At 39.8% G+C, this 243793-nt stretch overlaps 4 protein-coding genes across 7 annotated transcripts; 2 read left to right on the top strand and 2 right to left on the bottom strand.

The window, feature by feature from the left end:
• Positions 1 to 733: 733 nt before the first annotated feature.
• Positions 734 to 20921, bottom strand: ndufaf7 (NADH:ubiquinone oxidoreductase complex assembly factor 7). 3 transcript variants are annotated; one of them, XM_060830842.1, is made up of 10 exons: positions 20799 to 20921; positions 20180 to 20355; positions 19463 to 19543; positions 18128 to 18238; positions 16450 to 16663; positions 14797 to 14855; positions 12887 to 13000; positions 11377 to 11520; positions 9546 to 9719; positions 734 to 2508 (listed from the first exon to the last, which is right to left on the bottom strand). In XM_060830842.1, the coding sequence occupies exons 2-10, from the start codon at positions 20324 to 20326 to the stop codon at positions 2299 to 2301; spliced, it is 1254 nt and encodes a 417-aa protein (XP_060686825.1). In that variant the 5' UTR covers positions 20327 to 20355; positions 20799 to 20921; the 3' UTR covers positions 734 to 2298. The 3 variants fall into 3 exon arrangements, with proteins under 3 accessions (XP_060686825.1, XP_060686823.1, XP_060686824.1); XM_060830840.1 differs by having other exon boundaries at positions 20809 to 20921; XM_060830841.1 differs by lacking the exon at positions 12887 to 13000 and having other exon boundaries at positions 20809 to 20921.
• A 227-nt stretch (positions 20922 to 21148) lies between these two features.
• On the top strand, positions 21149 to 59712 carry cebpz (CCAAT enhancer binding protein zeta). Its single transcript, XM_060831339.1, has 16 exons — positions 21149 to 21313; positions 29846 to 31347; positions 37009 to 37240; positions 38105 to 38321; positions 42978 to 43063; positions 46187 to 46240; positions 46826 to 46928; positions 49650 to 49718; positions 50647 to 50713; positions 52090 to 52190; positions 52399 to 52459; positions 55883 to 56064; positions 56491 to 56574; positions 58380 to 58438; positions 58712 to 58793; positions 59098 to 59712. The coding sequence occupies exons 1-16, from the start codon at positions 21161 to 21163 to the stop codon at positions 59238 to 59240; spliced, it is 3195 nt and encodes a 1064-aa protein (XP_060687322.1). The 5' UTR covers positions 21149 to 21160; the 3' UTR covers positions 59241 to 59712.
• LOC132819686 (protein CEBPZOS-like) lies at positions 58948 to 66271 on the bottom strand. 2 transcript variants are annotated; one of them, XM_060831340.1, is made up of 5 exons: positions 66144 to 66271; positions 60435 to 60553; positions 59928 to 59972; positions 59327 to 59414; positions 58948 to 59198 (listed from the first exon to the last, which is right to left on the bottom strand). In XM_060831340.1, the coding sequence occupies exons 2-4, from the start codon at positions 60550 to 60552 to the stop codon at positions 59338 to 59340; spliced, it is 240 nt and encodes a 79-aa protein (XP_060687323.1). In that variant the 5' UTR covers position 60553; positions 66144 to 66271; the 3' UTR covers positions 58948 to 59198; positions 59327 to 59337. The 2 variants fall into 2 exon arrangements, with proteins under 2 accessions (XP_060687323.1, XP_060687324.1); XM_060831341.1 differs by lacking the exon at positions 66144 to 66271 and adding an exon at positions 65850 to 66119.
• Positions 66272 to 67099: 828 nt separating this feature from the next.
• Positions 67100 to 218820, top strand: slc30a6 (solute carrier family 30 member 6). Its single transcript, XM_060831338.1, has 15 exons — positions 67100 to 67299; positions 72744 to 72781; positions 92396 to 92482; positions 98428 to 98512; positions 125914 to 125956; positions 128589 to 128654; positions 137591 to 137671; positions 141320 to 141355; positions 149283 to 149377; positions 165107 to 165155; positions 167157 to 167276; positions 173516 to 173618; positions 174406 to 174453; positions 175537 to 175605; positions 213974 to 218820. Exons 1-15 carry the CDS (start codon positions 67119 to 67121, stop codon positions 214481 to 214483), a joined length of 1611 nt encoding a protein of 536 aa, XP_060687321.1. The 5' UTR covers positions 67100 to 67118; the 3' UTR covers positions 214484 to 218820.
• Positions 218821 to 243793: the final 24973 nt, after the last annotated feature.

Below are 243793 nucleotides of genomic sequence, written 5' to 3'. Positions count from 1 at the left end.
AAAATAACACCATCTTATCCTCTACAAACACTAGGTAAAAACAAGGACTGCAGATGCTGGAAACCAGATTCTAGATTAGAGTTGTGCTGGAAAGGCACAGTAGTTCACGCAGCATCCAAGGAGCAGGAAAATAGACGTTTTGGGCAAAAGCCCTTCATCAGGACCGGTTCCTGATGAAGGGCTTTTGCCCAAAACATTGATTTCCCTGCTCCTCGTTTGCTGCCTGAACTGCTGTGCTTTTCCAGCACCACTCTAATCTAGAATCCTCTACAAACACTGCCCCAAGTTAAATTAATAGGTCTCTTGATTAAACTTAAAATACAAGTCATAACCTATCTCCAAAAACATATAGGTATTCCATCTCCACAATGTTTTTTGGTTTTTGATTGATCCTTCTCATTCCTTTCTATTTTCTTTATTTTTCTACATTTCTAGAACATCTTTTGAGGGTTTATATTTCTTGCCAGTGCTTTTGCATTTCTCTTTGCTTTCCTAATTATTTTTAAATTTTCATCCTGCAATTTCTTTACTAACTTTTCTACAGTATTGAACTTTTACTGTCAGAAGTTTCCTTCTTTTTGTCTTATCCCATTTATGATTTAAGCTGATGTTAGTACTGAACAAGACTGGTTCCAGAGGAAGATCTGGCATGATAGATCGTAAGTTTTATTTCTGCAATTGTTTATCTCTTTGGTCAGCAACTGACCACATTCACAAGAAACTGTCAATATACTTTTCATCAAAAGGTCAAGAAAGTTTATTATGCTAAAATATAAAAAAATACATTTTATCAGAAGTACTTGAAAGGTCTTATTGCAAATCATAATTTTTATTTTAATATAGTTCCAACCCTTTCAACAGCAACCTTGTTGATACTCAAACTGCAGTGAAGGGTCATCCTGTTTTCATTTTAAAGTTACTTGTTCAGTTGTACAACTCTAATTGTTTATTTTTTTCAGCCAACTTCCGCATTCACTCAATACTATATAGGTTATTGCCGCTTCCCCTGAGGCCCTTTATAAACTGCTAACATAGTTCATTTATTTTTTAACATGGGTTTGTTAAGCTCACAACCTTCTGTTTTTCGAGCTTTTCTCTTACTGACATTTTGTCAATATAGACTTCATTTCTTTTTTGCCTTGACTGTTTGTTTCAGTTGCTGTTTGCTGTGGGATTTTCCTGTTTGATGTCATGTTTGGTCATGAATTTCCTTTTATTTCACAATATTGTCCAACTAACAAACAATCACTTCCAGGTTCACCTCCTCATCTATCCTCATTGTCAGTAAAGACTTGAGCTATAAATGGTAGGTTACATTCATCCATAATCATCTGTCTGAACATGAAAAGGCTCAACACAATCCCCTCAATCATTGATAGTAATATTTTCTTGAAGCATCCAACAATCAGCAGCTGGTAATGACCAGACAAGATTAGATTAGATTACTTACAGTGTGGAAACAGGCCCTTCGGCCCAACAAGTCCACACCGACCCGCCGAAGCGCAACCCACCCATACCCCTACATATACCCCTTACCTAACACTACAGGCAATTTAGCATGGCCAATTCACCTGACCCGCACATCTTTGGACTGTGGGAGGAAACCGGAGCACCCGGAGGAAACCCACGCAGACACGGGGAGAACGTGCAAACTCCACACAGTCAGTCGCCTGAGGCGGGAATTGAACCCAGGTCCCTGGTGCTGTGAGGCAGCAGTGCTAACCACTGTGCCGCCCATGCAAATCATAATTTTTATTTTAATTTTATTTTAACAAGAGGTTCATCTGATCTAGTCTGTCTCAATACTATTGTTAAATGAGCAGGATCGGTAGAGGGAAGTTTGGGAGAACAAAGTGACAGCCATCCACATGGTTGGAGTGAAGAGTGGAATGGATACTTGCCATTTGTTCCCATCATTCTCATGGCTTCTGCCATCCAGAACTGAACAGTCTGCTTCAGTCAAGGGTGAACCTGTTAGTGTATACTTCTTCAAACAGTGGCTATCATGGCTACAATATGTACCATCTGCTTAATGTACAATTGCAATTTAGCAAGTTTATTTGAACAATAGCCACAATTTTTAATACTAAAAAATAAGAACAGTACCATTATTAGGAAACAATATAATATGTAAAGTTTGAGTTTTTAATTTACATAGTATGAAGTAAATTAGTTTCCCTTTCATTTTCTTGTTGTGAAGTTGTGCTTTTCTGCAGGTATTTTTCCAATTCAATAATGATACCAAGCCTAAACTTGATACTGTAGGTTTTTTCAGCAAGGTGCGACTAATGGCTTTCTTTACAACTGCAGTTCACTAAATCCTGCAACAGGTGGTGCTGTTGGACCATGTTTTTTGCTCCTTGTATCGTTGCTTGAAATTAATCTATCACAAGGTAACAAGGCGAAAAACTTGAATCGATTCCCCATTTTCTCAGGATTCATGATCATATCATAGGCATCAATCAAACCTGTACTTGTGGCTGGGTCAGATGTATTCCTTAGCAGTACCTGGAAGGAAAATAGAGTGGTTGTTGACTAACAATAAATAACTACAAGAACAAGAGTCTACAGCATGGAAACAAATCATTCCATGCTAACCATGTTCCCTAACTAAACTAGTCCCACCTGCCTGCACTTGGCCCACATCCCTCAAGCCCTTCCTATTCATTTACTTATCCAATTGTCTTTTAAAGTGTTGTCCCTGTACTGGCATCCACCATTTCCTCGAAAGTTCATTACACACATGAACCACACTATGCTTAAAAAAAAGTTCCCCTTGTGTCCTTTTTAAAATCTTTCTTCTCTCACCTTAAAAATATGACCCTTACTTTTGAACCTTCCTGCCCACAGCTTTTATGCTACTCGATATTTTTCTTGTATGCAGAAAGCTGACTATAATAGGAAACTTCTAGTTATGAAGTATTGATGGACAAAATTGATCGATATAGCACCTTTCATCTCCTCAGGCTATATGAGTCAATCAAAAAGGGCTACTTTGTTATAAAATCATTATGTAGTCAAAATGCCCCATTTTGGGTTTTGCATTCATAACCACGATTGACACTTCATGGAATATTGAAAGAATGCTATGTTGCTGGAGGTGACATCCTTTGAGTAAGAAATTCAAACCAGGGCCATTTGCTTGTACAATTACTGTTATAGATCTAATGGTAACACTTGAAAACTTCCTGCACTGCTTCAAGTATCCTAGCCAAAGTGCTGCTCTCAGTTACCTAAACAAATTAACTGGTCACTTATTCACTTGCTGGTTGTAAATTAGAGTGAACATAGCCTCTACATTTGTGGACATACTTCATTAGTATAGACAGGAATGACGAGATGCAACACTTTTCTAATTTCTAGAGGCTACAGAATGCCATAATAGTAAAATCAGCCAAAAACCCAAATCTAGAGGTGAGTTTTAATGAATCTGTCATTGAACCTCTGAGATAACCTGTGAGAAGTGTCGATCCAAGCAGATTGCTGCCATATCAGCATGTCTAGATTAGTAAATGAAGTGGTCAAAGTCCTATCAGACCATATGGCTGTTCTAATTAGATAGAAATGACTGGTGGTGGTTTAGCCAGAGAGTCACAATACCTCAGCTGAGGGGAGAGTTTGAGAAGCAGAATCCTTCATGGTAATCCCAGACAGTTCAGGGATTGAACTCACTCTGTTGGAATCACTCTACATTCCAAACCAGCCACCCAACTCACAGACTCCTGCTAGTAAATACTGTTACAAGAAACACCTTGAGGTCTGGCCTCAGTTCATCTGAAGAGATGAACTTTTACTAAAACATTAAAGAACAAAATAGTTTTCTGAAGATTGAATTGCACTATTGTATTATTAAATGTGACTGGTTGCCAGCATCACATTAGCTCTTTTTATTGTACTAGACTTGATACACATGAATGCTTGCCACTTTACCAGATCCGAGCTAGAACTATTCTGAAGTAGTTATAATGGACTATAAATGTTAACATTATTTTTCTGTCCACAGATGCTACCAGACATGTTGAGTTTCTCCAGCATTCTCCATTTTTTTTCTTCGATTTCCAGAATCTGCAATATTTTAAGACAAATCTCACGTCTTAATCATGATCTAATGGTAGACATTAGTCAGTGGAGGGAGCTGCAGAATTCCGGCAGTGACTAACCATAGCCACTAGTTGGAGCTCTCTATCCTGGAGAAGGAAACTGCTTCAATGGTGAAGGCAGGGGAGGTAAAGCTGAGGGGAAGCAAAGCCTAAGATAAGAAGCAAAAGCAGGGGGTGATAACTGCACGAGCCAAAATGTGGAATGGGGGGGGTAGGAGACGATGATATTAAACTGGGTTGGTGACCTCAGGGTGCAGGTTCATAGTTCCTTGAAAATGTATTTGCAGGTAGACCGGGTGGTGAAGGTGACATCTGGCACACTTGCCTTCATAGAACATAGAACATAGAACATAGAAGGATACAGCGCAGTACAGGCCCTTCGGCCCTCGATGTTGCGCCGACCGAATCCTACCTAACCTATACTAGCCCAATAACTTCCAAATGCCTATCCAATGCCCGCTTAAATGACCATAAAGAAGGAGAGTTCACCACTGATACGGGCAGGGCATTCCATGAACTCACAACCCGCTGTGTGAAGAATCTACCCCTAACATCGGTCCTATACCTACCACCCCTTAATTTAAAGCTATGTCCCCTAGTAACACCTGACTCCATTAGCGGTAAAAGGTTCTTAGTATCTACCCTATCTAAACCCCTAATCATCTTATACACTTCTATCAGATCTCCCCTAAACCTTCTCTTCTCCAATGAGAACAGCCCCAAGTGCCTCAGCCTTTCCTCATAAGATTTTCCTACCATTCCAGGCAACATCCTGGTAAACCTCCTCTGCACTCGTTCTAAAGCTTCCACATCCTTCCTATAGTATGGCGACCAAAACTGCACACAATACTCCAGATGAGGCCGCACCAGAGTCTTATACAACTGCAACATGACCTCAGGACTCCGGAACTCAATTCCTCTGCCAATAAAGCCCAGTACACCATATGCCTTCCTCACAGCACTATTTACCTGGGTGGCAACTTTCAGAGATCTGTGTACATAGACACCAAGATCCCTCTGCTCATCCACACTACCAAGTAGCCTACCATTAGCCCAGTAATCCATCATCTTGTTATTCCTACCAAAGTGAACGACTTCGCACTTAGCTACATTGAATTCCATTTGCCACATTTCCGCCCAGCTCTGCAACTTATCTATATCCCGCTGTAACCTACCACTTCCTTCCTCACTATCCACAACTCCACCGACTTTTGTGTCATCCGCAAACTTGCTTACCCAGCTTTCAAGTCCTTCCTCTAGATCATTTATAAAGATAACAAAAAGCAATGGTCCCAAAACAGATCCTTGTGGTACACCGCTAGTAACTGCGCTCCAAGATGAACATAATCCATCAACTACTACCCTCTGTCTCCTTCCAGCCAGCCAATTCCTAATCCAAACCTCTAATGTATCCTCAATGCCATACCTCCGAAGTTTTAGCATTAGCCTACCATGGGGAACCTTATCGAACGCCTTACTAAAATCCATATACACAACATCTACTGCTTTACCCTCATCCACTTCCTTGGTCACCTTCTCAAAGAACTCAATAAGGTTTGTGAGGCACGACCTGCCCTTCACAAAACCATGCTGGCTATCCCTGATCACGTTATTCTTACCCAGATGTTCATAAATCTTATCCCTTACCATTCTCTCTAAGACTTTGCCCACCACTGAAGTCAGACTCACTGGCCTATAGTTGCTAGGGCTATCCCTACTCCCTTTCTTGAACAATGGGACCACATTCGCTATCCTCCAGTCCTCTGGTACTATTCCTGTTGACAACGACGACATAAAAATCCAGGCCAATGGCTCTGCTATCTCCTCCCTAGCTTCCCATAGGATCCTGGGGTAAATGCCATCAGGCCCAGGAGACTTATCTATATTCATCCTTTCCAATATTCCCAAAACCTCTTCCCTGCATATTTCCAGGGCATCCATTCTAATTATTTGTGATTCCATATTCACATCAGCAACAGTGTCCTGTTCCTGAGTGAATACTGATGAAAAGTACTGATTTAATGTCTCTCCAATCTCCTCCGCCTCCACACACAACTTCCCACTACTATCCTTGACTGGACCGATACCTACCCTAGTCATCCTTTTATTCTTGACATACCTATAGAAAGCCTTTGGGTTTTCCCTAATCCTACCAGCTAAAGACTTTTCATGTCCCCTTCTCGCTTCTCTTAGCTCCCTCTTTAGCTCCTTCCTGGCTACCTTATAACTCTCAATCGCCTCTACTGAACCTTCACGCCTCATCTTTACATATGCCGCCTTCTTCCCTTTCACAAGGGACTCCAATTCCTTACTAAACCACGGCTGCCTCACAAGGCCCTTTACACCATGCCTGACTGGTACACACCTATCGAGGACACGCAGTAGCTGCTCCTTGAACACTCCCCACATCTCATTAGTGTTCTTCTCTTGAAGCCTGTTTTTCCAATCCACACATCCTAAGTCATGCCTCACTGCATCATAATTTCCCTGCCCCCAGCTATAGCTCTTGCCCTGCGGCGCACGATTATCCCTCTCCATCACTAAAGTAAAAGTCACCGAGTTGTGGTCACTGTCCCCGAAGTGCTCACCTACCTCCAAGTCTAACACCTGGCCTGGTTCATTACCTAGAACCAAATCCAATATAGCCTCCCCTCTTGTTGGCCTGTCGACATATTGTGTCAGGAAACCCTCCTGCACACATTGTACAAACACCGACCCATCTAATGAACTCGAGCTATAGCTCTCCCAGTCAATATCTGGGAAGTTAAAGTCCCCCATAACAACCACCCTGCTACCTTCACTCTTTTCCTGAATCATCCTCGCAATATTATCCTCTACTTCTCTAGGACTATTAGGAGGCCTGTAGAAAACACCTAACAGGGTGACCTCACCTTTCCTATTTCTAACCTCAGCCCAAACTACCTCAGATGGCAAGTCCTCTTCCATCGTCCATTCCACTGCTGTGATACTGTCTTTGACAAGTAATGCCACGCCTCCCCCTTTTTTACCCCCATGTCTGATCCTACTAAGACATTTGAACCCTGGAACGTGCAACAGCCATTCTTGTCCCTGTTCTACCCACGTCTCTGTAATGGCCACAACATCGAAGTCCCAGGTACCAACCCACGCTGCAAGTTCACCTACCTTATTCCTTATACTTCTGGCATTGAAGTATACACACTTCAATCCACCTTTCTGGTTACAGGCACCCTCCTTAGAGATCGCTGCATTATTCCTAACCTCCCTACACTCAAGGTCCTGTACCCTAAAGCTACAGTCCTGGTTCCCATGCCCCCGCGGAGTTAGTTTAAACCCTCCCAAAGAGCACTAGCAAACCTCCCCCCAAAGCACTAGCAAACCTCCCCCCTTCATTGGTCAGTGCATTGAATAAAGGAGTTGGGACATGTTTCAACTGCACAGGACATTGGTGAGGCCACTTTTAGAACACTGCCTTCAATTCTGGTCTTCCTGCTATAGGAAAGATGCTGTTAAACTTGGAAAGGGTTCAGAATAAATTAAAAGGGTGCTGCTGGGATTAGAGGGTTTGAGCTATAGGGAGAGGCTGAACATTCTGGGGCATTTTTCCCCTGGGAGGATTGGAGGCTGAAGGGTGACCTTTATAGAGGTTTATAAAATCATGAGGGGCATGGATAGAGTGAATAGACAAAGTATTTTTCCCAGGGTAGGGGAGTCCTAAACTAGAAGGCTGAGGTTAAGCTGGGTGGGGAAAGATTTAAAAGGGACCTGAGGAGCAACCTTTTCATACAGAGGGTGGTGCACTTATGGAATGAGCTGCCAGAGTAGATGGTGAAGGTGGGTACAATTACAACATTTAGAAAATCATCTGGATGGGGACATAAATAGGAAGGGATATGGGCCAAATGCTGGCAAATAGGACTAGATCAGTTTAGGATATCTGGTTGGTGTGCGCAAGTTGGACCGAAGGGTTTGTTTCCATGCTGTATAACTCTAACAAAAAGAACATGAAAACCAGGTACTTTTTCTCTAACCATGTTTCCTCACCGTGCAGTCATGAAGAGCACCTACCTCGAGGTCAGCAAGTGAACAGAGAATGTAGACAAGCAAACATTTGTGCTCTCTACTGTAACTTGTCAACTTGAATAAAAGAAAAGCTTAGAAATTGCTGACTTTGCTATGTTGCTATGAATTTTAGGCAAAGTCTTTTCCCTGGGGTCAGGGAGTCCAGAACTAGAGGGCATAGGTTTATGGTGAGGGGCAAGATATAAAAGAGACCTAAGGGCCAACATTTTCACGCAGAGGGTGGTACGTGTATGGAATGAGCTGCCAGAGCAAGTGGGGGAGGCTGGTACAATTGCAACATTTAAGAGGCATTTGGATGGGTATATGAATAGGAAGGGTTTGGAGGGATATGGGCTGGGTGCTGGCGGTGGGACTAGATTGGATTGGGATATCTGGCCAGCATGGATAGGTTGGACTGAATGGTCTGTTTCCCTGCTGTACATCTCTGACTCTAAAGGATTGTTTTGCAACGTGCTGCCTAGAAGTAGAATTAGCCTGCAATGCAGAGGTAACCACCTCATTGAATATAACAGAGCCATACAAAACAAAGTTCCAAGTTGGATGAATTTTTGTGCTGAATAAGCTGAGCAGTGACATCTGTTCAAGTCCACTGCTATCTCTTCACATTAAAGAATATCACTGAGGTTCTTGATCCTGAAAATACACCTGCTGGAAAATTTACTTAGATGCATGTTGGCTGATGTTAAGGCTTGTAAGGCTGCCATACCCTATCTCTCTCCATTACCTTGTTATCCGTCATTACCTAAATCCCACTGCTGAGAAATAGCAACTCTGATGAGGGAACAGTGAAACTGCATCAATTGAGATGATCCAGAAACTTCAGAAAAGAGGAAAAACTGAAGTAGAACAACAAGTGTTCACTTCTTAATATAGAAATGCCAATGGTGAAGCATTTCATTCCTAATTTACTGCAAAATATATTCATTTTTGACAGTAGTATTCATTCAGGTTTATGAAACTAAGACTAACTTATACAGCACAAGGTCAGGAATAGATATGATTAGCACTAATTAGGCAGTACATATTGGGAACTGGTCTCTTGTTCAAATCACTTGTTGAAAACATCTGTTATGGCCCTTTAACTCTCCAAATAAATCAGTGCTCTTGTTGCAGAAAACCTGTTTTGTTTTTAAAGCAACACAGTTTTGTTCTAGTAAGTCAACAAATACCAAAACAAAACTGCATGATGATTCGAGTACATTGGATCCTCTCGTGGAGTCCAGGGCCTCAGGTTGAAAATTCAACTCTTGAGGAAATTGCCAATGACGACTCAGGAGAAGATCATGTGGTTGGGGATTTACATTGGAACGAAGACAAAAACAGACTCATATGAAGACAAAAACAGAAGATTATAGATATATATTGGTGCTGGTAACATCATACCTGAAGTCTCACATCAATGCCCATATTCTTCAAAAACTCATGCTGGGGAATTGGTCCTAGGGAGGTCACTTTACCCTTTGTCATTTGCCGAAGGTAGCTGAAATCAACATCTGCAGTCAGGTCTGCAGTTCCAGGTGTTGTGAGCACATCATGCTGCTGATGTCCACGAAAACCCTTTACAAATGTTATTAAGCATAAAAACAAATCATAGTGGCAGAAAAATATCAATTATATTATCTGAGGTTATCTCCTAAGTTGAGAGTAAATCATGGATTTTTATCTGTCTGTACTTGAGTGACCATCTGTAGAAGCAACCAAATGAGAAATAGTTTATTCAGAGTCATTTACTATTCATTAAATAAAAAGACAATATGCACTCTATGAAAAATGTTTTTGATGGAATTGAATTAATTCAGCCTGAATTATTTTTGTAAAGGAAGCCACATGAATGGATTTGAAAGAGGTGACAATGAGATGTAAGCCACATTTGGCCTCAACCTGACATCCTTTCACCACCTGGTAAACACTTGAATGTCAACCCTGCTAAGTTAACACTTAAATTATGCTGAAAAGAATGTCCTTTCTTAAAAACAACTGACTTAAATAATAAAAGAAAATGAGCAAGAAAATGGGGTGGAAGTATTCTATAAATTGTCAGTATTCTATAAATTGATATCTTTTTGTTTGCTGATTTATATTTCCACAGAAGTCTCAGCTAATGTGTTTCAGCTTATTGTATAGCTGAGATGGACTACAGCAAATCAATACTTCATTGACTTAATATGATTCTGTACTTCCTTCATCTCAACAAATCCATTTACCCTGACACTTTCAAATGTAAGATGGCATTCGATTAGCAATGGTGTAGAAACAGTGATGTCACATTGCACTGATATTGCCAGTACATACTCAAAGGTCAACATGAACTTTCAAAAGGAGGTCTTGACATTAATATTTGTGATTCACCAAGTTGAAATAGCTAAATGCCAAAAAAAAAACCCTTTAGACTCCGACTGTGACTATTTTCTTCTACATAAACCTGGAAGACTTAAAAACATTCATCACCTTCCAACCGTAGCGGGTTTAATTAAAATGCAAATTTTGAAATAATTGTGGAAATAATAAAGACTAGTTCCTCAGATCAATATATTATAAAAGTCCTTTAAATGATAGTGGGGAATAGTTTGTCAGCAGAAATACGACAAGTTTCTCTAAATAAAAATTCAAACAAAGTTATTGCTATGAAAACGTTTCATTTATGAAATGTCTATTGAAAACATAGTTAGCCAAAGGGAGTATTGTATTTTGAAAAACATTTATTACTGGATGGGTCAAGTTAATACCCAGATGAAAAATGTTTAAAAAGAGCTTTCAGATCACATCAATAACTACTACTGTACTGTTCTGTGTTTATTCACGCTGATGTCAATGTTAACCTCTCTATGACTAGCTGAGGTCATGGGGACACAGGTGAAAAACAGGAAATGCCACCCAAACAAACCATGCACCTGTTAAGAATGCTACTGAGGAGCATAGTTTGATGTATGCGAGTTGTAGAGTTAAGATGTGCTATAATAATATCTAACTCAGTTTTCCACAGTGCAGTAAGGAGTCTCATGTAAACTTAGCAGCTGGTGATTCAACTTTTATTTAAATTCTACAGAACACAAAGTATGAAACATAGCACAAAAATCCACGTTTAATAATGATAGGATACAAACCTGTAAAGAAAATGAATTGCAGCTCTGTGGCAGATGTCTGGGCTTCAGTAGTTTGAGAGGAGATCTCTGAACACTAAAGGTTTGTTAAGAATATGTTTAATTGAACTTACTCTAAATGTGTCAGTTTTTGTTCCATTATGGCCATAGTCAGCAATCAGCGCTGCTCCCCCATCTTCAGTGATCCTGCTGGCTAGATTCTGAACAATGATACCAGCCTCAGGGCATATCTCTATATGGTCTCTTTCATCATCTCTCTATTTGGAAAGAAAATTAAAGATTTCTACAGGCAAAGAAGAATCACTGAGTAGAACTGGCAATATTTCAGCTTCCAAAACAAATTTTAAAAATATAAGAGTAAAACCGGTATTTAATCATTTCTGAACAGTCACCAATAATATAATGATGCCTATTCCCCAATTTATTTAGGCAACCTTTTCCCTCACATTTTTTATTCACACATGGGCATCAGTGGCAAGCCAGAATTTAATGCCCATCCCTCATGCCCTTGAACTGAATGGATACTCGGCCATTTCAGAGGGCAGTTGAGAGTCAACCACATTGCTGTGGGTCTGGAGACACATTTAACCCAGGCCAGTTGAGGGTGGCTGATTTCCTTCCCTGAAGGACAGTAGTGAATCAAATGGGCTTTTCTGACAACTGGCAGCTGTTTCATGGTCATCAGTAGATTCTTAATTCCAGACATTTATTATTGAAGTCAAATTCCACCAAAATGACATGGTGTAATTCAAACCAAGATCCCAGAACATTAGCTGAGTTTTTGGATTAATAATCTTGTGGTAAGACCACTAGGTCACTGCCTTCCAGATATTTTGTTAAAACTGGTGAATGTGTACACTGAATTCACTAAATATCAAAAGCAAACGCCCATTTTTCTCTCTAGAGATGCTCCCAAACCTAAGTTTATCTAAAACTTTCTGCTTTTAAACCCAAAATAGGAAAACTCTAATCAAACCTAACTTTTAATATACATATCAGAAGTTATACAATCCACTCCTAATGGATTAGAGCAATCACAGAACTTTATGAAGGAATACAAGATTCCACAATAGTCAATATTCTTATTGCAGCTCTCGAGTTGTTCAATTATTTACACACACTTCTAATTTCACAGTCATCCATTTTAAGCACCTCCACATGCCTCCAGAAGCAATTCAAGTTCATTCTCACCAGAGGTTTTGCAGTTAGAGCTGCTTAACCCTACATAATATGGAATTGTACAGAGAACTGTTGATCACCATCCTTTGTGGCATGGTATATTTGCCCATTACTTTGATGCGTCACAGTACAATATGAAAAACAAGCTAACCCAAGAGAAAGATTACTCAGCTTCCTATCCTGTCCTTTTTTACTTCGTTGTACAACAAATGTGATAATAAATACTGTACAGGAGCTTTTTATTTCAACTGTTTTTACCATATGGATATTTTCACCATGAATTCCTACTAGGATTTTCCCCACTTTTTTGCTCTAACCTTAATGTACATTTGGCTCGAATCTTCTTTATGCAGGAGGGCTTTGAAGTAATTCACTGACTTGGATAGTTAAAAAGTGAACAAACTCTATAAATACAGGTGCAATCTTTTTTTTAAAAAATCTCACCTGAATTAATGTTTTGGAAGCCAAAGTAGCATGAGGTGCGAGAACAAACCGAAGTTTTTCAGGTGAACTTGGTTCAATGTCTATCAATACCTCACGCCATCCATGCTTCGTTTTCTGCAAGTGGTGAGCAGTTATGAATTTGAAAATCATGGCTCAGTTTTAAACATGTACAGTTCATATTTTATTGCACACTTGGTAAATTAACTGATCAATTTTGCCAGAGTTTACCTTATTTAAGAAAAGGCACAATATATATCAAAAGCAGTCTTTTTTAAATAAAAAAAATAGTGGTTTGAAACTGTTCAGGGGCAAGGTTTTCACTATTCACCCTCATCAGTTTCCATTGGTGGATGCAAGAAACAACATGTTTCTCAAATGGTGGCAATATTGCTGTTCTGCATTCAATTACCCTGCAAATAGTTTTGCAAAAGGAGTATTCAAACTACATAGCCTGCAGGCTGTTTTGGTTTTTTTTTTGTTTAGTTCCTTTTATTTTATAAACTTTGCTTTAATTCAGTTCACTCCAAAAAAAAGATTATTCAAATGTACATAAAAACAAGGTCATCCTGAAGGTGGCTGTGTTTTATCATGTGTGGTGGGTCGAAATAAAATTAACTGCAATGTTTGCATATTTCCTGATGACACCAAACTGGGTGAGAACGTAATTTCTGAACAGTGTGCAAGGCTTTATGGGATTTGGGCAGTGTAAATAAATGAACTGGAACATGGCAGCAGATCAAATATAAATAAATATGAAGTTATTTGCTTTAGTAGAAAAAAAATAGAATATTTCTTAAATGGTTGGCAAATGCAAGTAACCCTAGGAGTTCTTCTCCCCGAATTAAACAAAAAGCATGCAAGTTCAGCAAACAATTAGAAAGGCAATTGGTATGTTTACATTCATTTCAAGAGAACTGAAGTGCAGAAGCAAAGATAACTTGCTGCACTTGTATAGTAGCTTGATGAGACCTAGTCTTTGTGAGAACAGCATTCAGGTGATCAAACATTTTCTAGAATGGCAGAGAAGGCTCGTTGGCCTGAATGGAACACTGTTGCTCCTATGTTCTCTTGCTAGCTTTCTTAACACTTCCAAAGAGTTCCTGTACTACCTGAAACACAGGCATGTCCACTTCTAACAATCGAGGCACCTTTCCTCGACCACAGGTTCCGTATTGATAGAGTACTTTTTTACCTCTCCAAAAGCATACCCCAACATTCCAAAGAGCTATGTCAGTCTGTGACCTTCTGCCAGATCTAAAGCTGCATTTTGGTTATTCCATGAGTGCAAATCAGATCTGACTGAGGTATGTGTGCTGTGTCTCCATGAACCAGAGACATGCAAATCAGAACACACCTCAATTCTGCCCAATGCAAAAATAGGTTGAGTCAAGGGATGTGTATTGCAATTCTGTACGTCCACTGCCATTTTCTGCAGAAAATTTCAGGCCAGAATAACACAAGTGCAATATTTTAGTGGTAAGCAAAACTGCAGTCAGGCTGCTATTTTAGCAAGCTTCCTTTATAACGGCACAATACCAGCTGATGTCAAGACCAAAATCATGTTTCATATGCAAGTTAATTTATTTAAACAAACATGCTTGATGCAAATGCTGTAACTGTTGGATACTAAGTATGTAGAGGACTTCAGTTTTAAAAAAAAACAAGCATAACAAACATATTTGAGTTTCACAATAACAAATGTTAATATGGTAAAAATGAAAATTTTTCAGTTGCTTTGAAACAACGAGGGTCAATGGAAAATTTCTATCAAATATATTATCCTAAATGATTCACTTTACACCTCTCGGGTGAAGTAGGCTATGCAAGATTAATGAAATGAAATGAGGAAATAAAGGTGGGAAAGCGATACAGATCAGTATTGTTAGTAGCTTGCCAAATTTGATTTTTACCTGGAACTTGTGTATTGGAAGTACATCAAAAAACTCATGTGCAATATAAAAGCTGAATCCTGAAAAAGAATGGAGCACAGATGGATCACATTTATATGTTAATAAGGCAGAAAAACCATTTCTTGATTCTAACAATATTTTACAATTAATAGCAATCTTTCCATAAAACCATTAGACAGAGGAGCAGAAATTAGGCCATTCAGCCCATCGAGTCTGCTCCACCATTCCGTCATGGCTGAGACGTTCCTCAACCCCATTTCCCATTTCCTCCCCATAACCCTTGATCCTCAAAACATATCTGTCTCAGTCTTAAATATACTCAATGACCTGGCCTCCACAGCCTTCTGTGGCAATGAATTCCACAGATTCACCACTCTCTGGCTGAAGACATTTCTCCTTATCTCCTTTACTCTAAGGCTATGCTCTCGGGTCTATGGTCCTACCAATGGAAACATCTTCCCTACATCTCCTCTGTCCAGGCCATTCATTATTCTGTATCATTCAATTAGAAACCCACTCATCTTTCTAAATTACATCCAGTATAAACCCAGAGTCCTCAAACACTCCTCAAATGTTAAGCTTTTCATTTTTGGGACTACTCTTGTGACCCTCCTCTGAACACACCCCAGGGTCAGTACATCCTTCCTGAGATATGGGGCCCAAAATTGGGCACAATACTCTAAATGTGGCCTGACCAGAGTGTTATAGAGCCTTGGAAGTACATCCCTGCTCTTACATTCAAGTCCTCTCAAAATAAATGCCATCATTGTATTTGCCTTCCTAACTACTGACTCAACCTGCAAGTTTACCTTGAGACAAACCTGGACTAGAATTCCCAAGTTCTCTTTGACTTCAGACTTCTGAATTTTCGCCCCATTTAGAAAACAGTCCATGCCTTTATTCTTCCTCCAAAAGTGCACGACCTCTTGCTTTCCCACATTATACCCAGTCTGCCATTCTTTGCCCGCTCTCGTAACCTGTCCGAATCCTTCTGCAGCCTCCCTGCCTCCTCAATGCTACCTGTTCCTCTACCTATCTTTGCAAACCTAGCCAGAATGCCCTCAGTTCCTTCATCTGGATCGTTAATGTGTCAAGCAACTATAGGAAAAGGATGTTCTTTCCCTTTAACCTTTCTGAATTACAAATAAACAGATAATTAGACTCATCCATCCAGCCGATAATAGACCGGGTTTAAAAGGTGAACGCAATTCCGATGAAACTTTTACAGTGTTAAGAATGGGAAACTACAGGCAAGTAGTCAACTGTATATGGTTAGTATAGAGTAGAATGATTTTGAAACAACGTGAGCATCTAATTTTCAAGAAATAAGTGCAGAAATAGTACTGAAATGCAGCATTGATGCAAAATTTTGGATCTAATAATAGTAAGTAAAAACCATAACCAAATTCACGCAATAAATTAAGTAGGTATATTTCAGAAGAATTTATAAATTACAACATATTTAATCAACTTCATCTATTTAAGATGTCCCACTGCAAAGATGATGTTTATGGTGTGTCCACATTTTCTTCTGTCATACTTTGGTAAAGTATGTCCCTCACATTTAATTTTTCTATTTCATTTCATTATGTTACAAGTTATTTTCTTAGTTTTTCTTCTTTTACATTTTACTTAATTGTTGGGTGGTCTCACCTCTAGGTACATCCTGCAGATCCTTGTACCAGGAGATTGGAAGCCCTGTTTTGGTTGTACCCGTTTTATAAATTGCAGCATTTGGATCATGTCTTAAATGCTGCTCTCCTTCAGTCAGAAGCTGCGCTTGAACTTCACCAAGCTTTGGGCTCACCTCAACCAAATGCACTGAAATTTCAGATTCCTTCAACACAGAATTCAGTTGGCTGAAAACCTAATTGGATAAATACAGGTTAATTGTTAAAATTAAGAAGTTTTTTTTATAAGAAGTATATTTGAAGTAAATGACAATAAAAATAATCTCCTTATATAAAAGGAAATATCACAATATAAAACCAAGATTGTGTATTTATTAAATGCCTCACAATAATTTTGTCCCTTCCTTTATTTATTCAAAAATATTTAAATATTTATTGTCTTACCTATTCTCTGTGGAAAATTGGAGTGTCACATTAAAAATAAAAAATTCGTAAGATTTCACTAGGATCTGGAAATAACTTTGAAAAACTCTGCAGTGGTAAATGTTGTATCCATGTGTTGTGCTCCTTAACACAGACCTACCATTCTCATTCTGGTTTGATAAAAGGTGTCTGTTCAATTTACTTGAAAATTGCAAACAGATTTACTTAACAGAAAAACACTTTTGTTTCTGTCTATCTGCTAGTTATGTACACATCCTTAGTGTAGTATTCTGCTGCCTAGAGTCCTCATCACTGCTGATCATGTGGTGTCATCCTGTCAAGAACTATGACTCATTGAGTGAAAAAAAAATTCTCCTTGTCTCAATCCTAAAGCGTCTATCCCTCATTCTGAGGCAGAATGCCTTGATTCTAGACCACTAAGTCAGTGGAAACATTCTCCTCTCTCTGCACTGTAAATCTCAGTAGGATTTTGTGTGTTTGAATGAGATTACCTCATTTTTTAAAACTCCAAAAGAATATAGATCCAGTTAATTTAATATTTCTTCACTGGACAATTCTTCTATCCCAACAATTAGTTTTGTTAAACTGTACCATGTAGATGATGGCTTGAGAGGGGGAATCAGAGGTGAGTTATTTGTCACACAATTTCCACCCTCTAAATGGCTCTGAATTTGGTTGTGGTCAACATTTTCTATAGGTATTTTTTTAAAAAAGTAACAGAAGGGTAGTGACAGATTTCCACCATATCACTAACATTCACTTATCTTAGATAAGCAAGGGATTTGCCACTAGTGAACTTTTCAACATTTATAAAATTCCTCAAGCCTCATAGGAGGAAGGAAGGAAAATGCCAAGTCTCAAATGTGCATCCTTTAAAATCAGAAAAATTGCATTTAACTAAAATACTAAAAAGTTTAGCTAAATTTATAGAAATTGACAGTGTGATGAAAACAATGAGCACATATCTTTGATAATGTTGAAATTAAACTATCGATTTTTTTCCTCACTCTTTCTTCAAATAGTCCAATATTTGATGTAGAAGTTCTGCATATACTTTCATAATCATCAAACACTGAAGTCATAACAGTGAAGGCTTTGGATGAATTAAAGAAAATTCTAAGAGAGAACCATAATTGGTATATGCTATCACAATGTTTAATAGCATTAGAGACAAGACAGAAATATTCATAAGAAAATTCACACTTTGGGATTTAGGTTTGACAAGTTGTAAAATTAAGAAATAATTGATATCTTACCCTTAGAGCATCACTCGCTAAAGTACCCCTGCCAGGTCCTAGTTCTACTAGTTGAAATGTTTTTGGTTTACCAGCAGCCATCCATTCACTTATGCACCACACTCCAAGTAGCTTGGTGTGGAGGAGAAAAAAATACTTTTAGATAACCATTCAATTTAACTGGTCCAATTTAAATACAGGAATTATTAAGTAACTACAGTGAATCTAATAGTGCAGCATTACTATTATCTATGCAATGCACCCTTCTTATCAATGGAAACACTTCAATATATATTAGTTAAACTTTAACAACTTGGTACACCATGATCAATTAAAATTGGAATCTAGCTCAAGAATCAGCACCCAACTCTCTGTCATTCTTTAACTTCCTCTTTAGAAAGTATTTTAACAATCTTGTAAAAAGTTTTCTTTGATGGGTACACAGAGGAACCTCAATTATCTAAAGGACACGGGCAATGACTATTTCGTTCAGTTAACAATGCCGGATAACATAGTTAGCCAAGCATCGGGACCCTGCGATCTTGTTCAGATAATCCAAAATTCAGTTCATCGAATGCAGGATAATCAAGGTTCCTCTGTAATAGGAAAATGAATGAAGCTGAAGCATGGGTCTTTTGAAGGCTGTTCTAACAACATCCAATTTGGTTGATTGGACAGTAGTACTGGCCATTCATCTCATGAACTTAGAATTAGCCTCGAGATAATAAGCAGGAGGAAAATCCCCATTTCACCATAAATCATAGCTGTGATTACCATTTGTATCAGTCAATTTTAGGAGAAAGTGAAGACTGCAAGTGCTGGAGACCAGAGTCAAAACATGTTGCACTGGAAAAGCACAGCAGGTCAGGCAGCATCCAAAGAGCAGGAGAGCCGACATTTCAGGCATAGCCCTTCATCAGGAATTGGGGAGGTGGGACGGGGGAGCTGAGAGATAAGTAGTAGAGTGGGAGTTGGGGTAGAGGGGGTGGTAGCTAGGAAGGCAATAGGTAGATGCAGGTGGGGGTTAATAGTGATAGGTCAGACAGAAGGGTGGAGCAGATAGGTGGGAAGGAAGCTGGCAGGTAGGACTGTTCAAGAAGACAGTGCTGATTTGGAGGGCTGGATCTGGGAATGGAGAGGGGGGGGCGGGAGGAGTCAATTTTAGTAATGCATAGGCTGTTAGCCATTCTATAATAGGTTACATTCTAAAATTCAATTAAATCCTAATTTATGACCAATTACTCTGCTAACCTTTATCTATTTTGTACAAGCAATAGTGAGGAAATAACTTTCTTGCTTTTGACTTTTCAGGGTCCACAGAATCAAAACAATTACACAATGCACTGTTAGACTTACTTCTCCAAAAATCTGACTAATTTCAGGTGAAGTAATGAAGTCTCCCTGTGGTCCTAGAACATCTCTGTGTTGATAATATCCCTGAAACAGATTACACAAATATTTTCAGTTAACAATGCCCATTAAAAGAAACCCTTTGATGAATTACATCATTTTTTTTTATATACAGTATGCTCATTGCAGGAGCAGAAGACTGTTCAGTAACTATCAACACAAGCACAACTAAAGAAAAAGAAAAAAAAAGCAGAACTCTTTCATACTGTCAGCATGTCTTAAAAAATCTTATTGCAAATTAGGTATTTTGGTGTGTAATCACTGTAATGTAAGAAATTCAGCAGTCAATTTATATATAACAAGATTTCACAATCAACCATCTGATAATGGAGAGATGTGAAGTTGACTGAGGCATAAATATCAGCCAAGGGATGAGGGATAATAACCCTATTCATCCTCAAATTAACGCTACTGTATGTTTTATAACTACCCAAAAAAACAGAAGGGTCCTGTATTACTTGAATTCTGGCACCTCCAAGACTGCAGCACTTTCTTGACTGGAGAGTAACCTTGATTTTTGTGCTCAAGTCCTACACCAGGAGTGGAATTCACAATATTCTAACTCAGAGGGGAGAGTTTTTTTTGTGTGGTTTAATTTGCAGCATTAAAATAGCAACCATTGCAAAGATGCCAATTTTTAATAGTCAATGAGGAAATACATACTGTGACAGGATTGGTTAAAACTTCCCTCATATATTCTGCTACTGAAATCGGGCCTGTTGATTTTATTTTTGAAATCAAGTGCTTTAGCATTATACTATCTTGGTTGCCTTCTTTCATAATTTGTGAAGTTCTGGAACATGATCTCATCCATTGACCTGCCCACAATCTTCCACAAACTGCAAGAAATGAAAAAGAAGATTGAAGTAAAGTTCCAGTTACATAGAAGAAGCATTTTACTAACGTGACAATTTAAGCCAATGCAACAGTTTAACTGCACATTAAGAACAACTGTTTCACCCAATCTTAGTAACGGAAAGAGATCAGAATCTAGAAATCATCAGTTTGGTTGTACTTCAAGTATGAGGAATTTGTTTTTTTTGCGTTAAGGCTGGCAGAACTGACAATTTCTGCTTAACCTAAACTTCAACCCTAAGATCATGACTGAAACAACGGTCCTCATTTTCAGTAGAAACACATAACCCGGGCTTTCCATACGTGTGAAATATTCAGAGGGGTACATAAGATCAGCAACATTGACGAGGCTGCAATTAAACACATGGAGATTTTTTAAAAATAACATGCAAACCACTAACACAGGAGATAAAGAAAAACGTATTACTTGGCAATACCTGGAGAGACTTTTCTAGAAATGTAGGAGGAAACTCCTCCACATAAACATTTTAATCCAGGAAAGAACCTCATCGCATACACTTTAGTCATTCCCTCATCTAGTCTCAATAAATGACTGAAAATCAGCAAAGCCACAACCTTTCACCATTGACCTCTGACCCCTCACTCCTTCTAGACTAAATCAATAAATTGATATTTTATATATATTTTAGGATATCAGCAAGATATATATAATATTTATTTATTACTTGTAAATTGGCGCTTTTATTAGTTTTTACTCATTTTTTAAAAATTAAAACGTTTTCTGGATTTGGCCTGAGCTGCGCATGCGCACGGACAGCGATCGACAACATGGCGGCGGTGGAGGAGACGCTGTTGGAAAACTCGGACGCAGAGGAGGAGAAGGAGGAAGAAGGAGATCGCGACGAGTCGCAACGTCGCGATGCAGAGGATACAGGCGAGGAGTTCACGCTGAACCTGGTGCGGCAGCTCGGAGGGACTAAGGTACGAGAGAGAGAGAACGAACAAGAGAAAGGGACGGTATGTCACTTTCCACGTGACAGTGAGGCAAGGAATAGGGAGAGAGTGCAGTTGAACATGTGGCTGTAAGGATGGTGTAGGAGGGAGGGCTTCAGGTATTTGGGCAATTGGACTGCATTCTGGGGAAGGTGGGACCTGTACAAGCAGGACGGGTTGCACCTGAACCAGAAGGGCACCACCATCCTGGGAGGTAGGTTTGCAAGCACTGGGTGGGGGGGGGTTTAAACTAATTTGGCAGGGGGATGGGATCCGGACTTGTAGTCCAGCAAGTAGGTTAGCTGTTTTTCAGGATGTCCAAGAATGTAGGGAGGCTGTGCAGAAGGTAGCACTGACGGGGAATACTTGCGGACACAGAGATGGGTTCAAGTGCGTATACTTCAACGCAAGGAGTATCAGAAATAAGGTGGGTGAACTTAAGGCGTGGATCGGTACTTCGGGCTATGATGTTGTGGCCATCATGGAAACATGGATAGAAAAGGGACGGGAATGGTTGTTGGAGATTCCTGGTTACAGGTGTTTCAGTAAGATTGGGGGGGGGGGGAAAAAGGAGGAGGGGTGGTCTTGCTAATTAGAGATGGTATAACGGCTGCAGAAAGGCAGTTCGAGGGGGATCTGCCTTTGGAGGTAGTATGGGCTGAAGTCAGAAATAGGAAAGGAGCAGTCACCTTGTTGGGTGTTAACTATAGGCCCCCCCCAATGGCAGCATAGATGTGGAGAAACAGTTTGGGAAACAGATTTTGGAAAGGTGCAGAAGCCACAGGGTAGTAGTCATGGGCGATTCAACTTCCCAAATATTGATTGGAAGCTCTTTTTAGATCAAGTAAATTGGACGGGGCAGTGTTTGTGCAGTGTCCAGGAAGCTTTTCTAACTCAATGTAGATTGTCTGACCAGAGGGGAGGTCATATTGGATTTGGTACTAGGTAACGAACCGGGACAAGTGATGGGCTTGTTAGTGAGCATTTTGGTGATGGTGACCACAAATCTGTCACTTTTAACCTTGGTTATGGAGAGAGATAGATGCATGCAACAGGGCTGGTTTTACAATTGGGGGAAGGGTAAATACGATGCTGCATGACAGGATCTGAAGAGCATAAATTGGGAGCATAGGCTGTCAGGGAAGGATGTCGTTGAAATGTGAAACTTTTTCAAGGAACAGATACGACATGTCCTTGATATGTATGTACCTGTCAGGCAGGAAAGAGATGGTCGTGTGAGGGAACCTTGGTTGTCGAGGGAGGTTGAATGTCTTGTAAGGAAGAAGAAGGAGACTTACATAAGGTTGAGGAAACAAGGTTCAGACAGAGTGTTGGAGGGATACAGGATAGCAAGGAGGGAGCTGAAGAAAGGGATTAAGAGAGCTAAGAGAGGGCATGAAAAATCTTTTGCAGGTAGGATCAAGGATAACCCCAAGGCCTTTTAGGCATATGTGAGAATCATGACAATGACGAGAACGAGGGTCAGTCCGATGAAGGATAGTAGTGGGAGACTGTGTATTGAGTCGAAAGAAATTGGAGAGGTCTTGAATGAGTACTTTTCTTCAGAATTTACAAATGAGAGGAACTGTATTGTTGGAGAGGAGAGTATGAAACGGACTGGTAAGCTAGAGGAGATACTTGTTAGGAAGGAAGATGTGTTGGGCATTTTGAAAAACCTGAGGATAAACGAGTCCCCTGGGCCTGATGGGATATATCCTAGGATTATAGGCTGTCAGGGAAGGATGTCGTTGAAATGTGAAACTTTTTCAAGGAACAGATACGACATGTCCTTGATATGTATGTACCTGTCAGGCAGGAAAGAGATGGTCGTGTGAGGGAACCTTGGTTGTCGAGGGAGGTTGAATGTCTTGTAAGGAAGAAGAAGGAGACGGGATATATCCTAGGATTGAGGGCGGCACGGTGGCACAGTGGTTAGCACTGCTGCCTCACAGCGCCAGGGACCTGGGTTCAATTCCCGCCTCAGGTGACTGACTGTGTGGAGTTTGCACGTTCTCCCCGTGTCTGCGTGGGTTTCCTCTGGGTGCTCCGGTTTCCTCCCACAGTCCAAAGATGTGCGGGTCAGGTGAATTGGCCATGCTAAATTGTCCGTAGTGTCAGGTAAGGGGTATATGTAGGGGTATGGGTGGGTTGTCGCTTCGGCGGGTCGGTGTGGACTTGTTGGGCCGAAGGGCCTGTTTCCACACTGTAAGTAATCTAATCTAATTATGTGGAAAGCAAGAGAGGAAATTGCAGAGCCGTTGGCAATGATCTTTTCGTCTTCACTGTCAATGGGGGTGGTGCCAGGGGACTGGAGAGTGGCAATGTTGTGCCCCTGTTCAAAAAAGGGAATATGGATAACCCCGGGAATTACAGGCCATTTAGTCTTACATCGGTGGTAGGCAAAGTAATGGAAAGGGTACTGAGGGATAGGATTTATGAGTATCTGGAAAGACACTGCTTGATTAGGGACAGCCAGCACAGATTTGTGAAGGGTAGGTCTTGCCTTACAAGTCTCGTTGAATTCTTTGAGGAGGTGACCAAGCATGTGGATGAGGGTAGAGCAGTGGATGTAGTGTACATGGATTTTAGTAAGGCATTTGATAAGGTTCCCCATGGTAGGCTTATCCGGAAAGTCAGGAGGCATGGAATAGTGGGAAGTTTGGCCAATTGGATAGAGAACTGGCTAACCGGTCGAAGTCAGAGAGTGGTGGTAGATGGTTAATATTCAGCCTGGAGCCCAGTTACAAGTGGAGTTCCGCAGGGATCAGTTCTGGATCCTCTGCTGTTTGTAATTTTTGTTAATGACTTGGAAGAGGGAGTCAAAGGGTGGGTCAGTAAATTTGCAGACGATACGAAGATTGGTGGAGTTGTGGATAGTGAGGAGGGCTATTGTTGGCTGCAAAGGGATCCCAAGGGATCCTTCCATATCCACCACAAATTCACCTGCACCTCCGCACACATCACCTATTGCATCCACTGCACCCGATGTGGCCTCCTCTATATTGGGGAGGGCCGCCTACTTGCGGAACGCTTCAGGGAACACCTCTGGGACGCCCGGACCAACCAACCCAACCACCCCGTGGCTCAACACTTTAACTCTCCCTCCCACTCCACCGAAGACATGCAGGTCCTTGGACTCCTCCATCGCCAGAACATAACAACACGACGGTTAGAGGAAGAGCGCCTCATCTTCCGCCTGGGAACCTTCCAACCACAAGGGATGAACTCAGATTTCTCCAGTTTCCTCATTTCCCCTCCCCCCACCTTGTCTCAGTCAATTCCCTTGAACTCAGCACCGCCCTCCTAACCTGCAATCTTCTTCCTGACCTCTCCGCCCCCACCCCACTCCGGCCTATCACCCTCACCTTGACCTCCTTCCACCTATCACATCTCCATCGCCCCTCCTCCCTACCTTTTATCTTAGCCTGCCTGGCACCCTCTCCTCATTCCTGATGAAGGGCTCTGGCCCGAAACGTCGAATTTCCTGTTCCTTGGATGCTGCCTGACCTGCTGTGCTTTAACCAGCAACACATTTTCAGCTCTGATCTCCAGCATCTGCAGACCTCACTTTTTACTCGATTTAGATATGATGCAGAGCTGGGCTGAGGAGTGGCAGATGGAGTTCAACCCTGTCAAGTGTGAGGTTGTCCATTTTGGAAGGACAAATATGCGGAACACAGGGTTAACGGTAGGGTTCTTAGTAGATGGAGGAGCAGAGGGATCTTGGAGTCTATGTTCATAGATCTTTGAAAGTTGCCACTCAGTGGATAGAGCTTGTAAGAAGGCCTATGGTGTATTAGCGTTCATTAGCAGAGGGATTGAATTCAAGAGTCGTGAGGTGATGTTGTAGCTGTTTGGGACCTTGGTAAGGCCACATTTGGAGTACTGTGTGCAGTTCTGGTCGCCTCATTTTAGGAAAGATGTGGAAGCTTTGGAGAGAGTGCAGAGGAGATTTACCAGGATGTTGCCTGGAATGGAGAATAGGTCATACGAGGATAGGTTGAGAGTGCTAGGCTGTTTCTCATTGGAACGGCAAAGAATGAGGGGTGACTTGATAGAGGTTTATAAGATGATCAGGGAAATAGAGTAGACAGCCAGAGACTTTTTCCCTGGATGCAACAGAGTGTTACAAGGGGACATAAATTTAAGGTGAAGGGTGGAGGTATAGGGCGATGTCGGGGTTAGGTTCTTTACCCAGAGAGTGGTGAGGGCATGGAATCCGCTGCCTGTAGGAGGGGCAGAGTCAGAATCATTGGTGATCTTTAAGCGGCAATTGGATAGATACATGAATAGGTGCTTAAGCTAGGACAAATGTTCGGCACAACATTGTGGGTTGTATTGTTCTATGTTCTATGAAGCGCAGGTCCCTCTGCCCACATGGAAAAATACTGCTGCTGAGTCTCACTGACTACCAGCTAAATATCCTGAAAGGGAGAGGCTTGAGCTGTCTCTCAGTGCTGATGCCCCAGCATGTGCCTGTCCTGGCTCAATTTAGTGGTACTCTCGCCTTTGGAGCGGATTCAATTCCCACTCCAAGATACTTGAATACAAAAAATCTAGATCGATTTCCTGTACAGTACTGAAGGAATGCTGCGTTGTTGTGTGTGCTGACTTATGGCTTGTCAAGTGGATGTAAAATATTATTTGAGAAGAAGGGGAGCAATGTCTGATCAGTGTGTGTCTCTTAATGGACAGCAGAAAAACAGATTATCTGACCACTACCATACTTAGCTATTTGACAGTACAGAATTTGAATATTACAGGGGACGAAAATTACCTATGTCATGATGCCACCTTCTGCAAAGGTGGCATCTCAACTGAGGATTCCCTGTCACCATTGTTGATGGGACGCTCAACCATGTCTGAGCCATTTCCTGCACTTATACCCTCACCTAGTCTCTTTGACAAAAGATCTGCACTTCTGATCCACCAGTTCCTGCATCCAAAGGATCATGAGCTGCTCTTTTTGCCATCTCCAGGAGGATGCCACCAGGAGCATAGTCTCTTCCCTTCCCTTGTCAGGATTCTGCACGGATCATTTCCTTGAGGACACCTTGGTCCACTCCTTCTCCGTTCCCAATTCCTCCTCTCAACCCTATAGCATCTTTCCATGTGATCGCTAAAGGTGCAACACTTATCCTTTTACTTCCTCTCTCCTCCCTGTCCTAGGTGAAGGAGCAATTTATCTGCACATTGTTTCAATCTAGTCTACTGTGTTTGCTGTGTACAATATCTCCTCATTGGGAGATGAAACTCAGATGGGTTACTTTTTTGCTGAACACCTATGCCCTATACATTAAAAATAACCCTGAACTTCTAGTTCAACACACCATCATGTTCCCATGCCAATGTTTCTGTCTCAGGCCTGCTGCAATTGCTTTAGCAAAGCTTTACAGAGCTGGAGAAACCATATCTTGCCTTCTGTCTAGGTAGCTTACAACCTTCAATATTGTTAACAATTTCAGAATGTGAACACTCCAAGTTCATTACCAATCTCCACACTCCTTGAAACTGTGTTCTATGGATTTCTCTCAGCACTACCAACCCATTTTCAACACTTCACTTCTTGTTAGCACCCTACTCAGCATTATCTCCCTATTGGCTTATCATCGGTCCCTTTTCTCTCTCCTTTGATCTCCATGTGTTCTATTGTCTGATTTCCCCCAACCCCATCATTGGCATAAATGCCACCCTTTTCCACTTGCTTTCAGTTCTGATGAGGTCACTGGTTTTAAAACATTAACTCTGATTCTTTCTCTGCAGATGCTGCCAGACTTACTGTGTTTCTCCGGCACTCCCTATTTCTGTTTCAGGTTTCCAGTGTCTGCAGTCCTTTGTTTTATTTCAACATTTATATTGGTTCAAGCGAATGCTGATGAGTTGACAGATCGACCGATTGCTAGAATTGTTGCCGTAGAAATTGCAATTGTCAGTGATAACTGATAGTTAGCTGTCAATCCTTTTAAATTTAAATTCAGGCAGGTTGACAGATGAGTCAAGACATTTCTGAGAAATGAATCAGAGAATGGGGGATTGTCCCCTAATTGGTTCAGTTGAAACAGGCAGTGTGTGTGTACACGTTCTTTCTGTTTCAAAGAAGAGATTGATGTACTAATATGTAGCTTCTAGTACATGTAAGTGTGCTCCACTGCAAGCCTGATTGATAGTCAGTGTAATACTTTGCACACTAAGAATTGTTTAAAAATTGTTGTCAATTCACAAAATTGCTGCATTTATTATCTTGTAAGTGCAAGCTGGTTGATTTATGATCAGTACTTTGTTGCAAATAGCCAAAGATAAATGTTGTGTGATATGATATAACTATACAGCATAAGAACAGTTCCTATGGCACACCAAGCCTGCATCGATTCTTAATCCTTATTTCAGCCCGCTACTTATTCCCCTTAGGTGATTTCTATCCCTCTGTTCCCCTCCCGCTCATGTGTCTGTCAAGGTACACTTTAAATGTTGCTGACATGCCTGCTTCCACCACCTCTACCTGCAGTACTTTCCAGGCACCCACCACTTCTGTGAAAAAGTTTCCCCACACTTTTGACGCGAACTGCTCCCCATCTTCTCACCTTGAACTTGTGCCCTCTTGTGGTTGACCTTTCCACTCTGGGGAAAAAGCCTCTGATTAGCAACATCTTCTATGCCTCTCGTAAGTTGTGGGCCTCTATGGTTGCCCCTCAGCCTCCATCTTTCCAGTGAAAACAATCTAAGTTTATCCAACCTTTCCTCATAACTAAAACCCTCCAGACCAGGCAACATTCTGGTAAACCTTCTCTGCATCCTTTCCAAATCATCCACGTCCTTCTGGTACCGTGGCAACCAGAACTGATTATTCCAAATGGGGCCTAACTAAGGTTTTGTACAGCTGTATCAGAACTTGCCAACTTTTACATTCGATATCCCAGCCAATGAAAGCAAGCGTGCCATATGCCTTTTTGACACCTAATCCCTCTGTTCCTACTTTCCGGGATCTATAGAATGATGGTGGCTCTGTGGTTAGGACTGTTGCCTCACAGCACCATGGACCCAGGTTTGATTCCAGCCTTAGGCGACTGTCTGTGTGGAGTTTACACATTCTCCCCATGTCTGCGTGAATTTCCTCTGGGTGCTCCAGCTTCCTCCCTCAATCCAAAGATGTGCAGGTGAGGTGAACTGGCTATACTAAATTGCCCAAAGTATCCAGGGATGTGTATGTTAGATGCATTAGTCAGGGGTAAGTGTAGAGTAATAGAGTAAGAGGATGGATCTGGGTGGGTTACTGTTCGGAGGGTTGGTATAGACTTGTTGGGCTAAATGGCCTTTTTCCACACTGGGGATTCAATGATTACATGATCTGTACACCCAGATCCCTCTGTATGTCAGTGCTCCTAATCTGAAAATGTGTTGCTGAAAAAGCGCAGCAGGTCAGGCAGCATCCAGGGAACAGGAGATTCGACGTTTCGGGCATAAGCCCTTCTTCAGTGCTCCTAATCTACCAATTATTGCATAATTTGCATCTGATTTTGATCTTCCAAAATGCATCACCTCACATTTTTCCAGATTAAATCCCATCTGCATTTCTCTGTCCAAATCTGCAATTCATCCATATTCCACTGTATCTTTTGACTCCTCATACCTGCAACTCTGCCAATTTTGGTGTCATCTGCAAACTTACAAATCAGACCATTTACATTTTTCTCCTGATCATTTGTATATATTACAAACAACAAAGATCCCAGCACTGATCCCTGCAGAGCACAACTAATTACCGGTCTCCATTCTGAAAAGCACCCTCTGACTTCTCGCTGTCTTCTATGACCAAACCAGTCTTGTATCCATCTGGTCAGCTCAACCCAGATCCCATGAGACTCTACCTTTTGTACCAGCCTGCCATAAGGCCCCTTATCAAATAACCTGTTTTACAGATGGCTGGAATGCTTTGATTTGCTCAACTTTTTATGATTCCAAAAGGAGGACTTTATCTGGGAGGATAAAATGCTTTGAGTCGTTTGAGTTGCTTTAACTCTTCTGTAGAAAGTAAGGCTTACAAATCATGATATTTATTTTGGTATTTCACTTCTCTTTGGTGTTATCTCCCCCTAACCACCTCCAACCACAACACAGAGACCTTTGCATTTCTACAATTTTGGCCTCTTATTTTCTTTGTCCCACTATTGTCAGTGATGTTTTCAGCTGTGTCGAACCCTAGCTCTAGAAATCCTTCCCTAAACATGTCTCTTTTAAGATGATTCTTAAAACCTATCTTTTTGATAAAGGTTTTGGACACCTTATTAATTTTTGGTTGTGATAGTGCTCTTGTGAAATATGTTGGAAAATTTTACTACATTAAAGGCCCTGTAAAATTCAAATGATTTTGAATTCTGTGTACTTTAATCCTGCTAATCCTGACTAACAAACTGTCATGCATTATACCATCATATGCTTACACCAGGATAGTAGAATCTGATTTCAGTAAAATATTTGTGACACTGACTCTTCTCTGGTAAAATGATTTCTTCTTCTCTGCAGGCAGACTATATAATGCTGTATTCGTTAAATGACAATGAAGAATTAATTGATGGTGGAAAAAAGAATGCAATAGATGATCTGAAAGAAGGTGAATTAGAATCCTTCATCAATAAAATAGGCATAAGGAAATATTCCAAATTTCTCCTGGAGGAAAATGAAGAATGCACTGAAAATGAAATAAAAAAGAAAGACAAGAATAAAAACCATGAAAAGGTGAAAGAGAAATTACAAGATAGAAGGGATAAACAAAAGGAATTTCCTGGAAAGAAGGAAAAGAAAAAGCTCATCCAAGATCATGAAGCATCCAATCCATCTGAGATATTAAGCAGGAAAATTAAGAAACAGGTCACCTTAGAATTTGAACCCAGATCATACTTATTGATAAAACCAGGAGGAAAGTGGTATAATATGGAATATACTAATGAGCACAGTTCTCAGCCACAACATGAAACACTCATCTCACAGTATAGAAATCTAGCTAAACAGTTGTATGAGCATGAGACCAATCTTTACAGGAGTAAGCAAAATATCCAAAAAGGAGCAAATTCAGCATGGATAAAAACTGTGGTCAAAACAGGCACACTAGCAGACAGAATGGCCGCCATGACACTTATGATGCAAGATGCTCCAGTGCATACTCTATACTTTGTGGAGGAATTAATCAACCAAATCAAGAAGAAAGGAAGTCGACGGCAATACTTAATAGCTTTGACTACGTTAACAGAGCTACTAATCTCTGAGTTACTTCCAGACAATCGAAAACTGCAAACTTTCTCCCAGCATCCCTTTAATAACCTAGAGGAGCTTGCTAGTGGAAACAAAGATGCCAGAGACAAGCGTCTAATATTGTGGTACTTCGAACACTTGCTGAAGCATCAGTTTGCAGAGTTTGTGCAAGCCTTAGAAACGTTGGCCCATGACGCTGTCCAAGCAACAAAAGCTCGTGTCTTGGCAACAGTCCACGAGATTTTGTGCAATAAACCAGAACAAGAGAAAGCCCTATTGATGCAGTTAGTGAATAAATTAGGAGACCCACAATATAAATTGGCCGCAAAGGCCTCCTACCTTTTGGAAACTTTGCTCCATAAGCATCCCAATATGAAAACTGTTGTGTGTTGTGAAGTTGAGAGACTTCTGTTCAGGCCTAACATTAGTCTGAAAGCCCAGTACTATGCCATTTGCTTTCTCAACCAAATGGTCCTGAGTCATGAAGAGAGTGATCTGGCTGGGAAGCTAATATCCATTTACTTTTCATTTTTCCATGGCTATATTAAAAAAGCAGAACTAGACTCTAAAATGCTCAGCGCCTTGCTGTCGGGTGTCAATCGAGCTTATCCTTATTCCAAGATGGATGATGAAAAAGTGATAGAACAAATGGATACTTTGTTCAGGATTGTACATACTGTAAACTTCACCACAAGTGTCCAAGCACTAATGTTGCTATTTCAAGTGATGGATTCTCGACAAACTGTGTCCAATCGATACTATGTAGCACTCTACAGGTAAAATTTAGTCACATAATTATTTTTACAAAACGTACAACTGAAATTATTTAAAGTTTCAAATGGCTACAGAGAATATATGCTAGAATATAAATGCAATCTCCTTAAAGCCACAACTTTCAGAATAACATTGTGGCATGTGGAAGAAGTGCTTAAAATTATGATGTAATTAATTTTTCGAGTCATTAGAAGGCTGCCTTTTACAGAGATTTATCCATCTCGCAATAAGTTTTTTCATTCATTTAAAGACACGGGAAGAGAAATAAGCCATTTAAGTCCCTCAAGCCTGTTCCACCATTCGTTGAGATTGTGGCTGCTCAGTAACGTAAGTTTATACACAGGGGAACCTCGATTATGCAAACTTGATGGGCGGGCACTATTTCGTTCGGATAATGAATTTAAATGCCTTTCCTCTGGGGTTTGGAGATTTTAAAGTCTGCTCCTCGTTTAGGAGACTACTACCGCCCCCAACCCTGTGCAACACCGCTCACCCACCCCCAAACCCGGGCCACACTGGCCGCCCTGTCCCTGTCTGACCCCGACCCCCACCCAGTGCATCACCGCCCCCGCTCCTGTGCACTGTTGGAAACACGTCTTTGATGTAATGTTTCTATCGGGATCTCGAGATTTCCTTCGGATACTTCGATTTTTGCATAATTGGTGTTCAGATAATCAAGGTTCCTCTATACTAACTTTTGCCTCAGATCTTTTGATACCTTTTTGGCTAACAAAAACCTGTCCTGTCTCACTTTTAAAATTAATGTTAGTATATCCTCAGTTCCCGTTTGCAGAGTTCCAAACTTCTACTGTTAGCTAATTCCACTCCTAAAAGACCTGACTCTCCCTTTTTTTTGTTGTGGACTCTAATTCTAGACTTAGAATTAACAAAGAAATAACTCCCTGTTCCCCTTAATATCTTGAAATTTATAACATGACTTTTCAACTTTAAAACTTGAAGAAATATACCCTAATTTTGTGTACAATTGTTACTTAAAGTCCAGGGCAATATACCTTTTCTGACATGTGGTGCCCAGCAGTGCTCTCAGTATTCTGTGTAGTCTGACCAAGGAGCTATGGAAAAATAACTTCAAATCCCTTCTATTCAGTTCCTAGATTTTACCTCTTTAGTAGTTGTTTTGTACTTGTCCATAACATTTTAATCTGTGTATCTGAACCCCCAAGTTTTTTTCCTCTGCTCCATGTTTCCACTGGCATGCGTAGATTCAGGTAATATAAGAAATAAATATGTAGTAGCTGCTAAAGTAGGAATGCTTCTCTGAGGATACATACATAAAAAAATCCTTTTATTCTTTTTTATGCTCCATTCCAGCATACCATAACTGGCCTGGAAGAGCCATTGTTATCTTGGGTGCAGTACTGTATTTGTTAATAGTAACATCTGTCAACTTAATGAGAATGAGCTTAATTAGTGATAACTCATTGACTTTGTTTTTAACCTGCATCTAAATGTTGTGTAAGTAATTAAAAGATATCTGACATATGTTATGCACAGGAATATATGAATTAAAGGATGCTAGTTTATCAAGAAGTGAAGTAAAATTACCACGTTATGACAGAATGAATTCCAAGTCATTAATGTGCACTTTGTTTTGCTTCTTTGGAAGTGTTGGAATTGATTTTGATAATTGACCTTGGATGAATTTAGTGTAAGGAATGGGTGATAAGGCATCATCAGGAGAGACTCGAAACCAGCAAAATCCAATGATAGTATAAATCGCCAACATAAAACGCAGCAGAAAGCAAATACCCTTCCCAATGTTAATGGTATAGTGGAACTAGTCTTGTGAATAATTTATGTCTGAATATGGCAATATATCTAATACTTGTCTTTAAATATTCTGGTAGTCACAAATTCTTATATCAAATTAAATAATTTTGTTTGGTTCCCTATTGATTGTTAATTTCAATTTCCCAAATAAATCATGACTTTTACATTTCCACCAATCTTATAAAGTTTGTGTGCACTGAGAGGGGAGCAGATTACCATATCCGATTTTACTCTTTGAATCTGAACAGAGTTGGGCTGGCCCATGTGGAGCATTCAGCACAAATTAATTGACTGATATGCCTGTTTCTGTGCTGTGCATTCTCCCTACTTCTACCCAATCTATGAAGATTACCTACCATTAGGCATGATGTTTATGGATTCCATTGCCATTAACTACACCACAATCCCAGCCATTTGCTGTTCCTCCCTCATTTCAATGTCAATTACAAATCATTCATTTTGAAAAATTGAACACCCCCTGGAATTTAAAGGCAGGACCTTTTGTGTTGCGACTGAGATGGGAAGAGTGCACTGTGTTTCTCTAGTCCCATTCTTCTACAGTTCACACATTAATGAATTGTTTTACTTCCTTCCTGATTTGCTTTTTTCTATACAGGCTCAATTTTTAAAAATCTATCAACTAGGTTTCTTTGATGATAAATAAGTCATTTATTAAAAAATATATCAAATGAAGATGCAAAACTTGTTAATATAGTTTGCAAAGTGAAAATGTTCAAACAACACGCAATTAAGGTGAAGAGAGAAATGGATTGTTGTCTCTAAAGATTCACAATTCACTTTCAGAGGATGGGAGAAGATACTTTTGGCTAATACATCTTAGTTCTCAAAGGCAAAATAAAGTATAATGTGTGAAAATTTAGCTGGCTGATATTCTGGTACATGTAGATGGGTGAAAAGAAAGTGAGGACTGCAGATGCTGGAGATAGAGCTGAAAATGTGTTGCTGGAAAAGCGCAGCAGGTCAGGCAGCATCCAAGGAGCAGGAGAATCGACGTTTCAGGCATGAGCCCTTCTTCAGGAATTCCTGAAGAAGGGCTCATGCCCGAAACGTCGATTCTCCTGCTCCTTGGATGCTGCTTGACCTGCTGTGCTTTTCCAGCAACACATTTTCAGTACATGTAGATGGGTGTCAACATAGGCAGTTGTCTCTGGGATTTTGACAAACTCAGCTTGTTCAGGAAACACAGTATCGAGGATCCTTCCTGACACACTTCAGAAGGACAGCCTGGGTTCTGACGGTGTAAAAACAATGACTGCAAATGTTGGAAACCAGATTCTGGATTAGTGGTGCTAGAAGAACACAGCAGTTCGGGCAGCATCCGAGAAGCAGTAAAATCAATGTTTCAGGCCAAAGTCCTTAATCAGGAATAAAGGCAGAGAGCCTGAAGGGTGGAGAGATAAGCTAGAGGAGGGTGGGGGTGGGGAGAAAGTAGCCTAGAGTGAGTGGGGGAGGGGATGAAGGTGATAGGTCAGGGAGGAGGGTGGAGTGGATAGGCGGAAAAGAAGATAGGCAGGTAGGACAAGTCATGGGGACAGTGCTGAGCTGGAAGTTTGGAACTAGGGTGAGATGGGGGAAGGGGAAATGAGGAAACTGTTGAAGACCACATTGATGCCCTGGGGTTGAAGTGTTCGGAGACGGAAGATGAGATGTTCTTCCTCCAGGCGTCTGGTGGTGAGGGAGTGGTGGTGAAGGAGGCCCAGGACCTCCATATCCTCGGCAGAGTGGGAGGGGGAGTTGAAATGTTGGGCCATGCGGCGGTGTGGTTGATTGGTGCAGGTGTCATGGAGATGTTCCCTAAAGTGCTCTGCTAGGAGGCGTCCAGTCTCCCCAATGTAGAGGAGACTACATCAGGAGCAACGGATACAGTAATTGATATTGGTGGATGTGCAGGTAAAACTTTGGATGTGGTTCTGACTGGACCAGGATTCTAGATACCATACTGAATCCGTAATATGGGTTTTTTTTCAGAAACAGTAGCACTGGCTTGGGATGTTCTTTTCTTTCCCCATGCAGTCTACCAACTGAAAAATCTGAACAATCTCCATAGCAGAAACTGCAACCTGAAAGTCATAAACCTTGGCAAGGGGTTTGCAGTAAACAATCTGTTACACAAAAAAATTAAGAGATGCCTAGTTTTAAAAAAAATTCTAATGTCTTTTCATTGACCTCACTGTTTAAAAACAATTATCCTTCACACTCAAATCTGCAGGAAATATTAACTATGAAGTAGCTTCACATCAAATTTGGTAACAGAATTATCTGAAATTGTATGTATGGTTAGTATGTAAAAGTTGCCTCCACTTGCATAGACATTCTTTGAAAACTATATCAAACAATTACATGTTTTTAGTTCAGTAATGTTTGTATCCGGTCTAAATAAGTCTTGTTCATTATTTTATTAAGCTTACTGCAGTCTCTCCCTTTAAAGTCCTGGCTTATGCATTTAATGCATTTTTGCTGTTTGCATTCTTACTGTTGGGATGAACTGCACAATTGAGACTCGTAAGATTTATGTGTGCTCTAAGTTCTTTATCTCAGTATCTATTTCAATCGAACTGGTTGGCAAAAATTGAGGACAAGCATTTGCCTACTTTCCAATATAATTTTCCTAAATTACTCTTGCTGATTCAAATCTGGTTACGATCAGAAAAATATGTTTCAATGAGTCACAGATGTAAAATAACAATTTGCCCTGTTTTGGCACAACATCTTGTGGGCGGCATGGTGGCACAGTGGTTAGCACTGCTGCCTCACAGCGCCTGAGACTCAGTTCCCGACTCAGGCGACTGACTGTGTGGAGTTTGCACGTTCTCCCCGTGTCAGCGTGGGTTTCCTCCGGGTGCTCCGGTTTCCTCCCACAGTCCAAAGATGTGCGGGTCAGGTGAATTGGCCATGCTAAATTGCCCGTAGTGTTAGGTAAGGGGTAAATGTAGGGGTATGGGTGGGTTTCGCTTCGGCGGGTCGGTGTGGACTTGTTGGGCCGAAGGGCCTGTTTCCACACTGTAAGTCTAATCTAATCTTTCAACATCTAAGACAGAGTTTCTCAAAGTCAGGGCTGGGACCCCAAGTGAGGTTGCGAGCTGAGGCTTTTGAATCGTGAGCTCCAAGACAGCAATATTTACCATAGGGACTACAACTTCCCCGATGCCCACACTTCCCTACCCACCTCCAGTTTTCTTCATTGTCATCCAGGCTTGCAGTAGCTTTTAAGCCTTGAAATAGGGTCACCATGAGAAAAAGTTTGGGGAGCGTTGATCTGAGGTATCCACTCTCAAATTAATTTGTGTACTTATGCTGCCTTCAAGTTTTTTTTAATTATTGTGATAGTAATGGGCTCTGTCATTAAATTAGAAAATACAACAAATAATTCCACTATAACTTGCTAGGTTCTATAAATCTAGTTCTGCACCTTTCATCAATAAAGCTAGAGGTTGGCTTTGGTTGTTTTGGAATAATGCATATGATATCATGGTGTAGCACAGTCACTTTAGGTCAACATGTATATCTGCTCAAAATATAGAAAGAAGTAAATAATGAAAGATTATTTACTTAAGTAAGTCAGTACAAAATGGGCATGCATAAAAGTTGGAGCCTTGAATATTTTCTTCACAACATGGGAATGTAATTTAGAATACAGTGAAGAGGAAATTTGATAAATCTACAAAAATGTTCAGGTAATCAGCAAAATTATTTACTGTAGATGGTTCCAGTATGGAGCTTGCATGATGACCACAGAAGTGAAATAGCCACCTGTACTACTTCAATGATTCAATATACATGAATTAAGGGTTAATGTTTTTCTCTACCTGCTGGTTTGTTTGAAAAGTAAATAATCTGACTTTTGTATGCAGGAGACTGTTGGATCCAGGACTGGCACGATGTTCTAAACAAGCCATGTTTTTGAATCTGCTGTACAAGTCTTTGAAGTCTGACATTGTGCTTCGTCGCGTTAAGGCATTTATAAAACGGATCTTGCAAGCTGCTTATGGCCAAACACCAGCGTTTATATGCGGAGCTCTCTATCTTATTTCTGAGATTTTAAAACTGAGGCCTGGCATCCGAGTCATGTTACAGGAACATGGGGTACTGCTTTTATCAATCCATTGTGTCTCATATTGTTTTCTTCTTCAACATAAAAGGCATGATTAGCCCTTGTTATGGACTTATCCATTATTAAGTTTTGTGTGTATCAGAATGAGTTTTATGTCAAATAACCACAAGCAAGGTTTTATAAGTTCTTTGCCTGTTTAAGTATGCATTTTAAATGCATTAGATTTTGATTGAAGATTTTTTTTTAAAAGTCCATTTGGCTACAAATTTATCGAATAACACAAATTCAGATATGTTGGTAGATTAAGCAGAATTTGAAAATATGAAGTCGCTGCTCAGGTTAATTATTCAGTTTAATTCAGATAATCTCAGGTACAAGAGTTTTAATCCTTTACCTATAGGATATAAATTTATGTATTTTGAAATGGTATGCACTTGTAATTTTGAGCCTTGAATAAATCTTAGGTACAATTCCTGAACTGTATTAAGCTAGCTGATCTGTAGGATAATGCTTCAACGGACTTAGTAGAGATTCCAATCTTGTTGGCCCTCAAATAACCCCATTGGGAAATGCAGGAATTGTACATGAGAGTGAGATTGGCATGACAGTAGTGGCTCACCAGCACACATTTTGAATGTTCTGAATAAAGAAGGCCATTTGAGCAAGAGTCTGGAGACTGCTACCTTTTCTCAACACCTCTCAGTATGGAAATGTAACTTCCAGCTTGAGCTGGCACCCTCAGAAGAGGTTGGTAGAAAATTATCGACAGTATTTATAGTAACAACCTTAGTAGAGTCTACAAGTGATATAGTTGTTTGATTAGAATAATTTCCTTACAATGTCAGTGCATGTCAAATATTGCATGTCAAATAAATGTGTCTTTCTTCCTTGATAAGGAATCTGATGAAGAAGAGCACTTTAAAGATATTGATGAAAGTGATGAGGAAGAGATATTTGAAGATCTTGATGAAAAGATGAAGAAATCTGAAGGGGAGAACTATATTGTTCATAAAACAGATGCTGCCAAAGAACAAAAAGATTTACAGAATAATAATTTAGATGGCAAAACAGAATCAGCAACATCTGCATCGTGGTTGCACCACAAAAATCAAGGTAATAAGCTATTTGAATGGACTGATGTGGGGCAATTTTTTTTCTTTTGCAAGCTTGTTAGTCATAATTTGACAATATCTAAAACAAATATTGAATAGTTCTGCAGAAAATCATATTGGACTTGGAATGGAAATACTGTTACAAGGAGATCAAAGCTGGGAACTAAATATTTAGGTGTATAAAAGACAGGCAAGAAAAATTATGGAGGGTTGGCTTTGTTAGTGTGAGTTGGTTTTACTGTTTACTTCAAGTAATCAAGCAGTTACGTAATGCATTCTTAGCACACTAAAACCATCTTTCAAACCTTGTGTTCCGCAGTGGTAGATAGCATGCATTACAGTTTAGAAGAATGAGGGTCAATCCTAATGAAACATCTGCGTGGGTTTCCTCCGGGTGCTCCGGTTTCCTCCCACAGTCCAAAGATGTGCAGGTCAGGTGAATTGGCCATGCTAAATTGCCCGTAGTGTTCAGTAAAGGGGTAAATGTAGGGGAACGGGTGGGTTGCGCTTCGGTGGGTCTGTGTGGACTTGTTGGGCCGAAGGGCCTGTTTCCACACTGTAAATAATCTAATCTAATCTAATTAAACCTCTGAGGGGATTTGATTGGATGGGTGTTCAGAAAATGTTTGCATGACATGGGAATCTTTAAACCAGGGGTCAGAGCTACAGAAGAAAGGAACACTTATTTAAAACTATGGTGCAAAGGAATTTCTTCTTTCTGAGAGTAGTGAATATCTTTCTACATCAGAGATGCAGAGGCTCAATCGCTTAAAATATTTGAAGAAGAGGGAGGTAGATTTGTGATATATTGAAGAGTTAAAGCTGGTGGAAAAGGGGGATTAAGACCTGAGGCAACTCAGCCATGATCTAGTTAAATTGTGGAGTAAACTTGAGGGAAGAAATGTCTTAGTCCTGCTCCTACATTTTGTGGTAAATTCTTATTAGTGACTCGGAAATTAGTTTAGCAGAAAAGACCATGGGTGAAAAATGGCAGACATCGAATATATTCATGATTCATGGCAAATATTCATCCAGTGAAAAAAAGGTGGCTTCTAGGAAGGGGATAAACTGACAGTGCTTAAGCAAGCAAGTTAAGGAATGTATGACATTGTATGTTTTGCTTTATTTTTGATGTAACAAAGATTAATGATGAACTAGACTAGGGAAATTTTTTAAAAAACAACAAAAGAAACGAGGGAGAAGAAAAAAAATCCATGAGGATAAAGTAACAAGTACTAGCAAAATGGTCAGTGAGAGCATTATTATTTTTAAGATTATATAAAAAGGAAAAGAAAAAGGCTAGATTGAGCAAAGCACCTCAGAGAACATGATTAAGTTGTTGATAATGGGGAACCAGGAAATGTAAGAGCAGTTGAATAAATACTTTGCACTAGTTTTTACTCTTTAGACATTAATAACATTCCAAAGTTATTAAATCGGGGGTAAAAAGTGGGGAGGAAATAGAGGAAAGGCACCAGGGAACCTAAGATAACTAAAGCTTGTCAATTCCCTTGGACCTGATGAGTTCTATCCTAAGATACTAAAGAAAATAGCTACAAACATGGTGAATGTTTTGGTAGTAATCTTCTGAGAATCATCAGATTTCGGATATGTGCCAGAGGATTAGAAAACTGCAGATTGTAGCACTCTTACACAAAAATACCAAAGGATTGAAAAGGATACAAGACAGTACATTTAGAAATGCATATTTAAGCAGAGTCAGTATTGTTTTGTGAAGTGGAATTGTACCTGACGACCTTATTAGAAATCTTTGAAGAGGATAGTTAAAGGAAACTTTTAATAGATAAATTTAAGTTCGTTAAAGGTGAATGGTATATTTGGATTTCCAAAAGGCATTTATAGCGTACTGCATAAAAGGCTATTTAATAAGGCAAGAGTTGGTGGTGTTGTGAATAGTATATTGGCATTTTTAGTGGATTAGCTAACTAATAGAAGACAAAGAGTTGAGATAAAGGGGGTATTTTCAAGATGGCAATCAGTAACTAGTAGAATGCTACAGAGATCAAGTGCTGGGGCCCCAGTTATTGGCAATACATATATTAATGATTTGAATGAGGGAAATGAATATGCTGTTGTCAAGTTTGCAGATGACACAAAAACAATTGGGAAAGCAATTTGTGAGGAAGATATAGTCTGAGACTACAGAGCAATTAAATGAGTGGGCAAAAACTTGGCAGATGAATATAATGTGGGAATATGTGAGGTTATATGGTTCAGCAGGAGGAATAGAGGGTCTGAGGAATATTTGGCAATAAAAATGTTATATCGTTGGGGCAAAAAAAGAGAGTCTGAATAAGTGGATCTTTTTTTCGTTGCAAGACAAAACTAGTGGGTTGACATAAGGTTCTGTCTTCAGGCCCCAACTGTTTATAATCTGTATTAATGACTTGGATGCGAGGATAGAAAGTAGTATTGCCAATATTGCAGATCACACAGAAACAGGTGGGAAAGTAAGTTTCAATGAAGATGTCAGAAATTTATAATTTGGGCCAAATTTTGGCAGTTGAAGTTGAATGTGGAGAAGTGGGGTTATCTATTTTGTCTGGCAGAATAGAAAGACAACTTATTGTCTAAATGGACAGAGAAAGCAGAGTGCTTTGATGCAGAGAGATCCTGGTGTCCTCATGCATGAATCACGGAAAAGCAGTATGTAGGTACAACAGGTAATAAGGAAGGTAAATGGAATTTTGGCATTTATTGCTAAAGGAATAGAGTATAAAATTAAGGTGTTGCTGCTACTGTGCAAAGCATTAATGAGACTGCACCTGAATTATTATACATAATAATCTCCTGGAGGAGAGATGTAGTTTTATGGAAGAGAAGTTCAGAGGGTGTTCACTAAATTAATAAGCAATGGGGGATTTGTCTTCTGAGGAGAGAATGAGCAGTTTAGGGCAACACTCCTTAGAGTTTAGAAATGCAAGGGGAGATCTAATTGATGTATATAAGATCCTATGGGGATTGACATAGAAAGAGTGTTTCCTCATGGGTAATCTTGAATGACAGGTCATGGTGTTAAGGGGTAGCAGATTTAAAACAGATGAGAAGAAATTACTTTTCTCAAAGGGTCGTGAATCTGTGGAATTCACTGTTTCAGAGTACAATGGATTCTGAGTCATTGAGTACGTTCAAAGAGGAGAGAGAGATTTTTAATTAGTAGTTTAAGAGTTATGGACAGAAGGCAGGAAAGTGGAGTTGAGGCTGGACTGAGATCTGCCATGCTCGTGTCATTTGGCAGAGCAGGCTCAAGGAGCTGAATTGCCTACACTTCTTCTACTTGTTCATGAAATGCTGCAGAAAGTTGAGGCAGGGGGGGATTTGGATGTCCTTATGCATGAATCACAGAAAGCTGCCATATAAATTTAGTGGGCAATTAGATAGCTAGCCTACCTCTCAAAGACCTTTAAAATAGGGAGGTCCTGCTAATATTACGTAAAATACGAGTCAGATCATACCCAGACTACTGTGACAAGTTTTGGTCCCCTTATTGAAGGTAAGATATACTGGCATAGGAGGCAGTCCAGACAAGATTCTCTAAATTGATTTGTAGACGCATTATTTCATGAAAAAGGGTTGAGTACATTGGGAGTCTGTACTCAATAGAGTTTAGAAAATTGAGTGGTGACCTTACTAAACATACAAGACTTTGCAGAGATTTGAAAGAGTCTAGGACCTGAGGGGCATAATCTCAGAATTAGGAGTCACCCATTTTAGAGAGTAATGAGGAATTTTTTTTCTCCTGAGGGGAGTTAACTTGTGGAGTTCTTTACCACAAAGAAATATCAAGGCTGGGTCATTAAATACATTCAAGGCTGAGATAGACTTTTTTTAATCGGTAGGGGCTTAATAATACTAGGGGACGTGCATTTAAGGTGAGAGGGACAAGTTTTTTAAGCAACGTGTGGTAGGAGTTTGGAATGCACTGCCAGGGATGGTGTTCGAGGCAGAGACGATAGGGGCGTTTAAGGAACTGTTTGATAAGCACATGAATATGCAAGGAATGGAGGGATATGGACCAAGGGCAGGCAGAAGGGATTAGTTTGGGCTGATGGGCCTGTTCCCAAGCTGTACTGTTCTATGTTCTAAGGGAGCCACAGGTTATGGGGAAAAGGCAAGAAAATGGAGTTGAGTTTTGTCAGATCAGCTATCAGATCAATGAATGGCATAGTAGACCCAATCGACGGAATGACTACCTCTGCTCCTATGTCTTATGTGAACTGTTTTTCTCTTCATAGGTGCAGCATGAGTTGCCGAGTTTCTTTAGGAATTTGTCTTTTTTTATTTGAGATTTCTACCATTCCATTTTACTTTATTATTAAAAAGAAATCTTTCCAATCTAGCTACACTGCTTTTCCACAACTTCTTACTCCACTGAACTGAGGTGTCCTCTGTCTTCTTGGTGTGGCCTCATCAAGCAGACATTTAACCAATCATTTAGATAGTTATAGCATAATTTCTTTGCTTTTGTACCGAATGCCTTTAATTATAAATCGTAAAATATTACATACTGAACTTGGTGTCTAAATTTTGATGCAATTATCCTTTTTTAAAAAAGTCGAGAATATAAGCTTTGTTAACATTAATTACTATTATGCAAAGTATTGCTAGCGTTATCAAGCTCTGCTCTTTATTTTAGATAAGTGTCTGGGAAACTATGACCCATTCCACAGAAATCCCCTCTCTTGCGGAGCAGATCGCACTGGCCTCTGGGAATTGAAGAAGGTAAAATATGTCTATACTGAGTAAATATTACATGTTATGCATGTAGTGGTATTGTCCTTTTTATATATAAAAAAGACATTTTATTGGAGTATTTGAATTATATCTAATGAAAAAGGATTGTAGTTGCATCAGTTGTGTTATTCAACAACAAAATACAAGTCTTTGCAGTTAGAGTTTCAGATCACCTTTAGTTATGAAACTGAGTCATGTGGAGAATATCTTCTTGTATGTCTGTCAGGTAATTCTGTAATGAAAGGTTAGGGGGAGACCATATGTTATGCTATAAATTTAATTAAACAAAATGTTTCACAATGAGGTTCCACATGTACGCTTCACATGAGGGTATTTACAATATGAACTCTTACTTAAAAATAAGTTTAGGCTTCTTTCACATTTAGAATGAGGTTTGATTTGTTCTGTGTATGATCATCAAATAACTATTAGTGTAGTGTAGGCAAAGGCTATTGATAAGCCAGAGAATTAGAAAAGTTTTAACGGCCAATATACACCAAACAGAGAAAATAAACTTTGAGGACCAACTTGCAAATAATATCAAGTTAGATTATTTATTTATTGTCACATATACAGAGGAACCTTGATTATCTGAAGGACACTAGTGTGAAGTATTTCATTCGATTAGTCACATGCCAGATAATTGAGGTTCCTCTGTATCTAGAAAGATAAAGTGAAAAGTGTTCTTGCCACAATAAAGCGCATTTGGGTTGCAACTTCTGTACAAAGCCAGCTGAGTCCACAATTCAGGCTTTCGAGGCCAGGAATTCCCTGCTCCAGGCACTGCCACTGCCACTGCCACAACTGAAATCCTACCAAGTTCCTGAGTCCACGCTGTGGGCCTACTGAAACCAGGAGACCTCTTCCGGACACCACCACTGCAACAGCCAACAACCTGCCAAGCACCATTACTCATCAGATGAACTCAGATTTCTGCAGTTTCCTCATTTCCCCTCCCCCACACCTTGTCTCAGTCCCAACCCTCGAACTCAGCACCACCTTCCTAACCTGCAATCTTCTTCCTGACCTCTCTGGCCCCACCCCACTCCGGCCTATCACCCTCATCTTAACCTCCTTCCACTGATTGCATTTCAAGGCCCCTCCCCCAAGTCCCTCCTCCCTACCTTTTATCTTAGTCTGCTTGGCACACTCTCCTCATTCCTGAAGAAGGGCTTATGCTCGAAACGTCGATTCTGCTTCTTGGATGCTGCCTGACCTGCTGTGCCTTTCCAGCAATACATTTTCAGCTCTGATCTCCAGCATCTGCAGTCCTCACTTTCTCCTAGAAGCACCATTACAGCCAACTAGTCCCCGAGTCCCTATTTTGAGCCTCCCAGAGCCCCACTCTGACACCAGGCACCTCCACAGCCAATGCCCACTTAGTTCCAGAGTCCAGGCCTACCAAAGTCAGAAGTCCTTGCTCTATCTATTGGTGCTGACAACCCTCAAGACACAGCTCCAGTTTACCCATAATGTCAAAAGATGAAGTGAAGAGAAAGAAAATGATGGGAAAGATGGTCAGAAAGTGCTTCTTTAACTATATAAAAAGGAAAATAAAAGCCAAAGTAAACACATGCTCCTTAGAAGCTGAGTCTAGGAAACTATTAATAGGGGATCAGGAATGTGCAGAGGAGTTGAATAAATACTTTGGATCAGCCTTCACAGTAGAAGACCCTTAGAGCATTCAAAAATATTAAATATTCAAGTGGGAAAAAGATAGGCAATAATTACAATAGCAACTAGAAGAAAAAGTATGAGGGAAACAAATGGGCTAAAAGACTAATAGAATGCAATCTAGCATACCAGAGGAGGTAGCTACTGAGATCCTGGTTGAGCTAGTAGTTGTCTTCCAAGAATCGTTAAATTCTGGAAAAGTCCGAGAGAATTGGAAAACTACCAATGTTAACACCTTTATTTAGAAAAGGAAAGAGATAAAAAATAGCTAACTTCAAGGTAGATATCTTAACTTCTGTTATTGGGAAAATTTTGGAGTTTGTTATGAAGGAAGTAATAGTGGAGCATATTGTTTATTTCTGAATGCATAAGTAGAGCAGCATGCTTTACTTATAAAGGGAAAGTCATACCTGAAAATTTTACTAGAATTCTTTGTGGAGGAAACAAGCATGATTTGATAAGGGGGAAGCATTGGATGTAATATACTTGGATTTTCAGAAGATGTTTGATAAGGTACCATATATTAGGAGACATAATAAGATGAGAACCCATTACGATGCAGGTTGTATCTCATCGTGGATAGTTGAGGGATTGGCTACAATAAAAGACGGAAACCTCAGTTAAGGGTATTTCAGGATGTCAAACTGTAACTGATGGTGTGCTGCAGGGATCAATGTTGGGGCCATAATTATTTACAAAATATATTCATGACTTTGATGAGAAAAGTGAACGGACTGTTGCCAAGTTTTCAGTGACATAAAAATAGGTGGGAAGGCAAGTGGTGAGGATGACACAATCTGCAGAAGGATATAGAAAAGCTTAAAAACTTGGCAGATAAAACGTGAGGTTGTGAACTTTAGTAGGAAGAATAGAGGAGCTGAATATTATTTAAATGGAGAAAGTCTGCAGCAAGTTATGACACAGGGATTTGGGAGTCCTTGTTCATGAATCTCAAAATGCTACCACTCAAGTTCAGCAGATAATAGTGATGACAAATGGAGTGTGCCCTTTATTTCAGTGGGAATGGAGTATAAAAGCTTTGCTAAAACTACCAAAGTCATTAGTCAGATCATTGCTTGAATATTGTGAACAGCTTTGGGCCCCCTTACCTAAGGAAATATATACTGTCATTGGAGGTAGTCCAGAGAAGTTTCACTGGGCTGACACCAGGTGTAGAGGGCCTTTTCTTGTGAGAGGTTGTGTAGATTGGTCCTGTGTTCATTGGAATTTAGAATGAGAGATGACCTTATTGAAACAAGCACCTTGGGGAAATTGACTGGCTAGATACAAAAAGTTTGTTTCTCCTTGTGGGGATTATAAATGTGTTTTATTTAAAGTTGAGAAAGCTGATTCTAAATGTGCATGAACAGTAAAATGTTTTCAAGATCTATGTAAAGTTTGTACTAACATTTATTTTGCTTTGGTGTTATTTCCCAGCTAAGTGAACATTTCCACCCATCTGTGACACACTTTGCAACAACTATCCTGCAGGTAAGACAGATAAATGTCTTGTGAAGTTTATGGTTTTCCTTGTATCTTTTTCCACCTTTCTGCCAACAAATTTGTTATTGAGTGACTTAGTTTTAAATCAGGAATTTTATTCAAAATTACATTGGGCTGATTTGTCACATCAATATTTCTCCACTTCAATTTTATTTTTACTTTGAGGTACAGTATCATGGTGGACGAAGCTGTTGATGAATTCCCAAAAGACTCTTATTATCTGGGTATTGGCAAGTTATTATATCCTGCAGGGCATCATCCTGTAGTCTAGTTCAAGATCACTGGATAGCAGCAAGGAATAAGAGTTTTGAATGATGTGTGCTGTCTGGCCCAAAAACACTACTAGCAATTGCAACTTCTCCATTTTTCCTCTCCCACAGATTTGTATAGAAATATTAGATCTTCCTTGAACCTCTTATGTAAATTATACTTTATCAGATGTCAGTTTTAACTTTAAACCAAGTTTTACGAAAATCGCCTACTTGTTACTTTAAAAACTTCATTGGATTTAGAAAAATGGTATATGTTGTGAGTTGGTAAAAATAAACTTCTTGTCTGTATGATTTCTGGTAGGGTGACCACATCCAATATCCTGGGGACCCTCTACAGGACTTTACATTAATGAGATTTCTTGATCGTTTTGTATACAGAAATCCAAAACAACACAAAGGCAAAGGTAAGCTCTATCTTTGTTATTGTTTATTTTTAAAAACCTAGCATTTCATACGTCATTGCAAAATTTATACATCTCCCATGTTATTCTGAAAGAAAAATCCCTCCAATGTGGGCGGCACGGTGGCACAGTGGTTAGCACTGCTGTCTCACAGCACCAGAGACCCGGGTTCAATTCCCGACTCAGGCGACTGACTGTGTGGAGTTTGCACATTCTCCCCGTGTCTGCGTGGGTTTCCTCCGGGTGCTCCGGTTTCCTCCCACAGTCCAAAGATGTGCAGGTCAGGTGAATTGACCATGCTAAATTGCCTGTAGTGTTAGGTAAAGGGGTAAATGTAGGGGTATGGGTGGGTTGCGCTTCGGCAGGTCGGTGTGGACTTGTTGGGCCGAAGGGCCTGTTTCCACACTGTAAGTAATCTAATCTAATCTAATAATGCAATGTTCATTCAACATCTGGAATGAAAGCTACAATTGGGGAAAAAAAGACCTAAAATAAACTGTCAAAATCAGATCAAATAGTAAGCATCAAAAATTGAGTATTCTATGCCAATTTGTGTATATAGTAGTAATAATGGATATGTGCATTTCCTTTCAGTGGTGATGCACTTCTTCTGTTTTGTATAAGTATTGGTAAATCTATTCTAATTTTTTTTGTTGGAGCCCATTAGTTACTGCAAATTGTGAAAGATTGTGCTTTAGAAACAGCGTTTAAAAGTGTTGGTACTGTAATCCCGTTACAGCCAAAACCCATTTTAAGTTTGCAGTGTAGAAACAGTGTCCCCACTTGGTCAGTTATGTTACAGCGGATTCGTGTTGATGAAACAGAATGACTTGTGGAAATAAGCCCGTTATTTTAAATCATACAAATACCCATAAGACAAAATACATATTAAGACTGCTATCAGTATTTGTACCGTATAATTTTTTAAATCAATTTAATCTACAATTCTGATTAAATCTGATCAGTTTCAGTTAAAGTTCTAATCTAGAGTCTTAAGAATGTAGAAAGTCATTGAGAGTGTCCAATGTATTTCAACTTAAAAGATCGTAGACCAAACAAGAATGAAACTCTGCCCCATTTCAGCTTATATTTAAAGTCTCATTGTAAAACAGCCCATCACTCATAAATTAATAAAATGGAATATTGTGTCTGTATTGTTTGATCTGGGGTGACATCAAAAAATGATGCCAATTTTTATTGAAAGAGGCATTTACTAAACCCAGACATACATCAGTTCATCATTAAGGTGTGACTCCCAGCTCTTCAAAGATTGTGGTAGTAATTAAAATAGAGGAACTAACATATTTTTGGTCTGTAATTTATTTGAGAGAGTTGACCTCACTCTGCATTGGCAGGAAAATGATGAATTGTTGATTTGTACATTCACAAAACACATGTAGAATAGAAATCCTTAATCTTAATTTGTTGATTCAGAAAAGACCTGTAAATCCCCATCCCACCCCCGATTATGAATGTTGCACAACACGAGGATGGTTTTCATTTTTTATAATCAAATGAACATGAGATTTTTGTGTTTAATTTATAAATGAATATATGTGCACAAAAGATGAAGCATAGTGATTAAGCCAGTGCTTTTGGCTTTTGAGACTTCGATCCTAAAGTGTTGTGATTGCTATAATTGCTTTTGATTTCATTTTCTAAAGCAAAACATACATTATTGCATTTGAATCTAGTTATGTGTTAACTGTGGTGTCGTTGGTAGCGTGCTTTCTTCTGAGTCACTCAAGGTTCTGGGTTCCAGTCCTACTTCAAGATCTGAGCAAAAAAAGAAAAATCAAGATTGATACTCGTGTGCAATACTGAGAGAGCATAGCGGTATTGAAGGTGCCATTGTTTGGATGAAACATCAAGCTTAAGGCCCTATCTGCCTGCTCTACTGCATGTGAATAATTGCGTGGCAGTGTTTTGAAGATGATTAAGGGGGTTATTGCCGGCATTCTGGCCGATATTTATTCCTCAAGTGACAGTACAAAAAAAACTTAAGTTTTTGTAGTCATTATCAGTGTTTTGTGACATCCAGTGGTGTAAAAAGCAGTATATAAACATGATTCTTCTGTGTGAAAACAATTTTTTGTTAATCTTCTGTAATATGGACATTAAGTTCCGTTGCTAAGGTAAAGGGCAGTAGACCCAAATGGGACTATTTCCTATGTTTCTCTTCAGATATCTTGGAAGTCAAGCCCAGTTACTCTTGCTGAGAGCTGGCATAAGCATGACTTGTCTATTAGCCTCAGCCTGTGTAATTTCTCTTCCATACATTGAATGGAAATATGTCCAGCAGCCAGTTTATGTTTGTCTGTGGTTATCTGAGTATGGATAAAATTATTATTGACATTATATATGTAAAGTAACAAGATAATGAATGTTGGAAAAAACGGAGATGTTCTATAGTCTAGATAATGTATATACAATAGTGTATTCCTGATGAAGGGGCAAAGCCTGAAACGTTGATTCTCCTTCTCCTCAGATGCTGTCTGACCTATTGTTTTCCAGCACCATACTCTCAACTGTTATCTCCAGCATCTGCAGATCTCACTTTCTTCATATGCAATAGTAGGCAAGGTTGTGGATTATTATGCACATTAGATACACCAGGATGGTATAGAATGTAACCTCATTGGCTTTTTCATTTTCATATGTACATTTAATAACATTCTTTGACATGGATTAGTCTTTTGACAAAATGTCGTCTTTGTTTTGTAGAAAACACTGACAGTGTAGTGATGCAGCCTAAAAGGAAACTTCTGTTGAATGATGTGCGTAACCTGCCAGGTAATTAATGAACCAACAGTATATCCAGCATTGGAATACAGTGATTAATTTTGCTTTAACCACGTTTGGGATTCTGCATTTTGAAAATGTATATTTATTTTCCTATTACAGCTATATCTATACAAAGACTTTACACAATCATGATTGTAAAAGCCATGTATTATAGTTCAGGTTTGGAATGGATTCCAATGTTTTCTATTCATTAAATCTTGTTGCTATTATTGAATTCACAACTAGCCTTCCCAAAACTTGTTAGTTACGTGCACTATGATGTGATATTGAGTGATACAGATCAAAGAAGTCACTGGTCTGTACTGAGTTAGCTGATCATAGCTGTGGAATATAAAAAGTGACGATTTATGTATGGTGGCAGAAGATGGTTGAAATTTCCCCACCATTAGAAAGAGAACACTATTCACAGTGCTTTAACTGTGGGTTTGGTGAATTGTGGACATGAGGAAAGAGCATGGAAAAGTATTTGTTGAAGATCACAATCAAGTCCTATCATTTACTTTCATAACTCCTGCTATTAAATCATATTTTTCATGAGTGACTTGTAGATTTTTGTTTATAAGTTAGGGTTTGTCATACTTGCTTATGGAGAAAATTAGTGAGATGTTTGGAAGTACTTTGGAATTCAACAAAATAATGTAGAAAATCTGGTCAGCTACATCATTGAACTAAGATGAATTTAAGCAAATCTTATGGGTTAAATATGGTTCTGCATTGAGTAAGCAGATTTGCAATCTAATATTTCATCTATTGTCACATCTTTAAATTCATTGATACCTCTTTAAGTCATACTTCCATCAAAGGTGGCAAATGAGTCCTCTTTTATTATAAAACTTAAATCCTTACTTCATAGGATTAAATCTAAAATGGGACTTAACAGACTTCTTAACATTGATTTGGTTTATAATGTTTACAGTGAATAGTCAGAAGTTTATTGAACGTGAAGAGAGCCAGATCCCAGTGGATGAAATATTTTTCCACAGGTAAGACATTTGCTTCTAAAATTTGTCATTGTGTACCTGATGGGGATTGATACAATATCACATACTTTTGAGAAGAAATAAATTAATGTAACATGTCAGAGTGCTTTACAAGGAATGGTGGGACGTCACTAAAAACACTATGATCACTCCGCTTTGTAGTTTCTCCCTCCTGTGCAGCTTCCTGTGACATTCTTATCTATCCAGTTCTAACTAGAAAATATCCTGTAATGGCTTGCCTTCCCATTCATGCACTCCTTTTTTTTCCTTGGAGTGTTGTAGGCTGAGGGTGACCTCAGTGATCTTTATAAAATCATGAGGGGCATGGATAGAATAGACAATGGGACTAGATTAGATTAGAGTATCTAGTCGGCATGGACGGGTTTAACCAAAGGGTCTGTGTTCGTGCTGTACATCTCTATGACTCTATGGTGTCTTAGCAGGATCTATCTCTGCTTCCACCTTACATTTTCATATCTTCTATGCAACCTGTTCAGAGACAATATTCCACAGCTCTGGAGCAGGTGGACTTGAACCCAGATCTCCTAGCTCAGTGGTAGGGATACCACTACTATAAAAACCCTCCACTCTTTTTATTTCTTAACTATATGTTGCTCCTTGAAGACTCTTAAAAACACCAGATTTCACATATACACTGATGACACCTTATGGTCAAATCTCTCCAAATCCTCAACTATCTTCTGTTACCACCTTCAATCTTTTGATTAATGCTGCAGAGATTTCTGACTTTTGTACCCCTGCTTTCTACTTTCAGCTGCTTGATGCTCATAATCTTATACTCATGTTTCCTTGCTTGGTGTTAATTTATTTTGACTAATTACATTGTTGTAAAGCTGCTTGCAATATTTTAATAAACTAAAAGGTGCAATATAAATGTAAGTTTAAATATGGATTGTGGACATGTCATAAATGCAGGCCTTGCCAGCCAATATTCATAAGTGTACAATGAGTAACAAGCATAAGTATATTTCTTCTGTGTTAGTTGTCTGAAGCAGCAGGTCACGTTCAGTTTCAATGTTATTTTATAATGCCTCCTTCTTCTGAACCACACCGTGACACAGAAATTCAGGATATTTAATATACCAGCATGGAAGGTTGGTAATCTAAGTAGAAAGCTTATTTGAAAAGTACATGACTAATGTTTCTTTTTAAGTTTTTAGCTCCAATAATTGAACCTATGACTACAATCTGCAACACAGATTTGGCTGCTATTTTTCAACATACCTGTGATATTTAAAGTTTTAACTGACATAGAGATGAGGTCACCATCAGTTTTGAATCCAGTGGTAACAAAACTTAAGATTTTAACAGCTTTGACGTCTAAAGTATCTAATCTATTGGATGGTAATTTTATTCAGATATTACAAAAGACTTAACGCATTGAAAAAGCAGCAAAGATTTCGAGGAAGTGATGAAGCTGTGGAAGATGTAGATGATGATGAGTTTGAGCAGCTACTTGGTAAGTATTGTTAAACTAGATTTGAATGTGCGTTGAAAGGTATGCAGCTGATAAATAGAATTTTGACTAACTAACATGTAGAGTGGTGGTGGTAGGCAATATCTATCTATGATAGTTCCTCTTCTCAGTGATTTTATCTAGTGTTGTTTCACTGCAATATAAATGCAATATTTCAAGTTATGTTTATCTTTACATTTTGCCATTTCAGATTTCTATGAAGGAGAAAAGTCTTACGACAGATTAATTGCTAACAGTTTAGATTTTGCCAGGTAAGATTTATTCTGTTGTACAGATCTGCTAAATGCTGCAATTTTTCTTCAGAAGTAACTTGCTCTTTAGTGTACTCTGTTTTGGTCAATTTTTCTGATGTAAACTCACGTTTTTGCCTGTCGATTTTTGACAATTATTCTAAGCCCTGTCATTCAGCAGAGTTTAGCGTATTAGGATGTTGTGTGTTTATATATGGATTTCCAGAAGCATTTGCTAAAGTCTTGCACATGAGATTATCAGCAAATACGATTGTTTGTAGGATGCAGAAATTAGAAACAAAGGAACAAGTTCTGAAGAAGGGTCACCAGAATCAAAACGTTAATTCTGTTTTCAGTCCACAATGCTACCATATTTCCAGCATTTTCTGCTTTTGTTTGTTTCAGATCTCCAGCACCCACGGTTGTTTGTTTTCTGATTGTTAAAATGTAGCAAGTGATGCTTCTGGGAAGCTTGAGCGAGGCCCTTGGTTCCTCATCATACACCTAAAAGTTTAGGGTTGAGGTGCGTGGTGCTAGAAAAGCACAGCAGGTCAGGTTGCATTCAAGAATCAGCGTTTCAGACATAGAACCTTCATTAGGAATGAGGCTTGTGGGCCAAGGTGACTGAGAGATAAATGGGAGGGAGTGGGGCTCAGGGGAAGGTAGCTGGGTATGTGATAGGTAGATGATGGTGGGGGTGAAAATGCTAGGTCGGAGAGGAGGTTGGAGAGCTAGGAGGGAAGGAAGATGGTAGGACCATTCAAGAGGGTAATGTCAAGTTAGAAAGTTGGGACGGGGTTAATGTGGGGGCAGAAGAAACCGGGAAACTGGTGAAATCCACATTGATCCCCTGTAGTTGGAGGGTCCCAAGCTGGAAGATGAGGCATTCTTCCTCCAGGTGTTAGGTGGTTAGGGTTTGGCGATGGAGGCAGCCCAGGACTTGCATGTCCTTGGCAGAGTGTGATTTAAAAAGCTTTCAGCCACAGGCCGGTGGGATTGGTTAGTGCAGGTGTCCCAGAGATGTACTCTGAAACGATCCGCAAGTTGGTGTCCTGTCTCCCCAATGTAGAGGAGACCACATTGGGTGCAACAGATATAGTAGATGGTGTGTGGAAGTACAGGAAAGTTTCTGTCAGATGTGGAAGGATCCTCTGGAGCCTTGGACAGAGGTGAGTGGGGAGGTATGGGCACAGGTTTTGTGCTTCTTGTGTAGGCAGGGGGAGAGGGTGGGTTGGTGGGGAGTGTGAACCTGACAAGGGAGTCATGAAGGGAAGGTCCTGGGCCACCTCCATTGACAAACCCTAACCATCCGACACCTGGAGGAAGAACGTCTCCTCTTCCACCTTGGGACCCTCCAACCACAGGAGATCAATGTGGATTTCAGAGTTTCCCCGTTTCCTCCTCCTCCCTCCTCCTACTCCCTCCTCCCTCCCCCCCCCCCCCCCCCCCCAACCTTCCAACTTAGCACCACCCTCTTGAACAGTCCTACCTGTCCACCTTCCTTCCCACCTATCTGTTCCACCCTTCTCTCTGATTTATTACTTTCACCCCCACCACCATCTACCTATTGCATTCCTGGCTACATTTCCCCCAGCTTCACCCCCTCCTATTTAACACTCAGCCCCCTTGCCCCATAAGCCTCATTCCTGATGAAGAGCTTATGCCCAAAACTTTGATTCGTCTGCTCCTCAGACACTGCCTCACCGGCTGTGCTTTTCTAGCACCACACTCTTTGACTCTGATCTCCAGCATCTGCAATCTTCTCTTTCCTCTGCACTTATAAATTTAGGGTTTGGATGAAGGAATGTAGAGTTATATATTGGCTTTGCTGACAACAACTTATGTTAGGAGGCACAGTAAGTTTTGTGATGGAAACAGGAAGTTACAGGTTGACAAAAATTTGAGTAGCCGAATTTTTAGACATAGAAATCATAGAGTTTAGGTCAGAGTAGTGCTGGAAAAGCACAGCAGGTCCGGCAGCATCCGAGGAACAGGAATCGACGTTTCGGGCAAAAGCCCATCATCAGGAATAGAGGCAGGAAGCGTCCAGCGTGGAAGCTTCCTGCCTCTATTCCTGACAAAAGGTTTTTGCTGGAAACCCAGAGTTTAGATCAGAGTGGTGCAAGAAAAGCACAACAGCTCAGCAAAAGCCCATAATCCAGAGTGGAGGTTTCCTACCTCTATTCCTGATGAAGGCCTGAAACGTCGATTTTCCTGTTCCACGGATGCTGCCTAACCTGCTGTGCTTTTCTAGCACCACTCTGATCTAAACTCTGGCTTCCAGCATCTACAGTCCTCATTTTTGCATTGAAATCATAGTTAACAAAGGCCGTCCAAAGAGCATCCCAGTCAAACATAATACAATAAGCAAAATGAGTGCCAATACATGTGATGAAGAATTAAAAGTTGTGTCCAAATGAGGTATGAATGGCTACAACTGAATGAAATGTGAAAGAAAGAAACAATACAAAATCGGGAAAATTAAGGGGAAGGACAAAAAAAAACAGAACAAGATGGAGAGGCAGAGTTTCTGATCTGAAGTGCTTGAACTTCATTTTGAGTCAAGCAACGCACTGCCACATAATCCTCCTAATGTTATCTAGTAAAATTGAACTAAGCACAGACTGGGTGATCATTTTGTGAAACACCTCAAGCCAAATTTTCTGATGTCATCCTAATTTTAGTGTCACACTGATCTTTAAGGTTATAGCTTGCTGAATTATTCTGTTGTAGCTCAGTGCAATCTTGAGGAACAATTTGTCTTTTGATTTGGTACTCCATAGCCTTGACAATTAAATTAAAGTATTTTTAATCAATGGAGTTTACTTATTGGATTAGAAATCATGATTATTTGCCATCAGAAATCTGCATGTCAGATTTGCAGAACAGGGGTCTTACATCAAGCCAATTTAATGCCATTCTCTGCTTAAATTTATTTTGACTACACTGAACATTCTATTGTGCTTTTGTGAGCAGATGTCCAGCTCAATTTGCATTTTCATGCAGGCTGAATATATAAAGTACTTTTAAAAAAAACCTACAGTTGCTGTAGATCGCAAACAATAACAAATTGCTAGAAAAACTCAACAGGTGTAACTGCAACTGTGGAGAGAAACCAGAGTCAACATTCCAGAGACTCTGTTTGGGAACTAACTTTGTAATTCGAAAGTCACATCAGTTTTGTTCACTTTTATGTATTATTTGAACAAATTTGCTAACCGAATAATTTTTTTAATTTCTTACTGTGTGAGAAGATGCTGCATCCCCAACACCGAATGGAAGCAAAAAGCATCACTAACATAATGGGGAATTTGGTGTCATGCTTTCCGATCACAAAAGGGGAAACTAACCAATTTTCATAAATTTATAGCAAAGCATCATTATTGGGCAATAGCAAAAAATAAGCTGTTTACTTGTCAAAACAAATGTCAACTATTTTCATAGTAATATGAAACAGCAGTCAAAAAATGCAAAGCAAGTTGAAGCTGATTCAGACCTCGAAGATGATGATATGGGTGACTTGGATGATGATGAAGTATCATTAGGAAGCTTGGATGAAGAAGACTTTGAGGAAGGGGTTGGAGAAGATGGTGGCATGTTTATGGATGAACTGGATGATTCCGAAGGTACTATTTATGCTTGCTGCAATATTACATAATAAAACTTAATTTTACAGTAAAGGTAGGTCTGCCTTTTATCCTGATGAATGCAATGAACTTCAGAGAAGCTAAGTATTTATAAATCAAAATCTTCACTTTTATAAACCACATTGGATGGTATTTAACTTGATGTACTTTTTCAAATACAGTACTTATTGGGCACTAAAGAATGATATTAAGTTGGTTCATGAGTTAATAAGTGAATGAAAATTAACTGGTAGGTGAGAATACATAATAAACGCATCTTTCAGATCTTGAAAGAAATTTGTTGCTAACTGTATTTTCAAACTTCCTGTTCTTTGCACAAATCTATAATCAGTTGACATTAGAATTTTTATACAGTACAAGTAATTTAACCAGAATTACACTCAATACTTTTTCACAAATATGCAGAGGTCAACAGTGTATCAGCAATCAAGAAGTGTAAAACATCTGGCAAAAGGAAAAAAGACATTGATTTCGCCAAATTTATTTCAGGTACAAAATTACTTCTGGAAATTATCAGTCAGTGCTTTAATTGGTCTGCTTTGTAGAACATTTGACATTTTTACTCTAATTTCACTTCTCCTAAACGATAACTTGGGTTTTCACTAATGTCGAAATATAAATTATTCATGCAGCCTGTCACTAAGTCACATGGTCATAGAGATGTACAGCATGGAAACAGACCCTTCGGTCCAACCCATCCATGCTGACCAGATATCCCAATCCAATCTAGTCTCATCTGCCAGCTCCTGGCCCATATTCCTCCAAACCCTTCCTATTCATATACCATCCAAATGCCTCCTAAATGTTGCAATTGTACCAGCCTCCACCACTTCCTCTGGCAGCTCATTTCCATACATGTACCACCCTCTGTGTGAAAAAGTTGCCCCTTAGGTCACGTCTCTATCTTTCCCCTCTCACCCTAAACCTTTGCCCTCTAGTTCTGGACTCCCCGACTCCAGGGAAAAGACTTTGTCTATTTACCCTATCCATGCCCCACAATAAACCTCTATAAGGTCACCTCTCAGTCTTCGACACTCCAGGAAGTGTGAATTATGGCTGATTATAGTTTCATAATCAAGTAGTACTGATGTTCTTGTGGTAAACTTGAGCTAACTACTACTAACACTATCTTGATATCCAGAGTCATGTTTTTGTATATTTTACTATTCATTTCTCCACTCCTCTCCTTGTTTTGCTATTCAGTGTTTCCATCTTGTGGAAGTTTTATTACATTAACGTCATGCTTTAAATGCTTAATTTTCCAAGAAACGGTATCTTAGATTTTCTTAGTCAGTGACTAATGAGTTGATCCAGTGAAGGACACACCTAAGAAAAATTAACCTGTGCATTTCCAGGAAAAGATGAGGTTATAGTGACTAAATTAAAAGATCAGTCCTGTAATTCTTCAGGCAGTCAATGCTGGAAGAGGATTCCTCTGAGTGAGAATCAATTCATTTCCAGCTATAATGGTCAAATTTTGAAAAGAAAATAGCAGTTTGGGTAACAAAGCTGGTTTCTGCCATCTATAGAACTATGTTATCAAGATTCATAACCTTTGGGAGAGATTGAAGCAATAATGTTGAAATTCTTAAAATTGTAATTAGAAAAGTAATTTTGTTTTAAATATCTGTTTGCTGAGCTTTCTTACAGCTGGTAATTAAAAGAAAATATAACCAGATTGGGCCTGTATACTTGAACTAAATTATGTTTTTGTGTTAGAATTATTAACCCCTATATCAAAGTAAATTTTGTCTACTGAATTGTTAATCCAGAGATCCAGAAAATGTTTTGGGGACCTAGATTTGAATTCCATGATGGTGGAATTTGAAATTTTATATTTTTTTTAAATCTGGAACTAAGAGTCTAATAATGGCCATGAAACCATTATCAATTGTTGGAAAAAGCCGTCTCATTCCATCTTTACCTGATCTGGCCCATGTGACTCCAGACCCATAGCAATGTGGTTTACTTTTAATACCCATCCCAACTGGCTGTACCAAGTTAAAAGGCTGTTCTAGCCAGCAATCCCTTACTGTACGAATTAAAGTGATTCAAAGTTTGCATCTTTTACTGTATTAATGTAGTACATCTCACTACTTTGGCTTGGTACTAGAATGGAAATCTTGACTGTTGTTTTGTATGATCTTTCAGTACCATGCAGGGCGAATTAAAATGGGGGAGGGGGGTAGTGAATGGTTGATACACGTTGAACTATTTCTAACAGGAGCTGAAAGTAGCTTTTGTTAAGTGGTTGATTTACTTGCAAATTTTCTGAATTATATGTACTGTTTCAGGAAAGAAACCGAAAAAGGGTATTAAGGATGACATTAACATGGCTGCTGCTGCAGAAGAGGTGAGAAGTAGTACATTGTCATTTTAAGGTGATATTAATAGATTACAGCAATCCTGTTAGACTTTACGGTACTTAGCATGCATATGTAAATTGCTCTACTAGTTTGTAATTCACAATATTTCAAAGAGGAGTATTCTTGTTGTTGAGAACTCAAAAGTCAAACTTCAGTTGAATCAAAATATACAAAGTAAAAATTGCGATTACTGCAGAGGTATTTTATATTTTTTGTAATGCTTTGACAGAAACTAAATTTAAATATTTTTGTTTGAATAGTTTGGTTACTTGCTGGATGAAAATGCAGGATCAAAGTTTGACAACATTGGTATAAATGCAATGGCAAACAAAGATAAAGCAAGTAAGTAACTGAGCCTTTAACTTTATTCTGATACCAATATTTTCAGTTATACACTTTGAATCAGTAGTAATTGGGGATTTTTGGTATGCTTAAACTAAAGTCGTATTCTTAATTTTATAAATCTTTAATGTCACAAAAACGTTATTTACAATCATTTAACATCTGATTTCATGCTTTATTTGAATAGTCAAGATATAACTCCCATTGGCTAGATACTAGCCATTAAATTATCTATTGTCAAAGCTTTTCCATTTGGAAATTACATGGTGGCTCAGTGAAGAATATCAACATGCTATTTCTCCAGGTATAAAGCAGCTACAGTGGGAAGCCGAACGTGATGCGTGGATCAGAGGCAAAGACGCACGGACGTTACGTAAGCAGAAGAACAAATTCAAGGCCAGGAAACTACAAAATAAACGCAAAAGATTTTTAAAAGAGAAGAGATGAACACAGCTTAGTAAAACTATTTATTCAAAAATTGTTCCGAACCTCCTTGGTAAATCAACTTTTATAGATTTAGACTTTGTACTTACGTATTTACTGGTTACTTGTTGGACCATGTTTCCTGATCCTGTTCTCTGATTCCATAAATTCCTGCCCACTCATTGGATTTATAATAAACTGAAAATAGTACAGCAAGTTATTTTGTATCAAATTATAAAATGGATGCCTGTATATTTTCTTTAAAAATGAAGACAATGCAAATCAGAAGGACTTTTCTATGACATTGGATGATTCAGAGTTTAAATAAGAACTTTAGTCTTTACTAAAAGATTAACATGAAAACAGTACAGGATTGTTAAGAGACAAATGCAGAAGATGTCAGAATCTCAACTATTCAAGCAGTATGCATGTATGAATTGTGAAGTATGGATTAGAAATTTTATGTTTTGTATAAAATTGCTGTATGTAAAAGCATATAAAACTAAACCATATTTGCTCTTTCGAGATCTGACAAGTCTTTTTTCACACTGTCCTTGATTATGTTTTACTCTCCATGATATGCTTGAAGCCTAGCTTTATAAATTCAACTGAATTTGTGACCTCAAACTAAATTTAGAGCTGTTTAGAAATTTCAAAACAATTGAAGCCTTACAGCACAATCTCATCTCTCAAATTAGAACTGGTACTCACCTTCCAAAATAGAAGGAAATCTTTTGTTTATGGAATGTCTGAACTCTGGGGGGGGGGGAAAAATGCATTTTATTTGTATAATCTTCATGTTGTCTAAAGCAGTCATCTAAGAACAAAAACTTTTTGTTACCTGAAGAAAACTGTTTTTTGGGAATACAAAGCAAAAGGGGCAGTGTTACTGCTAATTTTACACAAAACAGATTCTGAAAACATTAACAGTTGGGAAGCAGTGGGTGTTAGTTCTGGTATGAAATTGAGCAGAATTGTTAATCACTGCAGTAACTGGTATGCTTTCCATAAATTTATCTAAAAGCATTTAACAAACTTAAAGCATAGTAGAGAAGATGGTACTTGAGGGAACACTGCTACAAGAGCCTTGTGAAATACCTTTATTCTGGTATTTTTCAGCAAAGGTACCAGATTAATGAATTATTAACTGAGGTGAGAAGTTCTACTTGAGTAATTTTCCATTGAAGGAAAACAGTGGGTGCATCAAGTTATTCTTACCTTGACTGGTATTCATCCTATGAAACAGCCAGTATGCTCCAATTACTCCTGCAACCTCCACGATTAAAACTCCCCTAAAGAGTCGTCTCACGAATGGTTCCATAGTTTTGGGTGACATTCTTAAAGAGAAATGGAGGGAGGAGTCCATAAACACTTATCTGATTCATATTTACAAGATATAAAAGTACTTACTATATAAATGTATCTTCTACATCCTTGGACACACAAGTGGTTTACAGCCAATGACATACTTTTGAATCTTAGTTCCTGTTATAATACAGGAAATGCAACAGGCAAATTGGATGAATTTTCCACAAAACAAGTGATAAGACAGTCTGGTTTTATTATTAACCAGGACAGAATGGATAACTCTGCACTTAGTTACAGGTAATGTTAGAATCAGATTAGTAATATTTACCAACTAAGCCAAAGAATTAAAATGTCAACCTAATCAAAAGATAGTCAATTGCTATGTGCTTATTCTTGGATAAGCACATGGATGACGATGGGATAGTGTAGGGGAATGAGTTAGATTAGTTCACCGGTTGGCGCAACATCAAGAGCCAAAGGACCTGTTCTGTGCTATGTTGTTCTAGGTTCTTAAAGGTACAAGAATATAGTTTTTAAGAATTTGCAATGCATCTGATCCTGAATTGTATTCTGCTGCAGTAATCTTGGTCAAAAGAACATGTTTTCTCTCAATTTCACTGCAAGAAATTAAAAGAAAATTCAGTTAAATCCCTGCAGATACACCAAAAGCAGCAGAGACAATTTAATTTCTTCAGTCCAATTTGACTATCAAAACAGTAAACTGAAATATGCCACAACAAGTTCATAGTGGCCTCTACAGAACCAGAAATATGACATTCCTTGTGTCCTAATAGATATCTTTCAACCAGATTCTGTTCAATAATTGTAATTTGTCCACACTTAAGTCACTGTTCTCTTTTAGAAGTTATGGGATTATCAGAGCAAATGTCCTGTCACAGTTAATAAGCATATCACAAATAGATTGCCAGAATAAGCATCCTCCTAAACATCTAACTACCCAAAATGTTTTAAACCTGAACAATTTTGAAATGATTCTACTTATTTCTGTGCAGCCAGCTGAATGAAATTGTAGTCAGTGAATTCCTTACTTACATATCCACAAATGTCTCACCTCAGGATGCAATGACTAGATGATAAACTCCTTAATATCATTGACCATTACCTCCCTTTTTAGGGCTAGGCTATTCATGCAGCACGTTCATTCACCTATTCACTACAGTACGTACTGTTCTCAAGGCCCAGATTCAAATGCTGACATGACAGATGGTATTTGAATTCAATTTTAAAATCTGCTTTCATAGTCGCCCTTAGACTGTCAAATTGCGTTGTTGGAAAACCCATCTGGTTCACTAAGGAAACAGTCATCCTTATCTGGTTTGGCCTACATAGACTGCAGACTCAGCAATGCAAATGACTCTTAACTGCCCTCTGCAAGACCTAGCAAGCCATTGAGTTGTAACAAACACCAGAAAGTCTTGAAAAAGAAATGAAACTGGACAGACTACTTGACATAAACTTTGGCACCAGCAAAAAGAGCCATACTGACCCTGTCATGTCCTCCTTACTAAAAATTGGGATGATAACATCAGATTATAGGATTAAAAACGGAACAGAAGTCGGCTGTTCAGCTTCATGCACCTGCTCTATTATTCAATGGAATTCTAGCTAATCTGAGATTCCTCACATCCATTTCCCTGCAACCCTGATTCACCCATTGATCAAAAATCCATCTAGCTCAGCCTTCAATATACACAAAAACTCTGGTCCCAGAGTTCTTTATGGCAAGGAGTTCTAAAGACACAACCCAGAAGGAATTCTTCCTCAAAGTCACAAACTGACAACCCTTTATGCTGAGACTATGCCCTCTGGTCCTAGAATCTCCCATGAAGGGAGCATCCTCTCAACATTTACCCTGTCAGCCTCTTAAGAATACCATATGCTTCAATGAGATCACCTCTCATTTGTCTAAATTCCAACACGCCGAGTCCCAACCTGTTTATCTTTTGTTCATAAGACATTCTCTCCACAACAGGAATCATCAAGTAAAAAGTGAGGTCTGCAGATGCTGGAGATCAGAGCTGAAAATGTGTTGCTGGTTAAAGCACAGCAGGTCAGGCAGCATCCAAGGAACAGGAAATTCAACGTTTCGGGCCAGAGTCCTTGGATTCCTGATGAAGGGCTCTGGCCCGAAACGTCGAATTTCTTGTTCCTTGGATGCTGCCTGACCTGCTGTGCTTTAACCAGCAACACATTTTCAGCACAACAGGAATCATCCCAGGGAATATTCTCAGAACTGCTTCCATTGAAATAATATCCTTCCTTAAATAAGTGGATCAAAACCACTCTCAGTATTGCAGATGTTGTCTCACCAACACCTTGTATAGTTGCAACAAATCTTCCCTACAGGCTCAATATTGCATTAGCCTTCCTGATTACCTGTTCTACCTATGTGCTATTTTTCTGTGTTTCCCGTATACGTACCCCCAAGTGTCAGGTGCCCACTTACTTAACCTGTTAATACCTCCCTCTCAACTTTTTTTATGCCTCTTGCAACTTGTTTTTCACAACCATTACCTACAAGATATGATTCCGTGTATACGACTATATCCCAGACACCACCATTACTATCCCTTGATACATCCTGTCGCACCAATAGGACAGGCTCAGCAGAGATGGTAGCACAATAGCGTATAGTTGAGCGTTGCCTGGGAGTCTTCAACATTAACTTGGGCCACCATGAAGTCTCATGGCACCAGTTCAAACATGGGCAAGGAAACCTCGTGCTAATTAACATGAATTTTCCTCCCTTGAATTAGTAGCGCTCCTCCATGTTGGACAAAACTTGGAGGAAACACGGAGTGTAGCAAGGGTGCAGAATGTACTCTGGTTGGGAAATTTCAATGTCCATCACCAAGAATAGCAGCATTACTGTTCAAGCTGGTCGAGTGTTAAAGGACAGTGCCTCAACAGGTTGTGAGAGAAACGAGAGAAAAACATACTTAGTCATCCTCAGCAATCTGCCTGCCACAAATGCATGTGGATACAAAAGACATTGGATACAGCAAAAACTATGGTCCCTAGATATAAGCTTGCTCGCTGAGCTGGGAGGTGCATTTTCAGATGTTTCATCATCGTATTAGGTAATATCATCAGTGAGCCTTCGGTGAAGCAACATTGTTTGTGACCCACTTTCTATCTGTGTGTTTAGGTTCCCCTGGGTTGGTGACATCATTTCCTGTAGTGATTTCATTTCCTGTTTTTTCTCTCTCAGGGTGGTAAATGGGGTCCAAATCAATATGTTTTTTTTGATAAAGTTCCAGTTGGAATGCTGTGCTTGACTCTGTTTGGCTTGTTCTAGGATGGATGTGTTGTCCCAGTTGAAGTGGCATCCTTCCTCATCTGTATGTAAGGATACTAGTGAGAGTGGCTCATGTCTTTTTATGGCTAGTTGATGTTCATATATCCTGGTTGCTACTTTTCTGCCTATTTGTCCAATGTAGTGTTTGTTACATTTCTTGCAAGGTATTTTGTAAATGACATTAGTTTTGCTTCTTGTTTGCATAGTATATTTTAAGTTCATTAGATGCTGTCTTAGTGGGTTTGTGGGCTACCATAATGAGTAATCTGGCAGTCATTTCCAAGATGTCTTTGATGTAGGGGAGAGTGGCTCGGGTTTCTGGACATGTTGGACTCTGACAACATCCCAGCAATAGCACTGAAGACTTGTGCTCCAGAACTTGCCGCATCCCCTAGTCAAGCTGTTCTACTACAATTACAACAGTGGCATCTACCCAAAAATGTGAAAAATTGCCCAGGTACATTGTGTACACAAAAAAAAAGGACAAATCCAACCTGGCCAATTACTGCCCCATCAGTCAACTCTTGATCAGCAAAGTGATGGATTATGCTATTCAAACATCACTTGCACACTGACACTCAGTTTGCTGTTCCACCAGGGCCATTTAGCTCCTGTCTCTCTACAACCTGGGTTCAAACATGGACAAATGAACTGAATTTCAGAGGTAAGAGTGCATGCCCTTGCCATTAAGGCCACATGTGACCAAGTGTGGCATCAAGAGGCACTAGCAAGACTGGAACAAGGGGCAAAGCTCTCTGCTGAGAGTTATACTTGGTGGAAAGGAAGATGGTTGTGTTTGGAGGTCAGTCATTGTTGCAGTTCCTCAGGGTAGATATTTCTAATCAAACTGTTCACAGATGCTATTACACAACCCTGATGCAGGTGGGACTTGAACCTAAGCTTAGTGGCCCAGAGATACAGGCACTACAAGAGCCCCAGTTCCACAGAGTAGTGTCCTAGGTTCAACCATTCTCATCAATGAGCTTTCCACGATAAGGTCAGAAGTAGCAATGTTCACCAATGTTTACACAATACTCAGTGTCATTTGCGGTGACTCAAACACTGAAGAAATCCATGTTCAAATGCAGCATTAGACAATATTTAGGCATTGGCTAAAGAGTGCCAACTAGCATTCCAACACACATGCCAGATAATGACCACCTCCAAAAAAGGGACAATCTAACCATTGTCCCATGGGACATTCAGTAGCAATACCATCACTGAATTCCCCTACTATCAACACCATGAGGGTTACCATGACCAAAAACTCAATTGGACTTAACATACAAATAGTAGTTACAAAAGCCAGGCAAAGACAAAGAATTCTACAGCAAGTAACTCACCACCTGATTCTCCAAAGCCTGTCTACCATCTACAAGGCACAAGTCAGGGTGTGATGGAATACCCCCACTTGCCTGGAGTTCAGCTCCAACAACACTCAAGAAGCTGGAGACCATCCAGGATAAAACAGTCCACCTCCACAAGTATCCACTGTCTCTGTTACCAATGTCCAGTAACAGGAATGTGTACCATCCACATGATGCACTGTTGAAATTTACTAAAGCTCCTAAGACATAATTTTCCAAACCCAAGACCACTTCCATATGGAAGGAGAAGATACATAAAATACCACCACCTACAAATTTCACTCCAAGCCACTCACTATTCTGATTTGGAAATATATCGCTGTTCCTTCAGTGTCAGGTCAAAATCCTGGAATCCTTTCATATCAGCATTTCCTGCAGCACAAGGACTAAAGCAATTCAAGGCACCACCTTTCTCAACCAAATAAAGTTGGGAATAAACATTGGCCCAGAGACACAGACATCAATGCACCACAAGAATCCAGGTTGCACAGGCTAGTGTCCTAGATCCAACCATTTTCATCAATGATCTAGGGGAGTAATTCTGTGATTGACCATTGCAGATGAAGAGGACACTAATTCATGTCTGGGAGCCCCTTTAGACAAGCACCTTGGGTGAACATGACTTGTATTGCAATATACCTGTCAGCTGGTTGTTATCAAAATAAGGTGTTCCTGTTAAAGTAGTATTATTTGGGTGGCACAGTGGTCAATACTGCTGCTTCATAGCGCCAGGTATTCAGGTTCGATTCCAGCCTTGGATGACGGTATTGAATCTGCACGAGCTCTCCCTCTTTTTGTGTGGGTTTCCTTCCACAGTTCAATGACATGCAGGCTACGGAGATTAGCCATGGTGGATGTGAGGTTACGGTGGGATGTTTTTGTAGGGTTATTGCTGACTCAATGGGCCAAATGGCCTCAGCGCCGGGACCCTACCTGGGGCCAGTGAACCCTGATCAGTCAGCCGCCGGCACGATGACGAATACCAAAAGCCGAGAGTAACGTCCTGTCCTCGTGAGCACCTTTGAAAGTGACCTGAGCCCCGGATGGATCCTGAGTCTGCGTACTTCACTCCCTCGCCGTACGGGACACCGTACCGCCTCTAAACGCGTTCGCACTGTTTCGAGTTCCCTGCACCTTTCTCAGTGGCTTGCCCCCCACCACAACTTTGTCTGGACTTTTTGTCAACTTGTTGTAGCTGATCCCGTATCACTGTTCGGGAAAAAAAAATAAAAGTCACCTCCATCATTAATATTTTAACATGATCTCAGCCATAAAATGTCTTACTTCAATGCAGAACAGTTACATCAATGTTTTCAGGTTACAGAATGGGATCCCAACACTCTTTGCAAATAGATGAAATCCTGTTGACAATCCTAAAAGTTTTTTTTTAAATCTAGTTCGAACGAACTTACCTTTGCACTACTGAATTCTGTGATCTGCCTGTATTGCTAGCAAGTCATAGCTTTTCACGGTGCCTCGGTACACGTGACAATAAATTCAATTCAACTCCCTCAAAGTAATTTTGAAATACTATCATTTGCGGCTGTATACTTTACAAAATCCCTCTAGATTCATTATTTACAATTGGAGGCGAACTTTTTTTTTGGCAAACCCAGAAAACTGTCGAGTTTCCGAGTGAACTGAAGAATTATTACATAAACAGTGATCTGTGTTCAAGGAAATGTTCCCACATCAACACATTTTCTATCTATAGACCATAAAGTGATGAGTGAAGAAGTAAGCATTAATGTATTTCGGGCTGATGGTTTTTTGGGTATATAAGGTTTTTACCCGCTGTACGGAAGGGTTTTATTTCTTGTTTATTGAGATGGTGCTGGTGACAGGGGTCCAGCTTTAATGGTCCATGGCGTGGGCGGGGCTGGACCGAGCCGGCGGCCGCGGAGCAAGATGGCGGAGGACACGTCTCGGTATCTGAGCGGGGACTATTACCCCCGCAAATTCGGGCCCAAGCCCGATGTGGTGCCCTCGGGGGTGACCGAGAGGAAGGTCTTCCCGTTCGGCAACGGCCTGGACAAGCCGGACATGGTGGCGGTGGATGTGGTGAATGTGAAGGAGGCGGAGGAGGAAGGTGAGGGGGGAACGGCCACTGGGGCACGGTCAGAGAACGGAATGGAATGGAATGGATTGGGGGGTGGGGCGGCGGGAAGATAGGGAGGGAGGTAGGGAGAATGTGGAGGGGGAGTGGGGGAAATGGGAAGGGGGGGTTGGGGGAAATGGGAAGGGGGGAATGGGGAGGGAGGTGGGGGAATTGGGGGGAATAGGGAGGGGCACTAAGAAAAACGAGATTAAAACAATGACTGCAGATGCTGGAAACCAGATCCTGGATCAGTGATGCTGGAAGAGCACAGCATCCGAGGAGCAGCGAAACCGATGTTTCGGGCAAAAGCCCTTCATCAGGAATAAAGGCAGTGAGCCTGAAGGGTGGAGAGATAAGCTAGAGGAGGGTTGGGGTGGGGAGAGAGTAGCATAGAGTACAATAGGTGAGTGGGGGAGGGGATGAAGGTGATAGGTCAGGGAGGAGAGGATGGAGTGGATAGGTGGAAAAGGAGCTAGGCAGATAGGACAAGTCCGGACAAGTCATGGGGACAGTGCTGAGCTGGAAGTTTGGAACTAGGGTGAGGTGGGGAAAAGGGAAATGAGGAAACTGTTGAAGTCCACATTGATGACCTGGTGTTGAAGTGTTACGAGGTGGAAGATGAGGCGTTCTTTCTCTAGGCGTCGGGTGGTGAGGGAGCGGCGGTGAAGGAGGCCCAGGACCTCCATGTCCTCGGCAGAGTGGGAGGGGGAGTTGAAATGTCGGGCCACGGGGCGGTGTGGTTGATTGGTGCGGGTGTCCTGGAGATGTTTCCTAAAACGCTCTGCTAGGAGGCGCCCTGTCTCCCCAATGTAGAGGAGACCGCATTGGGAGCAACGGATACAATAAATGATATTAGTGGATGTGCAGGTAAAACTTTGGATGTGAAAGGCTCCTTTAGGGCCTTGGATAGAGGTGAGGGAGGAGGTGTGGGCGCAGGTTTTACAGTTCCTCCGGCGGCAGGGGAAGGTGCCAGGATGGGAGGGTGGGTTGTAGGGGGGGGTGTGGACCTGACCAGGTAGTGCCATTCCTGACCTTGGCACCGCCCTCTTGATCTGTCCTACCTGTCCATTTTGAATCCCACCTATCCGCTCCACCTTCTTGTCCAACCTATCACCATTATACCCCACCATCATGTACCTATTACATTCCCAGCTATCTTCTCCCCCCAGCTCCACCCCCTTTCATTTATCTCTCAGCCTCCTTCAGTCCCCCTGCCATTCCTGATGAAGAACTTATGCTCGATACATCAATCTCCTGCTCCTCAAATGTCAGCTGTGCTTTTCCAGCACCACATTTTTCGATGGCAATTTTCCACTGTCAGGTAGATGCCATTGTCGTAATGTACTTGTAGAGCTTGATGAAGGAGTGGCAGGTTCTCTAGCACAAGGTTTTAGTACGATTGCCGGTATGTTGACAGTGCCCATAACTGTTTCTTGATATCACATGAAATGAGCAAATTGGCTGAAGATTGGTCTGCGTAATGCTGGGGACCACTGGCAAAGGCTGAGGTGAATCATCCACTTGGCACTTCTGGCTGAAGATTGCTATGAATGCTTCAGCCTTATCTTTTGCATTAAAGTGTTGGGCTCTTCTACCATTGAAGGTGGGGATATTGTGGAACATCTGCCTCCAGTGAGTTGTTTAATTGTCCACCACCATTCACGACTCGATGTGCCAGGACTCCAGTGTTTGGGTCTGATCCGTTGGTTGTGGGATTGAGTACCTCTGTCAATCATTTGCTGCTGCTTATGTTTGGCATGCTGGTAGTCCTGTTTGGTAGCTTCACCAGGTTGATACATTAATGTTAGGTGCGTCTGATGTTGCTCCTGGCAATTCTTTCTGAGTCTTCATTGACTCAGGGTTGATACCCTGGCTTGATGGTAATGGTTGAGTGGGGATATGTCAGATCATGAAGTTGCAGATTCTGCTGGAGTACAATTCTACTGCTGTTGATGGCCCATAGTGCCTCATGGATGCCCTGTCTTGAGTTGCTAGATCTGTTCAAAGTCTGTCCCATTTAGCATGCTGACAGTGTCACACAACATGACGGGGAGGCATTCTGAATGTGAAGCTGGGACTTAGTGTCCACAAGGATTGTGCAGTGGTCACTCTTAGCAATACTGTCTGTAGCTGGCAAAATTGGTATGGATGAGGTCAGGTATGTTTTTCCCTCTTAGTGGTTCCTTGACCACCTGTCTAACAGTTATGTCCTTTAGGATCCAGCCAGCATGATCAGTTCTGGATGTAGGTTTGCTCGTTGAGCTGGCAGGTTCATTTCCAGATGTTTCGTCACCCTACTAGGTAACATCTTCAGTGGGCCTCAGGCGAAGCTGATAATTTCTGCTTTCTATTTGTGTTTGGGTTTCTTTGGGTTGGTGTTGTCATTTCCAGTTCTTTTTCTCAGGGGTGGTAGATGGGGTCTAACGTGATGTGTTTGTTGATAGGTTTTGCCAAACTAGGGCAGTAGGCAGTGGAGCAAACACGCTGATAAAATTTGGTATGAATATCCCATTAAAACCACTCAGTCCCAGGAATCATAGTACTGCTCTTTTCGTTGAGGATATGGGAAATTCCTCAATAATCTTTGTTTTCACATCCAAAGGGGCCCATTTTCCATGTCAGAAACAGTCCTGTCAACCCTGCCAAGTCTTTCTACTAACATCTGGGGGCTAGTGCTAATATTGAGATAGCTGACTCAGAATCTAGTCATATTCACAGAATCGTAACTTACAATGCTCCAGACACCATCACCACTCTGGATATAGGTTTGTTCGCTGAGTTGGAGGATTCATTTCCAGATGTTTCGTCACTCTATTAGGTAATGTCTTCATTGATAGAGTTCTGGTTGGAATGCCATGCTTCTAGGAATTCTTGTGTGTGTCTCTGATTGGCTTGTCCTAGAATGGATGTGTTGTCTCAGTTGAAGTGATGTCCTTCCTCATCTGTGTGTCAGGATACCAGTGAGAGAGGGTCATGTTGTTTTGTGGATAGTTGTTGTTCATGTATCCTGGTGGCTAGTTTTCTGCCTGTTTGTCCACTGTAATGTTTGTTACAGTTCTTGCATGGTATTTTGTAAATGACATTAGTTTTGTTTGTTTTCTGTATAGAGTCTTTCAAACTCATTAGCTGCTGTTTTAGTGTGTTGGTGGGCTACCATGATGCCAACGGATCTGAGTAGTCTGGACAAGCCAAACAGACACGCACAAGAATTCCTAGAAGCATGGCATTCCAACAGGAACTCTATCAACAAACACATCGAGTTAGATCCCAGCTATCACCCCCTGAGAAAAAGAACAGGCAGTGACTTCATCCCAGGAAATGACATCACCAACCCAAAGAAACACAAACATATAAATAGAAAGCAGGAATTATTAGCAGTACTTCGCCTGGAGGTCCACTGAAAATGTTACCTAGTATAGTGACAAAACATCTGGAAATGAACCTTCCAGCTCAGTGAGCAAACCTACATCCAGAACCTCAACCTGAGCTACAAATCTTCTCAAAACGCACTAATACCATCACCACTTGATGTGTCCTATCCCACCGGCACGATAGACCCAACAGAGGTGGCAGGCACGATGATTTACAGTTGGGGGAAGACGCCCTGGGAGTCCTCAATATTGACTTTGGACTCCAGAACGTCTCATGATTTTAGAATATCTTGGGCAAAGAAACCTCCTGCTTGATTATCACATACCATCCTCCCTCAGCTGATGAATCAATAGTCCTCCATGTTGAACAGTGCTTAGAGAAAGTACGAAAGGTAACAAGGATGCAGATACCAAGGATGGCTTGACAGCAGCACTACTGATCAAGCGTAGCGGGTTTTGAGAATCTTCCAACTCAGCAAACAAGCCTACATCCAGAGTGGTGATGGTGTCTGGAGCATTGTAAGTTACGATTCTGTGGATATGACTAGTCTGTGAGTCAGCTATCTCAATATTAGCACTAGCCCCCAGATGTTAGTAGAAAGACTTGGCAGGGTTGACAGGACCATTTCTGACATGGAAAATTGGCCCCTTTGGGTGTGAAAACAAAGGTTATTGAGGAGTTTCCCATATCCTCAAGAAAAGAGCAGTGCTATGATTCCTGGGACTGAGTGGTTTTAATGGAATATTCATACCAAATTTTATCAGCGTGTTTGTTCCACTGACTAACTTGTTGAAGACGTGCAGTAAATACCAGTGGACAGAGGAATGTCAGAAAGCATTTGACAGCCTGAAAGCTGTGTTAACCATTGCCCTAGTGTTAGCAAACCTAACAATGCAAAGCTATTCAAGGTGACGATCAATGCGAGTGATGTGTTCTTGCAAGAAGGTGAGAATATAAAAAGGCCGATTGGCAATTTTGCCAGAAAATTGAATAATTATCAACAGAAATATTCCACAATTGAGAAGGAGACCTGGTGTTGATGTTGCAACATTTCAGCATTTATATTGCCTATAGTGTGTCTGAGACAATTGTATATACTGATCATAAGTCTTTAAGGATTTTTAAATAAAATTAAGGATAAAATTACCAGACTGTTCAAATGCCGCTTATTATTGCAGCCATTCAATTTGAAAATTTCCTTGTTGAGACTTTGTAGTGATTGATACAACTGAGTGGCTTGCTAAGCCATTTGAGAGTCAACTACATTGCTGTGGGTTTGGAGTCACATGTAGACCAGACAAAGTAAGGAAGGCAGATTTCCTGAAGTATATTAGTGAGCCAGATGGGTTTTTTTTTTCTGACTGTGTCAACAGTAGTTTCATGGTCATCGGTAGATTTTCTAATTCCAGATATTTCTTATTGAATTCAAATTCCACTATCTGTCATGTTGGAATTCAAACCCAAAATCCCAAAACATTAGCTGACTTTCTGGATTATTAGTCTAGCAATAATTCCACAGTTAATCACCTCCCCCATATGCTGCTTATTGTGGCATCTGCATTAATAAAGATGCCAATATTATTGCTTTGAAGTATATGTTTACCTGATGGACATCACCAACCCAAGGAAATCTAAACACATAAATAGAAAGCAGGCCATGCCACCAGTGCTTCCTCCAGAGGCTCACTGTTACCTAGTAAGGTGATGAAACACCTGAAAACGAACCTTACAGCTCAGCAAGCAAACCTACATCCACACTCATCTTTATAATCCCCGTTGCTTTCATTCAGTTTTTTTTGGCTACTATTCCAAAACAGGAAGTGCAGAGTTGATGTTTTCAATATGCAACATTACAATTTGCTTTGAAGCGTATAAAGGAGCTTCCATTTGGGAAAATCCAGTACTACAATAAAAATGCTTCCCATTCAATCATGAGTTTTTCATGACATGTTAAAGATATTTGTTCTAAAGGATTTAAACCACTTAAAAGGTTCCTGTTAAAGTATGTTTTACATGATTTGAATAAACTGTTATATATTTGATCAATTCTTTTGATCTTCCAGGGTACAAGAGAAAACTGGATACCAGTACTTATCTTTTGGTAAGTCCAATTTCCCCTTATTCTTTATTCATACACAACTTGGGTGACAACTTGATGACCTTGTGACTATGCTGTCCGAGGGAACTTGTGTCACAATGATGACTAGATACCCAGGAACGCTTCTGCCTCGAAACTGATGGCACCTTTTTTTTTAGTGTTAACTAATTGTACTTTAGAGTATTGTTTTCAATTAGTTTGTTTCATGAGCAGAAACATCATTTTGAAATCTTTAATGTTATTAAGATGGCATGTGGGTGGGAGGCTTACCATTTGTGTTCTAGATCGTAATTAAAATAAATTTGGAGACCTGTAGCAGTAGTGTAGAGTGATAAGATGTAAGATTATTAGAACTATTTCTATTAAAGAGTAGATTATTGAGCTTAGTCGTGCCAAGGCTTTCCCCCTTTGAAGAGGATTGGAGGAAGAGCCAATCAAACAATTCATGCAATTTAGAGTAAAATGCACGTTGCTAGAAATCTGAAATAAAAACAGAAAATGCTGGAGAAACTTGGCTGCATCTATGGAGCAAGAAACAGTTAAGATGTTTCCAGTTTCAAAGTAGGCAACTGAGATTACCACCTTGCTCCCATGCAACTCATCACCAGGTCTAATAACAGAACCTCATTGACTATTTAGGTAATTTCTAAGTTTCAATATTGAGTTCAACAACTCCAGAGCATAAGCTGAGTTTGCTGTATCTTGTTTGTATTTTGTTGGCTTTGTCCTTTACCCTTTTACCCTTTACACACCTATCATCCATGCATAATTTACACATCAAACTCTGCTTTACCACCGTTAACACTTCATTTATCATTTATTCTGGGCATCCTCACCATCTGTATCATCTACTATTTCTTTGTCAACAATTTAAAACAAGAGTTGTATCAGGCTCGAAATGTTAACTCTGTTTCTCTCTTCAGAGATGCTGCCAGGTATGCGGAGTTTCTCCTGCATTTACTTTTTTAACTCAAAATGATACATTTATTCATTCTCAAACATAAATAGAAATTACTGGAAAAACTCAGCAGGTCCGCCTGCATCTGTGGAGAGAAATCAGAGTTAACGTTGTGTGTCCAGTGATCTTTCCTCAGAACCCAAAACGTTTACTCTGACTTCTCTCCACAGATACTGCCAGACCTGCTGAGCTTGTACATCAATTTCTGTTTTTGTTTCTGATATCCATTATCTGTAGTTCTTCCGGATTTTCATGTGTTCATTCTGTTTGCTGATCATAGTTCTACCCTGAAGTAACCCAGTTTTAAATAGTTGACATCTGTTCGTTCTTTCCATTGATCAATGAATAGATGACATTACATTTTGTATTATTAGTTCTTATGTTGTGTGCAACCCTCTGCTTCGTCTAAGTGGTATTCAACTTGGAGGGCACTGATTCATCAACAGAGGTGGATAATTAGTAGGAAATTTCTTTGCCAATATATGACCAGATACCACAAAACACATGAGACTTGGAGTTGATGTTGATTGTGAAATCACTGTCTCCTGACTCTGCTGGGTTAGGTTTCCTCTATTTTCTCCAGCCGCTGTGCACACCTCTATGGGCCATGGGCAGCAGTGGCTGGAAGTGAATGCATCAGAACATTGAGTGGCTGCTAGACCCAGCTGTGCAGCTTAGAGGGAGCATTTCTGCTGGGTCTGCCCGGCTAGCTGGACAAAACATAACCAGGAATAGCACTGGAAAATCCTGGGACTGTCTGTAAAGTATCATCTGGTGAGTATGCCTTTATCAGGTTGTAACTTGACTAGTCTTGACTATGGGATAGCTTTGCCAAGAGCACAAGCAACCAGTTGTTAGTGAGGAGAACTTTCCAGGGTCAACTGATCTTTATCATTTTCAGTGCTTAAGCTTATCCCAGGTGATCAGTCACGTTTTATTATTTGGTGTTTCTGTAGCTTTTTGATACACATAATTGCTTGGGGATTTCAGAGTACATTTAAGAGGTACGGTTGCACTTAAAGCCACTTCTGAAGGGTTACTGAATTCAAATTCCTGCTGTTTTGTGTTTATTTCGAATATATATACTGTTTGATTTGATTTATTGTAGTCACATGTACCCAAGTACAGTGAAAAGCTTTGTTTGCAAGCAGTGCAGGCAGATCATAGCAAGCAAGGATGTACAGATCATAGGGTACTTATACAGAGTGAGGCATACAGATAAAACTTTGAGGAGGTGCACGAAGTAAGATCAGCATTATTTGAATGTAGAGTCCATTCGTCAGTGTAACAACGGCGGGGAACCTCTTGACTCTCTATGATCTGCTTTGTAATTTGCATTAGTCTACAGTAGAGTCCTAGAGATGTACAGCACAGAAACAGAACATTCGGTCCAACTTGTCCATGCTGACCAGATATCCCAACCCAATCTAGTCCCACCTGCCAGCACCTGGCCCATGTCTCTCCAAACCCTTCCTATTCATATACTCATACAAATGCCTTTTAAATGTTGTAATTGTATTAGCCTCCACCAATTCCTCTGGCAGCTCATTCTATACACGTACCACCCTCTGAGTGTAAAAGTTGCCCCTTAGGTCTCTCTTATATCTTTCCCCTTTCACTCTAAGCCTATGCCTGAGGTTCTGGACTCACCCCACCCCAGGGAAAATACCTTGTCCATCCATGCTCCTCATCATTTTATAAACCTCTATAAGATCACCCTTCAGCCTCCAATGCTCCAGGGAAAACATCCCTAACCTATTCAACCTCTCCCTATAGCTCAAATCCTCCAACCATGACAACATCCTTGTAGATCTTTTCTGAACCCTTTCAAGTTGCACAACATCTTTCCGATAGGAAGGAGACCAGAATTGCACACAATATTCCAACAGTGCCTAACCAATGTCCTGTACAGCCGCAACATAACCTCCCAACCCCTGAACTCAATACTCTGACCAATAAAGGAAAGCATACCAAACACCGCCTTCACTATCCTATCTACCTGCGACTCCACTTTCAAGGAGCTATGAACCTGCACTCCAACGTCACTTTGTTCAGCAACACTCCCTTGGACCTTTACCATGAAGTGTATAAGTCCTGCTAAGACTTGCTTTCCCAAAATGCAGCACCTCACAGTTACCTAAATTAAACTCCATCTATCATTCCTCAGCCCATTGGCCCATCTGATCAAAATCCAGTACTCTAGGGCAGTATTGATGATTGATCAGCTCTGAAGAAGTTATCTAGATTCAAAACATTAGCTTGCTCTCACTCCACAGATGTTGCCTGACCCACTGTGATTTCCAGCATTTTTGGCTTTCAGTTGATGATTCACCATTTAGTCTTACTCACTAAGGATACCAATCATTGGAAGTCCAGGTGCTTCCTATTTCATAGAAGCAAATTTCAAAATGGATAGATTGCTTTAGCTGGCTTAGTTCCACAACTTGGTAACAGCAAGCTAGTTGATTCTAGCAAAATTAACTACAGCATTCTTCCTACGCCATTTGATGCTGCCAACTTGATCTATACTCTTCAGTCGCAGAACATTGATAAAGTATGTGTATTAAACATCTGAAATCTAACCTGCCAGGAGTTGTCATTGGTTTATTTTGGAAATTGATTGAGTCTAAACCCAATAATTTCTTTATGTTCCATGACATCCATATTCCTTTAACACTTCCATATTCTGCTTTTTTCACTTTCCCCATGGAAGAAAATTTTCATCAAAACCATTGTCAATTTCAGTACCTTGTTATTGGTAAGCTAATTTGAATATGACACCAAATAAGTTTTGCAACTAAACCTTTATGTTTCACAAATCCTGACACACTCAGCGCCTTTAAGCAGCATTTGTGCAAAGAAATAATTACAGTTAACCTATTTCTGTCTCAAGTAGTGACATAACCTTCACTGCACTTTTCATCCCTGTCTCTCTACAAATCAGGAAGGAAAGGTCAAGATCTTCAGAGGTCTCTTGCCTATCTCTCAATCTAGGTGATTGATTATCATATGACAATTATTAGAGGGAATGAAACACTTAGAAAAGAGAGACCTTATACAAAAACCTAGATAAGTTGTATTGGTATTTTGGCTGCATCATTCCTGATGAAGGGCTTATGCTCGAAACATCGATTCTCCTGTTCCTCCAGTGTTGCCTGACCTACTGTGCTTTTCCAGCACCTCACTCTAGACTCATATCAATATGAGTCTAGAGTACAAAAAACCTTAACCTTACGAGATTAAACTAAATCTTCATCTTGTATATATATTTGAGCTGAGTGGGGTATCTTGCACCCTGCAGTTGTCATATCACATCTGCAACATGCCATCTCTGTCCTTAACCACTTAAGAAAAACTTCCTCCCCATTTCTTGTATGTCACCTCACTTCCTGAAGACTTTAGGCACGCATCTGGTTCAGCCATTTTGTAGAACAAGGATAACTGCTGCTTTCAGCCATCGGCTTCACTCTCCTCTGACACAACAGACTTCTTCATCACCAAGATTGAAGCCATGGTCAGCAGCCTCTGCATTTACCCCCTCACTTAGTCTACAAAATCTAGGTACTCTCTAGGCTTCACCTTACCCTGTTCCTGAAACTACGTGTCCTCTCTAGTTTTTCTTCCATCTCTGCCTCATTCCTGCTCTGCAAAACTGGGGTGTATTTGACTTCCTTTTGAAGTTTGCATGATTGCTGTTGTAAATAGTTTTGTCTCATCAAGTACTGAACTTGTTTTGCAAAGCCATCAGCATCACCACCTTACTACTCAAATTTCCACTCGTTTCCACTTTTTTTGGACCAGCCGTTTCCATGTCACAGCAAAGAGCAGTTTAGAGGCTAGGTATTCCTTGGTATAGCAGCATGGTTAACTTAACTTTCCAAAATCTAACCACCACTTGCAAGGAACAAATTGATATGTTAATGCAATACACTTATCTCAATATGCACACCCATAACAACAGCATGTTGGACACATGATCAATGCCTTATCCACTAGCCTAAACTCCCATCACTAGCATACTTAGTTGAAATGTCTCCTATCACAAGTCACACTGCAGCAATTCACCAAGCCTTCATATGTTCCTCACCTTTCCTTAGCTGTAGCATGCAGTACGTAGAAAATAAATGTCTGGGAATGCCATCAGTTCCTTGGTTCCTTTCAAATTCCACATGATCCTGAATTGGATATTGCTGCTTCTTCATCAGTGAACAAGATCCTGGAACTCCTGGACAGGATTCAAGGATTACTTTCATTTCATAAACTGAAGTTGTTCAAAAAGACAATCCACTATCTTCAGGACTAACTATGATAGGTAAAAATGTGGCCTGTCATTGTTACCAAGTCCTGAGAGAAAGTATGTTGGCGAGTTTGGAGAAGATTTGTAGCTCAGGTTGAGGTTCTGGAGGTAGGTTTTGCTCGCTGAGCTGGAAGGTTCATTTTCAGATGTTTCATCACCATACTAGGTAACATCATCAGTGAGCCTCCGATGAAGCAGTGGTGTTGTGGCTTGCTTTCTATTTGTGTTCCTTGGGTTGGTGAATCATCCAGAAAGGAATCAGTTGATTAAGGATAGTCAGCATGGTTCCGTGAAGGATAGGTCGTGCCTCACAAACCTTATTGAATTCTTTGAGAAGGTGACCAAGCAGGTGAATGAGGGTAAAGCAGTTGATGTGGTGTATGTGGATTTCAGTAAGGTGTTTGATAAGGTTCTCCGGTAAGCTATTGCACAAGAGACGGAGGCATGAGATGGAGGGTGATTTAGCAGTTTGGATCAGAAATTGACTAGCTGAAAGAAGACCAGAGGGTGGTTGTTGATAGGAAATGTTCATCCTGGAGTTCAGTTACTAGTGATGTACTACAAGGATCTGTGTAGGGGCCACAGTTGTTTGTCATTTTTAGAAAGACCTGGATGAGGGCATAGAAGGATGTATTAGTAAATTTGCGGATACAACTAAGGTGTGGATAGTGACTAAGCATGTTGTAGGTTACAGAGAAACATAGATAAGCTGCAGAGCTGGGCTGAGAGGTAGCAAATGGAGTTTAATGCGGAAAAATGTGAAGTGATTCACTTTGCAGGCAGGAACAGGAATGCAGAGTACTGGGCGAATTGTAAGATTCTTGGTATTGTAGATGAGCAGAGAGATCTAGGTGTCCAGGTACATAGATCCTTGAAAGTTGCCACCCAGGTTGATCAGGTGGTTAAGAAGGCATATGGTGTGTTAACTTCTATTGGTAGAGGGATTGAGTTTCGAAACCATGAGATCATGCTGTTGAAGCTTCCCCGGGAGCTTCAATGGGTAAGAGAGGATTCCCTACTGGAGTCTACTCAACATTCCCTGGTTCTTTCCCTGAGATTGTTCAATTGCCTGGAATGTATTCTTACAAGCGGTCCATTAAATGTTTAGCATATTTATTGAAACATTTACTACAGTATCATAGTTACAGAGTAACAAGTCACCAAGCCCTAGTCTAGGTAGAGGTTCTAGAACTTCAGCAGAGTAGCGGTACCAGCACTTACCAACCTCGGGCTCTCTGACTCCTCCAAAAATGGCACTCAAAATATTTAGTATTTATTCAATTTTTGCCCACTGAACATGTCAATTGAACACCTGCTGATGAACGTGATGTCTTCACCACATTCCTGCTGTGTTGCGATGAACTTTTGTTGACCAGTCACATTACTAGAATAGCGATAATGTAACTGCCCTTGTGTCAACTCTGGTGATGACATTAAGTGTTGATACCCTCTGAAGTTTGGTCACATACTCATCACCTCATATCCTTGTTTAAACCTGATTACTGACTGTCTTTTGTGTCTTAAACCCATTCCTCATTGTTTTCCAACTCACATGCTTGTCAGTAAACTCTTGATTCAAACCCCTATTGTCTTTCCTCGTAGGTACTTGAAGTTTGAAGTGATCTGTCAAAGGCTTTTGCTCCTCCTTAATGACTAATTTTTAAGTTTCATAGCTGCCTAAACTTGCTCTTGTACAGAGCTGGACTTCCTGCTTTTCCCAGGAAAGCTTGAAACCTTTAGTTAAGTTATCTTTCTTAGTACTTTTTGCTTTAGTTCTAACATTCTTTGGTTTCTTTAATTCAATGCTTTCCCTTTGTGTCCTTTCTCAATGTTGCAGCTGTACAAAACTCTGGTGCAGCCACATTTGGAGTATTGCGTACAATTCTGGTCACCGCATTATAGGAAGGATGTAGAAGCTTTGGAAAGGGTTCAGAGGAGATTTACTTAGAATGTTGTCTGGTATGGAGGGAGGGTCTTACGAGGAAAGGCTGAGGGACTTGAGGCTATTTTCATCAGAGAGAAGAAGCTCGAGAGGTGACTTAATTGAGACATATAAGATAATTAGAGGGTTAGATAGGTTGGACGGTGAGAGCCTTTTTCCTCGGATGGTGATGGCTAGCATGAGGGGTGATAGCTTTAAATTGAGGGATGATAGATATAGGACATCTGTCAGAGGCAGTTTTTTTTACTCAGTAGTAGGGGTGTGGAACACACTGCCTGCAACAGTAGTAGACTCACCAATGTTTCGGGCATTTAAATGGTCACTGGATAGGCATATGGATGAGAATGGAATAGTGTAGTTTAGATGGGCTTCAGATTGATTCCACAGATAGGTGCAACATCGAGAGCTGAAGGGCCTGTTGTGCGCTATAATGTTCTTTGCTCTATTTCCTGTTCTTTTTCTCAGAGAGTGATTGATTCTGGATCCAATCTATGTGTTTGTTGATCGAGTTCCGGTTGGAATGCCATACTTCTAGGAATTCTCGTGCATGTCTGTTTGGCTCACCTGATGTTGAATGTATTGTCCCAATAAAAGTGGTGTCCTTCCTCATCTGTATGTCAGTGGGTCATGTCTTTTTGTGGCTAGTTGATGTTCATGTATCCTGGTGGCTATTTTTCTGCCTGTTTGTCCAATGTAATGTTTGTTCCAGTTCTTGCTAGGACTTTTGTAAATGACATTCGTTTTACTTACTGTCTGTATAGGGTCTTTCAAGTTCATTAGCTGCTGTTTTAGTGTGTTGGTGGGTTTGTGGGCTACCATGATGCCAAGAGGTCGGAGTAGTCTGGCAGTCATTTCTGAGATGTCTTTGATGTAGGGGAGAGTGACTAGAATTTCTGGGCTGCTTGTTTGTGTTTATAGCTGAGAAATAGACAGATTTTTTTCATTGGGTACCTGTTCTTTTTGAATACGCTGTATAGGTGGTTTTCTTCTGCTCTTTGTAGTTCCTCGGTGCTGCAGTGTGTGGTGCTTGTTGAAATAATGTTCTAATGCAGCTTTGTTTGTGAGTATTGGGATGATTGCTTCTGTAGTTAAGTGTTGAGTCCATATGTGTTGTTTTCCTGTAGACGCTGGTTTGAAGTTCCCCATTGACTGTTCGGTCTACTGTGACATCTGGGAATAGCAGTTTATAGTGGTTTTCTTCCTCTTTTGTGAATTTTATGCCTGTAAGGATATTATTGATGGTATTGAAGTTTTTCTCTAATTTGTTTTGTTTAGTCATGACAAAGGTGTCATCCACATAGCGGACCCAAAGTTTGGGTTCGCTGGTTGGCAGAGCTGTTTGTTGGAGTCTATGCATTACTGTCTCTGCTAAGAATCCTGATATCGGAGATCCCATAAGTGTTCTGTTGATTTGTTTGTACGTTTTTGTTATTGAAAATTAAGTGGGTGGTAAGGCATAAGTCAACTAGCTTAATGATGATGTCTTTGCTGGATGAAGTTGGTGGTGCCTCGTCTATATGTCTTTCATTCTTCTAATAGCATAATCAGTATTCCTTTGGCCAGGTTGAATTTGCTGGATGTGAACAGGGCTGTTACATTAAAGGAGACCATGATTTTATTAATCCCATTTTGACTGGGACAACACATCCATTCAAAACAAGCCAAATAGAGACACTCAAAGGAATTTCTAGAAGCATGGCGTTCCAATCGGAACTCTATCAACTAACACATCAATTTGGATCCTGTCTCTCATCTGAGGAAAGAAAAAGGAAATTACATCGCCACAGGAAATGACATCAATCCAAGGAAACATAAATACATAAACAGAAAGCTGGCCATAATACCAGTGCTTTACTGGAGGTTCACTGATGTTACCTAGTACGGTGACACAACATCAGAAAGCAAACCTTCCAGCTCAGTGAGCAAACACATCTAGAAAATATATAAAAATAATAGTGCATTTTCTGCTGTAAGTTGATTGGACGATGAAGTAGTATTCTTATTTAGAAATGAATGTCCCATTTCATTACTTGAGCAATAATATCAAGGTGGCAGTTTTAGTTTCTTACTTGTAAGCTGGAAGATGAAGTGAATGTCACTGTTTAGCTGGACTGTTTGGCTGAAATGTGAGAGACTATGGTAAAGACTGGAGAGAAATGCAAAATATGTAAATTAGATTGGAAATGAAAATATTAAGAAGAATCTGCAAATCTACACATCTCTTTTGATTAATATAAAGAAAAAGTGCTACTATTTCACCTAATTTATATCAGCCATTTTTCCCCATGCCATGCAGGCTGGAAAGCCTTGAATTTAGTCTGATTAATGGTGGTGAAGTTGTTTGATCTCAACCAGGCAATAATTGAGATGCTATCTTGTTTCCACTGAACTCAAGGGGTCAAGGTATAGTTCAGGCCTTCATTCCTGGTGTTTGACCAAGTAATAACATATTCCACACTTCACTCACTACTGAGTTGATGACAACAGAGTTCAAGTTTAAAAGGGAGATGATATTGCCAACTTAGATTTTTTTAGAGTTCATACATGAATGTGGGTTGTCACTGGCTGGTGAGTATTTATTGTCCTTTTTTTTTTATTGCCCTTAACTGGCTTAGTCATTTCAGAGTTAACCATATTGCCATAAGTCTGTATTGACAATTGTTGCATGATCACCATTAGATTTGCTTTTAATGCTTCATTTTGTATAAAATGGTATAAGAAATAAACCAGCCAAAACCCTTAAATTAATAAACCTCAGGAGCAACATTTTCACACATAGGATGGTGTACATATGGAATGAGCTACCAGAAGAACTGACAGAGGTAGGTACAATTACAATATTTAAAAAACATTTGGACACATATGTGGATAAGCGAGGCTTAGAGAGATAGTGGCCTAGTCAGGCACATAGGACTAATTTAGTTTTGGAAACCTGGTCGGCATGGATGAGCTGCGCCAAAAGACTTGTTTCTGTGCTGTACACCTATGACTGTATACAAAGTTAATTTTATTGTTGAAGCTCACTACAACAAAGATGCCGAAATTATTAACAAACGGTTTAAAATGTAAATAATATAACTAACTCTGACTAATGCAGAATCAACACACACAATCTCTCTAAGCATGCAAAAAAAAGTATCTGCATACTCTGATATTCTACAGAGTATCAAACCTAAAAGCTGGTCAGAAAAAAACAAAAATATGCTTTGTCTTATTTAAAATAGACTATGTTGCTTCCAATTGTTCATGAAAAAATTTGTGTTGCTCATGCAGGGTGTCTATGGGTGTGTATCGGGTAAACCTTTATCATTTGTTGTACTTCAACTCCATTTTTCCCAATGGTCCCAAACTTTGAATCTAAGCAGTTAATTCTAAGTCATAGCTGTTCATACCGATGTTGAAGGATAGTATGGAGTTCTGCCGACATCTTTTTTTTAATTGATTTATGGGATGTGGACTTTGCTGTCATTTATTGCCGATCCAGAGTTGCCCTTCAGAACGTGGTGCTGATCTGTGTTCTTGTTTCAGTCTACGTGCTGTATGTACACCTGCAATGCATCAGGGAGGGAATTCCAGGGTTTTGACCCAGTGGAAGCAAAAGAACAGCAATATATTTCCAAGTCAGAATGATGAGTGGCTTGGAGGGGAACTTGTAGATGATGCTGTTCAAATATTTTTATTATGATTGTCCTTCTAAATGGTATTGGTTGAGAGTTTCAAAGATCCTGCCAAAGGATCTTTGGGAAGTTTCTGCAGTGCTTCTTGTAGATTATACATGCTGCTGTTCCGGAATCTTGGTAGAGTGATTGAATGTTTGCGAATGTGGTGCCAATCAAGTGGGGTGCTTTGTCCTAGATGGCATTAAGCTTCTTGAGTGTCATCGGAGCTGCGCTTATCCAGGAAAATGAAGAATATTCTCTCTCACTCCTAACTTGGGGTGGACAAGCTTTGGGGAGTTACTCCTCACAGTATTCCAAATCTCTGACCTGCTGTTGTCACCACTGCATTTGTATAGTGAGTCCAGTTGAGTTTCTGATCAATGGTTGGTAACCCCCCCCCCCCCCCCAGGATGCTGATAGTAAGGGATTAAGTGATGGTAATGCCTTTGAATGTAATGGGGCAGTGGTTAGATTATCTTATTGGAGGTGGTCATTGGGTGATATTTGTGTGGTGTGAATGTTAGTTATCACTTGTCAGCCTCAAATTGCAACAAGGAAAGACCCCCCCCCCCCCCCCCCCCCCCACCCCGGTTCTCACTTTCTCCACATAAACCGCATCATCTGCCAACATTTTTGCCACCTACAAACGGACCCCACCACCAGGAATATATTTCCCTGCTCACCCCATCCGCTTTCCATAAAGACTGTTCCCGCTGTGACTACCTGGTCAGGTCCACGCCCTCCCCACACAACCCACACTCGCCTCCTGGCACCTTCCCCTGCCACCGCACCCACTCCTTCCCCACCTCCATCCAAGGCCCCAAAGGAGCCTTCCACAGCCATCAAAGTTTCACCTGCACTTCCACCAATGTCATTTATTGTATCTATTACTGGGGAGTCTAAAACCAGGGGTTACGGTCAAAGCTCATTTAAGTCTAAGATGAGAAATTTGTTCACCAGAGAGTGATGTGTCTTTGGAATTTTTTGGCACAGAGCAGGAACTAGATACTGAGTTGGTTGATCAGCCATGATCGCATTGAATGACGGAGTAGGCACAAAGGAACAAATACCCTGCATGTCCAATTTTCTGTGCTTTTACTTTCCATTTAATTGGAATATTGCTTCCAAAATTGATCAGCTGTGAGCATTTAAAAATTAGCAAAGAAAAACCCATGTCAAGTCTCCATTTTAGATCAAGTTTATATAATGGGCATAATTTAAAATGGTGGCCTAATTTTCTACTCCATCCTCAGTGTACTTATGGCACTGTGTTGTTAGAAAGATGATAGTCCAAAATTGCTCTTCAACACGTAGTTTGAATACAATGAGGAAACTGGACACCTTATCAAAGACAGAGACAGAAAATCTGAGGCTTGACCACTAGGTGGGTCCATTGGAAAACTGATCAACTAGAGAAATGCATCTCTTTCTTGTATTTTCATTCATCAGTTCCAAGGAGGGGAAAAAAAACTGCATCTGATATAATATTTTCACGTTACTCATGTACAATGAAATGAGGAAGTATGAAAAATTGGTGAAAAATAGTGAAATACTGTGAGGGTGCAAGTAGAAAGTGGCCGTTCTCTTTCTTTTTTGTCACTGGTTGTTCTTGCACTACTGAGTGAATATTTTAGCTGTTTGTTTCGTACTAATATTAGTTACTAATGATCACAGCTATCATCAGATTCTGAAATACTTCATACTTGACCATAGCTAACTGATGGGTGGAAAGCTGCAGGTGTGGAGAGGTAGTCACACTGGCGCACAGTGAGTCACAAGTTGCATTGTACATATTTGTTACTTTTATGTATAGCATTGAAATGATTTTGTGCTTACACTAAAATAATCTATGGGGTAAGAAATACTCTAAAATGTTATCATTGGATAAATTAGTACTTGTTGTCTGGCCTTCGAATCAATGCTGTTATGTATCATCTTGAAATATTTTGTGCATTTTTGCATTCTCTACAAATAGTTAATTTACTTTCGCCGTTCCATCTTTTCGAACTTTTTTGCATCTAAACCACCTTGATTTTCATCAGCAACAGCATTTATTTGAACAGAATGATTCTCCAAGACAGTTCATTCCTTCAGCCTACTCCTCAATTATTCAGATAGAAATAGTTTTTGCTAACACATCTTTAGAGCAGTCTTTGGCAAGGAAAATTTAAATACTCCAAGTAAATGCAAAATATTGTGAATGCTGGAAATGTGAATTCAAATCAGAAATTGTTGGAAAAGTTAAGCAGGCTGAGCAGCCTTTGTGGAAAGAGGATCAAAGCTAATGTTTAATGATTTTGTTGTCATGTGTATTTTAGTGAGAAAAACAGTAAAATATAGTGAAAAACTTTTCCACTGCTATATATACATTTATGTATGTCACGTGCTAAGTAATTGTGTTAATAATACTTGCAGCATGTTTCTGTATTTCCAGCATCTGGTGTTGCTAATAACCCTATATAAATAATTGAATGAGTGAGGACTGAAGACTGTGATTTCTGAATTTTTCAAGTTTACTTGTGTCACTGCTCTTCTGAGTGGTGATCCACATTAAGAGACTGAAGACTTTTAAGAATTTCAAAAACTGTGTTGAGGACAGTACAAAGTTGCAAAGCACACAAGCCTTTCTCTGATCAACCAATGATCTATTCAGTGCTGCTTCCTGTTCTTGTCTGGAATTGGAAGATTTAACATGTTTTGCTTCAAGTTTCCATTCTTATTTCACCTTCACATGTTCCATCTGACTATTTCCTTCCCTTTCTTGATTTCACAGTTTCGATTTCTGAAAATAAGCAGTCAATTCAAGTAACTCCCGCAGTTACCTCGACAAAATCCTGCAAGGATTCCTAACCATACTCCCAGTTTCTGCATCTCTAATGCATTTGTTCTGATGATGCCACCTTACACCAGGCTGCTTCCTTTTCACTTATCTGAAGGTTCCCCTCCCTTTTATGATTGACTGACTGGGTTTTCAGTCATGTCTGACCCATCTCCTAAACTTTGACCCTCGTCTTGTCCCTTCCTTCTCGGAGCAATATTAGGGTTCCCCTTGTCTTTACTTTCTGCACCTCTAGTCTCCACATTGAAAGAATCATCTTCCAAAATCTCTGTCACAGCACCTTCACTAGATAAGACCATAAGACATAGGAGTGGAAGTAAGGCCATTTGGCCCATCGAGTCCACTCCGCCATTCAATCATGGCTGATGGGCATTTCAACTCCACTTACCCGCATTCTCCCCATAGCCCTTCATTCCTCGAGACATCAAGAATCTATCAATCTCTGCCTTGAAGACATTTTGCATCCCGGCCTCCACTGCACTCCGTGGTAATGAATGCCACAGGCCCACCATTCTCTGGCTGAAGAAGTGTCTCCGCATTTCTGTTCTGAATTGACCCCCTCTAATTCTAAGGCTGTGCCCACGGATCCTAGTCTCCTCGCCTAACAGAAACAATTTCTTAGCGTCCACCCTTTCCAAGCCATGAGATGGCATTTCACAGGGGCCATTTCTGCTCTGACACCTTGGTGCAGTCTTCCATCGCTCCTAACGCTTCCAGACTCCCCCATGGTACTTTATTATGCAGTCAAGGAAGATGTAACACTTGCCTTTCATTTCATCCCTTCCCATTGTTCAAAGTTCCAAACATAGCAGCATTTCACTTAAACCTTTATCAAACTAGTTTACTGCATTCACGATGCCCTCCACCGCATCTCCTCCACTTCCCGCTCCTCCGCCCTTGAGCCCCGCTCCTCCAACCGCCACCAAGACAGAACCCCACTGGTTCTCACCTACCACCCCACCAACCTCCGCATACAACGTATCATCCGCCGCCATTTCCGCCACCTCCAAACGGACCCCACCACCAAGGATATATTTCCCTCCCCTCCCCTATCAGCGTTCCGCAAGGACCCCTCCCTTCGTGACTCCCTCGTCAGATCCACACCCCCCACCAACCCAACCTCCACCCCCGGCACCTTCCCCTGCAACCGCAGGAAATGTAAAACTTGCGCCCACACCTCCACACTCACTTCCCTCCAAGGCCCCAAGGGATCCTTCCATATCCGCCACAAGTTCACCTGTACCTCCACACACATCATCTATTGCATCCGCTGCACCCGATGTGGCCTCCTCTATATTGGTGAGACAGGCCGCTTACTTGCGGAATGCTTCAGAGAACACCTCCGGGCCGCCCGAACCAACCAACCCAATCACCCCGTGGCTCAACACTTTAACTCTCCCTCCCACTCCACCGAGGACATGCAGGTCCTTGGACTCCTCCATCGGCAGAACATAACAACACGACGGCTGGAGGAGGAGCGCCTCATCTTCCGCCTGGGAACCCTCCAACCACAAGGTATGAATTCAGATTTCTCCAGTTTCCTCATTTCCCCTCCCCCCACCTTGTCTCAGTCGGTTCCCTCAACTCAGCACCGCCCTCCTAACCTGCAATCCTCTTCCTGACCCCTCCGCCCCCACCCCACTCCAGCCTATCACCCTCGCCTTGACCTCCTTCCACCTATCCCACCTCCATCGCCCCCCCCTCCCCCTAGTCCCTCCTCCCTACCTTTTATCTTAGCCTGCTTGGCTACTCTCTCTTATTCCTGATGAAGGGCTTATGCTCGAAACGTCGAATTCTCTATTCCTGAGATGCTGCCTGGCCTGCTGTGCTTTGACCAGCAACACATTTGCAGCTGTGATCTCCAGCATCTGCAGACCTCATTTTTTACTGCATTCACTGTTCACATTATAGTTTCTTTTACATTGGCAAAACCAAATGCAGACGAGGTGCCTGCTTTGCAGAACACCTCTGCTCTGTCTGTAAAAGTGACTAACCTTCCAGTTGCTTGTCATTTCAATAAACAGTCTTGCTCTGGTGTTAACATAGCTCTTCTGGGTATGCTTTAACATTTAAATGAATCACGATGCAAGCTCAAAGAGCAACACATCAATTTCTGCTGATGCGCTTTACAGCCTTGAGGTCTCAATATTGAATTTCATAACTTCGAAACTGACTGCATTATGTCTGTTCTCCAATTTTCTTACATTCTCTTCTCTTAACCCCATGTCACCACCAAAACACCCCACACCCAGGGACTTGTCTTGTTTACTTAGTAGTTAGAACCCATTCTCTCCCTTTCATCTATTTAACGTATTTTCCCCTTCTTTTACCATTAGAAACTCATTGTCTTTTGCACTGGGCCTCTATTTTTGTCAAAAGTACACAGGAGATCCCCATCAGCTTACAAACATGATTCCATACAGGTAATTTTAAAGGTCTGTCATAGGAACATCTCCTGTACTTACGAATGGCTACTTTACATTGTCCTGCATTGTATTTCAACTTGCGTACAAATCAACTTGTGAAAGGACTCAAGAATGGAACAAATTTGTAACCTGAGAACTGTCAGTATTTTAAAAAAAATTCCAATACCTTTCAGTTCTGAAAAAGCCTTTCCCAGACTCAATGTTAACTCTGTTTCCCTTTCCATAGATAATGCGAGACCTGAATGTTTCCAGTATATGTGTTTGTTATCAAAAGAGAAAATGCTGGAAAATCTCAGCAGGTCTGGCAGCATCTGTAAGGAGAGGAAAGAGCTGACATTTCGAGTCTAACTGACTCTTTGTCAAAGCTAACAGTTGGTATTTGAGAAGATTTTCTTTTGCAGTTTCTAAAAAGTCAGTCAAGAATTTATCTAATTTGCTTAAGCTCTTCAGAGAATTCCAAGTTTGTGGGACCATACAATGTCTCCCATCGACCAGTCATCCCAAAAATAAGTTCATATAGAAAGTAATTCAATTTGACAAATTTTGACAAGGTGCTACAGCATACTTGGGATATTCCTTAAATCCCGTTTAACGTACCTCTAGTTGGGTAATTTAGTGAGAATCTCTTTTCAGCAAAATGCTTGGGTGAGTTTCTGAATTTTATTCATAAAGTATCAACTGTATGGCATTTCCTTCATGTGAACTATAGGCTAGGTTTATGAACCAATATATTAATGTATGATTCTCTTGTATGCCTACAATGGGCTAGGGTATTTGTTCATTTTGAGAAATGATTCATGATATGAGGAGCCCTTTTAACAAAGCAAAGTAAATGCTGAGATTGATTGGAATGGGAAAGAAATGAAAGCGTAGTCAAATTTGTCTGAAGGTAAGTGAGAAGCTGAATGTACAAACACTTATCATTTCTATTGTCATGTTTAAGAATGGAATGCGACTAATCTATCTTAAATTATGTTCTTCAGGCTCATACTTCCCTCTAATACTGCCAATCCATCATTTGAAACTAGTCCAATAATGCTTCACGTTTCATGACTGCGCAAAGCCTCAACTTAATATTGTAGAATGTTTACTTCAAATCAAGTCATCCAAATTAAGGATAATCATGTCAAAAGCTACTGAATTGGTTGTAGTACATGGTTGACCTGAGAACTTGTAATTTTTAATCATTTATTTCAAAGTATTGAAATGGTTCTGAGCTTAAATTTTAATCAATGCTCAGAAGCCCATGAATTTAACTAGTATGCTAGTTTTGCAGCTCTTTGGTACTAAAATGTCAATGTCCTTTGTTATTAGATCAGTCAGTTCTTTAGTTTAAAACTACTGAATTAAAGTTATTGTTTGTAGGATTACTGTTTTCTGCTTTATAGAAAATCTGTGTAATTAATGCATTAAAATCTGTTTTCATCTTTTCCTTCCTATGTGTCCTAGTTTGTTTGACTTGGTTATCTGATGTTGATACCAATGTAATTTTGAAATATATTTAATTATATTTTGCTGTTTGATAGCTGCAAAGGTTTTTCTAAACTTGAAGAGTCACTCAGAGAGTAGCTCTTTTTCTCAATCGAAGATAAAGTGTAAAATGTACCCTTTTACAATAATGGTTAAAATAATGCATCGTCTGTGTTCAGTAAAGCCCATTAATTTGTGTTGGCCTCTGTTAGAGTGACAGGAGATGTAAACTGACAACAAAAGAGCTACTCTAAGTATGGCAAATTGAAAATGTCACTGAAACATCTCCATTACAGGTAGTGAATGCATGGAACCTTGCTTGCACATGTTGTACGGTAGACTTCATAACTTTTTGACTTTAATGGATACAGTGTTCTGTATTAGTAGGATAGTGTTTCAGTTAATGACCATGATTTATCATGCCTCCTGGTAATCTCTCCAAGTGGTGTAGGTTTTCAGTGATAAATGAACATAATTTGTAATCTGGAAAATTCTGAATTCTGATTTAAAGCATGCATTCATTTTTTTACATCTAGACTTGTATAGTGAATTATCTACCCACCCCCACTCCAAACCTCATTTGTGGTTGCATGAGCCACAGTAATTCCTGGGTTCATCTTTCATCTTACAAAATTTTAAACTACTTCCTCTGTTTTATCATGTGGGTTCCTTGAGAAAATGGAAAAACTGTTTTTCATTATTAATAAATAAATGGCTATAACTTGATTTTGTTATTGTTCATTTGCTTAGAGGCATTTCATGTACAATGCATAGTGATGGTAGGTTAGAAGTAGCAAAGAAAGTTGCTCCAGTATTCTGGTTGCAATTTCAGTTTTCATAACCCCAATTGTTATGTATATTTAGTACTAAAGTTTAGCTGAAAATCAAGATCGTACGTATCATTATTTCAGCTCTGGTTAAAAGCAACTATATTGTCATTTCATTTCATATATTTCTTGTGAGACATTTTACCTACTTGGTGAATTGACAAAAATGTACGTTAATGGTCTGTGTTAAGAAAATTTATGGATGTGACATGATTTTATTTTTTAGAGTATCAGTCGTGTTGGCTCAGTTACAGTTTATTTCTACTGAAATTCATTTCCATAGTTATCAACAATAACACTTTCACAAATAGAGCTAGTTCTATAATTTTTACTCACATTAAAAGTATTCATTATTCAAGTGTAGTAATATTCAGTATTATTAATAAACTAGAAATGGGTTTATTCTGAAAAAAGGTTAACTGTCTTTGCCTCCACCTTCATTTTAACCTTCAATAACTGAAAAGATTAGTCAGTTTCTTGGTAAGTTAAATAGCGTTTAGTTTATGAAAAGTTTTAAAATGAGCCAGATATTCCCACGTGCCTGAGGTAATGGGCTCTAAGTACCAGACACTCTACAGCAGCCAGAATCAGTGAAGCATTTTCTGTTGTTATTAATTTGGTTTTGGCATGGGGCTGGTTTTGAGCAAAATGATTTTGCATTTAGAGATCTTGGAAACTAATTTTTGACATAACTTGTGTTTACCATCCCTTACTGTTTTCCACTAGTTCCCTAGTTTTACTAGGGTTGAGATGAAAGAACCAGTGCAAACTTTTTTAAAAGAAAGCTCTACCTTGGTTTATTTTTAGTCTGGTTAAATTTGTCACATGAAGGGTTAACTTCTATAGAGAATAGACAGAAGATTGAGTACCTGGGTTCATAGATACAATTAACCGTTTTTCTTCTATGCTTTGTTAGTTTGAAGTGTTGTGCTCATTTGTACATTTCAGAGAGGTTCATGTGAGTAATATTGGACTGGTTACTCAGTTTTTGGTTGAGGAAGGGTTATTGGTCAATAGAATTCTTTGGTGCACCTAGATTAGGTAAGCATCAGTTTTACTTTATATCTGTAAGCTAGCATCTCAGACAATAAAGCACTGTCTTAGTATACTGGATTGTCAGCATTGATTATGTGGTGAAGTCAGTGTGTTTCTCTGCAATGAAATGTGTTGATATTTAAAATAGAATTTTTTTTTGAAAGGGTACGATTCATCCGTTTCACAAAACACACAGATCTCTTGGTGGAAAGTTTACCCAAGAATTTCTGCTGGTCTCAGCTGATAGGCGGGTAAGTACTATTTTTAAAAAAACGTATGCTTAGTCATGATGCTTCTGTTTATCTCTTGTAATTGTATAGGTTATAGGACATGTTTTCAACAATCAAATTTTACCCCAAATAGAAAACATTTTCGTTTGTGAAACCCATATCGATTAGTGAACAGTTTGGAATGAGAGACTATGCTGTGGCCCAATATACTGGCCACTGCAGCAGACAGCTGGAACTGCCAACCGGAAGCAGCACATACAAATCACCATAAGTGCCGGAGGAAACATCACAGAAGCGCTTCACAGGAGGCCCCCAAACACTGAGGATGTCACCTAGACAGGGGACGAAACGTCTGCAACAGAAATTCCCAGCTTGGCGAACAGAACCACAACAATGAGCACCCGAGCTACAAGTCTTCTCCCACATTTTGAATTTACAATGATGTTAAGAAAGGAGTTCCAGGATCTTGACCTAGCAAAAGAATGATGATTAATTCTCAATTAAAAGGATGTGTGACTTGAAGGGGATCTTGCAGCTAGTGGTGTTCCATGCATCTGTTCTACTTGTTCTTCCAAGTTTTGAAGGTGCTACTAAAGGATCCTTGGTGAGTTGCTGCTGTGACTCAAGGGTATAATATACATAGCTGCCACTCCGCATCAGTGATCGAGAAAGTGAGTGTTCAAGATAGAGATGGGATGTCAGTCAAGTGGGCTGCTGTATCCTGAATGGTGTGGAACTTCTCTCATGTGTTTTGGAGCTGCACTTACCTAGCCAAGTAAATAATAATCCATCATACTCCTGGCTTGTGCCAGATGGTGGACAGGTTTTGGGGAATCAGAAAGTGAAGTATTCCATGCATATGGTTCAGTAAAGTTCCTGGTTAGTGGTAAGTCCTAATCCTGAACGATACTATTCTGGTGGTTTCAGCAATGGTTACGCTGTCAAATGTCAAAAAGATATGGTTAGATTCTTGTTTGATGAAGTGTGAGATTCATGTAAAGATGTGTTTGTTTTAAAAGAGTTTAGATTTTAAACCAGTGGCATATGGGCATTGGATTATTTTGATGAAGGGGTTTAAGAATTACCTGGGTCAGTCTTCGCAGGTTTGTGATTTTAAAACCAGTATGCTGTCAGAGAACAGGTGACTGCAAAGCCTCCTGCAGAGTTAATAGAAGTTCAATTGTGCTGTGGTGATTAACAACAGGAAGAAGCTAAGATGAGCAAGTCTTTAAAAACCTAGTTTAAATGCGTTTGGGTTCAGTTTGCAGGGGATCTGCCTGAATCAAGTGTAGTCTGTCGCAGGAGAGGAGATTGTTCAAATGAGTTAATGGAATGTTACCTCTGTGAAATTGCATGGTTTGTGAAATTTCCAGGCCATGAATGTTTGGTTAGAACTCAGCAGAGGGTTAAAGGTCCAAGAAGCTTTTGGTGTATTCCAGGGGAAAATAAATTTCAATGAAGAAGCACACTTAAAGAAAATATCTCTGGATTTTGATTAACTGTAAAGTGACAGTGTTTGGGGATAGTTGAGGTTTTTGAAATATTTTAAAATGATATATTTAGATAGCTTGGTTTGTTTTATATTTATTTTCTTTTATAAAAAGGTGTCTCTTATGTTAAAAAATCTGCAGCCTTGTGAATTTGTGTTTCAGTAAAAGCTCACCATGTTAAATAAAACAGGAAAAGATCAATCTAGCCATATCACATTCTGGAATCTGATTTGTCCAGTCGTAGCATTAGCTGGAATCATAATACCTGTTTACCATGGTCATTGCTAACTTCTGCCTTGCATATGTTGGGTAGGTTTTTCAGAGTCAGGTGAATTACTTGATACAGAATTCCCAGCCTTTTGACGCACTTTTGTAGTCAAGGTATTTAAACAGCTCATCCACTTCAGTTTGTGATCACTGGTTGCACTCAGGAAGTTGATAATGGCGGATTCAGCAATGGTTAATTCAATTGAATGTCATGGGGAGATGATTAGAATCTCTTTTTTTATATATAGAGTAGTTCCCTGACATATGTATAGTGTTCCTGTTACTTGCCACTTATCAGCCCAAGCCTGAATGTTATCCAGATATTGCTGTGTGTGGGCATTCAATCCTTCAGAGTCTGAGGAGACTCAAATTGTATAAAATCCAATGTGCTCATCCCAAATATCCCAAAATCTGACCAGAAGTTGGAGGGAAGGCCATTGGCAGGCCTGCTGAAAAATGTTGAGCCGAGAATACTACCCTGAAGAACTCTTGTAATTTATATCCTGACAGTGAGATGATTGGTCTCCAAAACCCACATCCTTTTTCCTTTGTGTGAGATATAACTACAACTACTTGAGAGTTTTTCCTTTTATTCTTATTGGGCATGGGCATACCTGGTTATGTCAGCATTTGTTGTCTGTCCAGAGATGTCTTTTGAAAGATGGTGGTGAGTTTTCATTTTGAACTGCTGCAATCCATTTGTCGAGAGTGTGGTGCTGGAAAAGCACAGTAAGTCAAGGAGCAGGAGAATCGATGTTTCGGGCAATTGATGAAGGGCTTTTGCTCAGAGCGCCGATTTCTCCTGGTCCTCGCGTGCTGCCTGGCCTATTGTTCTTGTCCAGCACCACCCTCTCAACTTTAATCTCCACCATCTGCAGTCCTCACTTTTGCCTGACATCTGTATGTATCAGTAGACCCACAATAGCATTACTCAGTTAAGTACAACCTTGATGTCAAGTGCAGTTACTCTAATTTCCCCCTTTGGGTTAATTGTGCTGATTTGCATATGCAAAGACTGTGAACAATGTCACTTAGAAGATCTTAGAATCACTACAGTGTCTATTCAGGCCATTTGGTCCATCAAGTCCACACCAACCCTCCAAAGGTGTCCCACCCAGAGCCCCTACCCTTCCGTGTAACCCAGCATTTCCCATGGCTAACCCACCTAGCCTTCACATCCCTGGCACACAATTTAACATGACCAATTCACCTAACCTGCACATCTTTGAACTGCGGGAGAAAGCCTGTGCAGACAGGGGGAGAATATGCAAACGCCACACACAGTGACTTGAGGCTGGAATTGAACCCAGGTTCCTGGCACTGAGAGACAGCAGTGCTAACCACTTTTAATTCCTTATTCTTACTTTAAGAAGTAATGAAGATGTTGAATTGTTTGATCATGATTAATTGTGTTTTTAAACAGTTGTCCTATCCCATAATTACAAATGAACAATCCTTTCAGCCTGAAAAATTAATTTTGTAAGTGAGAGTTGTTTTCCCTCAGGAGAACATTTAAACTTGGTTGTTGGTTTTTTTTGTTTGAAGTTTTATATATTTCAGTTTCTCCCTTACACCCCTTATAGAGTCCTGATCTTTTGTTCACTTGCTGTGCAGTGATTAAGATATTTTTAAAAATGAATTTCACTCCCTGCTTTGTTGTCTGAGAATTCTTCAGTGTAAGTGGCTAATCAATCTACGTGGTTCTTGCTTTGCTTAAAGATGGCTTCACATTCAAAGTCATGCAAGAACAGAGAATCCACACTCAAAGTCAAATGCTTCTGATTCATTGTTGACCACAAAATCCAGGTCAAGATCCCAAATTAGCCATTGGGGTATTGTATTTACTAGCTTTATATTTTCTGGTTAAAACATTATAAATGTACAGTTTTACATTGTTTGAATGCTCCAAATGTTGTAATTGCATTTTTCATCCTTGTGAAAACATTTAATACTGTATCTGAAAGGTCAGATTGGTTTTGCATATATTTGTAGTGCATCGCTGAAGGTTTAGTAGAGCATAATGAATGATATTTTCATTGTCTAGTAATGCCCTATACAATATACCAGTAATTATCAAGAAACGGCAAAAAAAGCCATTTGCAACTCTTAAATACTTTTATTTCAGTTTTCAAAACCTTTGAATGTGTTTCATAAAACTAATGTAATTTATCAAAAATGAATCTATCTCAGCAGATTATAAGGTTTAAGAACTACTTTTTAAAATTCCCTAGGTATATACAGATTGTGATTCAGGAGGTAGGCACAAGATCTTGTATGAACTGTAGAAAATTGATGACAGTGAAGGCATTTGGCCTATTGTGTCTGTATCAAACCTACATTTGGAATGTGGATGATTGGACAATGATTTCCCTTCCGATCAGTTGAAAACTATTTGAGGGCACTCTTTACGTGCGAGGAGAAATGTCCCCAGTAGGTGACTGCAGCCCATGCGTGAAATGGTGATGACCTTCTAGCCACAGAACTTGCCTGTTACTCTTAATACTGGATTTGAACTTTTAAATAATCACCTTCTCAGTTCTTCTCCATGATCGTCTTACAATTACTTCCTAGTTCACAGCTTGTAATTTCATTCCAGCATCAGAATCTGAACCTTGGAACGTAAGGGTTGTCCTTAAGTGTTTCTGATTGTAATGTGGCTGGAAACCAATCACACCAGCTCTTGACAGAGAGATGCACTTCTTATCCTTTTTCACTGCTATCACCTATATACATTGCTTGACATTTGTTAGTACCAGCAGTAGGTCTTATAAGGCTCCCATTTGACTGAATCTTAAACTGAAAAGCCTCTTTTACACATTGTCATTTCACAATATATTTGTGTTGTTTATTTTCCATTGTTTATGGTCACTGATATTGTGCTTAAATTAAATGTTCTATTCTTTCCCCATAGATAAATTCCTGCTTTCTCATGGCACTTCTATCTGACTGGTTTGATCTAATGAAGTTAGTCAGTCACCCACAGGCATGAATCCATATCCAATCGTTTTATACATTACAACAGAAGCTGAAAGAGTGCACTATTGCTCTGGCCCCAGTGCTTCATGGGTCATAGCTTAAAATAAAAATACTATTTCCATTTATAAAAAGTGACCAATTAAATGCCTTATTTATGTTGAATTTTAAACAGTAAGAACCATCAACTAGGTTTCTTCACAAAACAGTAGAGGCAATAAGTGGTTAAGGTACACAGTCAGTAATATGGAGTTATAAATGCTTATTCCTTTAAATATCCCCAAAACACTCTTCTTGGGGGGAAAAAAAACAATAAAACTGATTTCTCTGGCAGAGATTGTCTTCTCAAAAAAAATACTATACTCAAAATGTTATTTTTTAAGGAGAAAGGATTAGTGGTGGACTGTTTCAATGTCTGTCACTCTGATGTCATAGCCCAGCAAGAGTCAACAGCAAAGAAAGCAGTTATCATTAGTCTTATGATGTTCAAAATGCCTCATTTAAAAATCCACTATGACTTTTCAACAATCTCTTCGAAAGAGACTATTCTGTTTTTCCACAAAACTTTTAATTAATAAATTTCTCCACAATCCTTCAAATCTTTAAATCTTCAAAGAAAATATGCAATATGAAGCATCTTTGTTACAGACTGCTGCAAATTAATACTTGAATTGTTGCAATTTTCTTTTGAAAACTTTCGGTCTGCTGTCCTGAATTGTACTGATTTGAGTCAACAGTATATTTTAAACTAAGATCATGAGGTGATTTGTATTGTTGCCAGTTGCATTCAGCATTGACCAGCGCAAATGAGAATTCAAATTGAGTGACTTATTTTCTTCACCTCCCCCTTCAACTTTCTAATTTTCTTGGCTAAATGAAATTCTGGTATATGAAAATGCATTTTCAGTTTTAAACAAAAACTGCCCATACTTTCAAATGGTGTGCACATCACAAATCCATCTCATAAAATTTGAAACAATCAGAAAATCCATTTCTGCTTGCTTTATTTTAAGTTCATTCTGTTCATCTGTGTCCAATGAATGCAGTATGTACATCGTCCTCACGCTGGTTGTCTGACAGAATGCTAAGTGTGAAATGTTTTCAGGCCATCCTTTAACTAAGTTGAACAGCAGTGAAGTAACTTTTTTCAAACACAAATGACAAGGGTCAAAGTTCGTGCAAGATGATGCACTCTGAATGTTTCAGTGCTGTTAATGCACTCTCTCTATTCCACAGTCATGGAAGATCTTGCTCTTTGGATTGTTAAACTTGATTTGTACAGGCTTTCTTCTGATGTGGTGCAGCTCCACAAATAGTATGGGTAAGTAAGAACTTTGTATATTCACTGACTTTTGAGTTTGTTTGTAAACAGTCACTGACATTTGTCATTATCTCTTCCAACCTCCCTGTACGAGCTTATTTTTCCAATCAAGGTGAGCTTTGAACCTATATTAGCCCAGCTTAATAAATCTATCCAAATGCTCTCACACAAGTATTGTTGGATAAGATTCACCAGAAAAGGTTTTTATTTTCTTTCCTAGCTCAGAGAGGCTTGACCAATTGTAATAACCCATTGCTTCATGTGACCGAACATAGTGACTCAAAACAGACTGAGGATTGAATATATATTCAAGATCTGAATGGTGCATTGCTAATGTTAAGTTTTTCCTACTCATCTTACTCTAGACTGTTAAGATTTGCATTGCTCTCAAGAGCACTTTGAAGGTTTCTTCAACTTGTGTAATATTAGAAGAGAAGTAGAGTTTCTATATGATACAAACTGAGGATCAGGGAAGTGCACATCTGAGACAATAGTGCAACATTAATGGGAAGGTCCAATGACAATGTGACAAATGGACAGTGCATTTTCTATTGCAACCTGTTATCTGGGCAAGCACCAATAGCATGGTTTAAAAAGATTGAGGAATTTTGAGCACAAGTTGTACTTGTAACTACAAGGTGTGCATATTTCTCAATCTTTTAAGTCTGTCCATCAGATCTGCTGACTAAAGCAAACGTAGCATATGTAAGAGGCTACACTTCAAACTGATGTGAATATCCTGCAGTTGTTTGTCCACAAGTCACTTCATATTGCTTCTAGGTTTTTAGGCATAGCAAGGGTCTGTAACTTTTCTGATCTTTTAATTGCATTTTGAAAAGGGTTTTTAAAAGTACTTCTCCTTTCTGAGACCTATCCTGCATTATCTGTTCCTTTTGAATGCATTTTTATAGAAAAGTAAAAGTTACTTACAAAACAGAGAAACTATTCCTGTTGCAGGTTCTTAATACCATGTGAATATTGGTTAAATAGATTGGAACATTTGATCTTAAGACTAGTGGAAGAATTGTACTATTCTAGCTCTAACATTTGTTTCAGCCCCTGTTCCATACATTGAACTGTGACACTTCATTCATATTTTAGGCTTAGATGTATTCTGACGATATTGGGAAGTACTTTACTGTAACTTTACATAAAAATACAGAGCATCTTTGGATGTGTTTTTGGCTGAAATGAACATTTGCTGCGAAGGAAAAAACTGTTACAGATTATGACTGATTTTTTTAAAAGTTGTAGCCACACCCAGGTAAATGTAGTACAAGTAGGATGGGAAAGCAAGTGCCTTTACCCTCCTCCAAAGTGCAGGAGTAACTTTAGGCATAAACATTTTAAAGCAGATCTGTTTGTTCAGTAAGAGAACTTTTTATTCTGTTGTCAATTAGAATAGTTACTGAGTAAGCATGTTCTTTATTAAGTCAGATCAAGTGGATCGGTTGGAGAGACAAATAGAAGCGATGAGGAATTTGCAACAGCAACAGTATGTGATGGATGGCAGTTATAGAAAGGGGGAAAGTCTCAGATACAGTTACATAGATGGGTTAACTCCAGGAAGGGTAAGAGAGGTAGGCAACTAGAGCAGGAGGCTTTCGTGAATCTACCCATTTCAAACAGGTATGCTGTTTTGGAAAATATAGGGGGTGATGGATTCTCAGGGGAACGTAGCGCAAACAGCCAAGTTTCTGGTATTGAGACTGGCTCTAATGTAACAACGGGTATGTCGGCTTCCAAGAGATCAATTGTGTTAGGGGATTCTGTAGTCAGCAGCGAAAAAGCAGAATGGTGTGTTGTTTTCCTGGTGCCTGGATCAAGGATATCTCAGAGAGGTTCCAGAATGTTCTCACAGAGGAGAGGGGCCAGCAGGAGGTTATTGTCCACATTGGAACCAACGACATTGGAAGGGAAAAGGTTGAGACTCTGAAGAGAGATTACAGAGAGTTCGGTAGAATTTTAAAAAGGAGGTCCTCAAGGGTAGTAATATCTGGATTACTCCCAGTGCTACGAGCTAGTGAGGGCAGGAATAGGAGGATATAGCAGATGAATGCATGGCTGAGGAGCTGGTGTATGGGAGAAGGATTCACATTTTTGGATCATTGGAATCTCTCTTGGGGTAGAAGTGACCTGTACAAGAAGGACAGATTGCACCTAAATTGGAAGGGGACTAATATACTGGCAGGGAAATTTGCTAGAACTGCTTGGGAGGATTTAAACTAGTAAGGTGGGGGGGGTGGGATCCAAGGTAGATAGTGAGGAAAGAGATCGATCTGAGATGGGTACAGCTGAGAACAGACGTGAGCCAAACAGTCAAGGAAGGCAGGGACAAGGTAGGACTAATAAATTAAACTGCATTTATTTCAATGCAAGGGGCCTAACAGGGAAGGCAGATGAACTCAGGGCATGGTTAGGAGCATGGTTAGGAACATGGGACTGGGATATCGTAGCAATTACGGAAACATGGCTCAGGGATGGGCAGGACTGGCAGCTGAATGTTCCAGAATACAAATGTTACACGAAGGATAGAAAGGGAGGCAAAAGAGGAGGGGGAAGAGGCATTTTTGATAAGGGATAGCATTACAGCTGTGCTAAGGGAGGATATTCCTGGAAATGCATCGAGGGAAGTTATTTGGATGGAACTGAGAAATAAGAAAGGGATAATCACCTTATTGGGATTGGATTATAGACCCCCCCCCTCCCCCAATAGTCAGAGGGAAATTGAGAAACAAACTTGTAAGGAGATCTCAGCTATCTGTAAGAATAATAGGGTGGTTATGGTAGGGGATTTTAACTTTCCAAAAATTGACTGGGACTGCCATAGTGTTAAAGGTTTAGATGGAGAGGAATTTGTTAAGTGTGTACAAGAAAATGATCTGATTCAGTATGTGGATGTACCTACTCGAGAAGGTGCAAAACTTGACCTATTCTTGGGTAAATAAAGCAGGGCAGGTGACTGAGGTGTCAGTGGGGGAGCACTTTGGGGCCAGCGACCATAATTCTATTTATTTTAAAATAGTGATGGAAAAGGATAGACCAGATCTAAAAGTTGAAATTCTAATTTGGAGGAAGGCCAATTTTGACGGTATGAGGCAAGAACTTTCAATAGCTGATTGGAGGCAGATGTTCGCAGGTAAAGGGACAGCTGGAAAATGGGAAGGCTTCAGAAATGAGATAGCAAGAATCCAGAGAAAGTATATTCCTGTCAGGGTGAAAGGGAAGGCCGGTAGGTATAGGGAATGCTGGATGACTAAAGAAATTGAGGGTTTGGTTAAGAAAAAGAACGATACATATGTCAGGTACAGACAGGATAGATCGAGTGAATCCTTAGAAGAGTATAAAGAAAATAGGAATATACTTAAGAGGGAAATCAGGAGGGCAAAACAGGGACATGAAATCGCTTTGGCAAATAGAATTAAGGAGAGTCCAAAGGGTTTTTACAAATATATTAAGGACAAAAGGGTAACAAGGGAGAGAATTGGGCCCCTCAAAGATCCACAAGGCGGCCTTTGTGTGGAACCACAGAACCAAAGATTGGGCAGACTGTACCTGTTTCCACTGGGTTTCAGAAAAGAGCGGGGGTTTAGATTGAAGTATAAAAATCCTGAATGGCCTTGAAAAGTTTGACATGAAAAGGATGTTTCCTATTTAGAGTGACTCCAAAATTAGGGGACATTGTTATTAAAAAAAAATTGTTTAGGAGAAAGATGAGAACTTTTTTTCCGGGAGTTCTGTGACTTTTCTCAGTCTGCCCCAGAAGGTGGTAGAGGTGGAGTCATTTAATATTTTTAAGACAATAGTGATGTTGGAACTGTCACTGATTTTTCATTATTTTTATTATGTTATCAATTTTGGTAGTGAACTGGGAATAGAGAGCTGAAGATGACTTTTGGATTTTGGAAAACTGCTTATAATAAATGCAAAGAAGAGACCAAACAAGTTTTTGTTTGTTTGTGAGACTAGGTCTGGAGGTTACTCGCAGTCTAATTATTGATTAAAAGGGTTCCTACAGACCCTCACAAGAGCATTGTGTTTAAACAATGAGCAGAACTTGGCTATTAATGAGTTCAGAACCTGGGAGTTGATTCTGGCATCTCTGGAAATGACCCGATGTTTAAGCAGATGGCAGATATTGAATAGTAAATGAGGCCACAGGAAGAGGGTCCATCTACCATAATTAATTTTTTTTTTAAATAGTGTTTTCTGAGAAGAATTGGCTGCTGGTAACACAGCTTGAAGATTTGAAAGTTCTTTGCCTAATCTCTCATACTGGCTTTCTGAAGTTCAAAAGGCAGAAAGCTGAGTCAGAAGTATTACTGTCTTTACCTGAGTCAACTGGTAAAAGTAATTGAGGAGAATATATCTGTGCCTGTGAAGTAATGCATCGTGAAAACCATTTAAACTGGCCAGTTTTGTTATTTGCTTTTATTTATCCTCTAACCATATTTCTTTTGTCTGTCTTTTGTGTGAAAGGAGGCTGTAAACAAATGGGTTGGGTTTAAAGCGTGGCATTAATTAAATACCTTCTTATTTAATTTTTGTTTTCTGCTAAAACTATTGTATGTTTAGTAAAGAATTAAGTATTTTGTTTAGGATACAAAATTGGCATCTGGAATTAATTATTCACAAAGTCAGGCATTGTTTGTTCAAAAGTTAGAAGCCATTGAAATAACTATTGGGGTGCTTCAGATTTTAGAGGTAGAAAGGCTGAAAACAATAAATGCAGTAATTTGCTCCAACAAGTAGAAAAGCTGATTTAGTTTGGCTGTCTGTAACAGTAATAGTTGGGAAGTTCTTTATTGGGAAGAGATAAAGAGGTAATTGGAAGCAGATTGGAATGTGGAATTTGAAACACAAACAAATCAGGTAAGGTATATCTGAGAAAGATCATTTTTATTTGCAAAGATATTAAGGGATATGAGGTAAGGGGAGGTATAAGGGGTGTAGGCCAAAGATCAAGCAGGATCTCATTGAATGGCACAATAGGCTTGAGGGGCTGAATAGCTTACTCCTCTCCCCATGTTCCTTTTCATCATCTGTCTATTCGAAATCATTCATTCCCTCATCTCCTGATCTAATTTACTAATGTTTGTTGAACAGTATGAATTTCTTGCCACCATCAGTCTTCCTTCCATTTCACAATTAATCCATTACCTTGGTTTCTCAAATTTAATTTTTTAGGAAGTGACTTTCCTGGAGCCTGTTTTCCAGTCTATACTAACCTGCAGAAAGGGGAGTGAAAATAATAAGTGGAGTATAGGATTTGATAAAGAAAGAGTTGTAGAAGATATCGCATAGCTGCTATGCGTTTATGAATAAAACTTGGATTGTAAGTTTTATTTGTTTTCTGTCTGTTTGGTTCAGAAAAACCAACTCTAGTCTAATAAACAAGGCTGAGTTATTATTTTAGCATAAAGCTGTATTGTAAATAAGAGTTCAAAACTCTAGGGATAAGTACTGAACTCCCAGAGATGTCACAGGTGTGTTGGTCTTAACGGAATTCCACCTTGAAAGCTTTTTTGACATATTAAATGGAAAAGTCACCAATGAAAAACATCATAAAGGGGGAAAAGTACCTAATATTTACAATAATTGTCTCTAGAGTTATGCTTAATGTCCTCCTCAGAGCCTCTACATCATTCTGTTCTATATTGAATCCTGAATGTCTCAATAAATTTTACAAGTAAAACGTTTGAACACGCTTTTTCTCCTGATCTTGGAAGTATGAATTGGTAAAAGATTGTAGAGAATCACCAAATCAGTAGAACTAGAGGTACGAAAAATCAGAGCTTTATCATTTTGACTGTCAAAGTAGGTTGCTTCTCAACTTGTTGGCTGAGGTGTAGCGTAGCTTAGTAATATGGGAAGAATAAAATTAAGTGAATACTCTACAAAAAAAAATGCAGAATTTGGTCTGATATAAGATGCTCAATAAATTGGAATTGAAGTTCCATTAATGGAAATGCGGGCTTGGAATACATGTTTGTTGCATTTTCATTCTAGTGGAAAGCTGCAGCTTAATATGCAGCTAGTTCTCATTTTAATCTCTCCAACTTCCTCAATATCAACTGATGAATATAATTCAAACAAAAGTAATAATTTAATTAGGTAATTAACTAAACACATTTGTGTGAATGATAATTAGATCTTCCATGAACAAAACAAATTATTGAATTTGGCATAGTTTCCTACTGTTGCCATACATTGTATAGTCCTAAGAGGCATCATTCTGTCTGCACAGAAGTTTAGAGTAGTGATTTGTCTTCTACTGCCACTATCACTAATAATTCTAATATTTACTCCTTGATGCTTAGTATGAATGGCCCAGCTTATTAGGTGGCAGAGAGACAAACATTTATTTCTGATACTCTGCACTTGCAACTGGGAAAACCACTGTCATTGTGGGTATTGTGTATTTGTTCTACAGACAGAAAATATCAGTATTGCATTGAGATGTTTTATTTGGAGTTATGCTGTGTGGTGTCATTGGTGATGATGTTCTGACTCCTTGTACTGAAGGCTTAACCCTTGATGGCTGTCCTCTGGAATGTTGTGCTAGTGTGGTTATGGTGTTGTGTGAGTTAGTATGAATGAGGGAGGGAGTCATTTAGTTGGAGGTCAAAGGAACTAGTTCAGCAATACAAGTTCAAAACCAGGAGAGTATGTTAATTCTGTAATTTAGCACCGAAAGTAAGTGAATCACAGGAACTGCTGGTAATTTGAGTATGTACTATGCATCTTGATTGGAACCTACCATTGGGGACCGGGATCTTCTCATTTGCTACAGATAACACTAGTGAGTAGTTAGTCGAATCTGGATAAGTAACAGAAAACATATCAGCACTCTGTATTGAAAAGTATGGCTATTTTAGCTGAAATGAAAACCAAAAATGTTTGAAAAATCTAGCAGGCCCATTGTATTTGTGGAAAGAGAAACAGGGGAAGCAATGACCTAGTGATGTTATCGCTGTATAGTCCAGAGACCCAGATAATGTTCTAAGTACCCAGGTTGAAATCCTGCCATGGCGGATGGTAGAATTTGAATTCAATGAAAAAAAGTCTGGAATTAAGAGTCTAATGATGACCATGAAACCATTGTTGATTGTTGGAAAAACCCTTCTGGTTCACAAATGTCCTTTAGGGAAAGAAACTACCATTCTTACCTGGTCTGGTCTACATGTGACTCCAGACCCACGGTCATGTGGTTGACTCTTAACTGGAATTTGGGCAATTAGCAATGGGCAATAAATACTGCCTAGCCAGCGATGCTCTCATCCCATGAATAAATAAAGGAGGATTAAGTCCAATCTGATTTTTCTTCAGAACTGCTGTTGTACCTAACTGACTTCCAGCAGAGCCCATAGACACAATTGGTCGGTAAACTATGTTTCTTCCAACTTGTTTAAAACTTCCTGATTTTGTGTAAGGAAAGCAAGTCAACACACTTTCAACACAAATAGAAGCTCTCTGCAAAAGTTAGATGTTCTCAGAATAAAGTGATTGCATTGTCCATGCTGTGTGAGAGAAGGTTAAGAAGGAATATGATGCTCATCTTTAGAATGCTGAAAGATATGTATAATGCTATTTACCTTCAGCTGTGCTTGCAAGACTAGAGACAGTTTGTATCAAATTGACAAGCCTCGGGGGAAATTAGACATGAGGCAGAGTTTCCGTTTTGGGATTAATTGGTGTTCAGAATGAAATTGCACCCAAACCTGTGCATGTTATAAGTGTGTTTTAAGTTTCTGCTCCAACTTATTTGCACATTGCCATCAGTAAAATCTGCCATGAGCCAACATAATTTGGCAAGATTTTTAGATTTTTTAAAAAACATTGATTTTCAAAACAAGTTGTTGATATATTTGTGTGCTAATCTGGTGTATTTTGACTAAGCTGAAAATTGGTTTATCACAAAAATTGTTTTTAGTCAGTGCCAATCTGCCACCTTAGAGTAACCCAATTTTATGTGACTAAGAAGCTTTTTAAAAAGCTATATGTAATATTTGCCAGTTCAATTGGAGTACAGCAATCTGTTACTTAAATTAATCTTAAAAATGATATTCAAGCATTTAAAATGTGTTTTCATATCCTAGTGCCCAAAAAAAATCAACTCTCAAGGACCCTCCTCAAATGTATTGCAAATGGGGGTCATTGTCAGAAATTCACAATGGAGATGACTTTGATACTGTGGTCTGTTTTGGCGATGAAGCCAACTTATATTGTTGCTTTTTTTAAACTAGGGCAAAAGATCATGGAAACTGATCTGGATGTAACTTACATTTAAAATTCTGTTGGTTTGACTTATTTCAGGAAAGTTGCCCAGATTAAACAAGTTCTATCTAGCAGAAACTACTCACTTTTTCTTTCTTCCTCCTCCCCATCTCTACCCCTTCTCCCCAACCCCTCCATGCCCGAGTCTCACCGAACATATCTATTAAATGGGTTGTCATTGAAGAGAATTAGCTACATGGGCATTTTCAGAAAAATTGAATGTGATTTTAAAAAGTAAGGTTGATACAGATAGTCAAATGCTTGTGATAAGTGTAGACAATAGTTTAGATTACTTGCAGATTACTTAGTGTGGAAACAGGCCCTTCAGCCCAACAAGTCCACACTAAAGCGCACCCACCCAGACCCATTCCCCTACATTTGCCCTTGCACCTAACACTACGGGCAATTTAACATGGCCAATTCACCTAACCTGCACATTTTTGGACTGTGGGAGGAAACCGGAGTACCCGGAGGAAATCCACTCAAACATGGGGAGAATGTGCAAACTCAACACTGTCAGTTGCCTGAGGTGGGAATTGAACCCGGGTCTCTGGCGCTGTGAGGCAGCAGTGCTAATCACCGTGCCACGTTTGACATTTGACATCTTTTACAATAAAAGTATATTGAGTTTGATTTCAGCTGTCTGAAGTAACTTTTTATTTAAGGACATCATAAAGCCATTTGGAACAGTGACCTAAATATATTACTTCCAAAAAAGCATGTGATTCAGTTAAGTGCCAAATAGGATTCCTGTGCTGTTAGTTGATGGAATATTTATATTGTTGTGTTTACAACAGGCGGCGCAGTGGCTCAGTGGTTAGCACTGCTGGGTTTGATTCCAGTCTCTGGCGACTGTCCGTGTGGAGTTTGCACATTCTGCCTGTGTCTGCGTGGGTTTCCTCTGAGTGCTCCGATTTCCTCCCACCGTCCAAAAATGTGCACGTTAGGTGAATTGTCTATGCTAAATTGCCCATAGTGTTCAGGGATGTGTAGGTTAGGTGCAGTAGTGAGGGGTAAATACAGGGCAGGGGGAATGGTTCTGGATGGGTTACTCTTCGGAGGTTCAGTGTGAACCCAGTTGGGCCAAATGGCCTGTTTACACACCGTCGGAATTCTATGTTTCTAGACCAGAGGCCACTAGTTTAGTGTTGACTTCAGAAGAACCAATTGTTCAATCCAGGAGAACAGCCATCTGAGTAAAAGTGTTAATACAGTCATGAAGCTGTGAGAGTTTGTACAGAAGGTTTCAAATTGTCAAAACTGAAAACGAGTTGAGGCCAAAAGAACTGGAAAGAACTCATAAACTTTAACAGTAATCCAAGAAGAACAATTGGCAAGAGTCAGTTGAGTCAGAACTTTGAGGTAGGATTAATATTTCTCTGACATTGAGTATCCATAAGGTATATGCTGGGAAACTTTATTTTTGCTTATTAGTTGAGATTTTTTTAAAACTGGGTTTATACATATCTTTATTTCTTTCACATAGTAAATTTGTGTTCTTGTATTAAAGATCATTGGCAATTTCATTTGAATATCTTCAATGACTAATCAACTGCAAAATTGAAAATTATGACCCATCAAGCCAGGATTCACCCTGGGATTAGACTGTTCAGAATTGCCACCAACTGGTGTCATAACATGTAATATAATAATACAATATTCTAATTTCAGTTGTCATCCTTATAATTTATAATTTGTAGAGGGCATTGAATAATGTCCAGAGATGTGATTTCTTTTATCTAATTTTCTTTGGATTGAAAAGAATTTGAAGTGAGATGAAATCAGCTCTCTCCAGTTCCATAACGGTTTAAATTGTGCTGGTATATTGAAACATTTTTAGGTCTGGTAGCATATTTCATCTTGTTCATCTTGTTTTCAACATTAGTCATTCTTAAAGGAGCTTAAAAATGTGTTGCTGGAAAAGCGCAGCAGGTCAGGCAGCATCAAACAAGCAGGAGAATTGACGGTTCGGGCATAAGCCCTTCTCTTCATTCTTAAAGGAACCTATAACAGTGAAACTCACTTACAAAGGTATTGGGTAATCATAATTTAACGCTGCAACTACTTCAGAGATTCAAAGACTGGTTGATATTAGTGGCAAAAGGAGCTTGATTTGAAATTGCCTGTTGTTTAAAAAAAGTTCCATTCAGATTATAGAAACATCAAAGCACCAGTTTTATACCTGTATACTAATACAGTGTTAGTGTTAAAAACTCATTTATGATTTTATTTCTTGATCAGTTCCAATTTTGTGATTTCATACTACACTGATATTATCACAAATACAATTAGTGGCATGAGGTATTCTTAACAATAATAGATCACTAATTCTGAAGAAGAATCCTACTGGATTCAAAACATTAACTCTGTTTCTTTGTCCACAGATGCTGCTAGACCCAGCACTTTGTTTTATTTCAGATGTTCAGAATCTGTGGCGCAATAGTTCAGCGTGTTCAGCTTGTTTAGTGGAAAGTTGGTGGTTTGAAACTGCCCAGAGTGAAGGCTTTGCTCTTGGGTGGCATGATGACTCAGTGGTTAGCACTGTGGCCTCACAGCGCCAGGAACCCAAGTTCAACACTAGCCTCTGGATGGAGTTTATACATTCTTCCCGTGTCTGCATGGGTCTCCTCCAGGTGCTCCAGTTTCCTCCCACAATCCAAAGATGTGCAGGTTAGGTGAATTGGCCATGCTAAATTGCCCATAATGTTCAGGGATGTGTAGGATAGAGGTAAATGTAAAGTAATGGGGAATAGGTTTGCATGGGATACTTTTCAAAGGTCATTGTGGACTTGTAGGGCCGAAGGGCCTGTTTCTACACTGTGGGGATTCTATGAAATCTGCAGTACTTCGCTTTTATATTCTAATAGATCATATAAATGCAGACACTCCATTTCTCCATTTCTATAATTTTGTATATTATAGGCTTATTATTTTTCAGTGCACTAAATCTTTGATATCTATGGGGGTTAGGGGCACAGATATCCTGTTGATACCAGTACCACAAAATCATCTTCTCTACAGCAAAGAATCACGCAATCAGATCAGATGAGTCCATGAAAAAAAATGGTCTGGAGCTGACCTCACGAGTATGTGAATCCATAGAGAACAAGGAATAAGCATAATTAACATTTAAATTGATTTCAATTTTAATTCTGCCAATTCATTCGTTTGAATATTCACCCTAATATTAAGCAATGCTGATTTTACTGAATGGGTTCTTCTTGAAAGGATATAAAATTTTATATGCCAATGAATCCTTTAGTTTTGATGTTGTAAGTTTCAACAAAAATCTGCTGCAGTCTTCATTAATTGTGGTTAACAGTGAAAGTTTTACATTTACCCCTGAGATTTATAATGTTTTCAGATCACATACATCTCTATGAGACTATTTGTTTTAAGGTACAAAAAGACCAGCATAAAAGCTCTAGTGTTTAAAAAAAGATAGATCTGGTCCAAGTAAATGCAGGAGTTGGCCATTCAGTTCCATGAGCATGTCTCGCCATTCAATTAAATCTTGGCTGTTTCTGCACTTCACCTCCATTTACCCACCTATATCCTTTGAGACCCTTACTGAATATATAAAAAGCCTTGATTGCTGTCATGAAAATTTCCATTAATGCAGCATCTGTTTGATGTTACATTTAAAGACTTAATGTCTTGAATTTTCTGTCGCTAATTGGTGACATCAGCAACAGGCAACTGTGCATTTCTGAGATGCAGCAAAGTTGTAAATGTCAGACTAACATTTGTATACATAGTGAAAATCTCTCATTTAAAGTTGATGCACAGTTGCTTATGATTCTTTCCTAATCTTCATGAATATTCCCTAAAACATAGGGATGGTTCTTGCAAGCAGCATTATCAAAATATTGATGTCTTGTGTAGATGAACTGACAGGTTGGACAGGCTGCCACCAACCACCAATCCGTCTTCTGGCCAAGTAGTGGATCTAAACTCCAAAACCATTGGATGTTGGAGCAGAAGCAACAACAAAATTGTATGGCTTTGTTGCTTTTTCTGACGACAAGATTACTTGAATCTTTATCCTGATGGAATTCAGTCAACAGCATATTTGGTATTTAAGGCAGCAACCCTGCAGTATAATGAAATCATAAGATTAAAAGAGAGTAAATTAGCTGCCCTTAGCTGCTCAGGAAAGGGATGTTTAGAAAGTTAATGTGTACAACAGTAAAATTAATAAAATCCATTAAGGAATTTAGAAAGAAAAATCTGAAATTTGAATGACTCAAGGACCAACAATGTGACTAACCACCAACATTAGTCTGAATACTTGTGTATAAAAGAACAATCATTATCAAATTCAGAACCCAAAGCCAGTAACCACAGGCATCGATCCCAAGAGAACTTGGACAAAGAGCAATTATTATATGATCTGGGAATAGTTACCTGCAGCATTTGAAGCTTGACTTCTGGTTTCAATCTGCTATTGACACTTAATCACTTAGGTATGTCACTGTGTATAGAGAGATGTTTAAGATGATTTGAAACCCAGTCAGATTGCTCAAATTGAGGCAGTGAGCCAATGTTCCGGAATAATATCCACATAACCCTGAAGACAAAATTATGTGCAAAATTCAATGTATAACTTGATTTCCTTTAATGATTGACCCTCAAAGGCAAATTTACTTGCTTTCCTTAATCAAATTTGAACGTCCGTCTGAATGATGCAATCATTTACCAGAGTAGTTGTTTGTTTCTAATGCAAAACCTCAATTAGAGTTATTTTGGCTTTGCATTTTTAATTCTTTTTTTCATCCTACACTACTTGGAATGTTAATAGAACAGTTTGACACTGAAAACAAAATTGCTAGAATTAATCAGCATCTATGGAAAGAAACAGAGTTAATGTTTTAGTTCAATAATCTTTCATCAGAGCACATTATTGGGATGAAAGGTCATTTACCTGAAGCATTAACTCTTTCTCTCCACGGTTTTTCCATTTGTTTTGTTTCTATTTCAGATTGCCAGCATTTGCAGGACTTTACTTTTACATTAGAGTTTGATACTTGTATATTCGCTATCTTGCTCTGTGGAAATCATGGTTAATTCTGTTTAACCTGCTCTGTGTTTCTGTACGTGGTCATCATTTTTAGTTTTGTGCACTGTTTCTCACAACGTGTTCTTCACTGCTTTACTTCATCCTACTCACTGTCTGTTTTATCACCTACTTATTTTCATTTTGAGGTTGACACTTCTCCCTTTGCATTTAGTTCCTTTGGGTGGCATGGTGGTTTAGTGTTTATCACTACTGCCTCTCAGCGCCAGGACCTGGGTTCAATTCCCATCTCGGACTGTCTGTGTGGAGTTTGCACGTTCTCTCCGTGTCTGGGTGGGTTTCTTCTGGGTGCTCCGGTTTCTTCCCACAATCCAAAAATGTACAGGTCAGGTGAATTGGCTATGCTAAATTGCCCAGATGTTGGGTGCATTAGTCAGGGGTAAGTATAGAGTGGGGGAATGAGTCTGGGTGGGTTGCTCTTCGGAGGGTCTATGTAGACTTGTTGGGCTGATGGGCCTGTTCCCATACTGTAGGGCATCTAATCTAATTGCATATTGATTCATTTCTTCTTCATGTTCTCAGTCTTGCTTATTTGTATTTGCCATTTTTTTTGCCATCTTGGCAATGTTTATACAGGTCGGCTTGCTATAACACACATCTCGTTAACGCGAATTCACTGTAATGCGATTGACTAATTGGGGGACACTTCCCGAAGCGCAAACTTTTAAAACATGTTGGCTATAACACGATTACATCGCCAACACTATAATGTGGGGTTTCACAAGAATGCAACCATTGTGTTATAGGAGAACTACCTGTACTCTTGTTCAGTATTTTCTCATATCTTCATCTTTGTTTTGCACTTTCAGCATTTCAAGTTTATTTTTCTGTCAAGTTCGATGTTTTGCACTGTTTTTCACAGTTTTGCTCTTGCATGTATGCTTTCCATTTTCTCCCCTACTGGATTCCTTTTCTTGTCTCATACACTTATTCTGTTTTCACTCAGTCATTGCTTTTCTCTGGTGTGTTATCTATTTTTCTGTATTTAATGAGTGATTTCATTGTCAGACAAAATGAGGAATCAAAAACATTCAGCCCTCTGTCATGGGTAGACCATATTTTTCATCTTGACCTTGTCATTCTCGCATCCTCTCTATTTTCTCTGTAATTTTTGTTTGAGTGATCTCAATGTTTGTTTTCCTCGTTCACGTTTGCCATTTCATGCTCTGTCAAAGTAATCAACCCTGCTTTTGCACAATGTAATTAAAAATTACATTATTAATTATTGTTTGAAGGTTTTCATGGTAAAAGCAATTGTAAGTGTAATGAACTTGAAATAATTTTATTTTTGAAGAGAAAACGATGTTTCAGAACATGACTCAAACTTGCCTCAGCTTCCCCACTCTACCACTGCTTTAAAGCACATATGCTTCACTAATAATGGAGTTATGTACCGGCAAGTTCATATTAATATACATTGTTGTTAAGAGGTAGAATAGGGGATAACTGTACAAAAAAGATTGAGTGAATTTTAGTGTTGATCCTCATAGAAAAAAAAGAAATGCCGAATGGTGGTTTTATCATTTATGTTGTGGGTTAATCCTCATGGGAAAGTGACCTCAGTTTCCGGATGTAATATGAGTTCGAGTTCTGACAGGTCCTCACTCCTATCCATTAATTGTCATTTAGTAACTCTAATGCCTTTAGTTCATTTTAGTATCTGTGATACTAAATTACCAAAGTACAGCAAGGGTCTTATTTATCATACACATTTTGACAGATTCCGTGAAATATTTTCCTATGTGCTTTGTATTCAGCTACCATTTGATTTTATATAATTATTTTAACTAAGTTTTATTCATATATTTCCCCCATTTTATGATGAAGGCTTTGAATACTTTTCAGGTATTAAAATCCATAATGTTACTTGTTTGCAACGTTTAGCTTAAAACCCACTTACCAACAATTAATAGACTTTCATAAATGGAAGTTTTTTTTAATTGTTGGCTGCCATCAATTATTTTCATGTGTAAAAATTACAATAATAGAAATCTCTACAGATATTTTTCATTGAGGTTTTAGGCTTGGTTAGTATTAATGTAAGAATTAGGACCAGGAGTAGACCATTTAATCTCTCAAGTCTCTCTTGACTGTTGTAAATTTGGTCTCAACTTCACATTCCTGCCCAACCTGAGTACCCTTGATTTGTAACTAGCACGGGAGTCAACCAACTTTTTTAAAAAAAGGTGTTCAGTGACCATACCTCCACAATCTTTGAGAACAAGAGTTCCAATGACTCATAACCCTCTGAAAGAGAAAAAGTCTTCTCACCTCTACCTTAATAGAAACCCCTTTTAACTGTGTTTCCTAGTCCATTTCTTTCCCACGAGAGTAAATACTTTTCAGCATCCACGTTTATGAATTTTTCAGCAAAACAAGATGCAGCCAGTGCGGAGTCTTTTCCATTCTTTAGCACTCCCACATGTCCCCATTCCATTACCAACAACAAAGAAGAAAGATTGCATCTTTTTTATGTTAATTGTGTGGAAATGTGCCCCTAAACTTGCAATCGTTTTAAATCCCATTTTGAAAAGGTAATGGTCATTTTGAGATTTGGCATTAAACAGAGATGATATGTTGTGAATCTTGAACATTTTACTAGCTGAATGTGTGAATGAGACTTCAAAGTTACTCTGCCAGAAATTACTTCTGATAACATGCAATAAACTCACTAGTAATGCAAGTTAAATTATGATGAAAAAAATGAAACAGTGTAGGATTTTAAAGCTGCAGATATTTTATTAAAATTGGGTTTAAAATTTAATCTAATAACATAATTTCTGAAATGTGGAATTTGTGGTTTAATTTATTTCATTGTGTTTATTTAGTTGTCAGATATTGTTGTTAAATTTTGATTACCTTAAGGAAATTATCCATAAAGTCTGGTTACTTTGAGAAGCTGCCAGTTCAGCTGCACTAATGATAACTCGCCTGCTTTTCTTCAAAATAACATCATTGCATAATTTTTAAAAAGCTTTTCAAATCAACCCATTTGTGGGTGTTATTACACTTCTCTGGAGCAGGTTGGACTTTGACCCAGGCCTCCCAGTCCAGAGAACAGGACACTACCAATGTACCACAAGCAAGGGGGAGACATTGCATCTTTTACATCTTGCTGAGAAGACAAAACAGACATCATCATTTAAGAATGTCATTTTTGAGTATGTAGTGTTGCAGTGCTGTGTCAGAGACAAAAATGCTGTCAGTTGAGCCATTGACAAGAGGTAGGTAGTGCATTCCTGGGTGGAGTACATAAATCAAAGAACTGTTTTAGGAAAGTAAATGTGTATCCATAATTAAGATTGGTAGATTCTGCTGAACTTCTTAAAAAATATTTCTTTCTTCAAAATGATCAATCATACTTCTCATTCCTCATACTTTTCCTCTTCCATACTGTGTATTTTAAGCTCAACCATGCCAAACTCCGTTATGTTAAACTGAGTGTTTCCAGGCTGCAGCCAGCCTACCCCAACTATGAGTGTGTTTAGATATTACAATTCTACTAATTAACTGTTTTCACTCCACATCTCTTAATGTGCATGTTTCCAGCGTTTTTTGTTTTGCTTCAGATTTTGTGTCTTCAACATTTTGGCTTTTTTGCCCAGGAAAATCTGACTGACCAATCTGATGTCCCAAATAGCAAGATGTCATGTTCCTAACTTATTGCTATCAATTACACATGCAGAGATTTATTTACGTTTCATAAGTTTTCCTAATACAGTGTGTGAAAACATAGAATTTTAACACTGAAGGTGGCAGTCCCACCTTTCTTGCTGAGATCTGGTTAATCTGGAGATGATTTTAAACAGCTGCGTATATGTCCTGAGTAAATGGTTCACTTTCTCTTTCTTTTCCCCAACTCTATACCATATCCCAGTCATATGCTATTTCAGTTGATCTACCAGATCCCAACACTGTGACACCTTGTCCATTTGGCCCATTGCTGCTGATTTCCCTGTCTGTTTTTTGTTCATCTTAGCATGACTCCAGCTGCAGTTTCTCTCACCAGTAAACGTTCATCAATTGTTGGTCCACATTTTCACTGCATCTGTCATGCTGGCTGGTATTTTATTGTAAGCAATTTACTTTTGAAACGTAAAAGATGCAAACAAAATCAATAATGCAATATTTGTGAAGTACAAGACCAAAAGGCTGAGCGAGAAGGAGGAAGTCCTGGTTACAGAGACAACAACAATTGAACCATACACTGTACAATTAGGGGAGACTGAGGCAAATGTTGGGATTGAGAAGTTAGAGGATCATTACAACAAGAGACATATTTAATTAAAATAAACTTTGTATGTGAGCACCACCTTGGGAAATGGACTAATGCATTTAAAATTTTTCTCTGCAGTTGTACAAATATACTTTATTAACCTTCAAACGCAGTCTGGCAGAACATAGTAAACAGACTTAACTTACAGACTGTGCTGTGGAGCAGCAAAGTGGAAATCTCAGATGAGATATGAAATCTGTACAGCCTAGCTGACAGTATCTGCTGTAATGTTATGACAGTTCAATCCATCTGGATGTCTGGAGTTTGCTAAAGTGGGAAGATTGTCTCAGTGACTATTAGGAGACGGCTGCCTTTATCAGCCTGAGTCCACAGCCACTAATGGTAGCTTTGCAGGGACGCATTGACGCAAAGCTTCCTTTTAAAGTCTTAAGTTTCATTTCAGAGTATACCAAGTGGATTCTTGTTTTCAGTCAATAAAGCTTTTAGTTTACTTATTGAAGAATTCTCTTTTAATGCAGAGCATTTTACGATATCCGACACTGAGTGGTCGATATGTGTTTCATGAAACAATGACAGCAGAATGCTGTAGTTTGCAAATCTCCTGCTTCAAGTCTGAAAACTAGCTAAGATTTTGATATTGGAAATCGAATATTTCTACACCATTCTATTGGCTCAGTTGCAGCTCTACTAGGGGAGCAGGCTAAATGTAGCATAGATGGATGGGAAAGGGCAGAGCCTTTAACATTGCTGATCCCTTGGTAACAGGGCTGCAGTTATGTAAGAAATGTATCTGTCCCTCGGGTAGGAAATAAAATGGCACAAATAAAATGAGAGCGCGGAGTATATGAGTGTTTGTCTTGTGTTCTCCAGTCAGCATTAAAAATTAAACCAAAAAGATAGATTAATTTACCTTTATTGTTCTTGTTTCTTTTATCTTGATTGGCCACTTTTGTAAACATACACAACTGACCTTATCCTGTTGATACAGTGATGCTCTGAGACAGTAGTGTGCAATGCTTGGCCACCAAAGTGCTTCAACTGAGCCAGAAACATATGGAGTCTTACTGTGTCTTCTCCTGAAAGGCCTTGTCTGCAGTCACTAACCTTAACTGGTGCTGAGCTTGGTATTTTGAAAATGTAGTGAATTCAGGTGTTGGTTTGTAAAGTTTTAGTGAAAACTTAATTGTCCAGATTTGACTAGTCCACTTAACTGTTCACAAGATTTTTGCAAGGTTTGTGAAGGTTTGTAGCTCAGGTTGAGGTTGTTCACAAGATCTACCTCAAAGGATAATTTCACCCTACATTCACTAAATTAATTTGGCACCGTTCTCTACAGAAGCCACCATATGGAGCAAGAAAAGTCATAGACTCCAGTAGTTTTCCTTTTTTTTGTTGTCTAGGTTGTTGCATGAGGACTATGTTACAAAAAGACTGATTTATGAAGGATAACTTAAAATGATTGCAGCAACACCTATTTTATGTGCAGTCAGAGATCCATCTGAATCTCCCAAAACTAAACTATAGTTTATTTTCCCTCATGTGGAGGAATAAATTGACCATAAGAAAGCAAAATAAATTGATATAATGCCTGTATTTGCAACTATGTACCAGTTCTGTAAAGCATTAGCTACGTAAATGGCTGTTTTTCCAGACCTCCTAAATGAATTATTGTAGGTTCAAAAGTAAAAAAAATCTTTTTCTGCATCAATTTATTCATGAATGGGAAGATATCTCTCCTTCACATTCTTCTTCAATCCCCACACTCCCAGTGGATTTCTGGCTGTGATTCTCATGAACGTGAGATCAACTGCTCACTTGGAGAGCTGGTGTGGACATGGTAGGCTGAATGACCACTTCATGTACCATAATAATTCTGTGATTCTGTTAACAGCTGGCGGAGACAATACATTTTCAGACTAAGTGGTTAGATGATGTCAAAGTTCAGCTCTTGCAGTCACAGAGTCATAGAAACAGAAACAGCAACAGCGTCTTTGTTCCAACTTGTCCATGCTGACCAGGTATCCTAAACTGAACTAATCCCATTTGCCTGCATTTTGCCCATATCTTTCTAAACCTTTCCTATTCACAAACCTGTGCAAATGTCTTTCAAATGTTGTAATTGTACCTGCCTGTACCACTTCCTTTGGCAGCTCATTCCATCCATGCACCATCCTTTGCATGAAAAGGAAGCCCCTCAGGTCCCTTTTAAATCTTTCCCTTCTAACCTTAAACGTATGGTGTCTAGTTTTGGACTCTCCCACCCTTGGAAAAAGACCCTGGCTATTCAACCTATCAATGCCTTTCATTATTTTATAAACCTGCATATGGTCACTCCTCAGTCTCCAAAGCTCCAGGTGAAAAGTTCTGGTCTATGCAGCCTCTCCTTATGACTCAAGTCCTAGCAACCACTATAATTTTTTTCAGTATCCTTTCTAGTTTAACAATATATCTCCTGTAGCTGGATGACCAGAATTTGCACAGTATTCTAAATGTGGACTCATCAATATCTTGTACAGCCACAACATGACATCCCAACTGCTATATTCAGTGCTCTGAAGGCAAATATGCCAAATACCGCGTTCATCACCCTGTCTACCTGCGATGCCATTTTCAAGGATCAATGAAAGTTCCTTGTTCCCTCTATTCATCAATATTCCCCAGGGTCCTTCCATTAAGTTTGTAAGTCCTGCTCCGCTTTGTCTTATCAAACTGCAACATATTGCATTCATTTAAATTAAACTCCATTTGCCACTCCTTGGCCCATTGCCTTAACTGATTAAGACATCATTGTACCCTTAGCTAACCTTCTTTGCAGTCCACTCTGACACTAATTTTGGCATCGTCCGCAAATTTATGAGCCATACCTCCAATATACTCATCCAAATCGCTGATATAAATGACTAAACATCAATGGACCCAGAAATGATCCTGGTCACAGGCCTCCAGTCCAAATAACAATCCTCTACCACCATCCTCTGCCTTCTACCATCAAGCTAATTTTGTGTCCAATTGGCTATCTTTCCCAGGATCCCATATGATCTAACCTTACTAACCATGTGGGACCTTGTTGAAGACCTTGCCAAAGTCCATGTAGAAAAAGCCTACCTCTCTGCCAGAGGAAATGGTGGAGGCTGTACATTTCTGTGACTCTATAACTGTTTTCCATTTCTGTACTGTTACTTATAATACTTGGAAATTGGTTTTGAACTTCTATTTTTGAAATGGAAGGAATTTCTTTTCCTAACTTTCAAGTATAGTGACAAAACAAATTACTTAAAGATTTTTCCAGCATTGCTGTAAATTTCAGTTTAAGTATTACAGTTCTTGTTCTATTGAAGGACTTGTTCAGTGATGACACTCCTTCAGTGCTTTTATCTAGTTAGCGGTGAGTGTGGACCCAGTGATGTGGCCACTCGAGATATTTTCTAATCAACCTGTTCAGAGATGATATCAGTTGAGATGAGCACCTGGAGATAAGTGGAACCCTTGACTGAGGAAATGTCTCCCAAAGTCAGTGTGCTAATACTTGAATTAAGAAATGGTTCGCACAACTTTACAAGCTATGACCTGGCTGCAGTACTCACAAGTCAATGAAAGAGCAACCATGTGCAGTCTGAAGCACAGTACCAGTCTTTGATGTAAAGGATGGCCATAATAGCTTCAGCAATCTTCAGCTGGTAATGATTTTCAAATGCACGTGAGTCATAGAATCATAGAGATGTACAGCATGGAAACAGACCCTTCAGTCCAACCCGTCCGTGCCGACCAGATATCCCAACCCAATCTAGTTCCACCTACCAGCACCCAGCCCATATCCCTCCAAACCCTTCCTATTCATAAACCCATCCAAATGCCTCTTAAATGTTGCAATTGTACCACCCTCCACCACATCCTCTGGCAGCTCATTCCATACACGTACCACCCTCTGCGTGAAAACGTTGCCCCTTAGGTCTCTTTTATATCTTTCCTCTCTCAACTTAAATCTGTGCCCTCTAGTTCTGGACTCCCCAACCCCAAGGAAAAGCTTCCCACAGAGTTCTCGGGTACACCTGATCAGGTCCTGGGGATTTATCCACTTTCAACCGTTTCAAGACATCCAGCACTTCCTCCTCTGTAATCTGGACATTTTGCAAGATGTCACCATCTATTTCCCGACAGTCTATATCTTCCATATCCTTTCCCACAGTAAATACTGATGCAAAATATTCATTTAGTATCTCCCCTATTTTCTGTGGCTCCACACAAAGGCCGCCTTGCTGATCTTTGAGGGGCACTATTCTCTCCCTAGTTACCCTTTTGTCCTTAATACATTTGTAAAAACCCTTTGGATTCTCCTTAATTCTATTTGCCAAAGCTATCTCATGTCCCCTTTTTGCCCTCCTGATTTCCTGCTTAAGTATACTCCTATTTTCTTTATACTCTTCTAAGGATTCACTCGATCTATCCTGTCTGTACCTGACATATGCTTCCTTCTTTTTCTTAACCAAACCCTCTATTTCTTTAGTCATCCAGCATTCCCTATACCTACCAGCCTTCCCTTTCACCCTGACAGGAATATACTTTCTCTGGATTCTTGTTATCTCATTTCTGAAGGCTTCCCATTTTTCAGCCATCCCTTTACCTGCGGACATCTGCTTCCAATCAATTTTCGAAAATTCTTGCCTAATACCATCAAAATTGGCCTTTCTCTGATTTAGAACTTCGACTTTTCGATCTGGTCTATCCTTTTCCATCACTATTTTAAAAGTAATAGAATTATGGTCACTGGCCCCAAAGTGCTCCCCCACTGACCCTCAGTCACCTGCCCTCCCTGATTTCCAAGAATAGGTCACGTTTTGCACCTTCTCTAGTAGGTACATTCACGTACTGAATCAGAAAATTGTCTTGTACACACTTAACAAATTCCTCTCCATCTAAACCTTTAACACTATGGCAGTCCTAGTCGATGTTTGGAAAGTTAAAATCCCCTACCATAACTACCCTATTATTCTTACAGACAGCTGAGATCTCCTTACAAGTTTGTTTCTCAATTTCCCTCTGACTATTGGGGGGGTCTATAAATACACTCCCAATAAGGTGATCATCCCTTTCTTATTTCTCAGTTTCACCCAAATAACCTCCCTGGATGTATTTCCAGGAATATCCTCCCTCAGCATAGCTGTAATGTTATCCCTTATCAAAAATGCCACTCCCCCTCCTCTCTCGCCTCTCTTTTTATCCTTCCTGTAACATTTGTATCCTGGAGCATTCAGCTGCCAGTCCTGCCCATCCCTGAGCCATGTTTCTGTATTGCTAGTCCCATGTTCCTAAACATGCCCTGAGTTAATTTGCCTTGTCCCTGCCTGCCCTGACTGTTTGACACACTTCTGTTCTCAGCTGTACCCGTCTTAGATCAATCTCTTTCCTCACTATCTCCCTGGGTCCCACCCCCCACCTTACTAGTTTGAATCCTCCCAAGCGGTTCTAGCAAATTTCCCTGCCAGTATATTAGTCCCTTTCCAATTTAGGTGGAATCCATCTTCCTTGTACAGGTTACTTCTACTCCAAAAGAGATTCCAATGATCCAAAAATGTGAATCCTTCTCCCATACACCAGCTCCTCAGCCATGCATTCACCTGCTCTATCCTCCCATTCCTGCCCTCACTAGCTTGTAGCACTGGGAGTAATCCAGATATTACTACCCTTGAGGACCTCCTTTTTAAATTTCTGCCTAACTCTCTCCAATCTCCCTTCAGAGTCTCAACGTTTTTCCTTCCAATGTCATTGGTTCCAATGTGGACAATGACCTCCTGCTGGCCCCTCTCCCCTGTGAGAACATTCTGCACCCTCTCTGAGATATCCTTGATCCTGGCACCAGGGAAGCAACACACCATTCTGCTTTTTCTCTGCTGGCCACAGAAACGTCTGTCTGTACCTCTGATTACAGAATCCCCTAACACAATTGACCTCTTGGAAGCCGACATACCCCTCATTGCATTAGAGCCAGTCTCAATACCAGAAACTTGGCTGTTCGTGCCACGTTCCCCTGAGAATCCATCACCCCTTTTATTTTCCAAAACAGCATACCTGTTTGAAATGGGTATATCCACAAAAGATGCCTGCCCTAGGTGCTGACCTCTCTCACCCTTCCTAGAGTTAACCCATCTATGTGACTGTATCTGAGACTTTCCCCCCTTCCTATAACTATCATCCATCACATACTATTGCAAATTCCTCATCGCTTCTGTCTGTCTCTTCAACCGATTCACTCAATCTGATAAGATTTGCATCCAACAGCATTTATGGCAGATATAATCCGCAGTAACCCTTAAACTCCCACATCTGACAAGAAGTACATATCACTGCAAAGGCCTTTATTGCTTCTTCACAATCTACAGACCCAGAAAATAACACCGTCTTATTTCTCTACAAACACTGCCCCAGGTTAAATTCATGGTTTTGGCTTATATTTTAAGTTTCATCAAGAGACTTATCTCCAAAAAATATACTCAAGAAAAAAATCCACGAGACTCACTACTGCAGCCTTTCTCTTGGCCAGACTTAAAACAACAATTAACTTATCTGATTCTGTGCTGTGAACTTTGCTCAACAGTTCCTCTAAGATTAGTTGTGAATTTCACTGTTAATTTTCCCAGATGCACTCCGATGTCCAGTGATAAAAGAATTCAAACAGCCAAGGCAGTAATTGTGCAGGTTCTCTCTCTCTCTCTCTCTCTCTCTCTCTCCTGCACTGTCCTCACCATGTGCTCGAATCCAGTTTTTGTCTACTCTTAGGTTTAACCTTGCATGTTGTAGTAGAGATTACTTTAATCCATTTTACCTCAAGAAAAGTAGAAATCTTTATGAACACTACCCCCTTTAGGATCATTTTCAGTCCAATCCTTCTGAATTAAATTAGGGCAACATTACTGTCTGTGTAACCAACAAAGTAAAGTCTGTCAGTTATATGTTTCCTAATCAAAGCTAATACTGACTTTAGAAAATGTAAATATTGTAGGATTGAAGTGTTCTGCTATGTTCAATTTGCATACAATTATTTTAGAGATTTTCCTTTAGGTAATTCAATCTGTGATAGAATTAATGTTATCGGTGTTGAGTCTGCATTCATCTAACGCATTTAATTCTTTGCCGAAGAATGTGGTGCTGGAAAAGAACAGCCAGTCAGGCAGCATCTGAGGTGCAGGAGAATCAACGTTTTGGGCATAAGCCCTTCATCAGGAATGTTGCAACATGTATATTTTAAATAGTTATTGAGCACAAAATTGATTGTGAATGTTCAGGTTAGAGAGTTTCTTAAAGACAACTGTTTACATAAGACTCAAAGAAATATTCATAGAATCACATTGTGCAGAAGAGGCCATTCAGCCCAAGAAGTCTCTACTGCCAAAAATGTCGTCTTACCTATACTAGTTTCACTTTGCTGCACTGGGCCCATAACTCTCAAATGTTATGACACTTCAAGTGCTCATCAAGTGCTTTTAAAAGTTGAGATTTCCTCCCAGGCAATGCATTCACAACCCACAATACCTTTTTAGAATCATAGAGATGCACAGCACAAAAACAGACCCTTTGCTCCAACTTGTTAATGCCACACAGATAACACAAACTAATCTAATACCATTTGCTAGCACTTGGTCCATATCCCTCTAAACCCTTTCTAAACATATACCCATCCAGGTGCCCTTTAAATGTTGTAATTGTAACAGCCTCCACCACTTCCTCTGGTAGCTCATTCCATATATGTACCACCATCTGCATGAAAAAGTTGCCCCTGAGGTCCCTTTTAACCCCCTCTCACCCTAAACTTATGCCCTCGGGTTCTGGACTTCCCCATCCCAGGGAAAAGACTTTGTCTATTTACCCTATCCATGCCCCTCATGATTTAAAGTCACCCCCCCGTCTTCGACGCTGCAAGGAACCCAGCCCCACCCTATTCATCATCTCCTGATAGCTCAAACCCTTCAATCCTGTCAACATCTTTGTAAATCTTTTTTCTGAACCTTTTTAAGTTTCACAACATTCTTCGTATTGGAGGGAGACTATGATGGCACGCAATACAGTATTCCAAAAGTGGCCTAATCAATGTTCAGTACAGCCGCGACATGACCTTCCAACTCCTGAACTCAATACGTTGTCCAGTAAAGGAAAGCATACCAAATGCCGCCTTCACTATCCTATCTACTGTGACTCCAACTTGAAGGAAAAATCAACTTGCACTCCAAGTTCGGCAACACTCCCCAGGACCTTATCATTAAGTGTATAAGTTCTGCTATGATTTGCCCTTCCAAAATGCAGCACCTCCCATTTATCTAAATTAAAGTTTATCTGCCATTCAAGATCCCATTGTACTCTGAGATGACCTTCTTCGCTGTCCACTACACCTCTGATTTTGGTGTCATTTGAAAACTTACTAACTGTACCTCCTAGGTTCAGTTCTAAATCCGTTATATAATGACGAAAAGCAGTTAGTGAGTTTTGAGAAAATTTGTAACTCAGGTTGAGGTTCTGGATGTAGGTTTGCTTGGTGAGTTGGAAGGTTAGTTTTCTGACATTTCGTCACCATATTAGGTAACCTCCAAATGAAGCACTGGTGGTGTGGCCTGCTTTCTATTTGTGTTTTGAGTTTCCTTGGGCAGGTGATACCATTTCCTGTGGTGACATCATTTCCTATGGTGATGTCATTTCCTGTTCTTTTTCTGAGGTGACTAAATGGGATCCAAGTCCATGTGTTTGCTGATAGAGTTCAGGTTGGAATGCCATGCTTCTAGGAATTCTCATGAGTGTCTGTTTGGCCTGTCCTGGGATGGATGTGTTGTCCCAGTCAGTGGTGTCCTTCCTCATCCGTATGTAAGGACACTAGTGAGAGTAGGTCATGTCGTTTTGTGGCTAGTTGATGTTCATGTATCCTGATGGCTAGTTTTCTGCCTGTTTGTCCAATATAGTGTTTGTTACAGATCTTGCACGGTATTTTGTAGATGACATTAATTTTGCTTGTTGGGTCTTTCAAGTTCATTTGCTGCTGTTTTATTGTATTGGGGGGGTGGTGGTGGCTGTGGGCTAACATAATGCCAAGGGGCTGAGTAGTTTGGCAGTCATTTCTGAGATGCCTTTAATGCAAGGGAGAGTGACTAGGGTTTCTGGATTTGTTTTGTCTGTTTGTTTGGGTTTGTTGCTCAGAAATCAATGGACTGCGTTCATTGGGTACCTATTCTTTTTGAATCTACTGTATAGGTGATTTTCCTTACTCTGCGTAGTTCCCCTATGCTGCAGTGTGTGGTGGCTTGTTGAAATAATGTTCTAATGCAGCTTCATTTGTGGATGTTGGGATGATTGCTTCGGGTAGTTCAAATAGTGTCTTGGTGAAATGCTATTCCTCATTCCTTCTAAACCTCCGGCCTTTCACTTAAACATTATACCCCTTTGTTATTGACCTTTCAACTAAGGGGAACTGCTGCTTTTTATTCTCCATATCCATGGCACTCATAATCTTATACATCTCTATCAGCTTCCCCCTCAACCTTCTGTGCTCCAAAGAAAACAATCTGAGCTGATCTAGCTTTTCTTTATATCTGAATGCTCCAACCCAGGCAACATCCGGGTCAATCTGCTTTACACCCCCTCCAGTGCGATTGCATCCTTCCTTTTGTATGGTGACGAGAACTATGAAAAGTTAGGGCCAAACCAACATTTTGTACAGTTACCTGCTTTTATAACTTATGCCACAACTTCATTTATCGCTGTGAATTAAGAAAAAAGTGTACTTGGCAAAATATAAATATTAATTTGATATTTTTCTCATTTTCTCTACAGCTTTAACTGCTTACACATATCTTACCATTTTTGATTTTTTCAGGTAATTTTTTTTAATATTATGAACATCAGTTTTTAGTGTAATTGTGTATGCCGGTATTGAAGATTAATTGACAGAAGTGAGGTTTTATTTTGCCAGATCTTGTGAATGGTTGTTTTGAAATATATTCGGAATTAGTTTTAACTGTGACTGATTTCATCAACTGATCAGTTTTGCTTTTAAATTTTATTCAATTCATGGATTTTATTTTTCATAAACGCACACCTCTGAGGGAGGGTGAGTAGGTGACCTGTTTCCTGGCCTCTGCTGTTCCGACCACAGCTGCATGGTTGTCCACATGTAGTTTGTGATGCCAAGTGACACTATTAGTGTGTGTTTAATTCACTGGCTGAGGTCAATATGAATGTCCCACTTATTGACTTCATCCTTCAACTGAGGCATTAAGATCCTCCAGTTAAACCCACCACCAGTCGGCTTCCTCCCAAGGGACCTGCCCAATAGTTCTCTGGCACCATGGTGACTTCACCTTGCCACATGAATAAACTTTACAAACTTTACTTTCTGTGGGATGATGCCTGATGTCTGCTTACTATAGTTCCTTCTGGTTAACAGAATTGTGATTAGGAACATCCTTTGTTCCATTCTGAAAATTGTAGTAAAAATGTGTTGCATACATCATATTTTGTAATTTTGAAATTAATGCATTAAATTCTACCACATAACCGTGGAGTGTTTTTATTTTGATGTAGGTTTGCTCGCTGAGCTGAAAGGTTCATTTCCAGACTTCTCGTTACCTTACTAGGTAACATCTTCAGTGGACCTCATGCTAAGCAATGCTGAAAATTCCTGCTTTCTATTTATATGTTTGGGTTTCTTTGGGTTGGTGATGTTATTTCCTGTGGTGAAGTCACTTCCTGTACCTTTTCTCAGGGGGTGTTAGATGGGGTCTAACTCCATGTGCTTGGTGATAGAGTTCCGGTTGGAATGCCATGCTTCTAGGAATTCTTGTGTGTGTCTTTGTTTGGCTTGTCCTCGGATGGATGTATTGTCCCAGTCAAAGTGGGACAAACCCACCAACACTAAAACAGCAGCTAATGAACTTGAAAGACCCTATACAGACAATGAGCAAAACTAACATCCTTTACAAAATACCATGCAAGGACTGTAACAAACACTACATTGGACAAACAGGCAGAAAACTAGCCACCAGGATACATGAACACCAACTAGCCACAAAAAGACATGACCCTCTCTCACTAGTATACTCTCATATGGATGAGGAAGGACACCACTTCGACTGGGACAGTACATCCATCCGAGGACAAGCCAAACAAAGACATGCACAAGAATTCCTAGAAGCATGGCATTCCAACCGGAACTCTATCAACAAACACATCGAGTTAGATCCCATCTAACACCCCTGAGAAAAGGAACCGGAAGCGACTTCACCATAAGAAATAACTTCACCACAGGAAATGACATCACCAACCCAAAGAAACCCAAATATATAAATAGAAAGCAAGAGTTTTCAGCATTGCTTCGTATGAGGTCCACTGAAGATGTTACCTAGTAAGATAACAAAACATCTAGAGATGGATTTTTCAGCTCAGCAAGCAAATCTACATCCAAAACCTCAACCTGAGCTATACATCTTCTCAAAACTCGCTAAGTTTTTTTTGTGATTGGAGACAACTCCTATTATTTTCCAAAAAAAGTCATTGGACTCTCGTCATTATTGTTTCACCACAGATGCTTAGTTTCTGCGGTACTTGGTTTTTATTGCAATATGTAGTTTGTTTCTGAAAATAGTGCCATTGAATAAAATATTTATGCCTTGGGTATATTTCCTACAATTAATCTCTGTTGCCAATTCAGTATTTGAATTCCTACATTTTTGTAAAAATCGATTCAAAATTGTTTACTTTGAAAACAATAAATAGCAGTCAATGCTTAGAGTCAGATCATAAACTATTGATCGATCCCCACAGCATTGAAGGTGAGGATTAAAAAAAGATAAGCTTGATGAATATGTATGGAAGAGGGGTTACCATTTCAGATGGGACTCCTCTAGTTTCCTGCCCTCTCTTGGGGAGTAATTATCAATCTGGTACCTGCTGTCATTTATGAAAGTGAGTAGCTTAATTGACTGTTATCTTGGTGACATCACTCCAGACAGAATGGAAAGTGACATATCTCTGAAACAAAGTCATGGTGGATTTTGTCTCTACAAATTGGCACTTAATAAAAAACTTAAAGATCTGTAAAATGCAGTTTAAAAAATTTGACTTTACCCTTTTTTTGAAAAAATAGTTGCCTGCTCATCGGTGCTCTTTTTTTTGGAAAAAGGGGTTTGTTTTTTTTTCAGTGAATTAATTATATTATCTCCAAAACTTTGAACTATAGTTAAATGTTTACTCGCATGTTAAGTGACATCATTCCAGGAAAAGAAAAACACCTAGGCTTCTTAGTGGTTAATTATGCTCAGAATTGTCTTTTGATTGTACAAGTTAAGAATTGTAAAATATTACATTTTACATGCGCTTAGGACATTTATATGTGAAATGTTAATTTTTATGAAATCGAATTAATAAATCTGAAGCTTGTGAATGCAGTTTGCTTTGCTTACAACTGCTTTCTGTCCAGGCCTTTTAACAATAATCTCTTTGTTTTTTAGTTTGATGACTTGCCTAATAAGTTTCTGGGTGACTTTGAAGAAACCTAGTTCAGGGTACTCTTTCGGGTAAGTGTATGTTCAGCATTACTCAGTAGATGCTTCATTCTGCATCAAAGCAGTTTGATAAGCAGAGCTTCCTTCTGCCCATTTTAATAAAGAGGAACATTTGACCCTTTTTAAGGTCTTCGTTTCATGGTGTTACTTTGTAAAGTAACAGATTTATCAGCCTGCCTAAGCGTTCACAGCATAATGTTGATTGGGTCCCCACCTGCATGCAAACTGAAGTGAAGTTTCATCTTATTTGCTCTGCAGCTGCATAGAGCACTGCAGAACGTTCTGTTTCACATAGGAATAAAATGGAGGAACACTGGCCGGACTGGTAGGTGCACTTGCACAATGGCCAGTCGCTCCCTTGGCAGACACTGTAATGTGATGGCTGAACCAGGTAAGATTGCAAACCTTCAGGTCACAGAATGGTGGCCTGGCTGACAAGTGAAATCTACAACTAAGGTCTGGCATTTCATTTCACTGGCTCTTGGTAACTTGACAAGACATCTTTCTGTTGGATTGGGGCATTTTGGCTGTGTAAGTAGTGGGTAACCTACTACCAGGCTTGAGCCTGGTAATCTGGAAGGCCTTTGCCTGTTAAAATGGCAGCAGTATCTCAGTAATGACTTTAGAATCCTTGGGCCTTGACCATTGTTAATCTATTTCTGACATTTTTGGATTTAGATAAACAAAGAATATTTATGCCCAGTGGGATGAAAGTGTTGAGCAAACAATGGCTTGTTTTGGAGGTTTGACCATTCATCCAGCTGACTAGCTCCGTCTACAGTTAACCCGGTTGTACATTGAAGGGTGAAATTTTGAGAGTTACACAAAGTCCCCATGTATGCAAATCCACATAAATGTGGTTTGTAAAGTTGTGTATGTCAGTCTGCAGTTTACGAAAGGTAAGAGGGAAACTAGACAGTTATGGCCATGTAATGTAATGTTTATTATTGCAAAATTGCTAAAGTCAAGGGGACAAGGTTGGGGGATATCAGATGATAAATGGCACCTTTGGAGGTCCAGGACAGAAACAATAAGCTGAGTGGCCTCTTTCTCACCATTCTGATTCTGTAAAGCTCCTGGGATTGAAGGAGAATTGTTGGGCTGGATGTGAAATTGGATCAGAGGAAGGTGACAGGGGTGGTAGAGTTAGTGATCAGTGATATGGACTAGGCCAGACACACGCACCAAAATATTTTAGGAAGGTAGTTTAGACTTCAGCTTTTACTTATTTTAAAGGCAGATATGAAGTGGATATTCCAGATGTGATGCAGCTGGTTGAGCCACTCTGCTTTAAGCAAAATAGAATTTATTTAAACACTACAGTTGAAACATAAACAAAAGAAAACAGAATTGAGAATACCATACCTATTGGAAAACTTAACTGACCCAATTCAGCAAATTAACTGAGGAACTGTCCCAATCCAGTAACATCCCATAAACACACCCCTTGGCAAAAAGGTAAAGTGAAACACAGATTCTTACAGGTAGTAGGGAACAACATCCAAAGAGATTTCAGAGAGAAAGTCACTCAGAAGTCATTTGCTGAAGCTTGCAACCTTTGTGGACGCCAACAACTTGTGACTACCACAGCTAAACCAAACTAGAATAAACTTGAACTAGGAGAACTGGCCACTCCCCTACCATTGTTTAACTAAGCTCTTCCCAGACCCCTCAGTATCTCTGCCTTTCTGACCTCTCTTTTTAAAAAAAAAACCCGAAGACAAAATAATCTCGTTAAAGTGACAGCATTGTCACATCAGGTATTCTAGTTAGTAGGCTCTGCCTAATGGTGTCCTGCAAGAACCTGTGCTGGAACCTCACTGTATTAATTAACAACTTAAAGGGTGAGGTAGAAAACCAACTATCTGAATTTGCTAATGATTCAAAGGTAAACAATATTGTAAGCTGTGGAGATGGCAGCATGTCATTGCAAAACATTCAATAGATTATGATTTGAAGGTGCCAATGTTGGACTAGGATGTGCACAGTTAAAAATCACACAACACCAGGTTATGGTCCAACAGGTTTATTTGGAAGCAGTAGCTTTCAGAATGCTGCTCTTTTATCAGGTGGTTGTGGAGTATAAGATCGTAAGACCTGTGTCTCACGATTTTATACTCCAGAACCATCTGATAAAGGAGCAGCGTTTAGAAAGTTACTACTTCCAAGTAAACCTGTTGGACTATAAATTGGTGTTGTGTGATTTTTAACTTGATAGATTGTGTGAGTTGACAAAACTTTTGCAAATGAATTTCAGTACAAGCATTGAAGTGGACAGTAATGAAGCAGAGTCAAATTCAGAAATATTCTTCTGGTAAAATTTGAAATTCTCTTCTATCAATAAGCAATCAATGCTAGATCTATAAATATAAAACTGAGATTGATCTCTTGTTATCCCAAGTTATTATGGTAGGCAAAGTATCATTTGGTAGTATAGAACTTGAGTATTGCAGATAAAAGGCACATTTTATCAAAACTTTTCATTTTGCACTCATCGGGATATTTTGCAAGAATTCAAGGGCAAAGCCAATGTTTAATATGCATGAGAGAAGAGTACCAGTTGGTTGGCAAGTAGACTCTGGTAGAGACCCTGACTTGGAGAATGCCTGATTCATGCTGATTAACAGTTAAGCTTTGGTAAATTTTAACTTGGGTAGGTAGACTCTGATTTCTCTGAGCAATGCTCTGACTAGTGAACCAACAAATGACTGTCACCCATGGCTTTTCTGTTATTTTTCTAATCTTTAAGATCAGGTGGTTTTGATAGAGTCCCTCCCTCTGAGCCAGGAATATAATGACATCTCTGAACAGCTTGATTAGAAAGTATAAAGAAAAGTTAGGCCTCTGTCATGGTAAGGACCATAGAAGGAGACTGAGTTAGAACTATTTCAATAATATCAAGGTGGCTCACAGTAATTTTTACTGATGAACCTGAGGAGCAGCATCTGTGGGAAGAAAGCAGGGTTAACATTTCAAGTCTGTTGACTTCATCAGAACAGTAGCTAGGAAGACTGGTAATTATGCTGAAACCAAACTGAGGGATGGTGAATGAGTGGAAAGGTGTGGGGGGAGAGGCAGGGCAACAGAAAGAGAGAGAGAGATGAAAAGGGTAGGTAAACAAGTAGACCAGAACAGAAGAATAGCTGAATAATGATAATAAGAATAAAGAATGAGAAAATATGTTAGCTATGCTAAACGCAATCCATGTCATGTGATAATGGACCTAGGGGTATGTGGGAGTGGGTGACAGGGCTACAAGAGACAAAAATAGAAATTGCTGAAAAACTCAGCAGGTCTGCTCACATCTGTAGAGTGAAATCAGACTAAACATTTTGGGTCCGGTGATCCTTCTTCACTGGCTAAAAGCTAAACATGTCATAACAAGACTGGGTGGGTCGTGACTAAAAAGCATTGAATCAGACTATAACGTTAGTGAACTCTGTGTCCCAACGGGTGCAGGGTCCCCAAGCAGAAAACGAGATGTTATTCTTCAACTTGTGCTAAGGCTCACTAGAACACTGCAGCAGGCCTGCAACAAACGTGTTGGCCAGAAACACTGGTGTGTTGAAATGGCAGGCACCTGAAAACTTCGGAGTCGTTTTTGTGGACAGAGCACAAGGGTTCTTCAAAGAAGTTACCCAGCCTGCATTTAATCTCCCCAATGTAGAGGAGACCACATTGTGAACAGTGACTTTAGGAACTTTCTGGCTTTGAGGTAGAGGCACTACCACTAAGCCACAAGACTCCTAACAAGCTCTGCCATGCGTGCTGTTCACAAATGCTAACTTGCATCAATGTTCTGATGAATGAACCCAAGCTCTGAATATTCAGTTAACTGTAAATTCTTGGTGGTAACGTTCCTATGTATTGTATTTACATTATCCACATAGGAACCCTCCAACCACAAGGGATGAACTCAGATTTCTCCAGTTTCGTCATTTCCCCTCCCCCCATCTTGTCTCAGTCGATTCCCTCGAACTCAGCACCGCCCTCCTAACCTGCAATTTTCTTCCTGACCTCTCCACCCCCACCCCACTCCGACCTATCACCCTCACCTTGACCTCCTTCCACCTATCACATCTCCATCGCCCCTCCCCCAAGTCCCTCCTCCCTACCTTTTATCTTAGCCTGCTGGCTCTGATCTCCAGCATCTGCAGACCTCACTTTTTACTCGAAGACATTATCCACATAACATAGCAATTCCACTGTGAAATCTGCAAAGATTTTTTTTGATCACATGGCTATTAACTTTGAAAGCATAATTGGTAGTGGGGAATACAAAACAAAATCAAAATTAATAAAATTAATTCCTGTTTTGGGGAATTATCATCTTAACCTGCACAATTGTCCCTATTTTACGTACATGGAATCTCTACATGACGAGTTTCTCTTCCACCCACTGAACAATGTATTAATATTGCACATTACTTAGCTTTGTAATCTCATTCTCTGATTTCAGTCTATGAGCTCGGGGACTAAATTGTTTTTTTTTCCGATTTTTAAAGCACTATTCAAGGCTAAGGCGACAGTGGTGAAAGTCAGAGGAAAATATATTCCACTGTTGGCTAGCCATCCAGTTCGAACAATCTTAAACGGCTTTAAACAAGAAATCCCTTATTTGTAAACTGTGTCCCCCCCTAGTTTGAATTTCTCGCACCAGGTGAATCACCAGTTCAGCATTTTCCCTGTGAAGTTCCCTCAGGATCATGTATGTTTTAACAAGATCACCTCACAATCTTCTAAACTCCAAGGGATGCAGGCTGAAGTTGTTCAACCTTTCTTCATAAGATAGCCTTTTCATTCTAAGAATTGGTTAAATGAACGTTCTTTGCACTGCACTGCTTCTGATACATTTATGTTCATCCTTAATTAAGGAGACCAAAATTGTACACCAGACTCCAGATGATGTCACATCAATGTATATCATAGAATCAGTAGAGGCTTGGTTACACTGAGATTTTCTGAGTAATCTACTTTCACCTTCTTAACAATGAATGCCAGCATTTTCCCTGTGAAGATATTAAGCTAACTGATTATAGTTTCCTGCTTTCGGTACTTGGAAATGCAATTGCACTTCAACAATAAGTTAGACTAGGTTATAGAGTCGTACAGCACGGAAGCAGACCCTTCAGCCCAAACAGTCCATGCCGAACATAATCTGAAACTAAACATGTCCCACTTGCCTGCTCCTGGCCCACATTCCTCCAAACCATTCGTGTTCATGTAATTAACCAAAAGTCTTTTAAAAGTTGTGATTGGAGCCATATGCAACACTTCCTTAGGAACTTCATTCCACACGTGAACCACTCGGTGCGAAAAATTTGCCCATCATATCTTTTTTAAATCTCTCTCCTCGCAGCTTAAAGATATGCCCCCAGTCTTGAAATCCCCCAACCTACAACTACCATGAACTCTATCTAAACCTCTCATTATTTTATAAACTTCTAGAAGATCGCCTCTCAACCTGCTATGCTCCAGTGAATAAAGCCCCAACCTATCTAGCCTTTCTTTATAACTCAAAACTTCCAAACCAGCAACATCCTGGGAAATCTCTTTTGAACTCTCTTTAGTTTAATAATATCCTTCCTATAATTGGACAACCCGAACTGGACACTGTATTCCAGAAGACACCTCACCAGTGACCTGTCCAACCTCAACATGACTTCTCAACTCCTATATTCAAAGAAGTGTGCAATGAAGGCAAGTACGCCACACACCTCCTTAACCACCTTGTCTGTATGTGACACAAACTTGAAAAAATTATGTACCTGCACCCCTGGTGTCGTCTGCAAACTTATTAGCCATGCCTTCTGTATTCTCATCCAAATCATTTATATAAAAGAAGTGTTTTCATTGTCTCATCACTAAGTATGTGAAATAATATGAAAACATGAGAAAAAACAGTAATATGGTATAGTTTGCAGTCATTTGTATTGTATTAATATATAAAATTTATTTTTTGATCATTCTCTCTATTCCCTCTCCTCCTAAGTCTCTACCAATGCATTGTAAACAGCTACTACAAGGTGCACCACAGTGTATCAAATGAATCCTGGCAAATGCCCTGCTTTCCCCACTCCAAGACAGATCATTCCAGATGGATCCCTAGTGGAAAGGAATTGTTACAGTCCTTCATCCCATCACTTTTGATAATAGATTAAGCACAAAAATGTTGATGATGACATGGCTTCACTATAGTTCCTCTTTGCAATGAGTAATGTGATATTTTGAAATCAGTTTGTTTTATACAAAATACAAAGTATACAAAGTAACTTGTCTACAGTGTTTTAATTGTGTATGATCATTTTTTACAAAATGTGATGGTAAATATCTTATGATTAAAACAATTTCAATGACAATAATAGTCTTCTAATGTTTCATAAATAATCCAACTGTTTGTCTTCTACATAAATTAAGCAAGCAAAGACTTGTATTTAAGGCATCCCTTTGTTGAGGGAATGCAAAGGATTTCACGATTTAAAGTACTTCATTGGTTGTCGTTGCTGTTATAATATAGGAACTGTCACAGTCAATTCATGCTGCATGCTTCTATGAATACAAGTGTGATAATGACCAGAAATTGTGTCGTTAATTGAGAATTAAAAATTGACCGGAGACTGTGGAGAAGACAACTTTTCAAAATAATGCCATGGGATCTTGTATGCCCATATGAAAGGGCTATAGTTTAATGGCCCACTTACTCTTCTGGTCCAAGAGTTGTTAAGATGAGTAGACTGGAATTGTGCATCAGGACCATGTGAAACCCTGGCACAGATGATTCCATGGGAATTGCCCAGCAAATTGAAGTTGAATTCCTTACTAATTTCCCTTTAGCATTCCCTCCTCCTTATTTGGCCTGGGCTGACCCTGCTAGAGTGGAGCTAATGCACCCTCAGTCTTGGTCCATTTCAGAGGTCAATTAAGAGTGTATCTCATTACTGTGGGGCTGGAGTTACATATTAGCCAGACATGTTAGGGACGTCCGATTTTTCTTCCCTAAAAAGCATCAGTGAATCAGTTGGATTTTTAGAACAGTTGTAATGGTTTCATGGCTATCATTAGACTTAGTATTCAAGATTTTTAAAAATTCACATTCCACCATTTCCTATCGTGGAATTCAAACTCGACTATAGACCATTACCTGCTATCTGATTTGCAGTGAGAATATCAGTGCAGTACTGCCTCCACATGTATGATCTCATTGGTCCACTTTCAATCAGTAAATAATGGGATAGGTCATCAACAGTACTGTCGAACAGTATTTGCTTAGTAATAACATACTGACTGATGAATAGTTTGTATTCCACCACAACAGCTCATTAACCTCATGAGTGTAGATTTAAACATGGACAAAAGAGCTGAATTGTAAGGGGGGGGGTGGGAAGAGGTGAGAATGATTGCCCTTGATTTCAAGACTATATTTTCCTGAGGATAGCATCTTAAATCTCAAATAAAACTCCAGTTAGTGGGAGTCGGTGGACAAATTATCTGCTGCTTGGAGGCATGTCTAGCGTAAAGGAAGATTGTTGTGATTGGTGAAGGTCGGTCTTTTTGGCCTGAGAACATCTCTTCAGACGTTCCTAGGCCATACCATCTTCATCTGCTTCTTCAAGGACCTTCCCTCCATCATAAAGGCTGAAGGGTGGATATTGTGCAATCAGCCAATATTCACCATATGCGACCTATCAGATACCAGCGCAGTACTTGTCCAAATGAATAAAGACCTGGACAACATCCAGACTTGGGCTGATGCATGTGAAGAAACATTTGTGCCATAAGAACCAGGTGAAGAAAGTGCCATAATAACCATCTTCAACAAGAAAGAATCTAACCATCATCCCTTTACATTCAATGGCATTTCTATTGCTGAGTTCCCTGTTGTCAACACTTTGGGGCTCCCATTGATCAGAAACTTAAATGGACTAGACTTATAAATATGATGGCTATAAGACTGGGAATCCTGCAATAAGTAACTCGCCACCTGACTCCCCAAAGCCTGTCCATCATCTAAAAAGGCACAATTTAGGCCTGTGACCAAATTCCTTGCTTGCCTTGATGAGTGCATTTCTAACTCAGAAGAAGCCTGACATCATCCAGGAGAAAGAAGCCCACCTGATGGCACCAAAACCATAAACATTCACCAGCACACTAACCACAATATATACCATCCTCAAGAGGCACTGCATTAGCTCACCAAGGCTCCTTAGCCAGCACCCTCCAAACTCCTGACCACAAGCAAATAGAAAGACAAAGGCATCAGATACATAAAAGCACTGCCACCTGCAAATTCACCACCAAGCCACTCATCATCTTAATTTGAAACATATCTGTGTCCCTTCAGTGTTACTGGGTCTAAGTCCTGGAACTCTCTCCTTGGTAGCATTGTGGGTGTACCTACACGAAATGGACTGCAACAGCTCAAGTAGGCAGCTCCTCACAACTTTCCCAAAGGTGATTAGTGATAGGCAATTAATGCTGATCTATCCAGTAACACCCACAACCCCTGAATGAGGATTTTAAAAAGTTGCTCTTCACAGAAGGATACATTCTTATGGAAGAAAATCTTTAAACAAGACACATTCCGTTGAAATGTATTGCATATTGCTGAAATTTATTTTTAAGTTAAGATTAGACTATGTATGATGATAGGTTTGAATATAACAGGATTTTGTTTTCAAGATTAAAATTAGCATTAACAGTGTTGAAAATGGCTTTATAAAATTCTGTCTGAGTAGGATTGCAGTCTGTAGTCATAATCTGAAAATATTTGCTTGTCTGTTTGCTGAACCATCTTAAAGATTTTGTCCTGTAGAGATGTTAGAGCAATTTTAGTTCTGTCTTGCTCCGACTTCTACTCTGCATGGAATAACATCTGCATTACTAAGAACGATGCATGGATTGTTTTACAATCGTGACACTTGTTTTCCTGCCTGATGCTTAAATTTCAGGTTTGAGAGGTTTGAAGTATTAGCAGTGTTCGCTGCCACTGTCCTGGCACAGCTTGGGGCTCTCTTTATACTCAAAGAAAGGTAGGAATGTGGTTCCTTTTCCCTTTGATTGACATGTAACGTTTCACCATGAAAATTTATCCTAGCCTGACATGCATCGGGCTAATCAATATTTTATAAATGCAAGCACACGATTGTTCCTTTCAGCATTAAGGCAATAATTATGGAATTTGAGAGTATATTAGAATCTTGCCAAAAAAGGAGGAGTGGGTGATGTACTTTGAATAAAATGTCGCAAGTAAAACCAAAGTGCAGCCAGATTCCAAACGATTGAGGGTATTCAAACCAAAGATTCAATAAACATGGGGCCCAGTGTTTCAATCAAATACTCATTGCTGTTCAGTAAAATTGTAAGAGTTCTACATTTAGTTATGCCAGAGATTGTTTGCTAATTCATGAAAATTTTTCCAGTATGAAGAATCTTCATTTACTGTGGTACTGTGGTTATGTTTTCGATAAATAATGAGCGCAGCATATCTTAGTGCTGTACATGGAATGACAGTAATTTGCTCCCGATTAGTCAGTATATAAGTGGAATGAAGGTGTTGCTAATGGGCTATCGTAAACATAGGGCCACAATAGGAAACTCAGCTGCAGTAATACATTTAAGGACAAGTAAATTAGCTTAATGTATCACATTGATTGAGCTTCCTGATTCTCAAATTTTCTCCTTGTATTTAGATTTATCCCTCCCTTTCAATTTTTTCCTTCTGTGTCATTGAAATTATCACATGGCTGGTAGCTTAGACCAAGGTTCCAACTTTTAATACTTTGCAGCCAAATATCTGTACTGACGGAGCAAGCAACTTGTTTTTCAAAAGCATTTTTTTTATTTCTTTCATTTCTTCAAACAATTTTAGTCCAAGAGGTCTTTCCTGACCAAGGTAGTAACCTGGAGATCTGCACCCAGGATTTATTCTGCTACATGTGTTCTATAGATAGTCACTGGACATTTTCAAGGTCTGCTTAGAATAATTAACTTCTAATGTTCCTTTTCCTTACCACTGTTGTCTTCTACCCAACTTCCTTATAGGAAACAGTCAATGTTTTAAATTATTTTCCCCAGCTTTGATAAGCTGCCAGGTATTAAGCTCACTATGTTGCATTATCATTTCCATGAAACCCATCCTTGGCAGTGGCAGATTTTACAATTTACCTAGACCATCACTTGTTTTTTTTATTTTTTGGTTAAATAATGTAGTTATGAAAGCAGGAATTTGTTTACTGTTCCTTTCTGGAAGGATAGGTTAAATGATTGTCCTTAGATACCTTGTGATCTGTGCTTTCTTTCCTTTCATGTAGAAAAAAGTAGAATATGCTTGCTTCGCACCTAAGAGTGAAGATTAGAAGAATCCATTTTCATTTTTAATGTTCTTTTCCTTTCCTCCCCTTGCTGAAAGTCTTTGTCTTGTGTTAGGGTACAGTTTCACAGGCTGGTGTCTTATCAGGCACTATTGAACTCATTCTTGACCCTAACCACTTATCAGACACATATTTCCTGCATTGTAATCAGGTGTGGAAAAATTAACAGATTTCCCTCTTCCTTCAGCTACCATATTTTCCTTAATTTCAAAGCCGTAGGTAACAACTCATTGTGTTCTCATTGGGATCAAGTTAATGATACTAATTCATATCCCTGTACACTACACCAACTTGTTGCACAATATAAATTAATTTGAAGTATTTCTTGACATTACTTTTAATTCTGGATGCGATTGATGAGTTCAGTTTACCACCTTATCACTAATTAAAAATGCTATTGTTTAGAATTGACTGTCCCCTTTTGAAGTTAGGCATTGGTTTTATTTTCAGAATAGTGTAGAGGAAGCTGTTCATTGTATCAGCTTCATGCTCCAAATGACCTGAGTTGGTATGTTGTCAGAGGTTGGTTAAAATATTTCAAACATTTAAAATTCTTGTGGGAACATAGGAAGTCAGTGTATAGAAATTCACATTTCTAGAAATACAAATTTCTGTATGATGCAGTAGATCTGCAGCTGCTGTAGAATTGTACATTTTAACACGGCATTATTAAAATTATTAAGACCCTGTCTGCTGTCTAAGTAACATGCGGTAACAAGTGTAGCTTTTCTGATACTAAGAACATTATCGGTTCATGACTACACAGCAATGTTTAATGAGATTTCTGAATGAGCCATTAATTTTAAATCTTGTGGAATGCTGCACCTGTGAAATTTCAAAATAACTGTATACCATGTACACCAACAGACAGACTCCACTACCAAGGATATATTTCCCTCTCCACCCCTATCAGCGTTCCATAGAGAGTATTCCATCTGCAGCTCCCTTGTTAGTTCCATGCCCTTTACCAACCCATCCTCCAAGATGTGCAAAACCTGTACCCATATTTACATTTACACACACACACACACCATCTCTGTGTCCAAGGCCCCAAAGGATCTTTTCACATCTGGCAATCTGGTAGAAAATTTCCTACACATTTCTCCCACCCACCCTCACCTTATCTACTGTGTTCATTGCTCTCGATGTGGTCTCCTCTACTTCGGGGAGACAGAATGCCTACTCGTGGAACATTTCAGGGAACATCTTTGGGACACATGCACTAAACAACCCCACTGCCCTGTGGCTGACCACTTCAGTTCCCCCTCCCATTCCCCAAGGACATGCAAATCCTGGCTGTGTCCACTGCCAATTCAAAGCCACCCACTAACTGAAGGAAGAACGCCTCATCCTTCAGCCTTGGGACCTTTCAACCATACGGCATTAACATCACAAGTTTCCAAATCTCCCCTCCCCCATCTCATCCCAGATCGATCCCTCCGCCTTTGCACTGCCCTATTGACCTGTCCGACTTTTCCATCTTCCTTCCCAGCTATCCGCTCCACCCTCCCCACCAATCTATCACAATTGCCTCCCACCCTCATCCATCGCCTTCCCTCCTACCTTCACCCACAGCCCCACCCCCTCCAATGTCGCTCTCATCCTTCTTCCCCTCCACAATCCTGATAAAAGGCTCATGCTTGAAACATTGACTCTCCTGCTCCTCAGATGACCTGCTGTGTTTTTCCAGTCCTACCCTTATCGACTATAAAAACTACCTACTTGCTAACCTGCACGAGATATTCAATGCTGGTATGTTGCATCATCAGTTATAATGGTTATTGATACATTATGTGCATCGTTCCCCTTGGCATATCATCCCAGTTTAAGTCCCTGGTTCAAATTATCTGACCTCAGCTGGGGCAGATTTTGGGGATTCAGAACTTACCTTGCACTCTACTTCTCCAAGGATCTAACAGTCCTTAGTCCATTCTAGTCCCCTCTCACCCTTTACAAATACCCTCTCCCTCCCTGGCCTGAGAAAGAAATATCTAACCAGAATAGTCATGTGGGTACTGTATTTGTACAGTGGCCAGCATTTCTGTGACTATACTCTGTTTTGAGTTGACATCAGAAGAGGACAATGGATGAAAACTTGGGAAAGATATTTTGTAAAAACAAAAAACTAAATTATATGATCTCACTGGTGACTGATGTATTAACACTAATGCTATATTTGCAAAATCACAGTTCGCACCTTTCTGCTTTTAAAACCTATTTGATATGTTGTACTTAATTTCTATATGACACTATGTTTTTTCTTACCTTGATCAAATTTAATTCCTTTGCTTTTTCTTTTTGAGACAGTGTGGAGCGATTTCTAGAACAGCCTGAAATTCATACGTAAGTTTTGTTCAAAATTTAGTTTTATACAGGTAAATACTTATTAGTATCTTGGTTTAACAAAAAGATTTTCAGTTTCTCTAAAATCTTTATGATCTTGAAATCGAAATTTGAAGTCCCAGTTATTTATTGGAAGAATTTCACCATGAAATTTCACATTTCAAACTAAAACTGCTCCTGTACACGCATTAAAGCAAGTGATACTAATTTAGCAATATATGTAAAAAGTCCACATCAGTTAACCCAAAATCCCGTGAAGATCACTTCTCATTCTATTTTTTTAAATTTCATCCAAGTAGTATCCTATAGCTTACATGATTGAGAGTTCTTTCACTTCTCCTGAGTACAAGATAAGATGTGTCACAGCACTTGGGAATTCACATTGATTTTCCTCACTGTTCCTGCTATTTGAGGTATGAGCTTTCTTGGAAATCCTTCCATGAGCAGTTGGCTCCCCCACCCCCACCCCACATTTTTCTTTAAACATGTCATGACATTGGACACCCCATCTCAAGTTAACTCTTTACTCCCTTCGTGCTTAATGATCTATAGCTCTTAGCAAATTTTCCTCTTTGAGTCAAAGGTGCTTCCACAGTCCAACTCACTGTTTGTGTGGGAAAACACAAATAGTCCAAAACAAAAGGCCATCTCTCTGAAATCTATCCCTATAGCAATGTCCCAGATAGTGATTTAAGCTAGTTAACTTTACCTTCCAAAATAATCTTTTCTTTATCTGAAATTACATGAATAACTTACAGATCAAATGAAAACCAGGTATTTAGAACAGAATCATGGAATTGCTCCTTCACTATCCTATCTGCCTGCGACTCCACTTTCAAGGAGCTATGAACCAGCACTCCAAGGCCTCTTTGTTCAGCAACATTCCCTAGGACCTTACCATTAAATGTATAAGTCCTGCTAAGATTTGTTTTCCCAAAATGCAACACCTCGCATTTATCTGAATTAAACTCCATCTGCCACTTCTCAGCCCATTGGCCCATCTGTTCAGGGTCCTGTTGTAATCTGAGGTAACCCTCTTCACTGTCCACTACACCTCCAATTTTGGGGTCACCTGCAAACTTACTAACTGTACCTCTTATGCTCGCATCCAAATCATTTATGTAAATGACAAAAAGTAGAGGGCCCAACACCGATCCTTGTGGCACTCCACTGGTCACAGGCCTCCAGTCTGAAAAACAACCCTCCACCACAAAGGTATTCTACCTTTTGAGCCAGTTCTGTATCCAAATGGCTAGTTCTCCCAGTATTCCATGAGATCTAACCTTGCTAACAAGTGTCCCATGAGGGACCTTGTAGAATGCCTTACTGAAGTCCATATAGATCACATCTACTGCTCTGCTCTCATCATTCCTCTTTGTTACTTCTTCAAAAAGCTCAGTCCTGATTTCCCACACACAAAGCCATGCTGATTATCCCTAGTTAGTCCTTGCCTTTCCAAATAGATGTACATCCTGTCCCTCAGGATTCCCTCCAACAACTTGCCCACCACTGAGGTCAGGATCACCGGTCTATAGTTCCCTGGCTTGTCTTTACCACTTTTCTTAAACAGTGGCACCACATTTGCCAACCTTCAGTCTTTTAGCATCTCACCTGTGACTATTGATGATACAAATATTTTAGCAAGAGGCCCAGCAATCACTTCTCTAGCTTCCCACAAAGTTCTCAGATACATCTGATCAGGTCCTGGGGATTTATCCACCTCTACCCATTTCAAGACATCCAACACTTGCTCCTCTGTAATGTGGACATTTTGCAAGATATCACCATCTATTTCCCTACAGTCTATATCTTCCATATCCTTTTCCACAGTAAATACTGATGCGAAATATTCATTTAGTATCGCCCCTATTTTCTGTGACTCCACACAAAGGCCGCCTTGCTGATCTTTGAGGGGCCCTATTCTCTCCCCTAGTTTACCTTTTGTCCTTAATGTATTTGTAAAAACCCTTTGGATTCTTCCTAATTCTATCTCAAGTCCCCTTTTTGCCCTTCTGATTTCCCTCTTAAGTATACTCCTACTTTCTTTATACTCTTCTAAGGATTCACTCGATCTATCTTGTCTATACCTGACATATGTTTCCTTCTTTTTCTTAATCAAACCCTCAATTTCTTTAGTCATCCAGCATTCCCTATACGTATCAGCCTTTCCCCCTAACAGGAATATACTTTCTCTGGATTCTTGTTATCTCATTTCTGAAGGCTTCCCATTTTCCAGTCGTCCCTTTACCTGCTAACATCTGCCACCAATCAGCTTTCGACAGTTCTTGCCTAATACCGTCAAAATTGGCCTTTCTCCGATTTAGAACTTCAACTTTTAGATCTGGTTGATCCTTTTCCATCACTATTTTAAAAGTAATAGAATTATGGTTGCTGGCCCCAAAGTGCTCCCCCACTGTCACCCCAGACACCTGTCCTGCCTTATTTCCCAAGAGTAGGTCAAGTTTTGCACCTTCTCTCTTAGGTACATCGACATACTGAATCAGAAAATTGTCTTGTATGCAATTAACTAATTCGTCTCCATCTAAACCTTTTACACTACTGCACTCCCAGTCTACGTTTGGAAAGTTATAATCCCCTACCATATTATTCTTACAGATAGCTGAGATCTCCTTACGAGTTTGTTTCTCAATTTCCCTCTGACTATAAGGGGGTCTATAATACAATCCCAATAAGGTGATCATCCCTTTCTTATTTCTCAGTACCACCCAAATAACTTCTCTGGATGTATTTCTGGGAATATCCTCCCTCAGTATAGCTGTAATGCTATCCCTTATCAAAAATGCCACTCCCCCTCCTCTCTCTTGTTTCCCTTTCTGTCCTTCCTGTAGCATTTATATCCTGGAACATTAAGCTGCCAGTCCTGTCCATACCTAGCCATGTTTCCGTAATTGCTATGATATCCCAGTCCCATGTTCCTAACCATGCCCTGAGATCATCTGCCTTCCCTGTTCGGCCCCTTGCATTGAAATAAATGCAGTTTAATTTATTAGTCCTACCTTGTCCCTGCCTGCCCTGACTGTTTGACTCACTTCTGTTCTCAACTAACCAGTCTCAGATTGATCTCTTTCCTCACTATCTCCCTGGGTCCCAACCCCCCACCTTACTAGTTTAAGTCCTCCCGAACAGCTCTAGCAAATTTCCCTGCCAGTATATTAGTCCCTTTTCAATTTAGGAGCAATCCATCCTTCTTGTATAAGTCACTTCTACCTCAAAAGAGATTCCAATGATCCAAAAATGTGAATCCTTCTCCCATACATCAGCTCCTCAGCCATGCATTCATCTACTCTATCCTCCTATTCCTGCCCTCACTGGTTCGTAGCACTGGGAATAATCCAGATATTACTACCCTTGAAGACCTTTTTAAATTTCTGCCTAACTCTCTGTAATGTCCCTTCAGAATCTCAACCTTTTCCCTTCCTATGTCATTGGTTCCAATGTGACAATGACCTCTTGCTGGCAACTCTACCCTATGAGAATAGTCCACACCGTCTCTGAGACATCCTTGATCCTGGCATCAGGGAAGCAACACACCATTCTGCTTTTTCGCTGCTGGCCACAGAAACCTGTACCTCAGGCTACAGAATCCCCTAACACACGGGTGGGCAATTCTTCCAAGAGGCCATATGGGAAACCTGAGTTGTATTGGAGGGCCGAACCAACCATAAGTTGAACTTAATTCTGCTCAGTAATAATTTTCTCCCATTGTAAAAAGTCCTATATTAAATAGTTTTGCACTGAAACTTATAATCAAAAGAATAAGGATATTCTGTTACAATAAAGATATGAAATTGTGGAGTAGGTCAAATATCGAAGAAATAAACAGTAAAAACAACAATTTCAGTATTTCATTTTATTTTTAACATGTTAATCTTACAAACCAATAATGAAAAGTTGTTTCATTATTGTTCAGTATTACAAACAACTCTATACAAAAAGCAATAAGTGCTTTTGATGTTTTTCAGTTCATTTTACTTGTTTAGTGAGAAAAATCCAGTCTATTTGGGCTTGAACAAGTGCACTGAAATCTGGTTGAATGTCTGAGGTGGATATGCGAAGGACAGCTGAGAGGTGATCCTCAGTGATAGAGAATCTGTATTTGGATTTGTTGAACTTCATCACTGAGAATGTCTGTTCGCATATATAGGTAGATCCAAAGAGGACTAGAATCTTCTGAGCATGCCTCCTCATGTGTGGAAAGTTCTCCTCTTTGAGGGAAGAGTAAAAATCAAACAGTGAGACTGAGCTAAAGTACTCTGCCAGAAGTGTGTCAGACTGCAGGTCAATGAGTTCAAGCTGAACATCACTAGGTCCATTCTCCACATTGCATGTAAATGGGGAAAAAATCCCGTGCATTTCATTCTCAACCGTTTTAAAGTCTTGAAATCGCCTTGAAAGTTCACCATGCAGTGCTTCTAACATGAGTACATATGGAGGTGATCAGCTAAAGGTGCGGCTTCCTTCAGTATTGGCAAGTGGGTGAGAATGTTGTCCTCCATTTGGCTTGAGAGAAGCTGCAACCTTCACCAAGTTGTACATTTCATGCACAAAAAGACCCTTGCACTGCAGTTTCACATTTAGTTCATTCATAAGTGCAGTCACATCAACAGCAAAACCAAGGTGTGCAATCCAGTCTGCATCTGAAAGCTGCGGAATGCCAATCCCTTTCTTCACACAGAAATCTTGAATCTCTTCTCTCAGGTCCCATACACTTGTCAGCATTTTGCCCAGGCTGAGCCACCTGACAGCTGTGTGGTAGTCTATGTCATGATGTTCAGTCTCATTTTCCTCTAAAAGTGCAACAAAGTGCCTGTGTTTCAAAGTTCTTGCCCCTGATGAAGTTAACTATTTTAGTTACAACATCAACCACATGGTTAATTTTTAACACTGACTTACACAACACTTCCTGATGCATAACACAATGCAAAAACACCAATTTCTGTTCAGGGTCAATTTCTGTCACTTTACCCTGCATTCTCTTTAAGAATCCAACATTTTTTCCCTTTAGATTTGGACAACCATCCATTGTCACACCTGTCAGCTTGTCCCATTTTAGTCCCAATGTGTCCAAACATGCATTTACCTCCATGGACAAATCATTAGCAGCAGTTGTTCATTTCATTGACTGCATGGCTGCCAGCTCCTCCGTGATTTTAAAGTCCATAGTTATCCCACGTATGAAGACGAGTAGTTGGGCTGTGTCACATACGTCACAGCTCTCATCCAAAGCCAAGGGAAAAAAGTCAAAGTTGATCGCTCTGTGCTGCAGCTGAAGCTCCAGATTTCTCGCAGTGTGCCCAATCCTTCTCGTTACAGTGCATCGGGAGAGGGGCACAGTCTCAAATGTCTCCTTTTTCTCTGGGCATATTAGTTCTGCAGAGTCCAACAAGCACTCCTTAATAAACTCTCCATCAGAAAACGGTTTACTGTTTCTGGTGATTTTGTGGGATATGGCATAATTTGTCTTGGCGTGAGCTGACATTTTGAGGGCTAGCCAGCAAGCGTCACTTTTAGCTGTTCACGCACGCACATGTGTGTCCATACGTAAATTAAAAAAAAGCATCCTTTTCAAAACAAAAGCAACATAGTTGTATTGCGTGCATGGCGTAAATACTTTTTCATTTATGTTCTAATTTTAAGATTGACCTCATGCGGATCGGAAGGAACGACCAAAGGGCTGGATATGGCCCGCGGGCTGTAAAATGCCCAGGTCTGCCCTAACACAGTTGATCTCTTGGAAGCCAACATACCCCTCGTTGCATTAGAGCCAGTCTCAATGCAAAATACTTGGCTGTTTGTGCTACATTCCGCTGAGAATCCATCACCCCCTACATTTTGCAAGACAGCATTCGTGTTTGAAATGGGTACATCTACAAAAGACTCCTACCCTAGGTGCCTACCTCTCTTACCCTTCCTGGAGTTAACCCATTTTTGATTGTATGAGACTTTCCCCCCCTTCCTATAACTGCCATCCATCACACACTGTTGCTGTTGCAAATTCCTCATAGCTTCTAACTGTCTCTCCAACCGATCCGTTCAATCTGATAAGATTCGCATCCAACAGCATTTATGGCAGAAATAATCTGCTGTAACCCTTAAACTCTCTTTAAACTTCCACATCTGACAAGAAGTACATATCACTGTACTAAAGGCCTTCTTTGCTCCTTCACAATCTACAGACCCAGAAAATAACGCATTCTTATTCCTCTACAAAACACTGCCCCAGGTTAAATTAATAGTTATGGCTTATATTTTAAGTTTAATCAAGAGACTTATCTCAAAACACATAATCAAGAAAGAACCCGCTCTACTCACTACTGCAGTCTTTCTATTGGACAGACTTAAAACAACGATTAATTTGTCTGATTCCATGTTGTGAACTTCGTCCAAACAGGTTCCTCCAAGATTAGTTGTGAAATTCATGGTTTGTTAATTTTCCTAGATGCACTCCGATGTCCAGCGATACATGAATTCAAACAGCAAAGGCAGTAACTGTGCAGGTTTTCTATCTCGCTCTCGCTCTCGCTCAATCGCCTGCTCTCTTTCTCTCACTCACTCTATCTCCTGCACTGTCCTCACCATGAGCTTCCTTTGTCTGTACTTCTCCCTTTTAAAACTGCTGTTGTGCTTTCCTTTATTGGTCAGAGTATTGAGTACAGGAGTTGGGAAGTCATGTTGCAGCTGTACAGGACATTGGTTAAGCCACTGTTGGAATATTCCATGCAGTTCTGGTCTCCTTCCTATCGGAAAGATGTTGTGAAACTTGAAAGGGTTCAGAAAAGATTTACAAGAATGTTGCCAGGGTTTGAGGATTTGAGCTATAGGGAGAGGCTGAATAGGCTAGGACTATTTTCCCTGGAGCGTCGTACCAAAGGGTCTGTTTCTGTGCTGTACATCTCTATGACTCTATGGCCTGCAGTTTTGGGGGTGTCAGCTTTCTAATTCTTGTCTTGTAAGTGCACATAGAAAGACCTTTGAAGTGTAAGTACCTTGGGTAATCTGGCAACTTGTGAATTCCAGAGTTAATTTAATTACAAATCATGCGTTACAACTTTACTTCCCCAAGAACCAAATGTTATACAGAGGAAACTTGAATATCCAGCATTCGATTATCCGAATATCAGATTATCTGGCAAGATCGCAGGTCCCAATGCTTCGCTAAACTATGTTATCCGGAGTTTGAATTAAGCAGAATTCAATGAACCGAACAAAATACTTCCTGCCTGTGTCCTTCAGATAATCAAGGTTCTTCTGTATTCCTGTAAGATATGAAAGATTAAATTAGACATTTTCACAAGTCAACTATTCACCAATCTAATCAGACACAACAGCCTTATGTTGTAAGGAAAAGGACTGGTATTTTAGATCCATCCATACCTCAAATCTCAACAGAGCTTGCGTAGGTAAATTGAAGACAAAAGCACTTGTTGAAAATTCACATCTTATGTGGAAAAATAAATTTTGGGCATCATTCCCATTGACTGGGTCTTTGTCTTCAGCCAAGACTGCAGTTTCAGAGTTGTACTCACATCAGTACACCTCATGACCTTTATTTGCTGCAGAATCATTTCAAGACATTTGAGGGGTATCTCTGCAACAAGACACAAAACTTGTAAGCATGAATATACATAAAGATGTGTCATTTCTTTTTTTAAAAATTATGTTGCCTACTCCCTTACCTATTGCCAGTCTGTGAATGGTGAAGTGGTCCTCAGCTTATTTGGATTGTGAATTCCAATTTTTGTGCAGTTTAAATTGAAGTAGTGCAATAAGGCTTAGATTGGCAGTTGTATGTTTTTTGAATAAAGAAAACGAGTAATTAACCATCAGAAATGTCATTGCAGGTAGCAACTAAAATGAAGATCAGCTTTCATAGTTGACTGAGATATAATCAAATTCTGTCCTGCAGGGGGCGCCTCCTTGTTGGTACCTTTGTGGCCCTGTTTTTCAATTTGCTTACCATGCTGTCTTTGAAGAACAAGGCTTTGTCTTACGTCTCTGAAGGTGAGTTCTATTCCAACTGCTACAAGTTAGCCATAAAGTAATGGCAATTTTCCAATGATTTAGTTACTGCTACCTACAGAACAGATATTAACATTTTCAGTGTGATGTCTAGAACATCAATTATGTGCAGCAATCATTAATAAGATGAAGTTAAACTGGTCTTAAAAGGAAACTTGACAAAAATAAAATAGTTTCTTTGTGGTTGAGGCATGCGACATGTGCATGGCTCTTGATATATGCTAATTATAAAATAGTCTTTCAAATTATGTGCTTTAAAATGTTCTGTGTTAACCTGTTTAGGGCTGTAATAAAATTTCCTTAATATTGTATATGATAACATAAGTTGAAGAGTGATTCTTTACCAGGGACACCTATTTGTCAGGGTGTGATGCATGTTATTACTCCTCGCATTTTCCATGTTTATAGTTGCTTGCAGATGTTGAAATTGGGAAAGGTTTCTTGGCTTGAACAGGAAAGGAATTAAAGCAGTATTGCTGTGTATTTGTTTATTTAAGTTACACATCTGTTTTCAGCTGTTGATTTCTTAATTTAATTCTCTGCAATTCCTGAGTCTGTTCCTTTGATGCCAGCAATTGATGTTTAAAATGAAATCTTTCAAGGATTTTAACTCCTATCTAACTTTATATTTCTAAAGGTATGGGTACAGTCAGGGTGGGGGACAAAAAGTTCTGTGCACATGCGTGTCTCAAATTCTAATTAAATACCAGCATCTACATTTGAAACATGAACAGTAACACAGACATTGCATGATACACCATGGGTTCAATTTTTGCCTCCCTCGAGGTGAAGGGAAATTGAAATAATTGATTAAGTTGACCCTGGTGAAACAATCGTTCCCTCCTCGTCAACTCAGCAATACACTTCTGAGTGAGAAGGCCTATGGTTGACCTACTCAACCCACCATCAATTAAGGCACTTAAATTATCAAGTGATGGCCATTGAAAGATTGCAACTTGCCCACTACCTCATTCCTGACAGGAAAGATACACGAACAAGAAAGGAAGAACTGCAAATGCTGGAAATCTGAAACAAAAACAGAATTAACTGGAGAAACATAACTGGTCTGGCAGCATCTGTGGAGAGAGAAACTGAGTTAATGTTTCAGATCCAGTGACACTCCTCCAGAATTGATTGTAGCTAGGAAACGGTGGAGGTGGAATCATGATGAAAGCAGTCCATTTGATGACAGGGTCTGGAGTGTCAGGGTGGGTAAACAACATGGAAGGGGGTGCTCAGGCTGTAAAATTATTGAACACAATATTGAGTCCTGAAGGCTGCAGGTTCCCCAAACAGAAATTTGATATGCTGTTCTTCCAGCTTGTGCTGAAGCACTGCAGCAGGCCTGAGATAGAAATGTTGGCCAGGGAGCACCGTGTTGAAATGGCAGGTGACCACAAGTTCAGGGTCATTTTTGCAGACAGACATTTGTGTTTCACTAAGTGGTCACCCAGTCTGTGTTTCATCTCTCCAATGTGCAGGAGACCGCATAGTGAGCAGCAACTTCTCTTTTCAAGGCTGAAACATGGCTCATTTTCCAAATGGAGAAACCAATTTGGGGATCTAAGTGCAGATAGGTTGGGGAGGGGGAGCTGTAGGATTAAGATGATGACCTCTTAATAACTACACTTCTGCTGTTACTTTCAAACCTCCTTCACCCACCCCACAAGAAGGATCTAAAACAATTTACTCTCTCATTCCTGGATTCTCCCCAAGAAATGAGACTTAACCAGTGGCCTTTACCAATTGGCCTTTCACCAAAATCTGCAGTTTTGCAGGTAAGAACTGTTGTTTAGACATTATTGTTATAGTACGTCAATATAGTTTCCAAATAGACATTCTAGATTTCTCCAGGAATTACTTTTCTTGTTCATCTTCTGGAGGTAATGTACCTCTCTGCAGTTTTCTCCCATGAAATAGTTGAACTGGGGTCATGTTTATTCAAATTGTTTCTTTTTATAAATATTGCATTCCATCTAATGTGATGTAACCTTTGCTTTTAGATTAGTGAGTTAGAATCTGAAAATATTCACCAAGCTGTGTAGAGAACGTTATTTAAAAGAGGGCAGGAAAAACCCAAAGATGTCCTGAATAGTTTTTCACCAATGTAGCGAAATGAGAAGCTGATAATGAATATGCAAAGATTAAATGAGAATTATGAAGGAGTAAATAAGTAAAGGGATGATTGGGGAATGTTGAGGTTAGGTTTTTAATTGTATTCACTGTTGTAAATAAGGAGAAATTGGATGACCAATTTGAAAACAAAAATGTGAAATATAGCTGCATAATCTATTTAGGCAGCATTGGTGCAAGGATAAATATTGTTTACAACAGGGCAAGAGCTCTCCTGACCCTTCACAAATAGTGCCTTAGCATCTTTAGATCCACCTGAATGGGTTTAACTTCTCATTCAAAAGATGGTGCCTCCAGCAATGGCCACACTCCCTCATTGTAAAGTTCACCAGTGATGAGCACTGGTTTTGGATTCACCAGAAATGATGAAAAAAGGAGAGATGTTGTGAATAAATGAACTTTGTCTTGTGAAGACATGCTTTTTGGCTGAATGGTTTTTAAAGGTTGTTACCTAGAGTTAATTATCAAGTTAGATACTTAAGGATCTAGTATAGATGATATTAAAATAATATAATTATTGACACTGTCAGCCAGATTTAGGTTTTTGCAGTTCTGGGGTGAAAACTGTGACGGGCTCAATTGAAGAATACAAACTGAAAGATCTGTAGTAAATTGAAAGGCCATGATATTGGAAAGTTTTTTTCTCCTATCGTGCACAAATCAAATCCTGCTTTGCTGTAAAATTCGATAATATTCTCAATTATGAGCCCTGTAAACTAATAACATTCAGCACATTTAATTTCAGAATTTCTGGCAAAAGTCACATTTTGTCAATGCTTTTTGTCTTGCACTTATCGGGACATTTGACAAGTGTATAAATTCAAGGAACAACATTTATACAGCATGAATGCTAATTGGTTGACAAGTGGACTCTGACTGGCAGAGGCGTCACTATGGAGAATGCATCCATTAATGATGATTGACTGCTACATTCCCCCTGATTTCTCCAGCTGCTGCGAGGTCCTTTGAGCTCCATGCATGGCAGTGGCTGAAGAAACTGGAATTGAATATATCCACATGGCCGAGCACATTAATCAGTTTGTACAATCCTTCAGAGTTGTACAGTTTGGAGGAATTGTTGGTTGACCATTAAAACAAGGTTTTATATATTAATTTTAAACCAGCCAAGTTGACTGTGATTGGTCAAGACATGACTCTGAGAAATTAAACAGATGGTTGTCACCTATTTAGTTGTATTGAGAAGATGTTGTGAATGTACATGTTTCTGTTTGCGTGTAGTTTGATAAAACTCGTAACATAGTGTCTAACATTAGATGTGATTCTGAAATTAGTACCATTTGTTGGATAATTCTGAATGTGAGAAGAACTACACTGACAACCAATTCAGGATTGTTGATCGGGTTCAAACTTCGATGCATGTTAGTGTGCTGAAAACAACTTGTTCACAGTGACTAGTAATTATTTACTCAACTGCAAAGCTGTTGGAAAATACCTCAGGAGATATGGGAAAGCTGCCTAGTGCCCATTCACTCCTTAACACACCACTGAATTATGGGCTTGCAAGGAGAGGGAATCAATTTCAGTCTGTTCTGATATAACCCGCGATAGTTTGATTCCCATGTGATCCCGCATAAGAAGAAAATCACGTGATAGCAGCACCATTTAAACCAATGGAACTGGAATCACGTTATAGCTAATATGGGTCAGGAAAGTTTGCGTTCTACAAATAATGGTATAAATTCTTCAATAGCATTATACCCAATTCACAGTGAAGAAACATGTGTTATAGCAGAACTGAATGTAGCTCTTTTTTTTTCAGTGATTACAAATCCTAATTGCCATTTTGTTGCCACCTAAATACTGACTAATTGATTTGGGGTCTATCCTGAGATTGGGTGGGCCTAGCTGTTACAGACTGCATTAATTCTATGACTCCTACCAAACCAGGTATCATGCTAGTGGATTTATACTGTTCCTTCTTGCCTCAACTTCTTTACTATACATGACGTCACTCATGTCTAACCTTTAGTTGCTCCCGCTGATGTTAACCATTTTGGCAATGTAGATCTTGCTAAGCAGCATCTTGGGACTAATTGGAGCAAAGTCGTGGGTTGTTTTTCAGACCGGAGGCTTGTGACCAGTAGAGTGCCACAAGGATCGGTGCTGGGTCCACTACCTTGATCATTTATATAAATGATTTGGATGCGAGCTTAAGAGGTATAGTTAGTAAGTTTACTGATGACACCAACATTGGAGATGTAGTGGACAGTGAAGAAAGTTACCTCAGATTACAATGGGATCTTGATCAGATGAGCCATTGGGCTGAGAAGTGGCAGATGGAGTTTAATTTAGATACGTGTGAGGTGCTGCATTTTTGGAAAACAAATCTTAACAGGACTTGCACACTTAATGGTAAGGTCCGAGGAAGTGTTGCTGAACAAAGAGACCTTGGAGTGCATGTTCACTGCTCTTTGAAAGTGGAGTCGCGGGTAAATAGGATAGTGAAGAAGGTGTTTGGTAAGCTTTCCTTTATTGGTCAGAGTATTGAGTAGAGGAGTTGGGAGGTCAAGTTGCGGCTGTACAGGACATTGGTTAGGCCACTGTTAGAATATTGCATGTAATTCTGGTCTCCTTTCTATCGGAAATGGTTCAGAAAAGATTTACAAGGATGTTGCCAGGGTTGGAGGATTTGAGCTATAGAGAGCGGTTGAATAGTCTAGGGCTGTTTTCCCTGGAGCGTTAAAGGCTGAGGGACGACCTTATAGAGGTTTACAAAATCATGAGGGGCATGGATGGGATAAATAGACAAAGTCTCTTCCTTGGGGTGTGGGGGAGTCCAGAATTAGAGGGCATAGGTTTAGGGTGAGAGGGGAAAGATATAAAAGATACCTATGGGGCAACATTTTCACACAGAGAGTGGTACGTGTGTTGAATGAACTGCCAGAAGAAATGGTGGAGGCTAGTACAATTACACCATTTGAAAGGCATCTAGATGGGTATATAAATAGGAAGAGTTTGGAGGGTGCTGGCAGGTGGGACTAGATTGGGTTGGGATATCTGGTCGGCATGGATGAATTGGACCGAAGGATCTGTCTCTATGCTGTACACCTCTATATGACTCTATGACTAAGTGAGACAAAATTTAAGAAAGTACTTATTAGCCTTCAATTGAACTCTTTGAGCAGATGCTCAATTAGCACACTATGGTTTAGTGACTGTTATAGGTTATTTCAAAACTTAAAGATCTGTCACGGTTTTCCAAATCTTTTTATATGAATTGGGTGGCCCAAGGATTAGTAGAGAAATAGTCGTCTCTCAGCTGTAGTGATGCTGCTGCATTAACAGCTTATGAAAATATTGCATATTCAGTCTCTTGTTGAAAGGTACCTTTTTTTATGCAATACTACTTCAATATTTTAACATCAGAATGACAGCTACCATGAGAGCAATTACAGGCTTTTGTAAACAGTTTTTCAAGGATGTAAGCAAGCCACAACAGCAATTTTGAAGTCAAAGTCAGTTTGTCATAAACCATTAAGCATGCTCCAATAACTCTGCCTTTCAGTTAATCAGTTTGGATGAAGAGATTTTTGCTTTATGATAGGCCAACAGAGTTACAAAATAGAATGAAATATCCTCATCAAGACAGTGTGTTGTGGAAGTACTGAGCAGATCCAGCATCCACAGTATTTTGCTTTTGTTCTGATATTCTGATACTGAATTTAATGTGTAGGGTTTTGGGTGATATCACAGAAGTGTTATGACACAGAAAGAAGCCATTCAGCCAATTGTGCTGGCACCATTACCTACTGTTAATCTCCTGCTTTTTCCCCATACCCATGCACTTCATTTCTATCCAAATATTCTCGAGAATGCCTCAATTGTTTTGCCAATTTTCTCTTGGAGGTCACTTCTGAAGCAAAGGGCCAAACGTTCTCCAATGCTTTATCTAGATAAATATTATTCTGATTTTACCTGAGGACACCTTAAGAATAACAGAGGATTGATGATGGACCTAATCTATATGGACTTAAGTAAGGCATTTGACAAGGTTCCTCTTGGTAGACGAGCTAGCAAGGTTAGATTACATGGAATACAGGGAGAACTAGCCATTTGGATACAAAATTGGCTTGAAGTAGAAAACAGAGGTTAGTGGTGGAGGGTTCTTTCTCAGACTGATGATGTGACCAGTGATTGCCACAAGGATGGGTAGTGGGTCTACTGCTTTTCATCATTTATGTAAATGATTTGGATGTGAATATAGGAGATATGGTTAGTAAGTTTGCAGATGACACTGAAATTGGAGATGTAGTGGACAATGAGGAAGGTTGCCTCAGAGTATGACAGGATCTTACCGCTAATGGAGTCAGGTGTTACTAGGGGACATAGCTTTAAATTAAGGGGTGGTAGGTATAGGACAGATGTTAGGGGTAGATTCTTCACACAGCGGGTTGTGAGTTCATGGAATGCCCTGCCCGTATCAGTGGTGAACTCTCCTTCTTTATGGTCATTTAAGCGGGCATTGGATAGGCATTTGGAAGTTATTGGGTTAGTATAGGTTAGGTAGGATTCGGTCGGCGCAACATCGAGGGCCGAAGGGCCTGTACTGCGCTGTATCCTTCTATGTTCTATGTTCTATCTTAATCAGATGGGCCAATGGACTGAGGAGTGGCAGATGGAGCTTAGTTTAGATAAATGTGAGGTGCTGGATTTTGGAAAGGCAAATCAGGGCAGATTTATACACTTAATGGAAAGGTGCTGGGGAGTGTTGGTGAGCAAAGAGACCTTGGGTGCAAGTTCATATTTCCTTGAAAGTGGAGTTGCAAGTAAATAGAATAGTGAAGAAGACGCTTGGTAAGTTTGCCTTTATTAGTCAGTGCATTGAGTATAGGAGTTGGGAGGTTATGTTGCGATTGTACAGGACCATTGGAATACTGCATGCAATTCTGGTCTGCCTGCTATAGGAAGGATGTTGTGAAACTTGAATTCAGAAAAGATTTACAAGAATGTTGCCAGGGTTGAAGGATTTGAGCTTGAGGGAGATGCTGAATAGGCTGGAACTGTTTTCCCTGGAGTGTCAGAGGCTGAGGGGTGACCTTTTTGAGGTTTATAAAATCATGAGGGGCATGGATTGGGTGAATAGTCAGGTCTTTTCTCTGGGACGGGTAGACCAAAAGTAGAAGGTGAGAGGGGAAAGATATAAAAGGGACCCAAGGAGCAACGTTTTTTGAGAGTGGTGCATGTATGGAATGAGCTACCAGTGGAAGTGATGAAGGCTGGTACAATTTCAACATTTTAAAAGATATCTGGATGGGTATATGAATAGGAAAGGTTTAGAGGAATATGGTCCGAATGCTGACAAATGGGACTTGATTAATTTAGGATATCTGGTTGGCATAGGCGAGTTAGACCGAAGGATCCGTTTGTGTGATGTACAGCTCTATGACAAATTTAGAGTTTACGGTTTATAGATGTATTTAATTGAAAGGACACGTAAAGTACACGCAGGTAAAGGGATGACTGGAAAATGGGAAGCCTTCAAAAATTAGGTTAACGAGAAACCTGTTAGGGTGAAAGGAAAGGCTGGTAGGTATAGGGAATGCTGGATGACTAAAGAAATTGAGGGTTTGGTTAAGAAAAAGAAGGAAGTATATGTAAGGTATAGACAGGATAGATTGAGTGAATCCTTAGAAGAGTATAAAAACAGTAGGAGTACACTTAAGAGGGAAATCAGGAGGGCAAAAAGGGGACGTGAAATAGCTTTAGCAAATAGAATTAAGGAGAATCCAAAGGGTTTTTACAAATACATTAAGGACAAGAAGGTAACTAGGGAGAGAATAGGATTTCTCAAAGATCAGCAAGGCGGCCTTTGTGGGGAGCCACAGAAAATGGGATAGATACTAAACGAGTATTTTGCATCAGCAGTTACTGTACAAAAGGATATGGAAGGTATAGACTGTAGGGAAATAGATGGTGACACCTTGCAAAATGTCCAAATTACAGAGGAGGAAGTGCTGAATGACTTGAAACGGTGAAAGGTGGATAAATCCTGAGGACCTGATCAGGTGTACACTACAACTCTGTGGGAAGCTAGAGAAGTGATTGCTGGGCCTCTTGCTGAGATATTTGTATCACCGATAATTACAGGTGAGGTGCTGGAAGACCGGAGGTTAGCTAACATGGTGCCACTGTTTAAGAAGCGTGGTAAGGACAAGCCAGGGAACTATAGGTGAGCCTGACCTCGGTGGTAGGCAAGTTGTTGCAGGGAATCCTGAGGGACAGGATATACATGTATTTGGAAAGGCAAGGACTGATTCGGGATAGTCAACATGGCTTTGTGCGTGGGAAATCATGTCTTACAAACTTGATTGAGTTTTTTGAAGAAGTAACAAAGAGGATTGATGAGGGCAGGGCAGTGGATGTGATCTATATGGACTTCAGTAAGGCGTTTGACAAGGTTTCCCATGGGACACTCGTTAACAAGGTTAGATCTGATGGAATAAAGGGAGAACTAGCCACTTGGATACAGAACTGGCTCAAGGGTAGAAGACAGAGGGTGATGGTGGAGGGTTGTGGAGACCTGTGACCAGTGGAGTGCCACAAGGATCGGTGCTGGGCCCTCTACATTTTGTCACTTACATAAATGCTAGCATAAGAGGTACAGTTAGTAAGTTTGCAGATGACACCAAAATTGAAGCTACAGTGGACAGCGAAAAAGGTTACCTCAAATTACAACAGGCTCTTGACTAGATGGGCCAATGGGCTGAGAAGTGGCAGATGGAGTTTAATTCAGATAAATGCTGCATTTGGGGAAAGCAAATCTTAGCAGGATGTGTACACTTAATGGTAAGGTCCTAGGGAGTGTTACTAAACAAAGAGATCTTGGAGTGCAGGTTCATAGCTCCTTGAAAGTGGAGTTGCAGGTAGATAGGATAGTGAAGAAGACATTTGGTATGCTTTCCTTTATTGGTCAGAGTAATGAGTGCTGTAGTTGGGAGGTCATGTTGCAGCTGTACAGGACATTGGTTAGGCCACTGCTGGAATATTACGTGCAGTTCTGGTCTCCTCCCTATCGGAAAGATGTGATGAAACTTGAAAGGGTGCAGAAAAGATTTACAAGGCTGTTGCCAGGGTTTGAGGATTTGAGCTATAGGGAGAGGCTGAACAGGCTGGGGCTGTTTTCCCTAGAGCGTCGGAAGTGGTGAGGTGACCTTATAGAGGTTTACAAAATTATGAGGGGCATGGATAGAATAAATAGACAAACTCTTTTCCCTGGGGTCGGTGAGTCCAGAACTCGATGGCATAGGTTTAGGGTGAGAGGGGAAAGTTATAAAAGAGATCGAAGGGGCAACTTTTTCACTGAGGGTGGTACATATATGGAATGAGCTGCCAGAGGAGGCTAGTACAATTGCAACATTTAAAAGGCATTTGGATGGGTATATGAATAGGAAGGGTTTGGAGAGATATGGACCGAGAGCTGGCAGGTGGGACTAGATTGGGTTGGGATATCTGATGGGTATGGAGGGGTTGAACCGAAGGGTCTGTTTCCATCCTGTACACATCTCTATGACTCTATGACACATTATTTGGAAATCTGCACCAATAGTTCACGTTGCCTACATTAACTTTTGTTTGCTATTTAATCACCCATTCCACCAACCTGTGTATGACCTTGCAAAGTTCAACACTAACCTTATCACGGACTAAATTTCCAAGTTTTTCTCACCTGCAACTCTTGAAATTATACCTTGTGCACTAAATTGTAGGACATTAAAATATGTTTCAGGAATAATACTGATGTCTGGGGACCACCATACTATAAATCTTCCTCCAATCTGAAAAAAGCTGTTCATTACTACCCTCTATTTCCAGTTCAGTTTTGAAGTATCCATTCATGGGATGCACGTGTCACTGATTCAGCCAGCGTTTATTGCCCATTCATAATTGCCCCTTGATCTGAGTAGCTTGCTGGGGACAGTTAAGTGTCAAATGATTGTACACCAACCATGCCTCATGGATTTACAGTGTTCCTTCTTGTCTCAACATCTTTTGTATAGTGTGGCATCAGTTGTATACAGCCTTGAGTTGCTCTCAGCTGATGTTAACCATTTGGATAATCATGAATGTGCTAGATGGTATCTTGGAACTAATCTGACCAAGTGAGGGGAAGTTTCATTCCCTAAAGGATGTTAGTGAATCAAATGGATTTTTACAAGAATTAATCATGGTCGCCATTAGGCCAGCTTTAAATTCAGATTTTTACTGAAATCAAACTTCACCATCTACTGTGATGAGAATTGAACCCATTTCTCCATTTAAAGCATTGGCCTGGAGTTCTAACCCAGTGACTTCTTCACTGCCACTGCTTCCCTCTCTTTCGTATCTATATTTCAATCCCTAACTAAAACTTTCCCTTTAAGTCTGTTGTCTGATGCATTTAAAAACGCCTTTTTTTTTCTCATCAACAGCATTACCCTCATTATTGCATTCTGTTACTTCATGAAAAAACTCAAGCAAGTTATGCAGGTGTAACAGGCAGTGAATTAAGCAAATGGTATATTGGCCTTCATAACTAAAGCATTCAAGTGCAGGAGTATGGAAGTCTTGCTGCAATTGCACAGGACCTTAGTGAGATGGCAGCTAAAGTATTTTGTACAGTTTAGGTCTCTTTTATCTGAGGAAGGATATTCTGATTATGGAGGGAATGCAGAAAAGGTGTAGACCGATTCCTGAACTGACACATCATAGAACCCCTACAGTGCAGAAAGACGCCATTCGACTTCGCCTCTATCAACCCTCCAAAGAGCATCCATACCAGCCCCATAATCCTGTATTTACCATGACTAATCCACCTGATCTGCCCATCTTTTGAGTGAGAGTGGACACCCAGCAAACACGGGAAGAACGTACAAACTTCACACACAGTCATCCAGCAGTGCTAACTACTGAGCCACTGCGCTGTCCAAATTAATTAATACTGTTTCAGTATTGTACTGCATTCTATATATGTTTGACCTCAGTGACAGCATTGTGGAGTCAAAATGGAGTTATTAGCTATGGTTACAGATGATAGCCCATGTCTCCTAAAAGCTAACTGCTAAGACATCCAGTCCTTGAAATGGACAGGAACTGGAAGTTCTCAAAGAAATTGGCATCACAGCAGCTTGTAAGTGCAGACCTTTAAGCAAGTTTATCAATAATTCCAGAGGACTGTTCATTGATGAAATGATTTCTGTTGGTTAAAAAAAGTGTACATTTTCAACTGTTTGAAGGTTTTCCAACACATGATGATTCCACATTGAAGAATGACAAGATGTTGTGCTATGCTGTGCATTAGAGAGAGAATAGCACTCCCTTACACTGGGTTCTCATATGGTATAGCACCAAGGATGGGTAGTCCTGCTGAGCTTTAATTCAGCAATTTCTAATTTTGTTTCTGATTTACATCATCTGCAGTTCTTTTGGTTTTTACATAATATAATGGAATTTGTTATTAAAGTGGAGAATGGAGTAGTCAAAACTGAAACTACAATCCTAATCTCAATAAAGGGAACTATGACCACATGAGGTACAAATTGGCAAGGATGGATTGGGGAATCTTATCATTTGATGGTGGACAGGCAGTGATTCATATTTAACTTACATGTGTATAAATTACAACAATTATTAATTCCTCTGGATATAGGTTTGCTTGCTGAGCTGGAAGGTTCATTTTCAGACGTTTCATTGCCATACTAGGTAACATCATCAGTGAGCCTACGGATGAAGCACTGGTGGCATAACGCTCTTTCTATTTGTGTGTTTAGGTTTCCTTGAGTTGGTGATGTCACTTCCTGTTGTAACAACATTCCTGTTGTGATGTCATTTTCTGTTCTTTTTGTCAGGGGTTCTAAATGGAATCCAAGTCAGTGTGTTTGTTGATAGAGTTCTGGTTGGAATGCCATTCTTCTAGAAATTCTCGTGTCTCTCTCTATTTGGCTTGTTCAAGGATGGATTTGTTGTCCCAATTGAAATGGTGTCCTTCCTCATCTGTATGTGAGGAGCTACAAATCTTCTCAAAACTTGTTAATTTTGTGCCTGATAGGAATTAATAATTAAGAGGAAAGGTGTCTCAACCATGACTGACAAAAGAAATTAGGGATGGTGTTGGATCTAAACAGGATACATATAAAATTGTCAGAATAAGAAGTAGATCTGAGGATTGGAAGCATTTAAGAATTCCGCAAAAGAGAATAAAAAGTTTGATCGAGAGGAAACATAGAATATGAGAGTAAAATTACAGGAAACTATAACTGTTCATAAAAGCTTCTATGAATATGTGAAGAGAAAAAGATTAGTAAAGCCAAATATAGGCCCCTACAATCAAAAATGAGGGAAATTATTTTGGGAACAGAGAAAGAGTTGAACATTTATCTTGATTCCATCTTCACAATAGAGAGCACAAATAATCATTCAAATGTGAGGTTACCAATGGTCCTGTGAGAGGAATTGAAGGAAATCAGTATAAATCACCAGGGCCTGATAATCTACACTTCAGTATACTAAAGGAAGTGGCTCTAGAAATAATCTGCTGCATTGGTGGTCATTTTCTAAATTCTGTAACTCTACTATTTAAAAAAGAAGGGGGAGAAAAAAGAGGATCAGTTAGCTAACATCAGTAATATTTGTAAAAGATGTGATGACAAATATTTGGAATGTATAAATGGGGTTGGATAAAAACAAGCAGGCTTTATGAAATGCAAATAGTGCTTAACAAATTGACTGGAGGTTTTGAGGATGTAAGTTGTTGAATAGATGGGCAGAATCAGTGGATGTGGTGTATTTTGAATTTTCAGAAAGCTTTTGAGAAAGCCTCTCATAAAAGGCTAGTAGGTAAAATTAATAGTACAGGGTTAAGGACTAATATGTTGGCATGAATGGGATTGATTGTCAACCTCTCATACCCTGAAAAGTCTGTAACTGTATTTAACTCTGGCATCCTAAACTGTGGCACAAGGGAGGCAACATACCATCTTGCGTTTGCATCTGTAGCTGCAAAATAAAATGTTTGTTCCCCAAACTATTAAATTGCTTTTGTTGTTCTCCTATTCTTCTTTATGTTGCACTCTACATCAGAGCTAGTTATGGTGCTTGGACATTCCTATGCCTGTACACCCCAGATGAAACATCACTTTCAACAGCATTCAGAACTGAATACTGGTTGAAGACAGAAATGCACCCATAGGACCAATGAAATATCTACCTATTTCTTTATGAATGCCAGGCAGTCACCCATTCCCTCTGTATAATCTTGGGCTGAAGAATAATTACGAGTAAAAAATGAGGTCTGCAGATGCTGGAGATCAGAGCTGAAAATGTGTTGCTGGTCAAAGCACAGCAGGCCAGGCAGCATCTCAGGAATAGAGAATTCGACGTTTCGAGCACAAGCCCTTCATCAGGAATGAGAGAGAGTAGCCAAGCAGGCTAAGATAAAAGGTAGGGAGGAGGGACTTGGGGGAGGGGCGATGGAGGTGGGATAGGTGGAAGGAGGTCAAGGTGAGGGTGATAGGCCGGAGTGGGGTGGGGGCGGAGAGGTCAGGAAGAAGATTGCAGGTTAGGAGGGCGGTGCTGAGTTGAGGGAACCGACTGAGACAAGGTGGGGGGAGGGGAAATGAGGAAACTGGAGAAATCTGAATTCATACCTTGTGGTTGGAGGGTTCCCAGGTGGAAGATGAGGCGCTCCTCCTCCAGCCGTCGTGTTATGTTCTGCCGGTGGAGGAGTCCAAGGACCTGCATGTCCTCGGTGGAGTGGGAGGGAGAGTTAAAGTGTTGAGCCATGGGGTGGTTGGGTTGGTTGGTCCGGGCGGCCCAGAGGTGTTCTCTGAAGCGTTCCGCAAGTAAGCGGCCCGTCTCCCCAATATAGAGGAGGCCACATCGGGTGCAGCGGATGCAATAGATGATGTGTGTGGAGGTACAGGTGAACTTGTGGCGGATGTGGAAGGATCCCTTGGGGCCTTGGAGGGAAGAATAATTACATCTATAAACATGCTATCCATAAAACACTCAACCTTGCAGATGCACTGCAATGATACCCACTTCCTGTACATATAGTTACTGAGGACAATGAGTTCTGGAGTTCCCAGAGGAACAGAATATACACTGCAGAGGTACCATGCCATTTCTCTACTAAATTACAAAATCTGCTTCACTAAAAATAAACTAGACTCAACACCTACTTCTCATCTGTTTTCTATTACCTGTGTGAAGCTAAATTGAAAAGTTTTACTTAGCTCTTGTGACTTTTTTTTAAAATTCCAGCTCCTTAGACTAACCTCCTAAAGTTGAAGAAAGAGAAGCAAAGCTACAGTGTTTAATATCTAATTATTTAATGATCGTATTGTGATGTCACAAATTTCCTCCCCACACCTCCATCAGTTTAGTTTTCCAGAAATATGCCAGAGCAGGGAAAGTGGAATGAGTACTGAAGTAGCTGAAAGAACTGGTGATTTAATGTGCATATAAGCAACTGTCACAGAATTCAGGCACAACCCCAATAGTCAAAAGGATAATAGGAAATGAGCCCAGAATAAAAAGACAGTAAATGGTCCCCTATTTTGTTCAGTTGAAATAGAGTTTAGTGTATTTTCCTTCTGTCTGCAAAAAAAACAGGATTACATATTAATAAATGTAGCTTCCAGTACATAGGATTTGTGCTGAGTATTTCTCCACTGTTTAGACATTGCTTACCGAAGTTTCACTTACCAATCATCTTAGGTTTTTTTTTTGCAATTGGCCTGCCAGAGCTATAAGGTGAAACAGCAAATAGTGAACGTACACAATTGACAACTCATTTTTTTGAAGAAAAATGGTTGTGTGATCAGAAACAGAAGGTGCTGGAGAAACCCAGCAGGTCTGACTGCATCTAATTCTAAAGGTGAGTCATTCTGTACATGAAACATTAACTGTTTCTCTCTCCACAGATGTTGCCAGACCTGCTGAGTTTCTCCAATGCTTTGCGTTTATTTCAGATTTCCTGCATTTGCAGTACATTGCTTTTATTTATGGTCATGTAACAGTGTCTCAATTCAAGCATGAAAATCTGGCAACATCTTGCTATTTTATCTTCATTAATATTCAAAACCAAGAAGTAGACATATAGACCAATTAATCAAATTTGATACATTGATGCATTTTCCTGCAGAGAGAGACTACAATAAGACTTGCGGTAATTATAATTCATCTTTTCAGGTAATGCAAATGCTTCTACTGTAAGTATGTGTTAATCTCATGAGAATCAGGGCTGTTCTATGCAGCTCAGTAACAGGTAGTTGAAAAGTTGGCATATTTTTTATCTTTCCAGCTTTAGTGGTTTTGTCAAGATGTAGTCCTAGCTCATACTGTGCAATAAAGCTGTTTATAATCGGGAAAATAACTATTGATGGTAATCAGAATTATGTCCAAATCAAATGATCTCTCTGCAGTCAACCACACCAGGCAAACACCTTTTCGGTAGTGCTGAGAAGCTAAAGCAATTGTGTTATAAGAGAGCACAGTTTCTTGATTCAACCTGTGGTTCTTCATGGTGTTCATTTTTAGACAATAAGAAAAGAAATTTAATTAACCTTTCCTTCTTTGCAGCTGCTAGTACAAGTTGGCTCCAGGAACATGTTGCTGATCTAAGCCGAAGGTAGGAATGATTTAGAAATGAGAACCAAACTTTGCTGGGAATGCCCAGCTCATCTGACAGCATCTACAGAGAAAAGCTGAGTTAACATTTCAGGTCCATGACCTTTCTGCTAGTTCATTGATACATTGACAGTTTCTTAATGTGGTCAGCTTTACTGCTTTCTAAGTTTGCAGTTGTAAAATATGCTGTTCAATCATGCAGCTTTTGAAAGTAGCAAATAATTATGGATAATCACAATTATGTTATAACCTGTTATGCCAGGAGACCAAACCAAATGTCTTTTTTCATAAAAAATAAACTTAGAAATCTCAGAAATGCTGATTCTTTCAGTTTCTGCTTACTCTGAAAAGAGAGTATCACTAGCATTGTCAGAAGTGAATTTATCTTGCACTTTCTGTCAGTGTAGGCAGCATATATTTGAGAGCCAGTGAGTGAATCTGAGGGCTGTTATCAAGGTAGTTAGGTTTGCTAGTGTGGGTAATTTGAGCAGAATCCCTGCAGCCATTATAAGCCTAGTGTAAAGTCTCTGTGCCACAAAAAGAATCATTGTGGAGAATGTTGTAATTTAAGCCATCTTCAAAATGTAAATTAAATACCCTGATCTTACTACAAGATGCCAAATTAGAAGTTTTTGAAGGAGCTGAAGGGTAATTGTTGCTGTAATTTGTTCTTTCCTCACAATCTGACAGATTGATGTGATTTAGACGAAGAACCTTGTCAGGTACGAGCATACTGATCATGCAGTGTCCCAGTGGACTGTACATTTGCAAAATTGCCTGCTAAAAGATCAAACATTTCAGCAATTTGTGCTGCAGTCGCAATTTTGCCACATCTGCAATGAGATATCCTATGATTCAGAGAAATGTATTTTTTCACACAGACTTCATTGCATGTTAAGCAGCAAGTATATCTGTAATACTATGTAAATATTTTCATTTGTCAGAAGTTTAACATGATTGCTTTATAATTGTTAAGCATGGATATCATTGTGCTTCAATGATGTGAAGCACAGTAGCCATTGACACAGGTTGTAAAACAGGAGCAGGAAGTTGATTATACCTAATACATTATATGCACTGTACAAGGCGTGAATTAAATACCCTGGAGTAATTTCAAGGCTGTAATTTCATCTTTGTATTCAAATAATTAAAAGCACTAAAGCTTCATTCTTAAAAATTATTACATCATCTGTGTCCTTGGGTCAGATTACTACCTCTCAATCACTCCCAAGGATCCATTCTCGATTGTGAATGGATTGGAGGGAATAGTACTGTAAATTGAAATGTTTGCTGTCTCTATAAATATTAATCATTTCCATGTACAGGTCATTCCCCTACAATATGTGTTTCGTTAACGTGATTTCACTGTAATGTGATTGATGAATTGGGGGCGCTGTTCTAAACTGCGAACTTTTAAAGCGTATGTTGGCTGAAATGTGATTACATCGCCAACACTTTAAGCACTGTTTGTAAAAAGCAATTTTTCTATAATGGGGGATTGCTCAAGACCACAACCATTGTGTATTTAAACTTGATTGTGAATGTAAGCCTCACTTGGTATCAGGTCATAAATAATGAGTGTGTCAGAAGTATGGGGCGTTAGTGCAAACCATTTAAAATAATACCATTTATTTTGGCTAGACTGATGTTGGAGTGCATTAGCTGCAATGCAGACCCATGCAATTTACCAGCCAGTGTGTACCAAATGTGCACTAAATTTATTCATGCTGGGAAGTGGTGAATTTTAGCACTTTGCTATGGAAGGAAATTGAGAACAAGCCCTCAAGACCACTCTTGCACAGCTTCTGATGGGTGATGTCAGCACTAGAGTTCATTGAATCAATTACTTGGAATAATAAATTGTATGAGATAAAGCAAAAATTGTTGTTTTCTGTCCATGCAGTAGATCAGTCCTGAAAAATTAGGAAGATTTAATTGACAAAAAATACTTAAACATTTTTCAGAAGGATTATATTTAAATACACTTATATTTTGTTTCCAGTTTATGTGGAATAATTCCAAGTTTAAGCAATATCTTGCTTCCTCGCATGAATCCATTTGTCCTGATTGACCTTGCAGGAGCACTGGCACTTTGCATCACCTACATGCTGATTGAAATAAAGTAAGTGATATAGATTGGAAGTTTTGTACTGACCCTCTTCTTTGAGAAATATGCAAATGGACCATTAATGGAGACTATTAAATACAATGACATTTTAAAATCAAACCTCTCACTGTATTAAAATGTGAATAATGATGAGTTATCCTTTGTCCTTGTTGATGTCTACTCCCCAATAATGCAGGTGACGAAACTGCACACAGTACTGGAGAAGATGTGCTGTGGAGGTGCCAGTGTTTGACAGGGTTGGACAAAGCTAAAAATCACACATCAGGTTGTAGTCCAACAGGTTTATTTGGAAGCACAAGCAGTGCTCCGAAAGCTTGTACTTCCAAATAAGGCTGTTGGACTTTAACGTAGTGTTGTGTAATTTTTAACTTCAGAAGAGATATCAACAACGTCCTCAACACCCTCAACATGATGTTGTTAGTCAGGGTAAATATAGGATAACAGGGGAGGGGAATGGATCTGGGTGAAATACTCTTCGGATGGTCGGTGTGGACTTATTGGGCCAAAGGGCCTGTTTCCACACTGTAGGGATTCTATGATCCTATGACATTCAAACTCAAAGGTCTAAGCAATGAAGGCAAGCATGCTGAATGCCTTCTACTCTCACTTATATGGATGGTAATAGCTCTAATAACACTCAAGAAGCTTGACATGATCGGAACAAACGTAGTCTACTTGTTTGGCCCCACATTGACAAACATCCACTCCCTCCTCCACTGACGCTCAATAGAGGCAATATATACTATCTACAAGATGCACTGGAAATTCATTAGAGATCGTTAGATAGGACCTTGCAAACCCACGCTTACTTCCATTTAGAAAGACAAGAGCAACAGATAAGTAGGAACACCACCATTTGCAAGTACTCCTGCCAGCCCCTCACCATCATGACTTGAAAATATATCACCATTCCTTCATGTCACTGGGTCAAAATCCTAGAATTCCAACCACCTGATGAAGGAGTGGTGATCTGAAAGCTAGTGCTTCCAAATAAACCTGTTCGACTATAACCTGGTGTTGTGCAATTTTTAACTTTGGCCACCCCAACTCAACATCAGCACCTCCAAATTACAGCAAAATGGACTGCAGCGGTTCAAGAAGGCAGCTCATCACTGTCAGCTCAAGGGCAACTAGGGATGGGTGATAAATGCTGGCCAGCCAGCAACACCATGTCCCATAAATGCATAAAATAGCCTAATTTGGTCAAATTCTTCCACCTCAACATTAAGAAGACTGAAATAATCATTATTGGCCTATATCAGACAATGTCTTCTTTTCTTAGAATGAACCAAGCAATACAACACTTTTGTCAGTGTGGTCAGTTCTAAATTCAGCTCCAAGCTTGGATTTTTATTAATCTCCAAGATTGCTATTTTCACCTCCACAACATATCCCACTTCAGTCTCAGCTTTAGTGTCTACTTGGTCGAAGTCAGGTGACAGGGCAGCCCACTGCCCAGTCAGTGGGCAGTCCACTGAAAGCTTGTGATTTCAAATAAACCTGGAGTCATGTGATGTCCAACCCCACATCCTAGAAAGCATCTGTTGTTAAAACCCTTATCCACATTTTTTGGGTCCGTTAATCTAATGTATTACTTGCTTGTCTTGCATCCTCCACTTTCTGTGAATTCCAATTTATCCAAAGCTCATCTGCATACACAGCCATCATATTTACCTTTACTTATGCCTTGTTGACCAGTATGACACTAGCTACTTGTAAATTTGAAATTCCCTTGTACCTATGCTTTTCCCTTCAGAGCCTTGCCTACTCCCAAGCTCTGTAATCTCCTTTAACTCATATGTTTGTATGTTCTATGTTACATGGAATATACAGCACAAATGTTCGCCATTTCGCCCAAATAGTCAGTGGTGATGCTTATATTTTTAACAAATCTCCTATTATTCCATCCACCTCATCTCTGCCTTTCAGGCAATTTTTCTAATCCTTTTTCTTTTATGTGCTCATTCAGTGTTCATCTAATCTGTTTGTTTCAGCTACATCCTGAGACAGTGAGATGTACATTCTAGCCACTGTTGAGTAAAATGTAATTTTTATTTCCCTTTTGAATTTTCATCTTGTATTGATGACCCCTAATTTTGAATTATTCTACAATTTGAAAGATTCTTTTACTCATCTCATTCATAACTTTTGAGGCTCCATCAGGTCACCTCTACGTTGTCCTTTTCCTAATGAAAAAACCTTTTAAATCTTTTCAAATAGCTAAACACTCTCAGTTTTGCTATCATCCTTGTCAATCATGTTTGCACTAGTCCTTTTGTGTCCTTTTCAGATCCTATCCACATTTAACATAGCTTTATTACTTTTGAATTAAAGCCCTAACCCCAATTATATTTAAAAGGTCCAGAACCGGGGTCAACGTTTAATGATACAGAATAGGTCACTTAGACAGAGATAAGACTTTTTTCACCAGATTGAGGTGAGCCTGTGGAATTCTCTGCCATAGAAAACATTGAGGTCACAGAACTACTGTCAGAAAGGAGTCATTGAGACGTATAGCACAGAAACAGATCCTTCGGTCCAACTCATCCATGCCGACCAGATATCCCAACCCAATCTAGTCCTACCCGTGAGGACCCGGCCCATATCCTTCCAAACCCTTCCTATTCACATACCCATCCATATGCCTTTTAAATGGTGCAATTGTACCAGACTCCACCACTTCCTCTGGCAGCTCATTTCATATATTTACCACCCTCTGCGTGAAAAAGTTGTCCCATAGATCTCTTCTGTATCTTTCCCATCTCACCCTAAACCTATGGGTTCTAGTTCTGGGCTCCCCCACTCGAGGGAAAATACTTTGTCTATTTATCCTATCCGTGCTCCTCATGATTTTGTAAACCTCTGTAAGGTCACCCTTCAGCCTTTGACGCTCCAGGGAAAACAGCCCCAGCCTGTTCAGTCTCTCCCTAAAGCTGGAATCCTCCAACCCTAGCAACATCCTTGTAAATCTTTTCTGAACCCTTTCAAATTTCACAACATCTTCCGATAGGAAGGAGACCAGAATTGCATGCAATATTCTAAAAGTGGCCTAATCAATGTCCTGTACGACCGCAACATGACCTCCCAATGCCTATATTCAATACACTGGCCAATAAAGGAAAGCATACCAAATGTCTACCTGCAACTCCAAGGTCTCTTTGTTCAGCAACAGTCCAGAGTAACTTACCATGAAGTGTATAAGTCCTGCTAAGATTTGCTTTCCCAAAATACAGCACCTCGCATTTATCTGAATTAAACTCCATCTGCCACTTCTCAGCCCATCTGGTCGAAATCCATCGTAATCTGAGGTAACCTCTTTCGCTGTCCACTACACTTTCAATTTTGTTGTCATCTGCAAACTTACTAACTGTACCGCTTATGCTCGTATCCAAATCACTTATGTTCAATACAAAAAGTCGAGGACCCAGCACCAATCCTTGTAGCACTCCACTGGTCACAGACCTCCAGTCTGAAAAACAACCCTCCACCACCACCACCCTCTGTCTACGACCTTTGAACTAGCTCTGTATCCAAATGGCTAGTTCTCCCTGTATTCCGTGCGATCTAGCCTTGTTAATCAGTTTCCTAAGGGGAACCTTGTCGAACGCCTTACTGAAGTCCATATAGATCATGTCTACTGCTTTGCCCTCTTCAATCCTCTTTGTTACTTCTTCAAAAAACTCAATCAAGTTTGTGAGACACGATTTCCCACGCACAAAGCCATGTTGACTATCCCAAATCAATCCTTGCCTTTCCAAATACATGTACATCCTGTCCCTCAAGATTCCCTCCAACAACTTGCCCACCACCAACGTCAGGCTCATTGGTCTGTAGTTCTTTGGCTTGTCCTAACCACCCTTCTTAAACAGTGGCACCACGTTAGCCAACCTCCAGTCTTCTGGCACCTCACCTGTGACTATTGATAATACAAATATCTCAGCAAGAGGCCCAGCAATCGCTTCCCTAGCTTCCCACAGAATTCTAGTGTACACTTGATCAGGTCTTGGGGATTTATCCACCTTTATGTGTTTCATGGCATCCAGCACTTCCTCCTCTGTAATGTGGACATTTTTCAAGATGCCACCATCTATTTCCCTCCATTTTATATCTTCCATGTCTTTCTCCACAGTAAGCACTGATGCAAAATACTTGTTTAGTATCTCCCCCATCTCTTGCAACTCCACGCAAAGGCTACCTTGCTGATCTTTAAGGGGCCCTAATCTCTCCCTAGTTACCCTTTTGTCCTGGATGTATTTGTAAAAACCCTTTGGATTCTCCTTAATTCTATTTGCCAAAGCTATCTCATGTTCCCTTTTCGCCATCCTGATTTCCCTTTTAAGAATACTCCTACTGCCTTTATACTTTCTAAGGATTCACTCAATCTGTCCTGTCTATACCTGACATATGCTTCCTTATTTTTCTTTATTAAACTCTCAGTTTTTTTAGTCATCCAGCATTGCCTCCACCTATCAGTCTTTCCTTTTATTCCTAGCAGGAACACACTATCTTTGGACTCTCGTTATCTCATTTCTGAAGGTTTCCTATTTTCCTGCCATCCCTTTACCTGCGAACATTTTCTGCCATTTATCAAATGAAAGTTCTTCCTTAATGCCATCAAAATTCGCCTTTCTCCAATTTAGATCTTCAACTTTTAGATCTGGTCTATCCTTTTCCATCACTATTTTAAAACTAATAGAATTATGGTCGCTAGCCCCAAAGTGCTCCCCCACTGACATCTCAGTCACCTGCCCTCCCTTATTTCCCAAGAGTAGGTCAAGTTTTACATCTTTTCGTGCACATACTGAATCAGAAAATTTCCTTGTGCACACTTAACAAATTCCTCTCCATCTAAACCCTCAACACTGTGGCAGTTCCAGTCTATGTTTGGAAAGTTAAAATCCCCTGCCATAACAACCCTATTATTCTTACAGATAACTGAGATCTTTTTACAAATTTGTTTCTCAATTTCCCTCTGAGCATTAGGGGTCTATAATACAATCGTACTAAGGTGATTATCCCTTTCTCATTTCTCAGTTCCACCCAAATAACTTCCCTGGATGTATTTCCAGGAATATCCTCCCTCAGTACAGCTGTAATGCTATCCCTTATCAAAAACGTCACTCCCCCTCCTCTCTTGCCTCCCTTTCTGTCCTTCCTGTAGCATTTGTATCCTGGAACATTAAGCTGCCAGTCCTATCCATCCCTGAGCCATGTTTCCGTAATTGCTATGATATCAGTCCCATTTTCCTAACCATGCCCTGAGTTCATCTGCCTTCCTTGTTAGGCCCCTTGCATTGAAATAAATGCAGTTTAATTTATCAGTCCTACCTTGTTCTCTGCTTTGTCCCTGCCTGCCCTGACTGCTTAACTTGCTTCTGTTCTCTTTCCTCACTATCTCCCTGGGTCCCACCTTACTAGTTTAAATCCTCCCAAGCAGCTCTAGCAAATCTCCCTGCCAGTATATTAGTTCTCTTCCAATTTAGATGCAATCAGTCTTGGGGCTAAAGGGATCAAAAGCCATTGGGAAAAAGCAGGAAGAGGGTAATGATTTGTACACTCACCCATGATCATTTTGAATGATGAAGCAGACTCAAAGCTGAATGGTCTACTGCTGCACATAGTTTCTATGTTCCTGTATACCCACAGATATTCTAGTGTGTTGTTTTGTTAAAATTTTAAATCAATGTACTGACTTGTAATCTCGCTAATATGTTTATTTAGTTTCTTAGAGCAAAATATTCTGATACTTTTTCTAACTGTGGGGACAGGTGTGTATGTTAGTGGTTGGGGTTAGTATGGAATGTGCCGTCTCAGTGTTTGGCGGAGGCAGGCTCAATCAAGGCATCAGAAGGGAATTATACTTTTATTTAAAAGGAATAATATGAAAGGTTGCAGGAAGGGGGTAGAGGAAATACACAAGGTTGGTTCTCGTGGAGAGAGCCAGTGCAGATGCAATTGTTAAGTTTCATCGCCCTGTGCTGTAATAGTTCTGAGATTCTGCATTTTAATTGGTGATGCACATATCACCTCAACTACAAAGGTAAATCACCCAATCATCTGCCAATCAGCTCATTAAGAGCTGACAGTCCAGCAAGGATGAATATCTCACCCTATCACAAACCTACTTTAGTACCTCACATTTATTTATGTTGAAGTACATGTGGTATTTTAACTAGCTATGAGAAGTGTATTTTTATCTTTTGACCACCAATATTTTTTGTCTTTATTTTCAGTAATTATTTTGCAGTGGACACAGCCTCAGCTATAGCCATTGCTGTTATGACATTTGGCACCATGTATCCTATGAGTGTCTATAGTGGAAAGGTTCTGCTTCAGGTAAGAATCCTCTTGCCTCATGCCCAACCTTGTGAAATAGAAACTCAGTCTGTCGTTATCTGTAAATCAAGTTCTTGCTAAAACGTCAGTAATGCAGACTATTAATTTCCCATGTGACTAAGAGCAATTGTTTTGTATAAATAGGATCTCATTAAGACATTATTTAATGCAGAAAATAATCATACAATATCTATTTCAATTTGCTTTATTTTTCCAAAAAACCTAGATTAGGTTTAGAGGAAAAAAATGTAAATGCTCTAACAATGATGAAACAGGTCTGACACTGTTTTAGTCAAGATGGAACCAACTTTAAGGTGATGGATTAAGAGTATTTATGTAATAATTACATCATACAGCATTAAAGGCTTACCTTTTCTCTCTTGTTGGGTTTCAGTGGCAGAATTTGAGAATGGTACAGATCATTCTGCTATAACGCATGTTTTGTTAACACTACTTCGCTGTAATGTGATTGACAAATTGGAGGCATTATTCTAAAGCACAAACTTTTAAAACGTGTGTTGACTGTAATGCAATTACATCACCAACACTTCTAAAGAAGCACTGCTTCTAAAGAACAATTTTTCTGTAACCCCAGGGTTATAGAGGAGCACAACCATTGCATTAGAAAAGAACTGACTGTTTCATCAGTAACAAGGAATTGAAAATGAGGAGAGGCAAAATAATTCATTTTGTGAATAAGTATATTTCCTGCATAAGTATTCATAATTGAGCTTGCTGCTGTGCCTCTAATATTTCTAAAAGTACACTGGATTTTTTTTTAAAACAGACAACACCTTCACATGTGATAGGACAACTGGACAAACTTTTAAGAGAGGTATGAATTATTACTAAGCAACTTAAAAATTGCAGTAACATTTTATCCATATTTTAATACTTTTTCACATGATCTGGGCCTCATTTATGAACATATGGATTGGAAATAGGCGTGTGTACTATTTCCTTTTCTAATTTCTTGTCGTACCTGCATGTTAAGTTTCTATAATTCATATGAAAAGGCACTCCCTGTACTGCAGCAGTGTTTAATTTGCTGAATGTTTTTCAGAATATCCTGAGGACATGAAAATTAATATATAAATGAAAAGTTTTCCTTGAGGTGATTACCTAAATTAGTAAGACTAGCAATGTAAGTTGTTGGAGACCATGTAATGTTTCACTCTGTGCTGGACCCCAGGAATAAGAAGGAAAGTCATTTTTATCATCTGATAAAGTGAAGGAAGTTGGGAGGAGAGGATAGAGGATGGCGTTCAGAGGTCACTGCCATGCCCCTCCCATGTAGAAGTTGAAGTACTGTCAATATCCTCATAAGTATTTGTGAAAAAATAATTAGTGTGAACTCTAGATTCTCAGATAGCATTGAATCACAAATGTTGATTCACTGGAGGCATGGTAGTAACAGCACTTGGCTTTCAGCCATGTGGTTTTGAGGTCAATTTAAACTTCAAATTCAATTTGCTCCATCTGGATTGGTGATGATATGTTGGTCCATGATGATGAATATGATGGCAGGATGTAGTGTCCTATGACAACATGCCTCTGCCTCAAGTGAGATGAGCAGTTAAGCTGTAGGATGATATGCTGCAGTCCTAGCTAATGGTGAAACTGTGACAACACAAAGCAAGCAGGAAAGGGAGTGCATTGGCTTCCAACTTTAGTTTGTCTGCCATGTCTATCATGAATATGTTGAAATTATTATGAAAGATAAAGGTATTTTGACAATAGCGCACGCATATAATGTGCTCTTTGGAAATCAGAACACACTTTTGTGTGCTTTTATAAGCAGGTAAATTGTCAGGTTTGTTAAGATGATCAGATCTTATTTGTGTTTGTTATTTACAAATGTCTGTAAATAAACTTGAATCAATACTGTGCACATAAATGTTGAATGCCCTTGTTTTAGGTCTCCACTCTAGATGGCGTTCTCGAAGTGAGGAATGAGCACTTTTGGACCCTTGGATTTGGAACTCTGGTATGTTCGTTATAGCTCAAATATGAATTTAGTTCTGTACTATCAAGATTTGTTGCTTTAATGTATTAAATCTTAGTTTTTAAATTGAATCTGGTTCTTGGGAATGGGAAAATCAAGTGGAACAAGTGTCGCAGAATCATGCTGTTACCTCTGTGCTGGTTCCCCAAAGAAGATATTCATGCAGTGCCATTCACCCATCTTCTCCCCATGGCTCTGCATGGTCTTTACCAGATGATGATCTAATTTCCTCTTGAATTGCTTGATTGAACATTCCTCACCACACACTCAGGCAGTGCATTTAGGGTTCTAACAACTTATTGCATGAAAAACACCGTCATGTTGCTAATACTTCTTTATCCAATAACCTTAAATTATCAACTCTTTTGCATTTGATACTTAAACCAATGAAAATTTTACCCTATCTGTCCAGTCTTTTCATGATTTTGAAAACCTCTACTATTTGGGAACAGTTTGTGGGCAGTGATCATAGCACCATAAGATTTAGGTTAGCCATGGAAAAAGACAAAGAACATCAGAGATGTAATGAACTAATTAAAGGAAGGCCAGTTTCAATGGGCTGAGATGGAATTTGGTCCACATAAGTTGGAATCAAATATTGGCAGGCTAAACAGAACATAGTATAAAGGGTGATATCCTTTACAGTCAGGGGGTATTTCCACAGAGGGCACATAGAACAAAGGCTGAGCTCCCTGCGTAACAGAAGAGGACACTCATAACGTTCCAAAAATACTAAATAATCACAAGGCTAAAGAGACGGAGTCAGTAAATGCAATAATTATCACTGGAGAAAAAGTATTAGGGAAATTAGTGTGGTTCAGGGCCAGTAGGTCCCCTGGACCAGATGAATGCATCTGAGAATTTAAAAGGCAATAGTTATTGAAAGAGTGGGTGTATTGATAGTAATCTTTCAAGAATTCTTCAATTCTGCGAAAATATCAGAAGATTGGAAAGCTGCCAGTATAGCATCCTTATTCATAAATGAAGATGGTAACTATAGGTCAATCAACTTCACATTTGACATAACATAATTGAGTAGAGTCAACGTGGCTTCATGGAGGGAAATCAAGCCTAACAAATTCATTATTATTCTTTTGAGGACCAAACAAACAAGACAGATAAAGGAGACCCAGTAAATGTAATATATTTGAATTTCCAAAAGGCTTTGGATAAGGTATCTTTGGTAAGGTTACTTAATGCAATAGAGTCTATGGTACTTAGTTAGTATATAGCATGTGTAGAGAATTGGCTAAGTTATAAAAGACAGAGTTGAGATAAGGCAGTCATTTTCAGGCTGGGAACCTTTAGCAAGTGAAGTACCACAGGGAGCTGTGCAGAATCCATAATAATTTACAATATATGTTTAATGGCTTGGTTGATGGAAATGAATGGACTATCATTGGGTTTGCAGATAACACAAAAGTCTTAAAGGTAGCTCAAAGTCTGCAGAGGGATGTAGACAAATTGAATGAGGGGGTGAAAACAGAAAATGGAATATAATGCAGAAAAATGTGAAGTTAACATTGTGGCAGCAAGGATACAAGAGAGATTTGGGTGTCAACGTGTACAAATCACACAAATCTGACATTCAATTTCAGGTTTTAATAGGGAAACCAAGCGGACAGTTGTCCTTTTAATTGAAGATTTGGGGTTTGTAAATAGAGAGCTCTTGCTAAAACAGTACAAGGCACTAGTCAGACCAGCCCAGTGTACCCATTTTTGGCCCCTTATCTGAAAAAAAATATTGGTGTTGGAGACAGGTTGATTCTGAGTAAGGTGAGATTTATTTACAAGGTGATGTTGAGTAGGTTGGGCTACTCAAGGGCTCACCCATTTTAAATAGAGATGATGAATTATTTATTCTCTCTGAGTATGAATTTGTAGGATTTGTTACTGCAGAATCTGTAGAGGCTAAACCATTAAGTATCTTTAAGACTGAGGTCGACAGTTACTTTTTGATCAGTGAGATGATCAAGGGTAATGGTGAAAAGCCAGAAAAGTTGAGCTGAGGATCATCGGGTCAGCCATGATCTCAGTGAATAACAAAGCAGACTCTATGGATCAAATGGTCTACATATCGTGGTCTTATTTACCATAAAAGGGTGTATATGGCAGATGCAGGTTGATTATGCAAGTGAGAACGATGTTGAACATACTAAATTCTGGGGAAGTTAAAATAAAAGCATAGACTATGAGAAGGGACTTGAAGCTAACCAAAATGTAAAAGTCATAAAATGGTAATTAAAGGAGCACTGGAACTGATTAGGTACCAAACATAAAATTTGGGCAGAGGGAGTAACACATATTAAGTGAGTATTTTACATATTTGTCATAAAAATAGATGCTCCCCAAGTCTGAAGAATGAGATAGTTGAGAGTCTGGATGATAGAAATTAGTTGATAGAAATTTGTGATTCAGCAAAGTTGGCTGTACTTAAGTCCCCAGAACTGAATCCAGTGCAGCAGCAGGTACAGAAGGATGAGAGAATGGAACTTAGAGAGGCACTGAGCATAATTTGCCAATCTTTAGCCTCAGGGTGGTGTCAGAGGACTGGAGGATCGCAGGTGTTATGATCATGTTCAACAAGCAGTATAAAGATATAAGTCCAGCAATGTCAAGCTAGTTTGCTTTTCAGGATTAAATTAACATCATTTGAGAAAATATAGATCAAATTGGGAAAAGCCAGCATGGATACTTAACATGCTTTAGTTTTTGATCAATTAACACCGAATTGATGAGGCAGTGTGATTGTTGCACACATTGACTTTGAAGAGGCATTTTATGAAGTGCCACATTAAGGACTTGTCAGAAAAATCAAAACTCATGAAATAAAATGGGCGGTGACTACCTGGGTATAAGGTTAGTTCATTGACAGTTAACAGAGAGTAATGATAATTTTGTTTTGGTCTATATTTAGCAGGGTTGCCTTGAGTTCAATATTAGGATGACTGTTTTTCTTGATCTGTACTAATGACCTAAATTTTGGTGAGCAGGATATAACTTCAACATTTGCCGATGTTTGAGATTTTGGAGAAGATTTGTAGCTCAGATTTTAGATCAGGTTGTCGGTTTGCTCGCTGAGCTAGTGGGTTTCTTTCTCAAATGTTTCATCACCATGCTAGGTAATGTCATCAAGGTGAAGTGTTGGTCCCACTTGCTATTTGTGTGTCTTGGATTCTTGTGGTGGGTGATATCATTTCCGATTCTGTTTCTAAGGTTGGTAAATGGGGTCCAAATCTATGTACTTGTTATTGGAGTTCAAGCTGCAACTCCGTTAACAAGCATACAGATTTGGACCCCATTGTTGTCTTCAACTGTATGGTGTGTCTACGTTTGGGCATCACACAGAAGGATGTGAAGGGCAGGAAGGATTGCACAAATGGATCCAAGGACAATGGATTAGAGATGCTGGGGCTGTCCTTAAGTAAGGTTACAACAAAATTTGATAATGTCTCATCAACCTATGAATGATCACAGCGGAGCAAGGGCATGCTTTTCCATTGTTATGGTTGAGAATCATGGAATATTGACAAAAGTACCAGCAGCAACACAATGAAAGGCTTTTTTCCACAGCAGATGATTAGGAGCTGGAATGTGTGGCCTGGAAGGGTGATTGAGGTGAAAAACCTCAACTTTTAAATGGTACTAAAATGAGCACTTTAAATGTCATAACATTTGAGGCTACAGATAAAGTGCACAGAGGTGGCAGTGTAGCGTAGATTTAGAATAGTTTTTTTCAATGCAGATATGACATGTTGATAGGCCTATTCTGTGCTATCTGATTCTATGATCTGCAAGGTACTGCCTGAGAGTATGGTGGAATTTGGTATATTTATGCCTTTCAAAAGACATTTGGATAAATATTTGAAGAGTAGGTGTCTGCAAGGTTATGGAGGACTAGGTGAATTGCACTTGCGAAGAAATAGCTTGGACTCAACAGACCAAAGGGCCATCTCCTGTGTTGCAACTACTCTATGGGTCTATTCTGTTGTTGTGGTATATATTGGAATAATCTAAAGTGTATTGTCCTGTGTAACAGTGTGTTTCCTTAATATAATGAAGCTGTTGGTGAAAACACTTAGCAAATTAACAGAAAAAAATCAGAACTTAAAATGAACATATATTTCACCTAGTGTTTCTTTTTCTTGCATTCTTTCCTATTGTATTCATTTTATTTTACTTAGGCCTGTTAATCTAATCTATTCTTCTGAAAAAAAGCTTCAACATTTTTATTTTTCTTTCTTTTTTCCCTTGGATGTTCAGCTCTCATTTTCCAAGTGGGAGGAATTGTTTTAAGATTTCTTTCAGTAATTTAAAAATCCGGTTTTCCAGTCAATGGAGAGCACTAACTGAAAACAAACACTGATTTCAAATAAAAGAACAATTTCTATATATTTAGCTTATTTGTCAACTATTAAAGATGAGCTGTAGAACAGAGAGTTGAACTCTGCAAAAAGACTGATGAAATTTTAAGTTTGTATCTTTAACTTACAAAAGGTTGACTGTGACATGTAACCTGGATCTGGAAGATTCCTAATCTATTTTAAATTTTCTACTTTGAGTCTGCAGTGTGTCCACACTTAACGTGGTCTGAGGTTTACTTCAAGATAAACCAGATAGTAAAGATAAATTTAAGAAAACAAACAAAGTTTATCACGCAAGTAGCAAAGTAGCAATTAATGCTTCCAATGAAGTAGATTCTGTAAACCAGAGAACCGTAAGTTCTTCTACATGGAGGAGCTAAGTTATTTGGAACTGTTGGTAATTGTATTATGTATGCATTGGAACAGAATGCATTGTCCAACTATTAGGTTCCAATATTTCAATATCAAATAATAAACCATTGGGAAATGCTTCAAAATTCTAGTTGCCTTTATAGCAAAGTTAATTTCAAATCTCTGCCAATGATTTTTTTCTCCCTTTGTGTATTTTCCCATGTAATTCCATTGCATTTGTTTATGTTCAAGCTTGGTATCAATAAACCATTAAGTTGCCGCTTCTCCTCATAGACATGCATTGAGCTCTACAGCTCACATCTCTGTTTAAAAATAGATCTTGTAACATTTGAGTTAAATTCACCTGGGAAATGTTTCTAAACAAACAGACTTTATCACAAAACATATTGTCTGTCTGTATTCGCAGACATGGATACACATCATTCTGAGATTTTCATTTGTAGCAAATTTAACAGATATAAAAGCTGAATTGCATTTTAATTGCTTCTAAAAGTACATGATAGGAATCATGTTTTTATTTGATATATATAACACATTTGATATTGAATTAGCTATAAACAAATGGTTATGTTTGGATATTGGAACATATTTCAACCAAGCAAAATGTTTAATTACTTGTTGCAAACAATTAGGCCCAAGAGACACAATCAGCAACACAGAGATTTAGTCTCTGGCCACATCAAGTGCGAACATGCCACACAAAGACAATAGAAAATATAAAGTAGCAGGTGTGGAAATAGATTCTGGATCTATTCATTTGTTATATTTGTAACGCACACAGTTTCCACTGAAATCCCTCTGCACTTTGCCACATGTAAATATCTCTTTTATACACTGCTTCGTGAGTTTTGTATTGCTGTTTCTTGAAACATGATGTTTTAAGTTTTCATGCTCTTGCCTTTTTCATTTCCACCTATAATATTGAAATCTTTGAGATTCACAATTTTAACTTTGCTTGATCTTTGGATTCTCTTAAACTGCTTAATATATTTGTGGGTCATTTCTCAGCTCTGACACTACATGTATTAAGAAACCAGCATTTCTGCTGGTTATTGTTTCTATGTCCCCTCCAATTTTATCTGATTGTAACTGGAAAGGACTAGGAGACATGGTGATGGGTAGTTGTAATTTTCAAATTAAAATTGCAGCTTCTGCCATATGTAAATTGCAACCATTGCAGCAACATCACTTATGCTAAGAGGAATGTGTAAACTTACATGATATTGATTTCTGTCTCCTACATGGTTACACTTGTTTTAATGTCAGACACCAAATATAGTCAAAAAGCCCTTTTGTGCCTGCTGGCTATCCTGTTTGTAGAAACACAATTGTCGTATCCATGAAACTCTACCATGTTTTGGCTACCTGCACTTGTTTTGACTACCTGTTAGTTTTGCTCAATTGAAGGTAAGCTTTCCTGTAAACCAGAAAGTTGTGTTCAAATCCCTTTGCAAGATTTGAGTTTGTAATTCAGGCCCTTCCTTGGATTCAGCATGATGGGAATTTATATTGTTAAAGTATCGACAACTGTAGAACCCAGCTTTGTAGTTACTGGTCAAGTACACTGAGTGCTTCCAATTGAGGCATAAATATTATCTAGGAATGAGGAGAACTCCACCACTTTTCAAATTGTGCTATCAGATCTTTTACGTTTATCAGACAAGGTAAGCAGCATTGCACTGACGTTTCAGTCTACAAAGACTGTCAGTCCTATCAGCCAACATATGTTGGCTTTCTTTATGGTTCTAAGGATTCTCCTGTTACACATGAGCTAAGTGGCTTTTAGCTAATTGTATTTTTAACTCAATTTCTTTCATATAATTTCAAAGAATTTTTGGAAAATATTTTGTGTTCTGCTGTTCAACAAAACATTTTAAGTGGTTTGCTATTTAAATTGGAGGCCTATATCCAGTGGAGTGCCACAAGGATCGGTGCTGGGTCCACTACTTTTTGTCATTTTCATAAATGATTTGGATGTGAACATAGGAGATATAGTTAGTAAGCTTGCAGATGACACCAAAACTGGAGGTGTCGTGGACAGCAAAGACGGTTACCTCAGAGTACAGCAGGATCTTGATTTAATGGGCCAATGGGCTGACGAGTAGCAGATGGAGTTAAATTTAGATAAATGTGAGGTGTTGCATTTTGGAAAAGCAAATCTTAGCAGGACTTATACACTTAATGATAAGGTCCTAGGGTGTTTTGCTGAACAAGGAGACCTTGGAGTTCAGTTTCATAGTTTCTCGAATGCTGAATTGAAGGTAGATAGCATAGTGAAGAAGGCATTTGGTATGCTTTCCTTTATTGGTCAGGAGTATTGAGTACAGGAGTTGGGAGGTCATGTTGTGGCTGTACAGGATGTTGGTTAAGCCACTTTTGGAATATTGCATAAAATTCTGGTTTCCTTCCTATCGGAAAGATGTTGCGAGACTTGAAAGGGTTCAGAAAAGATTTACAAGGATGTTGCCAGGGTTGGAGGATTTGAGCTATAGGGAGAGACTGAATAGGCTGGGGCTGTTTTCCCTGGAGCATCGGAGGCTGAGGGGTGACCTTACATAGGTTTACAAAATCATGAGGAGCATGGATAAGATAAATAGACAAAGTCTTTTCCCTGGGGTCGGGGAGTCCAAAACTAGAGAGCATAGGTTTAGGGCTGAAAAATGTGTTGCTGGAAAAGTGCAGCAGGTCAGGCAGCATCCAAGGAGCAGGAGAATCGACGTTTCGGGCATAAACCCTTCTTCAGGAATCATAGGTTTAGGGTGAGAGGGGAAAGATATAAAAGGGTCCTAGGGGGAAACTTTTTCACACAGAGGGTTGTGCATGTATAGAATGAGCTGCCAGAGGAAGTGGTGGAGAGTGACACAATTGCAGCATTTAAGAGGCATCAGGATGGGTATATGAATAGGAAGGATTTAGAGGGATATGGGCCAAGTGCTGGCAAATGGGACTAGATTAGGTTCGGATACCTGGTCAGCATGGATTAGTTGGACCGAAGGGTCTGTTTCCATGCTGTACATCTCTATGACTCTGTGAAAATTCATTAGGACCTGATAACTTAGCAGTCCAGCCCCTATCTCAAATTAGTATGTGATTCTGGCATGGTAGGGACGCCATAAAACCCAAACGTATTACTAACACCTTTCACATATGGGTGAACAATTCTGTGGTAATTCCTGTGAGATTGAATACAGTTTGAATAATGTAATTAATTAACCTGTGTGTTGCAGCATTTTGATAGGGATCTTTAGATGTCCATGGTCCCTGTCGTCGATTTCTGATTTCTGTCAGCCAAGCCTGATGGGCAACCCTCACATCAAGCATTCCATGAGTGCAGATGGTACAAACACAGTATCTCTTTACCTGTCAACACATGAGCAGTGCGGAGTCCCCTGTCAGAATTGGTCCCATGGAAAATACCATGTTGTTTTCCACATTCACATACACCAGTTCCAGTGGAAAATCTTCTGGGTGTATAATGCAAAGCCCAGTCCATCAGCTAAAAATCAATTGCCTTTTAATGTTTGCTTTTCAGTGTGCCTGTGTGTTACTGTGTTCAAAGTACAGAATCATAAAATTGAAGTGCTTCTAGCATTCATGCAATCCATACTATAATTCCATTCTTATTTTGTTTTAAATGTAGCAACTAAGTGAATGTTGTCATCTCAACTTCTCGTTTTGCTTCCGTTTTTATCTTTTTGCTTATCTCTTTTATACCTTTACTGAATTTACTTCCTTTTTTGATTTTAGAACAATGATTTATTCATGAAACTAACTGTGCAAATAGAATAACTTCCTCTCTGTACTGGTGATCCTTGCTTGTATGCTTTTTTTGTACTATTTGCATCACCTGCATTCAGAGTTTGTTTGTTGTTTGTGCATCATAAGTTTGCAGATTGTCTGTTTTGTACACATGTATATGCCATATCCTGGAAATTTGTCCCACTGGGTTATAAAACAAAGTGCAATAACATGTTGTGCAGTACATAAAAATGAAAAATATTGTGAGTCCTCTATCACAGTAGATTACTGTGGCTCAGGAGCATTGTAGCGCAGTCAGGTAATCTTTGTCTTACAGAAGTGCACGTCTGTTAACTGATTATAGTGTATCAAGACTGATTTCAGAAAAATCTGTTGTTTACAGTTTGTTTTTACAATGAGTGAAAATGTACATAGAAACAGAGAATTTAAATTGCCGGGGTGGAGGGAAGAATGGAAAAGAAAAATATCAAATTTCATGGTGAGGGAAGATTGAACATTGAACTCTGTTGTGTGGATTGAAATTCTGAGAAAAACTGTATCTTAAAAATGATGGCATTTAAAAGATTCTCATATTAAAAGTAGAGCTGGCCAGGGACTATAAAAGGAATTCTTAGAGGCAGAAGGCATGGCTCAAGAACTAAATAATTGCATCGCCCTCACCCAGATAGGATGCTGTGAGCAAGTCAGTAAAGCAGAAGGCAGCAGATCTATCAGATTGGATAAAATAAATAAAAAGGTGATACTTTTTTTTATATCGCAGTCATTAAGATGTCACCTCGTTTAGATGACCTGCATCCTAGGTTACTGAGGGAAGTAAAAGTCAACATTGCAATGCTCTGCCCACAGTCCCTCTTGGACATGGAGACAACTCTAAATGTTACACTCCCATTTTTTTGAAAGCGAGACAAATCAGCCTAACATCAATGATGGTTGGTGTTTTTAGCTAAGAGGAAATTAATTGCTATTTGGAATATATGGGCTAATAAATGAAATTCAGCTCTGATTTATTAAAGATAAACCATGTTTGATTAATTAGTTTAAGTTCTTTACGGTGAAGTGAAAGACAGGAGAGATGAAGTGAATGATGTCTTTGTTTTTTAGAGACTTTCCAAAGATGTTTGCTAATGTATCACTTAATAGCCTTGTTAGCAAAATTAAAGCTCATGGGATCAAGGGAATAGCAGCAGCATGGGTGCAAAATTGGCTGAGTGACAAAATATAAAGTCATGGCGGTTTTCTTTCCAGATTGGCAGGAAGTATGTAGTGGTATTCTATGCACGTCACTATAAGGACTGCAGCTGCTGTGGTTGTGTATTGATGACCTGGACTTGGGTACAAAATACAATTGGAATAATCTCAAACAGCAACAAAAATTACAGCACAGAAACAGGCCCTTCAGCCCTCCAAGCCTTCGCCAATCCAGCTCCTCTATCTAAACCTGTCGCCTACTTTCTAAGAGTCTATATCCCTTTGCTCCCTGTCCATGCATGTATCTGTCTAGATACGTCTTCAATGACACTATCATGCCCAACTCTACCACCTCCACTGGCAACACATTCCAGACACACACAACCCTCTGCATAAAGAACTTTCCACGCATATCTCCCCTAAACTTTTCCCTTCTCACTTTGAACCCTTGACCCCTAATAATTGAGTTCCCCACTCTGGGGGAAAAAGCTTCTTGCTATCCACCCTATCTATACTTCTCATGATTTTGTAGACCCCAGTCAGGTTCCCCCCACAATCTCCATTTTTCCAATGAAAATAATCCTAATCTATTCTACCTCTCCTCATACCTCACGCCCTCCATACCAGGCAACATCCTAGTGAACCTCCTGCAATGCCTCCAAAGCATCCATATCCTTTTGATAATGTGGCAATCAGAACAGTACGCAGTATTCCAAATGTGGCCGAATCAAAGTCTCGTACACATGTAATATGACTCGCCAACTCTTATACCTTATACCTCATCTGATGAAAGGACCACTCTCTTGACCTGCATTGCCACCTTCAAGGAACAATGGACCTGAACACCCAGATCTCTTTGTACATTAATTTCCCCAGGGCTTTTCCATTTACTGTATAGTTCGCTCTTGAATTGAATCTTTCAATATGCATCACCCTGCATTTGCCCGGATTGAACTCCATCTGCCATTTCTCTGCCCAGCTCTCCAATCTATATTCTGCATTCACTAACTTTCACTATCTGCTACTCCTCCAATCTTAGTGTAATGTGCACATTTACTAATCAGACCACCTATACCATCCTCCAAATCATTTATGTATATCACAAACAACAGTGGTCCCAGCATAGATCCCTGTGGAGCACCACTAGTCACAGATCTCCATTTTAAGGAACTCGCTTCCACTACTACTCTCTGACTTCTGTTGTCCAGCCAGTTTTTTAAATCTAGCTAGAACAGCCTCAACCCCATCCAACTTCAACTTCTCCATTAGCCTATCAAGGGGAACCTCATCAAATGCCTTACTGAAGTCCATGTATATGACATCCACAGCCCTTCCCTCATCAATCAACTTTGTCACTTCCTCAAATAATTCTACAAAGTTGGAAGACATGACCTTCCCATGTTGCCTAGCACTGATAAACCCATTTTCTTTCAAATCAGAATAGATCCTATCCCTCAATATCTTCTCCAGCAGTTTCCCTACCACTGATGTCAGGCTCACCAGTCTATAATTATCTGGATTATCCCTGCTACCCTTCTTAAACGACGGGACAACATTAGCAATTCTCCAGTCCTCTGGGACCTCACCTGTGTTCAAGGATGCTGCAAGGATATCTGTTAAGGCCCCAACTAATTCTTCTTGCTTCCCTCAGTAATCTGGGATAGTTTGATGATGGTGCAAACTCAGAAATGTAGTGAATGAAACAAGTAATAGCAGACCAGGAAGACATAGATTAAATAAATTGCCAGAAGTTTAATTGCAATAAATGTGAAGTGATGCAATTCGGTAGGAAGAATGAAAGGAGGAGATATGAATCCAGTTGGATGATATGAAAGAGAGTGCAAGAATAGAGATGTCTGAGAGGTAATCTATGCATTTTTTTGAATGTGGCAGAACAAGATCAGAAAGAATGTCGACAGGATTGTAGGTTTGAGTACAAAAGTAAGAAAGGCATTCTAAAGCTTTATAAAAAGAATAATCAAAAAACCAAAATAACTGCAGATGCACGAAGTCAGATGGGCCATTGGACCTGAATTGAGCCTAAAACTACAGGACATCGGTTTAAAGTGAGGTGGGAAAGATTTAATAGGGTCCTGAGGTGGTGGAGGTTGGTACAATCACAGCATTTAAAAAACATCTCAATGAATACGTGAATAGGAAGAATTTAGAGGTACATGGGCCAAATACTGACAAATAGGACTAGATCAGTTTTGGATATTTGGTTGATATGGACAAGTTGGACCAAAGGGCTTGTTTCCATGCTGTATTACTCTGACTCTGCTTTCTGTCCACAGATGCTGCCAGACCTACTGAGTTTTTCCAGCAATTTCTGTTTTTGTTTGTAAAAACCCTGGAATGCCCTTAGCTGGAGAATTGTCCATCTTCAGTGCAGTACACTTTAAGAAGAGTGGGAAGTTCTTGGAGTGGGTCCATAATAGATTTCATGGAACAGGTTCAGAATGATGGTCTTATGTTATCTGATGAGACTGAAGAAGCAGAGGTAGTTTAATTAAAGGTGTACAAATAATCAAAGCTTTTGATCATGTCAATGAAAATAAACTGTTTCTAATGGCAAAGGACTAATAACCAAATTATGTCTTGGAGTTCTACAGCACAGAAACAGACCCTTTGGTCCAAGTCAACTATGCTGACCAGATATTCCAATCTGACTTAGTCCCATTACCAGCATTTGGCCCATATCCCTCTAAAACCTTCCTATTCATGTATCCATCCAGATGTCTTTTAAATATTGTCATTGTACCTGCCTCCGCCACTTCCTGTAGCAGCTTATTCCATACACACACCATGCTTCGCATGAAAAATTTACCCCTCAGGTCCTTTTTAAATCTTTCCCATTTCACCTGGGATCTATGCCATCTAGTTTTGGGCTCTGCCACCCTATGAAATAGACCTTTGCTATTCACCCTATCCATAACCCTCATGATTTTATAAACCTCTATAATGTCACCTTTCAGTCTCTGAAGCTCCAGGGAAAAAAACCCAAGCCTGTTCAAGCCCTGGCAATATCCTTGCAAGTCTTTTCTGCACCCTCCCAAGTTTGACAGCATCCTTCCATAGAAGGGAAACAGAATTGTACACAGTATTCCAAAAGTGGCCTCACTAATGTCCTGTACAGTTGCAACATGACATCCCAACTCTTACACTCAGTGTTATAACCAATGAAGACAAATGTGCCAAATGTCGTCTTCACGACCCTATTTGAGACTCCACTTTCAAGAAACTATGCACCCCTAGGTCTCTTTGTTTGGCAACGTTCCCCACGGCCCTGCCATTAACTGTCCTGCCCTGATTTGCATTACCAAAATGCAACACCTCACACTTATCTAAATTAAATCCCATCAGTCATTCCTCAGCCCACTGGCCGATCTGATCATAGTCCAGTTGTAATCTGAGATAATCTTCTTCACTGCCTACTACACCAACTATTTGGTGCCATCTGCAAACTTGTTAACCATGCTTCATATATTCGCATCCAAATCATTAATATCAATGATGAAAAGCAGTGGACCCAAGACTGATCCTTGTGGCACACCACCACTCACAGGCCTCCAGTCTGAAGAGCAATCCTCTACCACCACCACCCACCTATCTTCAAGCCAAATTTTTATCCACTTCGCTAGCTCTGCTTGTATCCCATGTGATCTAACCTTACTCTGAAGAACGTCGTCAAATGCTTTGCTAAAATCCTCCTCAGTCTTCTTCTCACCTCTTCATGAAGCTCAACCAAGATACACAATTTCCCATGCACAAACCATGCTGACTCTTCCTGATCAGTCCTTGCCTCCCAAATGTAATTCCTGTCCTCAGAATCCACTCCAACAGCTTACCCACCACTGATGTAAGGCTCGCCAATATATAGTTCCATGGCTTTTCCTTATAACTTTTGTTAAATAATGGCACCACGTTAGCCAACTGCCAGTCTTCGGGCACTACAGCCATAGCTATCGATGACACAAATATCTCAGCAAGGGGCCCAGCAATCTCTTCCCTAACTTCCCGCAAAGTTCTGGGGTATACCTGATCAGGTCCCGGGTGTTTATTTAGCTCTATGCATTTTAAGATCTTCACCATCACCACCTCGGTAATATGAAATCTTTTCAGGCCATCAGTATTTAATTCCCCAAGTTACCTGGCGTCCAAATCCTTATCCTCAGTAAATGCTGACACTATTTATTTAGTATCTCACACCTCTTCAGTGGTTCCACGTAAATAGCCATGCTAAACCTTAAGGGGCCCGATTCTCTTCCTAGTTACTCTTTTTCCCTTAATGTATTTATGGAATATCTTTGGATTCTCCGTAACTCTGTTTACTGAAATTATCTTTTATCCCCATTTTGTCCTCCTGGGTTTCCCTCTGAAGTATACTCCTACTGCCTCATATCTCCTTCTGGAGATTCACTCTTCTATTCCTGATATATACTTCCTTCTTTTAGTTGACTACAGCCTCAGTTTTTCTAGTCATTCAGCGTTCCCTACACCTATCAATCTTGACCTTCACATGCATGGGAACATACTGTCAGTGATTGGCAAAGGAAACAGATTTTTATGCAGCTAGATGTTGTGTTCTAGAATATCTGAAAGGTGATTGTAGCTGGTTTGATAGTTGAATTCAAAAGAAAATTATATAAATGTTTGAAGGAAAACAATTGTCCAGGACTATGTGGAAAGAGCAAGGTCATGCATTTAATTTGATAATCCTACCGAGGAGCCACCTCTGGCATTAAGGGCAAAATGACCTTTTTAGTATTGTATCATTTTATGACATTGTTGCTTATTTTCATTTTAAAAAATTAAAACAAAGGCTAAATGAGTGTTGTTCTATAATGGCATGCCTATTTGGAGATTTGTTTCAAAATGCAATTTTAGGTATAGGTGAATATCATAATTTAAATTTACCTGGAGGCACCACCACAGACACTCAAATGCTGTTAGAAGTAAATTTAATTCAGTATGCATGGGCCAACTCACCCACGTCCACTGAAGAGCGCCATGACCGATGCAACAGTTTTTGGATAGCTTACTCCTTGGGAGAGGGGGATGCATGTCCTTAGGAAAGGCAAGCGCTATTCTAATTGAAGTAGTCCAAAAGTGAAGAGACGTTGTTCATGGTGAAAAGTGTTGACTCATCCTCCTGTTCTTACCTGCACCCCACCCCACCCCAACCCAGTTTCTTGCATCAGCTGACTCTTCTGGTCCTCCTAGAACCATGTCAACTATCAAGCAGTCTATTTCTTCTGGTGATGTAGGAGCACAGGAAATGGAGTAGGCCATTCAGCCCCTTGAGCCTGCTCTGACATTCAGTGCGATGATGCTGATCTATTGGCCTTACCCCATTTACCTGCCCATATCCCTCAATGCGTTTGCTTAACAAAACTTTATGTATGTCAAATTTACAATTAACAACTGATCCAGTATCAACTACCATCTGTACAAGAGAGTTCCAAACATTTACCAACATTTTGTGTGTAGAAGCATCTCTCCTGTATGATTTGGCTCAATTCTCAAGACTACTCCCCCCCCCGCCCCCACTTCTAGAATCTTTAACCAGTGGAAATGCTTTATCTACTCTGCCTTTTCCTGTTAATATCTTAAAGACTTAAATTAAATCACTCTCTAACCTTTTAAGTTCTAGTGAAAACAGGCCCAATTTGTGTTAATCTCTTCTCAACCCCTGAAGTCCAGTTATCATTTGTGTAAACCTACTTCGTACTCCCTCAAAGGCCAGTATATCCTTCCTAAGTTGTGGTGCTCAGATCTGCTCCTATTACTCCAAGTGAGATCTAATCATGGTTCGGTATACCTGCAGACAACTTGTGCATCCTTATACTCCAGTCTTCTAGATTTAAAGCTAGCATTCCATTGTCTATCTTGATTATTTTCTGCACCAGTTTGTGGCATTTTAAAGATCCATGCATCAGCTCCCCCCGCCACCCCCCAAATCTCAGTGGATATCCACTGTGTTCAACTTCATACAAGTACCCTGATCTGTCCTTTATCATCCAAAAATTCATACAACAAGAAAATAGACACTTTGTTCCAAATAATCCATGCTGACCAGGTTTCCCAAACTGAACTAGTCCCATTAACCTCACACTTGCTTGTATTGAACTCCATCTGTCAGTTTTGTCCATTCACATAGTCGATCAATATCCCTTTGTAATCTTATACTATCATCTGAGTTTGATTTATTGTTGTCACATGTACCAAGATACTGTGAAAAGTGTTGTTTTGTGTGCTTTACTGGCAGGACATATCATACAAAGTGCATTTGGATAGCAGAACAGAGTGCAGAATACAGTGTTACAGCCTTAGAGAGAGAGAGATCAATTAACATTTGAGAGGTTGATTCAAAAGTCTGAAAACAGCAGTAAAGAAGCTGTTCTTGAATCTGTTCATGCATGTCTTCTGCCCAACGGAAGAGAATGGAAGGGGTCTTCAATTATATGGTTTGCTTTCCCGAGGCAGCAGGAAGTATAGATGGACTCGGTGAATGGAAGTCTACTTTGCGTGATGGACTGGGCTGCGTTTATGACTCTATAATTTTTACAATCTTGGGAAGGGCAGTTGCCATGCCACGCTGTGATATAGCCAGATAGGACGCTTTCTGTGGTGCATCTAAACAAAAATGAACAGTCTTTTTGGATATGCCAAATTTCCTTAGCTTCCCGAGAAAGTAGCGACATTGTTGTGCTTTCTTGACCATCATGTTGTCGAACAGATCTACACTGTCGACAATACCACATAATTTGTCATCAGGAAATTTGAACATATGACATACTATCCCTTTATCCCAAGTCATCAATAAATAACATGAATAACTGAGGCTGTAACACAGGTTCTTGTGGAATACGTTCGTCTTGTGTTTCTACCCGTTATTCTTAATTTCTGTCAACTCATTTAAACAATTTCCTGGCTATGTCAGCAATTTGCCCTCAATTCCATGTGCTTCCAACTTAGTTAATTGTGTTTGTGGAACTTGATCAAATACCTTTTGGAAATCCATAATAACAGCATCCACAGGCATTCCCTACCCACTATTTTAATCACCTCTTCAAAAATTTCAATGAGGTGACTCCAATAAGATGTCCAACCAAGCATGATAGCATAGCAATTACTCTCTTTTTTTCGGTAATCCCCAGAGAACCCCTGGGATAACTGTTGAATAATGGATCTCCCAAGTGTTCCAAAAATTCTCTTCAACTATCCAACAACAAAAGTTCAGTAAAAGTTTAATAAATTTGTATCACTCAAAATCCTTGGCAATGACTTGTCAAAGAGCAACAAATAAATAGAACTAAACAAACCACTATCATTTTGTGCCATCAAAATGCTGTGTAACCTCTTCATTGTGCAAAAGCAGGCAATTTAAATGTCATTCAACTGCAATAGCAATATTCTGTTGACTCAAGGCATGCTTTCTCTTTTTACCTGGATAGCATCTTGCAGAAAAACAAGCCATGTCTTTGGCCACATCTGAGATTTTTAGGCACCTAATGGAGCTGGTGAATGTCACTCTGTGACCCTCACACAGACTGCTATATGCTTTATATTACCCTAGCTCCAGGTAGAGGTTGAATATGATCTGTTTCGCTTGGGAAATGTCTCAAAGTTGCTCAGCTGCATAATTATTGTGGAGGAGACCACATGCCAGCATAGGGTGGAAGAGATTTATTTACATGTTTGCAGTATCAGCTTGACGCAATGCTGGCAGTCTTGGTTCTGAGTCAGTTTGGATTTGGGCATATGATCAGAATAAGTGAAATATGATAGCCTGCTCTGCCATTCAACAAAATTTATAGTTATTGTAATTGTGACCTTGCCTTTACTTACTTACTTATACCATCCATCCCCCACTCCCCCACCCCATCTGTAATTTCCCTGTAACTCAGTTTTATTGCTGTCTATCTAGAAGAACATTTCCAAGATTAATAACACAGAGATTAAATATCTCCTCATCCCTGTCATAATGGGATGACCTGTATTTCAAAACTTTGCACCCTCTTTCTAGGATACCCTGTGAGGGGAAGCATCCTCACAGCTTTTACCCTGTCAGTGCCCTTCAGAATAAAATATGCTTCAATCAGATCACCTCTTTTTTTTCTAACCCCCCCAATCTAAAGATCCAACTTGCTTAACTTTTCTTCATAGAAGGAATGAACCTGGTGAACTTACTCTGAATTGCCTTCAATTAAGCTCTCTTTAAGTAAGACTTGACTCCCCATTCCCTTTGCAAAACTGGCTTCCTAAATACTTCCTGTTCCTGCATGCTTACCTTTTGTGAATCATGTATCTGTACAGCAACATTTTGCTACTTTTTAGATTTAAGTAAAATTCAGCCCTTTCTTTCTGCTGAACTGAACAATCTCATTTCCTCATATTATACGTCATCTGCCAACTTGATAAATCTATTTCCCTTAGCAGTCTGTTTGTATCCTTCTCAGAACTTGCTATGCTACCTATCCTTAGATCATCAGCAAATTTGACTGTAATGTAAATTGTTCTGTCATCCAAGTCAATAACATAGGTAGTAAATAATTGAGACTCCAACAATAGTTACAGTTTGCCAGTTGAAAATGACATAAGCTAGTATTTCAACTTTGTTTGAGATTTGAGCTGAAATCTCCGTGGCAGTTCCTGATTTACTACAGCAACTTTGGCAAAAGGTCTGTTGGATTGGTGTAAGTAACTACACAATTTGTCCAAGATTCTGATCATCTTTCATTAGTCTTGCAGCAGGGGAGCAGAAGAATCTCCATGGACGGTGCTGCCGTTGTTTTCAGAATAAGACAGTTTTGGGCAGTATTTGGGGAAAGCAGGGAATTCTCTTGGTGTCTGAGTCACCAAACCAACACCATCAGAATGAGGCTGTAACTGACTCTTTCATGCTCTTTCTGCTTTTTTAAAAAAATCATGCCATGATCCAGTTAGTTCAAATCAACAGTAAAACAAGACTTCTTAAATACAATTAGCAATGGAATCCCTTGTTCCATGGAAGTTAACTAAATTACTATACATTTGCTGCAACTGATTTCTTTATTACTATTATGTTTTTAAGCTAATAAAGATAAGGCAAGCAAGCAGTACTTTTTTTTTATTGAGCGAGGAAAACCCATTTGTTTGACTTCAAGCAATATGGTTTAATTTAATATTCTTGTGTATTTTGTCACAAGAGGTAGATTAAGCTCTCTTTAAATAAGACATGACTCCCCATTCCCTTTTAAATTCATTTGGAATTTCGGTGCAGAAGCAATTCTTAATGCACTTTGCATTACTCATGTTAGCATTTTTTAAAAATGCTAAATTGAGATTTATTAAAAACCACTAAAGTGTTAATTTCCTATAACTCATAGCTTTTGACTTCTTGTTTTGTAAATGAGTCACTGTTGCTGATTAAAATTTCCTCTTCCAAATTACATGTCGCTGGAACAGTTCCACATTTTATGCCGTAAGTGTGGTATGGTCATCTGGTGGCAATGTTATGGGCAAGCAATCTGGAGTTCTGGTCTGATGAACCAAAGAAATTATTCAAATCTTATCCTACCATGGCAGTTTGGCAGCTTAAATTCAGTTTTAGATATCTGATATCTTGTTGGTATCAGTGTTGGATTGTTGCTTATTTTTAAGAAACGTTCATGATTCTGTAGGCAAGGAAACTTGCTGTCCTTGACTGTTCTGACCTATTTAGAACTCTGGTGACATGCTCAATTTTGCCTAAGTATTGCCAAAATGACCAAGCAAGCACTCGTTGTATCGGTTCATTACCCATGCCTGGCCCTACACATCAATCACCACCTCACAGTAACTACGAATGAGCAACAACTGCTCATCTTATCAGTAATATTCATATCATGTGATTTGATTGCAGGAAGACAGTGTAATACTATTGTTACCACAATGTTTAACTATTACAGTGTGACATTGCAATCCATCCAAATAGTACTAATCTGGCATTTCATACTGCAGGTTACAAATATGATGATATTGCGAATCTAGTGCATGTACATTTGCAATGGTTGCTTATCACAGACTCTGAAATACTGCAATAAAACATCTCAATGCAGCACTTTATAAGCAGGAGACTAGGATATTCTTGCAATATTACTATATTGCAATTATAAATTATCACATTGCAATACAATAAAAAGAATCCTGTTTTGGAAAGTATCTAAGTAGCCTTTCTTTCCCTTTTTAATTTTTTCTTGGAGGGACTCAAGTGGGAAGGTTATTGATGTGACAAAGAGTTCAAGTTTATACCCACTTAATGAGTTAACACTCGCACAACCTGAAAGTGAATAACCAAATAATTGTACCTGTGGGGAATTTTAGAGAGTTACTTGGATATGTCTGGTCATGTTCTATTACTTGGATACAGTCGCAGTTTCTCAAAATAGAGCCTGTGCAGCGCCAGTTAATACTATCCCAAGTGATCTACTGTAGCTGTGCTTCAGATGGGGAAGTAGATATGCTGTTCTCAGGTGTGTTTAGCACATCAACAACAAATACTCTTGATAATGCATGTTGATGCACTCTAGGGAAGTCCTACACAAACATATATTTTGTTTCCAGCCTTTAAGCAGTGTAGCATTCTAACAAAACGGTGATCTTGTGGGAGCGGGGATCCCTGGTGACTGTGAGGTAAGCGTTTTGTTGGATCGGCACTGCAAAGCAAAATGGTTTTCCATACAGTTGAGTAAAAGTAGGAACAATGACTTTTGATTTGTAGTTCATATTGTATATGACTTTGGCTGCTTAAATAATTTTGTGTAGGAAGCTTATTTGGATACTCTTTTCAAAACTTTGCATGATTGAATGACTGGCATTTCATAAAGTACATGTATGTGTTAATTGTAGGTAGTCTGGGCCTGTCCATTTGGCATTAACTGATAATTTTGGGTTCACTAAAGATGCATGCCAGAATTGCAATATTACACTGTCATAATCTGGAATCAGGGAATCAATCAGAACAGTTTAGTGTTTTACTCAGAGTCATACAGCATAGAAACAGACCGTTCAATTCAACCGGTCCATGCCAAGCATAATCCCAAACTAAACTAGTCCCACCTACCTGTTTCTGGCCATATCCCTCCAAAACATGAAGCTGAAATTCTTCAAACATGGTTTATGAGGCATTGTGTATGCTGGAGAATTTAATAAACAATGCTGGAAGCAACTTTATTAGCCTTGCCATTCCTAAAGACTGTAACTTACATTTGGTGTTGTTCTCTAGAATGCAGAATCCCTTCATTGCAATATTTAAAAATCCTTCATGCAAATTTTTGTTCCTAACATACAAGGACAGTTTGTGAGCCAGGATTATGTCAGGGACCAGTAAAACCATACTAACAGCCTATTGTAAGCATACTTGCATACATTTACACTCACCCACTTTCATCTATTGAACTTTGGTAAGAATGGGGGCTTCCCTCTCTCAGCTGGAGTACCACCACTAATTCGAGCTCTCCTGAGATCAGCCAACTTAGTTGAGGTGAGGAATCAAGATAGACATCAATGTACATCAAAGAAGCAAGCTATTCAACTCAACTAGCCCATGTTAGTGCTTATTGCTGTAAGCAAGCATCCTCCCATGCTCCCCTCCTATACCTTGTTCTTCTGTAATTTTTACATCAGCGCGATCATACAGTTTCATATTTGGATGTCTTATTTCTGACTCTGTCAGTAGTGTCAAAGTTACTGAGACTAAATAAACCAACCTTGTATTAATATAATGCCTTGCATCCACATGATATCTCAATGAATCGGCAACTGATTTGTTGGCTTTGAAACATTGTTCACGCAGAGCTAGAAATCAACATGCAACCTGTTTAACTCAGCAAAACTCAACAACAAAATAACTGAATGAGCAGTTAATTGTTATTTGATGTCGGCTAGGCTAGTGTAAGCATTATTTAGAACTGCGTTATGGTATCTTGTAAAAGCAAAATCATCTTTATGGCCCATTCTTCTTTTATTTGTATTGTGAGGCACATAATTTAAAACTTAGTCTTTAGGGTGGCATGGTGGCTCAATGGTTAGCACTGCTACCTCACAGTGCCAGGGACATGGGTTCAATTTCTGCCTGGGGTGACTGTCTGTGTAGAGTTTGCACATTCTCCCCGTGTCTGCGTGGATTTCTTCTGAGTCCTCTGGTTTCCTCCCATAATCCAAGGTGTGTAGGTCAGGTGAATTAGCCGTGCTAAATTGCCTATAGACTGTCTATAGTGTTAGGTGCATTAGTCAGGGGTCAATATAGGGTAGGGGAATGGGTCTGGGTGGGTTACTCTGTGGAGGGTCAGTATGGACTTATTGAGCCGAAGGGCCTGTTTCCATACTATAGGTAATTTAATCTAATTGAAGTACTGCAGATCAACTCAGAAATTCAGTTCCAAAAAAGAGTCATGTTGGACTCAAGATGCCAACTCTGTTACTATTTCCAAGGATTCTGCCAGACCTGCTGAGTTTCTTTCGCACTTTCAGTTTTTATTATGGCATCTTCTGTCTACTTAAATGGCAGCTACTGTTTAAAAGGTATGCCCTGGTGCCTAGACTCTACCTTTATTGCCCATGTCTAGTTGCTCTTGAGAAGGTGGTATTGGATATTCTTCTTGGAGTGCAGTAGTCTGTATGCTTAAAGTACCCCCAACATTGCAGTTTGTTTGATCAGTTGATGACGCTTATTACCAATCAGTAGTACAGCGGTTTAGTGTTTGAGAATCATCTTAAATTCACATATGGAATTTGGCCGTTGCTGGCTTGACAGGCATTTATTGCCCATCCCTGATTGCTATTGATAAGATGGTGACGAGCCACCTAAAAAAGTCCTTGGGAGCCATTAAGCAGGAAGTTTCAGGATTTTGACCCAGTGACACTGAAAAAGCTATGTTTTATTTCCAAGTCAGTGTGGTGAGTGGCTAGGAGGGGAATTTGCAGATGGTGGTGCTCCTGTGTATCTATGCCCCTGTCCTTCTAGATGATAATGGTTGTGGGTTTGAATGGTGCTAACTTAAGAGTCTTAGTGAATTTCTGCAGTGCATTTTGGGAATGGTGCACAGGTGTGTTGGTGATGGAGGAGTGGATGTTGTGGATGTGGTTCCAATCAAAGTGCTGCTTTGTCCTGGATGGTGTCGAGCTGTTTGAATGCTATTGAAATGTTAGTTGCTACTTGTTAACCCACATCTGAATATTGTCCAGATTTTGCTGCATTTGGTCATGAACTGCTTCAGTATCTGAGGAAATACAAATAATGCTGAACATTACCCAATCATCAGTAGACAGCCCCCCTTCTGACATTATGATGGAGGAAAGGTCATTGATAAAGCAGCTCAAGACGGACACCCTGGTGCCAAAAAAAATCTCCAACTCTCTCATGTCTACTGACTATCAGGATGTGGGAGAATTCAGCAAAGCTATCACAGAATCGTTCCATGGCAAACATCCTGGGGAATATTGATGACTAGAAACTGAACTGGACAAATCATAAACACTGCAATTACATGGTGAGGTCAGTGCCAGGAATTCTATAACAATTAGCTTACCACCTCATTCCTAAATGCTTATTCACCCTCTCCAAGTCCTAAGTCAAGAGTGCAAAGGGATATTCTCCCCTTGCCTGAATGAATACAGTTTCAATGACACTCGAGCTCAACACCATCCAGTATAAAATAGCAGTATAAAATTAATAGGCACTTCACTCACAAGGGAAGAAAAAATAAAACTAGCAAATGAGGCATACTGTTCTGAACCAGTCTTGTATTATTCAAAATAAAGGTCCTGTAAAACCAGAATGTTTATTTCCAAGCATTAAGTTTTTATTTAAGCTGGTGTTTCCTTATGGATTTCAACCACCTTAAGCATTCACACTCCTATGCTGGCACACACTTCTGTCACTCTGTCAACAACAACGTGCAGTGTGGTAACTCATGAAGGTTTTTTTCAGCAGCCAAATCTACGACCCCTTCCACCTTGAATGACAATGATAGCAAATACATGGGAAAGCCACACACCATCTTAACTTGGAGCTAAATCACTGTTCCTTCGCTGTTGATGGATCAAAAATTTAGGACACCCTTTTATTAGTGAGGTGGGTGTAACTAATCCACATGGATTACAAAGCTCTCAAAAGTTGCTTGCCATAACTTCTTGAGGGTAGTTGGGAATGGCGATGACTACTGGCCTACCCATCAACGCAGATCCCATAAACAAATAAAGAACTGTAAAACATCACTGCACAGTTTTCATCTTTAGTTTCCTGTTCATTATTCTGCCTTTCCATTTTGAAACCAATTGAAATGGAAATTGACCACTTTGTGGTTTTACAGAGTTTTAATAACTTAATCAAGATTAAAAATACTTTGAAGAATTCTGTAAACTTCATTATAAATTTTAATTGTATGGTATTATGTTACTCTAAGGTGCTCTCTTTCGTAATATCTGAAGCCTGAAGTCCTAATCAGCTGTTTGATCTTTGATTAGAAATAAATGGGTACAAATATTCCAAAACAATGGCTGTCAAATTGATATCAAATCCTAAATGTTTTTCATTTTATAGACAAAGGAAATACTTTTTCGCCTTAATTGTGCAGCAAGTTTAGGATCCAATGCAAAAGTGGCAATGAGACCAGATTGGATTAAACATCATTCTTTCTAAAACCAGATCCAACAGAACTATCATTTGTTCAGACAAATAACTGCTTATTAGCTCACTTACAAAAGCAGCTGCATACTAAAAGGCACGACATTTGAGAAGCAGCATCTTGTCTCCAAGCCATTGTCACCTGGTCGTGTGAAATGCTTTTTGCGTGATATGTATGGAGAATTTAATTCAACATTCTCAGGTTTTTAAACAAATTCGTGGTTTAAAATTGTGGTTTACCTGAAAGTACTCTTTGAAAAGCAATTCATATTTTGTCTCCTTCATAACCATTGTCCCCAGTGTATTTTTAATTTAATCTTCCCAGTGACTTTAGTCCATTTAAAGCCTCTTCCACTTAATGCTTGTACCTCAAAGTATTCTTTATGGCTTGACACCTCTATTGCTTATGTAGAACGTAATGACACGGAATAACTGCAAGGCAGTAATCTGATAGGCAATATTTTATAAATCATGAGAACTAAACTCATCAGGCATCTAAATTCTTGAGATGAAATTACATCCTCAAAATCAATCCACAGTATTTGCTAGTCTGTTAATATCTTAGTTGAATTTTTAAAATTCAGTTTTCAATAATGTTGAGTAATGAAACACAATTGATTAGCTTGCATAAATGATAGAACCTTCAGAAATAAGATGAAACTTCTGTGTTGGCACAGTAATGCATTGTTTCATTGTCTTTGTGTGTAATCATATATAATGTAAAAGCTTATGTTGCTAACCCGTGACTTGCAGTATTGATAGGAGTGTGTGTATAATGCATGTCATCATCTATATAAGCTAATGTAATTAACCTATGCCTTAACTGGGATTGCAAAATGAAATAAATTGTTGAAAAATGTGATTCTACACCTGCAAACATAGCACATTAATCTGTTTGTAAATTACATACTTTTATTCATGTAACTTCATGCAAGCAGTTTTTACTATTTGGGGGGGAAAAAGTAAATGACCATCAGAATGTGTTATCATTTATTAAAATCATTCTTCCCTAGAATACTATAATATTTTTAAAAATCTGTCTGCATGCAGCAAAATCTCTAAAATTTGGGTGGGGCTGAAAGTGACAGGTAATATTCACGCAACACAAGTACCAGGCAATGAGCATCTCCATCAAGAGAAAATGTAGCTTTTTTATAAAGTGTGTTGCTGGAAAAGCACAGCAGATCAAACAGCATCCAAAGAGCAGGAGAATCGATGTTTCGGGCATGAGCCCTTCTTCAGGAATCATCGACGTTTCGGGCATGAGCCTTTCTTCAGGAATCATCTGCTCTTTGGATGCTGCCTGACCTGCTGTGCTTTTCCAGCAACACATTTTCAGCTCTGATCTCCAGCATCTGCAGTCCTCACTTTCTCCCTGAATCCATGACCAACAACATCCATAAATTTAACAGAGCTAGCATATAAGCGCTGTGACAGCAAGAGCCAGTCAGAAGCTGAGAATTACCACCTCCCCTTCCAGAGTCGGTCCACCATGTGCTGAAGATTCATAATTCATTATTGTTTGAGAGTTTGGGTTCTAACTTGAAGAACAATGCACAGCTTTGAGTTGAAATTATATTTTTATTGTGTGTTTAAGAAGGAAAAGGCCTTTTTAAAAGTTTATTTTAGATTTGTTTTGAGTGTACTGCGTTGTCTGGAGATTTGTATTGTTCATACGTAGTTAAATTTTTAAACTCTTGAGGTGAACAGTCCATTGGGGGGTGGGGGCAAAAGAGTAAAAGAATGCTATTGCCTAATGACAGGAGACCAATAACAGTCATAACAATCCAGAAGAAGTTGGCAGTGTGCATTCATTCAGAGATTGCTAACAACAGAGATGTTATTAGTGGTCTAGAAGCAGTCTGGCCTGAAAAGAAGTCCTGAATGCCTTCAATGTCAGTAAGTGAAAAGCCCGTGGAACAGAGGGCTATTGAGGTGTCAGAGAGAAGACATGCTTACAAGGCTGTAGGAAACATGAGTTTAAGAAACACATTAAGTGATAATTGAGTCAAGTTAGTGACTTGTTTAAGGGTCTTGAGAAGAGACATTACTAAAGAAAACCGCATAAAGTGAATGTACCAAAAATAAATTTGCCAAAAATAAACCGATTACCACCATGTTTTAATGTGAAGATTTCAACCATTTATAAGGTGGTTGTTGGGGTAAAGTATTAAATATTTATTTCTGCTGTGTAAGAAGATGATTTAAACAGGTCTTAGTATTGTTTGTGTGTTTTTTTTCTTTTTGTGTGGTAGATTTCTACATTATTTTGTTGAACATATGTTAGCAATCTCTTGTTAATATGTTTAGTGACTAACCACCATGGTAAATAAAAAGTAATATTAAACTGATGATCTATTAAGTATAGTTCCACTCTGGGATCTGATTTGTCCAGTTTTGCTATCAGTTGGGATTATAACAACATCCATGAACCACTAATCCCAAATGGAACATCCTCCACTTGCCTGAATGAATGCAGCTCCGACAGCATTCAGTTTTCACATGACCTAGGGCAAAACAGTCTGCTTGGTCAGCATGCTTTCCACAAGTTTAAAAATGTACATCATACATAACTGATGCATAGTGGCAACAGTGTTTACTATCCACAAGATGTCCTGTAGCAAATCACGTAGACTGCTTCAGCAGCACTTTCCATGTGTGTGGCTCCTACCAACTTGAAGATCAAGGACAGCAAATGTTTGGGAACACCTACAATTTCCCCTCCAAGCTACATAACACTTTGACTTGGAACAATATAATTTCTGTTCCCCTTAGAATGCACACAATATCTTGCTTGACCATCATATTTTGTGTGGATTGATCATTTGTTAGGTGGTGCGAAGAGGGAGGATATAGTTTCTGGCCACTATTTTCCAACCTGTTTTTTTCTTTCAAATCTTGGAAGGGAGAGTCGAAGTTAACACTTTGCATGCTCTTTTGGAAATTGGAAATCCATACAGATTTTAAGGCAGTCACCTAGCCTGATCAGGAGGACATTCATAGGACACATTAAGGAAGAGACCCTTCAGCCCATTGAGTTTGTACTGCCAAACTAGTCCCACTTTCCAGTACAAGGCCCTAACTTTTGGCCCTATTATGACCTTTCAAATGCTCATCCAAATACCCTTTAAAGGTAATGAGGTTACTTATCTCTACTACCCTCCCAGGCCATGCATTTCAGACTCTCCCCAGCTGGGCGAAAACTTTTTCCTCAAATCTCCTCTAAATCTCTTGCCTTCCCACCTAGAAATATGACACTTGTTAGTGACCTTTCAGCTAAGCTGCTTTCTATCCATCCTATTCATGACCTTTACAATATTATTCCCCGCTATCAGATTTCCCTCCTCAACCTTCTATACCCTTTAACAAAAAAAGAACTTAAGCTTATCCAGCCTCTTTTCATAATTAAAGATTTCCATCCCAGGCAATATATTGGTGAATCTCCTCTGCATTCCCTCTAATGTAATCACATCCTTCCTATAGTGTAGGGACCAGAACTGCACACTACTCAGCTGTGGCCTAACCAAAGTTCTGTACACTCTGTGATACCTCTCTGCTCTTATAGTCTATGCCTTGACTGATAAAGGCAAATGTCCCGTTTGTCATCTTAGCTACCATATTAAGCTGTCCAGCAACCTTTATGACTTTGTGCACCAGCACCCCAAGATCCCTCAGTTCCTCTGAGCTTCTTCGTATCCTACCATTGAGTACTCACTTGTCCTGTTTCTTCTTCCAAAGTGCATCACCTCATCTTTTGCTGATCGGACAAATCTGTTTGTATCCTCCTGTAACCTAAGACCTTCTTCCTCACTGTCAACCATCCAGCTGATCTTCACATCATCCACTAACCTGCATATCATCCTTCCCACATGCCTGTCTTTATTGTCAAATGTATCCCAAAAAATAAGGGGCACAGCATTGATCCCTTTGGTATGTCATTGGACACTGACCTCCAGTCTCACAAACTAACTTCTGTCTCCTGCCACTAAGTCAATTTTGAGTCTGCAGATTTAGTGACCACCTCAAAATTTGAACCAGATTTGTTAGGCATGACCTCCCTCTGACAAAACCATGCTGACTATCCCTGATCGAATCTTGCCTCTCTAAATGGAGATTAATTCTCCCCTTCAGATTAATTTTCTGTAATAGTTTCCCTACTACTGATGCGCGACTCACTGGTCTGTAATTCCATTGTTTATCTCTACTACCCTTCTTGAAAAGTGGAACCACATTTGCTCCAGTCCTCTGGCACCTACCTTGCGGCCAGAGAAAAATTAAAAATCAAGATCAAGGTCCTGATAACTTCTGCATTTGTCTCCCACTACAGTCTGGGATACAACACAACAGGGCTTAGATATTGGTCCACTTTTAAACCAGCCAAATCGCCAATGCCTCTTCACTCGCTTTAACAATCTTCTTAAGAACCTCGGAGTCCATTTTCCTGTCCCTCTCTCCTCCTCCCAAGTGAAGGCAAATGTCTGGGTACTCATTTAACACTATCAATATCATCTGGCACCAATCGCATGTATCCCCCTACTCTTTCCCTAGTTATTCTCTTTCCCTTTATGTATTTGTATAATATTTTGGGATTCTCTCTAATCTTGCCCACCAGTAGTTTTGCCCATGTTGCCGACCTAATTGCTTTCTTAAGTTCTCCTCAACGTATTCTATAATACAATAGGATTTCTGTTGATTTGTTCTCATTTTAGCTTTTATATGTCTCTCTCTTCCTTTTTTAAGCCAGGTCTCAATCCTTCTCAACGTCAAGGGTTTTCTCTGCTTTTGCTCCTAATTTTGCTGTAAAGGGAACATTTTTGGGCCTGTATCTATTCCAAGTCGTCTTTGGCCAGATCCTTCCTTATTTCAATAAGCTCTGCTTTCGTCTTGTTTCCCCCCCCCCCCCTCCCAATCCAGAGCTGTACTTTTTTTGCAGACCATATTTTAAATTTTCCATTACAAACATAAATCTTATGGTGAACTAGTCTTCATCACAAAATACTGTCCACTGCCCCCTTAAAAAGCAGAATTAGGTCCAGCACAACACCAGACCTTGTTAGCCCTTCTACTTACAGACATTAAAAAGCTCTGTTGAGTGTGTTTCACAAAATCTGCGCCCTCTCAACCCTTTATACTACGATTATTCAAATTAATTATGGGCTAGTTGAAATCCCTAATGTAATTACCTTATTTTATTTTTGCACACCACAATAAATTGTCTATATAGCTGCTTAATTCCTCATTGGCTTTGTGGGCCTATGGTGCAATGGCCTCTTTATTCCGAAGCTCAACCTAAAAAGCCTAATTTGATGGCCCTTCCAAGATATTGTCCCTCATTTCTGCAGTAACTCACTCCTTAATTCATAATGTGACACCACCACCTCTTTTACACCCTCTCCTGTCCTGCCAGAAGGTCCCGTATCTCAGAATGTTGAGTTGCCAGTCTTGCTCTTTCCTCAATCAAGTCTCTGCGATGACAGGAACAGCTCAATTCCACCTGTTGGTCTACAACCTTGACTCATCTGTCTTACCTATAATATTCCTTAGCTCTGAGGAAACCATTGGAAACTGGAACATGATAAAATAGTTGCACGTTTCCATTACTATGGATTTTTGACAACGTGTCATTTGCATTCCTAAAATATAAAATCGTGCTGGTTAGGTTATAGTTCAGATTTTCTATAATTGCATATCTAAAATCCATCATGAGCCACTCTGGTAATGTAATAAAAAGTGCACCAGGATACACTGTCTGGGAGGGTAGTTCAGGAAGCAAACCTCACAACCTTTAAAAAGTACTTGGACGAGCACTTGAAGTGTCATGACATTCAATGCTATGGGCCTAGTGCAGGAAAGTGGGATTAATATATGTAATATATTTATGGCAGTCCAGATATGGGATGAAGGGCCTCTTCAGTACTTTGATTCTATGATTGATAGATTTAAGTCATGTTCTTTCCTCTTGTTAATAAAACTAAATATATGTATCACAAAAAATACGAATGCCTAATAGACCTCTATATAGGTAATCTGACTTAAAATCACTGAAAATGAGTGATTTTAAAAAGTCTGTCAAATACATTGAAACATGTAATACTTTCATTGTATACTATTCAGATTTTTTTGCTCCGTGCAAAGACAGGTGCTTAGCTCAGTGTCTGCTAATGCTTCATACTGAGCTGTTAGCAGTTTCTTTTTGCTAGTTGTGGTTTGCCATTTCCTTCTATTTAGGCACAAGGCAAATGGGTAGATTCCAAGTCTACCTCTGCTACAGTGAAGATCGAGCCCATTCTGTTGCTGTTTTAATGGTCTGAAGTCACCCGACACCAGGTTATAGTCCAACAGGTTTATTTGAAATCACGAGCTTTTGATGTGCTGCTCCTTCATCACGAACAGTGAAGGGAAGCATGTAGGCACAGAATGATAGGCAAAGAAATCAAAAGCTTGTACAACTGGTGTGAGTGGAGTGTCGACAGGCTGAATAATAGGTCTCTTCAGGTGATCAAAAGTGTCAGCAGCTGAAAAGCAAGTGAAGGGATGATCTATGAACCGATTGATTGAAGCAGAGAGATAATTACAAAAAAAAAATAAAAATAAGATTGTGCTGGAGACAAACCAAATGGCTGGAATAACATGACAGGTGTAAGAGTTGCATGTAGTAGGACTAACCATATAATCCAACCCTGTGCAAACTAATTAGGGTAAAGAGATCATAACATGCTATCAAGGTGATGGTGTCAAAACAGGACAGTAAGGAAGGTGTTACAAATATAGAACACTATGATGGAGTTAAATTTGGCACAACGTAAACCCAAAATCACACCTGAGGCAGTCTTCATGAGTACGGAACTTGGCTATCAGTTTCTGTATGGCAATTCTGCTTTTGTGTATCTCAAAGGCTGCCTTGGAGGATATTTACCCAAAGATCAGGTACCATGCACACTCACCAACTGGCCTTCTGGTCAGTTTAATAGTGAACTAAATGTTTGTGATATAAAAACAATTAAAATCATGTAAACTAGTTTCTGTGTAGCTAAGGAATTTATAACAGGTGGAAGAGTTTTCCTGAACCCAAAAGTGAACTGACACACTATTTTCAAAAAGTGTGCCACTGGAAAAGCACAGCAGGTCAAGCAGCAGGAACAGGAAAGTCGATGTTTCGGGCATAAGCCCTCCATCAGGAATGGGGGTTGCAGAGAGATAAATGGGAGAGGGTTGGGGCTAGGGAGAAGGAAGATGCATGGCGATAGGTATGTGAAGGTAGGGTGGTGATGATAGGTCAGAGGGGAAGGTGGAGCAGATAGGTGAGAAGGAAGATGGGCAGGTAGGATAGTTCACGAGGGCGGTGCTGAGTTGGAGGGTTGGATCTGTGAAAAAGTGGGGGTAGGGGAGATGAGGAAACTGGTGAAATCAGCATTGATGCTGTGTGTTTGGAGGATCCCAAGGTGGAAGATGTGGCATTCTTCCTCCAGGCGTCGAGTGGTTAGGGTTTGGCTATGGAGGAGGCCCAAGGCTTGCATGTCCTTGGTGGAGTGGGGAGGGGAGTTGAAGTGGTTGGCCACAGGGCAGTGAGGTTGTTGGGTGCATGTGTCCTTGAGACGGCCTCTGAACCATTCTGCAAGTTGGCATCCTGTCCAATGTAGAGGAGACCATATCGAGAGCAACAGACACAGAGCTGAGGTGCTTGGAGTTGCAGGAAAATCTCTGTCTGATGTGGAAGGACCCTTTGCGGCCTTGGATGGAGGTGAGTGGGGAGGGGTGCAGGATTTATACCTCTTGCGGTGGCAAGGGAAGGTGCCAGGAATGGAGGATGCATTGGTGGGGGGTGTGAACCTAACAAGGGAGTCACAGAGGGAGTGGTCTCTGCAGAATGCTGATAGGGGTGGGGAGGGAAATATATCTCTGGTGATGGGGTCTGTTTGTAGGTAGTGGAAATAGTGGAGGATGATGCATTGTATCTGCAGTTTGTGGGGTGGAAGGTGAGGACCGGGTGGTTCTGCCCTTGTTGTGGTTGGAGGGATGGGGTTCAAGGGCAGAGGTGCAGGAAGTGGAGGAGATGTGCTGGAGGGCATTGTTGACAACGTTGACACTCTGTTTTGATCATCTGGGTATATGGGTAATCTGTGGTTAAGACCTGATTAACTGATTCAAAAGCACAATGTCACTGTTGCCAGAAATCTTAGAATAGAAAATGGTAGAAATATTCAGTTCTGACAACATATGTGCAGAGTGAAATTGAGTTAACATTCCAAATAGTTCTGATAAATGGCCATCAACCTAAAATGTTAACTGCTTATTTCTCCACAGATGCTGCCAGACCCGATGTATGTTTCTAATATTTTCTGTTTTTATTCCTGACTTGATTGAACTGGTCTTGAAGCAGCATAGTTATAAAAAAAATTGCAGAAACTCATGCTTGAGGCTTAACTTGCATTTAAATTGGCCTGATCAGTTTTGTAGGCTCAGCCAATTCCATCTCAGTTGGACTGATTGTGATTGCAATAAATAAGTGGCAGAGTTACCTCTAGCATTTCTAATTTTTTTCCTTGCCGAAATTCAGCACTGTGTTCAAGAACTTCAGATAATCATCTTTCATCTTTGTTTCTGGAGCCTTCAAATATGTCATTTCATGCATCCTTCCATAAGTGTGAATCCTCCCTGTAATCAGCATGCACTGCAATGTCACCCAATCATTACTTTTTTTTTATATAGTTAGTCTTTTATTGTTCAAAAATGTAACATCCAAAGCTGTTATTCCTGGCTATTCAGCATTTAAAATAAAGGCAGACAGAAATACCGTAAGCTCATTCCAATAATGGCCAATAGAAGTACATAAAAGATTGTGCAATCTCTTTGACCATGTCAGATGAGAGTCATCATGGTAACGAAGACAGTAACTAGATTGAAGTTGAAGTTTCCATTGGATTTTAATTTAATCACATGATCTGAGTGCTCCACATTAATATACTGTATTTAATGTGCCCCACTAAGATCGGGATTTAAGGATTACAATAGTGTAAACAACGGTCATTGCTAAAGACTCTTATACTGAACAGCTGGAGCCTTGTTCTGAGGATAGTCATGGATCAGCTGGATAGTTCAGGATTGTTGAACAGGATGATATCAACCGTGGAACAAAATTTGGAACAAGTCCAATATTAAAAGGCTTTTGGCAACTTCAATTAACATCCAGGTCACTGACCAAGATTGTCATTAACACCTAAATATAATTTGTTATACAAATAAGGCATCTTTATGTCACTGCTGTGGACGTATCTGTTGTTTTAAAGCTATTTGGCCAGGTAGAAATGCTGAAAATAATTTTAATATCCATTACTGCTCGGTGGTTTGTTTAATATCTGTCTGTTTATTTTTTTCATTGATTGTATTTATGTAAATACCTTTTATACTCTGGTCAGCGGCAGCACACTTACCCTGGTTACTGAAGGCTGTAAAGTGAAGTCACACTATAGAGCATAGAAATATAGATACAGTTCTCCATTGTTATGCTAAGGAAGTGCTGCACCATTAGAGATGCTGTGCTTTAGGTGGGATTTCATGCCAAAGCACATCTTCCTTATGTAGACATAAAAGATTTTGCAGAACAATTCACTAAATAGTAAGGATGGCCTGTCTTTCGGCCTGATCAATGTCTATACCTAAGCCAAAGTATGTTTGTTTTAAAAATTGTCTTGTCTACTCATTATCATGTAGGTGTTTGTCAGATCATGGCTTTGTGTAGAACCTTGCAATACTCAATTTAGCAACTGTATTCGCTGCTCACAATGTTGTCTGCTCTACGTTGGGGAGAGAAAATGCAGACTGGGCAACAGCTTTACATTCTGTCCGCATAAATGGCCCTGAACTTCCTGTTGCCTACCACTTCAACATGCCACTGTATTCCCTGGCCACTGTCTTTGTCTCAGGCTTGCTGCAGTGCTCCAGCAAAGTCAGTGCAAGCACATTTTCTGCCTGGGGATGCTTCAGAACTCAGTGTCAAGTTCCAAGATTTTAGGGCCTAAGCATCTTCTCTCATGCCCTTAACCTAACCCCCACACACCAGAGTTGTGTATCACCAAAAACAACTCATTCGTAGCCACTAATTGGCCCATTTGCAGCTATTGATTTCCCAGGCTGACCTTTACCCACTCCTTTATCTGCCCAACTGTTTTTATCTCTCTCTCTCTCTCTCTCTCTCTAGGCTCTATCGCCATCCATCATTTACCCCTCCCTGCTCCCTCCACACCATCTTTAGCGTATGTACCAAACTTTTCCTAGCTGAAATCAGTTCTGAAGAAAGGTCACTAGAACTGAAGCATTAACTCTGCTTTCTCTCTACAGATGCTGCAGACCTGCTGAGTTCTTAGAATTCATAGAATCCCTGTTGTGTGGAAAGAGGCCATTAGACCAATCAAGTCCACACTGCCCCTCCAAAGATCAACCCACCTAGCCTGCACATCCCTGGACATTCCGGGGTAATTTGGCATGGCCAATCTACCTAACCTGCATGTCTTTATCCTGTGGGAGGAAACCGGTGCACCTAGAGGAAATCCATGCAGAACCAGGGAGAACATGCCAGCTCAATGCAGACAGTCGTCTGAGCTTGGAATCAAACTTGGTCTCTGGCTGTGAGGCAGCAGTGCTCACCGCTGAGCCACTGTGCTACTCAGCAACTGTTTTTCCAGCAATTTCTGTTTGTGGTACTAAGAAATCAAAATTGTTGTGCACAGTCCTACAATGTTGGCAACAGGGAGGAGTTTGTCTTTTATTACACTATTACCTTATTGTGATATCAAATTTATTTTACTCTCTCTTCAGACTTTGTTGAAGTCTGCTGATTCCTACTGTGCTTATGATGTTGTTAGCTCACAAAACAAGTGTTTGGATAGTAAGCATTCTTCAATAAAGGCCCATTGGGTTGCTTAGAACTATACTACTGAAAATGTGTTGCTGGTTAAAGCACAGCAGGTTAGGCAGCATCTCAGGAATAGGGAATTCGACGTTTCGAGCATAAGCCCTTCATCAGGAATGAGAGTAGCCAAGCAGGCTAAGATAAAAGGTAGGGAGGAGGGACTTGGGGGAGGGGTGATGGAGGTGGGATAGGTGGAAGGAGGTCAAGGTGAGGGTGATAGGCCGGAGTGGGGTGGGGGCGGAGAGGTCAGTAAGGAGATTGCAGGTTAGGAGGGCGGTGCTGAGTTGAGGGAACCGACTGAGACAAGGTGGGGGGAGGGGAAATGAGGAAACTGGAGAAATCTGAATTCATACCTTGTGGTTGGAGGGTTCCCAGGCGGAAGATGAGGCGCTCCTCCTCCAGCCATCGTGTTGTTATGTTCTGCCGGTGGAGGAGTCCAAGGACCTGCATGTCCTCGGTGGAGTGGGAGGGAGAGTTAAAGTGTTGAACCACGGGGTGGTTGGGTTGGTTGGTCCGGGCGGCCCAGAGGTGTTCTCTGAAGCGTTCCGCAAGTAAGCGGCCTGTCTCCCCAATATAGAGGAGGCCACATCGGGTGCAGCGGATGCAATAGATGATGTGTGTGGAGGTACAGGTGAACTTGTGGCGGATATGGAAGGATCCCTTGGGGCCTTGGAGGGAAGTGAGTGTGGAGGTGTGGGCGCAAGTTTTACATTTCCTGCGGTTGCAGGGGAAGGTGCCGGGGGTGGAGGTTGGGTTGATGGGGGGTGTGGATCTGACGAGGGAGTCACGAAGGGAGTGGTCCTTGCGGAACGCTGATGGGGAGGGGAGGGAAATACATCCTTGGTGGTGGAGTCCGTTTGGAGGTGGCGGAAATGACGGCGGATGATACGTTGTATGCGGAGGTTGCTGGGGTGGTAGGTGAGAACCAATGGGGTTCTGTCTTGGTGGCGGTTGGAGGAGCGGGGCTCAAGGGCGGAGGAGCGGGAAGTGGAGGAGATGCGGTGGAGGGCATCGTCAATCACGTCTGGGGGGAATCTGCGGTCCTTGAAGAAGGAGGCCATCTGGGCTGTGCGGTGTTGGAACTGGTCCTCCTGGGAGCAGATGCGGCGGAGACGAAGGAATTGGGAATATGGGATGGAGTTTTTGCAGGGGGCAGGGTGGGAGGAGGTGTAGTCCAGGTAGCTGTGGGAGTCAGTCGGTTTATAGTAGATGTCTGTGTTGAGTCGGTCGCCCGAGATAGAGATGGAAAGGTCTAGGAAGGGGAGGGAGGAGTCTGAGACAGTCCAGGTGAATTTCAGGTCGGGATGGAAGGTGTTAGTAAAGTTGATGAACTGTTCAACCTCCTCGTGGGAGCACGAGGAGGAAAAGGTGGGGGGTGGTGCCAGTGTAGTTGCGGAAGATGGACTGTTCCACATATCCTACGAAGAGGCAGGCATAGCTGGGGCCCATGCGGGTGCCCATGGCAACTCCTTTAGTTTGGAGGAAGTGGGAGGATTGAAAAGTGAAGTTATTCAGGGTGAGGACCAGTTCAGTCAGTCGAAGGAGGGTGTCAGTGGAAGGGTACTGGTTGGTGCGGCGGGAAAGGAAGAAGCGGAGGGCTTTGAGTCCTTCGTGATGGGGGATGGAGGTGTACAGGGACTGGATGTCCATAGTGAAAATAAGGCGTTGGGGACCGGGGAAGCGAAAATCCTGGAGGAGGTGGAGGGCGTGGGTGGTGTCCCGAACGTAGGTGGGGAGTTCTTGGACTAAAGGGGACAGGACCGTGTCGAGGTATTGGGAGATGAGTTCGGTGGGGCAGGAGCAGGCTGAGACAATGGGTCGGCCGGGGCAGGCAGGTTTGCGGATTTTGGGCAGGAGGTAGAAACGGGCAGTGCGGGGTTGTGGGACTATGAGGTTGGAGGCGGTGGATGGGAGATCCCCTGAGGCTGCCTAACCTGCTGTGCTTTAACCAGCAACACATTTTCAGCTGTGATCTCTAGCATCTGCAGACCTCATTTTTTACTAGAACTATACTACACAAAGCTGAAGCTGTGCCTGATCAATGACAGCAACCTGTCACATTTCTATGTAGATTTAGTAATCAATCACTTAAAAATGACTTGTTAGGTGCACATTTTGCCACAAAAATCTAAATCTGAAGCTCCTTGCTTAAATCTGTTGAAGTGACTTCCAAAGCAATTCAGTTAAAAGTCTGAGTTGTAGAATTTGTTATGCAGGTTTTCACCGTTAAATTCTTCCCCTTTACCCATTGCTTCCAGCCCCAGCCCCAGCCCCATAACTGTCCACTTTCTTCGGGTGGCTAAAAATTCCAAGTACCTCTGGCAGAACATGGGTGACACGGGTCTTTGATTCTCATAGATTTCTCTGGTCAACTTTTAAAGGAGTATTGTTTCCAATCTATCTTTTTAAGCTGACCTGATTATTCAATCTTACATAAGGAAAGATTGAGCCCTAAACTGCAGTATAATAATTCACATCCAAGTACAAAATAGAAGGTCTCTAACTGCTGAGCAAAATCTGATTGGCAGTAACTGATTGGTTTCTGTTACAAGTCCCTCAATTTTTTGCCTTTAATATTTATGACAACCAACCAAGGGAAGCATTTTAAACCTAAAATTGGAATAATGAGGAATAATAAATATGCAGCACTACCTGTGTCTTATTTTCAAATTCAGGCACAAACTGACGTCTTTAGAAAATTGACACATTAAGGACCTGCTAAAGATATTCAGTGTACAAAATAGCAAGGCTATTCTACCAAGCTAATTCAATCTGAATGACTAATGATGTTTCCTCAGGAATGAGGCACAGTTTTCTGTGTGCTGATTTTGTTGTCTATCCTCCATAACTTTTAAATGGGTTTTGAAAAGATGAGACGCACTGCATAAGAAGTAATTCTGCGTATTTAAGCAAAAATAGGCAATGCTGGAAATGGCTTATAAGATGTAAAGGTGGTTAATGTATTGAATGGGACTTTTATTAATTGATTGCAAGGTTTTACCAGAAATCTCCGTTCCTTCAGATCCTGATTGAACTTTTAAAAGATTTGAGTTTTCTCATTAGATTTGGAACATACTTTTAAAAAGGTTTTGCTTTTATCCTCTTTAGGCTGGCTCTGTACACGTCCGGATCAGGAGAGATGCAAATGAACAGTTGGTGCTGGCCCATGTGACCAACCGCCTATCCACACTTGTTAAAACTTTAACTGTTCAGATATTTAAGGACGATTGGGTTCGACCGTTACTGGTTACAGGATCAGTCCCAAGCAATATACTGAATCCCTTGGACCATGCCAATATTGCACCAGTTCCAGCTGTCAAACCTATGGATGATATGAACCCAATCACCTCTACCCCAGCAAAACCATCCAGTCCTCCTCCTGAATTTTCCTTCAACACACCAGGCAAGAACATCAACCCAGTCCTCCTACCAACTGCCCCACCAACTAGACCTTATGGCTTAGGTCTCAATTATGGAATTGTTTCATATGGAGGTGCTCCCCATAGCATTGGGAGACCTGCAACAGGAATGACTCAGGGATTCAGAACTGGATTGTTTAATATTCCGAATAGATATGGAACAGGCACTCAAGGTCATCTTAACCAGTTCAGGTCATAAGTACATTGCAGTGGTGCATGATGCAAAGGTATGCTTCAAGTTAGTTCCTCTTAAATTAAAATTTTTAGGTGAGGAACTCTTTTTTTTTACATTGGGGATCATATAGGTTTGTGTTATTACCTCCATAGATTAGGTGAGATCATTTCTGTCATATTTTATGTTCTTAATATTTTTGCTTAAAATTGTGCATTTACAAACTCCAAATATATGTGGAATGTGTTACACTAAAAAAAGGTTATTTGCTTTCTGAAATATTAATGTATTCTTTTCAAAGTGCTTAGAAAAAAAAAGTACTTTGCCAAGGATGGTCTAGAGATTCCCTAAAGTACGTCTCCATATATTTGACCATCAGACTATGAAAGATAGTGTCCTACTGACAAATTAATGGACCTCTTCTCTTGATTTAATGCTTCTAATTAAATAAAATTTCTGACATTTGAGGAACTGTGGTCCATGAGCAAGTATCGTGGACTCGATATCACTGGGGGACGTTTTAATTGTTCAGGTGACCTCATCGAGTAATGTAAATGCCTTTTTGAAGCACTGCAGCAACTCGATCAATGACTCCGCTTGTGATGCCTGTTTCAAAGTTTGCAGATCCATTTCATATGTACTGTAATGAGCATTGCAAGGCTTTAACATTTACAGTGCCAATGAAATTTAACCCATTTGAAGAAATGAATATGACATATTAATTCACACAGGAAAATAACAATCTTATTACCAATTTTTGGTCTGTCACTTACAGCCTTTATCTAGTTCTCAAGAAAGGACGTGATTATTGCTTTCAGTGTTAATGAAGTTTAAAGTTACATATACTTGCTTTGGAGGCAAACCAGCCATCCATTTGGGTGAATAGATTGACTTCGCTTTAAGGGAAGGTTGGTCTATGTAGCTCTGTTTCTGAACCCAGGGTATCCATGCATTATGTGCAAAAGTTCCTTCAGGTATTCAAGTATAATTAGTCAGTTTTGATTTTGCTGTCTGGTTATATTCATTATAAGTACGGGACTGTCACTGTAAATATCTCTTAGATAAACCTGCATTCCTGTGTTATGAGAAATAAACTGTATAAACTGTATAGATGATCATTTTGTTCAGGGCTTTTCTAGAGAAATATACATGAAAATATTTTGTATTTAAATACTATTGCTATAACAGCTCTTATTATAAATATATACTGTTGCTTTCACTATTAATATAGATATGTGGTATATTTGTCACCAAAATGTACAAAGCCAGATATTTCTCAAAAACAATGCTGATTCAGTTATAACTGAAGCATGGTAAAGATTGTATGTTTGTTATGTGTTACTGTTATATTGATCAGTAAAGTGAAAACTCAAACTAAAAGCTGTGTAATGAGCAGCAGTAGTTTTGTGTTGATATGATTCATGCTGTATTAAAATGAGATTTTTAAAAGTAATATTTAAATTTGCAATAAAATATTAGCATTATTTTAAAATGAGCCAAAGTATTTTTTTGAGAATCATTTTGTTTTTATCTTAAAAAGCTCATAGGAATAATGGATTAGATAGAGTTAAGGGCGTTCTTGTCCGAGTATAATTGCCCTCCTCAAATTATAAGTACATTTAGGAGATGGATCTTTTTCAAACTGTGTGGCTAATGACTGACAGTATCCGGGACATTTGTGCCACGTATTCCATAAATATGATAAAATACAACCTCTGGAAGACTTCCCTTTACTAACCATACTTTGTTACTCTGTGGTTTTCAAACTTTTCATCTGGGGATCACCTATCTCTTGTACCCCATTTTTCTCTTGTGATAAAATTCAACTAGAAAAATGTTAATACCACATTCCGGCAGTTGTTCTTTGTTTGCAGCCCACAAATGTTGGAAATCCAATCGCGCAGTTGTGCGCGTCATGTAACGTAATCTTGCTTCAAAAGCTATGCTGGCACTTGTGATGCCTAACAATGTACACACACAGGACCCAGTCTGGTTGTGAAATAGTCTGCACATTGTGATATGAGGGTTTCGACCTGATACCTCAACCATTACTTTAATCAGTTTATGGACCACCTGGTCGATTCTCATGGGCCACGAGTGGTCTGTAAACCACACTTTGAGATCTATTGTTCTAACTGAGGCAAATCATTATCCAAACTACATCCACATCCATATTATTGGCCACTAGTTCGACTACTATAGCATGTCTTTATGGGCTCCAGACTAAAGTATTATAATAATCCTTAACTCCGATTTGTTGAAAACTGCTAAAATATTAAGTCCCATGCGATTATATTCCTCACACTCCCACCCCATTTCAACACCCTTGTTTTGTCCTAAATCCCTTGCTCATTCTCCTCTTTCTCTGTCTCTATCCCTTTCTTGGCCTCAGCTTTGGAGTGCACCAACTGTTTGAAGTTCAAGCATCTTCAGCTTAGGATTTATGAGCGGGAGATAGAACTAAAGACATGGTGTTAAGCTATCTGGATTCTTTGTACCTGTAAGCAGTCACATACTACTTAGGATAGGGTTTTCTGAGTTGGCCTGTGGTCAAGGACGGGAAGGTGTGGCTGTGAGTGAGGCAAGTAAGAAGACACAGAGTGCAAGGGTGTGAGCCTTTTCCAATTTCCAATAAATTTGAGGTTCTCTCAGCCTGTTTGGATGGATGTGCAAACTGACTGCAGTTCAGGAAGTCATTGAAGTGTGAGGAACAACAAGGAGTGTAGTAGCAGTAGACAATAGAGTAGTAAGCAGAAAGATTCAGTTATCTGCAGCAAGGAGGGAAAGTCCAGAAGAATGTGTTGCCTACCCATTCAGAACATTTGGTCAAGGCTGGAAAATAAGTTGGAGTGGAAGACGGAAAAATAAAATCTCAAGGAATGGGAGTACGTATTTACATGGATAGAGGATTGGCTGTTTGGCCAAAGGTAGAATATACATAAGTAGGTCTTTGCCTAATTGGCATGATATGATGAGTGGAATCCTGCAGAATCTGTGCTGGAGCATAACATTTTCAATTCACATCAATGACTTAGACAAGGGAAATGATGACATGGTAGCTAAATTCATGGATATTCATAGATATTTGCCTAATCACTCAACTTAAACATATCATTATGTCTTCTCCTACCTTGAAGTCAAGGTAGGAGAAGACATAATGATATGTTTAAGTTGAGTGATTAGGCAAATATCTAGCAGATAGAGTATAATGGGGCAAGTTATGAAGTTGTTACTTTGGCATGAAGAATAAAAAAAGCAGAGTATTGCTTAAAAACCGATTGACTGCAGAAATCTGAGATACAGAGGGATTTAGGTGCTCTGGTGCATAAGTCATTGTTAAAATGCAAACGTAACATGCTAAGTTAATAGAATTTTTTTTTATTTCAAGGAGAATTGAATATAATTTAAGGGTGTTATGTTTCATTTATGCAGGGTATTGATGAGATCACACCTTGAGTACTGTGTGCAATTTTGGTCTCCTTATTTAAGGAAGGATGAAAATGCATTGGAGGCACTTCAGAAAAAGTCTACTAGATGGATAGCTGGAATGAATGGGTTGTCTTATGATAGATTGGATAGCCTCGACTAGTTTTTGTTGGCGTTTACAAGATTAAGAGGCAACTTCAAAGATATGCAGGTTGGATGGATTGGCAATGGTAAATTGACCATTGTGCAGACTAAGTGGATTATCCATGGGAAATCAGGGTTATGGGTATAGGGTGGGGGAGTGGTTCTGGGTGGGATGTTATTTGGAGGGTCGGTGTGGACTCAACAGGCCAAACCATAAAGACTTTATGATTCTATGACTTCATTGAAGTATATAAGACCCTGAAAAGTCTTGAAAAGATGGATATGAAAAGGATGCTTCCTAGGTGGCTCTGTTTGAAAATGGTGGATAGATTCTTGTTCAGCAGGAGAATCAAAGAGTGTTCAGAGTAGGTGGAAATGATTAATTTGAAACACAAACCAATCAGCCGTGATCTTATTGAATGGCGGAGCAGGCTTGAGGGAATGAATGATCTCCTCCTATTCTTTATATCTCTCTAGCAAAGCCATCAATTTTTTCAGTACTACTCCATAGAACTCTCTCACTAAAACATCCTGCCTTGGAAACATTTCTCTTGAAGCTCATTACGGATCAACTATCCCAACCTATTAGTTGAACATGATAATTAGGACATACCAGACAAATGCATGATAAGGGATGAAACCTAAAGAGGAAAATCAAATGATTCTAGAGGAACACATTGGCTCATTTTTAGCTTATTTTTCAATAAAAGTTTTATTTAACAATGAGTAAATTGAAAATGGTGACAACAGCCCATTTAAAAATGTGTGTGTTGAACAACTGAACAATGTGCTGATAAATAAAGAAGAGTTGTTGAAAAGGCGAGTAGTATTCGAGGTAGAGAAGTCACCAGGTCCAGATGGGATGCATCCTAGATTGTTGGGACAGGTAAAGGAGCAAATTGCAAAGCCACTGACAGAAATTTTCCAGGCCACTCAACACAAAAATAGTTTGGGGATTGGAGGATTGCAAAATATGACACCGTTTTTAAGAAAGTGGCATAGGGTAACAGAAGAAACAACAGCTCTGTCAGCTATTGTGGGAAAAATGATGGAGGCCATATACAGGTTGAGGTAAACATACTCTTGGACAAAAATAAGTTAATACTAGGCAGTCAACATGACTTTGTCAAGGGCAGGTCATGTCTGTCAAATTTAATTGAGCTCTTTGATAAGGTGACACAAGTAGTGGATGATGGTAGTGACAGGGACTTTCAGAAAGCATTTGATTCAGGGCCATATAGCAGGTAGGTTAGCAAATTCGAAATGTTTGTGACTGGTGAGTCCTTGGCAGCATAGATTAGAAGTTGGCTAAAAGATAGAAAAAGAGGGTAAGTAAAGATGGTATTTCTTAGACTGGAGGTGAGTTGAAGTTGGTGTTAGGACCATTGCTTTTTCTGGTTTATCTAACTGATTTAGAGATGGGTATTGAGGACAAAATCTCTAAATTTGCAGATGATACTAAGCTAGGTAGATGCTGAGGTTGATGCTGAGCAACTTCTGAGAGACATTGACAAGTTGGCCAAATGGGCAGAGACCTGGCAGATGAATTTCAATGCAGAGAAGTGTATGGTAATGCAGTTTGGTAGAAGAAACTTGGAGAGACAATACAGGCTCAATGGCATAACTTTGAGGGGAGTGTAGGAGCAGAGGGACCTCAGGGTTCAAATTCATAATTCTTTGAAGATGTCCAAGCAAAGTGAAACAATTGTTAAGAAGACTTTAAAAAAACTTTGGGTTTTTAGATAGAAGCAGGGCGGCACGGTGGCACAGTGGTTAGCACTGCTGCCTCACAGCGCCTGTAGACCCGGGTTCAATTCCCGACTCAGGCGACTGTGTGGAGTTTGCACGTTCTCCCCGTGTCTGCGTGGGTTTCCTCCGGGTGCTCCGGTTTCCTCCCACAGTCACAAAGATGTGCGGGTCAGGTGAATTGGCCAAGCTAAATTGCCCGTAGTGTTAGGTAAGGGGTAAATGTAGGGGTATGGGTGGGTTGCACTTCGGCGGGTTGGTGTGGACTTGTTGGGCCGAAGGGCCTGTTTCCACACTGTAAGTCTAATCATATAGTATACAAGCAAGGAAGTGATGCTATACTTCTACAAATCATTGAACAGACCAGATTTGGAGTATTGTGTTCAGTTCTTAAGCAAGGATATTAAAGCCTTGGAGAGAGTGCAAAGAGATTTACTCAAATGATACCAGGAATGAGGGATTTTAGATATAAGGAAAGATAAGAGAAATTGGGCTCGTTCTACTTGGAACAGAGAAGATTGATAGGTGACTGTAGTGATTGTCATGAGGACAGACATGTGAACTTCAGACAGCATGAGTTCCCTGATTGGGGTAGTAAATCTGATCCAATCAGGGAACCCTGGCTGACATAAAAAGGTTGCGAGTCACTGACAGTCTGGTACCTGACTCTGTAAGAGGCAATATTATAGTCAAGGACTGTTCATGTGTAAACATAGGGTAACAATCTAGGGGAAAGTGAGGAATGCAGATGGAGATCAGAGTCAAAATGTATGGTGCTGGAAAAGCTCAGCAGGTCAGGAAGCATCCGAGGAGCAGGACAGCCAACGTTTCAAGCAAAAGCCCTTCATCAGGAGTGTGTGTGTGTCGGGGGGAGGGGGGCGTGCTAAAGGGGCTGAGAGATAAATGGGAGGGGAGTGGGGCCAGGGGAAAGGTAGCTAGGACTGGAATAGGTGGATGAAGGTGTGGGGGTGATGTTGATAGGTCAAAATGGACGGTGAAGTGGATAGGTGGGAAGGAAGATGGACAGGTAGGATAGGTCAAGAGGGCGGCACTGAGTTGGAGGGGTTGATTTGGGATGCAGTGGGGGCAGGGCAGATGAGGAAACTGGTGAAATTGACATTGATTCTGTGTGATTGGAAGGTCCCAAGGCAGACACTGAAGTGTTCTTCCTCCAGTCATCTGAACAGTCCATCCGCCGCAATTACACTGGCACCATTTCCTACCTTTACCTCTGCTACATCAATGACTGTATTGGCGCCACCTCATGCTCCCAGGAGGAGGATGAGCAGTTCATCAACTTTACGAACATCTTCCATCTGGACCTCAAGTTCACCTGGACCATCTCAGGCACTTCCCTCCCCTTCCTAGACCCCTCCATCTCAATTTCTAGTGACCAACTCAACACGAACATTTACTCCAAACCTACCGACTCCCATAGCTACCTGGACTACACCTCCTCCCACTCCCCCTCCTGTAAAAACACTATCCCTGACTTCTAATTTCTCTGCCTCTGCTGCGTCTACTCCCAGGAGGACCAATTCCACTTCAGGACATCCCAGATGGCATTCTCCTTCAAGGACCGCAATTTCCCCTCTCACATGGTCAACAATGCCTTTCAGCGCATCTCCTCCACTTCCCGCAATTCCACCCTTGAACCCCACCTCTGCAACCGCCACAAGGAAAGAATTTCCCAATCCTCACCTTCCGCCTAACCAACCTCTAGATCCAATGCATCATCCTCCACTATTTCTGCCAGGTACAGTCAGACCCCACCACCAGAGATATATTACCCTCCCCACCCCTTTCAGCATTCTGCTGAGACCATTCCCTCCGCGGCTCCCTCACTAGGTCCACACACCCCACCAACCCACTCCTAGCACCTTTCTTTGCCACTGCAAGAGGTGTAAAACTTGCGCCCACATTTCCGCCCTTGCCTCCGTCCAAGGCCGCAAAGGATCCTTCCACATCTGGCAGATATTTTCCTACACCTCCAAACACCTCACCTACTGTCTATTACTCTTGATGTGGTCTCCTCTACATTGGGGAGACAGGACACCAGCTTGCGGAACATCTCAGAGAATACCTCTGGGATACACATAATAAACAACTCCACCACTCTGTGGTCGATCACTTCTACTTCCCCTCCCACTCTGCCAAGGGCATGAAAGTCCTGGGCCTCCTCCACCATCAAATCCTGGCATGAGGTGACGCCAATACAATCAATGATGCAGCGATAAAGAAGGGTATTCTATTTCCACTATCTGGAATGTCAGTAACTGGGGTCACAAAATCAAATTTGGTGGCAACAGAGCTAGAAATTAGATGAGGAGAAACTTCTTTACTCAGAGCATTTTCAGGATTTGGAATGTGCTGCCTGGGAGAGTGGTGGAGGCGGATTCCATACGAGGTTTCCAAAGAGACCTGGATATATATTTGAATGTGATAAATTTAGGGGACTGCAAAGGTATAGCTGGAGAATGAAACTAATGGGTAGCTCTTTCAGAACCTGGTACAGACATGATGGGTCAAATGGCCCCCTCTGTGCTGTACGATTCTATGATTCTATGAACATATGAGGGCAATTTTAACTGCCCTTACTAAGACTGGACCAACTGAATTGGACAGAGTGCCAGTTTTTGATGCACTATTCAACATTAATTGAACAGAAGTACCTTCATCAGATTCCCACATCAATAATGTTCTCCCCAATTAATTTGGGGCCAGAAAGGGCCCAATGAAAATCTCCCATCTGCCAACAGTGGGGGTGATTGAGTGATTTCAGGAGATATGCTATTGAGGAGATGGGATTTGACAGTGAGTACAGATAGGGCAGTTATCAGTGCATCCCCTCCTTCCTGATGCAGGAATCCTCAATCAGACACTGAGTCCATTTAAACAAGGATTTGCTTGTCGTGCAATCTGCATTGTGAGCGTCAGCACCACTGGACAACAAAAGGGCGGAAATGGGTCAGGGCAGAATGGTCGTCATCATGGCTGCTGGTACTAATTGTTTGGGAAACCTGAAATTCTAAATATGAAGCTACTGACAGCCACATTACACTGACGTTTGGGTTTACCATGTACCAGCGGAGTCCCACACCAGTTACCATCCCCTACTTAAAATCTGACTTCAGTCCATAAGTGAAGAGAGAGTGAGGTGGATATCATCTACGTACAAGCGGAATCCCGTGTCTGTGGATGACATTCCCAACTGCGGCGGATAGGTCACAAAGACCCAAAATTACCCTAATGGCACTCCAAAATCAAAACACAGTTATGACATCATTGCTGGTGATACATCAAGTGAGTCCCAATGAATTGGTCAGTGGAGTGGTGGTGTTGAGGGATGATGGTGTGGCCAGCCATGTTGAAGGCTGAGAGAGTTTGAAAAGGAAGCTTAGAGAATGCCATTCATCATTTCTTCTCTTTTTGTGTTTACTGAACCACAGCAAGTGGCATAGTTTTTGCATGGGGTAAGGAGGTGAAACTGAGTGAACTCATGTCCACTTAAACCTGAAAGGGGATGAAACTCCAGACAATTGATTTAATACCTCTGCCAGCCATTTAGCCAACTGAGCTAATTATACACACACACACAATTACATTTTCATCTTTTTAGTGTTTCAAAAAGTGGGAAAGATAGACATAAACTCCTTATTGCTGGCTGCACTTTTTCTAATTTCTATGTCCTCTTACAAATTCCATATGTTCCTTAGCCTTCCAAACTTCACAAATAGCACTACAATTCCCTCAGACAATCCTTTTGACAATCTGAAAATAAAACAAAAAATTATGGATGCTAAGATCTGAAACGAAAACAAAAATTGCTGGTGAAGTTCTGACAGAATCATCATAAGGGCTCTCATGAAGAATCACCGGACTTGAAACATTAATTCTGCTTTCTTCCCACAGATGCTGCTGAGTTTCTCTAGCATTTTCTGTTTTAGCTTTTGAGAATCCCCTTGGTTCTGCAACAACAGTCACAGGTATGGGAGGTGCAATCAAAGGAGGCTTGACAAATTACTGCGGTGCATCTTGTATATGGTACAAATTTCTCCCAGTGTGTATGGTCGTAGATCATAGAGATGTACAGATAGAGAAACAGACCGTCCAGTCCATCTCGCCTATGCTGACCAGATATCCTAATCTAATCTAGTCCCATTTGCCAGCATTTGGCCCATATCCCTCCAAACCCTTCGTATTCATATACCCATCCAGATGCCTTTAAAATGTTGGAATTATACTAGCCTCCATCACTTCCTCTGTTAGCTCATTCCATACACACACCGCCCTCTGCGTGAAAAATTGGCCCCTTGGGTCGCTTTTAAATCTTTCCCCTCTCACTCTAAACTGATGCCTTCTAGTTCTGGACTCCCTCACCCCAGGGAAAATACCTTGTCTATTTATCCTATCCATGCCCCTCATGATTTTATAAACTCTACAAGATCACCCCTCAGTCTCAGACGCTGGGAAAACAGCCCCAGCCTGTTCAGCCTCTCCTTGTAGCTCAAATCCTCCAACCCTGACAACATCCTTGTAAATCTTTTATGAACCCTTTCAAGTTTCACAACATCCTTCTGATAGAAGGGAGACCAAAATTACATTGAATACTCCAAAAGTGGCCTAACCAATATCCTGTACAGCTCCAGTGTGGCCTCCCAATTCCTATACTCAATGCTCTGTCCAACCAAGGAAATCATACTAAACACCTTCTTCACTATCCTATCTTTCAATCCTGCAATTCCACTTTCAAGCAATTATAAACCTGCACTCCAAGATCTTGTTCAGCAACACTCCCCAGGATCTTACCATTAAGCGTGTAAGTCCTGCCCTGATTTGCCTTTCCAAAACGCAGCACCTCACATTTATCTAAACTAAACTCCTTCTGCCACTCCTCAGCCCATTGGCCCATCTGATCAAGATCCCATTGTACTCTGTGGTAACCTTAGTTGTCCACTACGCCTCCAATTTTGGTGTCATCTGCAAACTTACTAACTATATCTTTTATGTTCACATCCAAATTATTTATATAAATGACAGAAAGTAGAGGACCCAACACTAATCCATGTGGCACACCACTGGTCACTAGCCTTCAGTCTGAAAAGCAACCCTCCACCACCACCCTCTGTCTTCTACCTTCAAGCAAGTTCTGTATCCAAATGGCTAGTACTCCCTGTATTATGTGATGAGTCTTGTGATTTATTCATTCATGGGTTGTGGGTGTCCTTGAGAAAGTGGTGGTGAGCTGTCCTGTTGAACCACTGCAGTGCATGTGTTGATGGTAAACCCAAAATGCCATTAGGGAGGGAATTCCAGGATTTTTCACCCACCGGCAATAAAGGATGATGAATGGCTTGGAAGGGAACCTGGATATGGTGGTGTTCCCATGTTCCCAAGATTTATTTTAAGTTAATGTTTAAATGCAGACTTTAAGTGCTGTAAGAAATCCAGATATCAGGAGGCATTTTCACACAGAAGTGATGTCGTCATATCTTACCCTCAAACTAAATCCATGATGAAAGAAAAGTGAGACTTGAATATCTACATAAACAATCTTCTCAGAAGGTTGTTATCAAAATATTTGAGTTCCATTTTGCCCTTAGCTACATACAACAATAACTAATTCAGACATCATATTTACTAGATACTGAAACCAGACAAATTCAGGTCAGTGCACTCTCATAATCACTAGCTTTGCTTAACCCTTCATTTTAACCACAGAAAAAGCTTCAACTGCAAATAAAAAAGAATCATGATTTCCTCTGATAGCAAAGGGTTAATAGGTTCAGTGCACTCTGATAATCACTAGCATTGTTGAATATCCAGGCTGATTTTCACACAGTGAAGGCAACAGCTGCAAGTTCCAATGTTCCTAATGTTTATGTCCTAGCCCTCCCACTGTTACTGTATTAGCATGTTGTCACTCAATGACCCATTTGACATTGCACAACATTGATGTCGTGTGTGTGTTCACATCAAATGAACTGAAATGCAAAGTTCAATGGGATTAGTATTTTTATTTTCAGGCCAATAATATGTACTCACATTAGCTGTATATTAAAGACCATGTTTGTACACTGGAGGTTTTATAAAATCTTATAATCTCCATGAGAGCAATGTACAAATAATCATGAATAAATCATAAATAATGAGAATGACTGTCACACATTTTTATGACCTCATTGCTACTCAACCCCAGCTGTCAATTATTCTATTTTTAAAAAATTGAATGACCCATTTTTACTTACTGCCCCTTTTTTAGGCCTCTTCAACAGAAAATGACCCTCTCACAATGCTAATCTATACCTCCTTTTTCTAAGGCAGTTCCTCAGGATCAAAGACAACTTCCTTCTGGTTCACTGAGTTCTGAGATGCCTCATCAATCTGATGTACGATCTGCAGACTCTGTCACATGTGGGACAGGTGATGCTTGGAAGATCAATTGAATGAGATTTGGGAGGTTGATGTTCTACGTCTGATGCCTCAACTTCACTTCTGTGTGTTCTAATTGAATCTCTCAATGTAATCAGTGCCTTCCTTTTTCAATGAACCTTCTCCAATTTAGTTGGTCACAACCCAGGGAGGGTCCAATGGTCCCCATTTTCTAGGATCTTACCGTTTGATCATAATTGACAAGAGCGGGAAAATGTTGCGCTGTGGGAACTGGTGTGGGCCTTAGTTTGCTGGACATTTGGGAAAGTCCCATTTTCTAGTATGTTTTAGAGATGGATTCATGGGGTAGAGGTTGTCAAGGTGCAAGAGGGTTGGAGGCAAGGGCAGGGTGGTGGCTTTCAGAGCCCCGCATTTTGATCAATCAGGCACAGATTACCAGAGATCCTTTCCCCTCTGCTTCCAGAAGGCCACAGACAGACTTGACAGGGTTTTCTAGGCAGTCTTCAAGAGGCACAGGAAAGCCCTGTGATCCCCATTAAATCCTTAAGCCACCACTAAAGTGCAGTGGGCCCAGGAATAATGGGTGTCTATTCATGAGCATAAATAACACTTCAGTGCTAGCAGACACAAAAATACAATCATAAAACATAGAACATAAAACAGTACAGAACAGTACAACCCCATCAGGAACAAGAGTAGGCCTCTTGGTCTGTGCATTTAATGTTCCTACCTACCCACTCTAACGTTTACACCATTGTTTCTCATGAATTTATCCAATTTACCTAAAAATATTCAAGTCTATGACTCTACATTTGAGTACATCTCTTCTTAAATGCTCATGATAAACTCTGGTGACATGACCTAGCCAGCATAGTCAACATTGTGTGGATCCTTTCTGAGTTAGACATCGGCAATACTCTGTGTTGGGGACTCTGTGAGTCCAAGGGATCCCAAAGATCTTTCTGAAGCAATACATATGGAATGAAATGAATTCAATCAGTATTCCTGCTTCTGATATGTAGTCCCAATCGAGCACTACACAACAACCTGCTTAGTAAGCATCATTATAGATCCATAGTTGTGCATCAACTGTACCATTGAGGGCTTTCCAGGCACTTGCTTGATGAATTCAAAATGCAGCAGTGACGCTACCAATACAACCAACCTCATTTAGGCTTCTTGACCTTTCAAGCCATTGACCCAGGTAGCAGAATCTGCCTCCATTTTTAAAATTCAGTGTTGTTTAGCTGAAATGCTGCTTCAGGCTAACCATCCAACCTAGCATCATTTCTAATAGACATCATCTTAGTTTTATGTGGTTTAATATCCTGCTGTTGTGATTGCGTTAAAGAATGGTGACAATTCGACAGCGACATGACGATAATGGACGACACTGGAGCTTAAGCTCATGGCTATCTATTTGGAAGGTAGAGAATCTGCATGACCAACTGGGTTATGTTTTCCTTAACTAATAATACAGCACTGGCTTCAGGAGGTATGGAGCAAGGAGCAGCAGTTTAGGAAATCATTAATTTCCTGAATTACTCATGTTCTAAAGACTGAACTCAACATCTAGTTGACTAAAATGGACAATGAATGACAAAGCATGTACAGTATTTGCTTTGTGACCTTCAAAAACTAGACTGACCAGGCTAGAGAAGGAAAATTAAGACAATGCTGCATGGTTTGCAGTAAAAGAAAGGGACCACTTTACATGAGCACTAGCTGCTAGGATAGAGCAGCAAATATGCTGATTGAACTGGTGCCAACACCCTCTTAACTGCTTAAATCACACTGACATGGAAATCTGATGTTGTCATGTTTCATGAAGGAAAACATGCCTGCAATTCATGCATTTAAAACAATCACAGCATGTGAAAACTACCAATTACAAATGCTTGAAGCTTAAAGAAAAGGCAAAAAAATCAACGTCTATGCTCCCCACTTTGTTACAGCCGATTGACATATTTTGTAATTCATTGAACCAATCTGGTTTAATTTCTTGGATACCATAATTATTTGTATTGAAATTTTACACTTTAAATGCAGTGTTTCCCCTTTCCTATGAAGTAAAAAAGATTAAAAACACAGTAACCAACTGTTTGCAATAAAATGAGAGGCCACTGATGAACTACAATAGCTTAAAATGATTCTTACTCCGTTAGGAGAAACGCCATAATGTAGTAAAACAATTGACAGATAAGTAGTTGTTGCACAGTAACAGAATGATTGCAACAAAGATCAGTTAATCCAATCATAAGAAAGTATGCAAAAATGGAAATTTGACCCACCTGCTCTAATCCTCTTGCAGATCAGCTAAAATCAGTCTCATTAAGAACTTCACTCACATATGTAATTTGCAAAATTTCTTCCTTTCTCAAACTTACTGAGAAAAATACTAATGGGGATATGGTGGGAGGTGAAATTCAACTTGAGTCACTATTTGAGTGTAAAATACTTGTTGGGAAAACATTTTTTCAAACTGTGTTTTGCCATGACCCTTGTCTGGCCCTTTCTCATATATCTTCGGTGTTAATGCTGAGCCCCAGATCACTTCACAAATGTTACTACTAATGTGGAGTTCCCAATAAAGTCCCACCTGAGTTTATAAACAACACGTAATGAAAATGGCTACAATGCCATTCCAACATCTGAGATCTTTGGTTATATTTCACTGGTCTTTTAAAATAAACTTCTAACGAAAGTCCTAAGTGTGTTACAATTTCTTTTGAACAAACCTGCAGCGGTTTTAAAGATCTCTTCCTAACTGTTGCCATATTATTTTGAGAATTACTTTATCAGAGTTCTGGTAACCTACAGGATTGTAGTTTCTGATGGAAAAAATTAGATTCTGAACTTTAAAGAGACAGAACTGACTTACCCTAGATATAATAATTTATTGCCAGTTTGTGGCATAGTCATGGTCATAGTCATTCAGCAAGGAAACAGACCCTTCAGTCCAATCAGTACATGCCAAACATAATCCCAAACTAAACTAGTCCCACTTGCCTGCTCCTGGCCCATATCCCTCCATACCTTTGCTATTCATGTACTTATCCAAATGTTCTTTAAACATTGTAATTGTACCCACATCCACCACTTCCTCAGGAAGTTCATTCCACATGCAAGCAAGATCATTCACTTTTAGATACACCTTAAACCATTGCTCAAAGAATGCCCCCGTCATAGCTCAGTTTACACTGCTCTATAATCTACATCCTGCTCTTGTGGAATAAATTCCTAATAAAAATTATATAATTCATATCTTCTGCAAAACCCAGTGCTGAAAGTTTATGTGAAAGAATATTGGTATTACATATTTCCAAGTGTTAAATAAGTTGCTAAACTTTGTTGGAAAACGCATTAAGCCAGGGAGGTAAAATTTAAATTCTATTTATACCACAGAGCTGAATGCTACCTAATGTACTTAGTGTCTCCAAATAGCTGAAAGTGGCTCATCTTTGATGACATGAAAAAAGGAAATAAAATCTGCTATTCCTTTGGGGACTGTCATAACTATTCAACATTGATGTTCTTCAAATTGCAATTTTGATTTTCTAATTAATGATTTTAATGGTATTGCAAAATTAGATCATTGGCAAATTATTATGGATAATAGAAATCTGAAATTAAACCAGAAAATTCAGAAAATATTCAGAAAGTCGGACAGATCTCTGGAAGGAGAAACAGAGTTAACATTTCAGTTTGAAGACTTTTAACAATTGCTTTCTTCATAGATGCAGCTGGTTGGCAAAGGATTCTGGGTAATCCAAGATGGAGGACAGAAAAATTTCTGGCTGTAACAGCTGCTCCTTTTTTGAGGTATTTTAGGTGTTGGAGGTGATTTCCTCATATTCCAGGGGCGGCAATTACTGTTTCATATGCTCTTGCATTGTTTTGGAACTTTGGGGGAAAAAAAGGCAAAACAACAGTTACTGCCTTTGCTGTTTGAATTCATATATCGCTGGACATCAGAGTGCATCTGGGAAAATTAATAAACAGTGAAATTCACAACTGATCTTGGAGGAACTGTTGGACGAAGTTCACAGCACAGAATCAGGTAAGTTAATCGTTGTTTTAAGTATGGCCTACAGAGAATCTGCAGTAGTGTGTAGAGTGGGTTCGTTCTTGATTATATGTTTTTGGAGATATGTCTCTTGATTAAACTTAAAATAGAAGCCATATCTATTAATTTAATCTGGGGCAATGTTTGTAGAGGAATAAGACGGTATTAATTTCTGGGTCTGTAGATTGTGAAGGAGCAAAAATGGCCTTTAATAGAGTGATATGTACTTCTTGTCAGATGTGGGAGTTTAAAGAGAGTTTACAGGTTACTGCAGATTATATCTGCCATAAATGCTGTTAGCTGTGAATCTTATCAGATTGAATGGATCAGTCGGAGAGACAGTTAGAAGCAAAGAGGAATTTGCAACAGCAACAGTATGTGATGGATGGCAGTTATAGGAAGGGGGGAAAGTCTTAGATACAGTCACATAGATGGGTTAACTCCAGAAAAGGTAAGAGAGGTAGGCACCTAGTGCAGGAGTCTTTTATGGATATGCCCATTTCAAACAGGTATGCTGTTTTGGAACATGTAGGGGGTGATAGATTCTCAGGGGACCATAGCATGAACAGCCAAGTATTTGGTATTGAGACTGGCTCTCATGCAATGAGGGGTATGTCAGGTTTTAAGAGATCAATTGTGTTAGGGAATTCTGTAGTCAGAGGTACAGACAGATGTTTCTGTGGCCAGCAGCGAAAAAGCAGAATGATGTGTTGCTTCCCTGGTGCCAGGATCAAGGATGTCTCAGAGAGGGTGCAGAATGTTCTCACGGGGGAGCAGGGCCAGAAAAAGGTCATTGTCCACATTGGAATCAATGATATAGGAAGGGAAAACGTTGAGATTCTGAAGGGAGATTACAGAGAGTTAGGCAGAAATATAAAAAGGAGATCCTCAAGAGTAGTAATATCTGGATTACTCCCAGTGCTATGAGCTAGTGAGGGCAGGAATACAGGATAGAGCAGATGAATGCATGGCTGGGGAGCTGGTGTAGGGAGAAGGATTCACATTTTTACATCATTGGAATCTCTTTTGAGGTAGAAGTGACCTGTACAAGGAGGACAGATTGCACCTAAATTGGAAAGGGACTAATATCCTGGCAGGGTAATTTGCTAGAGCTGCTTGGGAGGATTTAATCTAGTTTGGTGGGGGTGGGACCCAGGGAGATGCTGAGGAAAGAGATCAATCTGAGACTGGTACAGTTGAGAACAGACGCGAGTCAAACAGTCAGGGCAGGCAGGGACAAGGTAGGACTAATAAATTAAACTGCATTTATTTCAATGCAAGGGGCCTAACAGGGAAGGCAGATGAACTCAGGGCATGGTTAGGAGCATGGTTAGGAACATGGGACTGGGATATCGTAGCAATTACAGAAACATGGCTCAGGGATGGGCAGGACTGGCAGCTGAATGTTCCAGGATACAAATGTTACACGAAGGATAGAAAGGGAGGCAAGAGAGGAGGGGAGGGTAGCATTTTTGGTAAGGGATAGCATTACAGCTGTGGTGAGGGAGGATATTCCCGGAAATGCATCCAGGGAAGTTACTTGGGTGGAACTGAGAAATAAGAAAGGGATGATCACCTTACTGGGATTGCATTATAGACCCCCTAATCCCCTAGTCAGAGGGAAATTGAGAAACAAATTTGTAAGGATATCTCAGCTATCTGTTAAGAATAATAGGGTGGTTATGGTCGGGGATTTTAACTTTCCAAATGTAGACTGGGACTGCCATAGTGTTAAGGGATTAAATGGAGAGGAATTTGTTAAGTGTGGACAAGACAATTTTCTGATTCAGTATGTGGATCTACCTCCTAGAGAAGGTGCAAAACGTGACCTACTCTTGGGAAATAAGACAGGGCAGGTGACTGAAGTGTTAGTGGGGGAGCACTTTGGGGCCAGCGACCATAATTCCATTAGATTGAAAATAGGATAGAGCAGATCTAAAAGTTAAAGTTTTAAATCGGAGAAAGGACAGTTTTGACAATATTAGGCAAGAACTTTTGAAAGCTGATTGGAGCAGGTGTTCACAAGTAAAGGTACAGCTGGAAAATGGGAAGCCTTCAGAAATGAGATAACGAGAATCCAGCGAAAGTATATTCCTGTCAGAGTGAATGGAAGGCTGGTAGGTATAGGAAATACTGGATGACTAAAGAAATTGAGAGTTTGGTTAAGAAAAAGAATGAAGCATATGTAAGGTACAGTCAGGATAGATCAAGTGAATCCTTAAAAGAGTATAAAGGAAGTAGGAGTATACTTAAGAGGGAAATCAGGAGGGCAAAAAGGGGACATGAGGTAGCTTTGGCAAATACAGTTAAGGAGACTCCAAAGAGTTTTTACAAATACATAAAGGACAAAAGGTTAACTCAGGAGAGAATAGGGCCCCTCAAAGATCAGCAAGATGGCCCTTATGTGGAGCCACAGCAAATGGGAGATACTAAATGAGTATTTTGCATCAGTATTTACTGTGAAAAGGATATGGAAGATATAGACTGTTGGGAAATAATGGTGACATCTTGCAAAATGTCCATATTACAGAAGAGGAAGTGCTGGATATTTACTAAAACTCTGTGGGAAGCTAGAGAAGTGAGTGCTGGGCCTCTTACTGAGATATTTGTATCATCGATAGTCATAGGTAAGGTACCAGAAGAAGGTTGGCTAACGTGGTGCCACTGTTTAAGAAGGGTGGTAAGGACAAGCCAGGGAACTACAGACCAGTGAGCCTGACGTCAGTGGTGGGCAAGTTGTTGGAGGGAATCTTGAGGGACATGATGTACATGTATTTGGAAAGGCAAGGACTGATTAGGGATAGTCAGCATGGTTTTGTGCGTGGGAAATCATGTCTCACAAACTTGATTGAGTTTTTTGAAGAGGTACCAAAGAGGATTGATGAGGGCAGAGCAGTAGATGTGATCTACATTGACTTCAGTGAGGCGTTCGACAAGGTTCCCCGTTGGAGACTAATTAGCAAGGTTAGATCTCACAGAATACAGGGAGAACTAGCCATTTGGATACAGAACTGGCTCATAGGTAGAAGACCTATGGAGGTCTTCTACCTATGGGTGGTGGTGGAGGGTTGTTTTTCAGACTGGAGGCCTGTGACCAGTGGAGTGCCACAAGGATTGGTGCTGGATCCTCTACTTTTTCTCATTTACATAAATGATTTGGATGTGAGCATAAGAAGTACAGTTAGTAAGTTTGCAGATAACACCACAATTGGAGGTGTAGTGGACAGCCAAAAAGGTTACCTTAGATTACAACAGGACCTGGACCAGATGGGCCAATGGGCTGAGAAGTGGCAGATGGAGGTTAATTTAGGTAAATGTGTGGTGCTGCATTTTGGGAAGCCAAATCAGAGCAGGACTTATACACTTAATGGTAAGGTCCAAGGGAGTGTTGCTGAACAAAGAGACCTTGGAGTGCAGGTTCATAGCTCCTTGAAAGTGGAGTCGCAGGTAGATAGGATAGTGAAGAAGGCATTTGGTATGCTTTCCTTTATTGGTCAGAGTATTGAGTACAGGAGTTGGGAGGTCATGTTGCAGCTGTACAGGACATTGGTTAGGCCACTGTTGGAATATTGCATGCAATTGTGGTCTCCTTCCTATCAGAAGGATGTTGTGAACTAGAGGGCATAGGTTTAGGGTGAGAGGGGCAAGATATAAAAGAGACCTAAGGGGCAGCTTTTTCACACAGAGAGTGGTACATGTATGGAATGAGATGCCAGAAGAAGTGGTGGAGGTTGGTACAATTGCAACATTCAAGAGGGTGCTGGCAGGTGTAACAAGATTGGGTTGGGATATCTGTTTGGCATGGACGGGTTGGATTGAAGGGTCTGTTTCCATGATTTACATCTCTATGACTCTATGACCTACTGACTATTTCCAAAATGTGTTATTTTCGTTGCCGAATTACAAACTTGCTTTGAATCCTTGAAATTTATTTTCTGATGTTCATCCTCATAAATTTACAAAGGTTAGTTGGGTAGATAATGCATAATGGAGAAGAGCTGTGTGTTTCAAAGCTGAAAATAATTATCAGTACTGAGAGACTAAAATTGGTGGGTCCTAAAACACGTGCCTATCACATGTGAGGAAGAATTTGAATAGAAAGCTGAACTAAACAAACACCTGAAGGTAAGAAATCAACTTGCCTCATACATCACAGTGCTTATGGTTATGGTTATTAGTGATGAAAATACAGTATTGTAAATAATTTGCAATTACAGTAAAATTTTCTGAAGTGCATATGGGTTTTGGGGAATGGGAATGGGAGGTGCCATTTTATTTAACTGTTTAATACCTAGAACAGAACCCTTTTTCAATCCACTTTAAAAAACTAAACTTCATAGTTTTCAGTAAGATGGATGGTAATAGGGGGTCCACCAACAGATGTGTTAAACAGAATAAATGGATTTAATAGTGGAGATATAAAAAAAAATTTGATTGTAGGCCATTTGAAAACTAGAAGTTACAAACATAAGATCATTATCAATAATTCCAAAAAGAAATTCAGACAGTTTTACGAATGTGAATTGTGCCATCACCAAGTGTAGTTAAGACAAATATGACAGATACATTTAAAGGGAATCTAGAAAAATACATGGGGGTTGCGCTGAAGGGGTCAGATGGGGAGGATTGTGGGGAGGCTTGCATACAGGCTAAGAACTGAATTAGACAAGGTGAGCTAAGTGGCCCGTTACTGTAGATATATCTGACAAAGCTATTGAATAATGACAATGATCAAAGAGCATCTTTTTTATAATAAGTAAGGGTGCAGACAGTGATATCTTCTTGAAAAGATATTTAGGTGAAAATTACATTCTGAAAGCAGACCTTAATTGTGCTTAAAGAATATGACATGGTAGTCAGGCTCTTTACTACAGTATCAGCCAACTGGCTTTCTCAGGAGGATCATTATTTTGAATACAATATGCTTGGGATTTGGAGGATATAAAAGGGAGTTCGGACGAAGCTCCTTAAAAATCTCCAGGGCTTTTCAGCAGTCATTGCTATTCTTCTCAACAGAAGAAGGAAGTCTCCTTAAACACTGATTGAGCTGTCACCCTGATCAGAACATTGCTTCTCTTCTTTCGTTTCAGTTGCCATGGAAACAAGGTCTTAGATAAGCTGCATAACAGGATCAAAAGGAAGATTTATGAATTGTTCTAATAGACTACATTAATAGAACACATTGTGAATGTGAAAGCTTAAGGTTTATAATAACTTAATGAAGTGTAATAGTGTACATCAATATATAAGGTAAAAACAACTTTTGAAAGGAACGATTCAACAAAATAAACCTCAAATGTTAAAAAGAATAATTGCATAGGGAATATCACCGTATTGATTTGGAGCCAAATTCAGGCCCCATTTGAGTTTAATCCAAAAACGGTAAAATTGTAATTCTCTCTGTTGTTGAAATAATATACTGAAGACTTGGCTGAACTCCAATATTCCATTTTGCCATTAGAGAAAAAGAAAGAAAATCTGCATTTATCCAGAGTTGGAATTACCAAAGCTCAGATTTCCTTGACTGCCCAAGTTTACAACCACTCAGGTTTCAAGCTCAGATTTGCACTCACTCCTAAGTACGAACAATTCAGATAATGCAGAACAATTGTTTTTCAATCCTTTTTGACATCCTCATCGAGGAGGACAAGGAGTTTACATAACAAATTGATTGATTTTTTTTGTCATTTGAACTTAATCTCTTTGAAATAAAAATCAGTTCTGAATTCCTCTTGATAGTGTGAGGTATGGAAGCTGGGGATTTGTGGCCAGCACTTTTTTAATATTAATTGTTATTTATTTACTTAGCTTATCGTTCATGGCAGCTGAGCATCACCGGCAACACCAGAGTTTATTACCTATCTTTAAGTGTTGTTAGGGAATGGGTTCCAGGATTTTGACACAACAATAGTGAAAAAACAGCAAAATATTTCTAGGTTAGGAAGGTGTGTGACTTAGAGGAAGACTTGGAGATTATAGTGTTAACATATATTAGCTGCCTTTACTTTTTTATGTGCTAGAGGTAGTGGGTTTGGAAAGTATTGAGGAAGAAGGCTTCACAAGTTGTCGCAGCGCATTGTGTAGACAGCCAGGAGGCTGGAAGAAAACAGCAAGCCTGACAGCATCAGGAGATGGAGAAATCAATGTTTTGGGTGTAACCCTTCTTCAGATGTAGTTGGTACACATTTCTGCCACTGTGTGCCAATGAAGGAGGGAGTGAGTGCTTAAGGCTGGTGGAAATGTGAGCCTGATAGCAAAATAATGAAATAAAGTGCAAGCAACTGGAAGTCTGAGGTCATTCAGGTGGATTCAGTGGATGTGCTGTTTCACCTAGCACAAGTGTTTGGAAATGTTGTCCAGGTAAAGCTGCATGTAGGCAAATACAGCTTGAGTATCTGAGGAAGTATGAATGGTATTGAACTTTGTACAATTTCAGTGACTATCCGTGCTTCTGACCTGATGATGGGGGCATTGTCTTGTTGATGGGGGTGTAGGTGGCAGGGTCTCTGACAAAACACAATAAATTTCTGCAGGATTATTCTAGAGCTAAGGTTATTAATTCCAACAACCAGATAGATATGACTCCAACCACAGCAAAGTTGTGTGTCTGATTCCCAGTGACTCAAATTTTGCTGAAGCTCTTTGATACCACATTTGACCAAATGTCACCTTCTTGACAAGATCAATTATTCTCACCTCAGCCCGTGAATTCAGTTCTTTTGTCCATGTTTTGGGCTGATTTTGTAATGAGGAGGGAAGAAGAGTGATCTTGACAAAACTCAAGCTGAGCATCAATCAGCAGATTACTGCTGAATAATTGCTGCTTTGTAGTGTTATAAACTTCACTTTGCTGATGATTGAGAGTGAACATGTGGAGCAATAATGGTCATATTGGCTTTGTCATGCTTTTTGTGGACAGAGCATATCAGGATAATTTTCACACAGCTCCAACTCTGGTTAGCTTCCCAAAACAGTTTGGCTAAGAGTGCTGATAGTTTCAAAGCAGAGGTTTTCAGTTCTATAGCCAGGATATTGTTTGGGTCTGTAGTCTTTGTTCTAACTAATGCTTTCAGTTATTTCTTGATATCATATGGAGTGAATTGAAACATTTGCCTGTACCTGTGTTTTTGTTTTTGCTGCTATTTACCTATTATTTACTTATCTATGCTACTTAACCTTTACAAGGCAAAGCTTTTCACTGTGCCTCGGTACAAGTGACAATAAATTCAATTCAATTCAATGAAGATTACTGCAAATGCTTCAGCCAAGCCTTTTGGGACTGATGTGCTGGGTTTTGTTATCATTGAGCATAGGGATGTTAGTGAAGTCTCTTCGTGTGATTAATTGTTTCATGGTCCACCACTGTTCATGATTCGATGTGGCAGGATGTTAGGCTTTCTGATCAGATCCTTTGGTTGTGGGATTGCTTATCTCTGTTTATAACATGCTGTCTCCATTTTTTAGCATGTGTGTGTTCCTGTGGTGCTGTACTGCCAGGTTGGCACTGCATTGTTAAGTACGGCCTGAGCTGCTTTTGGCTTTCTCTCCTGCACTCCTTGTTAAATCAAGCAAAATCCCTCTCAAAAAAGAAATTAACACCAGGTAGAAGTTCCAAAGTTAAGAGGAATGATCCAAAGATTAGTCAAAAGTTAGTTTCTGAGGTTGTGCTTAATGGTAGGTGAAAGGTATTAAGGCAGATGATTTTAGGGAAAAAAGCTCTGATGATTAACTTTGAGATGGCAGGAGGCTCTGCCACTAATGGGAAAGGGAGGAGTGGAGAAATGCACAAAGAGAAAGGGGGCCAGAGAATAGATGGTTGCCTAACACCAGCAGCAGTTGTACAACAAAATCAAAGATCTAAAATGAAGAAATAAATATAAACTTAATTTATTAGGAAAGAAAGAGAACAAGTATGGAAGTTGGTGAAGAGGGGACGAATGATGGGTGAATATAACAAATTAAGCCTGTGATGTATTACAATCCCAGACTCTTCCAGATACCTCCGGATGAGAAGTTAACTCTTGGTTAACTCTTCCCAATCTTAGGTAAAGAAATTGAGATCCAGTGAGTTAAAATCCATGAAGAAAGGCAGTGGAAGAGACATAGCTGCAAATGTGTTGCTGGTCAAAGCACAGCAGGTTAGGCAGCATCTCAGGAATAGAGAATTCGACGTTTCGAGCATAAGCCCTTCATCAGGAATAAGAGAGAGCCAAGCAGGCTGAGATAAAAGGTAGGGAGGAGGGACTAGGGGGAGGGGCGATGGAGGTGGGATAGGTGGAAGGAGGTCAAGGTGAGGGTGATAGGCCGGAGTGGGGTGGGGGCGGAGAGGTCAGGAAGAGGATTGCAGGTTAGGAGGGCGGAAGGAGATGTGGCTGTGGTAACGAGTCTGTAATTCGTGACAAATGGATTTTTCACTATACTCATTGAGTATATGTGACAATAAAGGCTATTCTAAGGATCTGAAGAGGTTAATATTGAGGAATGCCTTAAGCTGTAACAAGTATGATGAGTGGAAGAGACATAGACAAGGTAAAACGTATCAGCAAAGATTTCATTTTAATTGATCTTTCTAAGTGAAAATGAAGAATTTTAGTAATGCATTAGATATGATACTTAAGGCATAATCCAGGTTAAACAGCTTTCCACTGCTGATGTCAGTGAAAACTGTGAGCTGTATACGTGACTGAGTGAGTTTACAACACAACAGTTGATGCATTTTCTGTCAGCACCAACGTCAAGTGTAGGAATCTATACGGTCTGCTTGGTCCAGTGCAGAAGAAGAAAACCACTGACTGGTCAAACTAAAAGAGACACTTGTATTGAAAAAGTAGTTTACTGAGTGTTAGTAACTAGTTGCTTGTTACGTTGATGTGATGGACATTGTAACAGCGACAAAGAAGAGAACCTTGATGTTGGGAACCTAAATTGTTTGCCCATAAGTCCTTATGAACTCATCATATTTGTTACAGCTTAAGGCATTCCTCAATATTAACCTCTTCAGATCCTTAGAATAGCCTTTATTGTCACATATACTCAATGAGTATAGTGAAAAATCCATTTGTCACGAATTACAGTGCTGACTTTTAGATACAATACTACCAAGGCACAGCTTCTTTAGTTACAAGATCTTAGACAAGGGAGAATTAAAATGACCAGTGTTACAGAAATAAAAGATCAGTACGACAGACCATATTGGCACCTAGCTTTCAGCCCGCAACAGCCTGTGGCCCACAGCTTAAGTAATATCATCTCTCACATTTTTTTCACGATTAATATTGTACATTCATATACATAACTTCATGTTCCATTACCCAATCTCCATGCAATCTCTGATCACAAATTTAGGTAGTCTGTTGGTTTCACTATTCCCCAAGAGTGCATTCTTTGGATTAAAAGGCTGGTAGCTTGCTGCGTGGAGGGCAGTTGAATTTGATTCTCTTTCTGACAGCTCAGGCCTATAGGTCTCTTTGAACTAGAGGATCTTTAATCTCTCGTAATCCTTTACAAAGAATATCTTTCCTGCTGAAACAAGTCTCTGCAATATCCTGAATCTCCAAAGCAGGCCATTTATTCCTCTCAGTGTCTTGAATCATTGGACATTGGTTATTACTTCCTAACGATAGCTTTCATGGAGTTGCATAACTTAGATTCACCACATCTTTCATCCATACCAGCAGACTTTTATTCTCAACTTGACTGTAGATCTGGGCTGAACTATGCAAGACTCTTTACTTCACAATTGTCTTTGGTTTGGACATTCTCATTTACCATCAGTGATTGCACCACTGAGAAAACCCGTGTACTCTTCTTTAGTTTTTCTGTTTTAGAATTATTTCTTGCTTGGTATGATTTCTGTCACTTATTCATAAAAAAAAGATAAGGAAGTTAAATACTCGATTTAAATATGGCTGTTCCCAGTCATCTCAACATTTAATTTAAATCAACCATAATCATTTGTTCATCAAATGTGTTACAATCTGAGTTTCATCATTAATAGATTTGTCAGCTCATGTGGTGCATACTGATCAGTGGCTACCTCATTGCCTGCCTTTTCCCACAAACCTTGCTGATTTTTGCAGTCTGAAATCTCTCCAGTGTTGATGACAGCGGAAAATATTTTTGTCAAAACTGTATGTTCACAGGTTCCCATCTTGTTAATGGTACAAAACAAATTTCTTCTGCCAATTTGGCTAATTTCAATGGATTCTGGATTCCTCTATAGGTCTAGGAAGCCCAATGAAATCTTCAAACCAGTTGTCCTTTGATTGGTTGTTGCTTGACCAGTTGTCCTCATCTATAACTCATTTAATTCTTCCATTATTTGACTAAGATTAAGGTGAAGACATACATTCCTATTCAAGAATTAGAATTCTTGATTATGAAATAATTTTAGGACTTACTTCTTGGCATCCCTTTTATTGGAGAATTGCTCTGACCATACCTTTAATCTTAGGTTCCATGCCCCTTGGACTATACAGTTGCATTGTTGTCAGTGTATGTTTTCTTGAACATGGTTCATTGTCTGATAATATAGTGACACTCGGCATACTGCCAACTTGAAATTTGTGCTTTGGTCATTGATGTAAATATTAGCTTGCTAAAATATAAATTTGGATCACTTATTTCCCCATAGAACAGAGTCATAGATCATAGAAATGTACAGCACGGAAACAGACTCTTTGGTCCAACTTGTCCATGCCGACCAGATATCCCAACCCAATCTAGTCCCACCTGCCAGCACCTGGTCCATATCCCTCTAAACCCTTCATTTTCATATACTTATCCAGATACCTTTTAAATGTTGCAGTTGTACTCGCCTCCAGCACTTCCTTTGGCAGTTCAGTCCACACACAAGACTCTCTGCGTGAAAAAGTTGCCCCTTAGCTTTCTTTTATTTCTTTCCCCTCTCACCCTAAACATATGCCCTCTCGTTCTGGACTCCTCCATCCCAGGGAAAGGACCTTGTCCATTTACCCTGTCCATGCCCCTCGTGATTTTATAAACCTCTATGAGGTTACCCCTCAGCCTCTGACGCCTCAGGGAAAACAGCACTAGCCTATTCAACCACTCTCAATAGCTCATATCCTTCAACCCTAGCAACATCCTTGTAGATCTTTTCTGAACCCTTTCAAGTTTCACAACATCTTTCCGATAGGAAGGAGACCAGAATTGCATGCAATATTCCAAACGTGGCCAACCAATCCCTTGTAAAGCCGCAACATGACCTCCCAACCCCTGTACTAAATACTCTGACCAATAAAAGAAAACAAACTAAATGCCTTCTTCACTATCCTATCTATCTGCGAGTCTACTTTCAAGGAGATATGAACCTGCACTCCAAGGTCTCTTTGTTCAGCAAAACCTTACCATTAAGTGTAAAAGTCCTGCTAAGATTTACTTTGCCAAAATGCAGCACCTCACATTTATCTAAATTAAACTCCATCTGCCACTCCTCAGCCCATCAAGATCTCGTTGTAATCCAGGGTAACCTTCATCGCTGTCCATTATACCTCCAACTTTGGTGTCATCTGCAAACTTATTAACTATACCTCTTATGCTCACATCCAAATAATTTACATAAATGATGAAAAGTAGTGGACCCAGCAACAATCCTTGTGGCACTCCACTGATCACTGGCCTCAAGTCTAAAAAACAACCTCCACCACCACCTTTGTACCTTTGAGACAGTTCTGTATCCAAATGGCTAGTTCTCCCTGTATTCCGTGAGATCTAACCTTGCCAACCAGACTCTCTTGTCGAACATCTTACTGAAGGCCATATAGATCACATCTACCATTCTGCCCTCATCAATCCTCTTTGTTACTTCTTCAAAAAACTTTCTGAGACATGATTTCCCATGCACAAAACCATGTTGCCTATCCCTTATCAGTTCTTGATTTCTAAATACACATACATCCTGTCCCTCAGGGTTCTCTCCACAACTTGCCCCCCACCGATGTCAAGCTCACTGGTCTATAATTCCCTGGCTTGTCCTTACCACCATTCTTAAATAGTGGCACCACACTAACCAAACTCCAGTCTTCCGGCATCTCACCTGTGAATATCGATGATACAAATATCTCAGCAAGAGGCCCTGCAATCAATTCCTTAGTTTCCCACAGAGTTCTAGGGTACACCTGATCAGGTCCTGGGTATTTATTCACTTTTATGCATTTCAAGACATCCAGCACTTCTTCCTCTGTAATATGGACATTTTTCAATATGTCACCATCTATTTCCCTACATTCTATACCTTCTATGTCTTTTTCCACATCAAATACCAATGAAAAATACTCTAATATCTCCCTCATCTCCTGCAGTTCCACACAAAGGCAGCCTTGCTGACTTTTGAGAGGCCCTATTCTCTCCCTAGTTACTCTTTTGTCCTTAATATATTTGTCAGAACCCTTTGGATTCTCATTAGCCAAAGCTATCTCATGTCCCCTTTTTGTCCTCCTAATTTCCCTCTTAAGTATACTCCTACTGCCTTTATACTCTTGTAAGGATTCACTTGATCTATCCTGTTTATACCTGACATATTAGAATCTCTAGAGTGTGGAAACAGGCCCTTCAGCCCAACAAGTTGATATCCACCTTCCGAAGAGTAACCCACCCAGACCCATTCCCCTACCCAGACCCAATATATGTTTTCTCTTTTTCTTAACCAAACCCTCAATTTCTTCAGTCATCCAGCATTTCCTATACCTACCAGCCTTTTCTTTCACCCTTACAAGGTTCTTTTCTGTTGTAGTCTGTTTCACTTTATTAGTCATTTTTTGTGGGTAGCTGTTAATTTTTTATTTTTCTGAGACTGTGTCACACTTCAGCATATTTTCTGAAATTACCTATTGTGTGACAGATAAGCATTCATTTTTAATTGCTCCAATCTATCAATGTCTGTGAGATATATTTGCTTCACAGCATTGTCAAGGACCTTTGGTGTTTTTTGCCTGGTCTCCTTGGATGTGTTATTTATGGTTTGGTAGCTTAAGAATTGAATAGACTGTGCTCTTCGCCTGTGCCAAGATTGATGATCTTCTGCTAGGATTGATTTGTGTTGCTTCTAAGCTTCTGCTTCACTCACCATTAATGACTTTCTCAAAAAGCAAGTCTTCTTTGGATTGTAATAAATCTAACATAGACTCATCAGCAATTCCCGCAACAATTCTTTCTCTTTTGAATTGCCATAATTGTATATTTCCACTAATCTTTAGAGATTATGCAAGAAATTATATATCCTCCACATGCTGAATTCTTCTATTAAACCTTGCTCATTCAAAATTTGTATTTGTTCTGAAATTAAAGTAGTCATCAAAAACTTGCAGGACTTTTTAAAAAGTACTTGTTGCTCCTTTTACTCCTTGGTGAGCTATAATGTTATCAGCTATGCTCAAATTGTATATCAGAGTCTATTTACATGTTCAGCTTTCAGTTTAGTATCAAATTTGGAAGCTTTTCTATATTTTAAAAATCATTTTCTCCAATTTGTCTCATTCTCTGCTCTACTTGATCCATCTTTGAAATTAGATCTTTCTGGAAATATTGTAGGAGTCAGAGCAACA

Source organism: Hemiscyllium ocellatum, chromosome 10 (genome assembly GCF_020745735.1).
Source record: "Hemiscyllium ocellatum isolate sHemOce1 chromosome 10, sHemOce1.pat.X.cur, whole genome shotgun sequence".
Lineage (NCBI taxonomy): Eukaryota > Metazoa > Chordata > Chondrichthyes > Orectolobiformes > Hemiscylliidae > Hemiscyllium > Hemiscyllium ocellatum.
Note: the sequence above shows the minus strand (reverse complement) of the source record. Positions and strands in the feature narration are given on the sequence as shown.

What these genes read in the sequence shown, in the direction of transcription:
- slc30a6 (XM_060831338.1), top strand. Translation starts at nt 67,119, where the DNA reads ATGGCGGAGGACACGTCTCGGTATCTGAGCGGGGACTATTACCCCCGC. An exon ending in CAGCTCCACAAATAGTATGG is followed by an intron (nt 98,513 to 125,913) that starts GTAAGTAAGAAC and finishes TTTTCTCTACAG; the next exon opens with CTTTAACTGCTTACACATAT. An exon ending in GAACAGCCTGAAATTCATAC is followed by an intron (nt 141,356 to 149,282) that starts GTAAGTTTTGTT and finishes TCTGTCCTGCAG; the next exon opens with GGGGCGCCTCCTTGTTGGTA.
- cebpz (XM_060831339.1), top strand. Translation starts at nt 21,161, where the DNA reads ATGGCGGCGGTGGAGGAGACGCTGTTGGAAAACTCGGACGCAGAGGAG. An exon ending in TGATGTGCGTAACCTGCCAG is followed by an intron (nt 49,719 to 50,646) that starts GTAATTAATGAA and finishes TAATGTTTACAG; the next exon opens with TGAATAGTCAGAAGTTTATT. An exon ending in GATGAAATATTTTTCCACAG is followed by an intron (nt 50,714 to 52,089) that starts GTAAGACATTTG and finishes AATTTTATTCAG; the next exon opens with ATATTACAAAAGACTTAACG.
- ndufaf7 (XM_060830840.1), bottom strand. Translation starts at nt 20,899, where the DNA reads ATGACTAAAGTGTATGCGATGAGGTTCTTTCCTGGATTAAAATGTTTA. An exon ending in TCTGCAGGATGTACCTAGAG is followed by an intron (nt 14,856 to 16,449) that starts GTGAGACCACCC and finishes ATTCTTTTTCAG; the next exon opens with GATTCAGCTTTTATATTGCA. An exon ending in GCATTGATGTGAGACTTCAG is followed by an intron (nt 2,509 to 9,545) that starts GTATGATGTTAC and finishes TTTTCCTTCCAG; the next exon opens with GTACTGCTAAGGAATACATC.
- LOC132819686 (XM_060831340.1), bottom strand. Translation starts at nt 60,552, where the DNA reads ATGTCACCCAAAACTATGGAACCATTCGTGAGACGACTCTTTAGGGGA. An exon ending in TAGGATGAATACCAGTCAAG is followed by an intron (nt 59,973 to 60,434) that starts GTAAGAATAACT and finishes CCCCCCCCCCAG; the next exon opens with AGTTCAGACATTCCATAAAC. An exon ending in ATTTCCTTCTATTTTGGAAG is followed by an intron (nt 59,415 to 59,927) that starts GTGAGTACCAGT and finishes TACTATTTTCAG; the next exon opens with TTTATTATAAATCCAATGAG.